Source organism: Paramormyrops kingsleyae, chromosome 3, assembly GCF_048594095.1.
Source record: "Paramormyrops kingsleyae isolate MSU_618 chromosome 3, PKINGS_0.4, whole genome shotgun sequence".
Classification (NCBI taxonomy): Eukaryota; Metazoa; Chordata; class Actinopteri; order Osteoglossiformes; family Mormyridae; genus Paramormyrops; species Paramormyrops kingsleyae.
The window spans coordinates 24,804,098-25,063,701 of NC_132799.1; the positions used below are offsets into that span (position 1 = coordinate 24,804,098).

General features: G+C 47.6%; 7 protein-coding genes and 2 long non-coding RNA genes across 17 annotated transcripts; 6 read left to right on the forward strand and 3 right to left on the reverse strand.

Moving 5' to 3' along the window:
* The first annotated feature begins 71,755 nt into the window (after positions 1-71,755).
* Positions 71,756-96,281, forward strand: LOC111858652 (CCR4-NOT transcription complex subunit 2). The gene is made up of 15 exons (XM_023840591.2): positions 71,756-71,895; positions 85,503-85,622; positions 88,824-88,896; positions 89,610-89,757; positions 89,895-90,077; positions 90,246-90,325; positions 90,822-90,947; positions 91,264-91,388; positions 91,809-91,929; positions 92,270-92,426; positions 93,549-93,610; positions 93,715-93,764; positions 94,325-94,425; positions 95,180-95,324; positions 95,588-96,281. The coding sequence occupies exons 2-15, from the start codon at positions 85,515-85,517 to the stop codon at positions 95,672-95,674; spliced, it is 1,566 nt and encodes a 521-aa protein (XP_023696359.1). The 5' UTR covers positions 71,756-71,895; positions 85,503-85,514; the 3' UTR covers positions 95,675-96,281.
* A 9,464-nt stretch (positions 96,282-105,745) lies between these two features.
* Positions 105,746-115,554, forward strand: LOC111858642 (calcium-activated potassium channel subunit beta-4-like). Its single transcript, XM_023840573.2, has 6 exons — positions 105,746-105,851; positions 106,066-106,183; positions 106,299-106,459; positions 106,589-107,043; positions 111,665-111,792; positions 113,986-115,554. Exons 4-6 carry the CDS (start codon positions 106,708-106,710, stop codon positions 114,146-114,148), a joined length of 627 nt encoding a protein of 208 aa, XP_023696341.1. The 5' UTR covers positions 105,746-105,851; positions 106,066-106,183; positions 106,299-106,459; positions 106,589-106,707; the 3' UTR covers positions 114,149-115,554.
* Positions 115,555-115,620: 66 nt separating this feature from the next.
* Positions 115,621-148,989, reverse strand: ptprb (protein tyrosine phosphatase receptor type b). 7 transcript variants are annotated; one of them, XR_011989567.1, is made up of 35 exons: positions 148,724-148,961; positions 147,791-148,189; positions 146,456-146,871; positions 143,805-144,081; positions 141,671-141,946; positions 141,177-141,434; positions 139,883-140,146; positions 139,321-139,590; positions 138,271-138,531; positions 137,238-137,504; positions 136,362-136,625; positions 134,373-134,636; positions 133,805-134,068; positions 133,046-133,309; positions 132,441-132,710; positions 132,089-132,352; positions 131,282-131,548; positions 130,769-131,047; positions 128,714-128,992; positions 127,110-127,259; positions 126,580-126,829; positions 125,113-125,219; positions 124,876-124,981; positions 123,659-123,739; positions 123,050-123,067; positions 122,881-122,962; positions 122,683-122,773; positions 122,391-122,467; positions 121,799-121,933; positions 121,580-121,702; positions 121,243-121,406; positions 120,087-120,222; positions 118,867-119,028; positions 117,928-118,105; positions 115,621-115,814 (listed from the first exon to the last, which is right to left on the reverse strand). XR_011989567.1 is itself a non-coding variant. In XM_072709938.1 (34 exons), the coding sequence occupies exons 1-33, from the start codon at positions 148,773-148,775 to the stop codon at positions 118,894-118,896; spliced, it is 6,810 nt and encodes a 2,269-aa protein (XP_072566039.1). In that variant the 5' UTR covers positions 148,776-148,961; the 3' UTR covers positions 117,884-118,105; positions 118,867-118,893. The 7 variants fall into 7 exon arrangements, 5 of the variants coding, with proteins under 5 accessions (XP_072566039.1, XP_072566040.1, XP_072566041.1 ...); XM_072709938.1 differs by lacking the exon at positions 115,621-115,814 and having other exon boundaries at positions 117,884-118,105; XM_072709939.1 differs by lacking the exons at positions 115,621-115,814; positions 123,050-123,067 and having other exon boundaries at positions 117,884-118,105; positions 148,724-148,962.
* LOC140588226 (uncharacterized) lies at positions 116,347-118,516 on the forward strand. Its single transcript, XR_011989569.1, has 2 exons — positions 116,347-116,738; positions 117,121-118,516. It is a non-coding gene; the product is annotated as an uncharacterized lncRNA (long non-coding RNA).
* Positions 148,990-162,221: 13,232 nt separating the features above from the next.
* Positions 162,222-169,534, reverse strand: LOC111858636 (tetraspanin-8-like). Its single transcript, XM_023840565.2, has 8 exons — positions 169,368-169,534; positions 166,057-166,119; positions 165,679-165,798; positions 165,034-165,108; positions 164,802-164,897; positions 163,197-163,319; positions 162,988-163,071; positions 162,222-162,827 (listed from the first exon to the last, which is right to left on the reverse strand). Exons 1-8 carry the CDS (start codon positions 169,422-169,424, stop codon positions 162,756-162,758), a joined length of 690 nt encoding a protein of 229 aa, XP_023696333.2. The 5' UTR covers positions 169,425-169,534; the 3' UTR covers positions 162,222-162,755.
* Positions 169,535-176,448: 6,914 nt separating this feature from the next.
* LOC111858640 (leucine-rich repeat-containing G-protein coupled receptor 5-like) lies at positions 176,449-205,105 on the forward strand. The gene is made up of 18 exons (XM_023840568.2): positions 176,449-176,726; positions 186,194-186,265; positions 190,276-190,347; positions 190,818-190,889; positions 194,820-195,035; positions 195,592-195,663; positions 196,833-196,901; positions 196,984-197,055; positions 197,872-197,943; positions 198,041-198,109; positions 198,405-198,476; positions 198,597-198,662; positions 198,779-198,850; positions 200,712-200,783; positions 200,876-201,001; positions 201,387-201,526; positions 202,838-202,921; positions 203,407-205,105. The coding sequence occupies exons 1-18, from the start codon at positions 176,545-176,547 to the stop codon at positions 204,453-204,455; spliced, it is 2,649 nt and encodes an 882-aa protein (XP_023696336.2). The 5' UTR covers positions 176,449-176,544; the 3' UTR covers positions 204,456-205,105.
* Positions 205,106-215,487: 10,382 nt separating this feature from the next.
* Positions 215,488-227,434, forward strand: LOC111858646 (ras-related protein Rab-21-like). 3 transcript variants are annotated; one of them, XM_023840582.2, is made up of 9 exons: positions 215,488-215,526; positions 216,296-216,347; positions 219,468-219,614; positions 222,472-222,531; positions 223,611-223,718; positions 223,844-223,907; positions 224,284-224,338; positions 224,612-224,700; positions 225,323-227,434. In XM_023840582.2, exons 1-9 carry the CDS (start codon positions 215,516-215,518, stop codon positions 225,463-225,465), a joined length of 729 nt encoding a protein of 242 aa, XP_023696350.2. In that variant the 5' UTR covers positions 215,488-215,515; the 3' UTR covers positions 225,466-227,434. The 3 variants fall into 3 exon arrangements, with proteins under 3 accessions (XP_023696350.2, XP_023696351.2, XP_072566043.1); XM_023840583.2 differs by lacking the exon at positions 215,488-215,526 and having other exon boundaries at positions 216,204-216,347; positions 219,383-219,614; XM_072709942.1 differs by lacking the exons at positions 215,488-215,526; positions 216,296-216,347 and adding an exon at positions 217,547-217,556.
* Positions 227,435-229,189: 1,755 nt separating this feature from the next.
* Positions 229,190-230,296, reverse strand: LOC140588227 (uncharacterized). Its single transcript, XR_011989571.1, has 2 exons — positions 230,246-230,296; positions 229,190-229,442 (listed from the first exon to the last, which is right to left on the reverse strand). It is a non-coding gene; the product is annotated as an uncharacterized lncRNA (long non-coding RNA).
* tbc1d15 (TBC1 domain family, member 15) lies at positions 229,313-247,116 on the forward strand. Its single transcript, XM_072709941.1, has 17 exons — positions 229,313-229,436; positions 230,292-230,390; positions 230,772-230,837; positions 231,199-231,340; positions 233,284-233,488; positions 235,198-235,300; positions 235,657-235,854; positions 237,504-237,632; positions 238,726-238,829; positions 239,588-239,682; positions 240,308-240,424; positions 240,574-240,674; positions 241,428-241,527; positions 242,836-242,933; positions 243,257-243,373; positions 244,718-244,804; positions 245,608-247,116. The coding sequence occupies exons 1-17, from the start codon at positions 229,419-229,421 to the stop codon at positions 245,812-245,814; spliced, it is 1,986 nt and encodes a 661-aa protein (XP_072566042.1). The 5' UTR covers positions 229,313-229,418; the 3' UTR covers positions 245,815-247,116.
* Positions 247,117-259,604: the final 12,488 nt, after the last annotated feature.

Here is a 259,604-nt window from a genome sequence, read left to right on the forward strand (position 1 = left end):
ACCTGGACAGTCGGTGACAGGCCCAATCCGTCCGCTCTCTGGAGACCGCAGACGGCCGTCTGGGCTCTGGTGGGCGTGGCCAAAGACATGGGTCAGATACCAACAGCAACCGCTGAGGCAACAGGTGCCGTCCTCTGTGAACTAAGCACTCACAGTAATTCTTTCTGAGGCTGCCACTTTCCTCACAGGTCGTCGGTGACGATGATGCTGGGGACGATAATCACAGCAGTCTCAGATTCCAGGCTCATTCTAAGCAAAGGGACACTTCATGTATGTCCACTTGAACAATACCTATTATGTAAGGGGAGCACCCAGCACAATGGAACAGATTAACACTCATGTAGCATAGAATGGGCACAGTGTACAGGAAAGTTAACAATAATAACAAAACATTAGTTCTGATTTTTCCATCCTGGGCACTTCACATGTCCCTGAATGGTCAGACCGTCACTAACGATGTAAGGATGACAATCGCTGCTCATGCTTCCCAGCTCATGGAAACAGCCCAGATAACAAAGATTGCCTCAGCCGTCACAATATTCCCTCAAATGAAAACCATCTGCTGTTTAACGCAGACAGAATCGACGCCTGGCAGTAAGGGCTGTAGCTGTGCAGGCTAAACGAGTTGGCTAAGGCTGTTACAGCCCGGAATTATCAAAAACTATGAGAAGATAATACTGTAAGGCGGGATGACCTGAACACTATCAGCAGAATAATGACCTGAACACTATCAGCAGAATAATGTCATTTGATGTGGGTGTTACTTTTTTATCATGGGATGACAGTAAACTAGCAAATTATTTGCCGCTTAAGTGCTAAAGAGCCAAAAATTATTCAACATTCTGATGTCCGCCTGAAAGCTGGGACCTTGGCAGACCTCTGTGGGAAAGACGTATTTGTATTGCTCCTTTGTTTAGCACAATGCATATTTTTTTTACCCTGACGCCCAATGGCAGCCGTTTGCAGTTGCTGGATCTACTGGGCATGTGCAGAGGGGCCCGTCTAATTAAGAGCAAGTGTGTGGCCCACAATGGCACCAGCGGGACGCGCCACTGAGGGTCGGGCGTGGCATCGGGCCGCTGCGGCACGTAGACCTGTGGGGGGGGGGGGAAACTGCCGCCATGTTAATTATCTCGGAGCTGGGGCAGAGGGCTGCTTTGATGTCATTTATGCCACTGGGACATGCGGTGTAATTAACCTCATTTGCTTGATTGGCTGGAAAAGGGGTGGCTGGTGCGCAGGTGATGATCGGAAACACTCCCCCCTCTGTTGAGGTGGCACGGAATAAATACAAATAAGATGTTTGGGGGGGTCCCCTTTGTTCCTGATGGTTAAGTGGTAAGTGGTGATGGCACTGTTCTTCCCGCTCTCCTTCACGCTGTCCTTCCCGCTCTCCTTCATGCTGTCCTTCCCGCTCTCCTTCATGCTGTCCTTCCCCCTCTCCTTCATGCTGTCCTTCCCCCTCTCCTTCATGCTGTCCTTCCCCCTCTCCTTCATGCTGTCCTTCCCGCTCTCCTTCATGCTGTCCTTCCCCCTCTCCTTCATGCTGTCCTTCCCGCTCTCCTTCATGCTGTCCTTCCCACTCTCCTTCCCGCTCTCCTTCATGCTGTCCTTCCCCCTCTCCTTCATGCTGTCCTTCCCCCTCTCCTTCATGCTGTCCTTCCCGCTCTCCTTCATGCTGTCCTTCCCCCTCTCCTTCATGCTGTCCTTCCCCCTCTCCTTCATGCTGTCCTTCCCACTCTCCTTCATGCTGTCCTTCCCCCTCTCCTTCATGCTGTCCTTCCCCCTCTCCTTCATGCTGTCCTTCCCGCTTTCCTTCCCGCTCTCCTTCATGCTGTCCTTCCCCCTCTCCTTCATGCTGTCCTTCCCCCTCTCCTTCATGCTGTCCTTCCCGCTCTCCTTCATGCTGTCCTTCCCGCTCTCCTTCATGCTGTCCTTCCCCCTCTCCTTCATGCTGTCCTTCCCCCTCTCCTTCATGCTGTCCTTCCCACTCTCCTTCATGCTGTCCTTCCCACTCTCCTTCCCCCTCTCCTTTATGCTGTCCTTCCCCCTCTCCTTCATGCTGTCCTTCCCGCTCTCCTTCATGCTGTCCTTCCCGCTCTCCTTCTCGCTCTCCTTCATGCTGTCCTTCCCCCTCTCCTTCATGCTGTCCTTCCCGCTCTCCTTCATGCTGTCCTTCCCGCTCTCCTTCCCGCTGTCCTTCCCGCTCTCCTTCCTGCTGTCCTTCCCGCTCTCCTTCCTGCTGTACTTCCCGCTCTACTTCCTGCTGTCCTTCCCGCTCTCCTTCATGCTGTCCTTCCCGCTCTCCTTCCTGCTGTACTTCCCGCTCTACTTCCTGCTGTCCTTCCCGCTCTCCTTCCTGCTGTACTTCCCGCTCTACTTCCTGCTGTCCTTCCTACTATACTTCCTGCTCCTTCCAGCTCTCCTACCTGCTGTCCTTCCGCTCTCCTTCCTGCTGTTCTTCCAGCTCTCCTTCATGCTGTCCTTCCCGCTCTCCTTCCTGCTGTCCTTCCCGCTCTCCTTCATACTGTCCTTCCTACTGTACTTCCCACTCCTTCCAGCTCTCCTGTATGCTGTTCTTCCAGCTCTCCTTCCTGCTGTCCTTCCCGCTCTCCTTCCTGCTGTCCTCCCCACTCTCCTTCCTGCTGTCCTTCCTGCTCTCCTTCCTGCTGTCCTTCCTGCTGTCCTTCCTGCTGTCCTTCCCGTTCTCCATCCACTTAGGTGATGATTCACTTATGGCTCCAAGACAAAGGGGTTTATTAAACAAGCTGAACACACTGTGGAAGGCAGAAAGTAAAAGGGACTGCAAGGGGTCAAAAGGCAAACGGGGAAAACAAGAACCAATTTAAAGACACCATAGTAATGTAAGAAGGGAGAAGGACACAGCAATTAGACAGGGCAACACAGAATAGCCTTTACAGATCAACATACCACGACTGACTGGAGAACAGAGTAGGAACAGATACTTAAATACACAAAAGGCTAACAAGACAATGCAGGACATGTGAGAACAATACCCAAATAACCAATCTATAAAAGCACAGGACAACAAGGAATAGGTGGGGCTAATTAACAGAACTACAAAGCTTATCAGACATCAAAACTAGGAGACACACCAGACATTAGTACAATAATGCAAAGCTATGGTGCAACACAGGAGTACAAACAAGGCACCTCAGTCCGACTGGCCCGGAAGTCTGTCTGCCAGCTGAGTGCTGCCCTGCCAGAAATGTTTTATCTGCGGGAACATCTGCAGTACAGAGATGCCGCATGAGACTCGTGGGTGACGTCGGTGGAGGGGGTGCCCATGCGGGCCCAGCGAGGCCTTCCATAACGTGCGGTCGTGCCCCATTGCAGATGCAGCCAAAACGCGTGGTCCTGTCCCCCTGGTGACACCCTGCCCCCGGCTGCTGGCTGACGTTCCTCCTACATTTATGGGTGTGCCTCTCTGCTGGGTTGTCATAGAAATGCACCGGAAAATGACAAACTGCGCAGATGTTTTAGTCCAGGTAGGGTGACCAGATAATCTATGTCAGGGAGGACACTGAGCTACCTCGGGTTTTACAAACTACTTTCAAACTGAAAGGCTCCTGTGCTCGGCTAAATAGTTCAGCTCTTCTTTGACTGGTTTGTTTCCTTGACTGAAAGACTCATCCAGCTGTTTCACATTAGCATTAGTGACACATGCATGATTATAGGAGACTGACCAATCAACACACAGCAAGAACTCAGTGCTCAAGTGAAATCCAGGTCCTTTTAATGGAAATGGTAAATGGTCCTAGCTCAGAGTGTCCTCCCTGACATGGATTACCTGGACACCTTAAGTCCAGGTGTAGCAGCCCTTACACAGTTTGAAGAGATGTGCTAGCTTAGCAAGTGGCTAACATTTCTGCTAGCTTAGTGAATGGTAGTCCAGGCCCGCAGATGAGGAAACTTACTAGCTAAGAAAATGCCTAACATTTGTACTAGCTTAACCAAAGGTTGTCCAGGCCCACAGGTGGGGAAACTTGCTAGCTTAGCAAATGACTAACATCTGTGTTAGCTTAGCGAATGGTCGTCCAGGCCTGCAGGTGAGCAAACTTGCTAGCTTAGCAAACGGCTAACATTTCTGCTAGCTTAGTGAATGGCTCTCCAGCCCCACAGGTAAGGAAACGTGCTAGCTTAGCAAATAGACTTCCAAATACCACGCAAGTGTTTTGGTGCAATGTCAGACCTCCTGGCAGCCCCTGGCACACGCGAGGACAAACGCGTCCAATAGCTGGGCAGGTGCAGCACTCCTAATGACACTCTGCCTTCCGCTAAGGATGACTTATTAATTAGTCTTTTTTTCTGTTCGCCGACACCCTCGGGGGTTATTCTGGCTAATCAGATAATTAGAGGCCTAATTCAGCCAATTTGTTGGGTTGTGTTATCCTTGCTTATAAACGACACCTCTGGCGAATGATTCTCCAGCAGTTACTTGCTTATTCCGACGCTGGAAAGAATGCAAGTCAGATACTGCAAGGACACGAGTGAAAAAGCAAGATTTAAAAACCCCATGCAGGACGTTGCGATTCTTTATCGAGACAGAATTCTGCTTCAATGACTAAGGAAGAAAATGATACTTGAGCAGGAATGATACTGGTGTCTTTTTTTAATTTACAGACAAACATCTATCAATAGCTGACCGTGAACCCTATGACCTGACGCTGATCAGTATGCAGATTTTAATCAGTCCTTGTTGGACGGAGATTTTCTTAAACCCATTTTCCCAAAGGAAGAACGTGCAGGTTAAAGCCGGGAGTGAAATAACACAGAGTGCACAGAAACACAGCTTTAGGAGCCCTGTACAATAAAACGTGACTCTTTTAAAAATAATCCCAGAGCTGCAAAAGATGTGATATGTAAAAAAAAAAAGTTTTTTGGAACATATATGCGTTTTAAAGCTTCCAGCTCATTCATAACACTCTGAGTTTTAGTACAAACACTCCTGAATGTCCCTGACAGACCCGTATTTCTGACCACACATTATTGCTAGAAAAATATTCTTTTAGTTCAAATGTTTAAAAAGTAAATGAACTCATTCCTGTCCGCTAATGGTGCAAAGTCATCTAGGTTATTGACAATTTTGACGTTTTCTTTATGAGATGGGAAAATAAGGAACCTGCTTTAAAGGCCATTCTGACCCGGAGCTCTGCGTGTATGCATACCCATATCCTTTACTGTACAAATGGGGTAAACATTTCAATGCCATCAATAAAAGCTTTACATTAAATATTAATCAGTGCCTAGATCGTTCAGCTAACAAGGATCTGCTTGGCAGCAATAAAAGTGTGTAATGGAAAAAGACTTCCAGTGTTTTCACAAGAATTTCAGTCAGGTCCAGGTCTGGTCTGGTCACTTAACTCCGTCTTTTTATATCAACAGCAGGACATGAGTATAGCAAAGGGGACCTACATCAATTACATCAAGCCCAAATTAATCAAGACGAAGCTGGCTACTTTGAGATGAGGTTGCTGGTAGTAACATTTAGGTTGTGTCATAAAAATGTAAAGGACAACAGTCATCACTGAAGTTCATCCCTAAATGTCAGCTGAACGTAGCTAAACTCATCCCTAAATGAATGGTCATATGGTGCCAGTTATTCAGTCATTCATTAACCTTGCTTTCTGCATGCAGAGTGAAAAGATCACTATTTAAACAGGCCTGTTAATTCTCTCATAATGGCATTTATTTTCCTGGCTCAGGGCACTGAATTCACTAACATGTCTGACATACGCGTGTGTGCTTGTCCCCCCTTTAGCTGATTGGCTGTCGAAAGCGACCCCCCCCCCCCCGGATATGTTCAACGCATCACTACATTCTCTCATACCTGCGGCGCGTGTCTACAGCGCCAGGGAATCGATAAGGTCAAGGTCACGGTGATGCGGAGGAAAAAACGGAGAGCAACATCAATGCGTCCGCGCTGGGGGAATCGATTTCACACATGGAGATGGGTGTGGTCTGGTTTGTGTGTGGCACGCTGTCAGGCCACCCTGGGCACCCAGAGCAGCTCTTCCATCAGAGGACAATGAATGTTTCAGTAAATTTAAATCACCATATTGTAATATGGTTAAGAAGGAAGGGAAAAGAACAATGTGGTGACATCAGTTCAGAAGTAAAACTCATTTGTTACACATGCCTTGGAAATCAGCTGTGATCCTCTTAGCATACAGATGTCATTAAGATCCAGCGATTGTCATGGGATCATATTAAAAAGGAGAGACAGAAACAGCACCCTTCATGCGTGCCAGGGTGAGCCACGTGTGATTGGCTGCCCCGGGTGAGGGGGCGGAGCCCTCTCACGATTACAAAACAGTGGTACGAATTCAAGTGTTTGGGCGCGGCAGGTAACAGTGCCTTTGAAGAGCGACCAAACCGCAATCCACACTAAGAACGGGGGGGGTGGGGGTGTCTCTCACATGCCCCGGGGTCCGGCACAATGCCAGCTTCACTGGCACGCAGCGTCAGAGAGACAGGAGACACCGCCACAGTGTCAGAACGTCTGGGTGACTGAGCAGCGCGTTCCTCAGGAGGAGCGGCGTCAGCTGCACTGATTAACGGTCACCTGGGGCTGTTTCCCTGTGCCCGCGTGTTTGAATGGCTCTCAGTGCCACGTCAAAGTAATTAGCCATTTTGAGAAAACACTCATGTGACCTATTCGGGGCCCTGACCAATCCCATTGACTTAATTACCGTCTGGGATGAGATGTTCCTCTCAAAAGGCATGCAGCTCTGATGTACATATAATGCTCTGTGAGCAAAGTACTATATCAAATATCCACCATTTCCATGTAATTATCATATAATTCTATAGCTATTATCAACATCATGGCATGTTCTGTATGGACATGAACAAAGATGGATTTGTACAGAACATAAGACTGAACCCTTGAAATTCTTACATGTCTGAGCAATATTTACATCTTTTAAACTCAGATCTCAGCTCCTTTGTACTTCGACAATCCCTCCACTCCCCCCATCCCGATAGTAACACAGTAGTCTGAGCACACAGACATGACCTTGTTAGTGAAACAGCGACACGTCCACCTTCTTTCATTACGGGTGGACAGCTGTCGCTCAACAAGGACAATACATCAATCTGGAGTCCCAACCGAGTTGGGGTCAGCGTGGCCCCACCCCCATAAAAGGAAGCTCCTAACAAGGCAGGACCTCCTCCAGGGGGCCCAGGATAAGCCCCCTAATCTGCCGAATCCTCAGCGGCGATGGGATTAGCCTCACTGGCATCTGAGTCCATCACTTTCGGACATGAATCCTGTGCCGCCCCCCACCCCGCCCACTTCGCGTGACGCCGTCCTCGTCCAGCGCCTGTCGGCTGCCCCCCACCCCGCCCACTTCGCGTGACTCCGTCCTCGTCCAGCGCCTGTTGGCCGCCCCCCACCCCGCCCACTTCGCATGACGCCGTCCTCGTCCTGCGCCTGCCCGCCGCCCCCCACCCCGCCCACTTCGCGTGTCACCGTCCTCGTCCAGCGCCTGCCCGCCGCCCCCCACCCCGCCCACTTCGCGTGTCACCGTCCTCGTCCAGCGCCTGTCGGCCGCCCCCCACCCCGCCCACTTCGCGTGTCACCGTCCTCGTCCAGCGCCTGTCGGCCGCCCCCCACCCCGCCCACTTCGCGTGTCACCGTCCTCGTCCAGCGCCTGTCGGCCGCCCCCCACCCCGCCCACTTCGCGTGTCACCGTCCTCGTCCAGCGCCTGTCGGCCGCCCCTCACCCCGCCCACTTCGCGTGTCACCGTCCTCGTCCAGCGCCTGTCGGCCGCCCCCCACCCCGCCCACTTCGCGTGTCACCGTCCTCGTCCAGCGCCTGTCGGCCGCCCCCCACCCCGCCCACTTCGCGTGTCACCGTCCTCGTCCAGCGCCTGTCGGCCGCCCCTCACCCAGCCCACTTCGCGTGTCACCGTCCTCGTCCAGCGCCTGTCGGCCGCCCCCCACCCCGCCCACTTCGCGTGTCACCGTCCTCGTCCAGCGCCTGCCTGCGGCCCCCCACCCCGCCCACTTCGCTCGACGCCGTCCTCGTCCTGCGCCCGTCGGCCGCCCCGCACCACGCCCACTTTGCGTGATGCCGTCCTCATCCAGCGCCTGTCGGCCGCCCCGGTCCCCCTCACTCCGTCCTTCCCCAAAGGCCGCCGTTGAGCGTTGTGTAAATATTTAATTGCCCCTTTTCTCCCCAAACATCCCTGCCAAGCGGAGACTGATTTACAGAGTAACTCAGGCCTGCTTTTTTCCACTCTCTCCCTCAGTAAAACCTTGTGGCCCCCTAACGGCACCACTGAAACCTTTCTGGGCCGTGCAAGTGCAGCGTGATCCTGGCGCTCTTTGCCGGAAAGTCCTTCCGGCCTGAGAATTGTCCGGAAATCCCTGCACAGAGAGCCCACGCTCAGGTCTCAATGGCGCAACCTCAGTATTTTATTAATTTTTTTCACATGCTGCCTCGTTTGTGAACGGAGGTAATAAAACCATCTTCAGAGTGCTTATGTTCACGTGGACGCTGCTGGTGCCTTGCGTGCATCGCGCTGAAATGTTAGGACATACATGCAGTGTTTGTAAAAGACAGTCTCTGTCTTTTAAAGGTTGCCTTCACTGTTAGATTATATACTGTATATACAACGGCTTGGTATGCAGGGCTGCTCAGCCCATTAAGCGACACAGGCGGCTGCCTAGAGCACCATCTACAGAGGGGGTGCCCACTTAGCAAACCACCGGCTGTGGGCGTCAGTGGCAAACTTGCCCAGGGCTCCACACGGGCTTTGACTGGCACTGCGTGTGAGATGTAATCCTACCTACTGTATATATCAATATGGAAAAATTCTAAAGCGCAATAAAGCAAATATGAGGACAGGTAGGTGGCTAGTTTTTGCTGTTATCTAGGTGTTTGTCATTATTATGTGATGGACATGTGATCCAGGCCCGATGTGACTTTTGGGTGACACCCCTGCTCAGCGCCAGCTGTGGTTTGTTCCACACCCAGTGCTGGAGTTTAGAAAAGCCTGTACATTGGCCAGGTAGTTCAGACGTCATACGTACCGAGGTGAGGGGATGGGGGGGTCACTGCCAGCTGATTCTGAGGCCACTTTAAGGTCCAGAGGAGCTACGTTCTTAACGTCAGTTTGCTTGCCGTCAAAAAAGTGGAAAATGATTAACATTCCTCGTTTGCAGAATGTGGCCTGATTGCTTGTGCTTTCACAATATTCCGACTGGATAACAGTGTTTATCGCTTTGAGTGGAATCTGGTATGTTCTTTAAGTGGAAACAGGTGCTCCATTTTTTTTAAGTACCCCTGTTATAGCTGCTAAGCAACCCGGACACGTTTGCAGGGAGCGAAGGGGTCGTATTCATATCTGAACCAGTAAAATGACTCTGGCGTTTTTAAGAGTTACAGCATGTGCATTTACCGACAGAATTACTAATCAGTGCTTACGCTCAGAACGCTTCTCTCATCCTGAAGCGGTATGACATCTCTAGCTGATGCATCGCTGGGTCCAAACCTGTGAATGAAAGGGGACATTTTGGTTTTCAAATGGGACTATCGGAAGGTAACTTACACTGTCCCCCCTGCTGATTCACGGAAACACATGCATCCTCTCCTACAACGTGACGTTGTAGTGATTCTTCCTCACAGTGCTGTCAGTAAAAAACATGACATCTCACAGCAACCGTGCCACACGACACTTCAAAGAGTTGGATTTATTCTTAAATTGCCAAACTTCATAAATCTGCCTTTTAGTGGTTAGGAACATGCTACACTTACTCTGTTACATTTGCTTGTACATGAAGTAGTTGTTTTGACAGTGAATACTTTAAGCACAAATCACGCCCAAGACCAATTTCACTGGATTTCATTGGATAAGTATGAACAGTATTGCCAATCTAGCAGCTTTGCTGCTAGATTTAGCTATTTTTCAGAAGCCTTTAGGGACTTTTTTTTTCAAAGAAGCGACTAGTGACAAATCTAGCAACTTTTTGGACAACTTTCTCTCTGGGTAATAATTTTACATGCACATGTAGCTGAAATCCCCATAGAACAGTTTTCCTTAAATGATGTATATGGTGATTTTGTCAGACGACGTCGCGGTTATAAAATTTGCACCAGTCTCTTTGACATCCGTCTGTTCCAAGCAGCAGCTTGGAAATCGATTGGGAGAGACTTCTGGTTAAAATGTAGCCTTAATTGGCTGTGATTCAGTCACTGTTTCATTTCCATTCCATTGTCTGGCTGCAGAATCAGATAAAAATGTAAATGAGAAGAGCTTTATTGGGAATTGGACTGTATTAATATACAGTATATGTGAGCACAGAGAGTAGAAGAGAAGCAAACTGATGTAAAGGGACAACAAATACCACATGATGACATCACCAATATGCTAATTAGCACATGGCATCATCTAGCGACATTTTGCGACTTTTCAAGCAGGTTTAGCTTATTTCCATTGAAAGTAATTGATAATGTTACCAGGGATGCAGTCCTGATTTTATCTTCAACTTGAGAGATTCCGGACGACAAAGATGCAGACTCCGGCTAAGAATAAGAATTGATTTAACAGAAAATACTAATTCAGCTCAGATATGGAACATAGGGTTAAACCATAGTTTAATTTGGGATTTGTTATATTGTTGGGACTGATTAACTTCACTTATCGGCAGATCCAGTGATGTTAGTCTGACTTACAAATTCAGATGATAGTATAAAAACTACATCCACTATTGTCAGTTAATTAAATTAAAAAAAACCCTAACACACAGGTGTCAGACTCCAGTCCTGGGGGGCCGGAGCCCTGCACATTTTTGGGTTTCCCCTCATTTAACACACTTGATTCAACTCCTTATGCTAATTACCACACAGCTCTTGAGCTGAATCATTTGTGGTGGAACAGGGAAAGAACTAAGCTACACAGGGTTGCGGCCCCCCAGGACTGCAGTTTGACACCCCTGCCCTAACACTAAGCCTAACCCCAAGCCTAACCCTGTCTTCTACATTCGTGCTACAGTTCATATCCACACGGGCTGTTAGCCAATGAAAACTTCCCAGTGAGTGTCTGCATTGTTGGTTCCCTATGCCTGAGGCCATTTCCCAGTTGTTTTTAATTATATAAAAAAGACCATATTTTAATTTTAGATTTTTTAGATTCCATAACAAATGCAGATTTTGTGAAGGAGTGACTCCTTCAGTAGTCTTCTTCGCAGATACTCTTTTACTCTTACTCAAGTACTGAGATTGTTGAATACTTTTACTTCTACTTGAGTTGTCACTATATGTAAGTATCCGTACTTTTACTTGAGTAGAGATTTCAGCTACTCTACACAGGCCCGCTGTGTGTCTCACGTGTGTCTCAGGATGACCTCTTTTTTCAGTTACCCCTGCTATCATTTTCTCTTTTTAGTTTTTTCTCCCTCTTCTGAGCGCCTGACTTTTGCCAACTTGCCCTTTTGACAGTGCACTGGAGGGTGGAAGAACCTGACGCACACCTACCCTTTTGACAGTGCAATGGAGGGTGGCAGAACCTGACGCACACCTACCCTTTTGACAGTGCACTGGAGGGTGGCAGAACCTGACGCACACCTACCCTTTTGACAGTGCACTGCAGGGTGGCAGAACCTGACGCACACCTACCCTTTTGACAGTGCACTGCAGGGTGGCAGAACCTGACCCACACCTACCCTTTTGATAGTGCACTGCAGGGTGGAAGAACCTGACGCACACCTACCCTTTTGACAGTGCACTGCAGGGTGGCAGAACCTGACGCACACCTACCCTTTTGACAGTGTACTGCAGGGTGGCAGAACTTGACGCACACCTACCCTTTTGACAGTGCACTGGAGGGTGGCAGAACCTGACGCACACCTGCCCTTTTGACAGAGCACTGGAGGGTGGCAGAACCTGATGCACACCTACCCTTTTGACAGTGCACTGGAGGGTGGCAGAACCTGATGCACACCTACCCTTTTGACAGTGCACTGCAGGGTGGCAGAACCTGACGCACACCTACCCTTTTGACAGTGTACTGCAGGGTGGCAGAACTTGACGCACACCTACCCTTTTGACAGTGCACTGGAGGGTGGCAGAACCTGACGCACACCTACCCTTTTGACAGAGCACTGGAGGGTGGCAGAACCTGATGCACACCTACCCTTTTGACAGAGCACTGGAGGGTGGCAGAACCTGATGCACACCTACCCTTTTGACAGTGCACTGGAGGGTGGCAGAACCTGACGCACACCTACCCTTTTGACAGAGCACTGGAGGGTGGCAGAACCTGACGCACACCTACCCTTTTGACAGAGCACTGGAGGGTGGCAGAACCTGACGCACACCTACCCTTTTGACAGAGCACTGGAGGGTGGCAGAACCTGATGCACACCTACCCTTTTGACAGTGCACTTGAGGGTGGCAGAACCTGATGCGCACCTACCCTTTTGACCAAACCAGACCATTTCTTGAATTAAAAGGAGGGAAAGTAAAAATGGTTTTCGACTAAGTCAAGGAAAATTAGGAAGATAAAAATAACAAGCTTTTAAGTGATTCACAAACACTATATAAAGTTTTCACAAATGTGTATTTTTAACAAATATTTCCAGCAGATAATTTAAAGGTTAGCGGGCCCTTTTGGGCCCCCCTTGACCCAGGGCCAGGGGGGAACTGACCTGCCAGCCCCCCTCCCCAAACCCCCCCACCCCAGTCGGCAGCCTTGAATATACCCACCTCTGTCCGTCGCCATTATCAGTTAAGCTGTGGTTTTGTGGGACCAAAACCTACCAGCAGAAATCGTTTATTTGACTGAAACACTGTCCTGCATAAATGAGCAAAAGCAGACCAGAGGATGGTCTGAGGAGCACAGAGCCCGTTCATTGTAAATCACAGCCCGATCTGTCAGCTACAAAGTCCCACCCCTCTAAAAGGCGCAAGCCTGTGTGAATTGTTTAAATTTCAAATTGCATCTGACCAAAGTGCCCCACTGACTTTTCACTAGCAGTTAACGTGATGTCCTGCAGGGCCGCGCCGTTCTCTCCTAGCGTGTGGTGATCGCCGCTGCGTTGCATGAACTAGCTGCTTCCCAGGAAATAGAGTTTTCTACATCACATTTAATCGAGTTCTGTGTGCTGGCCTGGTTCTCTTCTGCTTCAGAACCGCTGCACTCTCTATGTGCACTTGGAAATGGATGAGAAGAGTTGCTGCGGAATAGCAGGAATAATCCGGAAGAATCCAACCCGCAATGGCAACTTTAAGATTAATGGACATGGAACGCAAGTGCAGAGATAAAAAGAGGGGTCCACATGGAGTGGAATGACAGTGTAGAGCAGCCGTGATTATGGGCTGATGGCCACCAGCATCCAGCCTCAAAACAAGAATCGGGACCAGAAAACCGCAAGAGGAACATGTGACTTTCTCTGACCTTGCAGATAGTGGGTGAAGGAAGCCCCCCCCCCCCTCTCTCTCTCTCCCCAAAACACTCTCACATCAAACTAAAATGAATAGCAGGAATATCCATGCAGAAGACCAGGCTTCCAAAAGTCCTTTTAAGTTGAAGTTGAAGCCAGAGCGAGGTCTGGCTTTGGAGAATTGTTTATTGCTGAGTGGATTAAGGTACAGCACTGTTCAGAACAACTTTGATCACTACTGATGCCCCCTGGAACACACGCAAACGCCTGGATGGAATCCAAGGTGCCAATTATACTGCGGGGAACGGGGGACCAATTGGCGTGCTCCTCTGCTGCCTGGGATGTCTGCTAATATAAGCGCCGCTGTGCGGGTCCAAGAGAATGCAGCCGGGGGGGCGGGCTCTAACAGGGGGCAGTGTGTGGCTCAGTGGGTTAGGCTCCTGTGCCTGTAATCAGAAGGTTGCTGGTTCTAATGGCAGGTTCAGCTGAGTGGTTTCAACCCCTAACTCCCATTTGCTCCAGGGACTGTCTGATCTTGCTTTCTTCAAAAATGAATGTTGCTTTCAAATAAAAGTGTCCATAAAATATCTAACAGTACCATTTCCACATAGTTTCCAATTATGTGTCATCTCACAGGCTAACCTCAACAAATCACATGGCTCAGTTATAACTTTACCAGAGCGAGCTGAAGTACAATAACATGACCTGATCTACATTTTTCAAAAATGGCAGTCATTCATTTTCAATTTCACTGTTCACTTTTACAATTTAGTAAGGTAAGATGCCCATTACGGTTATTTGCAAGGAGTTTATACACTTTTTATTGTCCCATAGGGTATCAGGCCTGGCTTGAGAACGGGGCCCGATCTCCGTGCCAACAGGGAGCGTCCGCATGTGCTGATGGGGAGAGACCTGAGTGAGGATCCTCAGAAATCCGAAAGGTAGCATGCCTGCGAAACGGGATCCACGGGCAACAAAGGAACCTGTTTGCAGCCTTTTGATGTACTTCACCGTGTCAAGACTTGACATTTGATAGAGTTTAGAGCTTTAAAAAAAAAAAAAAAAGAAAATGGCGGCTTAGAAAAATAAACAGATTTCACTGCTCAGAATGAAGTGTGCTGTTCGCATATGGATCTTATTATGAGAGCAGAGGTCTGTAAATTCCACAGATCTTGAGGTAATGTAGTCCCAGATGGGAGAGGAGTGGGCTCTTTGTCTGCCTGGGAGAAAAGCTCGCCTTTTTCCCCTTCCTCTGTCAGTCAGCATGTATTTGGGCACTTTCCACGACACTTTCCATGACACTTTCCACGACACTTTCAGGTAGTCGTTAGTCTGGTTAGTGCAGCAGAGGATTGGCACCGCGATATTCCAGGCAAATTCCTTGGTTCACGTCATAAAACGGGTATGAAATCACCTTGTGTTGGCCTGGAGCATGTACCCAGACCTATTGCAGTGCACTTATTTGTTTAGGCTCTATGTACTACAAAAATAATTTGAATCACTGACTATAAATAACATCAAAATGAAATATATATATATATATATATATATATATATATATATATATATATATAAAATCAGTTTGGATATCAGCAGAAATATTCTGTGTTACCGATTGGAGTCGTAAACAGAGTCACTAACTATACAACTATAAAAATCCAGCTAAAATGAAATTATAGGAATCTTAGCCGTTACAGCTGCATGGCAGATTTGCCGACTGAATCATGGTCCTGGAACATCCTAGGACCCGCACATGTGACACAACCAAAGTTTCTGATTACCGAAAGTCCAAATAAATTTCTATGTATTGAAAGTGTTATAAGCTAAGTTGACTATTGCATTCTACCCCATCTAACAGTGTTTCTCCTTCCTTAAGAGAGTTATAGTAAAAAGCAACTAAAAAAAATGAACCCTGAAAAAAAATCCGGTAACCATAAATGCAACAGGATGGTTATAAATGTAAGTATGATAATTATCTCTAAACCAAACTGCCACTGGAGAGCCGCAATGATCCTGAAATCTCGGGTTTGCAAACTGCCACTGGAGAGCCGCAATGATCCTGAAATCTCGGGTTTGACCTGAAGCACTTCCAGTCATGTAGACTAACCAAGATACTAGCATTGGGTTGGGTTACCAGCAAGATGTGTTTTGGTCCTTGAGGAGGTTATTTTAACTGCTAACAGGAAAAAGCGTTTGGCAGAACAGTAGGATAGTGTCTTTGTTTGAGGTCAGGTTAGGGGAAAGGTCAAGTGAGGTCGACATCTTGCTCTGTATTTGCAGGGTGTCGGTCAGGAAGAGATCAACACCAATAAACATGTTTTTTTGAGTGAGAACAAACTTTGGTGACATAATTTGTCAAATCAATCCTCACTGTTGAGCAACACTGCGCAGTTACGTCACCCGCTGCGGGTATGGCATCCATTTGTTTTGCCATTTGTTTAGCTGTAATGTGTCCAAATTTGAAACAGTAATTCTGCTTAGTGATGAGAAGTGTTTACATAACGTGCAGAGGATCTGTAACATTATGACGTACACTGCCTTTGCTATTCTAAGTGCTTTCTGTATGAGAGTTTATGGATGCCAGGGATCACGTACAAAAATGCAGATGCGGAGACTTTCCAAGCATCCAGCAGTACACGGGCATAGGACGACAGGACGACAAGGAGTATTCTTCACGTGCAGCAGCAAACCGTCGATACGCGTGGAGAATCGTGCTGTCGATAATTCATTTCAGTTTTTGAATGGTTAACGTAATTTATCCCGGATGCCAGTTTGATGATGGCCAAAGGAGCTTGACAGCTTGAGGCCAGTACGTTATGTTCTGAAGGGTTACCAGCTTAACTGGAATACAGCATGAAAGGGGCAAGGAGGGTATGGAGCTGCAAGACCTTAATCTCTACTAGACGAGACACAAGGAATGGCGAAGAACACCTGATGTTTCTCATTTACCCCATACGTCAATACATCATTTTCAAAACACTGTGATGCTAATTTCTAACAGCAAATCCAGGTCTAGCTCCGCTGGTGTCCACAATTCTTCTCCATAACCCATGAAGCTTTAATGCTTTGAAGAAGACATCAGCCTTCCTGGCTGGGTCCGGGGCAGTTGACGCGGGGTTCATGACAGCCCCCCACCCCCGGCCCCCGCCACGTCTAATCCTGTCATTAGTGCTGGTCAGGCAGCCATCTGGAATGTGAGTACAGGGACAGTGAGAGCACCCCAGCCCCCGTATCCTCAGCTCTGACGGAGCCGGAGAGTAGACGTGTGCGTGGGAATGGTCACAGGTTGGGCTGGACTAGCTGAGCTTTGCAGTGGGAATCATGCCTAGAAAGCATGGCGGATTTCGAGCTCGGACTGCACCGTTCTGAAACAGAACGGCATCCAGGATTCCAGGGTCATCGCAATCAAGTAACACTTAGAGCTCCAAGCATCTCGCTCTCTGAAGCAGAACACCCACAACGAGCTTGTGCTTTTCATGCGAGTTAGGATAAACTCTAAAATAATCCATCAAGTTTTTTTGGACTCTTTGGCTCTTACGATAGTGGTGGGAAAACGCTGAAACCCATTGGTTACTTTGTTGGTTGCCATTGGGGTTGAGCCAATCGTTAATGGATGATGCATGGTAATCCCTCCTACAGTGGGTTTAGAAACCTCAGCACCCTTCAGTACTTCATGAGTGTAAATATCATTTTGCATACCGTGTTGACAAATGACACCACAACGTCAGTCTTTTTTGTTTATCCAACTTGGGTGCCCCATAAAACTTACCTCCTGAAATTTCTGCAGTTTCCCATTAAGGTCATGAAACATCTGCCCCAACATCTGTATGAAACATAAGAATGGCAGTTCGGATGCTAGCTCTGAGCATTTGCTAAGTGCTCCCCATTAGCCTACGGCTAAGTCACATCAAAACATAACTTTATAGGATAAATTACATGCTGAAATCAATTCTTCACTTTGTCTTATGTTACAAAATACTGTGAATGGGAGCACGTACTTGTCTGAACACACAATGGCCCCCACTATTATGTTCATCCTGAACAATAACCTCTTCAGATTTCTACTGTTTAGCTAACTGGACCACTTCTCATACACAATGACTTCGTGGCTCAAGGGTTCCTGTCTGCTTTAGTTGGTGTCAAATTCATGTATCCAATGTAGCTTTGTTGGATATACTAACATAACTTCAACAAAAAGTTGTACGACCACGTAGGAAGCAAGGATTTTAGGAATGGTTTGGTGTCTCAGCAGGGTGTGACTATAGGGCCTCACTCGCCGAAGAGTGTTTTCAGTTCAGAATAGCTTTTTGGTTTGGAAAGACGGTAGAAAAATACACCCTTCTTATGGTGCAGTTAGTAATTCGCATTGTTTTATTGAGCGCACAGTTCATTAGAGAACAAGGCAGCAGAGACTGGGTTTGGCCTTGGCAGATATTCTGGTATGTCTATGAAACTTTTGTTTGTTTCTTCAGCAGGTCCTCGTCGGCCACAGGATGAGCGCTACTCGTGTTATTTGAGAAGCGGGAGCTGGCTCTCGGGGACTCCTGGTGACTGCCGTGACAGCTGAGGCCGCTAATTGACATAGCAGACGTAGGCCGGGGCTACGTGGAGACAGATTAAGCGGAGGGCTTAAAGGAAACTAGTCTGGACAGGAGGAGGCAACAGTAACTAGGTTAAAAAGCTGATATCCAAGCCCTCGCAGTTCACACTGCGGTGCACAGGGGTACCTGCTAGATACCAGAGTAAAGACACGGGAAAGATCTGAGCTTGTTATTTGAGATGATTAGGGTTAGAAGCCTCCGCATTTCGAATCTCTGCCCGAAGCAAGTAACCTGACCTGAATTACATAATGATCTGTTAACAAGTCTGCATATTAATATCAAAGTAGTATATTCATGAGAAACTATACTGATCTACAGACTGGCAACATCTTCCTTTAATGTTCCTGTAAATAAGCATTAAGGTTTTTTTTTTTTTTTTTACAAGGGAAGATTAAGATGTGGTTAGACCACAGACGTGGTTAGGTGGTGCTCGAAGGCTGTGTTCTCCAGCACAGTGGACAACCTGGGTCTTTACACACATGCACCGTGCAGTTCTGGGTAAGAGTGTGCGGATCTCAGAGCATGAAGGGTAACCTTCAGCGTCCCTGAAGCAGGCATGAAAGAAAAATGAAATGATGTTTATTTGCCATTTGCACAAGTACATTGGAATTCTTTTGTTTTCACATAGAATATCTCTCCTGTGAGACACAGACACACGGGTACAGGTCAGGTTTGGGGTCAGAGCTCAGGGTCAGCCGTTCATGCAGCACTCCGGGCCATTTCAGGGGTTAAGGGCCTTGCCCAGGGGCTCAACAGACACGTGACCATTCTGCCAAGGAAGGAATTCAGACCAGCTACCTTCTGATCACAGGCAGAGAGGCCTTAGTCGCTGAGGCACATGCCTACCCTGGAGCTACTGTAGAAGCTCACCAAAATACCCTTTATGGGACTACAGTCAGAGTCCATGCGAGTGTTTATGGGGGGGCTGTTGGCTTTGGTTTTGCATTGGGGAAATGAAAGAATTGCTCTTAGATAAAGTAATCATGTGTAAGTCCAACACGCCGGAATGTTCCCAGCATCAGCATCAAAAACATGGCGGTGCTGTCCGGCCTCCAGCTGCGACGGCGAACCTCCGTGCCGCACCGCGGTGTAGGGCTGGCACCGGCCTGTCATTTGCATGCCAAAGGCCCATTCGCCGGCAGTTTCGGCAAACCGTCAGATGATTCGCTGTGGAATGTGGAATGACATCCCTGACAATGGCACACTGTTCCCTAAATCATTCCCACTCTTTATTGCAAGCGATCTGCACTGCCAGCCTGGCACCAACTGCAAGGGATTCATATTTTTGTTTGCCTTTTTTTCTTGTCTGGGCCTCGATCGCCACGATTCCCACACCAAGCCCGGACGGCACCTTCTGCCACGCTGAAACAAAGAGCTGGCAAGGCAGTGCGGCCTACAGGAGCGGCTCAGCCAGAAAGAACGGAGGCCTTTCCCTTTTTTAGGAAGCACTGGAGAGGGACGTAAATGCTACGCACTGGCACCCTAGCGTGTTGGGGCTTCAGCAAAATGGCCCCCTTATCTGACAGAGCACATTCCACGTCAAGGCAGACGCAGACGCGTTTGTCAACCGTCCCAGAGATTAACTCGCGCAGCTCTTATCTCAGTAATTTGCAGATAGGGGCCCGCTGGAAACGCCGTGTATAATTCCTCACAGATACAGCATAGGCCAGAGCCGAGCCACGCCTCTGAGTGACGTCATTAAGGCTTTTCTGAACAAGATGGCTGTTCAGAAAGGCATGGTCCCTTTTTAGCACTGATTGTGTTGTTCTCACTCTCACTGGCGACATCTTATTGTGTGCGGCTGGGATATTTATTATTGTGATTATTGTGAGGCAGAAGCCTGCTACCGAGGTGCCGGGTGAATAAAACAAATTACTTTGCTGCAGAAAAATAACACCACACACAAAATTAGGTCACGGCCCCTTTAAGCAAACCAAACTGCAAGGAGTGGAAAATTAACTTAAGAATCCCTAAAACTCAATGAAACAGAGGAACCACAAAGTCCAGCATACTATGCCCTGAGACCACGCTCCCTCCCAGCCTTCTCAATCCTCCCAGGATCCTCCAAACTGCCCCTATAAAAACCATAGGGCAATTAGCTTAAGCAGGGCCAGCTGGGTAGCTTACCCGTGGGGTTCTTTGCTAGGGAACACTAACGAGAACACAGATAATGCATACTAACACACTGAGCTACATTAATTGGCTTAATGGACGCATATCGCATACTTGCACAGTACATACTGAATTTCTGTCGCTGTTAATGCAGTACGTACTCTGTGTAAGCTTGAGAACAGTGTGCACGCACACGGACACACCCCAGTCACCATCTTGCATGTTACCTGACCCAGATGTGTATCAATGACGTAGCTTGACTTATAAACTGTTAAAATCTATCAATGAAAAAAACATATATTTGAGTCAATTTATGTAACTGGGTTTTGTTTTCTGCACATTTTACAACCCGATATGCACCAAACACCAGGTTATCCGTAGGATTCCAACAGAACTGGAAAGTTCAAGGTCCAGAAAGTCCAAATCCAAACCGAGGTTTTGTTTCAAACAACCAATTTAGTATAAAGAGTCACAGAGTGCTCAGCTGGTTGGTTGAAACAAAATCTTGGTATGAATCTGTACTTTCTGGACCTGAACTTTTCACCTCTGGTTTCCAAAGCCTGTGTTGAATACCCTCAGCCATTTTTTTTATATTCTGCCAGCAGACAATCCAGTTAAATGCACCAATAATATTACAAGCCATAGCTGAACCAGGTGTGCTGGAAAACAAACATATGGAGTAGTGTGGCAGCTCAGAGAGGATGGAGCGGCTTGATAAAACAGCTCCCAGTACGCCGGGGAGCACTGGGCGAGCCCACAGCGAGCACCCACACGCAGAGGACTTCCCCTCCTTGGTCTCCATCTTCAGCCCGTGATCTTTAATGGCTGCCCGGAACAGCCGCGCGAAAAATACCCGCGCCTGTGTGACAGGCATCGCTGTAAAGATGACAGAAGGATTTCCAGGAATGTAATCATTTTAGGTAAAGACCTTGATGGAATGCAGCACAATTTGCTCGAAGGCAAACAGTCAGCGAAACACAGAAATGCCCCCCCCCCCCCCCCCCCCGCACACCAGCAGTCGGCCATTAGTATGGTATCCAAACTCCATCGACTCTGAGCTGTATACTGTGCAATCTCAGCACACAGCCCCCCTGACCTTCCCTGCTTCTAAATAAAGGAATTTCAGCTGCCATAGCCACCACCCCCCGGTCATAAATTCTGGTTCCGATTGGCATGCCTGGGGCAGCCGAACAGAGCAGCTCCGTGATGCTTAATAATAGGATCTTTAATCACAGCAGCACGAAATCAGTAACGCAGTAAAACACACGGGCGTTCAGGGAGGGGAAAGCCAGAGATGAGGATGAACCTGTTATTCCCATTACTGGGCAAAGTCATGTTCGTTCAGGGATGGAATCCTTCTTTGATATCCACTCATCCAACTAGGTGATCCAGAGTCTTTTACAGGGCATGAAGTCTGAGGGAGATCATCTCTGAACACACGTGCATTTGAACACAAGGGAAATTTTTGTATGAAAAATGCTTCACGGTGCAGAAGATTTTCTTCCTTTGTCTACATTTTCTGTCTATTTTCCTGTCCCTATTCCAGAATAAAAGCATATCTTTCAAAGGGTCAAACTCAGGCAAGAGTACCGATATCACAGAGGAATTCAAGCCTGTGTTTCCCCTGCGATGTGAGCACGCTGCCTTCTCCGCCGTTCATTATATCTCACGCAGATGGAAGTCATATATCACGGATTAAAGTGAGAGTTCGGGAAATGCTAACAAACGGCGCTGAAACGATCGCATCTGTGGAAATGTTCTCATTGTTGACACTGGAGCACTTGCACCAAACTCCTCAGTCAAGCGCCTTTGCATGACCAGGGCTCTCAGGAAAAGAACAAACCTTTAAACGTTCAGCCAGCGCTGAGGGGCGTTGGGTGGCTTGGGGGGGGGGGGGTGCGGGGGTGCAGCTATCCCGTCCGAGCCGCCACCAAGGTCAACAGTGGACTAGCTCTCGCCTGCAGACATATATGTCAACCTTCACCTGTTTGTAATAAACTCCAGGTTGGCTGGCAGATTCACCCCATTCACAGCGAGGTCTCGGGGGGGGGGGGGGGGGAGAAAAACTCTTTTAAAGACGTCCGTAAGGCAGCGATTCAAAGTATTGCATGAGAAGCAGAAAAGCAGGGGCGGTCCCGGTCAGGATCCAGCGTCCCGGGAGGGCTGGCCCGCGCAGAGTTGCCAGAACCCTGAGCACTTCTCGTGTTACACGCCCACTTCGCGTTCCTGGGGGACCCAGACCAATGTCCTGCGACAGATACAATCAGAATCCTTTACTGTCAGCGCACGATTGCATGTACAATAAAACAGTGCATCAGTAAACAACAACAAAGGACAGTTAGGAAACAACAAACAAACAATAAATAAACAATTAGCAATACATAGTAGAAGGACGGTATTCATAGTAATAAATAGGATGACAGTGTATAGATATGAGTATAGATAGAGTGTACAGATATAGGTATTTCTGGTTAAAGACCCTGCTGGGGAAACCGGCAGGAACATGTGCCCCCCCCCCCCCCCCCATCCATCTCTGGCTCATGCGACGGATATCAAAACAGCATGGCTGGACAGCCCCACGATTCCATTATTCACGCTGCAGGTAAAATCACTAGTGCCTCTTCTGGAATAGTGTTTATATTACACAGCTGAATGGAAAAGTAATGAGCTCGTTTTAATTGCTAAAAATCCGTTTGCCTTTTGTTATTCCTAAAAGTAATGTAGTGAAATCAGTATGACAGTACGACCGCGAAAGCAAATGCATGACTGAATGTCTTGGACCGTAGATGGAATCTGGCGGTTTTATGTGTTTTTTAAGCATTTGTCCTGGATGTAGAGGAACGTAAAATATGCCTGGTTTTATTTTTATGTTGTGGCATCACAAACCAAACATGTCACAGGACAGCTGGACTGGCGGAGTTTCTAAAACAGACGCATCTCCTCTGTGTTTCGCATGTTGTCTTGAGGGACGGCTGCCCCCTAATCGCTTTCTGTTGCTATTCTTTCTCATGGCACTTGGGATGGCTATGAACTGTCAGGCAGATAGGAGAGAGGACAGTCAGGGGCTGGACGCAGCGTGTCCCGCAGGCTGTCCATCTCGGGCTCAACCTGAGCGTTTTCCGCTGCCCTGACAGCAATCTTTCCCTCATGAAACTGTCTGCAGTCATCTGTCAACATGTAACCCGAGAAAATCATAAATCTGCGTTGATGTTTTCACTTTGAAGGAATGTGCTGTCTCTTCAGGCTCAGGAAGGTGGTGGGGGCTCTCTCTGGTTTGCGTTAAGTGGAGGTCGGAGCAAACTTAATTTTCCCCCCCGTTTTGTCCAGCTCCTATTGGCTCCGCTGGCTCCTCTCGGCAGGGTTGCCAGGCAACATCTTGGCTGAGTTTGTTGCCTTTATTCACTCTAAGCGCCCAGTAATCCTTTATGTGCTCTAATTGCTTTAAGATGCTCCACAGAGCGCCAGGCCCGGAGACAGAGATCCTCTCCAGCTCAGAGAAATGGCTATATTGTGTTTTTCCGGCGCATTCTGGACATTGGCGCTAAACTATCACTTCAGTGATATCGAGGCTATACGACGACCTAAATCTAACCCGCGCTCGTTCCCACACCTCATTAGCACGGCCGTCCTGAAGCACAAACCCAAACGACTGTGCTGGGGGTGACTATGTGCCCGGCCACAGGGGGGCCCCCCAGTGTGCCACCCCCAGGAATGAAGATCTGGGTCACGCTCCATGCGGTCTGGTGTCACAGAGCTTCAGCTCGGGGTCGTGGTCGGCATTTCTGGAATGCGGGACACGCCGGCCCAGTGACACAGCAGCAACGTGCCGGATTTTAACACCAGGCCATCCTCAGGGCTTGTGGAGTCAGTTTCGCACAGTGCAAGCCTTTATACTGGGTCACACGGCGTGTGAGGGAGCCCTCAGGAAGACACCCCCAGGAACATACCCCACAACAGCAGCAATTAATAACCCAGGCTTATTCATTTAGCCCTAAATGGTACCCAAAGTTGATCGACTCTGAGCTGTAAAACGCACAATGGTGAAACTGTAAACTGTGGAGTTGCTTCTCGGGGTACCTGGGATCTTAACTACACTGGGTCTGTTACGTCCTGTGACATGCTGGCAGGCATTTTGGGGGGATTTTCATGTAGCTGCACTCAACAGGTAAATTCGTCGCAGGGGAAAATCATCAGGCTAACATTCCGTTATTAGGCTAACAGATAATAGCAGGAGGTAACAGAAGTTTGTGCTGTTTTTCATATAAAGTCCTACCAGCGTTTTATTGCTCTGAGAATCTTTGCTTGAGTTGGTCTTGGGTTTCCCTTCAGCCTTTTCGCCACAGGGGAACCAGGCCAGTTCCGGCCTAAACAGGCCTTTCAGACAGGACACGAAGAGACGGCTTCACGCGTGACACGGCACTGCATCAACACACATGGGGAGTTAGACACCATTACACTTTGGCTTTATGGGCCCTTAGTAACAAATTTAATATGTGTCATTTCAAGACATTCGATATAAGCGACGTCTAAAAAAAATGGAAAATGTGACCTAAAATGACAGACAGCATGACAGACACTGTGGGTTAGATGCTGTGTGTCAGGAAGGCAGGCAGGAAGCTGCAAAGTGCATATTTCAAAGGCTGAACCGCTGCAGGCACATTTCTCAAAAGAGATTTTCGGATATTTAAGGAGAGACCAGTGTGTCGAAAAGCTGTGTACAGAGAGGCTCCTCCAACTCTGGACACGTTCTGAGCACCTACTGCATCACGCGTGTAAGAACCAGCCTGCTCTCGGTTCCGCCCATTCCCTTATGGTGGGGTCAACATACCAACCGAAGCAAGCCAACGGAAAACGCCCTGTCAAGCCTGCCTCAGAACGAAACAACACGAGACAGACATACACCTCGATTAGTGGCAACAGGGGCAGTGGCTTGTGTGAAGACTTCAAGGAGGACATTCTTTTACGGGGAGGTGTGCTGCTCTTAGAGGTCAAACACTCGAGAAAGTGGGAACGACATGTGCGCTTATAATCCTCGCAATACTGCCCCAGACCTTGGGCTTCACTTTTAGATAATAACATTGCGAAAGACACTAGCCATGGCTGATAAAGTCAACGTCCCAACGTCAACAGAGTGTCAATGCCTTTTGAATGTTTATAGAGGAGCTATATGTTTTTGTAACCCCAACTGAATTTGAAACTAAATCTGGAACATTCCATGGAAAAATACAAATTACAAATTAGACAAGACCCTCTTTTCCGGTTCCCTGGTACCTCAGTGTTATATTTCATCCTATAAATGTCTCTTTTTTTCTCCACCTGTCGCCAAATTTCAACAATTTCGAGGTCAGTGTGTCCAGGGAGGGTGAGCTGGTAGTGCTTTTACCAGAAGACAGCATGCTGATTGATGCTCTTCAGAAGTCACAGGGGGTCTTCAGGAGATGTGTGGGCCAACCAGCTGGAGGGAAGATAAAGCGGGGTCACTGATTGGCCACAGCGGTGCTTCCTGCGTAGCCCTGTCACTCGCCGCTGTTATACCTCACTGGGTTTTGCACCAATCAGAGGCACCAACGTCAGCCAGAAACCATCATATTAGCCACAGTCAGAATTAGGACGTCATTCCAGAAAGACACTGAGGTCTTGTGTGTGCTACGCTTTGGCAGAGTTCTCATTGTGAATACATAACATGCAAGGAAAGTATAAAAAGACACACAGCCATAGCTTGCAGATTGTTTACTAATTTTATACTGTTTCATCTATGAAAATATAAAATTAAATCATGTTACATAACACTTACTGGAATTATCTCCAGGCTGGCATTGTGGTGTGGATTGCGTAAGTTCAGGGTTAGGGTCTAGGCGGGTTTCTTTTTCAGAACTCTAGGCCAAGTTGCATAATGCCACGTGAGAAGCTCTTTGAAGGATTCCAGCCATGATTCACAGGCCTGGTAACCCCTGTCATACACACAATGTTATATTCCCCAGCCTGGGCTTGGGGAACCAGCTTGGATTGTGTTTAATGCAACATAGACCTATTTGTGTCCTACAGGGAAAGCACAGATAAAGTCCCCCAACTGGAGACCCCCCCAGCACCCCGCAGAACTTTAGTGAGTTCCATATTATTCCTGCTATCTTTATTATGAGGTCAAGATGAAGGACTTGGCTTCCAAAGAAAGGTCTCATTCTCCAGCAGCCAAAAGTCTGAAAGTATCCAGAATGCACAGCTATCACCCAGAATGCAGCTATCATGAAAAATTGGAGCCAGGAAAACCATTTAGGGATCTTGTAGGTACAGCTGTCTATGTGGAATGAAGTAAGATTCACGCTCCAGGAAATGTTACTCAAGTATTACTCAAGCTCAGGCCATGGACTGGCCATCACTGTACTTTACGAATGTACCCAGCACACATGATCCCTGACATCACATGGGAATTCCCAGGATACTTATCCGGTTGTCGAGCAAGTCAGGAAGACGGGGTATAGGGACAGGGAGAGAGGTTTCACATGGCACAGGATATGACAGAGGATGGGGCGGGGTCACAAGGATGCCACGAGATGTACAGCTGTCAGCTGGGCCGGACGTCCCATCAATCAGCAATGACAGACATAAAAAGGGGACGAGGGACCCAGATTTATCGCTTTCTTTCAGCAGAAAGAAGGAAAGAAAGATGCAATCAATTTTTGCTCAGTTTTTGGCAAAGAACAAATGTGCACAGATTACCATCTGATAGCTGTACACTCCAGGCAATTCGTCATTGTTGTGGACCAGACAGCCTGTGATTACCGGTCAAATGCTACATCTTTTGTGGGGTGAGTCGCAGAAAAGGCCTAAAACAGCTGGGACATCCAGAAATACAATGGCCTGTATTTCACGGGTGGGACCTTAGCAGGTCAAAGGTTATTTACAGATCCCGACAGACGCGGGAAAGTGCCGTGAGTCGCACAAAAAAACGTTACTCCACGTTTCTCCTAAAAAGCTCCGTCGCTGAAGTACCCAGTGATGCGTCATTTCTTGCAGCATGTCCGCTCAAAGGGGAGGGTTATGGGTAAACATTCAAATGGATTTAGGATAATCTCACTGGATTGCAGCCGTTGTGTTAAACAAAGAAGAGAAGCCTTTAAAAAGGCTGAAGACAAACACTCAGTCCACCACCATTACTCCAACATGGATATCTGATGGGATTTTTTTCCCTGAATAAGAGGAGTAGCCGTACATGCACCATCAACAATCTGGAGGGAATTTTCCACTTTGCGGCTTTAGCGTGGGATGGTGAGGTCACGCACCATCAGCGATCTGGACTGAACTTTCCACTTTGCGGCTTTAGCGTGGGATGGTGAGGTCACGCACCATCAGCGATCTGGACTGAACTTTCCACTTTGCGGCTTTAGCGTGGGATGGTGAGGTCACGCACCATCAGCGATCTGGACTGAACTTTCCACTTTGCGGCTTTAGCGTGGGATGGTGAGGTCACGCACCATCAGCGATCTGGAGGGAACTTTCCACTTTGCGGCTTTAGCGTGGGATGGTGAGGTCACGCACCATCAGCGATCTGGAGGGAACTTTCCACTTTGCGGCTTTAGCGTGGGATGGTGAGGTCACGCACCATCAGCGATCTGGAGGGAACATTCCACTTTGTGGCTTTAGCGCGGGATGGTGAGGTCACGCATTCATGCCGAGTAACGAAGTATAGCAAAGATGTACTCCCGTCACTTCACATTAATGAGACTGACAGTATTAAATGATTCAGACTGACAAACGTCACTTGAATAGGGACGTTAAAATAAGTGAGCTAAATGCTTGGTCTGCGCTATAGCCAGCGCTGTACTCTGATACAGGTCATTCCTTGATATATCCATGTCATTGCTGGTTTGGCAGCCTTGAACATAATGCATTAAAAGCCCCTATTAAGGGAAATTTAAACAAACTGATGGCTTTTTAAATGTTAATGGGCATAATCTAAAGCCTTTGACGTAATCCTCAAACGAAAGTAAATCCTAGTAAAGGTTTTTAAAGCGGGTGAAACGGCGCTTAAGACCATATCTGTGTCTGTGCCTCCTACAGAGGAAGAACGACAGGGGACTTTTATATTCTTTGAGAAAGCAGGCGGCTGCTATCAAAGTTCTGTGTGTAGCTACACTTGTTATGCACGTGTAGCACCTGTACATACTGCTGTTTTTATCCGGTAAATGAATTGAATATTTTAAGTTTGGAATATGACCATTCATGCCATCCTCTATTCCCCTTCGTTCGCATCAGGCCTGCAGTGTTAGCCGTGACGCTAATGCCTGTGGCATATCAGCTTTTATAGTGTCTCCAGGGTTAATGTGAAAGGCTAGGCTAACTCTTCATCCAAGCTGTAGGACTTCCTGAGTTGGTCTAGCGCTGCACAGAACATACCTGAACCTTTTTGAGAATAAACTATAAGGGTGAAAGATGAAATATTTTAGCTGTTTTAACATTTACTGGCAATGTTAGTGTACTGCTACTGTGATCAAATCAGTATAGCTAGTAGCATTGGAAGGTCATCTGTTTTGAATAAAGTTGACTCAAAAAACCTTCAAATGTGTCTCCCATTGAGTTCAAGCAGCAAGATAAGATAAGATCACTACATGCTGTCTAGCAGCTTTGCTAAAATACACTTCTAGGACAATAGTGACCCCTGGCCCACAAAACAAATACGTCAGCAGAATGGTGTACAGTGCAGTGCTAATGCTGCAGAATGTCTGTAAACACGGAAGGTGGAGTCTTAGTGCCATGGGCCATAGAGGGTCAGGCTGGTGACATCCAGGCCGACTGGAGACAGGAGCAGGGACACTGGAAGCATGAACAGATAAATGGCAGCAGCAACAAAGAAGCATCGGAAGAGCTCAGCCGTCCGACCTGTGGCTGAAGGTGCTCCCCAGCCTTTCCATTGTTCACAGGAGAACAGTCTGGACTGTGGCTGCTCAGTCAATCCTGAGTCCTTCCCATACCGGAGATCCTCCTAACCGCTCTCCATACCTCACACACCACACAACCAACCATGGACCCTCCTCTCTTCCCCTCATCCCTCTCCCGCCCCTCTCCTTTCACCTCCACTCCCTTCTCCCCTCCTCCCCCTCTCCTCTCTCCATCCCCTCTCCTCCTCCTCTCTTCCCTCTCCATCCTCTCTCTTTTCACCTCCGCTCCCTTCTCCCCCCCCCTCCTCTCTCTCCTCTCTCATCCCCTCTCCTCCTCCTCCCTTCCCTCTCCATCCTGTCTCCTTTCACCTCCGCTCCCTTCTCCCCTCCTCTTCCTCGCTTCCCCTCTCCCTCTCTCTTCCACTGTCCCATCTTCCTCTCCGCCCCTCTCTTCCTAGATCCTCCTCCTCAGATCCCTTCATGTGCATATGACCTTCTCCTCATCTTCTTCGCACTGAGTGAGCTTGAACGCCCCTCTGAAGCTGTATCACAGAAAACACGTTTTGACAAACCAGCCAACATTATATCAAAAATGAATCACAGCGGCGGCTCACTAAACCCAGTGTGGATTAGGTTAGCATAGTGCTATTACTCAGACCCCATTGATAGGTAATGCAGAGGCAGTACTTTCATATTTCATGACTTAGTCAGAAGCCTGGTTATTACTCCTCAGTTTGGTACGTCTGTGCAGGAAACTAGCACTCTCCGGTGACACAGAGGAGAAAACATTTTTTATTTAAAACACTGAAGAGCAGATGGTCTCTGTGCAGTAGAAGGAAAGAGAAAACAATCCTTCACATTTGTTTAAACTTCAGTTGAAAATGTTTGATGTTTGAGCTGCACACAAACACGATGTCGTAGGGCTCGGACTCGGGAACGAGGCTAATATTGGAGTGTCCTAACCGGGCAAACAGCTGGCGTGCGGGGAAAGATCCTGTGGCAGCCCTGAACAATCCAAGCCACAGTGAGTCTCGGGGACAACCAGAACACACGGCTTAACTGGGACCAGCTGACTCACTCAGCAGCAGGAAATAGCCCTGCAGAATTCTCGGCTGAACTTCCTCCCGAAATCCTACAGAGGATCGATATGACTATCAGCAGAATTACGTGGCTTACTGTGTTTCAGACCCAAAATGGTGGTGAGCAGCACACCTGTGATACACTGCAAAAGCTAGTGTTGAGCAAGTTAATGAAAATTAGTAATCAGTTACAGTTACTAGTTACTTCATAAAAAAAGTAATTAAATTACTGCTTATAAAAGTAATTAATTACAATTCTCTTAATGCATACATATACTTCCATTATTTTAGTGTTGCTGTTGTGACACAGTGCCAGACAACACAACTATCACTGTCTATCTATCATTGCACCTAATATCACTCCATTCATTGTGCCACCGTAAGGTCGGATGACGTTAGATCATAAACAAGAAATTAGGGCAATAGGCTGCATTTGTCCATTAATACTTTCAAGCAAGAGTAATGAGCCCATTTAAATATCAGTACTTTTAATTTGAGAAGGTAATTGGTTACATTACTCGTTACCACCAAAAGTAATGGAACGCTATAGTGTTGCGTAACACTATAGTATTGCATAACGCTATAGTATCACATAGCGCTATAGTATTGCGTAACACTTTAGTATTGCGTAACACTATAGTATTGTGTATCACTATGGTAACACACAATGTTACCAACACTGGTAAATGCCCCAGGGGATGTGTAGCATGAGGCCATTGGACACAACGGCACCCCCATAATATTACACCCCCCCTGTTTAACATAAGCAGGGCCTCTTCCACAGCACTACGGGAACTGAGTGGGGGGTATAAGCAGCTCAAGGAGCAGTAAGGAGATTCCAAGGATCCAGAACACTTTCATACTTCCTGTTGTGAGACGAATGAGCCACCAGCCAAGCAGAGTGCCTTCGGGTTCCGGTGGGGGTGCGGGTAACATTAGGCCCCCATTTTGAGCAGCTGTGAGCCAACTCAGCTTTGACACATTTACAGCTGCTGAACCCACATTTCCTGAAACACCCTGCTTACTCAGACAGCCTCAAACAGCAGGGGGCGCTCTCCCTCCTAACAAGCCTCTGACAAATCCCTCTGTGCCAAGCCAAAAATGGTGGTCAGACTACAGATACTATCAAAGCATAAATGCCGATTTAATGTTAGGGCAACCTGCAGTAGTGAGAAGGGGGATAAGCCTTCTTAAGCTTAATGGACGATTCTCTGCAGCTGCTTGAAAGCTGGAGCCCTCTTTGGGTATAGAACCTCTCTCGGCTTAGCAGCAAAAAGTATTTAGCTAATGCTTTTGCCCATAGCCATATACAAGCCAGGAAAGCTTGGGGTCCAGTATCCATGAAGCAGTTGGGGTTATGGGACTCTCTCAAGGGCCCCATTGTGTGCCAGGAAATGGGATTTGAACTATCACCTTCTGGACACAGATCCCAACTCACTGAGCCAGTTATTTAATTTAATATTCAAAGGTTTGAAACCAAGAATGTCAAGGGGATCTGGAATTCCGTCAGATGGGAACAGGGATAGGAAATGGCAGGTGGTTAACTGGTGAGGTTCCCACAGGGAAAGCAGCAGTGACACTAAAAGGCTTGAGAGTCACAAATGACACTGATTTTCCTCCCAAACTGAACTAGGGTCCCTTGCTGAGATATCAGACTGCCACAGATAAGTGTGAGTCCATGCGGGGAAGTGGGTCCAGATCGGATTAGCCCCAAGGGATCGATCTTCCTCACGTCGGGCAGATGGGGAGACACAGTCATACATGCTGCTTCACAAAGCATTTTAGCTGATGAGGCAAATGTTTTAAACACATTCAGGGTGCCGTCATAGTCCTGCCACATGCTGATCGCTGTCCGATGGCGATCTGGCTCTGAGCAGACTGTCACCCGAGCAGATTTTACATGATGCAGACAGGAAGGACCCAAACAGCCCATTTCGAGGGTCAAACGCGTCAAAAGCAGGAGGAACAGCACAAATATATCCTTGTCTTCAAGAATTCGTCCTATGTATGTCAAATTGATGGAAAGGAGGAGACAAGGAAATCCATCAGAGCACAGGGACATTTACAATGAAAAAACTGAAAATGTTTGCCTTAACTGTAATAATTCCAAATTGACCTGCAGTAAAGCAAAGAAGACATTATATTTGTTATCATTTTTTCGATAACTGCTACTGCTGTTTATGCCGAGAAAAAAACCATGTAAGCTTTGCATATGTTTACCTCCAGCAATTATTTTAGCAAACCGGTATGTTTAGAAAGGAATCTGGCTCATAGCAGATCATCCTAAGCACAGTATTTATAGGTTTAACAAGACCAGGCAAAGCTTGACTCGCTCTGAGCTCAGAAAGGCAGCGGTGAACGCTTCCATCTGGTGGGATGAATAAAACACAAGAGGCACTCCATCGAAACGGGAAACCAGGTGCCCCGGTGGGGGGGGGGCAGCGCTGTTTGGGACCAGCTTGTATCCCCCACTCCCTGTCACGGCTTTCAGATTAGGCCCCACCCCGAAGGGAGAGGCATTTAAAGCAAACAGCGGACACGGTTGCTGTCCATCTGCACGGCCACAGACCACAGACATCCCAGACAGATGTGTGATGTCACTTGTGTGCCACGTTGCGTGAAGTTTGACCTTTCAGGCACCCGTACCTTGTTCATAGCAAAACCGCCAGCTCCGAGAACACCCAAAGAGTTTGACATAATTGCACAAAATTAAGTCATGCTTAGTTTCACCTTATACCAAATGTTTCTTTTTCCTGAAAGTATTACACGTAAACCTTGACATGAAGTGGACTAAAACGATACAATGAGATACCCTTGTTTTTGCAAGGGTTTCATTCAAATTGGGAGCAGGGAATTAATTGGCTTTTTTAATTACTGCGGTCAAAGAAGACTAAAACAATGGCTGTGGACTCTGCACATCCAAGAAAGGCATCGAAAGGCATGCAGAACAATGTGTCAGTGAGTGCAGATTTTAAAGTGTGGAAGAACTACTGAAATACAGATTTAATGGCAAGATGAGATTATGGGGGTTTTATTTTAATGAGTTACAGGACTCAAAATTGCAGGACTGTTAATAAAAACAGGGGATGGGGGGGGGGGGGCGACCTCACAAGTTGATCCCTGGCCCACGGCGCCGTGAACTCAGTGAACGTGGGGGGGCCTCAGAGTGGCAACATGCAGGGGGGGCAGGCGGCTCGCCGGAGGCTGTTCCCGCCTCCCCGTCTCACGCAACATGAAAAGCTGCTGGACCCCCATTTACAGACGTATGTGGAAGCTAATGAGGAACACGGGAAGGGGGCAATGATTGGGAGGAACTGAGCCCCCCAGGGAGATTCTGGTACAGAAAAACCATCAGACCTTCAAGTAAGAGCTGACATCTTTGATGACAATGACCATATTTAAAAAAAAAAAGTGTATTTAACATGCTGGGGTGTCATTAGGGCAGGATGCAGCATAGGGGCCCCTGAACACATAAAATTTTATATCAAATTGGACTGGGGAGCCCAAGTTAACATTTTGTCAGGGGCCCCAGAATTTCTAGGCATGCGCCTGTCATTGTGTATGGTACTCGAGGGCAGCTTCAGGGTCCAAAGCCCCTCCTAATGTAGGAATGCAGTTGGCCAACAGGGGGCCCCCAAGGTTCGGCCCCCATGGAAATGTGTGGCTTGGATGGGGTGAACACCACCGCTAATAGTAGTACCTCGGTAATATTTGACACGTTTTTGTGTGCAGGGACATTTGGTGGGATCAGTTGACCGCCATCCTTCCTGATTCTTCCCACCCGTTCCTCATTGGCTGGCTGAGCTGCTACCATTTTTGCTGCAGGTTACGCTTGACACGTGGGGTGACACACATGCAAGTGACACGCGGAGTACGTACTGGGGAGCACATTCTCACAGCGCTCCCTCTTTTCTCAGTGTCAGGCCAAACAAATGTGCAGAAAAAAAATGCTTTAAACCGCAGTGTAAAAGAAAGCAGAAATTCAGGAGAGAGATTCCTGTGCATTGGCTGTGGAGGCGATGGGATCAGACTCCAGCCCCCAGAGCTTTAACCGTCTAGTAACACATCGATTCATCCAGCTGGGGGGGGGGACGGGGGAACGGGACACTGTCACCACTAAACTCTGACCCCAACTCAGGCAGTCCCACTGCAGCTGGTGGGGGCCAAGCACGACCACCATAATCTTCATCATGCTTTCTTTCCTGGGGAGTTCATTGCAAACAGCTGTCAGATCCCTCCATTATAAATGGCTAATGCTCAGCTTTGATTTACCTGGACCTGGGGGCAAAAACAGGAATGAATTAGTTGGATCTATGAAAAAACAGGTGTTCAGTGCCATGGCTGGTCCATGTCCCGGAGGACGTGGAGTGAATCCGTCCTAAGATTCCATAAAACTACACAGCAGGTGTGCAAAATGTGGCTTATGCTAAGAACAGCCTGTAATGTTGATCACGCATTTTTTAGTTTTTTTTGGTGGCATTGGAAAGGACCACAGAAGATCAATCTCCAGGGAGGACGATCAGGAGAGCCGGCGCCCTCTACAGGGCAGGTCCAGCACAGCCTCAGCTGATGACCATTCACATCATTTAGCGTGCTGTAGCTTCCACATCTGTAATGTAGGAAACGTGGCCATATAATGTGCAAGTATGTTTATTACGTAAATGTGTAGTTATCAAGAAGTATGTGTGCCTCGAGACATTGCGCAGCTGAATAACACCACCCATCAGCGGGGATTTGGAGTGCTAACATTGATGTGTAGCTATTTCAGCGTGGTTCCATGACTATTCCGGTGTGACCCCATCTGCCTGCATTAACCAGGGAACCGTATCGGCCCCAAACCGCGCCACGTCCTGCTTCTGCGCGTCGCCCTGTCCCCCTGCCGGTGCCCGCGAGCCGAAACACGCCGCGTCCTGTTACTGCGCGTCGTCCTGTCCCCCTGCTACTAATTACCTTACCTCCTTGTCACTAATTGGCTTGAAACACAGGCACCATCATCAATCAAATCGACCGATTTTATGTCAGGACAGTTGGGGTGGGGGGGCAGTAATATGCTGGCCTCTTAAAGGAGTGGGGGAATTGGTGCTACCCACAAGATGAATTTATTTATGCAATGGAAGCAGAGAATCTTAAAGTGTCCCTAAGGAGACCCAAGGGTTCAACAGCCATTCCCCTGGGATTTAAACTAGCAGCCTTCTGGTAGTAGGGCCTCTTCTCGCTGCCTGCGTGTCGTGTGTCAGGTCGTGCTAATGTAGGACTCGCTCTGCTAAAGTGCTTGCTGGAGGGGCCTTTCCGAGAGGGGGGGCAGCTGGCCTTCCTCTATGCAGCCCGCTATAGCTGAGTGGTGCATTTTCAGTCCAAGAGTCTATCCATTATATTGCAGCGCCAGTGTCTAAGCTCAGTCTGCCTCCCACACTGAGCCTCCAGCCTGGCCTCCCCTACATCCAGGCCTTTCTGGGCTTGGCCGACATCCTGATTGCTGGCTATAAGCACAGGGCGGAGCCCCGTTAACGGCAAACGAGCTGATTTAATGTGTTTTAGGGCACGCTGGGGATAACGTGCCCTGGCAGTACGGCAGACTTTACATTCACTCCGCTCGAAGCTACGACTGAATTAGAGCCTGAAGTCCAGCCGTCTCCTGCTTATGCAGATCTCTAAATGAAATGCACTTTTGCATTTAGCATAAAGCTGTCTCATGCATTAGTAAGAATATGTCATATGTACTTAATATTCTGTGATTTAACTAGTTAAAACCAGCAAAGCATGTGGTACACATGGAAACAGAGGCGTTTGTTTTCTATCTGAACCAGTAACAGTCAGCTTATACAGGGAATAAATTTTCACCTGCTTTCAATAGCTGGAACATGGCTGGAACATTATGTTAGCAACTTCATACGACGTGGCGTTTCAAGCTAATTTCTCACAGCGAGAGTGTAGCGGTGAGCAACCAAGTATGCGGCATGATGGCAGAGGAGGGGGGGCAGGCACAGAATGGGGGCACTCAGCATTTATAAACGCCCTTCTTCTCTGCTCATCCTTTTTTTCTCGTTTCCTTTTTCACACGGAATTTGGGGCGAGACACCCTTGTGGAAGAGGGACGTGTCCCCAGACAGGACGGGATGCAGTGTCCTGGGGTTTCCAGGATGTCCTTTGGGTCATGGGATGCAGTGTCCTGGGGTTTGCAGGATGTCCTTTGGGTCATGTGACCAGTGTCATGACCGATGGCTCCTTGGTGGAGTGAAGGTCTCAATAGCTGGCGTATGATGCGGCCGGCGATGCCCGCAGGTCAGAAGGCAGGCTCCCATGCAGCGCGTAGAGCGCCCTCTTCTGGAACGTGGCTCGCCGTATGGACGGCGTTCCTGGAATGCGATCAGCGCCGCTGGCTGGCCTCCTCGTGGTTTCTGCTTGCTGTATCTGCCAAGGACAGTGAAGAGGTCCTCAGAAAACTCCTCCCAGAATCATCCATCCTCCGCTGGCTGCTCCATTCGAGTCCTCAGCCCAACCACAGCACGCCCATGGAAATCATGCCCTGTTGCAGCCGGATGGGTCAGGCCGGGGCCCCACTGATTGATCTCCATCAACAGACCCCCCCCCCTCACGACTGCCTCTGCTCTCTTTGACTGCAGAGTCATTAAGCTGACAAGGAGGGAGTAGGCAAAAAACTAGCCAGCTAGCGAAGTAGAGAGAATGCCTGCAAAGTCCCCCCCCCCACCGAGAAGGCCGCGGGGGAGGGGGGACACCTTTGTGGGAAATCCAGGCCTGCGCACCTCTGATCCTGCTGCCCGATGGCACCTTCCTGGGAAAGTCACCTAAATCAGTCGGTTCTGCTTCTGATGTTACAGGAACGTTGAGCCTCATGTTGTCCGGTGCTCCACGTTCAGCCTGGGTAGCCGTGTGAGGGTGTCTGACGAGCTTTTCAGCTCAGCAGATTTGCAAACATGGAGGAAAATCAGATGCAGACCAGCAGTTACTGATCAGCTCCTCACAGCTGTTACAGGTTAATCTTTTTTTTCCCCAAACCCAGTTAATATATATTAGGACGGTAATCATTAGTGTTCCAATTTAAAGTCATAACAAACAGATTGCATGAGGTGATGAGGATTGACTCTGTGGATTGACTCTGGGAACTGACTCTGGGGATTGACTCTGGGGACTGACTCTGTGGATTGACTCTGGGGACCGACTCTGTGGATTGACTCTGGGGACTGACTCTGGGGATTGCTCTCCAGTCAACGCAGAAATGATGTCCACACCCAATTATAGCTGATCATCTACTCATATTTTCTTTTCCATTTTTCTTTCCAGAATTGCATCCGAATCATGTGCTATTCTTCACATACAGCTATTTTTCATATACAGGACATAACAAGCCTGAAAAACATTTTGATATTCCATGGAGTCATTTTATGCTGCTCTAACTGAAATAAAGCATATTTGTACTGTGATATGAGTGCCCTGATAGGATAGAAAACTAAGCTGATTACCCTTGTTAACAAAATCCCTTTTCCTGAATGTCAGCGTTCCAGTGATCCTTAAAATTTGCTTACTTGCATAGTTATTAGGTGGGGGGGGGATCAGTAGGAGGAGAGGATTACGGAGAGATGATCTATTGTCTGCGATGAGCAAAAGTGAATCCCCACGCGTAGCGGAGCGGGTACCCGTGCTGGTGCTCGGTGAGGCATCGATGATCCCCCACCCCCGCTCAGAGTGACACGCCAATGTCATCCTTTGTCGAAGGTCACTCTGCTGTCATGCCTAAAGTTTTTGGGTAGAGAGGAGGATTTGGGAGCTGCTGTCAGTCGCTGGAACAAAAGTGACCCCCCCCAGGTTAGTCCTGGAGGACTAACCCTCTCCCTCCCAGGAATATTACCAAACCAACTTTGTCATCATTTATTATTTAGCATTTATCCAACGCACCACAGAACTGAGAAAGCAGGAGGGTGAGTCAGTCCCTGCAGCAACTGTGGCCTTGTGTAGGGGCCCAGCAGTGAAACCATTCAACTAACCCTGGGATTTAAACCAGCGACCTTCCCATCACAGGCACCGTGTCCTAACCCACCGAGTCACATGACACAGAGTCACATGACACAGAGTCACCTGCCACTGTCATTGGAGACACAGGCTGGCCTTTAATGATACTAAATTACATTTGATTTTGAAGTGATGGGTTGGCGCCCCATCCTCGGTTATTCCCTGCCTTGTGCCCATAGCCTCCAGGATAGGCTACGCACCCATTGGCGGGCATTGGCTCTGAGGCCAGTTAATGATGCTCCATTGTCATCTGTATATGACAATAAAGCCGAAAGCTTCTGCCGTCTGCCGCAGACCTAACAGTGTGGACGGCCGTCTCTAAACCTAATAGTGTGGACGGCCGTCTCTAAACCTTCCCCAGTTATTTCTGTGTAGGGGGTTCACATGCTGTTTGTGTCTCCTCAGAGGTCTCTGCTGTCCTCCTGCATCCAAAGAGAAACAGTTAGGCTTTCTAGTGTCTCAAAAGTGCTCATAAAGTCACTCAGTGTGTGTGTGTGTGTGTGTGTGCGGGCACACCCTGTGATAGGCTGGCATCCCATCCAGGGCATCCCCCGCCCTCTGTGCCCTCTGCCACCTGGAATCGACCATGATCAGGATACCCAGGTCTGAGATGTATTACTAGATGCACGCTGCTTAGACCTGCGTAGCTTTTAGCTGCTAAACCATGATGTGGCAGGACAAGCCCATTTTGTGTATAACAGATATGGTGTTTTTATTATCAGCTTCTGGCCCTCACCTGGTTCTGATTCCCTGCCGCCTGGTTTGGCACCAGAAGGCCCGGTTTGGCAACAGAAGGCCTGGATTGCCTGCCTCCGCTGAGTCTCGCATCGCGCCCTTAAATAGTTCCGTCATGCTTCCAAGGCAAACAGAGTTTGTGAGTGATCACGCTTCTGATTCTGATTCTATTTACAAACCCAGGTTCAGAATGAGAGCGGAAGCGGGCGGCTGCGGTGATCCGGCATTAGACAGGCTGTGAGGGCGCCTTTGTCTCCAGCTGCTCCCATATCTGAGGGCCGAATTGGGGCTTTGGCTGCCTGAGAGGCTTTGCAGCCCAGCTCCATTCTGCTGCTCGCTGACTCTCACCAGGAAATACCTCCCTGGTCAGTCACTCTGTCATACATCCTCAAAGATGTGGCTCCTCTCCTCAAAGACGTGGCTCCTCTCCTCAAAGACGTGGCTCCTGTCCTCAAAGACGTGGCTCCTGTCCTCATAGACGTGACTCCTGTCTTCAAAGACGTGGCTCCTCTCCTCAAAGATGTGGCTCTTCTCCTTAAAGACGTGGCTCCTCTCCTCAAAGACGTGACTCTTCTTCTCAAAGATGCAGGTCCCCGCAGTGAGAGCTGGTGGCCTGTATCAAGCTCACCTGAGGGGGGGTAGGTGGATAAATACCTGTTAAAAACAGGATTAGTTTTTCCGCTGGGCCTCCCACTAAAACTTTAAGCAATTGTGACTCTGCTTTGCCAGAATGGCACGTGGAAGCCAGCCAGCGACGTCTGTATCTCACCTGACATGACATGCAGCAATCCGAGAAAGTGGGATTATGCCGCGGTTAAAATCCTCCGCGTGCATTAGTGATACAGCCGTTAGCTTTACGCTGCTTACCTGCGTAGTAAACCGGGACAGGATTGAAATGGCAGACTAGAGCTCGACATTCCCGCCTCTCCTGGGCTGTGCCAGGGATAATAACCCTGGAAGATGCCATTTTCCTGCAGGGCAGGAAGGTCTACTTCACATATTGAAGTATAACTTCAGCATTCATCACCTGTTCTGTCTTCCAGAAAAAAACAGGTTAGGTATTTGGAAGGTGGACACTTGTCCTCTAATTGACTGAAGGAAATAAGGTAGTCATAATGAACACCATGTTCACGGATTTACTTTGGGGACTCTGTGTCCCCCCCAGCAATGGTGGAAGGAGGCAATACATGTCAGTGGTCAGGGGCAAGGCTGTTGGCAGAGGGCGGGGCCTCTGATTACCCCCCTGTTGGCTGAGGGCTCGGGACAGGAATGCATGCACAGGACACTTTGATAGCGTATCTGGTGTTTAGGAAATTAAAATGCGATCTTACGGAGGCTAAAGCGGAGCAGGCGGAACCGATGTGCCCAAGAGCCTGCAGCCCGCAGAACAAACGGCCGCGGAGCTTCACCCTAATACCACAGCAGCTGTAGGGGGCAGCGTGACAGACTGTGAAACCGGAGGGATCTCAGAAAACAATGCTGCTCTTTATCTTCAGCGGATGGCGCAGTCGCCCCAGTCTGTACAGAGCGGCACTCGGTCCGTTTGAAGGCCTGGTTGGTGGGGAAAACGATTCTTCACTCATGAGTGGTGTGGGATCTGTGAACACCCACCAAACTAGGGGTCTGTGGGTGACAAAAACCCCCTTAAACAAACTCAGGGCCAACAATAACGTGCAACAGAAAGGCTTGGTGTGCCGCGTCCCTCGTCAAACAAACACACTTCATTTAGCTCTACTGGTTCCCGGCTAAGTGCTTCACTCAAGAGGACCACTCAGCTCAATGCGGATCTCCTCCCGGGACTCAAACTGACAACCTTTATATTGCGGATCTCCTCCCAGGACTCAAACTGACAACCTTTATATTGCGGATCTCCTCCCAGGACTCAAACTGACAACCTTTATATTGCAAGTCCGTGCGCTTAGTCACCATATTGCCCACCAGGCCATGATAAAACATAATGTGTGTCACACTGAGCGTGAGAAAGACGACCAACCGCTGGCCCCAGTGACTCCCTGGGGTCATACCCTGTATGTGCTGCAGGTGGCAGTGTTCTGGCTCAGTACAGGCCTTTGACCAGCTCACAGCACCTGCTGCTTTCACCTTCATGGGTTTTTATGTCTTTCTGGCCTGGAGGCTTTTGCTTAAATAAATCCGGACATCTGATCCTCCACCTTGTTGTTGTCCTCCTGCCCCTCCACTTTCTCCTCCTGCTCCTGCACCTCCTCCTTCTCCTCCTCCTCTTTGCCGGCCAAAGCACATATCTCTCCAGGCCTTCCTCTTATGATAATTAGCTTTTACATCAACAGCTTAAACCTGAGCCTTTTCCACCTCGCGCCTGATTGAAATGTTATGTGGCAGAGGCTCGACTGGGCATTTGTTGGTCACATGGTCAAAAGCGACTCTCTGTAAATGACTCTACATAAATGACCATGTACATGACGGCGTTAGACATAATGGCTGACCTGAGCACCTCTTTTGCCCAAAATCTCAACTGTTCTTACCATGGGATGGGACGCCATGGGTTGGGACGCCATGGGATGGGACGCCATGGGTTGAGACGCCATGGGATGGGACGCCATGGGTTGGGACGCCATGGGTTGGGACGCCATGGGATGGGACGCCATGGATGGGACGCCATGGGATGGGACGCCATGGGTTGGGACGCCATGGGATGGGACGGCATGGGTTGCCCCCCCCCCCCATTCAAAGTTCATCATGCAGGACAGCTCAGTGATTTTTATGAGTTTTTTTTATGATTTTATGTCATCCATACGCAATGCCGGTATTTTTACAGCAAACTCCTGCTTGTGACTGTTTTTCTGCTTCTGAGCTTAGGCTCTTTTGAGTGACAATGGGAAGAGACCGTAATCACAATTCTCTGCTTTTCCCCCAAGACACCATTCAGGTTACCATCTAAAACTGAAGCGTGTATGACTTCAGGCAAAGACATTTTTGGAAATGATCATTCCTGTTAAACCTGATGTGTGCTGAGTTCATTGTCTTTTCTCCTGTCACCATAGGACAGGTAATGAATAGTCTCATCAAGCTGTTGATAGCCCTGTCTTGGCTGGCATTTACACAGAAAACAAACTTCGTGGGCTGTTGAAGGGTTTTGGGCTCAGGTTCACAGAGAAAGAGACCAGAAGAATGAAACGTCTCACTAAATCACAAATCTGGGATGATGAAATTAAGAGCATCTCGTAAATAAAAATGCTTTTGTTTAGCAATCAGCTGATTACAGCGTAAGCAAAACTTGCACCATAATCATTCCCCGCCCGTTGGAAAGCGGTTCTTTCCCAAACATCAAGGGGCATTAATGAGACCACTGCAGACCAGCCCCTTCTGTGTCTGTGATATTTCCAGGTGTTCATCTGATTACACGCAACTTCCCGGAATTCCAGGTGAAAATCCCGTTCTTGGGCATGAATAAACATTCTTGTGCAAATCTAGACAAAGACTTCAGTAAACAAAAAAAATAAACCTCTCATTTTAGCATCACTTGTGGTCTTGTTTAATAAATACACCCTAGCATTAAATCAGTGGTATTTTTGCTGCTGATTTAGCTCAAAGTGAAACAAGCCCAGTTTACCCTGTAATAACTCTCAGCTCTGCTTAATACCACGCTACTCACACAACACAATCGCGCCCCACATTCCTTTGAAACGCGTGTGCCAACATAAATGAAGTCCCAGACAGCGAAATAAAACAGGCAGGCTTTAATCCATCACGTGCCCTTCATTTGGAAAAGGGTGCAAAAACCGTTTAATTTTTTTCAGAGCTATCACCCCCCAAAGAGCGAGCAGAGGAGTTATGGGCCAAACTCTTCCAAACAGGAAAAATACCCAGGAGCTCAAAACGAACGTAACCTTACGGCACGTCTGAGAGCTGAAAAGCAGCTTTAACTGCGGAAGGTGTACTGAGCTGGTCAGACAGGAAGGCATGAGATATCTGTGTGGCTACTTATCTGACATCACATCGGCACCAGGAAGTCTGGAAATCATGGTCTTGTGTGTGGGCCTTCACCTTCCCCTTTACCTCCCCCAACCCCACATAACGGGCAACTTGGACTGGAAACGAGCATCATAAACAACAGTAATGCACTTAAAAAAATGACTTTTCTCCAAAGGTCTTAAATGTGTGTTTAGTTGCTTGAGAGGAAATGTGTTGTTGTGCCCTGTCACTGTACACTTATACTCCGAAATATCATTTGTACAATTAGGGGCTCATGTTACAGAAGGACCCAGAAACGGCCACTCTGATGTATCGCAGCGAGGGGCAGGCCCCTTGTGTCATGTGACGCAGCTGAATGGAATTAAGCCCCATTGTTTGAGGTTTCAGTAGCGGACATTAAAACGGCTACCATTCTACTATTAACTTGCATTATGACGTGCGGAGCCCCTGAAAAGCACGGCCTCTCAAAGGGTTTGAGTAAAACTGACGTAAATTTCTAGAGCAGAGCCGTGCCAAAGTGGACGGTGTGTGCAGGAGCACAATAATGCTCAAGTTCAAGAGTCTACAAGATGCTTTATGTGCCTTTTCAGCATCAGTACACAAGAATTCATACTCACCATCCGGTCAGGAACGTGTAACATGTAACAGGGCCAGACAGCAGGAAACAAGACAAAGGCGTCAGCAAAACATCAAAGCAGATATATGACTATGAGCCGCAGAGGGACGAATGTATGGGGGGATGTGAAATAGATAAAAGAAATGGCTGGAAGAGGAGATGTGACTAAGTATGGATCGATAAAAATGAGTATTCAAAGAAATGGCTGGAAGAGGAGATGTGGCTAAGTATGGATAGATAGAAATGGAAACTAAATTAAAGAGGTGGATGGAACAGGAGATGTGGTTATGTGTGGATAGATAAAATGACTTTTAAATCAAAAAATGGCTGGAACAACAGATGTGGCTACAGTAAGTATGGAGAGATAAAATGACTTTTAAATCAAAGAAATGGCTGGAAGAGATGTGGATACATAAAGTATAAATATATGAAATAAGTACTAAATAAATCTTATAAATGGCTGAAATCGGCAGTCTGGCAGAGTAAAGCGTGATGTCAGAATTCACTCCAGCGCAGTTTAATTTTACAGCAGAGGCTCGATGGTGGAAAGGCTTCATTAGACAGACACTGATTTTTGATCCCTGGAAATAAAACAACCTAAGTAAATAATTTGTGTGAACCCTGCATAAGTCACGGCGTCTCTTTCGGGCTGCGGCAGCCTCGCAAGTCCCACCTCACGTTTTCATGGCCTCTGAACCAGCGTGTTATTAGTTTTAATTTTTTCTTCTTCCATGCAACAATATTTTCTCTTGGATCAGGAAATGAAAAATGAAATGAAAACAGAGTGGAATCTTTTCCATGGCAGTTTTTTAAAATTCATTTTTACTTTGTCAGAGAACAGAATAGGACACTTCAAGGCGAATTTGTGAATCTGATCGGATTTTCAGCTTAATACCCCTCCTTAAGACACTGCTGGAAATGTAATTGTTTAAAAGTTCATTCCTAAACCTGTCCCTGGCTTCTAGATTATCCCAAAGCTGATCCACTTTCACTCTCCAGTTTTGAGAGCTTAAATCATTCCCAAATGATTACTGCAAATATTTACCTGCAATGTCTAAATACGCTCATCTACTTTACAAACAAACTACGACAAAAAATGAAAATAATCCAGATCAAGTCGGGATTGAGGGAGAGTGATATATTTCCATCATTTTCCTGTTAGCAGATGGCTTTATCCAAAGCTACGCAGAACCCAGCGTTGTTCATCCGTCAGTTTGCGTTGTTTTATTTCACAGAAGAGAAACGGTGGCGTTTCCGTTAATCTGGATTTTGTGCACTTTGAAGTTGCACCCTGACCAACTGTTAATGGGTGTATTTAAAGTTTTATGCTCGCTTGAGGTGATTTTTTTGTGGCGAGTCTAACAAGAAGTAATACACAAACAGAATTTGGTACTAGATATGTAGGACGTGATCATTAGTTCTTCTAGAGTGGCTGACTCATCTGAAGCCCTCTGCATGTTGAAGTACGAAGAATGGATCTTAATCTCGCTGGGTGATAAATGGCAAGTATAATTCACTTGGAATCCATCAATGGAAACACACCCTATTCGCAACTTTGCCAAATTCAGTTATAATTTGTGGAAAACATTACTGGAAACACAGCTAGTGTTAAGGCAGAAGATCCATTTTTGGGAAATCTGTAAGGGGCGCTCTTTGTTATCGAGACAAAACAAGGCCAGCAGGAGTGACTTTCTCTCACACGTTTGCTCATATGCAGACACATGTGCAGAGATGTCACCTACTTCCAAAGTTAGGCACTCACCGCTACATGATGAAAAACACACAAGTGTACTTTAATGTGTGCTCTAAGTGGGCCACTTAGGGTCCAAGCACGTCTGAAAGTCACCAGTTTACACTAAAAAAGGACCAAGAGGGAGCTTTCACCTTGTTCCTCAGAGAACCATCAGCGCTAATTTGGTGTCGACTCAAGCCGAGGGAATCAGTTTCACTCCATTCTTCTGTTTCTCCATAAAGTGTGAATTTATGGTGCGCTGAACGGCCGCCTAATTGTACGGAGCCAACATGGCCTGCGTAATCCCCAAGCCGTGGTGTTCCTCTGAAGAGCCGCTCCCAGCCCCCGGCCCCCTGACTTTCTGTCGCCTAGCAAACGGCTAACGCTTTCTTAGCAAAACGCTCTGGTTGACAGCGCCTCCCTTCCAGCCGCCTGCACTGCTGACACAGCCATGAGCGTTGCGTAATCTCTCTCATTACGCCCCGCCATACCGCATTCTGGGTGAGTGGTTCGAAGCATGTCAGACACCCACGTAATGAACCGGCATAGCTCGGTGGGCCTATAAAGATGAGGGGGTCTTTTTTCGGCACGAATGCGTAAGTATCCGCAGGGACAAACCATGACTCATTCTACCCTGGGACATATTTATGGATGTAGCTCGAGAGGCTTCGCTCACTGGGTTCGAACTGGGAGCAAACAGTGCATTCAGGACGGAGAGGAGGAAAAGCAGACAGCACTTCTGCTTGGTGTTTTTGCAGCCGCATCAGAACATCCTGCTGAAAAGCCCTGGTGCTAAGCATCCATCTGCCAGTCTGACCCTAAACCTCCCAGCCTCCCACAGCCATACGTCAGGGTGCGAGGGGAGGGTGACCGGTTGGGCCGTGTGCTCATTTAGCTGTCAGACGCAGGTGTACGGTGAGATTTTGATCTCTGTTTCCATATGGCGCCATAAAAGGAAATACTTTGTTTGCAGATGTAACGCGCTCACAGTTTTGTTTGTGTGAATAAAAATTCTCTATCTTTTCCGTTCTGTTTCCTGGTGGCAGCCCTCCGCTCTGCCTGCCTGCCCGTCTGTCTCCACATGCCGTAAATCACTCTGGGTGGCACCAGAACACTGCATGATGCCTGACTGTAAAATATGGGCTTATGATTTCAAAAGAAACAATAAATAAAATATGATCGAGTAAAATATGATTTCAAAAGGAGAAGTACATAAAATATGATAGAATAATATACGATCTTGAGAAGTTATACCTGCCAATGGCAGTTACTTGAACGGATACATTTATGTAAGTCTTCCCAGCAGTGGGTATCTGGGGAATTTTGTGTGTGTGTGGCGGGGGGGGTCCCGATGGAAGCTGCCGGCCGGGGATTCTGAGGCACACTCATATGCCGTGCTCAGCAAGGGGGGGGGGCCCGAGCACAAAGGGACAGCCAGCTGATGTCTGTGTGGGCACGTTTAACCTTTGGCGGGGGTGACACCATGGAGGGGGGGGGGTTCTTCCATGGTTCTTCCATGGTTCTTACATGGTTGCCAGATGTGGCACTTTTAAAGGGCTCCCCTGGATGGACCCAGATCCCATTTTGCCTGAGATTAAGGACACGATAAATGGTTTGATGTGGAAAACCGCCAGATACTGTAGGGATAGGGTCACTGGAAGACATCCACGGCAGGCCTCCCCATGGCGAAACCCTCCGTCTGTCCAGGAAGGGAAACGCATGCCTGCATCACTCCGGACGCTCCATAAAAGGGCGCTGTGTGGATTATTGGGTTAGGATGCTGCACCTGTGATCAGGAAGGTGCTGGTTCAAAGCCCAGAGTCAGCAGAGTGATGTCATTGCTGGGCGCCTGAACAAGGCCCTTAACCCTCAATGCTCCAGGGACCGTCTGGTCCTGCTTTCTGAAAAATGTACGTTATTTTGGATAAAAGTGTATGCTAAAGGACTTAATTTAAACACTGTAGTGGGTAAATGTCCATAAGGGTGACAGAAAGAGAGTCTAAAGTTGTCTAAGGTACATCTGTTAAGTATGTCGGTGTGTGAAAAGGCCTGCTTTGTATTTTTCCTTGATGTCTGAGCAACAAGCTGAAGCCTTCCTCTGTGTGTGAGCCTGCTATTTACAGTGAGCTGAAGCCTTCCTCTGTGTGTGAGCTTGCTTTTTACAGTGAGCTGAAGCCTTCCTCTGTGTGTGAGCCTGCTTTTTACAGTGAGCTGAACCCTTCCTCTGTGTGTCCCTGCTTTTTACAGTGAGCTGCAGCCTTCCTCTGTGTGTGTCCCTGCTTTTTACAGTGAGCTGAACCCTTCCTCTGTGTGTGTCCCTGCCTTTTACAGTGAGCTGAACCCTTCCTCTGTGTGTGAACCTGCTTTTTACAGTGGGCTGAGCCCTTCCTCTGTGTGTCCCTGCTTTTTACAGTGAGCTGAACCCTTCCTCTGTATGTGAGCCTGCTTTTTACAGTGAGTTGAAACTTTCCTCTGTGTGTGTCCCTGCTTTATACAGTGAGCTGAAGCCTTCCTCTGTGTGTGTCCCTGCCTTTTACAGTGAGCTGAAGCCTTCCTCTGTGTGTGTCCCTGCTTTATACAGTGAGCTGAAGCCCTCTGTGTGTGTCCCTGCCTTTTACAGTGAGCTGAAGCCTTCCTCTGTGTGTGTCCCTGCCTTTTACAGTGAGCTGAAGCCTTCCTCTGTGTGTGTCCCTGCTTTATACAGTGAGCTGAAGCCCTCTGTGTGTGTCCCTGCCTTTTACAGTGAGCTGAAGCCTTCCTCTGTGTGTGTCCCTGCCTTTTACAGTGAGCTGAAGCCTTCCTCTGTGTGTCCCTGCTTTATACAGTGAGCTGAAGCCTTCCTCTGTGTGTGTCCCTGCCTTTTACAGTGAGCTGAAGCCTTCCTCTGTGTGTGTCCCTGCCTTTTACAGTGAGCTGAAGCCTTCCTCTGTGTGTGTCCCTGCTTTTTACAGCGAGCTGCAGGGCCTCCGCTTTGATTACAGAGCTGCTCTCGCAAGCATGTGGACGTTAGCAAACACAATCCGTCATTTTGCTGGGGGAGAGAAGTGAACACAGAGTGGAGATTCTCCCTCCCCAGCGGGAGCAGTGATTGATCAGGGCAGCCCTTGTCAAGGCTGGGGTTATGGATTGGCATTGGTGGGGGGGAAATTGTTTCCCGATGCCCCCAAAACCGCTCTCAGATGTGACTGGAGCCGCTGTTTTTACATTCTTTCATGGACACCAGGAGACAGCAGTTAGCCAATGATATATACAGACAAACACAAGCCGTATGAGTATGTATATGTATACCATATATAGCAGGCTTGTACATTTAAAGTCTCTTTTAAACCTTTGCACGAGGTACTTCAGCAATACTTGTTCAGGAAAATATCACGTTGAGTTAAATTGTTGTAAAAATTTTAAATACCTGGCTAAACTAAAACAGAGACCTAATTCTATATTCAAAATCATTTGGGGAGTCTTGAATCCTGTTACTTTACTGCTATGTCCAACGCAGAGAAACACAACACTGCCCCCTGTTGGGGATTTTTGATATTGGCGTATTTAAAAGGTAGTAACCACACCAACATAAAGTCAAACCCAGACCTGAATGCTCTCTCTCCATTTTCCCGTAGAAATGGGAAATTAGGGCATGTGTGTTCCTGCTGGAATTGGTACGTACTGGATAGCAATTATGAAGAAAATTAAAGAAATAAAAACCATCTAAAGTATCTTGATAACGGCAAACGTCTCCCAGTCTTTCATTAGCCTCATCCCAGTAAACAGAATTGTCCCTGTATTTGGGAAAATGGGCAGTTTTGTTCCAGCAGGACGTTTCAAAGCATCATATCTTCTTGTTTGGTTAATGACTCTCACCTGGTATAGACGGCATTTTTGCACACTCGGACCCGACGGACTGAACAGCACGACCCCTCTCAGGATCTGAACCCGCACCCACCCGGTCACGGCGTCGCAGGCCAGCCAGTAATGAGAGGTGAGTGGGCTGGGAGGGCTTGGGGCAGGAGGCGGGGGGGTGGCCCCAGGCCGTTCGTTGACTCCACGGCTACGGAACAAAGGCGTCGTTCTGGCTGGGGGGTTTTTAGACAACCTAATGAAGCGGAGTGTAACCCTGTCTTAAAGCAGGAGATACGAGCTCTCTGTTGGAGCGAAAAAAGCTGTTAAAACTAATGAGCTTTCCTCTCTGCACCCCCCTTTCTATACTCCATTTACACCCCCCACCTAATACAAGCCCCCTTTTCTCCCATGGCAACTCTGGGAGGTTGGTGGGGTCGGCCAGAGACTCTTCATTAGTCCATCTGTTTTACCGAATAAATCTGCCGTTTTTTTCCTGGCTAATTTTAGCCGCCGATGGTGCGTTCCAGCTCATTCCACGCAACTTGCGCCAGCTCAGCCACCGTTCCCCCTTTGCTTCGCTCCTTGAGAAGCTCATTTGTAGCCGGTGGCTGGTTTTTAAACTTCTGCTCAAGTGTGGATGCAACGGTAATAAATGGGTCACAGAGCAAAGAATTCAGCCCCAAGAAACCCTTTGCCTGGCCAGATCGACAGTTCTGGACTCATTACAGTCCCATCTTGAGCTGATTCTGTAACCACCTGAACCACATGGTCGTCCCAAATTCAGGTGACTAGAAAAGGTGTAAAACAGGCTTCTGGTTTGTTCTAGTTCTGGCTGAAAACACCGTCTTAGACCCTGATGCCTGAGGCACCTTGTCGGTTTTACCGTAGTTTCCCTTGCTGTCATTCCTACCTGTTTTGTCAAACCCGTCTCCACTCCCATATAAAGTCGACATTCCATCCTCGCATCCCCACGTCATCTGGATTTGTCTACCCCATCCCCCATCTTTTGTACGCTGTATTTCCCTCTCTAAAATCTCCCACACCCCCATGAGCACCCTACCCCCTGAAGGGATAAAGCAGGCCATCGGGGGTTCAGAAGCACTTTCAGTACCACACAGACACTGAGAGATTACGAGATTAATCACATGTCACTCTGCCAGTGTATCCATCATCGGCGGGACACGGGGTGGATTCCTTGGCCACGGCTGGTTGTCACAGCCCAAGGCAAACCCTCCCTCTCCTGTCAAGCTGGCTTAGGGCAGCGTGTCAGTGTGCCTAACTGCTGTATGGGGTCCTAGACAGCTCCTGAGAAACGAAAACATCTTGATTGGCTCTTCATGTGTGATTGACACTTATGTCATGCAATGTAGAGCCTTCCCATGTAGTAATTTGGCCATATTAAGAAACAGATATTGCACATACAAAAAAGATATTCCAGGCAATAAAAGTCGAATACTGATGCATCTATCATTGCATTTATTTAATCAGGATGGGTAAGGTTTTGAATGCAATGATATTCGTATTTGTCTCATTGTCAAGACTCCAGAACCACAGGAGAAACTATGTGAGTCATGGTTATGGCCTTGCAGTCCTGGCCATTACTCATCATGTTGAAGACCTTGCATTACTGGCCACTCTTTATCACATAGATTCCCTGTTGTTACTTATCATGATAATGACCTTGCATTCCCTACTGTTACTCATCACGGGGATGACCTCTCATTCCCTGCTGTTACTCATCACGGGGATGACCTCGCATTCCCTGCTGTCACTCATTATGATGATGATCTTGCATTTCCTGCTATTACTCATCAGAGCAATAACATACCTCTCATTAGCGCTGTTATCATGGCGATGACCCTGCTGTTACTGATCACAGTGATGACCTCATATTCCCTGCTGTCACTCATCACAATGATGACTTCACATTACCTGCTGTTACTCATCACGGCGATGACCTTGCATTCCCTGCTGTTACTCATCACGGCGATGACCTTGCATTCCCTGCTGTTACTCATCACGGCGATGACCTTGCATTCCCTGCTGTTACTCATCACGGCGATGACCTTGCATTCCCTGCTGTTACTCATCACGGTGATGACCTTACATTCCCTGCTGTTACTGATCACAGTGAATACCTCATATTCCCTGCTGTCACTCATCACAACGATGACTTCACATTACCTGCTGTTATTCATGACAGTGATGACCTTGCATTCCCTGCTGTCACTCATCACAGTGATGACCTCATATTCCCTGCTGTTACTCATCACAGCAATGACTTCACATTACCTGCTGTTACTCATCACAGTGATGACCTTGCATTCCCTGCGGTCACTCATCAAGGCGATGACCTTGCATTCACTGCTGTCACTCATCACAGTGATGACCTCACATTCCCTGCTGTTACTCATCATGGCGATGACCTCACATTCCCTGCTGTTACTCATCATGGCAATGACCTCACATTCCCTGCTGTTAGTCATCACGGCGATGACCTTGCATTCCCTGCTGTTACTCATCACGGCGATGACCTTGCATTCCCTGCTGTTACTCATCACGGTGATGACCTTACATTCCCTGCTGTTACTGATCACAGTGAATACCTCATATTCCCTGCTGTCACTCATCACAACGATGACTTCACATTACCTGCTGTTATTCATGACAGTGATGACCTTGCATTCCCTGCTGTCACTCATCACAGTGATGACCTCACATTCCCTGCTGTTACTCATCACAGCAATGACTTCACATTACCTGCTGTTACTCATCACAGTGATGACCTTGCATTCCCTGCGGTCACTCATCAAGGCGATGACCTTGCATTCACTGCTGTCACTCATCACAGTGATGACCTCACATTCCCTGCTGTTACTCATCATGGCGATGACCTCACATTCCCTGCTGTTACTCATCATGGCAATGACCTCACATTCCCTGCTGTTACTCATCACGGCGATGACCTTGCATTCCCTGCTGTTACTCATCACGGCGATGACCTTGCATTCCCTGCTGTTACTCATCACGGTGATGACCTTACATTCCCTGCTGTTACTGATCACAGTGAATACCTCATATTCCCTGCTGTCACTCATCACAACGATGACTTCACATTACCTGCTGTTATTCATGACAGTGATGACCTTGCATTCCCTGCTGTCACTCATCACAGTGATGACCTCACATTCCCTGCTGTTACTCATCACAGCAATGACTTCACATTACCTGCTGTTACTCATCACAGTGATGACCTTGCATTCCCTGCGGTCACTCATCAAGGCGATGACCTTGCATTCACTGCTGTTACTCATCATGGCGATGACCTCACATCCCCTGCTGTTACTCATCATGGCGATGACCTCACATTCCCTGCTGTTACTCATCATGGCAATGACCTCACATTCCCTGCTGTTAGTCATCACGCCGATGACCTTGCATTCCCTGCTGTTACTCATCATGGCAATGACCTTGCATTCCCTGCTATTATTCATCACGACGATGACCTCACATTCCCTCTTGTTACACATCATGACAATGACCTCACATTCCCTGCTGTTACTCATCATGGTGATGACCTCACATTCCCTGGAATCACAGTGGCACACAGAGGCCATGGAGGCATTAGGTCACTTCAGTGTTCAGCTTCTGCCAACTTCTCCTCACTGACAGGATAAACAAACCTCCTCTGTATTTCTTCAGCCTGTTGTACCGGGGTCAAGCGGAGTAGGTATGATACAGAATGTTTCGACAACCTTAAATGATGATAAATGTACAACATGTTTTGACAAAGCACAGATGACAGAGGTTCATGGGGGCATTGCGTATGGAAGCCCAGCGGGAAAACACACAGGAACCAGTATTACATGTCACTTTGGATTAATGGTGAGCTGTTTTTTCTGACTGATACAGTATAGGAACAAAAGTATTGGGACAGTAGTAATTACAGGAGTTGCCCACAAAAGCCACACCCACTGCTGACATACTGGTGTATAATGAAGCACTCAGCCCAGCAAGCTGCAGCATCAATGGCAGCAGAATGGGGGGGGGGGGGGTCATACAGGAGACCTTAGCCAGCCCAGCACCATCATTGGACACCTTTCCAGCAAGTCGGATCCCCACACTGCTGTCCTGCTAGAGCTTTCCTGGTCAACCGCAAGTGATGTGACTGTGAAGTGGAAACATCTGGAAGCGAGTTCAGCTGTGAGCTGGGGGCCACACAAGCTCACAGACAGGGACCTGATCGCCCAGCATGGATACCCAACCTGAATGGCAGCAGATCCCACCAGCATGTTCCAGGACATAATGGAAAGTCCTCCCAGAGGAGTACAGGCTGTTATAGCAGCTAAGGGTCACTCAGCTTCATATTAATACCCTTTGATTTAGAGTGAGATGTTGGACTGGCTGGTGTCCCAAACCTTTTGTCCATATAGTGTAACTCATTATTCTTTCCATCCATCCATCCATCCATCCATCCAGTCATCTACTTTCTATAACATAGAGCCTAAGCCAGGAAGCATAACACTGGTAACACCACAGATGAGATGCATTGTTCCGTTTATATATTTTGTGTATATATAAAATGTTTGTGCATATATAATACAAATGTGACAAATGACAAAGCAGCCCCTTTTTAAGTCTATCTATCCATCTGGTGGTCAGGTGAAGGACACGTTCTGACACAGGGTCACCAATTAGTTAGATGTTTACTTAACCACTGAAAGAAAGGCCCACGTTTATGTGAACTCGCTCTGGTAATGAGCATAATTTGAGAGTGAAACTGGAAATTCTGGTCTGGCGTCAGGCTGCGTGGGCTTGAGGCGCTGACAGAAGGCCACAGCAAACGGTAGCGTGTACACTAAACACTCAGCGCCATGTCGAGGGGCCCTGGCCTGGCCATCGCTGTCACTCTGGCTCTGTGGGCCCATGTCAAACGTTAGGTGTTTGTGTAGCAGAGAGGCAGTGGCACCAAAGTTACCTCTGCACAAAAACACCAGCCACTGACAAGGTCTGCATTTGATCAGGGAGCACCACATTACCCAGAATTCCTGTGGCGCCTGTATCTTAATGAACCCAGATGCTAAACAGGCTTCAATGACGAAATGGGGATGTCCTCCAGCCAACTAAAGTGGGACTGCCTCAGCGAATTCGACAAATTGGATAGTATGTATGGGAAATCTTGGGATGAGGATGGTATAATATACTAATTGGTATAATGATACTAATTGGTGACCCTGTGTCAGAACTTGTCCTTCACCTGACCACCAGATGGATAGATGAGGATCACGGTCACACCCAGGCCGCCATGTTTGTCATAGTCATACATCTGGAAAAATAAACAGGATGAACAATAATGATCACTTATGTTTTTGAACATCCAGAGAGTTTCAGTCATGGCAGACATGAAAAAGAAACCTAAAATTTACAAACTAAGTATTTAGGCACTATAGTGTCGCTGTGTTTCTATGGGGGGGGGGGGGGGGGGGCAGCCAGTGGTAAAAAGTCCTGCATAGACTATGGCTGCCGGCAAGTAAAGCCTCAGCTATTGACTAAAGTCAGCCTACATATGGCTAGAAAAGAATTTATAATTCCCTATTAATAATTATACATTGATTTGCATTACCTGATAAGGACCCCTTCCCAGACTAGAAGGCTGCCTTAGTTACTCAGTAAAAAATGTTCCTTTCACATGTCTAATGAACAATGTTTTACTGACACCCGCTGGTCAGTGTGGGGTGGTGACCTTTGAGGTGGGAGAAGGTCAGCATATCTACCCAGAAAAACACCTATAACTATGTATATCCAAAGACCCATCATCAGAGAGTGTGTTTGTGTTGTGAAATGCTAAAGAGGATATGCAGTGAGGGTCCAGCCAAGCCCCCATCCTGCAGCTGTGTGGCACCATAGGGAGGAACAGTCACCTGGGGTCGACACGCATGTGCGAGAGAACCAGCGTAAAGAATTGGTCAGGGCTGTAACTCCCACGTTTCAGTTTGTCGTTGACCTGCCCAGGCTGCAGTCTTGTAGGAAGGTTCACTGCATCAGGACACTGGCTGCCATGTTCAAGAACAGCTTCTCCCCCCAAACTATTCCCATGTCCAACACCGGCGTGTCCTGTGACAGTCCCATCCATCAGGGTCCTAAAGGACATTTTGTTTTGGCCAAAAACGCAGGCTAAGCATCAGACTCATGAAAACTACAGACTTGGAATTGTAGGTAAGCTTAACTTATTCAGATATATTAATCTGACTATCTTATCAATGCCATCAAAATCCATCACATGTTGTTTTTCAGTTAAGATTAAAATGGCTGATTTATTTGTGATTATTTATAAGTACTCAGCATAATAGCTACAGGAACCACAGGTGAAATTAATATTTATTGAACTGCAACTTAATGACATTATTCCAGCTTTGGTCACACAGACTTACCTCGACTGGTTCCTGCAAAACAACGTTAATCCATCCCTCCGGAAGACCTTCAGAGAAGCTGGGGGAGAACTTTGGGGGAGAAGCGTCTCGCAGGCCGGGACCCCCAGCTATATTAGGAGCAGGTATACTGCCTCCTATTCTGATTTCACAGGGGTGTCATCTGGTCCCTTCATGCTCATTTTTAATTCAGCCCTTTTATTATTGGCTTGTAGGACAGGAAACTACAGGCACATGATCCCCTCTGGTGAGCCGCTTCCTGTCGACATACGCCTGCCGTCCAGCTCAGGTAGTTGTGACAGGGTGCTCTGCTCTCTGCCTGAATTATTTAGCGTGCCTTGGCAGGGTGGCGACTCAGAGGGCTGTCAGGCGGCACCCGCCACAGTGCCCCCCCCCCCCACCCCTGTTCCCAAAGGACATCTTGCAGCACACGTGGGGACTCCAGGAGACAGAAAAGTGGGTCGGATTCTGGCCAGCTACAGAATCAGAGCTGCAGATCAGTCTGGAAAAAGCTAACAAATGCTCGTTTTAGATCACATTGCCCGTGTCCTTCAACCCCAGTTTACCTGCTGTTCTCTTAACATTCAAAGTCCGCATTGTTTCACTGTTGAAGGTTCAGCCGACATTACTAAATGCACTGCAGTCCTGTCTGACTGGAGATTCCACAGTACAGTTACACTCATTGTAAAATCTGCTCTTCTCCTCCGTCGACCTCCTGATGTGTCCTTACAGGGCACTTTCCTTTGCTTTCTCTCTGGCGTTCAGCCAGTTCATCTCTGATGTCCAGGTTGATTGATTTCTGCCACCAACTATCTGCTCCATTCACATGGACCATACCTACCATGTGAGCTCGACGATCATCACTGACGACCACCATCCCTAACACTGCACCGCATTCGATGATGGGCCGGTTCTTCCTCAATTTTGTGAGTGAGGGTCTTGTGGCCATGTGTGAGCAGCAGTCAGGAGATCAGACAGAACACCTGACGTATGTCGTTAGCTCCCGCATAATGCCTGCTGTATGCAGAGGCCCCCTGCAGTACAATGAGTTTGGGTGATGATGTCTTTCCTCAAAAACCCAGCAGGGGGCACAGAAGACTGGAAGGGCAGCCGTGAGCGGTGATGTGAGAATTTCTCTGACAAGGAGTTTTATGGGAAGGCAGCTCAGATTAGCCTCACAGGATTTAGCTCCTTTATCTGGGAAAACCAGCCAGCGATGAGGGTATAGAGTCCCACCCGCCTGATCTTGTTGGTCCTTCTTGAGGGACTTTTCCCGGTGAGATGTGCAGCATGTATCTGGCCACCCAGACGAACCCTAAGAGGAAACATGTAGGAGTTACATCAGGTAGAGGTAAACCTGTGTTTACATTTACTTTACAACAGAGGTCTCAAACTATCTTTGCATTTTCATTTTCCACTATAAGTGATCTGCACAGACTTGGTACACTGTTTTTCCCTTTCTCTCGATTCTCCTTCAGCTCATGATAAATAGCTCACCTGCCCCCCAAGGGAGAAGACCTCCTACCCTGTGGCCCACAGGATCCTTGGCTTTTGAGAGTCCTGCCTCACAACTTAGCTACTTCAATTCTTAACCCGAACCCCACAAACTACAGGGGTTTTGGAATAGTTTGGAAGATTTGTGCTATTTACAATTTAACCAAAAACCCAGTTGTGTTGCATGTGAATATTACACAGTTTGGACTGCAGTTTAACCATGGCTGGTCCTGTTTGAGCCGTTAAATTGGGGAGGAGACGCTCAAACCTCTGTCTCGTCCATCGCGGGTGACGTACTTCCGTTCAAACAAGTCAGCTTCCTTGCTTTGATCTGATCTGTATTTCAGAACTTTACAACCTCTAACTTTTCTGTATTTGTACATCTATATTTTTCCCTTTAATTGTTACACTGCCACCAGCAGGGGGCAGTTCAGAGTCAAGCATGATGGTAATAATTGCAGTAAAACAACTGCATAGAGACCAGTGTGGAGGGAGCATGACATCACCATATGGTTACTGACAATCCCTTTGCCAGTAATTATACCCATCATGTATACAATTCATTGTAAACGCTTCCCATATTCGCTCTTGCTTTTCAGACCAGAACTAATTGGCTCATTAACTGAAACAAAATACTTTAACTCCCCAATTACATTACAATAAACACATTTCAGATGCCTTTTTAAATAGAAAAAATAATTATGTGTAAAACTATTCCTGCCATTAATATATATGTGGTTGATGGAAAGGAAATCTTGGTTTGGATTTGTACTCTCTTAGCCAGAACGTTACACCTCTGCAGAGACGCAGCTGCTGCTGGATCTCGGAGAACTCAGACTCAAACATCTGCATGCCAAGTGTCTCGGGATGTCAAAGGCATTATGACATTTTTACAGCTTCTACTCAATAAATGAAAATGTAGAGTTCAGCCATAAACTTTTCTTATGGGAGATGGCATGTGTCATCGAAAGGGCCAGAGCTCAGTCATGGTTATTCCTCTGACCTTAGAGTGACGCTCTTGTTAAGTGCCTTGCAGTCCAACGATGAAGCGATTCTAGGGATTTAAACTGGGGAGCATAACATCATCAGAACTAAGAAGATGAGGCGGGTGATCATCCATATGTGCTCCCCACCCACCTCCACCTGTACGCACTGCTCTGTTAGCTTGAAACATTAATGGGACGTAAATCCGGCCCGATAGTATGTCGTCTGCGTTTCGGGGGGTAACCAAAGACGAGTCCGGCCGTCTTTCAGCTTCCCTCGGTTTGTAAGCAGCTGCGCTGTTACCTGGTTGCCTTTGACAGATTGCTTCTTCCAGGACGCTGGCCAAACTCCGTGAGAAGGGCGGCTTTGTGTTACACTGACCCCGTGTGGCCCACCGCTCACTGCAGCAATCACACTGCCTGACATCCATCCCGGATTGTGTATCAGGCTGCAACTAATCACCCCTCGCTGGCAAAAAATTCTGCTTTTGTTTATTTCTTATTCTATATAGCGGATAATCTTGGTGTTACAGTTGATTTATTTAGTGGACACCTTTATACAAAGCGACACACAATTGAAAGCAGGATTTGCCAGTACCTACAGTAACGGGGTTAAGGGCCTTGCTCAAGGACCCAACAGCAAAATAACCACCAAACCTGGGATTTAACCTGGCAACCTTCACAGGCACCACATCCAAACCCACTGAACCTCACACCATAGCGCCCCCTTCAGTAACTAGACTGAAGCTCCTATCTTTAACAACTGAGAGCAAACCTACAATAAATTAAGTAGTGGGCAGCAGAGTAATTCGGGATTTGTTCTCGAACCGGAGATCTGCTTTCTCAGCTCACTACAGAGCTCTTATAACCGGCCACTTCAGCAGAGTCGTCCGAGATGCTGACCCCCGGCGTGGAACCGCCTGTTTGCTCTTGGCTGACATCTGCTTCCCCGGGAAGCAGCCACTCTCCTGTGGCCTTGCCTGGCATTGGAACTCTGCTCCCTATTCCAATTTTCCACATATTCGTAAAATTCTGAATGAACGAGGCTTCTGTCTTTACGCCGGTGGCCAAAAGCTCCGCCTTGCCGTGAGGCCGCACTAAATCAGGCCTCCGGCTGAGAGCTGAGCCAGGGGGCTGATTGGAAGCAGCTGGCTGCGGAGAGTCCAGGCCCCTCTTGAGCGAAAGCCTTCAGAGACGTGGCAGTTTGATCCTGGGCCTCCCTGGGCCTGTCCCAGCAGATCGGCTTCTTGTGTGGATGTTTTGTGCCGAGATCCTGTGCGGAGGGATCAGTAAATGAGGCATTTTATCAGTATAATTATCCCGACACAGCAATCTCACAAAGCAGCTTTCCCTACTGATTCGTGTATCACCCAGGTTTGCATTTCATATTGTGTGGAACCAAGACAACCGCTGGGTCATCCTACACAAATAATGGCTCCTACCCTCAAAGCTGACTCTGTCATTAAATCTCATGAGTACTCATGATTCTGTTAAACCTCCTAAACAAAGATACTGAGATATCATGTTCATCTTCCCAACAAGCTGAATTAGTGGCGGCATGTATAATTAACTCATTTCAGAACATAATATGACCTTGGTGCTTCGTGTACACAAGGGATGCAGGTAATTGTAAGTCATCCCTGCTTGAAAAATGAAGACGGGAAAGACAGAGGCGACATGCTTCAGTGGAGGGAATGATGTGTTTAGCAAAACAAAAAAAATTCGCCAAAATGTGTCTTAGAAGGCCGACCTATACAGTGGGGACCAGCGATGCTGGCTAATGACGTGACACGCTAAGAGATTGACAGAGAGATAGTGGCAAGACTTCAGTAAGGAAGTGAGTACCTTTCCATCCTTCCTGGAGGAGGTGGAAGGGAAACAGTAGATACTGGCATGCTGCATTATTGAAGCGGTCTGCGGAGCTGGGTACAGGGACCAGGAGCTGGGCCCAGGCATTTGTCACGCTGCAACACCCACGACTGCTCCGGAGAGCGACGGTTCATTCCGGAATGCAGGCGCCGCTCCGCCTCTGCTGCACCACCAGCTTATTTGCCTGTGTTACTCTGTAGCCTGGTTCCAGAGACACTTTAAAGTTTAGGACAATGAAGGTCGACCATAACATCGCTCAGGTGAGTCTCTCACGCTTCTGCTTGATTTGAAGACCCTTAGGAGGAGGTTGGGTGAGATTCTCAGAAGTTCCAGTTTGCATTCCTATGCCTTCATTTGCCTTTCAGACTGGTTTTTAACATCTTATTGGTCTTATCGACTAGCTTGGTTTTGTGTCTGACTGTATTGTTGCTGTTGCACTTCATGTTAATCATTTTGCATATTAACTAAAATATGAATATAAGGTAGAATAATAATTTATAACAGAAAACCGATGGATGGAATGTATACTAATGAAGGTACAGTATGTATAGTAAGCGAGGAAACTCAAAGGTTGCCCAGACTGCCTTTTTCATAGTCTGTCTTTACAAAGGCTGTGTTGTAATAATCATTTAAATCAGACACAATGGCATGTAAGGTATGTATTTATAGATAACGCCATTGTTTACTTGATGTCATATCATAACATCTGGGTTTTTCCACAGATGAATTTTGTATTGAAATTATTTTGCATTTAATTGTGCATTTATTCTGAAACTGCCAGACGTGATGAACACAAAGCCATGCAGATTGTCACCCCGTGTAATTTTTCCAGAACATTCCGGGCTTGGTCACAATGGCCTTTTATACAATAGCAGTTATTTATTTAGCAGAGACTTTTGTCGCATGCCTCTTTCATAGCTGTGCTGAAAGGCGACAGACGCAGCCTTATGCGCTTCTGCTTTGTTGCACTCCATATGTGACACAGGTCTCCCTCGGGCTCCCGAGTGCAGGGCCTGATGTAAATAACCTCAAAGCACCTGGGGAGGCGCAGGTGTCGGGTTCGAGTGGGACGGTGATCTTATACCGCGGGCAGATTTGATTACAGCCGACGGAGGTGATCATTGTCCACCGGCACCATGTCCTCCCGGCCTGTCCCCCATTGCGAAGGCAACTTTGGTTTTAACAAGACATCCAGGGAAGAATAGTCCCAGACGCCCCTATGTTTTATCATGGTCTTTACATACTGAACCAATCCCCCCCCCATCGTCACTGGAGCCAAGCACAACACGAGACTTGAAAGGTGATGAGGAACACTTGGTACCTCCTAATTTGTAAGATCTGTTCTTTGGTTTAGATTCTTGCATGTGTGGATTGGTGGGCATCAGCTGTTGGTGATGATTTTTGCTATTCATTGCAGTTCTGTGATTCATTTCACTTTCTCTGTATAGCTTAGACAAGAGCTTCCAGACAGGACATTGGGGTTCCACCTGTCCCTCATCCATGAGCTCCAGGAGGAACCAGAGCTTAAGGAGCCCAGGTGAGGCTCAGGTGACCATCTCACCACACTTCCTCAGAACTGGTGTCACCCTTTGACGTTGGGCCTTCATGCTGACACACGGGTCCTTCGCACAGATCAGGAACAGGAACGCTCATGATGCGATGGGTCAGACGCGCATGGGCTGCCTTAAGAAGCTCGCAGTATGTGCTAGCACTACAGGTTTAGCTGTCGGCTTGCTGGCCATTGCTGATGGACCTGGAGGTGATCTCCTGATGGGGCTGATGGGAACAGCTTCTGAACATGGACAGAGTACATTATGTGGATCAGAAGATATTCAGCTGCTTTCCAAAGTGCAATATTCACCCAGAGATGACATCACCCTCCCACGGTATCATCTCTATGTCAGCACCATCTTCGGCTTAAATAGGTTGCCATAAAAAGCACATTTCAAAAGAATAACTTCAGTACATTTTGTCTTGGGTATATCTGAGGCAAGTAATTGTGGGGTTTACTGTTCTGTTATCAGCTCCTCTTGTAAATTACAGAGTTCATCTCTTAAATGACAATATTAAAAACTCACGGAGTTCATACCCGGAGGTCTCATTAGGACACCAGCATAAACCTCATATTACAGCAGCATTATTATGCTGAAGGTCATCGTCAGTTTGGATTTTGCTCTACAGAGAAGCATTTCAGTTCAGTTTAGCGCGGTAAGAGCCTGGTTATTTGATGACAGACATGTACCCAGGCATCTAACAGCACCAGTCCACTATGCAAGCCCTGGAAATTTGTCAACGTCAGCAATTTGGGTATCCGCTTCCGGAAGGAAACATCAGCCCTACGCAACATGTCTGCAGTGCAGGGGCCTTCATGATCTGAGTAATGTCAGATGAGGTAGCGCTCTGCTCAGACCAGCTCTGAAACACCAATCGTCCAGACAGACAGGTAGCCTGTGCCACTTCCAGGAAGGAACCTGAGCCCTTAGCCAGTGCCAGAAAGCAAGTCCTATCATCTATCTATCTATCTATCTATCTATCTATCTATCTATCTATCTATCTATCTATCTATCTATCTATCTATCTATCTATCTATCTATCTATCTATCTATCTATCTAATCTATCTATCTATCTATCTATCTAATCTATCTATCTATCTATCTATCTATCTAATCTATCTATCTATCTATCTATCTAATCTATCTATCTATCTATCTATCTATCTATCTATCTATCTATCTATCTATCTATCTATCTATCTATCTATCTATCTATCTATCTATCTATCTAATCTATCTATCTATCTATCTATCTATCTATCTAATCTATCTATCTATCTATCTATCTATCATCTATCTATCTATCTATCTAATCTATCTATCTATCTATCTATCTAATCTATCTATCTATCTATCTATCTAATCTATCTATCTATCTATCTATCTAATCTATCTATCTATCTATCTAATCTATCTATCTATCTATCTATCTATCTATCTATCTATCTATCTATCTATCTATCTATCTATCTATCTAATCTATCTATCTATCTATCTATCTATCTAATCTATCTATCTATCTATCTATCTATCTAATCTATCTATCTATCTATCTATCTATCTATCTATCTATCTATCATCTATCTATCTATCTATCTATCTATCTATCTAATCTATCTAATCTATCTATCTATCTATCTATCTAATCTATCTATCTATCTATCTATCTATCTAATCTATCTATCTATCTATCTATCTATCTATCTATATATCTATCATCTATCTATCTATCATCTATCTATCTATCTATCTATCTATCTATCTATCATCTATCTATCTATCATCTATCTATCTATCTATCTATCTATCTATCTATCTATCTATCTAATCTATCTATCTATCTATCTATCTATCTATCATCTATCTATCTATCATCTATCTATCTATCTATCTATCTATCTATCTATCTATCTATCTAATCTATCTATCTATCTATCTATCTATCTATCTATCTATCTATCTATCTATCTATCTATCTATCTATCTAATCTTCATTCGAAATCCAGCTGTTACACCTTGATTTACAGGTATCTGCACCAGTGGCCTGTACTACGGGGTTACTGGCTTATCGGGGTAACTTGTCGGATTTAAGGTAGTCTGGCCAAAATGTAAGTGAACGAATATGAAGTCCATTTACAGTTTTTCTCAGTCGCTTTGGTGCTTTTCTCACATCAGAATGAAAAGTCTCAAAACCATTAGTGCAACCTCCACAACATTTAGTCATTTGTGCACATCATAGTAGCAATTTCTCCTTCCTCTGAACAAATTGCAAATGCCCTTGGACATGTATCAGTTGCTTTCATACAATTCTCTGCCGTTTTATAACATTATCATTTGCTTATGTCATGTCAGTCAAAATGAACTATACTTTTGGATGCTGAATAGTCGTTCCCAATAAAACTAATAGTCTTCATTTCATTGCTTGAGTCATTACATACAAAATTGTTGAATTAGTTATCAAATTCTGTCAAGCAAATTTTATACCTTTCTTTATTATTTTTTCCTGGAAATGTCTCCTAAATTGAACAATTTCTGTCAGGTGAACTTCAGCTTATTACAATATTAGTTGTAACCAATGACAAGCCACTTGTTCACAGTCACTCATGGATCAATCCCATGAACCCTCAATTGGCAAGCATATATGAACCGAGCAGGAGATAGTGTGTACCATTTCTACAATTCTATGACACAGAAATGGAAGGTCAGCATCGTGGGAGAGGGGTGAGGATGCGGGGGGGACAAAACAGGGGAAGAGGGAGAAGACGCCAAATACATAGGCAGGTTCCTAATGAAATTAGGGCAACACTTGTTGACCATGTTGTCAATCACGGCCTCACAATGGATGAGGCTGGTCGGAGGGTGCAACCAAATGTTGGAAGAACCACTGTAAATTCAATCATTCAAACATTTCGTAGGGAGAACAGGTATGTATAGTATTGGACAGTAATCCAACATCTCATAATATCTCATGTTTAGTGTACATTACTGTAATTTTACTGTAATCTGCACCACAAAGGATTGAAACACAACCTCGCAGAGGTGGAAGAGGGCCCCTTTTTACCCTGGAGCAAGAGGAAGCCATTTGTGCAATGGTGATTGCAAACAATGCAATAAAGTTGAAAGAAATTCAAAGTGCTGTCATAGAGGATAACGGTGTATTTGGCAATACTGGATCTGTGTCAATTGCAACAATTGACAGAGTGCTCAAGAGAAATGAAATGCGCATGAAACAATTGTACAAAGTGCCATTTGAACGGAACAGTGAAAGAGTGAAGGAGATCCGTCACCAGTATGTACAGGTAAAACATGTCTTCTATGTATACTCTAATGTTCAGCGCTGTAAACTGTTTTACTTTGTGTAGTTCCATGCAGTAGACTAGCAATTCTGTATATATATTCACAGAACATACAAAATGCATTATGTTACACAGGAAAAGTTGTTACATTTCTCTCTCTCTCTCTCTCTCTCTCTCTCTCTCTAAAGCGTGTACTGGAGCTGGAAGCCAGGGAACTACTGCACACACTCATATACGTTGATGAGGCGGGTTTCAATCTGGCCAAAGGCAGAAGGCGTGGAAGAAATCGCATTGGACAGAGAGCAACCACTGATGTCCCAGGCCGGCGCGGAGGGAATGTTACAATGTGTGCAGCCATGTCAGACAATGGCATCTTCACCCATATTCCCCTTCTTGGTCCATACAATACACAACATCTCCTGACCTCTTTAGACACTCTTTACAGGGACATAGTCCCTGAGAATGAGAGGGGTGGAGGCCAACTCAACAAGTATGTTGTTGTGTGGGATAATGTCCGTTTTCACCACTCACATCTGGTCAGACAGTGGTTTGCAGCACATGACAGAATGCTGGTTGAATATCTCCCTCCCTACTCGCCATTCCTTAATCCGATAGAGGAGTTTTTCTCTGCCTGGAGGTGGAAGGTTTTTGACCGGCTTTTTGACCGGCATTCACATGCGCAAATGGCTCTGCTAGCAGCTAAGGATGCAGCATGTGACGACATCACAGCAGAGTCATGCAGAGGGTGGATTCGCCACTCCAGGAGATACTTTCCTCGCTGCATTGCAAGGGACGACATCCGCTGTGATGTAGATGAAAATATGTGGCCAGACAGATAGGAACGTCTGGATGTGCCAGAATGATTTAGAATTACAATGATTGCTGATGATTGTAGAATTACAAACAGCCTACACAATAAAAATGTGAAACATACGTATTCAGTGTCTTGTACTCACTCACTTCCCTAACTACAGGAATGTCAAACTTTACTGTAGATTTTACTGTAAATGGCTGTACAAAAAGTGTATAGTGCTGTCTTGAGCATTTTCAGGTAGTCTCACCGAGTCCTGACCTTTTTTTCCATTGGAAAACTGAATACTGTAAACTGTCATAATGAAAACATGACAAAGCCATTTGACTATCTTGTTCATAAAGATGGTGTCAAGACTTCTCATTTTGATGACACTGGCAGTTTCATTGACATGAATACTTGCTTTTGAGGAATGGATTATCGATTTTGAGCAAGTGACCTGCTTTTGCAGGTTATCCACTAGGTTTTGCAGTCTGCACTAATTGTTTTGAGAAATACACTAACTGCTGTGCAAATGTTAATAGTGATGTGAGAAAAGCACCAAAGCGACTGAGAAAAACTGTAAACTGTGGTACCTCAAATTCGACAAATTACCCCGATAAGCCAGTAACCCCGCTTTTTAGTACAGGTCACTGGTCTTTGTTTTGCTTTTCTTTGTTTAACTTTATTAATATTTATTGAATGTTATCCAACCGTCTATTTTCTGTACCCACTTGGGCTATGCAGGGTCGCCTATCCCAGAATCTACTGGCACAAGGCAGGGAATAACCAAGGATGGGATGCCAACCCATCACAGTCTGAATGTTATATCTGCTAACACGTTTGCTTCTGCTGCACAGTGCATGCAGAAGACTTTACTCAATCAAAAACTAAAAATAAGGACCAAGCTGGCATATCGCCATGTCTGGACCGTTCTGGATGGATTCACTTGCATGTCGAGCTGCATGGAGATCCAAGCAGTGAAAAACCCCTAAGCATTCTCTGTCACAGGCGCTGCCTATTCCCACCCATCAACCCCCCCCGGGACCAGGCGAAGGAGAAAGGGATGCGAGCCCAGCTCCCCGTCGGTGAGGAGCATAGCCACCAGGAAGAGACGTGCTTGTTAGCCGAGGTGACAGAGCCGCCTTCCTGAGCTGTTTCGTTTCACGTGACGTGGAGCGTGAAAACTGATTCTCGGCTTGACAGGGACTTCCTGTCCATGCTGAGGGCAGCCAAAGTCCGACCTGACTGACGCTCTCCTCCTAAATGTCCAAATACCTGTCCTTTGCTTTGGCCCTTGTTTCAGTGCAGCAGTATGAGATCATCGGAAATGCCACCAAGAATCTGCCCACCAAACTATACTATTCTATAATGAATATATAATTAATCATCTTTGGCATCAAAACACAGTATGGCCAGAGCAAGCTGGCTACAACCATTTTTATATTACTTTGAGCTCAATTTCATATTTATGTACACATGTTGAATCAATTTAAGTACAAACAGACAAGAGCATGAACATTAGATACAAACTGACAAAAGTATAAACAAACAGAAACAAGTACAAACAAACAGATAAGAGCATGAAGGGTAGATACAAACAGATGAAAGTACAAACGAACAGACAAAAGTACAAACAAACAGACAAGAGCATGAACAGTAGATAGGAATAAACAAAAGTTCAAAAGAACATACCAAAGCCTGAACAGTCTATACTGGTTGATATTGGTTGATACAAACAGCAGTAGATATTGGTATACTTTGTCTTTGATGCCATGATGACCAGGAGCCACCAGCCCTGGGGCTGTCACCTCACACTATCCAGGGGCCCGCAGCTGACCCGTCTGCTCCATTTGTGCAGCTGCTGCGCATTGAACAAGAGCTGCAGGAGAGGCTGCGCAGGGAGAAGGAGCGCCAGGAAGTGCTGGAGCTGGTGTGTCAGGAGGAGAACCGGCGGAAATGGAGAAGCCTGTGCTACGTGGGCCTCAACCAGCGCATCAACAAGTATGTAGGCTGGGGACACAAGGCCTTAGGGGCCACGTCACGCAAACGCCGTGCGGGTTGGACTCTAATGTGCTCTTAATGTGTGGACCCTGATTTTCAGTGAATTATCCGCTTTCTGTCTGATCTGGTCATGTCTTTCTGTCTCTGTAGGCCATGGGTGTTCAGCTTCTATAAAACTATTCCCATGCACATATACTGTCAGCCAATCCAGTCGAACGCAAATGCACGCAGAAAGAAGAAGAAGACGTCCAGTGGATGATAGACGGGGCAGAGCTTGGATTGGGCAGAAGATGGGGGATGAGGCCAAAGGTGTTGCTGGCTGAGCCTTCTGCTCTCATCTGTGATGCTGGAACGGGAGGCCAAAAATATGCTCATTAAGAACAAAATGTTCCTTCATACAACATTGCTGTACAAGCCCTAACAATAGCACTGGCTGATTCTCAGAAACATGAAAATAATCACATTTTTTTGTGGGGGAAGTTCATTGTGCTTAGGAAAATGGAAATGGTCGGCTTTTTACTAGTGCCCCTAAACACTTCAGCGAATGCAGAGCCTCTGGAAACAGAAACACTAAGAAGTGAAGAGCACAATATACCAATGGAATAGTGTATCAGCAAATGCTAAGGCTGTTCATCATTATACTTGTTGGACACAATGAGGTGATGTTATCAATGTGACCCAGTGATCAGTTGTTTTATATTTTAGCAAAAATAATTACAGTTTTAGAGATTGAGAGTGAATTAATTTGTTCTAGTTTTTTATTGTTGTTCAGCAGAAAGTTCACGCATAACATCAGAATCAGAATTTAGTTTAATGCCATGCAGGTTGAGTGTACAGGGTATTTTCTTTGGTAGGGTGGTGCTCTGTACAAAACAACACTGAATGCAATGAGTGATAAAGCAATTCGTACAAAGAAATAAACAGGATCAGAAACAATGCATAAGCTATACAATATTCTATTGGAAGGCTGGGTGCAGGGACTGTATACTCTGTATGCATGTTATACCATAAGATGATATTTCTGTGAATGTGTATGTGGACCCTGTGTAGAGGCTGCATTTCTCAGGTCACTCCCAGTTTTTCAGGAGCAAGCTGGGCCCGGTGGCTCTGGTTCTGGGTAGAGCCAGAGCGCCACCCCTGGAAGCAGACAGACGGGTGAATGGCAGCCATTTCACATAAAACACGGGCAAAAAAGTTCTGAGGATCCAAATATGAATTAATAAACAATAATACATCTTCTATAACCATGAGCTCATTAAGGTTTCTTGACTTAATGAGATAATTTATTAGGCTGTAGAGCTCACAGGGTGACTCTGCAGGTACCACGGACTGCCTGATGCCCCCCCGGGGGGGGGGGGGGGGGTGAGTACTCCAGTATCCCCTGCAGTCCACAGATATGCAGTGCCCGTAAAAGGAGGTAATGATCACATTCATATTTCTGTGCAAAGGGTTCCATACAACATGTGTCCATCCAAAAGGATAACTCAGCAGGATTTTATTCATCTTTAAATTGCTTCCTTATCCAGTCAATGTGCAAACTACTTTGGAGATCTTCTATGCAGGGCTGCCAACTTTGCTCAGCTGGCCGGTGTGAAGTTCTCAATCTGTGACGAGTCTGCACACACATGCACACGCATTTACATGTATGTAACAGTTTCATTACCTTGTAAATAGTCTGTAGGGTTTGGAAACTACCCCAATACTTTTGAGGTAGCCAATTTTAGGTTTATAATGGAATAATATAGATTCACCGTGTGATTACGTGAGCATGAGAGTTGATTACGTGAGCATGAGAGTCTGAAAGCGTGAGTACAACACCAGATGCATGAGAGTTGGGAACACTGTCTGTAACATATTCACCCAGGATGTCCACAGGACATATCATGTAAAATGATTTCCTGTACATTACAATTGCATTTATATTACCTATGTTACTATAGGTGGTTTACTTGTAAAAGTAAACCACGGTGAAATATTGCAGCAAGTTATGAAAATTCTTACCACGCTGACTCCCCACCTTTAGCCACCTCTGCTAGAATGTGAGGTATGTCCAATACAGGGAAGTGACTGTATAGGTTTGTGCTCTTTCCGTGGTATTTCTAGCTAAGCTCTACGTAGTCGCTTCTTGTTTGCTTATGGTAATTTCTCAAAATTCTGTTTAAACAGGAAAGGACTTATAGTACTGGGATTTAATACATAAAATAAGGGTGATCAACAGTGATGTGGTTTTAACTGCCAAGCAGGGGATCTGAACTAGCACTCTTCTGAATTCAAGCACAGGGGCCAATTCCATTGATTCACACACTGCACACTTAAGAGAAACACTAAAGTTGGGTAAATGGTTTACCGAGCATTTTTGTAATTAAACTGTTCCGTTCTCTTATTAAAGCAGGGGAATAAATTTTAATTTAGTTATATTGTGTTCAGGATAAAAGAGCATTTGTGATAATTTGTGTTATTTCACTTGCATTGTTATTGTGATGGGAACCTTTAAAGTCACTGCACAGGCTGGGATCCCATGATTAACTGAATGACTTGCTAATCATTAAGATTCCAGGCCGTTTTCAGAATAATCGTATTTCTATTTGGGAGAATTCTGACTATCGGTAGCGTCGCTATTAGCACCTACAAAATGGCAGCTACATTTAGAAGCAAGGCGAAGTGCCGTCAGAGTCTGCCCTCGGGCCAACAGAAGGTGATCAATTATTTATGCGTCATGTGGATGCATGACAGCTCTTTAATTCAGTCTGCGGAATAGCAGACGACAAGGGGGTAAACATTCATCTGCACTTCACTTTGGAGGGTGACTGATGTGAGGTGTAATTACAGGAGAGCTCAGTATCCTTAATCAGATGTTTGTCCTCAGCTCCTGTTCACGTCATCCATAGCTTACATTCAGTTCCTCACTGTATTTTCCTCAATTTGAGTACAAATACATCTACATATTATCCATCCATCCATCTTCCAAGCACTTATCCTGGGTAGGGTAACAGGAGGGCTCGAAACCTGTCGCAGGCAGCAATGAGCAAAAGGTCAAGCCACAATAAGCAATTAGCCTAACTATTCACCACTGGGCTGCAGGAGAAAACCTGAGAATCCAGAGTAATCCCATATGAGACAAGGGGAGAACCTACAAACTCAACATCCAATCCCTCAACCCTGGCAGTGAGAGGCAACAGTGTTACCCAATGAACCGTTGTGTCAGCCAGCTACACATTCTATTCATAAGTAAAATGGAACCTAAGAGACCTTATGCTTGCAGATGCAAAATCAGCATCTGACAAACCTCTGGATGAGCCAGCAGTCCGTGGGACAGGAAGCATCTTGCATCTGCGCTGCTCAGTGGTGGAGATACTGGCGACAAATAATTCATCAGATTTTTCTGTGGTAGTACAAAGTATATTGGACCTTTATTATGGCATTAAGATGAAGCTTTTTAAGGGCTGTGATACTGTTGATATGAAAAGACCATGCAGTTTCACAATCAAATAAATCCTGTCCGATGCTGGAAGAATGTGTGATGTCTTGTCAAAAAAATTATGAAAATGTAGTAAAGGAAGTATGTGTTCTTATTTGTGAAATTGTGCCCACCTCATTGTCCTTAGGGAGGTCAGTCCTGCACTGTGTGTCTTTCAAGCCTGAAGCCAAAGCTGAAGTGGGTATACTGAGTTTTTTTGTTCTGTGGTTGTTCTGTGACTTTTGGTTATTCTTGAGTTCATGTTTGTCAAATGAGGAAATATATAAACGATTTTCTTATAGTATTACTACAATATTGTAGTTGTTTATTGTATTTTGTAGTATTTATTGCACCATTGATTGTATTTATGCCATTCGTATCTTTATAAACACTTTAAAGAACCAGCAGCCTCACACACACCTTGCTACCTGCATCTGCGACCGTCCATCTCCGCATTTTCGGTCTCAAAATACGCAGATACGTTCGCGGCAGCTTTAAGAAACATTTATTTATATGCCACTGAATATATATAACGCATTACAGTATCGATTCACATGGGAGTTAAGCCTCGATAAATGACAGGACGGACAGCCATATGTCAACATCCACCATTAATACGGGGTAAGCTGGCTAGTTGTACGAAGACCTGATCTACCTGCATATGGACGACAAATTACCTGATTAATTCATATATGTGATTCGTGTATATATAACGACTCCGCAATCATATTGATTACGTCGCTACGTTAAAAAATTATGATCGATATATCTAGCTACCGTACTAGAAACAGCACGGACGCTGACCAATTATGTGGCTACCAACAGGCTGTTTTTCGTTTAAATTATATAAAAACGATACTTATGTGGCAGTATGTCCATGATTCCTGCAGTAGACATTTGACAAGCATGATGTGCGGTAGCTAATAGCAACAGCAACCATGTTTCCGAGATCACGAAGGGGTCGGAGGTTAAAGGTCATTACCCAGCATTCACCGTCGGAATACGCCGCCATCTTGGATCTGCGAGGGGAAGAGAAATTAATGCGGTGAGTTTTTTTCCTTCTTCTTCTTATGATTTTCTTCTTAATAATTCTCGGTTCGCTCCGCCAATGGACGGCCGTCCGTAAGAACAGGCGCCGCGGTGGAGTTGGCCGTCCGTGTTCAGGTCGGATGGCAGGGCTGAAGACGGACGGTGTCTTTATCGCTGCTGGGTTTTTGTCTGGGGCCGCGGAGGACCGAGGGGAGGAGGCTGGGCCCGAGCAGGCCCGGCCCGCCAGCGCTCACCTAACGGCCGCCGATTTACTCCTGTATTACTGGGAAAACGTTGCCGCTCTGGGCACACCAGCTTCAGTTCGGTGGCCGCCTATACGGCACTGTGTGCTCTGCTGGAAACCGATATTAAATATAGACACGGCGCAGCCCGCAGCGGTGGGCCGGCCAGTCAGGCGACGGTGGGCCGGCCAGTCCGACTCCCTCCTATCCGTCTGCTCTGTAGGAACCCGGAGCCGGCAGATCGCCGGAGTCCTGACTGCTCGACTAACGGCGTCCCGGTTCGCTTCACGGTTCCCGATTAATTGAGGGGGCTTATAGAGGAGCGTCTGCGGCGGGGCGAAGCCTTTACGCGTCCAGTGACGGGAGGGCTGGCCGGCACCATTACCCATCACCAGCCGAGCTCCAAAGCCGGCAGGCTCTCCAGGGGGCTCCGCCGCTGCTGTCACTCAGCAGCTGTCACTCGCGCTGCGGTGCCTTTCACTCCTCGAGTGAGTTATCTGTATGAGCGGCTGTATGGCCGCAACTAACAGCCTTTATCGGGCTATCGTGGGTGATTAAAACAAAAGTAAAGTAAAGCCACCCCCATAAATTACCGGGCAAAAACGAAATCACGGCTCCACCGGAGTGGCTGATATTTTCAATTAAAAGTGAGTCTGCAGCCGTGTCCTATCAGTTACTGTAATTAAATTTTCTGCTTGGTTGGCATCTCATCAGCCTCGGACGTATCGATAAGTTGTTTCTGTTTTTGTACTTTTAGGATGAGTATTTGTGTTTTGTTGCCATTTGGCGTGCCGTGGCGGATGTGACAAGCTTCCTGTGCAGAGACGGCTTTCCACTTGTGTCTTTACACACCCCGATGTCACGTCGCTCTTTCATGCTCAGCACCAGCCGGTCCGGGACGCGGGCATCGCGGCTGTGCGCTTACATTATCATCATACATAATGTCCAAATGTTTTTTTTTTTAATCAGACATTGCAGATAAAAAGTCACATTCGACAATAAAAAGTTCCACTTTTTTAAATAACCCCACATTGCATACTTTTATTAATTCATCCCGTTTAAGCCATACCTGCAGCCGTGTTGTCTTTATTATTACCTGTGTTTTATTGATATCTTAAGCATAATGAGCCTGGGAATATTTTGGCTTTTCATAGATAAAAATAACAATGTCCCAGTTGGTCTTATGGTTAATACTTTTTATTTCTGTCATTATAGTCTGGAATAGAGGTCAAAAATGTCAGGTAGTTTAGATCTCAAGGTTTTTTTTTTCTTTGAAACGAGTCTCCATTTTTTAGACTTTTTGTATTTTCAGTTTTCAACAATTTTTAATCCAGAAAAGTGCATTATGATTTAACTCTGGTTTCATATAATCTGATTCATCTAAGAACAACTTAAGTCCCTTTTTAATTATTTCATTTTAAATTATTTTTGCAAAAATGTTAGTTATAATGTTATATAGTGGTGTGAGGTTTGACAGCTCACCATTTTCAGGGGAAATCCTTAAAAAGAACCTTTGTGTGGCTGAAATGTTTGCTGTCCTGATTGAATATGGTGCCAAGACTGGCATCAGAAACTAGAGCCGCAGTTTTCTCTGGTTTCCTGCTCGGGGAAGAGATACTTTCTTATTGGTGGGACATGAACATCTGACACGGTGCTCCCGGTGTTGGACATGTGGTTGGTAGTTAAAGTCTGGGAGAAACAACACTGCAGCTAGTTAGTTCCATATCTGAAGCGAATGCTGTCAGTGAAGTGGGTTATTGAAACGCATGAAAAGACGCTGTCCCACATTTCAGCACCGTACCATAATATGATCTATTCCCCTGCCTTTTCCCTTTCATAAAACATCTTACCATTACTGCATTTGGCCCTCACTCTCTCAAAAGTGTAATGGAGCCCCTTTTATTAAAATGAACTGCTAGCAGGAATTTACTGGCCCTGGCCATTTTTTCATAGTGCTGCTTCTTAGCACATTTGAGGCCATACAGGTGTTTCTTGTGGCCCTGCTGCACTGTTTCCATCCCGTGAGGAAACTTTACTAGACATGAATTTGAAGCTGTTTTTTTCTTGAGTTCTTCTTGTTAGAATTGCTGTAGGTTAGGGCTGCCAACATGTGACACACTGTACAGAGTGTTATTGGGGGAAGCCTCTATTTGAAGACTTAAGTGATCTAGTACAGGGTCAAGACAGAGGTAATGTCAAATAATGTACATTAGGTGGTCCTTAATAGATCTAACATCTAGTAGGGAAAGGCATGAGGTTCAAGTGGACGAGAGAGAAACAGTGGTTGAGTTTGTACCCTTAGACATGAACATGAGAGAGGGAGTGGCTCAAATCGAAATGATCTCCCAATGTGCCCCCTCCCGTTCTGCTTTTAATATTCAAGGGGTATTTGCTTGACATAAACCCAGAAGTGTAAGCAAACTATCATGTTTCCACCTCAAAGTGCTTTAGAGTATGTTTTTTTTTTTTTGACCAATTTGTTGTAGCTAAAATTTATTCTGTAGAAAATGTCTTAATGAGCAGGATCTAAAGTATGAATTCTGAAATGAGTGCCCCCGTTGTAGCTCACACACATTGTGTTGAGTTCTGTGTCGCCAAATCACAGCTGAGTGTGTAAAGTTCCGAGCTCTGTAAGCGAGGATCGTCCTGGGGCACAGAGGATACCGGCTCCGTCTGCGATGGGGCACTGACTGTGAATCGCTTTCTGAGCATCCTGCTGTGGGATTATATTCAAGAGGAGAGATTTGCGACTCTACAGAACCTTCTAAATTTGATTTATTGTTGAAATGTGGGACAGATTGTTTAACAGCATGTCTTAATGATTCTTTGGAGTAACCAAAGTATGTTTGTTTATGTCCGCCAAGCCTGGGATTCGAGATGGATTGCTGTCTGCAGCCCACGTTTAGTGCATCATATCAGTCGGACAGGGCAGTGACAGTGCTGTTAAATTGGGAAAGCTGTGTATTTTATGGCTCGATCCTTTATTGTTTCTCTGACTCGAGAACAAACTGTCCTCACTTCCATTAAGCAACATTGTCATTCAGATTCTGAAGCCTTTCATTCATAGAACCAGCACAACCGCATAATGTATCGTGGTCCTCCCCACATCCTATAAAGCATCCATCTGCTGAAGTAACCAGATGACTGCTGGGGCAGGTGCTGTTCTCACATTGGTGTGGGAGAAGATATGCATTCTGTGCAGCTTTCTCTCTCCAGCTCTGAGTATTTGGCATTAGTGATTATGTACACAGCACATATAACAAATGACAGATTCACCAGTGTTCCCATTGGCTAACACAGGACAGCAGCAATGTGTGTCTTTCTCTAAAGGTTTATTGGCAGTTTAAAAAAAAAAAAAAAAAAAAAAAAAACAGATGAACATCTTTCTTAATTATGTCATTTCCCTGAGCTGAGGAATTGACCATCTCGATTACTCAGCAGTGATTGGTGTTGGCAGGCAATAGTGAGAGTATGCATTCCAAAAAATCAGCTTTTAAGATCCCGTGTTGCCCCTGAAAGCCCGTCTCGAAGTCCCTGAGTACAGTCGCCAGCATTTTCCTGCTGGATTATCTGACCTCGGCCAGCGTTTTATCTGATTATCCCTGTCAGGTGTGTCAGCCAGGGACCGGCTTCTACAACTGTGGAAAACGGGTGAGAATCTGTCGGCTTGTTTTTGCTTCACCCGCTGCCACCAAACGGCGCCGTGCCGGCCCTCCCCAACTCCCAGCATGATGCTTTCTGCCTGCAACACTCAAATCAGCCATCCCCATCCCTCCTGAATCATATAACGCACTCAGCACTGTAGCTCTGTCAGTTGTGTAATGTGTGATGGAACAGGAAGCATTATCCCTCCCCAGGAATTATTGTTGCCAGAGTTAGTCTGATTGCTTTGCATAAGAAGGGTGTCCTTGTTACTGATGGATTAGTAAATGCTAACAATTTGTCCGGGTGGGTTTGACTGAGCAGAAAAGTATCAGTTGTAGGTATCTAATTTGCATCTAATGCACTGAAAATGCAGCATGTTTATCGGGACTTCTGCTTTGTTTAGCCAACCTCTATTCAGCGGACCTCCCAGCCTGTGCCGTGTAGGACTGGGGGGGGGGGGGGGGGGAGTGGTTCCTCTGGGACAGCACTTTGAATGCAAAAGCCTGCTCTTACATAAAGATATGTCTGTCTAGAGCATTGGTCCATCAAATAATTTACGGGATGTTGGGAGAATGTTTCTTTGGTGCTATAGATGAACTGGTTGCAATTTTCTTGGCCGATTCTGATTTCCAATTTTTGTTTAAATGTGACTGGCCGATACCGATTTTTGCCGATTTCTAATTTTCTTTTTAAGAACTGTAGTTGATGGTGTGTGTGTGTGTGTACATATATATATATATATATATATATATATATATATATATATATATATATATATATATATATATATATATATATAAATTTTCCCCAAACTGCACTAAGTTACAGGATTTTCTCTCATTCTCATTTAAACAAGTCAAAATAAAGTGCTCTGCGAGTGGAAAGAGGCACAAATAATCAACTGATAATAAGCTGCTGTGCACCCAACTTTATCTGACATATTTTACTTTACCAAACAAGAGCAGGGGCAACAGATTTAAATAACAACACAAATGTTAGTTACTTATGTCATTTCCCAGGATGTTTAAATTCACCACATAACACAACATTCAGCCTTTTCTCTCTTTTTTTTTTCTTTCTTTACTCGTCTTAAAGTCCATAGGTTACAAACCTCCAATTTAAAACTGAAGTGTACTCTACTCTTCCAAATAATAATAGGTCCCTGACTCCCTGGTAATATTAATACCAACATCGCATGCTATGCACATACAATTCTTACATTGTTAGCTAGTTAGATTAAGATCAGGCTTTTTCTTACCTTCATAACTGGGTTAAAGTTTTGCTAAACATTTTTACTCTGTCATAAGAAAAAATCCTTAGTTACATGGTTGCATTTCTCTCTTATTGGCACCTGATGACTTGTTTTAGTGTGATGGTCAGTAATGTGGATGGATGTTGGCTTTGGAGTAATGATGGCTGCAGAATGCATGTACTCCGTGTGGGGCCACTCAACAAGATCTTGAAAACTGCAGCATGTAAATAAAGTCATTAGATTCTATCAGAGCTTCTGTTTTCTAGCTACTTAATAGCAGACTGAGACTGAGCAGGGGGATGGTATGAATATCACTTCATATCATGGCTGGGTATCTCCACTGATTTCCCAAATGTATTCAATTCCAATTCACAAGGTCTCAATTCAATTTGATTTGACTCAATATCAGTTGCGAAGGCCAAAAGTTAGTAATCTGTGTAAATTTGGTGTACCCTTATGTTTGTTTAATTCGGTTAGCAGAACACGCCACGTGTGAATGTTTTGGTACATTGTGGAATTAAGTATTTGAAGGTGCTGTGAAGAAAGTAACAGTTTGGGAGTCGCAGTGCCCTTTAAAAAAGGAGATATTGTGATAAGGTAAAAAGATGATGGTGGTGTGGCGGTACTTTCTGTACTTATTAAATGTAAGAATATGCTAAATTTATACAGGTCTAACTTTTGGGCATCACAATACGCCTCAATATTTTAAGTGTACAACTAATCTGCCTATGAAACTGGGTGTGTAATTAAAAATCAGTATAGTACAGAAAAGCTGGTGTTCAGCAAATGTTTGCATCGTTCTTTAAAGCCCTGTAATCATGTCTCATTTATCGGCACTGATTTGTGTCTCTTGACATAACTTGCAGTAACACCCCTAACTTATTTGACGCACTATAGGTAGATAAGTTATGCTTGGCTATAGTTTACTTTTGGTGAATTTTATCTTTTTTGCTTTATAGATATATTGAAACAAATATTTCAAATAATGGCTGTGATATCGTGCAGCCCTACCATGGGGAAAGGCCGTAGACTGTAAAAGGGAGTATGCTCCGCAGCCTGGCACCTTCCAGGATGTTTGGATTAGCCTCTAAATCGGTTATTTCAGTGTTTCCCATCCCAGTCCTTTGGGACCTCCAGACAGGCCCTATTTTTGCTCCCTCCCAGGTTCCATCCAATCAGGAATGCCAAAACCTGGTCCATGTGTTTTGGGAGCTGGGTGAAAGCAAAAAATGTGGGGACTGATTTGGGAAACACAAAAATGAGGGTCTAGTGCCTCTCAGCAGGTCATTGGACTGCTTGTGAATGATCTCCACCTGCCCAGAATGGGATATTATGCCAGATGTTCTGATTTTGTGTTCTTTGTCTGTTCTCAGTTCTCAGGTCACCTGCATTTTTGTCTGAGTGTGTGTTATGGGTCTTGCTATGTACCCCAGTCACACTGTGGTCACCATATATGTCCCCTCAGTTCAGACTAAACCAAACCCTTAAGTGTAAGAAAATACTTGCTGGATAGCAGCAATTTCAACTAATATTTGAGTTATGGGATGTTCAGAATGGGGTAATAGTGTTGATCCATAAACTGAAAAATAGACAACTGGAGTGAACACTTAAAATGACTAGCAAAGAAAAGTTTTTTTTGCAGCCAGCGGAATCGTTATCACCAGTTCTCGCTAAACAACGAAGCGACCACTGTAGTTTGCTGTGAAAATAGACAGTTTGCTTTGCCGTAACATTGAATGGATCGGGCAGTACCAGGAAAAATATAGAATGCGGTCCAGGCGTGCAAGGTACAATTTGGCAGGTGGTATTAGTCGGGTAGTTATACCGTGGATCCATGCTTTATTCACAAGCTGACAGAATGATTTTCTACTGGATGGCTGTGCTGATTGGCCAAGTTAGATCGTGTGTCTCTACAGGGTCTCCTTCTTGTGTAATGTATTTGAAGAACAATTCATTGTGAGCTATCAACTTGGCAGGCAAGGTGGGTGAGGATAGTGACAAGTCATTATGGCCATAGAAGATTTATGTGACGTTTTCGAAGTATTAGCAGGAGAACATAAAAGATCACAATCTCTGAGAAAAGTAGATCGTGGACATCGTCAAGATCGATCACAATATACAATTGTCAGATTGTCCACCATTAATTCTGATTATAGATGGTAGAAAATGTGTTTATATCCAATTTTAGTTCGACTACTTTCTGACTTTCAGCCGCTTTTCCCCTGGCCAATGACCGAATGAGGTTCTCTTGTATTATTGAGCGGCGCCTCTGCGTCACGTCACCCCCACTTTACTGAGAAAAGGCTGGGGAAGAAACTGTATGTAGGGAATCACACAAGAACTGACTTTGTCAAACATGTTACTTTGTTCCACTCGTTATGACTTATATCTGACTTATAGCCAATATGTTGTTACTTTTTTATTCATTAACAAAGGTCCTAACTATCCCAAAGTTGTCTGTAATATAGTCATTGTGACAGGACTATGCTCCAGTAACGTAAATAGGAATTTTCCCTCTACTAGGTACACATGCCTTTGGAGTCCTTTGACACTTGAGTACTGTAACGGACCAGCAGTACAGTAACACCTCCTGGCAGCGGGGTGCGGTTGACGTTATGGTCTCGGTGTGCCGCTGAGTGGTCCTCCAGCGTATGGTCTGCCAGCCGCTCTGTCAGGTACTGGTCCTCGGCTCTGTGGCGGGTGCCCGGGCCGCACTGGGCAGCTGGAGCTTTTCTGAAGAAAGGCCCCAATGATCTCTCCTTTTTGCTAGTGCATATGGCCGCTTGGATACCACCGCCACCAGTCCCTGGGATATCGATTTAGAAATGCAGTAGGTGTATCTCAGCCTCCGTTCTGGGGCTTAAGCTGCACGCAGAAGTACGTGGGCTTTTCGATGGAGAGATGGAAGGAGGGACACTTCCCGGACACCAGCTGTATGTGTTGGAGCACCGCGTTTTGTAATTCAGCCTCCTCTGACACTTCCGTTGTCTTTCAGCAATGTCTTACCTGGGGTTTCAAGTGTGTTCTTGGTTACAGGAGGTCTGGGTACACGTTGGCACCCAATGCAACCTTGTTCCCAGTCGCCAGCAGACTAATCATTGGAGTATGCTTGTTGGCTTCTTTGTGGCGCTCTCCTCAGTTGGCGTAATTGTTGTGGTTGGTGTTACACAAGAATTTGCATATCTTGGACTGTCCAGAGCTTTGATTGCCGTTGGATCTTACATAGATCTTTGCCATGCTGTTTTTCAGTGGATGAACTTGCTTGTGTGTAGTGGCACTGGTAGAGGGCCCCATGGGAAGTCGTATTTCTCTGTCATGTTACCTTTGTTACGAAGCCCAGTAGGTCCTCTGAAGAGCACATACAGCTGTATTGCTCTCGTTCACTGTTCTGTTGGTGTTTGGATAGAAGGTGGCTCTCCACTTCGTTCAGGTACCCTCTCCCTTCTTCTAGAGCAGCGGGAGCACAGATGGAGACTGCAGTTTGACAAGATGGGGCTTGACGCTATCCCATGATCAACTCTCTCTCTGGACTTAGCTTTGACTGAGAGGATCAGATGTGCCTCACATTTATTGCATGACTGATGCTAAGAGGAGGCCCAATGAGATGGTGTACCTTTTCTTTTTACGAAGTTAACGTTTTAACTTTTCACCAGGGTGCTGCTTTCCTCATGTCCGAAACCCCCGCGCACACCTGTACCCTCGTGACGTGCGCCCTCGCTTTGGCACTGACTTTTCCGGCCGCTCCGGGCAGCATTGGTTGAAAGGCCAGAGCTGTCTGGCACAAGGCGATGCCTGTTTCACCAGATCTCCCCCCCCATTCTTTTTCTCTGAAGCTCTTTGTTGCCGTGCCTAGGGGTTGAACTTATAAACTCATGTAGTCCATATCTAATTTTCTGTGACGGTCAGAAAAGGAAGGGCCTGACGGTTTGTCGCTGTCCTAAGAGTGACCTGTGCTTGTAAGTGGGCCTCTCACCTCTGAGTTTCCCCCCTCCAGTGGGGGCAGGGTGGCTGACTGCCTGTCCTGATCGGCATCATGGGAAGCTGCAGATGGAAGGGAAATGGCTGATTTTTGAGTTAGACCCACATAGGGGCTTTAATGGCCGATGTGACTAAAGGAACCTTTTCTCGACTGAGTTTCCTATTCCCTAAGCTTTGTCAGACCACAGAGCTGACAGTTGCAAGTAGCACCCAATGGATTATTTACACCTGATTGCAAGCTGGTCTGGACCACCTCTGAGTGATTTCATTCGCTGGTCTGGACCCCTTCCGAGTGATTTCATTCGCTGCCAGAAGCATGCCTCTGTTTCGGCCCCAATCACACATTCACCCTCTGATATCATCAAGTCAGAGGAATGGCAGGCAGAGAGAGAAACTGATTTTGCTGGCAGATGATTCCCAGGAAGTTCAGAACCGTCAATAAGTGAGTGGTAATTGGTAGATGGTGCAGTTGGTGCATCTGCTGGTCTAGCAGCTCTGGTAAAGACTTCATCAATATGAGGATCCTGCAGTGACAATACAGGAGGTAATGAATTAAGAAGGGAGAAGACAGGTTCTGTGTCGGGGGGGGGGGGACATCCTTGGGTACCCTCTTGTGCAGCATCTCTATTGGAGGTCTCTGAGCAGAATGGTTTCGCTCTAGGGGTCGCGCATGCCCCCCACTCACCACCCCCACATGCCTTCCTTTGCGACAGAACCTATGCGCAGGTGGCTCTTCCAGATGCAGGATGTGCGTAATTTGGTTTGTTTATGAATACAGGCTGGTTTCTTTGCATGTTAATAAAATCTTCTGAGTGAGAGACCCACATCATTGCATACACATGAGGGTGTGTTGTGGATAAAATAAAAATGTATGACTTTTTTATGTGGATGGGTCTAGTTCCCATCATTCTGAATTAAGCAGAAACCAGAGCCGGAGGATATGTTCCTGCTCCAGGTGCGGTGGATGCGTTGGCTCCGAGTCGACCACCTGCTGGATCACTGTCTTTGTGGTGTCACTCCCCTGCTGTCTCCTAACCATAAGGGGCATCACAAGGCGTGTGACGCTAACTCTCCTTCTGCAAGTCTCTCCTGTTTTCACAGCCCCTTAGCTTAACCTTATTCGGAGGTTGGTAACTAATCCATTATAGCACTTGGTGTTCTCACTGTGGCACTTAGGACAGCTCCGAGTTAGACCTAAGCTGTCGTGCTCGTCAGCAGTGAGGTGCGTGACCCTGCCTAGGGTCTCCCACAGCTATCTGCATCGGCCGGTTACAGTCCACTGACGTCTTGGCATCATCATCTACCATGAGGTTGCGGTTTTATTTATTCTTGTTCTTGGCGAATGCATTTCCTTAACCTCTAATTCAACTGAAAAACGAATAAGGGACTGAAAGAGGTGTGCATCACAAAATGGGAGAATCACTGGTAAACGCAACGCTTCACAATTGTTTTATGTTGATTGTTTTTTTTTTTGTCTTGATAGTCGTTGGAAGTCATGATCGTCATTTGAAATCAAATTTCGAATAATTGCCCAGATGGAGTGGGTCCGTTACCTGCACATATTCTTCATTCTGCATTCTTAAAAATGTTCAAGTCGGGCCTCCTCCTTTTATGACAAGGAATGAGTTCCTCTGTTCTGCTGCAGGATCTGGGTCAGCACATTGCTGTCAACTTCCCGTTGTGTCGGGTAAGCCTGAAATCCAGTTCGTCATGTGACCTGGCTGTAGGGGATGAGCCTCGCTTGTGGATCCTCCGGAGTCGTCTGTTGGGTGGCAGCTGAGTACATTGATGTCAGTATCGTCATGTAGCATGAATCCTGGCTGTAATTGGGCTGCTTTGGCCTCTCCCACGAGTGCGACCTGTGCGTGTTGAGGAGTACGGTGTGGCATAAATAGGAATTAATCAGAACCCCCTGTGGGCCTGCCTGTCATCCGTGTCGGGCTGGGCGTCGGCTGCCTTCAGAGATGAGCCTTCCCCGTAAATGCTGTCGGATCGCTTTAATTTAGCAGCAGAGCAGTGACCAGTGGGACTGTGTTATGCAGACAGGCACTGAACATGTGCTGCGTCAGCAGCCGGCTTTGAGCGGCTCTAGTGCGGCACTGGGACCCCACCGGGACTCAACACCTGCCAGATACACAGGGCCATAAGGAGGGAGTGGGGATCAGCTCCTATTCCCTCCATGAGTGATGGTCAAGCTTTGGGCGCATGTTGGTCAACATTCAGTCAAGGCTCCGTATTTAGCTATAAGAAATAAGAAACTGTTGGTGGGAAATAAAGGGGTTCATATGCGAGTCACCACAAACCCACAAGTGTGAGCTGACAGGCAGTGCAGCCCTTTGAAGGCCTTGCTTACTAGCTGTCCTGGGCTAACAGGGGCTCCCAGACACAGCATCAGACAAGCCTGTGCAAGGAGCCATTGGCAGACTGTTGTGATTATCGTCCTTGTTTGAGGCTGTGTGAGGAATCCCAAATAGTCATACAGTCTGTACATGGTGCTTGCCTCTTGTCTTTGACCTGGATTTCCTGCCGGGAGGCCTGGAGGCCCTTGGAGTCCCCAGAGCTCGTTTTCCCTTCGGCCTGGATCCACGTGGCACCGTGCAGATGGCCTCATTGTCTGCCCTTGCACGCCCCATTATCTCCTCACCCCATCCCCATTGTGGAGCTCCCATTCAGCACTAAAAGCCATCCGGCAGAGGCAGAGGGCAGGAGACCGCGGGGGGCGGCTTCTGTCCCGTGGCTTTTTCAGTGGGTGTCTGTGACGCTGGTCTGGAGGTGCTGGGCTCTTGGACATGTTGGTGAATTTAATGAGTGTGGGAACTGCTGGTTTTGACAAAGTTCAGACATGAGCATCTGGGTGCAGTGAAGCATGAACAGCAAAGTAGCATGAGCTGTGTGGCAGTGTGTCCGAAGATGTCAGCCCTCTGCAGTGACTAAGCCGTCGAGAGGGAAGTCCTTTGTTGTGCTGCTGGCTGGGGGAAATGCTTGGCTGTCCTTTAACTTAGGATTCTGTGTTGTGATGTCAGTGTTTTCATAAAGATTGTGTGTCACTGAGCACCAAAGGTGCTTGAATTATTGAAAATGAGTAAGTGTGTCAAATGAAAATTGAATACAGCTGGTCCAAAAAATGCATGTTGTTATGGTTCAGCTCATGCTTCAGCTGTGTTTATCCTGCTCTGGTGGGAATAGTGTTACAAATATTATGAGTTAAGGTTGAATGACAGTGACAGGGAGCTTCTTTCTATATTCTGGAGTAAAACACATGTAGACCTAGAGCCTGGTGTGTTGAGAGAGTATCTTCTGGCCAGGAGCCCTGAGTAGAACCTGTGTCTCATGCTGTTGGCATGGCGGATGGCAGCGTCTACGCGGGGGCTTGGCAGGATGTGATTGGCTCGTCTTGTGGTGCAACCCGTTGTCGTGTCTTATCCGTATCCTGTTCTTTTGAAGGAATGGTCTGTGTGAGAGAGTCTGCATAAGCAGATTCTGATTTCTTTACTGTAGACGTTTGTCAGTGTTGTTAAAATCCACACAAAGGAACCATGCTGATACGCCAGGCAAAGCCAGTCAAAAACTAAATGCGGATTAAAAGGATTCCTTTTGTTAAAGAATGGTAGCATTGATCCAGATGAGAGCTGGGTGGGTGTTCTGCTCTTATTATGAATGTGAAGCTATATGGAGCTGCGGTCTTTCTGTGTGCTGCACAGGGACCTGGAAAGAAATGATCAAGCAATAAGGCTGCCCCATGTTATAACACACTCTAGTCATTAGCTGTCTATCTGCTCAAGCTAAAAGTGGCTGCAGTTTTTAGTCAGGGAGTGTCTGTAAGTTGTCTGACTTGTGGTCTTGTTACCCCTAATCACTAAATAAAATGGAAACATTTTATTTAAGCATAGTAGGGGGGGGGGGGGGTCACTGTTGTTCGTTTTTCTGGATGTGTCTCAAGCGGGCCATTTTCCTCCATTCCTCTCTGGTCCCGACTTTCACAACTCGTCTTACCGAGGAGTGAAGTAGCTGATGGTTTCAGTAGCTTCTTCACCCGAGAAGAGGTCGCCTTTTCATTCCTTTGAGGTTTTCACTGCAGCATCAATCCAGTGACGGTTCTGCCTCTGCTGTTTGCTGACACCAGCACCCGAGACAGAACCGGGTCTTCATTAGAGAAATCCAGCCCTTGACTTGTAATTAACACGCATGCAGAGTTAGCCAGTTAATTGGACTAGTCTTTGAAATAATTTTATACAAACAAATCAAACATGTTTTTCATTTCAAATGTCGGTGTGAGTATTTCAGAAGGTTAGGACTTGGTGACTAGTGGGTTTGTTCCTTGTGGTACCGGGTTTCCTTACAGAACCACAAGAAGACCAAACACCTCACTAAGAGGCCTTATTCCACTTGAAGGCTCTCATCCTCCAGAACTTATTTTTTACCAGAGTGATTTTACTGGGAGGGACCTCAGCCATTTGAGTGACTTGACTGACAGCCAGTTAACCTTGTCTCCCTTTCTTCTTGCAGGTGACAAACAGCATGTTTAGTGCAAGAAAGAAGTTTTTAGAGGGGGTCGAAAGCGACTTCCCTGAGGAAAGCATGTACTACAGCTCACAGTCGATGTTTCCACATCGATCGGAGAAAGACGTAAGTTCCGGCATGTTCCCAGTCGCCCTTCAGCCATCCCTCTGCTGCTCTGACTCTTGGTGGTGGTCAGATCTTCTGCATGCAGCTGTTTTCACCCCAGTCCTCCTGCCCCACAAGCCAGCTGACACCTTGTGTTTGATAAGTGATGCTGTGAGATTAGTCTTACAGATTATGAAAGACGTTTTGCGTGTTTAAGCTTCTCATTTTGGCCACTGTAAATGGGATGATAGCATATGGAATTTCCCAGTGCAAGTTGCAGTTTTCTCATCTGCAACAGGCTGGTTAGTTTGATATAATCCTAAGGGTCAGACATATATTTTGTTTCCTACAAGATGAACTGCCTTTGATACTTTCATATAATAATCTCGGCGCTACATGCAGCGAGCCTGTGCTTGTCAGACAGGCTTTGAAGATCACTAGCTTCGACTGACTTGGGGTGGCTTCCTCAGTCACGACCATCAGCCAGCTTGGCAGTGCCAGCTTGGGGCTCTGACGATTTGCAGCCTGACCTGTGAATGCTGCACTCGGTCCCCGTGCATGCATGGAACGTGGCACTTAGACGCTCTGGCTGTGGAGGTGCATCGACACGTGCTGTGCAGAACTCCCTGCCGAGCGGTAAGGCCGGGGTGGAGGGGTAGATGGTAATCTGGCAGGTTACTGGGCTGCCGCGAGCTCAGCCTGAGATTCCTTGAGTGTCCTTTGCATGTTGATCGAGTTTGAACTGAGTATCTAAACCTTCATTGTAAGGATGGTGGTTTAGATTAAAAACAGCTTTTATATGAGAGAAAAGTGTAGAGTGAGTTACTTCAGCTATTCTTAAGGAAGTTGTGTCTGTCCCGCTGAGTTTGGTCTGAGGATGATGCCTGGCACACACACACACACACACACACACACACGCACACACGCACACACACGCGCGTGCATGCGCGTAGCAGGCCTCTTCTCATAACCCAGTTAAGTACCTTTGGCGGAGAAACGCTGTCGCGATGGATATAGACGTCTGGGTCGTCCATCTGGCAGAGCTGCCGGGGAGCTCGTTACTGAGCCGGGTGCTTGGACGGCTCCGGGCAGGCCTGCAGGGGGCGGCATGACTGCTTATGGTCGCCCACCTGTTTTGGGGCTGCCCTGAGCTTAATAGAAGAATTGTGTGCAAGAGAGCCTTCAAATGAAGGCTCCTGCAGGTCTGTCCTCTCCGCTTGCCTGGCCCTTTTCAGGAGACCTGCTGTCCCTTGGCGTCACCCCTCTGCTGCCTGCTAATCACACACCTCCCATAACCCACAGCCCCTAACTTTTAATTGGTACCCAGCTTTCCTGGTCAAACAGGCACACCGTTTGACACAATTAAGCCACCAACAGCGGGGCTTGAGACGAGCCGGACACGCTGGCTGAGAGGTGCTTCCTACCAGCTGAGTCTCACTGCCCCCCCCCCCCGATTTGACTCCGTGCCGAGCAGTTCATGTTCTGGAATTCCACCCCCGGCCAGATGCATCTTTTTAAGCTAAATTTAATTTCTTGGAGACGACGGGAGCACGTCCAGACAGCGATTTGTTGGATGAATGTGTAATCGTGGGACTTGGGAGGCGTTTTAATCACAGAGATGGAGGGGGCCGCGCGGCGGAGGGGGCCGCGCTGTCTGACTCGTATCTCCAGTCGCAGATGGGTGAAGCCTGCTGATCGGCCCCAGTGGCTGATGGCAGCTGCGACATGGAGGCCATGTGACCCCTGTAGCCCTGGCTGCAGATCTGACCTGGGACCAGCCGCTAGGTCATGATGCCAAAGTCTCCCTCCCGCCCCATTTCCTGTCACCCTATGATCGTGGCACCGTGCCCACGATCAGCCCGTCCCCCTCCTAAGGGAAACCTTCTCTCTATTAACCAGCAGATCAATGCCGGTGTCTGGGTTCCTCAGGTCTGATTGCATGTGTAATTAATGAAGGGCCCCGTAGGATCCCCCCCCCCCCCCCCCCGGCTCATCAGCCAATCGATCAGGGCTTTACGGGATACACAGATGAGCCTGCTGCCTTATTAAATGCACTTACTCTGTCCTTCCTAGTGACAGAGCTATGACCATATTTCATTAGCCTTACCTGGGTGACTAATGTCACTGTCATGGAGCAACAGGACACTGTAAATTTGATTTGGCTGCCAGTCTCTCACACGGCCTCGGTCCTCTGGGTTCTGGTTCTCTGCTGCTTCTACTTACGATGTTTACCATCCTCACCACCTGCTCTCGTCACGGCAGCTGGGCGAGAAAGGAGTCTTCAGTCGTCTTCAGTTGCCGCCTGATGCAATGTGACACTTACGGCTTGCCGTACCTGTGTTGACATGGTAGCTGGATGCTTATAGTTGTGCCAAATGCAGTGCAGTGCCCAGCTGGTTGTCATGGTAATGGGGTAAATATGAACCTGGAGAAATGCCACTCACCTTTGGCTTTTCTTGCACCAGAAGCTGCTGTCTGAAGGTGGTTTCATATCATTTCATATCATCGTGTGTGAGACTGTGTATAAGCCCAGAAAGGCCACCTGCCTTCAGCCCTCTGGCCTTGTCAGATGTCCCATTTCCGTGCTGCACCTGAGAATTGCTGTGTTCAGTGATCTCGCATCTCCCAAGTTGCGGTTTTGTGGTCTGGAGGGGAGGGGGAGATGGCATCATTGAGTTAGGGTAATTCCCTTTGGGGCCTCACCCAGTGCTCAGGCTGCAGTTTAGTTTGTGCTGTTTTGGCTGGTTTCACGCTCTAGAGAAACTCTGAGTGTTTTCCATGTTCTGGAGGTTGAAAGAACAGAATGAATGCCAGTTGCATGCCCTCTCCTGTCTGTGCTTTCAGCTGAGGGGGCTCTCAGACACTCAAACCCCTGAATGAATCTCTAGGTGCACCTTTTAAGGTGCAGGAGTGTAAAGACACACACGCTGGGTTATGTTTATGGCTTATTGTCCTGCTGCTACTGCTGGTTTTTGAAAACGCTTTCATGTTCTTTCATTGCCCTGTCTCTTTGAGCCTCCTCTAGCCTCGTGTTTAGGTGTGTGTGCTTTTTCCTGTCGCGTTTCTGTTGGTGTGCCTTCTGTTTTCATTTTTCCTCCGTTTCCCACCCTCTGCTGCGCCGTCTCTTTGGTCATGTGCGTCCAATGGGCACAGATCCAGGTGTCACATGACATCAGTGAAAGGCTGCTCACGCTTCTCTCGCTATCTGACGCTCTCTTCCAGATGCTGGCATCTCCATCGCCTTCGTCATCGGGTCAACTGTCCCAGCTTGGTGCAAGTTTATATGGACAGCAAAGTAAGCCCCGCCTCCGTGGCCACCTTGGGTCTTACCGCCGGTCGCCATCCTGCCGTGGGGCCTGCAAGGCCTGATTCGTGGGGCGATGGTGCCAAATCTCCTGGGTCTTCTTGTATCATGCTTGGGCAGTGGAAAAGCTATAGGTTCCTAATGGAACCTGTGAAGGGTGGGGGGGGGGGCATTATGAAAGCTTCCTCAGTTTTAATTTCAGTGATCCCTCACAGGGAGTCCCCTTAAAAATGAACCTGGCTTTCAGGTCCTCCATGCACTGTGGTTAGAAATGTTCTTTTCAGATGTGGTTCTTATTTTACGCTCCTCAGGGATGGGTAGGGCTGTTCCCGTAGTCACATTAAAGCCCCCCCCCCCCCCCCGGCAGCAGGGTCTCTGAGCAGTGTGGATGCCTGCCACTAACAGAACCAGAAGCTAGCTCGTAAACACAAACACCCCAGGCACGTGGATGTGACAGTGGTGTCACCCCCAAGCTCTTATTCCATGCCTGGTACTCCTGGAGTAATTAGCAGGCCCTTATCCTGCTGTAGCGCTCCTGCAGTGATTAGGGAGGCTTGATTACAGGAGTAGCGGCAGTCTAATTACGGGTTCACTAGCAGAGGGCCGTAAACAGGCGTGTTAGTTTGCATGCCTGGGGAGCGAGAGCAGGTCACGGCCGCCGCTGTGGAGCCCCGGACCCCTGGCTGAGTGTGTGTGTCTTCCAGGTGCCCTCAGCTTCCCCATGAGAAGCATGAGCAGCAACAACCCTCAACTGAGCCGAAGTATGACGCAGGGGAACCAGCTTCCGGGTCACGTCCCCCCTACCACGGCCGTGCCCACCCTGTCCCTGCACACGCCGCCCTCGCCCAGCAGGTACGCCGGTGCCCAGGGTTACCCGGCCTCCCGACCCCAAAGCTGCCTCCAGATCGCTCGCTGTGTGACGGTAGTTATTCTGGAGCCGCTCGGCCAGCCTGCTCCTGAACCTGACCCATCATCCGGCCGTTTTCCAGGGGCATCCTCCCCATGAACACGAGGAACATGATGAACCACTCTCAGGTGAGCCAGGGCATGGCAATGACGGGCAGGACCAACAGCATGGGCAGCTCGGGGCTGGGCAGCCCCAACAGGAGCTCGCCCAGCATCATCTGCATGCCAAAGCAGCAGCCGTCCAGGCAACCATTCACCATCAACAGGTGGGTGTGGGCCGCCTCGCTTCCCAGCATGCACCTGCAGGGCGCAGCTCTGAGTAATTATTGAGTGTGGCCATTACCCGACCCCCAGAGCCACTGCGGGATCGATGTCTGTCTGCTACCCCGCCTTGTCAGGTGTTTAATCTTACCTCTGCCTGTCTGTTGTTGCAGCATGTCTGGGTTCGGAATGAACAGGAATCAGGGATTTGGGATGAACAACTCGTTATCGAGTAACATCTTCAATGGGACAGGTGAGCATGCCCGCGTCTTCCTGCATGGCTCTCGGACATGCTCTTGAAGGACCCCAAAGTTAGCTGTCGTTTGTTCTGTCTGAATGCCTAATCAAGCTTGATTGTTGCTGAGTAAATTCACGCTGTGATTTCAGTTTTGAAGTTGAAGGTTTTTTTTTTTTTTTTTTGAATGATGTTGAAAAAGCACCCTTGATACGTAGCTTTTTAATTTCTCTCTCCGAAATTTGCAGTCACGTTCCAAATCAGGTTTCTTATCTTTTCCTTGTTGCTCCTCCTTTAAGAAGATCATGTGGTCACAGCTGAAGTTGCTGTAATGTTGGCTGTAATAGGCTCATGAGGTTACGCGGGTCAGCTTGTTACCCGCATGCAGACCCGCTGATTTGGTGACCCTGAGTGCTATCTGCAGCTTGCTCGCACTGTTTGTTTAGAGTTCGTATCAGTCGCTCACATCGGGGTCAATTTAGGTGTTGGGTATTTTGGTCCCCCACCCTTGCAGACGGTAGTGAAAACGTGACGGGCTTGGACCTCTCGGACTTCCCAGCGCTGGCGGACAGAAGTCGAAGGGAAGGCAGTGGCAACCCAACGCCGTTACTCAACCCGCTGGCTGGAAGGGCTCCTTACGGTGTGTGACGCGGGCCTGGATCCTCGTATCGTCACCACTCCTCCCAGTTGTCCTTGGCCATATCAGACTGACAGCAGGCTTTAACTGGAACTCTCAGTGCCTCTAATTTTACAATAGCTGTTTATCTGGCTTCTCTTAATGCCTAAATTGCTGTGTGAATTTGTTTCATCACCAGTCTTTTCATTCTGCTAAAGCAACACGGCTGGATCCAAACTCCCAGATGACCTGTCACTGGTCGGAAAGAATTTGGGAGGGTTTCTACGGCCTGGCCTCAATCCTTGCCCACGGTCCTTAGATAAAACTCTTCATCTTCCAGTTGGTATGGTCACAAAACCGTCGAACGAGCAGTCCCAAGACTTTTCCATCCACAACGAGGACTTCCCCGCGTTGCCTGGTCCCAACTACAAGGACCCAACGTCGAACAACGATGACAGCAAATCTGTGAGTACCATCAGAGAGACTGGGCCATGCTCATGTGCTTTGTCTTCATGGTTCTTTGTTGCTGGACTTGCATAAACCAAGCGAAGTAGTGAAATGTCATGAAAGTCTGGGGAAATGCAGAACTAGGTAACAGATTAGATGACAATGTTCACCCAGACATGGTAACAAGAAACCCCATGATAGATTTGAGTTGTAGAAGGTGGTCTTAATCCATCTGATCTTTGTGGGTTTGAAATGGGTCAAGGTATTTGCTCCAGTCACCATGAGACGGAGCTGAATGCTCAGCATCATCCTCTAGTTCAGTCATGGTTCTTTTACTTCTAAGGGGAAAAATGGCCGGTCAAACCCCCTGTCTCTTGGCTCCCATCATCCGGTCCATCCAGCTGTCACTTATAGCTCCGTTTGTCTGTCATTCCTCAGAATTTGAACTCATCAGGCAAGAATTCATCCAGCACAGATGGACCCAAGTTCCCAGGAGACAAGAGCTCAACGGCGCAGAACAATAACCAGCAGAAGAAGGGGATCCAGGTGTTACCTGATGGTGAGTTCCTCAGAGATCGGGCGACTTGAGATCGTGTTGCGGTATCATGCATGGCAGTAAATGGTGCATATCCAGAGGGTTTCCTTAAGGGCCAAGTGCTGACACACGGCAACCGGTATCTCCGACACACACACGCCAACCGGTATCTCCGACACACACACGCCAACCGGTATCTCCGACACACACACGCCAACCCGTATCTCCTCCCAGCTTCATAAATTCTGGTTTGTTGTCTACTTTTAAATTTGGAAGCGTAAACATCAGTTTTGGAGGTTTAAGTGAACTACTTTTGGACTGAAGGTTTCCCCCTACCTGATGACCACCTTGGACCACCTTTCAGGTCGGGTAACGAACATTCCCACTGGGATGGTGACTGACCAGTTCGGGATGATCGGGTTGCTAACGTTCATCCGGGCGGCGGAGACGGACCCGGGTATGGTGCACTTGGCGTTGGGCAGTGACCTGACAACACTAGGACTCAACCTCAACTCCCCAGAGTAAGAAGGGCCTTCGTTCTCCCTCTGTTACAGGGCACAAAGGTGCAGGCTTCTCTTCTCCTGCTGGTTTATCCATGCACTCTGTCCATTGGCCTTCAGACTGATGATCCAGAGACACGTTTGTAGCAGGGTACGCTTTGGACAAGATGACAGTCCTTCACGGGGCTCTTGCACATTCACACACCTGTCATTTGCCTGTGAAGGAAAACCTTGAAAACCCAGGAGGAACCTGCAAATTTTTCACACTGGACTGGGCTAGGACACGGCCCTTGGGGCAAACCATCACGTTGCTCGGAGCAGTAGATTAGTGTATAGCTTTTGTGTGTTGGTTTCTGGTCGTTAGTGTGGGGTCTGAAGAGCTGTATCCGGCACATGAAGGGTCTGCCATGAAATGCCTTCAGTTCCTGCTGAGCTTGAAGGCACTGATACCCAGCGACCTCTGCTCTGTTACGGATCACGTTTGTTAGTGTCGGGCTCTGTGACCAATTGCACTTGGCAGCCTGGACCAGCTCCGCTTATCTGCGTGTGCTCAGCACACAGGAAATGGACCTCGAGCCGCGTCTGAATGACTCCTCTATGTGGCACATATTGATTCGGCTTCAGTTCTCATGGTTTGGTGCCTCTGTTGGATGTTGTTAATGCAGCCTCTGTAAGCCAGGCCTGTAGGCCTGCTGCCCATATGTATTACCTCATAATAGATATTTTAACTGGAAAATGCCGGTGGGATAATACTAGCTACCAAGTGCTTTCTGGAACCTGCTCCTGTGTTCAGCCTTGGGTGGTGGGTGATTTATATTACATACTGTAACGTATTTATCTACATAATCTGCATTGTTCTTGGTTGTAGTAGTGAAAGCTTGTCTGCCTTAATTTACGCATCATGTCATCCAACAGCACAGTAAGTCTCGCACCTAGTTCCAAAGCATCTGGTGATTAGCCGATTCTCACTACTTGTGGACCTTTTCCCCTTTTTGAAACGAAGTGAAATAGTCATTTAGTGTCTTGGAGTAAAACCGGAATGTCTTGAGGTGTTGTCGGACTACCTTGGGGTTCCACATAGTATAACGCCACGCTTCAGTTCGTGGCCCGTGGGCTAACTCTTCCCCTCTGCTCCTCCTCCAGGAATCTGTACCCCAAGTTCGCATCTCCGTGGGCGTCAGCCCCGTGTCGGCCTCAGGACATCGGTAAGTGTCAGGCAGCGTGAGGACGGGGGCCCAGACGGGGGGCCCCAGGACGGACAAAGCGCCTGTGCATGCTAACTGCTGGTACATCTCTCTCTTGCCGGCAGACTTCCACGTTCCCTCGGAGTACCTGACCAACATTCACATAAGGGATAAGGTAGGTGCTCCCTCAGTGTCGTTATGGGGAGGCGACAGGGTCCAGGCCGGCGCTGAAGCTGGCTGCTGTTGGCGTGCGTAATCGTTTGTTTGGTCTTCAGGAAGTTCGCTTGGTAGTGTTAAAATTTAAACGGCTGACTGGTTGAATTAAGACTCTTACTGACTGAAATTGCCTGCCAGTTCCCTGGGTGAACGTGTAATGGCTTCAGGTGAAAGTGAGGGATTGTCTAGATTCAGCTGTAAAGGACCAAGGCAACCATTTGTTTCAATAAATGCAAGACTGCAATCTGGAAATTTCAGCAGGGGATTGTCATTTAAAATCCTCTGGTAACGTGTATCCGTTTGTGTTGTGTTTTGTTTCAGTAACCTGAAATTGATTCTTTTTCATTTGTGGGAGTGTATGGTGCAGATTGTCAGATAAGGTGTCTATTACTGTTAAGTGTAGACTTTGAGAGATGAGCATGAGCGCCGTTGGCTGTACCTGTATCTGTGCAGCTTGATTGTTCTCCTGAAGTCCAGATGGACCCACTGGAGCTGCTGACTGTCATCTTGTTCACACAGCTGGCTGCAATAAAGCTGTCGCGGTACGGTGAAGACCTGCTGTTCTACCTGTACTACATGAATGGAGGAGACCTTCTCCAGCTCCTCGCGGCCGTAGAGCTGTAGGTACCCCGTGTCGCTGGGGTCTGGGTGCCTAGATTCTCCATCACCACGCCCCAGCTTCTGCCAGCGTTAAGCCCTTCGTCTGGGTCACAGAGACCCACAGCGTCGGCCTGGGTGTTTGTGTAGCTTTGGCCGGTTTGTCTTGGCGCCCGCCCCGAGCGGCAAAAGCAGAAAACCCCTGCATTTAATCTACGGCAAACAGGCACTCATGCGGAGATGCCAGAGTATGAGATTATCCATGAATCTCATTTCAACTCCTGCTGTGAAACGTTCCGGCATTTATAAATATTTAAGTCCACACTTTGCTTTCGTTATATGTGCTTCCAGAATAGACCGATTACAAACATGGATACTGTCCTCGACCGTAGGAGTCCCTGCCGTACAGTGTGTCCCAGCTTAAACTGCACAGTATCATGTGCCTGAGGTGGAGAAAACTAACTACGTCAGGCGCCTCCGTGCAGCCTCATAACCAAGCTCATGTTATATGTACATCTCTGGCCAAATCTGAATCCTGCTCCTCGGCCTCGTGACGGCGATGTGGTTTTGGACTTTGCTCTGCCAAGGTGATGTGACCGAGGTTTACATTTTTCCATTTCATTCAAGACCTTGGAATATTCACCATTCGCCAGCATTTGTGAGTCAGGTTCCCGTAAGCAGGAGACCGGCTGGGTGGACCCTGAACGCTAAGAGCCTAGTGTAGCAGACTCCCTCTAATGAAGCCACTTCCTGCATTTGTGTCCTTTTCTGCCTCAGCTTTAACCGGGACTGGCGGTACCACAAGGAGGAGCGGGTGTGGATCACGCGGGCGCCCGGCATGGAGCCCACGGTGAAGACCAACACCTATGAGAGGGGGACGTACTACTTCTTCGATTGTCTTAACTGGAGGAAGGTGGCTAAGGTAAAGCTGCTGGCCTGAGGCTCCGCCTCTGCAGTACAGAATGTGCACTCCGTGTTCATTGGTTTGTGCCCAGACTGTCCACCAATCAAAGGCTGTATTTGGAATAGGGAGGCAGTATACTTTGCGATTGGCTCCCACTCCTTCGGTGCTCTACATTCTTGTACGGATCCTTATGCCTTTGTGTCAATGGAAGGTCCTTCCTGTCCCTCCACTTGACGGGGCGGGGGGCACTAACTTCAGTGTTGTGGTTATCGGCCTTTCAGGAGTTTCACCTTGAGTATGACAAGCTGGAAGAGAGGCCACACGTGCCGTCGACCTTCAACTACAACCCTGCGCAGCAGGCCTTCTGAAGGACTTCCCCGTTCATGGGGTATGGCTGTCTGGGCCCGTCGCCCACCGACCCCCCCAGGCCTCGGCGTGGCTCGGGCACCCTGGTTTTTATTCCTCGAGGATCTGGCAATCGACTTTGATGGAGGGAGGGGGGGACTGTTTGGGCTCCTACCTTTTCCAATTATGTGCTGCCCAACGCTGCCAACACTCATCTGACTGTCCTCCCTCATATCTCATTTTTTCGTTTGTGTTTTTTTTTTTTTCCCTCTCCATTCCCCCCCCCCCTCCCCCCATCCCGTTAAAAAACATGGCAGCTGTCATACAGCATGCTCTCTGTGACAGAACAAGGTCGACACTTAAGTTTCCAGTGTTAGGAGAGACAATGGGGGGGGGGGGGTGGCGCAAAAATGAGCAAAGGGACAGAAGAAAAAACTGTTTATTGTAGCACTGTTCGCTAATAAAAACACAAATGTTTGTGCATTTTTTATGTGAAGACACTTTCCTGAGATTTCATTTTGAAAAGCAGCCTCTACTTTTGTCTGTCACCTCTCCCCCCCCCTTTCCGAAATGTCTCATCACCCTCCTTTTTACTCCATGCCCCCCCCCCCCCACCCGCCTCATTGTTCATGTGTTTCCCTGACAGATTTTTGTCAGCCTAGGTTCAACGAAAAGGACTGTTTTATCGAGTGTCACCGCTGCGCCCCCACCCCCATCCCCCTCCCCCCCCCCCCCACGGGCTCGCGGTCTTCCTGCGCTTCGTTCCGGATTGAGCGAAACACGGTCCAGCCTTTGTTACGATTTTGTAATAAACGTGTACATTTTTTTAATTTTTGGACATCACATGAGTAAAGATATGTATGTACGATTGTGTATATATTATATATATATATGACATCTATTTTGGGAAAAAAGCCCATAAACCAGCCGTACCTCGTTTTTCGGAGGTGTGCACGGACGCAATACGTGGACAAAACGGGACATTTCTGGAGCTGCTGGACGGGTGGGGGGCGGGGGGGCTGGTGCCCTGCGCTCCTTCACTCCTTCGCTTTCCGAGACGGCAACAGAAACACGAGGTTTGAAGGGCCAGACTTGCAGCGGAACGCGGACATCCATACCCAGGTGAACGACTCGGGATTTGAGGAGAACTGAAGCATTTCATTCTGGCTGTTTTAAACGGCAGCATTTCATAGGAAAATGAAAACCAATAAAAAAAATAACGATAAACAGATCAACCTTGTATTTTCTGACCACGTTCCAGTTTCTTCTCTTTGTAATAAAGTAGAAAGGCTTCTCCTGAACGCGTGTGGAGTCTGATTTCAGGGGCCCTGGAACTAGTTTGAGCTCGTTAATGACTGGTACCCTGTCGATTTGGGTTTAGTTTGAGCCCGTTAATAACTGGTACCCTGTCAGTTTGGCACCTTGATTTTCATTTAATCTAGGAAGCGTTAGAGATTTGCTGGTATCTTTCTGTTTACCAAGAAAATTATTTGGGTTTGAGCACTCATGACAAGGTCAGTGTGTTAAACTTTTGTTTTTGGAAGCCATTTTGTTGAAGTGTGTTCAGCTGTGTTGAGTGTTGTGTTCAGTCTTGTCATTTCAGGTAAGTACTGGGGCTGAAGGATTTCCCAGTTGTTCCCTGTGGTCTCTGTCTTCACATCCCTGGCCTCCAGGGTTCACTTTTCGAACCGTGCCTCATCTTGACTTAAAGGAGGCTGGGCAGTGTGCCTGGCTGAGAAGGAAGCGGTCAGAAAGGCCAGTCCCCTGGGAACCAGTGCGGAGACGCATCAGGTATTCAGAGGAAGAACAGTCTGCTTGTGGTTGAAGGGACTGGCAAAGATCACGGGTACAATGGCGATGACATCAGTTGATGACAAGTCTGTCATGAAGAAATTCCCCCCTCAAAACAAACTTGTAAACACACTATGTAGAACACAAGCATGAAGCTGTCTTTGTAGATGATTTTGACAGGCACACACAGATGTCTATGATGAATGACTTCACAGGCGTTTCCATGACATCGAAGTTCAACTCTTCGTGCTGAATCAGAATTCAGCCGGTGTGGGAGCTGGCCAGCTCGAAGGGCAAAGGCGGTGTGCGGAGATGTCTCGGGGAAGAGCGTGGAATATGAGGTCAGTGCTTATAACCTGTAACAGTAGGTCCGCTGAGCTGAGATCAGGGGATGTTTCTTCAAACATGGCTTGACGTTTCACCCATGTATCTATTTTCAGTTTCAGGGGTTCCCTTGTTTTCAGGGCCTGAGCCTTCATGGCCGATCACTGCCGCCCAAACCCACGAACTGCAGCTGGCTGCCTTATTAATGTGACCGAAATTCTCTGCAGCCCTGGCAGTGCTCAGGGTTTCTCTGTAGATCTCACCTCTGCAGCCCTGGCAGTGCTCAGGGTTTCCCTGTAAATCTCACCTCTGCAGCCCTGGCAGTGCTCAGGGTTTCGCTGTAGATCTCACCTCTGCAGCCCTGGCAGTGCTCAGGGTTTCGCTGTAGATCTCACCTCTGCAGCCCTGGCAGTGCTCAGGATTTCTCTGTAGATCTCACCTCTGCAGCCCCGGCAGTGCTCAGGGTTTCGCTGTAGATCTCACCTCTGCAGCCCCGGCAGTGCTCAGGGTTTCTCTGTAGATCTCACCTCTGCAGCCCCGGCAGTGCTCAGGGTTTTGCTGTAGATCTCACCTCTGCAGCCCCGGCAGTGCTCAGGGTTTCTCTGTAGATCTCACCTCTGCAGCCCCGGCAGTGCTCAGGGTTTCTCTGTAGATCTCACCTCTGCAGCCCCGGCAGTGCTCAGGGTTTCGCTGTAGATCTCACCTCTGCAGCCCCGGCAGTGCTCAGGGTTTCTCTGTAGATCTCACCTCTGCAGCCCCGGCAGTGCTCAGGGTTTCTCTGTAGATCTCACCTCTGCAGCCCCGGCAGTGCTCAGGGTTTCTCTGTAGATCTCACCTCTGCAGCCCCGGCAGTGCTCAGGGTTTCTCTGTAGATCTCACCTCTGCAGCCCCGGCAGTGCTCAGGGTTTCGCTGTAGATCTCACCTCTGCAGCCCCGGCAGTGCTCAGGGTTTCTCTGTAGATCTCACCTCTGCAGCCCCGGCAGTGCTCAGGGTTTCTCTGTAGATCTCACCTCTGCAGCCCCGGCAGTGCTCAGGGTTTCTCTGTAGATCTCACCTCTGCAGCCCCGGCAGTGCTCAGGGTTTCGCTGTAGATCTCACCTCTGCAGCCCCGGCAGTGCTCAGGGTTTCTCTGTAGATCTCACCTCTGCAGCCCCGGCAGTGCTCAGGGTTTCTCTGTAGATCTCACCTCTGCAGCCCCGGCAGTGCTCAGGGTTTCTCTGTAGATCTCACCTCTGCAGCCCCGGCAGTGCTCAGGGTTTCGCTGTAGATCTCACCTCTGCAGCCCCGGCAGTTCTCAGTGTTTCGCTGTAGATCTCACCTTAGGGTGTAGTGTCCTCTAACGGTACTCTCATCCGATCCATTCAGTATTTATATCTTCCGATTCCAAGTCCAAATCCAGTCTTTTAATAAATATGTAGATATACATACACATACAGTCTGTGGCTGCATTCTCCATCTGAGTAAGCCTTGCAGTTTTCCTCCTTAGGATGTTTCTGCAAATGTCCCTTTGGATTCATTGCATTAAACGGCACTCTGTTGCTACCTCCTCACGGAGGAACGGCTCTGCAGACATTGCAGGAAGCTCTTGGGCTACTTTGAGTTTAAAAAGTTTCCACACGGCTGATACTGTACCTCGATAGTTTGTGTTTTAAGCCACATGCCTCAGACTTACTGCAGCGTGTGACGGGACCTACAATCTGCACAGCTGACGTAAACTGGGAGGAGGTGGGAATTAAATCGGGCTTTGGATCAGGTTGTGGTAGCTGATACCGATCAGTTAAAAGATGCCTGGATTGATTCTGATCATTGATATTGGCATGAGACATAACTGGATTTCTAATCAGCAGTGATAATGACTTAGTGGGACATCAAGGTAAGAGAATTAAGGTGAATTACTGTGAAGAAATGTCTTTGAATTCCAGCTGGAATAGATTTATAAACTGCACAATATTTTCTCTTAGGTGCCTAAATACTTTTGTTAGATCATTTTTCATTTTCAGACCGAACGCTTGGTGTATGGGCAGATTCTCAGGCCAAGCGCTGGCTTGACTCCTGTTTTCTTTATGTGATGCTGGAGAACAGGCGACCTCGTGAATAGAGAGGTCACGTTTCCTTCTGCGGGACCACCACCCATGTCGCCGCATCTTCAGCAGGGGTCCACCAGCGCTTAGAGGTGTCTGGACCCCAGCCACGGAAGGTATTACTTTGTCCATGTCTTCTTCCCCTCATTATTCACCATATGTAGTGACCAACCCAGAATTCAGCCATGTGGTTATTAAGTAATTCATTCAGTGAGGTGAGCTTATCAAAACACACTATATATTCTGAAATGTTATGCTGAATATATCTCGCTCTCAATAAATGACTCATTATGGGTTGCGCCAATCAAAGCAGACCGTTGATGCACAACGGCTGATATATGTTGGTCTGCGTCTTAGATGACAGCCTCCTCGGTCGCTCGCTGACTGCGGTTTTTCCACTAGATGGTGTCTGAGTGTCGCTCACATCTCTGGGTCCGCACTCTGGCATCTTGAGAAAAACGGTGGAAATGATTGGTCTAAACTGAAGCTTTATTAAGGTTTTCTTTTAGTTGTTTTCTGTTTTGATTTATGAACAGTAGGAACTAATTTGAAACCGTGTCTGAAGCTTGCAGCTCTTATTTATTTTGTTTATTTTCAGGGTCGCCAGCTCGCGCTTTCTGACTCTCACGCATCTGGCCTGACGCTCGCGCTTTCTGACTCGCACATCTGGCCTGACGCTCGCGCTTTCTGACTCGCACATCTGGCCTGACGCTCGCGCTTTCTGACTCGCACATCTGGCCTGACGCTCGTTCTTTCTGACTCTCACGCATCTGGCCTGACGCTCGCGCTTTCTGACTCTCACGCATCTGGCCTGACGCTCGCGCTTTCTGACTCTCACGCATCTGGCCTGACGCTCGCGCTTTCTGACTCTCACGCATCTGGCCTGACGCTCGCGCTTTCTGACTCTCACGCATCTGGCCTGACGCTCGCGCTTTCTGACTCTCACGCATCTGGCCTGACGCTCGCGCTTTCTGACTCTCACGCATCTGGCCTGACGCTCGCGCTTTCTGACTCTAACACTCATACAAGAAATCTTATGGGAAATCAATATTATTATGCAAATCTGGAAAATCATCTGGATATGCAGTAAATCATGCAATGCGCCCTGGATGGGAGAATTGTAGGTTGTGCAGAATAAAGATGGATCCCTGCGTCTGGCTGGCCCGGTTCGGTAGCGTGTGACCGGCCCGGACGTGTTAGATGCAGCCCTGACCTCGGATAATGATAAGGAGCCGCCCGCCTCCCGCGGTCATCAAATGCCGTGACATTATTTGAGCGTGGGCTCCAGTGTCAGCGGCCGGCGGATCTTATGCTGGAGTCAAAGGCTGCTTCTAAAGGTCACTCAGGTGAGTCATTCTGCAGGCTCCATTTCTGCAGCCATGGAGAGCGTGAGATTCTGCTGGGCCACCTGACTCGCAATTCGCCATTTCCCAGCTTTCACTGTGCTTGTCATCCACTTGTTAGTGTGACTTTAAATCCTCCATTAAATGTATTTGTGGCACATCTGCATACTTTGATCCAAATTTAGTTCTTGAGTCCCTAAAATGGTATGACAGGTTCTGAGGGCTGATATGGGCTTTTCGGTAACATTATATTCTATTATTGGTGTGATTTCAGTATCGATTATATTACACTGCAGAAGCACCTTAAACCTAAGTAATGTAATGTAAATCCAAATATATGGTTTTTGCAAACTTGGCATTACATTTTATAAGCTTGCAGAATGAAGGTTATCTACATCTATCTTGTACACAAATAATTTAGATTTGTTATTCTTTTTAAATTGATGGTGTGCAGCTCAGTGGGTGATGGATCTCTCTCCAAGTCCAGAAGGTACTGGGGTGGTAAGTGGTTGATTGGTCACATCACCTTTTTGGACGTTGAGTAAGACCCTTTATCCCAAGGGGCTCTAGATGTCAGCTGATCCAATGCTCTAACGCCAAAATTTGAGAGAATAAAAACCTAAAGTCTTGATGAATGAAGTACGCCTGTTTTGCAGTAGAGCTGAGCACTCATTTGTTCAGGATGAGGTTTTTCATACGTGGTGTGGATGGGTTGCATACTAACCCTTCTCACAGTAAAGCTGTCTGAACGAGCAATAGCACTAAAATTTAGCTTAATAGCGAATTTCAGATTGTACTGTTTTCATAAATCCCTTCAGCTTTTGTCACAGCCTCTCCTGGGGGCTCTCGGACTCTTCTCCGCGTTTAGAAACAATGGTTACATATATTTCCCATTCATTGGGCATCTGCTCTCCTTTCGACTTGTCTTTGTCTCCATAGTAATAAGCTTGGGAAAAGGCAAGCTTTTACGATTAGATAAAACGAAAAGAATCGGGGAAACACGGGTGGTCTGTGTTATATATATATATATATATATATATATAACCAGATCATTTCAAAAGATGAATGGTAAGAATGGGCCGGAATTTAGTTTTTAAGTGATGTAATTGTTGTTATAGTAGTAACTGCCATCATTAGGAGACCGACAGCTGACGCCCAGGTTAGTGTCTGGATGCTCCGATCCACCGGTCATTTGCTACCAGTGCAGTAGCCTCGTCTCTCCAGTAGAGGGTCTGATGCACTGTGTCTTAGGGGGGAGTTTGGGGTTGAAGGACATATCAGTTGTCATGTGTTATTCCAGTTTTGGCCCTTTTTCATATCAACACACTAAGTTTCTCCCCCCCCCCCTATAAATTATCCAGAACTGAGATCCATTTATTTGGCTGATGCTCTTGCCCAAAGCAACATCTGAATGAGGAAAGTGGGGGCCCTGAGGCAGGGGGGCCGTGGTATGATGGTGATTCATACAAAACACAATGCAGAAATAAAATGTCACACCTGCTATACTGAAAATTCATAAACTGTTGATTGTGTTGTAAATAATGCATAGGGGTTTTTTTTTTCTTTGGGGGAACTCAGCTCTTTATAGGGGCCCCTGAACACGAGGAATGATGTATACATTCAGCAGACATTAGATCTATACATCCATGTAGGTCTGCAATTTTTACTATGGTTGACCCCCCCAAGTAACATTTTGTCAGGGGGGTCAAATTCTAGCTGTGCCCCTGGACAGCACAATCGGGTTGTATTTACATTACTATGGATTCAGTCCAAAACAGCATGTCATGCATACTTAATTGTTTACAATTTCCAGTGTGGGTCGGTAGGTCCGCATTGTGATCTTTTCACTATTTAGGCTTGATAATTTTCCATGGAGCAGAAAATGTGCTCGACAGCTTGCAGCCACATTGTCAGAAAAACCAAAAAAAAAAGTGTACCAGTTTCTACCTCTGCTCGTCACTGGGGCTCTACCCCCAAATGCCTGCCAGTTGTACCCTTCAGCTGCACCTAGTATATTATAAGGTACAGAAACTGACTTTCAGAAACATCCCCAAGGCACAAATAACATTAACATTCAACCAATGGTACAAACATGTTCACCACAGTGCATTTCTGTACCTTAAAAGGTACCATTACCTACCTTTAGAGCAGGGGTGGGGAACCTGTTCCATGGAGGGCCGGTGTGGGTTTATGGGATGGCCTCTCATGTTGTTTGACACAACACTTACCATGGTCTAGACAGTCCCCATGGATGCCCTTCTAGTGGAGAGAATGTGATGCAGTGCCCTGGGCCGTGCCCTTACCATGGTCTAGACAGTCCCCATGGATGCCCTTCTTATAGAGAGAATGTGATGCAGTGCCCTGGGCCGTGCCCTTACCATGATCTAGACAGTCCCCATGGATGCCCTTCTAGTGGAGAGAATGTGATGCCGTGCCCTGGGCCGTGCCCTTACCATAGTCTAGACAGTCCCCATGGATGCCCTTCTTGTGGAGAGAATGTGATGCAGTGCCCTGGGCCGTGCCCTTACCATGGTCTAGACAGTCCCTATGGATGCCCTTCTAGTGGAGAGAATGTGATGCAGTGCCCTGGGCCGTGCCCTTACCATGGTCTAGACAGTCCCCATGGATGCCCTTCTAGTGGAGAGAATGTGATGCCGTGCCCTGGGCCGTGCCCTTACCATGGTCTAGACAGTCCCCATGGATGCCCTTCTAGTGGAGAGAATGTGATGCAGTGCCCTGGGCCGTGCCCTTACCATGGTCTAGACAGTCCCCATGGATGCCCTTCTTGTGGCGAGAATGTGATGCAGTGCCCTGGGCCGTGCCCTTACCATGGTCTAGACAGTCCCCATGGATGCCCTTCTTGTGGCGAGAATGTGATGCAGTGCCCTGGGCCGTGCCCTTACCATGGTCTAGACAGTCCCCATGGATGCCCTTCTAGTGGAGAGAATGTGATGCAGTGCCCTTACCATGGTCTAGACAGTCCCCATGGATGCCCTTCTAGTGGAGAGAATGTGATGCAGTGCCCTTACCATGGTCTAGACAGTCCCCATGGATGCCCTTCTAGTGGAGAGAATGTGATGCAGTGCCCTGGGCCGTGCCCTTACCATGGTCTAGACAGTCCCCATGGATGCCCTTCTAGTGGAGAGAATGTGATGCCGTGCTCTGGGCCGTGCCCTTACCATGGAAAAATCTCTCAGATGGCTGCCCTTCCAGTGAAGAAAATGACATGTAGTTTCTTATACTTGCAAGAGATGTAGATGATGCAAAACTTACCTTCTAGAAAATGTGACATCTGGGTTGTAGTTGACAAAACAGTTGAATAATCTTAATCAGGGATGAAGACTACTTCACTATATACACTCACCTAAAGGATTATTAGGAACACCATACTAATACGGTGTTTGACCCCCTTTCGCCTTCAGAACTGCCTTAATTCTATGTGGCATTGATTCAACAAGGTGCTGAAAGCATTCTTTAGAAATGTTGGCCCATATTGATAGGATAGCATCTTGCAGTTGATGGAGATTTGTGGGATGCACATCCAGGGCACGAAGCTCCCGTTCCACCACATCCCAAAGATGCTCTATTGGGTTGAGATCTGGTGACTGTGGGGGCCATTTTAGTACAGTGAACTCACTGTCATGTTCAAGAAACCAATTTGAAATGATTCGAGCTTTGTGACATGGTGCATTATCCTGCTGGAGGTAGCCATCAGAGGATGGGTACATGGTGGTCATAAAGGGATGGACATGGTCAGAAACAATGCTCAGGTAGGCCGTGGCATTTAAACGATGCCCAATTGGCACTGAGGGGCCTAAAGTGTGCCAAGAAAACATCCCCCACACCATTACACCACCACCACCAGCCTGCACAGTGGTAACAAGGCATGATGGATCCATGTTCTCATTCTGTTTACGCCAAATTCTGACTCTACCATTTGAATGTCTCAACAGAAATTGACTCATCAGACCAGGCAACATTTTTCCAGTCTTCAACTGTCCAATTTTGGTGAGCTCTTGCAAATTGTAGCCTCTTTTTCCTATTTGTAGTGGAGATGAGTGGTACCCGGTGGGGTCTTCTGCTGTTGTAGCCCATCCGCCTCAAGGTTGTGCGTGTTGTGGCTTCACAAATGCTTTGCTGCATACCTCGGTTGTAACGAGTGGTTATTTCAGTCAAAGTTGCTCTTCTATCAGCTTGAATCAGTCGGCCCATTCTCCTCTGACCTCTAGCATCAACAAGGCATTTTCGCCCACAGGACTGCCGCATACTGGATGTTTTTCCCTTTGCACACCATTCTTTGTAAACCATAGAAAAGGTTGTGTGTGAAAATCCCAGTAACTGAACAGATTGTGAAATACTCAGACCGGCCCGTCTGGCACCAACAACCATGCCACGCTCAAAATTGTTTAATTTTCCCATTCTGACATACAGTTTGGAGTTCAGGAGATTGTCTTGACCAGGACCACACCCCTAAATGCATTGAAGCAACTGCCATGTGATTGGTTGATTAGATAATTGCATTAATGAGAAATTGAACAGGTGTTCCTAATAATCCTTTAGGTGAGTGTATAATGTACCATTCTACTAGGTGGAAACTGGAAAATGACAAGAACCACACAGCCTGGGATGGAGAGAAACCTGTCAAATCTCCCTTGAAATTGTAAGGTTCTCAAATTTCAAAACTCCTGTCTGATAACAGGATCTTCTTACGCATTGACTAATAGTTTGCTGTGTGAACTAAATAACCTATAGTTTTAACATAATCATATCAAAACGCGGGTTAACATAAGTGCACGATCCGGCGATAACTCCTGCTTTTCGCGCATAACTTTATCGGGCGTTTCTTTCTTTCACTCTTGGTGATTCATTTCCAGCTGCTACACTCGGCACGGTCAGTTTAGGAGACCGGGAGCGGAGGTTTGCGCTGTGGGACGCCTGCGCGGACATACCGCATCAGGCAGCGCATCGGCAGATCGATTAGACGCGCAGCAGGTAACCGAATTAAATTAAAAGTAAACATCTGCCGTCCGGGACGCAACGGGCAGTTTTCATACGGTGACATTTCATTCTGGTGTAACGCCCTTCTGTTTTGCTCTCTCTCTCTTAGTTTATATTTTCTTTAAAAAATATATAAATGGTTTCTTTCTGAGCTGCCGATGTAAGCGCTTTCCACAAGGAGCAGTCCCCGTCCGCCTGCACATGGCACCGCGCCCCGCGTCATCTGACATCCAACCTGGAGCCGGGCTTGGTTCCTTCTGCTGTTCCTGCGTAAGAAGCTTAACCATAACCAGATAACATCCCGCCTTTATGGATGGACTGATGTGGTCACTCAGGAAAAAAGCCACGTAAGAGGGGAGGGGTGAAACCAGCTTAATTTTTCTCCACCTTTTCCACAAGAAATCAAGAGGGAACTGGAGTTTGTCTGGCAGAAGTTGGGGGAAGAGGCGCTACCCCTGCGTAGGTCATCTCCCACATTTGCGTTTGAATGCACCTGACCGCCACATGGACGAGGACTGATGGCAAAAAACAGGGTGTCGCATGAGTACACAGACGCGGAGGATAAGAGCATCCGGCTCGGCGTGGTCCTCATCGCGTCCGGCGTCCTTTCTTTCTTCATCGTGCTCTTCTGCTGGCTGAACCCCATCCTCCAAAGCATGCAGAGCACGCCGGTAAACTGCACGGTGGTGTCAGTCAAGCGGCCGGGCGAGATGTTTGAGTGCGTCTTCACATGCGGGCCGGATTGCCGGGGCACGGCGCTGTACCCCTGCCTGCAAATCTTCGTCAATAACTCGCAGTCCGACTCGGTGGCGTTGCTGCATTACGATGAGCAGCAGCTGCTGGCCAACCCCAAGGTGAGCGCCTGTCTGGAAGCCTTCTGGCATTTTATGCAACCCTAGCATAACTTCAGCTGCTTTTACTAACCTCTGGCTATTCTTTACTCAAACAAGGCAAAACCAAAGCAAAGTGGGTTCTGTTTAACCCCAATATTTTTGGCACAATTTTTTTGTGTTATTTTATGTTGTTACAAATTTTAAAAAGTCCGTCAAAACTAACTTCTGTATTTAACTATTTTTTAATGTAAAGAAAAGAAAAAAGATATTCACTTTTTAGATTTGACTGAATGAGTTTAGTGCACTTCTGACAACTACATCAAGGTATGAGATTTTAGTTATTTTCGTCAATAAGTTTTCATTTTGTGTAACATCACATGGTTAATAATTACGAAGTTTGTTTTAACGGATTGTTTTAAAAGAGATTTAAATTCACGTTTTAGCCTTTTGTGCAGTTGCTGCTTTTATCTTGCTTTGCGTATGATTAAACGGAAGTTTGTACAAAATTCAGGCTGAACAGCTTTATAAAGGTATAACTTCCGTGCTTTGTGGGCTACATACATAAACGCTGCTGATGACGATGTCGTTGTTGATGACGCCATTGCTGATATTGGCGGTGATGTCGCTGAAGTTGTTGGTAATGCTATTAGCGATGTTAATGTTGCTGATGATCCTGATGATGGGGATATTGGTGATGTGGATGTTGTTGGCGGTGATATTGATGATGGGGATATTGGTGATGTTGATGGTGTTGGTGGTGATATTGATGATGATGATGGTGGCTACAGATTGAGGATACCCATCATGCACACACCCCCCATTGAGACAGATAATGTGTCCTTGTCACATTGTGTCACACCACAGGTACGCGCAGCGCCATGGTAACTAACTTTTTTTTCAGACTTAACAAGGTTCTCTATTTTTACCCTGCTTCTATGGCAACATTCGGCTTGGTGCTGAAGGCTAAACACTCAGATGTTCCTTGCAGACAGGTTAACACTCTGATGTACCCGGCGGACGGCCTAATGCTCCGGTGTACCCGGCGGACGGCCTAACGCTCCGGTGTACCCGGCGGACGGCCTAACGCTCCGGTGTACCCGGCGGACGGCCTAACGCTCCGATTTACCTTCACTTAGATTGTACTGGACCCCCCCCCCTCCTAATATTATGTGCTAATAAATTATTTTGGGGGCTTGTTCATAATATCAGAATAAATACATTTAATATATTTAGCAAAAACATTAACTCATGTATTTATACAACAACAACACGACTACTAAATAATAATAATGTATTTTAAAGTAATCAATATAATTATAGGGACCAAATGTTCGTTATTTTGATGTTGTGGGGACCATTTTTCAGGTCCCAACAAAGATCTGTGTATGCAATCAAAAAAGTAAAAATGTAAAATAGTAAAAAAAAAAAAAAAAAGTCTCATAGTTTGTTTGGTTACTGATGGTTAAGGTTAGGGCTGGGTAGAGGTTAAGGTCGTCATACTGGGGTTAGAGTTTTCCCATAGAAATGAATGGAGAGTCCCCACAAAGATATAATTACAAACCTGTGTGAGTGTGCCCTGTGTGCCCCATTGCTTCCTGGATTGGCTCTGGACCCCCCACGATCCTGCATAGGATAAGTGGGTACAGAAAATGAATGGATGGACGATAATAACAATAATGTCTCCACTGAAAGAATACATTAAATGTTCATAAATCTGACGGCATATTTCATTTCAGTGTAAAAGTATGATGTCGCTGGACCATCAGAGATTCTGCTTCTAGAGGCACTGAATGATTTCTTTGTTTAAATGCGTAAAACCTAAACCCAGAAACCAGACGGTTGTTCCCAAGGACTGTCCTCCGTAGTGAGAAGCCAGATCTGGAAAATCATCTGGATATGCAGTAAATCATGCAGTGCGCCCTGGATGGGAGAATTGTAGGTTGTGCAGAATAAAGATGGATCCCTGCGTCTGGCTGGCCCGGTTCGGTAGCGTGTGACCGGCCCGGACCTGTTAGATGCAGCCCTGACCTCGGATAATGATAAGGAGCCGCCCGCCTCCCGCGGTCATCAAATGCCGTGACATTATTTGAGCGTGGGCTCCAGTGTCAGCGGCCGGCGGATCTTATGCTGGAGTCAAAGGCTGCTTCTAAAGGTCACTCAGGTGAGTCATTCTGCAGGCTCCATTTCCGCAGCCATGGAGAGCGTGAGATGCTGCTGGGCCGCCTGACTCGCACTCCGCCATTTCCCAGTTTATCACAATAAATGTTGCAGAATTTTTGTGCATTATTCAAACATTCTTGTTACTAGCTGTCTGTTCTCTGCATTAAGGTGCATTTGTCTTGTTCTTTGTCATTTGTTAAGGACTGTGGCCTCCTGGTCTCTCTTCTAGCTCTCCTTGTCTCCATAGTAATAAACTGAAGTGGAATCGAGCTCTTTTGTTTGGATGAAGCGATCAGAAGGGGGGCTTCTGGGTGGTCTGTGTTTATGTTGGTTAAAGTCCAGGTAAAACACCCAGACCTGAGTCGTATGAGCAGAAAAAAATGTAAATGTGAATAATACGTCCCATGATGTTGCTGGTCATTATTTTATTTTCTTTAACATTTTAAGGAAGCCTGCTGTCTTTAGGGTTTTTTTTTTCAGCAGAATTTTCTCCATAAAATAATAATAGTATTGTATTAAAACCTTTTCAGTTAAAATCTTTTCATGGGGGCATGAGGGGGCAAGATTTAAATTTAGTCTTGAGCCAGCATCTTTAATTAGATCAGTAAGAACTCAAGACGGTGATTTTCAGAATGAAGGGGGTGTCAGCGGAAGCCTTGCCTCTTTTTCACACATCCCCGCTTGTCGAAAGGTCTCGGGGGAGCCGGCAATGAGTGTGAAGGATCATTTTCAAAGCCCAGCTTCGCCGAATCCAGGGCCAGCCTGCATTCTGGTCCTGTCGAAGAGATAAGGGAGGCCAGATTAGACGGGGGGGGAGAGAGGTCTTCAGACCATCAACACTGGCAACTAATCCTGAAAGCCACATGACAAGAGAGATATCGGCGATTTCTAGATCACCTTTGCATTTGTAGGTCAGACATTTCACATGTCACATGGGTTTGTCAGCTTGCCTAGTATGAGTTCAGTGAATATTTACATATGTTTTCTGAAATCGTGCCATCCGCGTATATATTTTATGTAAACATTTTTATGGTGCAGCACTAGACATCTGTCCGTCCGTGTAGAATTAAGTCATTTTTCTGTTGAAGAGACAGTGCCAGAAGAAGTCAGTAGATGACCATCATAGAAAATGCCCTAAGTCCCCTTTAGCCTCATGGAGGTCTTCTGTCTTAAGTTACTTCCTTGCTGTTTGATTAACAAGCTTCAAAAGTAAATTTGAATCTTGGCTTTTTGAGGGTTTTGTGAAATCTTTAGTGGATGTTGGTGCTATTCTCTCAGAGGATAAAGTCAAAGTCTTGGTTTGAGATGCAAGCAAGGGGGTGGATTTGTGTTTTTGCGGCTGGACCATGTAGGTGAAATATTTGGCAGCTTGATTTATGTTTTATACTAGTAGTTTTAACATGGATCCTTAGGCATGAGCCTGACAAAGTCTCACCTAGTGGGGGGTTTATTTTTAGTGGAGCTGAAATTTGGCACGACAGCATCAGAGATGTTTACAAAGTCCTTCTCCTGATTGTTTTATTTTTTTGTGAGTTTTCCTGCTGTCCTTTTTGCTTTCTTGGTTAAAAATATAGAGATCCGAATAATTTTTGTTTTTTTAATTTATATTTCAGAATCTTTTTTCAATTTGATCTCTTAAAACTTTTCTCTTTTAAACATTACGTTGGTTTTTCATTGCTATTTCAGAATAACTCTTTTAACTCTGTTACCTTCCCTATTGCTTTGGTATAGTTTTGATTTGGGGGCGGGGGGGTGTCTGACTGTCAAGTTCGATCGCGGTAGTGAATCGTTGTTTGTTGACCATGCGCCACTAATCCACATAGTGACAAGATAAAGGGGATGTGAGGCTTTGACTGAAGCGGGCAGGATTAATCCTGTTCTTTATGAACAGGTCAGAGCTGGAGATGAACACAAAGTCTGGGACACTGGCCACTTATGAGACGACATGGGAAACGGGATCAGTGAGAGAGGAGCTTTGCATGGAAAAGGCGCCCAGTGCGCAGATCTGAGCGGATATGGCTCCACCGCCCCTGATGAGCCAGCCCGGTTCCGAAGCCCGAGGGTCTGGGGGGTGGAGGGGGAGCCGGTCCGGTTCCGAAGCCCGAGGTTCTGGGGGGTGGAGGGGGAGCCGGCTGGGTTTCCGAAGCCCGAGGTTCTGGGGGGTGGAGGGGGTGCCGGCCCGGTTCCGAAGCCCGAGGGTATGGGGGGTGGAGGGGGAGCCGGCCCGGTTCCGAAACCCGAGGTTCTGGGGGGTGGAGGGGGAGCCGGCCGGGTTACGAAGCCCGAGGTTCTGGGGGGTGGAGGGGGAGCCGGTCCGGTCTGGGAGGTGTCAGGTAGAGATTGTAAACGAACCGCTTTAAGAAGCATGGAAAGTATCGAAACCACAATATATCATTATATAACCATAAAGCTGTGTAATTCTAAATAGGGTGTTTCCTGTGAGGATGTAATGATTAAACTTGTGTAAACTATTTTGGACTAGTGCTCCTACATTCCTCCCTGTGAGAGAGACGACCAGAAGAACAGCGAGAAGGTCCTTCTCTGGCAGGATTACTGGACTAAGGAAGTCCGATCCCGTGTCTTCACCTGCTTCTTCAATCAGCAGAGGAGGTAAAGCCTTCTGTTTGGACTCAGAACTGGTACTGTTTGGTGACAGAGCGTGTGATTCAGCAAGGCTGTGCTCAGGCTCCGGCAGCAAAGTGTCCGTTTGCACTTCACACTGAGCCCCGCAAACAGCCGTCACCCGATTCCGGTGTTTCAGCCTCTTGCGAGCCCAACGCTATCGGGCCGTCCTCCTGGCAGCCGAGTCCTGTGTGGTTCTGTGCCTGTGGTCGGCCAAGTGACCGGCTTCATTCACATCTTTGCTCTTCCCCTCCTTCCCTGGGACACGCATTAAGAACTGGCTGTGATGTTGTCCTGTTACCAGTTTTACCATTGACTGGGATATTTGAACCGCTATGCAAAGTTAACCCACAACTGGGTCCGTGTCCTTCAGCATTGCCTTTATGGTGGCATTAGGCAGGTGGCCGCACCTCACTTGCCCCCCCCCCCCCCCCCCACCACACCACGACAACGACGCCTCTGACTGCTCGTTGCTTGAATTTCTCCACCAGACGTTCCCCGGAGAGTTTCCCCTCAATCGTTAACCTTCCTCATCATCATCATTAACTGAAGATTGTTTTCACCAAAGCAGTTCAGGTGGATTCCAGTCCTCCCCATTTATCCCCAACTGGATTGTTTCTGAATTTATTGCAGCACAGCTGGTTCCCCATTAAGGGCACAGTTCTCTGTTTCGGGATCTTGCCGCAACGTCCGGTGACCATGGGGTGTGATGGGGTGTGCTCGTGATGCTGTAGCACCCCAGGGAATGGTGTGTATCACTCTGAGTGCTTCAGGGTCCCCTTGGTGTGCCCGTGTATTGGGTTCGTCCATCTCTGTGGTCACTTTGACGGCCACTTTCTAAGTTCTAAGTTTCCCATTCTCTACCTGGATCGATTGTTTTGTGCATTAGAGCATTAGAAGATTAAAGTTGCGACACTGGAGAACATTAAATCACCATAGAAACTGCTTAATTCAGGATACTTGGATGTACTTTTGTGTGCATATGTGACATTTTTTGTCTATTATTTCAAAATCAGTGGTATGATTTTTGATTGGTGATTTTCTTACCCCCACTCAGCCCGCTACCGTGATTTATCTTCTAGGTTAGAATATTTACCGATGTGTCTGCAGGCTGAACGCGGTGAAGTTTGGTGCAGCTTTTCTGCCAGACTGCTCCCCCCAGTGAAGGAACCGGCAGTCAGATCCTCTAAACAAATATAACGAGAGAAAGATCAACGCTGGATTGCATCGGCAATCAGTCATTACTTTTAAAGACCAGTGATGTTCTGTCTTCACCTGGCAGATTATCTTGAAATCAGGCTTAAAGTAAGATTAATAGAATAAGATGCTGAGATTACCTGTTAAAATGTCGCTACCAACATTTTTCCTAGTGGTCAACTGCCTCATTACTCCGAAATGAACTCTTATAGGGAAATGAAGGGAGGTGTTTTTAATCCAGTGTGTAGCGCTAAGAGTTAAATATCACGTTTACAGCCTTCTGATTCCACACCGGCTTATAGAGACCCCTTAGGGTCTGTCTGATTGGCTGCTATCTTGCTGTCATGGAGACTAGATCCTGCTGTGAGAAAATACTCTGCTAATTCACACCGCCGGGGGGATTCGCCCGCTCTGCTCCAAGCCCATTATTTTGTCCAGTACCCTTGTGGTGCTAAATAACGCTCACTCCTTCCCCCAGCGTGTGGTCGGCAGAGGAACGTCTCCGCTGTGAGGTGATGTGAGGCAGGGGGGAGCTCTCCTCCTTTGTGAACACCTCCCTCTCTCAGCTTAATCAACGTCCTGTCCTTATTCCACTTAAACCACCCTGCTGGACACAGTCACTAGATGGGGGGGGGGGGGGAATTGTGACGTTTTGAGTGGGGACCCAGAAACAGCCCCTTCTAAAGGGCCAGAGGACCACGGCAGCTTCCTGTGCTGAAACTCGTTACTCATCCCCCCGGGTCTCCCTCACCCGGTCTCAGTCGTCCCAAAGGGCCTCTTTCAGACCAGGGCACACTGCTTCCCGCCACACAGGCAGTAGCCAGCCCACTCCAGCCAGGAGTCCCAGGCTCAAACTATAGTGTCTCTACGATGTTTAATGTCACCCTGTTGGTTTGGATTTATGTTCTTCTAAATGTTTTTCTGGAATGAAGTTTGGATCCTTTTTCACGTAGCCTCTCGTTTTTTGTGCTTTGCGCTCTGCAGGCCGAATGACGTGGTTTGGAAACAGGCCCAGAACGCGAGTGTGGTGATGCACTGCGTCCTCTGGCCGCTGCTCTGCCTGCTGATGGGGGCGCTCGTCGTCCTCCTCACTATCTGCACCCACATCCTGGCTGAACGCGCAGAGGCCATCCAGAAGCTCTCCTAGGATCCCACAGGAAGATCAGCACATGCTACAAGCTCCTGATCCAGAGACCGTTATGTAGATCTCCATCTGCTGATGGGTGGCGGCTCTCAGATGTCCCCTAACAGCAATGGTGGCCGCCTTCGAGACATGAATGTGTTTCTTCATCTGCTACGTACATTTTTTTTTTTTTTTTCCTAATCTGCTGTATTTTGGCTCCGCATGAGAATGGAGTCATCTTGTGGATTGTTGTATTATGTGGTAATATGTAAAAACTTCTGCTGAGGGCGAACACCATTTTGTGGGATATCCGTCAGGGCGGCATTCCCGATATGACTGGACCGATTCACCATCCCAGACTGACGTCAGGTCAGAGCTGCACACCATACAGAGATACGGACGGCGCTGTGGCCTGCATACCCACTACCAGGTTATTTTATTTTAACCACATGACCCTAAATGAATCAGATGCCTGTGCTTCTCCCATGTGTGGTCCCAGCTACAGCGGGTTGTATTTTACCATGGGCTTCCCTGGCCCGTCATGCTTGTACTCTAGAACACATGCACAGTGAAATCTAAGTACGTTTTAGAACACATGCACAGTGTAATCTATGTACGTTTTAGAACACATGCACAGTGTAATCTATGTACGTTTTAGAACACATGCACAGTGTAATCTATGTACGTTTTAGAACACATGTACAGTCTATAGTATTCATGCTCTAGGATATACACAAGTCCTTCACCAAGATCTGTATATTCTAGAAGACTTGGTTGTATGTTCTAGCACTTGGCTGATCTGTTACTTTTCACTCTCTACACGTTTCTTTGTTTTTTATATTTGACAGCATATTTTGAGCCGCCTCTTTTTCACCATTCTTTGCTAAACTTTTAGTTGTTTGTTTTTCCTTGTTAAATTTGATATATACGATTAAATATGAGATTAACAGGTAGCTGGCTCACTAACAAAGGCACAAATCATAGAAAGGCTTCTTGGTTCTGTACGCCAGCTCATTCACTGGCAGGCTGAGTCCAGCTCCCCAGCTGCACCTTGCCCTTATGACGGGGGTGTTATGGTGTGGGGGGGGGGGTATGGGTGTTCTGACTTTCCCAGTGGCCTGCTTCTGAAGTCTGCTGTTGTACAGGAATGTAGCAGGTGACCCATGTGAAGCTGAGGCATCTCTCACACCTAACTGGGCTGATTTGCTGGTCCCACACTATAGACGTCACGCAGCACAGACAATCGGGGCTTGGTGGTCTCGCTTCACCATGCTCCTACCTCTCGGTGCAGACTGTAAAGCTGATGCCATCAACCAGAATGTCACTGAGTCTGCACTGATCTGTCAGGTGAACCAGATTCAACAAGCCAGTGTGTAACTTTTAATCAATAGTGCCTATTAAACATGTTTATTAAAGTTAATATTAATATTGTCTTGAAAGAAGTCTTGTGTACCCGTCAATTTAGCTTTGCTGTTGTTTGTTGCTTCTCTAACATAACTGTGTCATATCAGTGTGATTCTTAGCTCTGTATGTTTGGTAATCGCTCATCGATTTATCTACATCTTCTGCTTGATGTGCAGGTGCCTCCGATTATCTGCTGCCTTGCTAAAGGTTGCCATGACAGCTGTGGTAATTGGTGGCAGCTCTGGTTGTTCTCCGAATATCTGAATATTCTCAGACTCCTGCCTTCCTGTATTTAAAAAAAAAAAACAAAAAAAAAACATTAGGCTGGAATAAAATAGAATCGGTGATACTTCATTCCAGTGCTTCCCAGCCCAGCCCAGTCCTGGGGGACCCGCAGACAGCCCTCATTTCTGCTCCCTCACGGTGCTCAGCACACAATGAAGAACACAGAAAAACAAGCATAGGCATGATGGGGGGGGGAGCAAAAACGCGGACTGTCTGCGGGCCTCAGGACTCTGCTGGAAAACGCTGCTTATTTCATCCCCATGGGAGAACTGTCCTGCCACCTGTCCCATCTTGCTGTCCATGCATGTGAGTAATTGAAACAGCGAGTACCCGTATTACTCTGCCCCAAAAGTCTGCGCATGTCCCACCAGCAGGTCGATACCAGCATCTCCGCTTCTACCACCAATTCCACGCCTTGACGCTGTTTTTTTTTTTTTTTTCTTTTATACCTGGAGAGATTCTGGTCGTGTTCTCGCCACAGTCTGCCCCCCCTCCCCCCCCGTCCAGGTGGTGTGCCGCTGTCCGTCCTTGGACCCAGCGAGGCTTGATAAGAGTAGCTGAATGAGCAGCGGGTTCCCAACAGATGGGCGAAGTTCTGCTCGGACTGTAACCGGGTCGGGTGGAATGGGTGTAATTACTTAGAATCACTAAAGACAAGAAAAACAACCTGGAAGTACCTAAACAAAGTACTGTATTGTTCTTTTTTCATAGATTCCTCATTTCATTTCCACACTACAGTTTCTGACTCTCATGTAGGCCAGTAGCAACTCTCCTCCTAAGATCTCCCCCAGGACGCAGCTGCAGTGCCTCATACTGCCACAGGGGGCACCGGCACCACAAGCTGACTGCTGCAGGTACCAGATAACCCACTTGACAAGATTAATGAAGGTTCCCATGCGGCTGGTTTCCAAACACCCAAGACAAGGTCTGATTCCTCCGTCTCAAATCTTTTCCTTTTGTCATCTGCACTTACATCTGTTCATGCTACATTCTTCTCATATCTTCTCAGATATTTACAGTATGCATTGCCTTCCATTATTTTCTGGTTTTATTTGTACTTCTGCAGAGTATTTTGCCTTTTTTTCCGTCAGTCAGCTGGCCTCTTCACTTAAATGAGACGTTATTGTCCATTTTTTTTTCGGAAATTGAGGCTGTGACCCCAGCAGAGGCAGGGCGGCAGTCTACCAGGAAGCTGCCCCTGTTCATTCTACTGGCATCTGGGTGTTCCAGCTGTTACTGAGATGCCAGGGCATCATCTGTCCCCTGCGCGACTCTATTTCACGGCTCCATCCTCTGCATGTTTCTAGGCCTTGTGATGTAGTGACATTCGCTCCTAAACAGCAAGATGGTGCAGGGTGTACCATGTGACCAGGGCGTACCAGGTGACCTCACACCCCCGGGGTTCTGCGTGTGGGATTCCCAAGGACTTCCAAAGAAACGCAGCCTTTGTGTGTGTCCCTGTGATGGGCTGGCACCCTACCCACTGTGTCCCCAGCCTCTTACCCTCAGCTTCCCGAGACAGACTCCTGGCTCACCATGTGTCTGTAGTGGATAACCAGTGGTGAATGGATGGATGGATTAGCATTTTTTCAAGTGCTCTGAACAGATGCATTGTCATTGGGCTAATTGGTCTTATTTATAAAGTCTTTGCTGAAGTGTGAAATCAGTATAATTTCACCACAGATGATTTCAACCACCTGAGAGACGACAGCGTGGTGCCTGCCGGCATCTGACAGGGCGAGTCCCCAAGGTGGCGTGTGACAACCACAGAGGTGTGGATGCACAGATGCGGACTGATGGCACCAGGGGACTGGATTTCACGGTCGGAACCCGGAGACAGGAAGGGAGGGAACGGAAAAAATGCCCACCTGTGTCTCAGTCATATCCTACCCTGGCATGTGCGTTCTGGGAGCGGCAATGCAGCCAAATACCCCAGATCCGTAAATGCTCTGTAGGATATGGGGTCTCTCCCCACTGGGGTACTTTAATAGGTGTGCAAATGCCCTAACCTCCCTCTGGTTATGCATAGTAGCTTATCCAGCAACCTGGACTCCACAAAGACTCAGGAAGTGCATAAAACACCATGTATTTTTAAATATGATAACAGTATTTACAGCAGTGCTACGATGAAGTAGCTTCTGACGTCTCCTCACAGAGGACTGGGAGAGTTCACACAGACTGCAACCGTAAAGTCTCACGCTCTGCTGCGTTACATGTGAAAAATCTTTTGTGCCGCTGGTTCCTCAGTGACCAGGCATCCACTGCGCATGGTCTTCAGCATCAACTCTCCACCTATGGGGAGGAGAGACATGTTTGCTGCCTGTAAGATTTATAAAATTTGTGCATTTATAACTGAATTTGTGTCTGAAGATGTATCTGTATATATCTGTAATATTAGGGGGATTGCTTGGCTCATTGGGTTAGAATGCTGTGCCTGTAATCAGCAGGTTGTTGGTTTGAATCCCGGGATTCACAGAGTAGGGCTGTAACAGTACATATATTCATTGTGTACCACTCAGTACATCATTTCACAATTTTCACAAGTGGAACATAAATTCACAAGTAGATGTTCCACATGGAATACATTCTGCTAATTGTGGCTGTGCGTTGGTGGCTAGCTTATGGCTAATGCTGGTTACAGTCATAATATGTGGTTTGGCAAAATTTTGATTTCCTAATAAAATACACCAACACGAGGGAGAACTGCGGCTATAGGGGTATTTATTGCTACAGATATGTGATGATGTCACTGCTGGGCCCCTGAGCGAGGCCCTTAACCCCCAGCTGGGCCCCTGAGCGAGGCCCTTAACCCCCAGCTGGGCCCCTGAGCGAGGCCCTTAACCCCCAGCTGCTCCAGGAGCAGTCTGTCCCTGCTGTCTGGAAAATGCACATTGCTTTGGATAAAGGCATCGGCTAAACAAGTAGAATAAAAACCGACTGCCAGCCTGGGTGGCACAGACAGCCCCCGTGTCCCGGCAGGTTTAATGGCGATACCCTGCTTTGTGCCTGCCTGTGATGTCGGTGAGTGACGGCCCCAGAGGCCACACACTCACCGGCGGGCTGTACCACTGCGCGGCGGGTCAGGGGGCCTCCCGCGCCTGGGGCTCGGGGTTGACGTTCTCATAGACGGGGGGCTGCGTCTCCTCCTGCTCATGCTCCAGCAGCCGGGCCCTCAGCACATCCCGCACACACTGGTGGAGGTACACGTACTGGCACTGTGGTGGGCGAAAGCGGGTTTGTCACGCACTGTCCCCTAGTCCCACACGCACTGGTGGAGGTACACGTTAAATTTCACAAGTGGAACATGGTTACATTTGCAGACGACACCAAGGTGGGCGGTGTAGCAGATACTGATCTAGCAGCAGAGAGGCTTCAACGGGATCTGGATTTAATTAGCGAATGGGCTGATACTTGGCAGATGAAATTTAACAGATAAATGTAAGGTAATCCATGCAGGGAGCAGAAATATAAAGTGCAGATATTTTATGGGTTCCACTGAAATAAAGGTAGCTGATTATGACAAAGATCTCGGCATGTATGTTGATGCTTCCATGTCCCACTCTCGCCAGTGTGGGGAAGCAATAAAAAAGGCGAACAGAATGTTGGGTTATATCTCTAGGTGTGTGGAGTTTAAGTCAAGGGAGGTGATGTTACACTTATATAATTCCTTGGTAAGACCCCACCTAGAATACTGTGTGCAGGTTTGGTCACCATACCTCAAGAAGGACATTGCTGCCTTAGAAAAGGTGCAACGGAGGGCTACGAGAATGATTCCTGGTCTTAGAGGAATGTCTTATGAGGAGAGGTTAGCGGAACTGAATCTGTTTAGCCTTGAGCAAAGGAGACGGGTCTGGATGCTGTTCAGCCAAATGACTATTTCAATATTAGTCTAAATACTAGAACTCGTGGCCATAAGTGGAAATTAGCGGGAGAACATTTTAAAACAAATTTGAGGAAGCACTTCTTTACACAGCGTGTAGTTAGAGTATGGAATAGTCTTCCTGCTAGTGTAGCGGAAGCTAAAACCCTGGGTTCCTTTAAATCAGAGCTAGATAAGATTTTAACAACTCTGAGCTATTAATTAGGTTCTCCCCAAATGAGCTTGATGGGCCGAATGGCCTCCTCTCGTTTGTATAGTTCTTATGTTCTCACGTACTGGCACTGTGGTGGGCGAAAGCGGGCTTGTCACGCACTGTCCCCTAGTCCCACACGCACTGGTGGAGGCGCTGGCCTCTCCGCTTAAGGGGCTGGAAGGCGGGGGGGGTGAGCTCACCTCGGTCTGCACCATGTGGGAGCGATGCAGCCGCAGGTCGAAGACACAGCCATAGATATCTACTGTGTCCTTGGTGTCCAGCTGCTGCAAGACCCGGTCCAGGGCGATGAAGGTGCCTGTGCGACCCACCCCGGCACTGCCAAAAGGGGGCACAGTGAGCGGGAGGCCCGTAACAAGCAATGACAGTAACCCCAGCTAGCCCCCCACCCCGGCACTGCCAAAAGGGGGCACAGTGAGCGGGAGGCCCGTAACAAGCAGTGACAGTAACCCCAGCTAGCCCCCCACCCCGGCGCTGCCAAAAGGGGGCACAGTGAGCGGGAGGCCCGTAACAAGCAGTGACAGTAACCCCAGCTAGCCCCCCACCCCGGCACTGCCAAAAGGGTGCGCAGTGAGCGGGAGGCCCGTAACAAGCAGTGACAGTAACCCCAGCTAGCCCCCCACCCCGGCACTGCCAAAAGGGTGCGCAGTGAGCGGGAGGCCCGTAACAAGCAGTGACAGTAACCCCAGCTAGCCCCCCACCCCGGCACTGCCAAAAGGGTGCGCAGTGAGCGGGAGGCCCGTAACAAGCAGTGACAGTAACCCCAGCTAGCCCCCCACCCCGGCACTGCCAAAAGGGTGCGCAGTGAGCGGGAGGCCCGTAACAAGCAGTGACAGTAACCCCAGCTAGCCCCCCACCCCGGCACTGCCAAAAGGGTGCGCAGTGAGCGGGAGGCCCGTAACAAGCAGTGACAGTAACTACACTATCGGACTGGTGTCATGTTTGGTAAGCTGTCACACTTTTCTGTGCATGCACCTCCAGTGGATTAGCTGTTTATCCAACCACATTTCAGTTTACTTTTACAGTGGTTAAGTTTAAAATTAGGATTACCCACTGAGACTATCCAAAGAAACTGTATGGTAATTAGATTGTGTTGGAATGAAATCTACATTCTCTACTGAGCTACAGCTATTTATAGAGGGCTACATATTCAAAGACAACTGGGGTAACTGCTAATGCTAACATTAGCCTTCAGTAAATCCAGGGACCAGTCTGACTTCCCAGCAGGAGCCGGTCCCGGCAATGCTATTACAGTCTCGGGATATAGGCTGGAAGTCCCGCACCAGCCAGGCTTGGGGCTGCCGTTCCCTCCCCCTGGACTATGTAGGTGCCCCCTACCTGCAGTGCACCACTGTAGCACCGGAGCCTGGTGTCCTGTTGATGTAATCACGGACGGTCCTGGCAAACTGGATGAGCGACTGTGTGGTCTCGGGGACGCCGTGGTCGGGCCAGACAGTGAAGTGGAAGTGCCGCACCCCTCGGGAATAGTCCGGCTGCTCCTCCTGCAGTCCGGTCATCAAAGATGTACATCAGGACCAAACGCAGGACTATGTTAATCGTAAGCCTCTGTGGTGTACAGTGCTACAGCTCAATTGTGTGACCTCCCCCCAGGGGCGGAGCTACTGCAGTGATGGTTACTGCGTCCTGCAAGGGACCCCTGAGCTGCTTCACTTACGCTGAAGATCTGGAATTCCCGGATGGTCCATTCTGACAGAACCGATTCAGATTGCATCTGGACCACGAGGTCTCCGTAGTACAGGGGGTCCTGATCAAAGGGCCAGTAGTGATCACACTTCACCTACGGGGGGGCGAAAGTCACATGGGCACACAGTCAGGCTGGGCCCGGCCCTTGTTCTCCTTTCCTATAGAAACGGGCAGTGCCCCACCCCCTTACCCTGCCCTTCTCTATGCACTGTGTCACCATGACGACATTGTGCACGTTCTGCTCCCACACCATCTTCCAGACGTCGTCCTTGGTTCCGGGCAGTGGCCCTTGAGTGGCGATGTACTCCCGCCGGAAGTTGTTTCCCTGAAGGATGCAGTGCAGAACTGATGGCGGTACCTTTACCACTGCGTTCACCACGCGCTCCCTCTCCACTATCCTGTTACAGCGGCTTTGAACAACGTGCTACTTGATGTTTATGGCAAAAATTGCTGCCTTTGCATTTAGCCCACAAATGAAAAAAAGTCAGAGCAGGGGGCCGGTGACGAATCCCCGTGGCGTATCGAGTGACCTGTTCATTAGGCAGGGAGCCATGGAGGATGTCTGCTAACGAACATCGTTAGAGGGACCACGACCGCCCTGGCACCTGGTCCAATTAGCAGAGATGTGGCACCGTGGGAGTCTGCTATGTGACAAGGGGAACCAGTCACAGCCAGTCCATCTGGGTCAGCTTCCACCTTCCTGCTGATGTGAAATCACGGATCCTACTGCACGTGGGACCTGGTCGACATGCGGAGAAACTGCAAGGTAATGACAGACTCACTGGGATGTAGCTGGCGTTGATGTAATCAGAGGAGGGGTCATCATCAACACAGGACAGCTTTACTCTCGTCGAGTCATCTAGAGGTGGGCAGAGGTCACAGGTCATAGCTTGGTCACATGATTCTAAACTCCTGGCTGGTTTTAAATCTCTCTGGGAAGCTTATAGTCTGGTGTTACCTATAAATTTTGTGACATCACAACATTTAAACTCAGTACACCCTAATTTGGTTCCATATGCTACATCTCCCAAATTTCCAGATCGTTCAAGAGGCACATGCTGACCGCACACTTACAGGGCAGTATGTTGTTGTAGCGGTTCTTGCCCCTGTTGTCTGGCAGGAGCGCAGTGTCGACTAGCTGGTTCCGGCCAACTTCTTTCAAGTCCTGTCAAGATATACGAGTGGGGGGGTGGGTGTCAGGAGAGGTGATCCTCAATCTCATTCCCCCAGGCCACCAGGGGGCGTAGATCATCTAAGGGGTTGTTCACATACCTCAAACTCCTCTGAGAGCAGGTAGTTTGAGTCAGCCTGAAGTTTGATGAAGTGCGACTCGAAGGACTCGATTTTAATGGGGCTGAGGAAAAGAAAAGAAGCAAATGAAAATTTAAAAAGATATGAAACAAAATGGGAATCTGTCATTTAAACTGGAGAAGCCACATACCTTGATATCTGATGATTGCTGAACATAGAGGACAGAAAATCTGTGATTAGTTGACATTTAAAAAGTTAATTCATTTCAGGTTTTTTTTTTTTTTTTTGTATTTTTCTATCAGTGTGAAAGACCTAGACCATTAAAAAGACAATAGCAAGTATTACTGATCCGTAAAATCAACCTCAAAGACAATGGCAATTAAACTGGTCAGGATAACGAGTCTTTTTTGAGCTGTAGGCAGGCTGCCTCAGACTGGCAACCCTTTCATTCAGCCGGACGGTGAGGGGTATGATGTCGCTCGCGTGTCACAGCGATCAGCTGACGCGTTTTAGCGGCTGTGATGTCATGTGAAGCTTTGTACTGAATCTCCATGGCAGTTAAACTGGAAGGCCTGGGAATGATGGTCCAACTGGACCTTTCAGTGAAATATAGCCACTGTACAAATTACCCAAGGTTCCTCCCGAACAGAGAATCTGTCCACATCTCTGTAGATTTAATACCTCATCATCTGAAATGATTTTCCATGAAGGACCAAGATAGATGCAACAGCACAACATATTTTCCCACTGTTTGAATGATGCAGGACCAAGCAAGCAAACAAGCACCCTGTGCCCTTACCCCCTGATGCCCACATGCATCCCAGAAGTGGTCCTCTCCCGCCGGATGCTCATTCTCAATGCTGCCCCCTGCTGGTGGCCCCTGCAATCACAACCAGTCACTTCACACACAGCCAAGATTCCTCTTTTGCTTCAATTTTTCCTTAAAATAATGAGCGAAATATAACGAAAATAATGAGTGGAGGGTGATTTTATATTTATGTGGTTTGAAGCAGAATAAATCCATATTCATTAAAGAAAACACTGTTCGGTACTGTTCAAAAGGGACTTAAGTCCCTGTGGATTTGCACTAGAGTGTCATGGAAAGGCAAGGAGACGGCCAACCTCAGCATCCATTCTACCCACATTAGTTATACTGCCAGCTAACAGAATGGTAGTGATGACCAGATGAAGCTTCATGAACCATTTGCTGTATTTTTGACCCCACCAGACCGTGCTCTTGGTTTGCTCTGAGGCATGTTTCAAGTACTTTTTTGAACAAAGGGCACCATCTAGTGGGGTCAGAAAATACAGAAAATGGTTCATAAAGCTTCATCTGGCCACCACTACAGAATGGCAGAGATGGTCAGCATCTCCACTTCACAATGGCAGAGATGGTCAGCATCTCCACTTCACAATGGCTGAGATGGTCAGCATCTCCACTTCACAATGGCTGAGATGGTCAGCATCTCCACTTCACAATGGCAGAGATGGTCAGGATCTCCACTTCACAATGGCAGAGATGGTCAGCATCTCCACTTCACAATGGCAGAGATGGTCAGCATCTCCACTTCACAATGGCAGAGATGGTCAGCATCTCCACTTCACAATGGCAGAGATGGTCAGCATCTCCACTTCACAATGGCAGAGATGGTCAGCATCTCCACTTCACAATGGCAGAGATGGTCAGCATCTCCACTTCACAATGGCAGAGATGGTCAGCATCTCCACTTCACAATGGCAGAGATGGTCAGCATCTCCACTTCACAATGGCAGAGATGGTCAGCATCTCCACTTCACAATGGCAGAGATGGTCAGCATCTCCACTTCACAATGGCAGAGATGGTCAGGATCTCCACTTCACAATGGCAGAGATGGTCAGCATCTCCACTTCACAATGGCTGAGATGGTCAGCATCTCCACTTCACAATGGCTGAGATGGTCAGCATCTCCACTTCACAATGGCTGAGATGGTCAGTAGAACCGAAGGGCCCCTATCGCAGAGGAAGCTGTACTCACACTTTGTGAATCTTCCGCCTGCAGATGAGTAGCACGGAAACCCCGATCACCATGGCGATGAGGAAGAGCCCGGCGCCAATCCCCTCGATGACTCCGCTGAGGGGCTCTGTGTGGGCAAAGACACGGTGCTCACCGAAACGGCGGAGGACAGCCTCTCCCACGGTACCTGCCAGTTCAAACCCCTCTGCGTTTCATGTCACACAGAGCTTTAAGAAAGACGACTGTAACAGGACTCACCCGCTTCTGTCACCAAGGGGAGGGACAGGAATGTGTCTGTGTAAAGTGGATGGGGAAACGCTCTCTGATCCTCGTCAAACAGCTGGGTGAAAGCGCGTACACTGAGCCTGAAGAGCAAGACAAGAAAGTCTGTGTGAACTGTCAGCATCACTATTTATTACTAGGGCTGCCCCCGACTAAAGATATTCCTAGTCGACTAACACTCCTGCATTTTAGCGATTAGTCGAATAATCGTTCATTTATGATATTAATATAATAACTTGCGTATATACAAGGAAAGGTACATTCCAAGTTGAAGTTTAACACTTCCATATGACAGAAAATGCTAAAGCATGATATTAGCGCGTTCAAAATGAAAAGCGCTTAAAACAGAATAGTAAAGCGTTTAAAGTATACAGCGCTTACGGACACAAAAATCAGTGGCCGGAATGTTATAGGCTAATTATAAAACATAAAAACAGCAATCAGACTGCCTGTGCATTTTAATAATTTATCAAAAATACAAACTGTAACAGTTACATGTCAAACAAACAAACAAAAAAAAACAGTTTTGAATAAAATAAACTAAAATTTAGTTAGTTTAGAAGACAGAACTAGCAAAAGAAATTGACACGAGATGGCAACTGACGGAAAATATCGCGACCAGCATTTATATACAAGCTGCTGTCTTAGACCCACGTTTTAAGAGCTTGTCATTCTTTGACCAACACGAACGAGAAGATGCGTACTCCACAAGTAGTTTTTTATTCTGTTAGAAAAATTAGTCTGATGTTTGCAATTTGTTGTTTCAGGTCAAGACTCATCCGTCGTCTTAATGGCAGTTTGCGGCTTAGCTCTGATATTTTTGATTTGTATTAGTGTTCTTTAAATTATTTGTTCCACATTTTGTCTTAAATATAGTTGTTCTAAACAATTTAATCAAATACTTAGGCTGTTAATTTGTTTGTCTTCTTTTTTATTCTAAGTTCTGGCGTTGTGCGATGTGCCATGTGCATTTATTAAATTGTTAATTTTCCTTTTGAACAATATAAAAATTATATTAATTTTCAAAATTAATAATCCCACACTTTGGACTTTTTTCCTGATATAATTATTAGCATCAGCCAGACACCTCTCCCACAAGTGCGCTTTGGTATACCGCGAGGCACGAGATCGCGTTGATCTCTCGTTGCTTTGATGTCATACACTGACTGTGCAGCCCCTGATTGCCTAATTTCACGTGAATTTTTTTGCGACTAACCGACTAATGAAAATGTATTCGACCAAGCCCTCTTCATATCGACTAACGTTTAGTCGACTATTTGGGGGCAGCCCTATTTATTACATACATACATTTCACAGAGTGTCAGCATTTCCTATAGCCACCATTCTATTCATGCTGCCCTTCATTGCCACCCAATCAGAAGTAACATCAGGCCCCCAGAGGCAATCCTACAGGGTAGAGTCATGTAGATGAGATCCAGTTACCTGTAGGCAGTTTTGGGCTTCAGTGGTCCATCACAGAAGGCGTTCTGGTCCTGGTCCTTCTTGCACCTCCCGCCAAGGGTGTCCATGCCAGTTCCCAGGTGGATCTCGAAACCCGGGGAGCCGCTGTCCAGGCTCTCGGTGCATTGGCTTGGGAAGTAGCTGGTCTGGTACACCTGGACGGAGCTGTTGGACCTATAGTCCTTGTAGGAGGCCAGGGGGTGTTGCTGCTGTGGCTGAATGTCTTCACGGTCTGGGGTCACAGAGGAAGTAAACCCTGACAGTCACTGAAGTGGACCACAGATAACTTCATAAATCAGTCAACAGATTTCACCACGGGGATCGTTCCCATGCAGGGCTGCTGTGAGCAGGCTGCCTTACCAAGCGCCACTGAGATTGTGGCTCAGTCATCAATCTTTAAATATATTTGATCACATTAAATCACCTTCACATGGGATATTCACTGCAACACCAATTCCCCCTTACGAACGACAGTCATTCATATTCCTGTAAAAGCCTCAAACGGAACATACCGGAAGACTCTGCCACCACGATGGTGAAGAACTTGACGGCCCCATTGACATCACTGAACCAGCTGCAGTTGAACTTGAAGAGGATACTTGACTTTGTAATCTGGACCGCCTGCTCACTGACCCGAGTGCTGAGGGGTGGGAGGGGCGGCCCTGGAACGGGCAAAGGCACAGGACAATGACTATGCCAATCAAGCTGAACCACCAATCAGCAGTCTGTTGTGGAATTTGAGGCATTTCATTTGCACGATTTCTCCCAAGACGACACAGACTTACGTATACAGGACAGTTTCTCTCGCCCTTTCGATTGTATACTATAATACTACTGCATCTGTTTTTAAAACGATCATATGTATTTTACCTCCATACATATGTGACATTTTATCTATTTTTTAATTTCTGTACTGCAGTCTGGTGACATTTGTTTATGACTGAGCTGGGTATCGATTTGTTCCCGTAAGTATGGTTACTGTAAATGGCACAGACATATCGCGGGGAAGGTCAGCTGTCTGTTAACATCTCTATTCAGCCTGACTGCTCTGGAAAACACCAGGATCCTTCTGAATCCAGTCTTTCTCATAATCATCTGCTATTCCCTACCAGCAGGGGGTGACACACATCTAATGAAAAGCTTAACGAATTATACAGATGCATATGAAAGGCTTTCTTAAAGGGCACACGGCGTCCAGCCAGCACACGATGCAAAAGGTGAAGTCACTGTGCATCAGAGGCTGTGCTGAGCTTATAAGCCCATCTGCTGCCTACTGTGAACCCTAGTCAGGTTGGTGTCTTTCTTTACGCACCTCTGGTCACATGACCAGATAGGACCAATCCCACCCTCCTTGAGGCAACTGGTTTTTTTTTACACGCTATGCACCACATGTGACTCGGAGGTACTGCTTACCCACAGGGGATGCCCTAAATGCCCCCTCTGTGAACCACACTGCCCCCCTCAGGTCTGAGACTTCCTGGCAAAATTAATCAAGAGGTGATGGGTAGACTGGATATAGTTTAACCCCCCCCAACTCACCACCACCCATAACGAGTGTTTCAGAGAACAGGTAGCATAGATGAGGGCAGGTGCTGTTTTATGGGTGTTACTTTGCCCTAAATTGCCCAAAATGGGAAGATTGCACCATTAAAACTTATTTCAATCTGCTTTTTTTTTGTTCTCCTCCTGTGGCCCAGAGATAAATCACCCAGACAGAACTGGAACTGGGAGCGGAACAGCTTGGGGTCGAATCGCGGCTGATCCGAGTGCTAAACCCGCCACTGCAGACGGGCACCCAGGGCCCGGGTGAGACTCTTAGGCTCTGGAGATGGCAAATCAATCACTGCCTCGGAAATATCTATTAGCTACGGATGAAAGCCGTAGTGAGCGGGGTGAATGTAGGTCTGTGTTGTTTATGGCGGTCACGCTCCGTAAAAGTCTTTTCCACCCTCATAAATCTGTCCTCGTGCTTATAAGAAGAGGCTTTTGTAAACCCTCAAGGATGTGACACAACAATAGTGTGGGCTGTGGCTCGTGCCACATCCCGTACCCTCGTCTGCAACAGAGGCATTAACTATGAGCGGTATGGTGTCGATGGTGAGTTCAGGCCACTCACGGTCGATCATGGTGAGCACCCCGTCCTCAGCCGCCTCACTGGTCATGCTGTCGGAGATGACCTTGATGGAGATGGTGTAGCGCTTGTGAGGCTCCAGCTGCACGATGCGGTACTGCGTGTCGCCGCGGCCCGTGCGTCGTGAGTACACCAGCCTGCGCGAGTCTTGCTGCATGCACTCCACCGTGTAGGAGTCATAGTCCGACTCTGGGGGGTTCCAGGAGCATAAGATGGACGTCGAGCTCTGTGGCCGGCAGTGGATGTGCTGGATGCCGTCAGGCTCTGGGGAGGAAATTAGCTGCATTTCAATCATGGCCGACAGGGCGGGGCTAAAGAACAGAAGTCATCTATACTTCATCACTATTGGAGTTAAGGTCCATAACAAGGACCAATCAGGAAGCCACAAGTGCTTGCACTTGACTAGAATGTGGCTGCTGAATGTTTTTGAGCTGATGTTTCCAAGGAAAACAATCAGAGAAAGTAGCCCAGGTGAGGGGGTCAAGCCTCCATGATGGAGGTCTTCCTTCTCCCCCCATTCCATGGTCTGATACTGAGGCTCAGCATCCATCACAAGGATTTTTCCTCTGATCCAAAGCTGGACTTGGTTCATGTTACCCACAAAATGAGACTCGACGTTTAACTGGACAGCTCACCAGCTGCCAATGAAAACCCTGCTCACGCCAGGGCGATTCATCAACAGGCTGTGAAGCGCTGGCAGGAGCCCAGGGCGAAACCATGGGATGGTGCCGGGGTTGCAAATGGCCCGTTTTGGAGTGTCTGTAAGTGACAGTCTGATGCTAACAAGCAGCTTCAGGCTCTCAATTTCTAGCTGTAAAATTTCACATTTAAAAATGAATGAGGCACTTAAAGCTTGTGCATACATGCATCCATGGAGAGCACAAGCTTAGGGCGTACTCACACTTGGCCCGGTTGCCTAGTACCGTGCCCGAGCGCGACGGTCCCCCTCCCCACTCCCTTGCTGGTCGGCTCTCACATTCCACTTAATGTTCTGGGCCATCTACGACTTCCGCTTAATGTTCTGAGAAGTCTATGACTTCTTGTGTTAAAGGAAAGCATTATTGCACATCATGGTGGAGTTCTAGATTAATGTCCTTATTTTGTGGCTTATTTGGAGTCATTTTGGGTGCGAGGCTCTTATAGACTTATCGAGAATGCAACACAGCAATTTTCATTTATTTGTACTGCACATATAAGAAGAACCTCGTATTTAACCAAATATCTCAGAGTTTTTGTGTGCTGCATCCAATTATTCCTGGATACTCTCATCAGCCCAAATATCCAGCAAACACTGCACCTTTGCTATTAACCAAAATGTTTCCTTACCGCCATGTTTGTTAAATGTTTGCTGCTGCCTGACCTGCACGCATGTTTTTTTTCTCACAACGCAGTTTTGCAAAAAAATATCACAGTCCGTACGGCATACCCGATCCGTACCTTCCGGGTCGTGTTCGTGTATGACGCGGTTTAGTGCACCGTGCCTAGGCATGATTGGGCGTGGTTACACTAGTCAAACGAACTGGACTTTGGGCGTCACATGTGCTCAGGCATGGTACGGATCAGCTAGCCTGAGTACATCTTTGGAAAGAAGCAGCTTCACAGTTCAGCCTTAACTATTAGAATAAGACATAAGAACATAAAAACATAAGAAATTTACAAACGAGAGGAGGCCATTCGGCCCATCAAGCTTGTTTGGGGAGAACTTAACTAATAGCTGATCTATTCGAATTAGACTATTACTTATTAGAACAGAGACACTAGCATTGAGTGAATCAGCTGGGTAACACCACTCCACGTGCAGGTCATGCTTGCTACTCCTCTGGCTCTCTGCTCCCCTCTAGTGGCTGCTGGTTGAACTGCCTGCTAACGTTTCTCCTTTTGTCATTTTTGGTGTGAATGGCCATTTAAGCCGACTGATCTGCAGTTACCCAAATCCGTAGGTCTTGGTGATATTACAGTCAAGTCCCTCTATTAGTAATTGCTCATTGTATTAGAATAGGGCAAATGGGCGGGGCTTTACATTGTCCATGAACCACTCACTTGTTCTGATGCTGCCATGGATGGGCTGGCTGTAAGCAGTGGCTCCACCCCTGGCCCCACCCCCGGCGATGGTGCGGATGGTGAAGGTGTAGAGACGGCCAGGGTACAGCCCCTTCAGGACACGGGTGGTGCGGTAGGGGTTGAACATGGACAAGGGGTCTTGGGGCGTCCACTGCACATCAAAATCATCATAGTCCGTAGCTATGGGGGCACCCCAGGTGATCTCCACAGAGGTGTTGGTGACCCCCCCGAAGGTTACCGAGGTTGGGCTCTCAGGGGCTGTTTGCATGGGGGTGGGGGTTATTTCACTCAAAGGCCAAACTGTCTGCAGATAACTATTTAGCCTAAGAAAAACCGTAAACTACAATTTGAAAGTCCAAGGGGACATCTGCAGACATATGACAGCAAAAGCTTTTGATAAATTACATCAATATCCATGGGAGACAAGCTTACATTTTACAAATTAAGCGATTACATGAAGCGATTTAATTCAGCAGTTGGAGGGTGACTGACCGGTCCTCCCTCTCGTGGTGGCGCTGTTGCTTAGATCCCCGCTGAGGGTGACCACCATGGCTGAATAGAGCCGCCCGGCGACCAGGCCATGGAAGAGGTGCTCGCCGGCATCAGGCCCCAGGCTCTGCTCGGCATGCTGGGAGCCATTGGGGTTGTAGAGATGCACTGAGTAGCCCCTGAGGTCCCCAGCCGCTCGCTCCCAACTGAACCACAAGCTGCTGGTTTGGTTCCGGTTCTGGACCTGCAGGCCTGTCACTGGGGCAGGGACTGGGGTGGGGGATCAACCGTCACTGTTGTTATTGAAACATGACTGGTTAGTGCAGTTCTTTTCCAGTTGTGATAATGTATTTTTGGACACTGCAACATGCAGCTTTACCTATCAAGCCAATCTTCATCCAAACTAACTAGTCAAGCCCGCTTCAAACCTAAGTAGTCAAGCCTTGTTCGGCCAACCAAGCCAGTCAAGTCTTCCTCATGAAGCCTAACTGATCAAGTCTTGGTCAGTCCATCTAACCAGACAAGCCTTCTTCATTAAACCCAACCAGTAAAGCCTTGTTCAACTAAACTAACCAGTCAAGTCTTGTTCACTCAACCTACCTAGTCAAGTTCTCTTCATCCAGCCTGACCAATCAGGCCTTGTTCGGCTAACCTAAACAGACAAGACCCCCCCCCTTCATAAAACCTAACTGGTGAGGCCTTGTTCAAGCAACCTAACCAGTCTAAGAACCTAACCAGTCCTCTTCATCAAATACTACAAATGAAGGAGCCACACAGTTGAAATGAGCAAAGGTTCAGAGGCACACTCACCTGTCCTGGCCCACAGGGAGGAGTCGTTGGTCTGCTGTCCGCTGCGTGTGAGGACCACCACCTTGTACAGGGTGCCTGGAAGGAGCCCCTTGAAGGAGCAGCCGCGGGCATCTCCCTTGCCATCCTTCTGGCCACGCAGTGTCTCGTCCTGGTTGTACAGGTAGATCTCATACCCATCAAACTCGCCCTCAGGAGGGAGCCAGCTGAAGGCCAGGCTGCTCGTGCCGTTGGCCTTGACGTTCAGCTCGCTGACCGCAGCAGGACCTGGGGCAAGTAGGCAAATGTGGGTCAGGCCGGGAGAGCCCCCCAGTGAGATGGCCCCCAAATACGGCAGTGAAAAAATGGGCATTACGTGTCTGTCCTTCAGCATCAGCGGCCTCACTGAGCACTCCCCCGCTCAGCGTCTGCACACGCACGCGGTACTTCTTCCCTGGGGCGAGCCGCTCAAAGTGGCGCTCCGTGGTACTGGCAGCCTCAGAGGCGTTGGCCACCAGGACGCCCCTCTCATCTAGGAGCTGCAGGTTGTAGCTGTCAGCCACTCCCCAGGCTGGACCCCAGCTGGACACCAGGCTGCAGATGCTGTGCCTGTTTTCTACTTGCAGGTTGGTCACCATGGCAGGCACTGAGAGCACAGGGAACACCTTTCATTAATTACATCTTTATTATTTTACTGCTTAGTTTACACTTTAAATATTCAGAAGACTTTATTTTAGGATAGCAGTGAGGGGGGGGGGGGGTTAAGATCCTAGGATTTGAAGCTACAACCTTCCAGTCCCAGACACAGTACCCTAACCTGAGTCACACATTTGTGCTGAGTCACACATCTCCCCCAAGTTCCTGCTGATTATTTTCTCCTGGCCACAGCAGCAAATTGTCTCCTGATCCTGAAATTTACTCCACAAACCCCTCCAGACGTTTCAGTTGTCAAAAACCCCCAAACTCGTGACTCAGGCTCACCGGTCCGCCCGTTAGCCGTGCTGTTGTTAACCAGCACGCCGCTGATGGACTGGATGGTGATGGAGTACTTCTGGCCTGGCGTCAGGTCCAGGAAGCTCAGCTCGTTGATGTTTTCGGGCACAGGCCGCATCTCCAGCAGCTGGTCGCCCTCAAATAGCGACACGGAGTAGCCGTCCACGTCCCCCTGGCCAGGCGTCCAGCTGACCTTCAGGCCACTGCTCTGCCCATTGTGGTTGATGTGGATGTTCTTCACCTTGCTGGGCACTGAGGAGTGAATGTGAAGATAAAGACAAACTCTTAGCTTGAAGGTTGGGGGTTCGCTTCTGGTTCCTCTGTGTAGAGTTCCTAAGGTGCCTTTCTGAGTGGGGCCCAGAACCAACAAACCTGCCCCAACACATTCTCCTCATGTTCTCCTCATGATCATGCAGTTTACGTGAAGTGGTGTCTCTACACTCTCCATAGTGTTGGTGAGTGTGTGTCCATCCTGCCCACTGCCTCGTTCCTGAGCTTCCTGACACAGGCTCCAGGACTTCATAAGCACTTCTGAAGATGGATGGATGAATAAGACTCTTTGAACCTCCCTTTGTCCCGGGGGAATGTTATTTCATGCTACTGTATATCAGTATATGTATGGTATGACAATAAAGGCCACTTGACTTGATATGAACATCCATGAACCACCTTTTAAACTGATATCTGACTGACTTCCTTCCCTCATGTTGCTCAGCCCATGACATGGGTAGGGCTAACCCCCCCTACCTGTCCTGCCCTCGATGAACTGGGCCCTCTGGTTTGGGCCGCTGAAGGTGGACACCACGATCTTGTACAGGCGCCCGGGGGTGAGCGAGGTCAGCCGGGACTCTCCTGCAGAGCTGCTCAGTGTGATAGGGGGGAACACCTTCATGTCGTTGTAGAGCAGCTGTACCTCGTAGTGATCCACGTCGCCGGGGGCGGCACCCCATGTGACCTGCAGGTCTTCTGTGCCCCCACTGGAGAGGGCCAGGTCGCGCACCGCCCCGGGGACTGGGGGCAGCCCGACAGTCATGTGATTCTCATGTTACATCATAGTAACATCATCCTGATGTCAACCATTTTATGTCAATAAAGAAAATATTGTGTATAAAAACTGTATTTTGCTCTCTTGTAGCTATTTTATTTCTATTATTATTTATTTGTATTGTTACTTTAATCTTTAACCTTATTATTTTTCTTTGTATCATACATTTCCTTTGAGTACAAAACTTGAACTTGATCTAGCAATAAAAGCCAAAATCATTAGCTGATGAGGCCGTGGCCCTACAAGGCACCCTCACATGGGCTCACTCACATGTCCGGCCATCCGTGGACACACTGGACTCATACTTCCCACTCCAGGTGCTGATGACCACTGTGTAGAGGCGGCCCGGCACCAGCGAGTGGAAAACGCACTCCTTCTGGTGCTTGGGCACCGTCTGGTTCTGCAGGATGATGTTGTTGTGCTTGATGGCCACCTGGTAGAAGTCAAAGTCTCCCACCGCATGCCGCCAGTACACCTTCAAGTACCCGTCCCGAGCCGAGTGGCTGGCCGTGGGGTTCTGCACTTTGGAAGGTTCTGGAATCAAAGGAATAATGATCTGGAGGTGCCATGTGCCAATGTAGGAAAACACGTTTTCACCTATTTTATTCATTATTATTATTTTATTTCACCTATTTATGTGTTCAGACAGCGATTACCTATTTCCTTAAAGAGGCAGTTCACCCAAAAACTGAAAAAGATCATTTCTAGGTCGTTCTACTGGGAGTTGCCTAGTTTTGGAGATATTGTCCATAGAAACGTTGGTCCTCTCTGAAATATAATTGGACTGAATGGCATTGTTTCTGTGGTGGTTAAAGCACCAAAAAATACATATAAATAGAAAAACAGCAATGTCTCTTAGAACTGGGGCAGAGACACTCTTATTGCACTGTGACCCAATTTTCACCATGACAGTTCAGTTGCAACCCTATATCGAAATTAACGCTAAGATCAAGCACACAGTGCACACTACAATTTACACCAATCAATGTCTATTGCACAAATCTGACTGGATGTGCCAGTGAACTTTAAATTAAGCATCTGTGGTTTGGCTTTATGGATTGGTTGAGTTTGCAGACCCAAGACCTGGTTATATAGGTTAATTCAAGGATTGAGGCTGGAAAATCTGATCATTGCTGACTGGTTTTAAAATGCTTACATTTCCAAGTCTGCATCGTGACCCTTTCAGAACTTGCCATGACCTAAATTCAGGTCATGACCCTAGGGTTGAGAATTGCTGTTGTAGATAACAGGGCTGTGGAGTCAGTAGATAAATGCTCTGACTCCGACTCCGACTCCTCAGTTTCTAAATCTTCCGACTCCGACTCCGACTCCCCGACTCCGACTCCTCTGTATGTATATACTATGCTAATGTATTTTCTACATCCATTGAAGGAAAGGAAGGCAAGATACATGTCATTTCACCACAGAACTACTGGCTAGGAAGCCAACACTCTATAATGCCAGATTAAAGACAAACACAATGAAAACAAGGTTTTCACTAGCGCATAGCGAAGGGGAGACGACGGAGCTGAGAACACACCAGATGATTTTTCAGGCGTTTGACGCGTGATGACTCGTTGAACGGCCGAAAAATCGGCAGTGCATCTGTAAATGTATGGGGGGCTTTAGGCTAGGTTCACAGTTCCCTGTAACAGTGGAACACGACACAATGGAAAGCGGTGCCGCACCTTACCTGTGCATTACATCCCATATAGTGACGCATACAGTCAATGAAAAGCATGCTTCATGGTGACGTGATGTTCGTTTTGTGGTAACATTATGCACTGCATGCATTGGGCTTTATTCTTACAGCACAGAAGTAGTTCATTATGACTGTTTGTGAATTGGGACATTTCAACTTACTTTTTTAATTCCCATTTAAATTTAGTAGGAGTCGGAGTCAGAGTCGGTTAACTTTTTGCCGACTCCGACTCCAGGTACCCAAAATTGTCTCCGACTCCTCGACTCCGACTCCACAGCCCTGGTAGATAATCCACAGACTTTGGAGTGAGCAGATTAATGAAGGAACTAATTTCTTCTACCGAACTCCACACACCAATTGCGTCACAAGCAGCCCGGTGACCTAGATGGATTGATGGCACTAATGTCCCTGTAAAACATATCTTTTTTTTCCAGAAATCCCTGACAGGGACAGTAAACAAGGAATGATTTCAACCCAAACATCTATTCTGTTATTTTGGGTGTTAGAGAATCCACCAATCAGCAGTGCGCTTACTCAGAAAGGGGGAGGGGACTCACGTGTGCGTTCCTGCACCACGGTGTGGTTCTCGTAGGTGCCGCTGCGGGACGTGATGGAAATGTTGTAGAGGCGCCCGGACACCAGAGAGCTGAAGACACACTCGGTGCTAGAGCGGGACATGGCCAGCGCGTGGATGGTCTTCTCACGGTCTTGCAGAGTGACCAGGTAGCTGTCAATGTCACCCTGAGCCGGTCGCCACGACACGCTGAGGAAGTCTGGACGCCCATTGCTGCTGACCGTCACCTCTCTGACGGCGGTAGGCACTGAGGGCAAGGGGCGTGGTTAGCGAGGGCCGTCCACGCCCCAGAGGGCCAATAGGGGCGTGGTTAGGGAGGGCCGCCCACCCCCCAGAGGGCCAATAGGGGCGTGGTTAGGGAGGGCCGCCCACCCCCCCAGAGGGCCAATAGGGGCGTGGTTAGGGAGGGCCGCCCACCCCCCCAGAGGGCCAATAGGGGCGTGGTTAGGGAGGGCCGCCTACCCCCCCAGAGGGCCAATAGGGGCGTGGTTAGCGAGGGCCGCCCACCCCCCAGAGCACCAATAGGGGTAAGATTAACATAAAACAAAGGATCGCAAAGCGTCTCCCACACAAAATCACTCCCATTTTTAAATCACTGAATGATGTGGATTGTTTAAGTTGTGCAACGATCTGGCTGGCAAAGCCTTACATTAAAGCAGAAGCAGGACTGCAACACTGATTGGCTGGGCAAACAATGGTGTCTGAACAGGAAACCTCGAACTGGGCTATGATTACATTCCATACAACGCTTCCTGAAAATTCCTAAAATTCCTGCAACGCTGGACATTTGCATTGTTTTCTCTGACCCTTTAGGATCAATGGTGGACAAAGAGGGACGTTATGCTCCTGAGCAGCCTACCTGTCCGGCCCTCAGCAACCGCCTGTTTGGAGGAGAGGCCGCCACTGACTGTGGTCACCACCACCCTGTAGAGGGCGCCAGGCGTGAGGGAGAGGAATTGGCAGGCAGTGGTATTGGCAGGCACGCTCTCATTCTTGATGACCACACTGTCGTGGATGAGCAGCACGCGGTAAGAGTCGACGTCCCCCTCCGCCGCGGCCCAGCTCGTCTGCAGGCTGTCTGTCCGCCCCTGGCCCCTGACAAACAGCTGCGTCACATCTGCAGGGACTGCGCAGACAAGGAAGGAGCGACTGTCAGCACACAGAGGCCTCAGCACCGTAGCGACACGCAAAAGCCTCTCCTCACATTACAATTTACTGCATCTGCACACATTTCTATTCCATATGTAGAACATAGTGTATCGTGCTTATCATGCAAGTTACGTGTTGTTAGTTTATTAAATCAAAGCTGACATCAAACTGAAGAAAGCGCGGAGTCAGAGGCAGCTGCGGTCCAGCATCCCTGGAGCCCTTGGGGTTAAGGGCCCAGCAGTGACAGGGTTACTTTGCAGGCTATAGGCTTTGAACCCACAAATCATCCCCATAAATCCAATTCATCCATTTTCTGTAACCATTTGTCCTATTCAGGGTAGAAGGGGGTCTGGAGCCTATCCTGGATGCTGAGGGCACAAGGCAAGGAACAACCCAAGATGGGGTGCAAACCCATTGCAGTGAACTCACAACCATCTGGATATTTATATTTTACATATATTACTCTTTTATTCAAAGTGACTTAAAGTAGACAAGAGGGTTACAATTTATTTGTGCTCCCTGGGACCTGAACCCACAACATTGGCGCTGTTAGCTTGTTGAGTTAGAGGGGCATATGGTTATGGGGACAGATCCCTAACCAGCCAGGTTTCTTAACGCTCATAGGTTTTCCTGCTTGTAAAATTAATAAAAGAATAATCTTTACAAGTGAAAGTGCCCTTAAACATCCTTCTTAGAGTCTGGAGCACCAGGAGAAAGTGGACATTAATGCTGACTAAACTCACGTGTCCTCCCCACCACAGAGGCGGAGCTGCTGAGGTCGCCGCTGATGGTGGTCACCTGGATGGTGTACGGGCGGCCAGGTGTGAGCACGTTGAAGGTGCACTCCCGCATGTCGCGCATCAGTCGTCGCTCGGCAATGGCAATGCCCGCCTGTATCAGCACCACTGTGTAGCTGTCCCAGTCCGCCAGCGGGTGGAACCAGAGGGCGCTCAGTGAGGTCTCATCTGTGTGCCGAATGTGCAGCTGACGCACGGGTCCTGGAGCTGCGGGGTGGGCGAGGTTTAGAGTCCAGTCACACGTGATACAACACACTCCACTCTGATCATGTTAGTACTACAGCCTACAGGAGGCAGCGAAGGGAAAAAGTGATGACCAGGTACTCCGGGAGAGAGGATAAGTGGACAGGCAATGATCAGGTGCTTCGGGACAGAGGAAGAGCGAACAGGTGATGATCAGGTGTTCTGTGAGAGAGGAAATGTGGACAGGTGATCATGTGTTCCCTAGGACAGAGGAAAAGTGAACGGGTGATGATCAGGTGCTCCTCGGGACAGAGGAAAAGCAGACAGGTGATGATCACGTGCTCCTCGGGATAGAGGAAAAGCAGACAGGCGATGATCACGTGCTCCTCGGGATAGAGGAAAAGCAGACAGGCGATGATCAGGTGCTCCTCGGGACAGAGGAAAAGCAGACAGGCGATGATCAGGTGCTCCTCGGGACAGAGGAAAAGCAGACAGGCGATGATCTCGTGCTCCTCGGGACAGAGGAAAAGCAGACAGGCGATGATCTCGTGCTCCTCGGGACAGAGGAAAAGCAGACAGGCGATGATCAGGTGCTCCTCGGGACAGAGGAAAAGCAGACAGGCGATGATCTCGTGCTCCTCGGGACAGAGGAAAAGCAGACAGGCGATGATCTCGTGCTCCAAGGGACAGAGGAAAAGCAGACAGGCGATGATCAGGTGCTCCCCGGGACAGAGGAAAAGCAGACAGGCGATGATCAGGTGCTCCTCGGGACAGAGGAAAAGCAGACAGGCGATGATCAGGTGCCTCGTTTACCTAATCTCCCCTGGCAGGCGGCAGAGGTCTCCAGCATCCCGCTCCGCACAGTCACTGTGGCCCTGTAGAGGCGCCCAGGGACCAGCTCCAGGCCAGAGAAGGTGTGCTCCACTGTGTCCCGGACCACCGTCACGTTCACCGAGGTCAGTGACTTGCCCAGCAGCTGGATACTGTATCCCTCCCAGTCTCCACTGGGGGGAGCCCATGTTATCTTTAGCGCTCCCTGCTGGCTGAGACCCACCATTTCCAGCTGAGTCACCGTACCTGGAACTGAGGGAGAGGGAGGGGTTAGGCAGCAAAGCACAAAGGCTCACGCTACCTTTAATCAGTAATGCGTTATATTTTCAAACAATGAAATCTAATTAAACCATAGACAGTTAATGATTTGGCTACATATTAATGTTGCTTTTACAGAAACAATACAATTACACTGTAACATTGCAGTGTAATATCGAAGTAGAGAACCAAAATTGCGCAAGACCATTTTTCCTGGTCTTGACAATTACGTTACGTGACGTTAGCTAGCTGGATACAACCAGGGGCATCCCGGGGAGCTCTCTACCTGTCCTGCCCGCAGCCTGGCTCTCAGTGGACAGCTCTCCACTCCTGGTGCTGACCGACACCTGGTAGGCACGGCCTGGGGTCAAGCCGCTGAAGACGGCACTGGAGGTATCAGGGGTCAGCATGCTGTCCTGGTGGCGTGAGCCCAGCGCAGTCAGGGACACCAGGTAGGAGTCGACATCGCCGGAAGCCAGGCTCCACACTGCCACCAAGCTGTCCCGGCTGCCATTGTTCAACAGCCTCAAGTCGCTTACTGCGGCGGGAGCTGGTGGGGTTAGGAAGCAACGATGGGGATGTTGTTGTGACAACCATGGAGCAGCATTCACCTGTATCTCTCCGATAAGCGAAGGGAAACCGCGGGGTCTCATGGCAACCAACGAAAACAGAGAGAGGGACTGTACATCTGGTGGGTGTGGGGGCATCACAGAACAGCCTGAAAAAGCCGATGACAGACAGACGGTGCCAGAGACCATAACACAGACTGAAAAGGAAAAATGCAAAGGCGGCTCGACCCAGACTGACGGAAAAAAAAAACGGCTAATTTCCCACCCAGCTGTGTGACACACGGCTTCTGCTCCCCCCCCCCATTCCCCACCTGGCCCTTTAACTCACAACCACATGAAAGTGGAGCCCAAACAAAGGCGTTCTAGACCGGAAACCAGAGGGCCTCGACGGGGGGAGCCATAGCATAGCGGGATACCCTGACCCGAAGCTCTAGACCTTGGCCCGAGGAAGGGCGACAGCGCTGGGGGGGCAAGCACTGGCTGGAAATATCCTGGAAACAATGATGGGCCATGGAGGTGTGGCTCCGTGCAAAGCCACGCCCACTCCACTGGGGTGTGGAGGTGTGGCTCTGTGCAAAGCCACGCCCACTCAGCCGGGGCGTGGAGGTGTGGCTCAGTGCAAAGCCACGCCCGCTCCACTGGGGTGTGGAGGTGTGGCTCTGTGCAAAGCCACGCCCACTCAGCCGGACATGGAGGTGTGGCTCCGTGCAAAGCCATGCCCATTCAGCCAGGGTGTGGAGGTGTGGCTCCATGCAAAGCCACGCCCACTCAGCCACCTGAGCCCCCCTATAGGTGGACTGGCTGCCTTTAAGGTGACGCATTCGGTATTTACTGGACAATGTCTGCCATTCCCTGCAGGTCGTCTTGGCCAAACAGAGGAGCAGTTTCAGTGACAGACTGAGATAGTCACGCTGCTCCAAGGTCGTTCCTACCTACGGCTATTAGAGCATAAAACGAGCACAAAACGAATGGGAATAAAGCCAGTTAAGAGGAGACATGGCAGCTCATTACCCGTCCGAGCCTCTCTGGAGACGCTGCTCTGCTGCCCTCTGGACTCCGTTGTCACAGTGACGTTGTACAGCCGTCCCGGGACCAGGCCGCTCACGGTGTGGGATGTGACGCTTTTCTCCAGGCTCACATTCCCAACCAAGCTGCCATGGTGGGTCACCAGCAGCTGGAAAGTTTCTATCCTCCCTGGGCCTGGCTGCCAGGAAATGCCCAGGCTTTCGGGGGACCCAGAGAACTTCAGGCCGGTGGCGGGCATGGGGGCTGAGCAGGAGAGATGGGCCAAATGTGAGTAGGGCTACATCATAAAGCGTACAGCCGCTTCAGGTTCTAGATGCTTCTGTGTAGGGATTGCAAAAAGAATATTTACAGGCCTCCAAGTTTCTAATAACCAGTGTTAATAACAGTTGGATCAGTTAGGCTTGTGTTTGAGCCCCAAACGAGGGACCCGCTGTTGATGGTGTGGAGCTAATTAACAGCTGCTTCGGGGGGGTGTATACCTGTGGTCACGGTAGTCCTCACCACAGAGGAGGTCTTGTTCCCAGCAGTAGCCCTGAGGTGGACACTGTAGCGGGTGCCGGGGGTGAGGCCGGTGAAGCCCAAGCGGGGGGCCGCCGTGCTGGAGACACGGGTGCTCTTACTGGTACCCGTTTGGGTATCCTGCAGGGTGACCTCATACCAGTCCACCTGTCCTCGTGACCGCGGCCAGGACACGTGGAGAGTCGTGCTGCGGCTCTGCTCTGGCGTGACGTCCAGCCGGCTCGGCTCCTGCGGGTCTGACGGGAGAAAAGATGCCGCAGATTGAGATGGCTGCTCACATCAGACCCCAGTGCCGCCCGTCGACAGTATATCTCTCTCGTTTACTTCGCTTAGCAGATGCTCCGGGTGACAGTGTGGCTCAGTGGGTTAAAACTCTGTGCCTGTGAGTGGAAAGTTGCCGGTTCGAGCCCGGCATTGGCACCTCTGTGGGTCCTTCAGCAAGGCCCTTAACCTTTAGCTCCCTGGGTGCAGTTGCAGGTGGCTGCCCTTCGCGGCCAGCGTACCCTCACCTACAGAGAGCATGTTGGCAGGGGCAAAAAGAGAATTTTCCCTTGGGGATCAATAAAGTATCGATTATAATTATCCAGAGCAACAGATGTTTTTGAGTAGGGTGAGAGCAGAGATGGGGGTTAAGGGTGTTGCTTTAGTGCTCAACAGTGACACCAATCTGCCAACCGTGGGATTCAAAATAACAACCTTCTGATTACAGAAACAACAGGCCAACCCATTAAGCCACACACTTAAGTGCTGACAGCACAGGATAGTCCAGATAACCAAACCAGTTGTATGTTGTGTCTACAAGCGGGGAGAAGTGAAGGATATGGGGGGGGTACCTTCGAATATGGTATAAAAACCCTTGAAGATCAGACTCAGTATGAGGCAGCGTCCATGACCCCGTCGCCCCATAGCCTTGAACCTCCCTTGACGGATTTCACAGTGACACGGCCCAGCCACCAGGAGGCGCTTTGGCAGGGAGGAGGGATCAGACGGCGCCCCTACTTTGACACTACACCGCCAGGACAAGCGGATGTACCTGAGTGCCGATATGTTACAGCTTACTGAAGCCTCCAGCTTGTATAGTTACGGTGATATTATGAAATGAGTAAAGCATGAAAATACAAATCAACCAAAACTTAGACAATAACAGTTATGGGCGGTTTAAGCTAAACTCTGCACGTATTGAGGGCCGGGGCCCGGAGCCAATCGGAGGCAGGGGGTCCGTGTGCTTCGAAGGTAAAGTTCACCGAGGTTCTTTATCTAATCTGGCCCGCAAAACAAAACAGGGAGGCCGTCTGTATCCGGTAGGACAAAGGAACAATGAGGCCGGACGCGGGCCACTCCGGGCACACACACCAAAAAAGCACACACTTAAGATTACCCCGCAGCATTGTTGCCCATTCCTGCTCTGGCCCCCAGCCAGCAGCGACCTTCAGCTTAACATGCCCCCCCCCCCCCCCCCCCACTCCTATCTGCGATCCGTCCCACACGAAACTTGCTCTGGCTGTGGTACCAACAGTGCCTTTTCAGTCCATCACACTCGTATATATATCTCGGCTACCCATGAAGTTGACCCCCCCGGACATTTATGGCAGTCCCACGACTCGCCTCTCTGTTTTCCACCATATTTCCAGTCTGTTGCCAAGACAACCTCATGGCCTCTGCTCCCGGTCAGGGCTGGGGTGTCCTGCAGACACTGCGCTAATATCTGACTGCCAGCTTTACAGTGTATCCAGTGTCATTTTACAAACATCAATTTTATAAGCAGCTTCCAGTGTGGAACAACAATTTATAAAAATGCTTAAACCGAATGCATTTGTCAATTTCAACAGTAAATTTTAATAAAGTATTAAGTATAATATTATGCTCCCATTACCTTTGAAAAAAGGGAGCGAAAATTTAAAATCTATGTAATTTGATTAGATTTTATGTGTATGTGCAAGACAGTATAGTTCCGTTAGTTTGGTACATTTTTGAAGGCCAGCCACAGATCTGGGTAAGCCAAATTTTAAGTATTGTAAAAGTTTAATAGACTTACTGCAGTCCTATAGTCATCTTAATCAGCCGTAGCCTGACCACAAACAGACTGCAGGGTACCTGTTTGCAGGGACACGTCCCGCCGCTCCCCGTCAGTCCGGGACACGATCCTCAGGCGGTACAGGGTCCCCGGCTCCAGCTCCGTAATCTCACACTCGTACGCGGTGCCTTGTCCTCCGCCCCGGACGCAGTCCTTTATTTCGGAGCCGCTGTCCAGGGAAACCACCGCAAAAGCGCAGCCCTGTCCGGCGCTGCTCCATCGCAGCCGGAGCGACGCGCTGCCCGTGTTGGTCTCGGTCAGGGTCGCCGCGCATCCCGCAGCCTCCGCGGCGCTCCGCTGGAATAAGCAGCAAAGGGCGCTCAGGCCAGACCGACAGCACTGACGAGCGGCGCGGCGCTCCTCGCAAACTCACCTGGAGAAACCTCGATGCTACAAGCAGTACTAAACAGACCGCCTTAATTCTCAGCATTGCGATTGTATTAAACAATTCCTCTATATAAGCACAGCGAATCAAATGCTTATTCCATGGGAAAAAGATACAAATATGGAAAAAAATCATTCAAGTAAAAAAAGAGAATAAAACACATTTTCCGACCCTGCTTTTTCTGTTTGTCTTTTCAGGACGTCTAAGTCGCGCAGAAAGCGCTTCTCAGCGTCCATCGCCGTGTCTCTGTGCTTGCCACGCTCCCCTTACATCCCGGGCCGATCGAACACCCCCTATCCTCACAAACAGTCAGCAGACCCCGGCAACAGGTCCATCCAGACTGCGGCTCTACACCTGCGACCCAGCGACATAACTCATTTGTACGAAAAATGCCATCTCCATTATCCGGGTTAAAATATGTTCCAAGATCAGATTTCTTCACTTCCTTGAATAGAAACGTTCTTTTTTCTTTTGAGAAGAATGACAGATTTAGTAACCAGCATCTAGACTCCATCAGTTTTCAGTAGATCAAATGTTCCTTTTACAGAGTGTCTTTCTTTTGGGGGTGTAGCTTCAGACTTTCACTGGTGACCGGGACCCGCACTCCTCCCTCCTTTCCTTCCCGTCTGTGCCCTCCCTGGAGAAGCGGGCTTGCTTTCTCCGCAGATCACTGTAGTCTCTGCCCGGGGACCATTGCATTTGAGCTGCCTCCAAAGATCAATCACCTTTCGTGAAACGAACGCGACAAATCATAATAATAAATCTCACTCCAAACAATACTAAAACAAAGGAAACGTGCACGCAGATTGAGGTTTAACAACTCCCACGCACGAGCCCGCTGGCTGTAGTTTAAAGAGACATTGTCCTGCTTAAAAGAATTCAACTGATTCTGACCTGAAACGCCATTTAAACCCTTGACATACTGCTTAACATTGAAAATCAGGGGGATGGCCGTATTTGGAATCTGGTGCAAAAAATGTATTCATATGAGATTTTAACTGAAATCGTGAACTATATGGTCCTACGTAGATTTGAACACTTTACATCGTTCAACTATATTATGATATATATACGTGAATACAATTACATATACATGTATAGCAGAACTGCAACTGAAATATACAACTGTAGCATCAACCATTTAATTTAATATACAGATTTTACATTGCCTTCAATGTAGTATATTAAGAAGATACATGCAAAAATGCAGAAATATTTCGATACTGAAGGATCACCTTTGTAATTGCAAGACCCTATTACAGCGCCACCTACTGTGTGATGAGCACACCTGTCTACAGCTAATGAAATCATTCATTCACTGGGAGCATTTCAGTCTGCTGGATGAGAGCAACGCAGACCTTCCAAGTATCGCACATTTCATGGGAGTCTAATGCATTTCATGGTAGTCTTGCTCAATTCATGGCAGTCTCAAGCATTTGGGATGATTCTCCTGCACTGTCGCATTGCCATTGTTGTCTCACACATGCATGTTTAAGTTTCAACCTAAAAAAATTAAGTTTTGCCATTTTTGTGCATTTTTCCATCATGGCTACATGGCACAGTTAGAGTCATCCTTTGGTTAAACTTAAAAAAATCGGCTGTAAGGCATCAGCCACAAGCCTCTCCAAAGCTATGGGAATCACAGAGCAACCCAGACGACGGACGGACACTACAGCATAGGCTCCCGACTCCTATACCCCCGTCTCAGACTTAATTATTGACAATGATCAAACCCCCAGAGAGAAATAATACCTGCAGGCAGTGCTGGTCGGGGTCCATGCGGCACACCCCCCCCCCCCCTCCCCCGCCACTGCGTCTGCAGTGGAGCTTGCAGGGAGGGGTGGCACCGCTTGTTTGCTAAGTCGTCGCCCGCTCATGGCAGCCTGTGTCACATAAGGGCCCCTGCCAGCAGCAGACTTCACAGGGAAGCCGTTTTCTGGTAATGAAGCTGTTTAACGTGACTCTTCCAATGGAGTATATAGGCAGTTCCCAAGAACACCCGACTCACAGGTGATGCCTACTTACGAACGGGCCGCCATAAAACACATTGTATTCATAATCTTACTTAAATACAATGGATAGGGGAAAACATTGTATGGCTTCAGCTGTCCGCCGGCTCAAGGTACAGTGTATGTAGTTATTTTTATTAATACTGTATTTATAATACTTATTGTGTATTGTATTATTTTTGCCTACAAATTTGACTTGAAGACAGACTTAGGGGGCGGATCTGGTCAGTAACCCCGGAACTGCCTGAATCTGCATGGGCACACTAAGCTCTCTCACCTCTTGGGTGGCGGTGGTTGTAGGAGCTGCTGTAGTCAGCACTGCAGCTGCAGTGGCCACAAGAGTCGCAGTACGAGCTGCAGCAGGAGCTGCAGTAATGTTCTGGGATGCAGCGCCGGTGGAGCCCGATGTGGGAGCCGGTGTCTGGGGGAAGCGTGATGTGTTGGTGGTAGAACCCGCTGTCATAGACTCGGTGGCACTGGGACCGAGCCCGGTGATGCTGGTCCTTCTGGTCCGGCTCCGGAAGTCATTGGCCTGCATCGCTGCAGTGCTCTGCCTTCTGCTTGGGGATCCTCTGGCCCCAGAGGTCCGGGGCCAGACCAGCAGGCCTGTCGTCACGGCAGTGGGTGGGTGAGCAGTGATGGGGCTGGATCGGCTGGGTGGATGCAAAGCTGTGGTTGATGCTGTGGAGGGATCTAGACAAAGAGAAGAACAAAGCCAATCAGATCTTGAATCAGATCTTTGAAACTTGTCAAATTACTGGTTTCAACTAACTCAGTGAAACCGCAGCCAATAACCCCCCCCCCCCCCCAAACCCTGAGAGCGACATGCTGCGAGCATGGGCCAGCAGAGCTCTTGTGCGGATGTGCATGTTATTCGGATGACAGCTGACCCCATCCATGTGTCCCCTGAAAGTCACCCTGTCACCCTGCATCCTCCAAACCACAAGCATCCTGTAAATGCCAAGGACTGTTGTTTCTCTGGGGGGGGGTGTAATGAAAAGAGGAATATTCCTGATAAATTAATAAGCAAAAGAGCGCTATAATACCTGCAAATCACCTTAATTACTATGGTTATTCATTATTATAGTTGTTCAATAAATAGGCAGCTATTCCTTCGAATATCTGATGTTTCAGAATTATTATTATTTTTTTTTTTTCGGGATGACGTTAAAATGCTACCAGAAACACAGGAGGATCAGGATGAAGATCATTTTCACGCGGGCTTTGGGACTTCGGGAGTTGGGGCACAGGGATGGACTCCGGGCACGCGAGGCCGGGTCCACGGCCAGCTGGCTCTAGCCACAACCAAGGAGGTTTCCGCAATGTCACTGGCGTGAAAAGTGACATCCTCATCCGGGCTGACGCACAGCCGGGACACTGGCAGCCCGGTACAGCTCGTCCGCATAGTCAGGACTGGTACAATCATTTCCTGCTTATTTTGCCGAACAGCATAAGTAAAACTTTAAACATCTACAAATTTAAAGACACATCAATCAGCAATCCAAAACCAAATATTTTAGGTAAATGTGCTCCGAAAAAGTCCGTAATGAAATTACTGAGCACTTAAAAATCAACGCAGGAGACTGCAGCCTTCACTTCGGCGCCCACTCACCCTGCACGCACAGAGGCATCCTAACCATCTTCCCTCGCGAGTCCTTTTCATACTTAGCCCAGGCTGAATCCTTTGGGTAACTCCTGAGCACCACTCGCTGGCCTTGTTTCTTCAGGTACAGTGGCCAGTCCGCCAATCCGAAAGTGCCCCCCCCATCGTGACACCTCCAGGCGGGCGCGCTCACGCAGGCAACTGTGCCCGCGAGGCGCGTGTGTCGCGGCATGGCACTGGACGCGTCCGCCCACATGCACTGGGACGAAAGGACGTGAACGAGTTTCTTGTCCCCCGTCCAGCGCCACTGTTGGTCGGGGTTGCTGGCGTTGCATTTCCCGACGAAGACCGCTGTGTTTTTCGTATACAGACATAGTTCCTTGGCCATGTGAGCAATAAGGAATCCATCTAAAAAGTCAAAAAAAACAACTAACCTAAATTCAGGTTACTGACATCATAAAATCAAGGCGTATTAATATTTAAAATCCTGGACACCGTAAATGTATCGCCCGATGCTTTAGGCCTAAGTGTTAGTTTGCAGTCAAAACTAGCAAGATACAAGACGAGCAGTAGGTAGGCTACAGACGCCGAAATGAGGTAAATACACTTTTAGATTTAGAACCGTGTGTTATTAGTTTATGCTTATTACAAGTGTCATGAGAGTGTTTCAGCTCGAGCTTTAAAAAATATACATTTTAATTGTTTTAAAGCTGCAACATTTTTAATTTCGCATTTACAAATATTTATTGTACTGAAGTTGTAGACCTTGGTGTTTACAACCGGTGTTCTACACGTCAGGAGATTTTTGCTACAGAATTGACCGTACAACGTAAAGATTAAGGCAAAGGTCCTGTTTTCACTTGAATATCCATATTTAACATAAAGCCCAAAGTTTGAAAGCCGTTACCCTTAATAATAAATAAGCCGCCGTTTGTCACTCACCTGTTGCTGTAAAACTCAGAAAAATGAAAATCACCGTCGGTAAAGTGTCCATTTTAGCGGTAGGTTTGCGCGTCCGCTGGATGCGGGCGAGTGGAGCGCAAAGGAAGCGCCAGTGACGGGAGCTTCCTTCTCCTCTATTGTTTTTGGCGGATCATGGACCGGATCATGGACCACTTGGTGCGACTCTTTAAAATGAAATGCCCAAGTACACGGCAGATGTTCATCAGGCCACGCAGCTGTGATCTCAGCAGCCAGTGCCGCATTCTCAGCATGCGCAGGGCGCGATCAGCCGGCCCATCTCCCCGCTTTCCACGCGGCTTACAGAAAGACATCATTTGCAAGCTGCTGACTACCAAAGTCTCAGCTTCATAAACTGTATTTAACGCACGAAGACGTAAACCGTGGGAGAGACGGCTAACGCGCAGAAAGCCGCATTCAGCCTTTAAGGTCGTCACGGGTCTACATCACGAATGCAAATTTGCCTTTTTAAGTTTTAATAACATAAGATAAAGTCATTATTTATCAAAACAAGCTTTCCATGTCCGAATTCAAAATAAAACTGTTTTATGGAGTTTAGAACCAACAGAAATGAACAGTACGGTATATTACAAAAATATTTGCATTATTAAATCAGGAGATGTCATCTCACACTATGACCTTCATTGTGAAACATACTACTAATACTGTTAGGCCTAGACAAATACTGTAGGTTTCAACTATATATTATATAAAAGTTTTTGAAGAACATACAGAATTTTCATTTATCGTGGATAATGTCATAACGAATACCTGCTGCAAAACTTTACAGCCATAATGGACCAATGTGAAAAACCTAATAAGTAAAGAATGTACACTGACATTTAGCAGGGCTCCGACCGGCGCTGACTCTTAGCAGGCACCCGGCCGGCCCTGACTCATGGCAGGCCCCCAACCAGCCCTGACTCTTAGCAGGCCCCCAACCGGCCCTGACTCATGGCAGGCCCCCAACCGGCCCTGACTCTTAGCAGGGCCTCGATTGACCCTGACACTTAGCAGCCACATCACTTCCTTGCAGATGTCTACCATTTTTTGCAGCTCAGTTGCTGTCTCATGCCTCACAACTACACCGCTTTACTGTAGATACATCAAGAGTACCAACAACATTGATGGAAGCCGTGCCTTTCATTACATAAACTTCATAACTTCATGCCTTTCATTACCATAAACTTCATAACTCTTCGGTACGCCCCGTCTGCTCCCAGCATCCCCACATACTGCCCACATCCTCGGCCCGTCTGCTCCCAGCATCCCCGCTCCCTGCCCACATCCTCGGCCCGTCTGCTCCCGTCATCCCCGCTCCCTGCCCAAATCCTCGGCCCGTCTGCTCCCAGCATCCCCGCTCCCTGCCCACATCCTCGGCCCGTCTGCTCCCGTCATCCCCGCTCCCTGCTCACATCCTCGGCCCGTCTGCTCCCGTCATCCCCGCTCCCTGCCCACATCCTCGGCCCGTCTGCTCCCGTCTTCCCAGCTCCCTGCCCATATCCTCGGCCCGTCCGAACCCGTCATCCCCGCTCCCTGCCCACATCCTCGGCCCGTCTGCTCCCAGCATCCCCGCTCCCTGCCCACATCCTCGGCCCGTCTGCTCCCAGCATCCCCTCGTACTGCTCACATCCTCGGCCCGTCTGCACTCAGAATTCCTGCACCCTGCCCACATTATCAGCCCGGGTGGCTCGTCCTGCAGCTGACCCCGAGACTCTCAGGTTCATGAAGCGTGACAACAGTGGTCTATATCCAGAAAGCTGGTCTACTGCAGTTAAATACAGATTTTAAAGTCCAGTTTAATGATTGTGAGAATTACCAAGGCCTGGGAAGAGCAAAAGCTGAGGCACGTTGGACATTCATCCTTGTTTACTTGATGTTGGATGGTTACTGTTACATCTCTGCTTATATCCACATTTGGCCCATCCCTAGTGTGGGTAATGACATGAATGTGCTTCTATCTAAGTGCAGGTTGGAGTTCATACTCAGAAGCATCTGATGAGACACAGCGTCAGACCATACCCCCCCTGCACCACTTTGTCCTCCGCCTATTGTGAGCTATTTTTAGGTCTTTGGGCCACCTTTCCCACTCATCACATGGTTAGACCTCCCCAGCCCACTGGGTACCTCGTCAGCCATCTTTTCTTGTGTATCTGTAAGTTTAGTATCCATGGCGACAGCCCTGGTAAGGGCAGCATTGACGAATTGCTATTGTCCTTCTTTACTTTTGTGCTTGTGCCAAAACACACAAGCTCGGTGAGTCGGCCATGGGGGGGGGGGGGGGGTCAGAAATGCCGCTGCAGGCTGCTTCCTCGGGGTGGGTCCATGTGCAACCATCCCCCTGGTCAGAGTGGCTCCCCGTGGGCTGTACACTAGTTTGAAAAACTACTTCCTGGCTGTAAGGCCCTGATTCCAGACAAAGGTGACTGTAGACATGCTTCCCATGTGATTATGTCATTTCCAAGTGTTTCTGAGCTGCCATTTTGTCAGGGGGCATCGGGAAGTCAGTGACGGACATGTTCATCCTTAGCGTCTGTGCATTCTGAGCAGCGTTATCACATGCAGCCTGTTCCCATCATACTCCCAGAGCCTGAGGACCAAAAGCCACAAGCAGTGTGTTCATTCTATCCACCATTTTATTAACTCTATCCTCACCCCCATTGTATCTCTGCATCATGTGGTTAGGTTCACCAGTCTCACAGCTCCTGGGTTGGGGGTTCAAATCCCACCTCTGGTCTCTGTCTTGGAAGGTTGCACGTATTCTGGTTCCCTTCTAAGTTATGGAGTGAACCTCCGGGACCCTGCTGAGGAGAAATAGCTGGAAGACAAGATGGCTTATGTACTGTTGGAATCAGTGCATTTTAATAAGTTGCAGGGTTTCATCAAGGCCGACCTCTTTGGTAACCTAAACATGGCAGATCGGTCTGTAAGAATGTCAGGTGAGTTCAGCTTTAGGCCAACAGCTACAAACAACAGAGTACCACTGAAAGGCTGTTTACAGGATGTGAGTGATGACACCACTAATTGTTACAACTTAAATAAAAGGGACTTGTTTGTATTTTGAGGAAGTTAAAGTCTGTGGTATGTCTGTCACCATAGTTACATAGTTACACCATTTTCCACGCATATTGTTTACGTTAAAAAGGGTACAGAAATTTTCCAAACCTGGAAATCTGCAATAATCTGTTGTTTGATAAATATTTGTACTTGATATTAATTGTGATTTTAACTAAACAGAATAAAGGATAAATCCAAATAAATGACATATCTTCCACTAACAGAGTATCACTGTAAGCATTCTTGGTGCTCTGGCCACCTGAATCTGGATCCACATGGAACCTTGCCTGGCAAACCCAACCCGGGCTGCTGCTGAGGGACAGGAGCTTTGTGGCGCTGAAACGCCCCCCCCACCCCATGCCGCATGGGTGGTGTCCCGCTGGTATTTTTAACTCCTCTATCAGCTGCCCTTCAGCGGGTTCATGGTCAGGAAGCTACGCCCTCTGCAGGAAAACATGGCACATGACCCCAATCAGCGGGGCCACCATGCCCCCCCACCTCTGTGATATTCCAAGAGGGAGGAGAAATATAAAAATGGGGATGGGGTAGAAAGTCAGGGACAGCAAGAGTGCCTGCAGCGGGGTGCTGTTCACCCCAGCGAACCCACACTAGCCACACCCTCTAATTCACAGACCTGATGTGGCTGGTTCCCAGGGATCTGAACCCAGTATTTCCACCAGTATGCTTCATACTGTTGTGCTGGAACCAGTACTATTAGGGGCAGGCTGTTTCCCAGGTAACAGAGAACATTCTCAAAACTTCATTTAAAGGTATTCTCAAAATTGGCAGAGAGCGTTCTTACTGTAACATTAGTGGAACGTTATTTCCACATTGTACATTTTAACAAAGGTCAGTAGGTTTCTCAATATTAGCATTAAAGATATTACTTTATTCAAGTGCTATAGTGTGTACTGTAAACGCACCATCCGGCCTTGAACCCGTGACCTTAGTGGCATAACGTGACAGTGTTCCGCGCTGCTGTACCATGCCCGTCCTAGAACATCCTGGAACAAAAAAATATCAGAAGGGCTACAGGGTTCTCCTTGCACTAGGCAGACCAGGCATTGCGGTGACATGTACCAGGGTTCTACACACAGCCTACAAGCACGCCAGGGCCCTACACACAGCCTACAAGCACGTCATGGCCCTACACACAGCCTACAAGCACGCCAGGGCCCTACACACAGCCTACAAGCACGCCAGGGCCCTACACACAGCCTACAAGCACGTCATGGCCCTACACACAGCCTACAAGCACGCCAGGGCCCTACACACAGCCTACAAGCACGCCAGGGCCCTACACACCGCCTACAAGCACGTCATGGCCCTACACACAGCCTACAAGCACGCCAGGGCCCTACACACAGCCTACAAGCATGCCAGGGCCCTACACACAGCCTACAAGCATGCCAGGGCCCTACACACAGCCTGGCATCTTGGTGGAACATGTATCTATTATGCCTCAGAGTCCCCTTCTCTCTGATCATTACTTGTTAACGTTTGAAATCCAGTATAGCCTCCCGTTGACCGCAGCTCCAAAGTACAGAATCAGACGTTCCATTGCCTCACTAACTACAACAACATTTATGAAACAACTTCCACAGTCCTTCAGCCTTACATCTGAAGCATCGTGTATAAATGAACTTGAACAGGCGACTGCAAACATGGATAAATCCCTTCGTAGCACACTAGATCTTGTAGCTCCACTTAAGAAAATAAAGCATAGAGATAAGAAACCTGCCCCCTGGTACTCTGATCATACACGTGAACTCAAACAGGCATCACGCAAGCTAGAGCGCAAATGGCGCTCAACTAAACTAGAAGTTTTCAAATCTGCATGGAAAGAGAGCCTGTCTAAATACAGACAAGCACTAGTGACTGCTAGGTCTGTGTATCTCTCCAGATTAATAGATGGGAACAAAAACAATTCAAAATTCCTATTTGAATCCGTGGCTAGGTTAACACAGAATTCTCCATTAAACTCGCAAGTCCCACAATCTCTTAAGAGTAATGACTTTATTACATTCTTTAATGGTAAAATAACTAAGATTAGACAGACCATCCAGTGCACATCCTTAGCTACCTATGACTGCCAGACTCCTGCTAGTCTTATGCCTATCAATAATGAGACTTTTGAATCTTTCATTCCTATAAAACACCCAGAACTCCTGAGCTTAATTTCCTCCTGTAAATCCTCTACAAGCCTCATAGACCCAATTCCTACAAAATTTTTCAAGGAAATCGCACCACAGATTAGCAATACCCTGTTAAATGTGTTAAACTCTTCTCTTAAGCTTGGATATGTTCCTAAACCTTTTAAATTGGCTGTTATTAGACCCGTTCTAAAGAAACCAAATCTTGACCCTAGTGTTTTAGGAAACTATAGACCAATCTCAAATCTTCCTTTCATTTCAAAGATCATGGAAAAGGTTGTAGTTCGTCAGTTGTCTACTTTCCTACAAAAAAATAATAATAATGAATTATATCAGTCTGGCTTTAGACCAAACCATAGAACAGAAACTGCTCTAGTCAAAGTAATGAATGATTTACTTATGGCTTCTGACCGTGGCTTGATATCGCTGTTGGTATTACTGGATTTAACTGCAGCATTTGATACTGTGGACCATAATATCCTCTTGGACCGGTTAGAAGGTGTAGTTGGCATTACAGGGACAGCACTCTCTTGGTTCCGCTCATATTTAACTGATCGCTATCAGTATGCACATGTGAACAACGAATCATCCAAGGCCACCAAAGTCACATACGGTGTCCCACAGGGATCAGTACTGGGCCCACTACTGTTTACACTATACATGCTACCGCTTGGTAACATTATTAGAAAACATGGTGTTGGGTTTCATTGTTATGCAGATGATACACAGTTATATATATCTGTTAACCCTGATGATACATCACTCCTATCTCGGTTAGAAGATTGTCTGTTAGATATTCGGTGCTGGATGGCAAAAAATTTTCTAATGTTAAACACAGAAAAAACAGAAGTACTGGTGATTGGTCCCAAGGCTGCAAGAAATAAGTTTCACCACCTCAGCATTAGTGGCCTTCCTACACAACCTAACACAGTGGTTAGAAATCTTGGTCTTCTAGTAGATTCAGATCTATGTTTTGATGCTCACATAAGAAGTATTACTAGAACTGCGTTTTATCATCTACGAAACATAGCCAAGCTTCGTAAGATGCTCTCACTTCGTGATGCAGAAAAATTAATACATGCCTTCGTAACTACCAGACTAGACTACTGTAATGCCCTCCTTTCTGGTTGCCCGTCTGGTTCCTTAAATAAACTTCAGCTGGTACAAAATGCGGCAGCCAGAGTTCTCACAAACACTAAAAAATTTGATCACATCACACCAGTCTTATCCTCCCTTCATTGGTTACCAGTTAAGTCTCGGATTGACTATAAAATACTGCTGTTAACCTATAAAGCACTGAATGGCCTTGCACCAGACTACCTTAATAATCTGCTGACCACATACAATCCCCCACGCTTGCTTCGATCTCAAGGTGCGGGATATCTGTTAGTACCTAGGGTAGAAAGATCTACGGCAGGCTGCAGAGCTTTCTCCTATAGAGCTCCTCAGCTGTGGAACGGTCTTCCACCGGATGTGCGGGTTTCAGGCTCACTTTCAATATTCAAGTCTAGACTAAAAACACACCTATTTAGTTTAGCTTATAGGGACACTAGTTCTAGCTCTAGCTAGCTTCTCACTCCCAGTTAAACCGATAGTGTGAGGTGTAGAGCTGGGTGGGGATCGGTGCCATTGGCTTTGGATAAACTGAATTGACAGTGCTGTCACTCTAGCTTCACAATTGCTTGTGGGATTGGAGTGCTGACATTTCAGGGACTCCCCATGCCTGCATTCCCACCTGCCTCTCCCTCCTACTTATGCTGCCATAGCCATATCTGCCGGAGCATTGCACTTCATATTGCACTCATCTAACTTTTAGCACTGCCTATAGTCTCCCTTACTTTGACTAATTGCATTTATTTCCACCACCTTCTCCTGGATGGTGCTACCTGGAGCCTTCAATCTATCAAGATGTCCAGCACACCCTGCAACATGTGACGTCGCCACTGCCAATGACGACCGTGCATCCAGCTCGCCGTTCTGCCAGTGTCATCTTCCTTGTATGACCCGCTCCCTGCCTTCTGGCTGCCTGGCGATTGGAGGAAGTGTTGGCACCGGCTTGTCATCTCCCCCCTGCTCCCCGTTTGTGTTTCAGACTAAACTGTATTTGACTCTCCCTGCCGGCCCCTGGAGGATGGGCTCCCCCTTTGAGTCTGGTCCCTCCCAAGGTTTCTTCCTTCTAGGGAGTTTTTCCTTGCCACTGTCGCCTATGGCTTACTCACTGGGGACTTTGGGTGGGGATGCTGTAAAGCGCTTTGGGACAATGTAATGTTGTGATAATGCGCTATACAAAAATAAATTTGTTGTTGTTGTTGTTGTACAAGCACGCCAGGGCCCTACACACAGCCTACAAGCACGCCAGGGCCCTACACACAGCCTACAAGCACGTCATGGCCCTACACACAGCCTACAAGCACGCCAGGGCCCTACATACAGCCTACAAGCACGCCAGGGCCCTACACACAGCCTACAAGCACGTCATGGCCCTACACACAGCCTACAAGCACGCCAGGGCCCTACACACAGCCTACAAGCACGCCAGGGCCCTACACACAGCCTACAAGCACGCCAGGGCCCTACACACAGCCTACAAGCACGCCAGGGCCCTACACACAGCCTACAAGCACGCCAGGGCCCTACACACAGCCTACAAGCACGCCAGGATAATGCTAGTCCCACCTGCGCTACAATAAGTTACATAACTCTGGGCAAGAACAAGCCGTTCTCCTATTAGATGCATTGTTCTTTTAGGCTCTGCGGAAACTGAAGGAAATTCCCATTTCATGTGAGGACCTTTTACCAACCCTGTAATCACCTGATCTGTTAGTGCCGCGAGACGATGGTCATTTTAGGCTCATTAGGCGGAATGGCCCTACGAAGTGGTCCGTTAGTGTGGCCCTCCAAAAGACCATCTTAAAAGCCTGTGCATAGACAAGTTTCTTCTAAGCCGCCCCAAGAAAAAAAAGAAAAGCTAGTTAGTTTCCGGAAGAATGTCAACGGATGATCCAATGAGTAAAATGCCTCCGCACAGCAGCAAGAGGAAATGTGCTCAAAAGCAGTGGGCACTGTGCAGCTCTAATTCCCATTGTGCAGCTTTAATTCCTAGTGTGCAGCTTTAATTCCTAGTGTGCAGCTTTAATTCCCGGTAGGCAGCCGATTCCTGGTGGGCAGCATGTGGCTCAGTGGGCTAAACCTGTGTGCTTGTGATCAGAGGGCTACGGGTTTGAACCCAGCTTTGGCAAAGACCTTAACCCCCAGCTCCCTGGGTGCCCCAACAGGCGACTGCCCTTTGCAGACAGCTTACTCTTCAAAGTGTACACCCACACATAGTCGGGTAAACATACATCTTTATGGGGACCGCTCATTCATTTCTATGGGAAAAATGCTAACATTAATTATGACAACCATAACTCCTACTCAGACCTAACAATAACCATAAATAACCAAGCAAAATACAAGAGTTTTTGCATTTTTACTTTTTTCATTGCAGTCACAGAATTTTATTGAATTGAGTTTTCCCTTATGGGGACCAGGAAACTGCCCCCTCTCAGACAGGTTTAGCTTCCTTCCATTTCCTGTCCCTCAGAACCCCCCCCCCCCCCCCCACTGTAAATGCACACAGTATATGGTGCCGAAAGGTGTCTTCGGCCATGTCTGACAGCAAGGACCAGAGCCTGTTCCAACAAAACTTTGAGTTGTGGTGGGGGAAGTGGCTCACCCAGGCCCCCCTGGAGCGGAGTCTTCCAGCAATCAGCACGCCGAGTGGACCAGGAAACAGCCCACATCCTGGGCAGGGAGACTCTTTCCTGGCCCAGACCTGCCTGGGACACAGTGTCACCCTGCGGGGACCTGGAGGCTGTGGGGGGGAATTAAATCCTGGGAAATGATGCCCCTCTCACTCATTTCTCAGCCCTGGTCACACCACTGTGGAGAAGAATGAATTACTTGTAGCAGCCAACCTCTCGCATGGATAGCTTTCTGCTCATGCACCACCCAGCACTTGCAGAGGTTCTCCTCCACAGCCTGCAGAAGTATCAGGAAGGAGAACCATCCCTCCTGCCTGCCTGAGGGTGGCGGGAGAGAACAGGGCGATAGGCTGGTAAAAACGCTGTTTTTAAGAGCTGATGATACAATTACAGTTTGCTGTAGATGCCAGGAAATATAATCAGTAAAAATTCCCAAAGTCTGCATCCGTCATTTCTGAACAACTGTTCCTACGTTGGAGTCACGTTATGTAACAAATAGCAGAAAATGCCCTCGGGATGAATCCTGGCATCAACCACCACAGTGAATCCTGAGTCTTCTGTTAATGGAATCAGCCCCTGCTCATAGTTGCCAGGATGCTGCGGTGCGGGGCACGCCCATCTGGGGTCCACTCCACGCCCATCTGGGGTCCGCTACACGCCCATCTGGGGTCCACTCCACGCCCATCTGGGGTCTGCTACACGCCCATCTGGGGTCCGCTCCACGCCCGTCGGGGGTCCACTCCACGCCCATCTGGGGTCCGCTCCACGCCCGTCGGGGGTCCGCTCCGCGCCCGTCTGGGGTCCACTCCGCGCCCGTCTGGGGTCCACTCCATGCCCATCTGGGGTCCGCTCCACGCCCATCTGGGGTCCGCTCCGCGCCCGTCGGGGGTCCGCTCCGGGCCTGTCAGTGGTCCGCTCCACACTCACTCACTTTTCCATGGCTGCTTGACCTGACCTGTGTCTTCTGCAAACTGACTCCCAGCTGGTGGAGGTCACAGTGGTAAAGAGAAGCTCTCGCTCTAGTGTGGGATTCATCTCAGTGCCGGTGGTCTGCACCATCAAGCCCAGGGATCTCCAGGGGCAGCCACCAAGACCAAAGCCCTGCTACATCTCACACGTGGCACAAAATCCGGGCAAATCAAATCTCAAAGGCATCAGTCCACAACATTCAATAAAACTCCAGACAGACGCAGCACATTAATATCCTTCTGCAGTGGTGTCTAAAATGTGGGTCTGATTTACGGATACGAGCCACACAAGGCCGGCCTGGGCAGCACTCGCTAGATTCCCGGCAGCCCAGTATGCCTGCCTGGCTCCACACGCACAGTCCAAACCGAGCTTAAACATGCGCACACACAGACACACACGTGCGCTCACACACACACACACGTGCGCGCACACAGACACACACCTTTACCACACAGCGTCTTTCATGCCCGGCCAGAACGCGGAGGGTGACGTCCCGGAAAAGGCACATCTCCCACTGCCAGCTTCCTGTGGGTTTTGAAACGTTCTTGTCTGGGAGCAGCGGTGACCTGCCTGTAAAATGGTGGTGATCCCAATTCAGCACATCTGAAGGACGGAGTGAATCTGTGGGGTGAAAGGTCAAAAGGTGAAAACCGGATGCTGCAGGCAGACAAACTGTAAAAGGTGGAGAAGCTTCTGCTTCCTACAAATTCCGGGGGGGGGGGGGGGGGGGGGGGGCAGTCAAGCAAACAGCTTACTTTATTTACTTAGTATACAGTTTTATCCGAAGTAGCTAACATTGTTGAGAAAACTGTCTCTGCAGCAATTGGGTTTAGGGTTAGGGTTAGTTTACCGTTTTGCCACTAGGTGGAACTGTTGCATTATAAACCAGGAATACATTACAGTAATCATGACTTGCAACAGAGGGAAGAGTTACAGTTTTTGCATGCTTGTTGAAATCTGACCCCATTGTTAGCACAAAACTCTGCTTGCGCTCCAGCATATCGTGCACCTTATACACCATACCTGGAATACCAGATACTGGAATACCTTACATACATACAAAATCACCTTAGAGACAGAATGCAAACATTCAAAGCTTTATTTGTCACTGGACGGCGGCACAATCGGGCAACATTAAATGCAAGCAGCATTTCTGAAACTGCTAAAAGAATAAACGAAATGGAAAGCAATATGTCTAATTTCTGACCACGTGGAAGTAACAGCGAAATGCGGACTCTGCGTGATGGAAGTTCACTACTGTAAATTAAGAAAATCTGAACCATAAGGGAAAAGTGAAAGTATATACACTCACCTAAAGGATTATTAGGAACACCATACTAATACGGTTTCGCCTTCAGAACTGCCTTAATTCTACGTGGCATTGATTCAACAAGGTGCTGAAAGCATTCTTTAGAAATGTTGGCTCATATTGATAGGATAGCATCTTGCAGTTGATGGAGATTTGTGGGATGCACATCCAGGGCACAAAGCTCCTGTTCCACCACATCCCAAAGATGCTCTATTGGGTTGAGATCTGGTGATTGTGGGGGCCATTTTAGTACAGTGAATTCATTGTCATGTTCAAGAAACCAATTTGAAATGATTCAAGCTTTGTGACATGGTGCATTATCCTGCTGGAAGTAGCCATCAGAGGATGGGTACATGGTGGTCATAAAGGGATGGACATGGTCAGAAACAATGCTCAGGTAGGCCGTGGCATTTAAACGATGCCCAATTGGCACTAAGGGGCCTAAAGTGTGCCAAGAAAACATCCCCCACACCATTACACCACCACCACCAGCCTGCACAGTGGTAACAAGGCATGATGGATCCATGTTCTCATTCTGTTTACGCCAAATTCTGACTCTACCATTTGAATGTCTCAACAGAAATCGAGACTCATCAGACCAGGCAACATTTTTCCAGTCTTCAACTGTCCAATTTTGGTGAGCTCGTGCAAATTGTAGCCTCTTTTTCCTATTTGTAGTGGAGATGAGTGGTACCCGGTGGGGTCTTCTGCTGTTGTAGCCCATCCGCCTCAAGGTTGTGTGTGTTGTGGCTTCACAAATGCTTTGCTGCATACCTCGGTTGTAACGAGTGGTTATTTCAGTCAAAGTTGCTCTTCTATCAGCTTGAATCAGTCGGCCCATTCTCCTCTGACCTCTAGCATCAACAAGGCATTTTCGCTCACAGGACTGCCGCATACTGGATGTTTTTCCCTTTGCACACCATTCTTTGTAAACCCTAGAAATGGTTGTGCGTGAAAATCCCAGTAACTGAGCAGATTGTGAAATACTCAGACCGGCCCGTCTGGCACCAACAACCATGCCACGCTCAAAATTGCTTAAATCACCTTTCTTTCCCATTCTGACATTCAGTTTGGAGTTCAGGAGATTGTCTTGACCAGGACCACACCCCTAAATGCATTGAAGCAACTGCCATGTGATTGGTTGATTAGATAATTGCATTAATGAGAAATTGAACAGGTGTTCCTAATAATCCTTTAGGTGTGTGTATGTCAATTTTTTACTAGAGTAATTTGTGTTGAGTTTACTGTAGGGCCCTGCCTGTGATGGGACTTGTGATGGAACAAGTCAGATGTAGGAACTGGGGGGGGATGTGCTCACCCACCCCCCCAAAAAAAAAAAAAAATTTTTTTTAATAATTTGGCTTAATTTACACCCAACCCCCCAAGAAACAGACCTTCATATTTCTATATTTGACAAATAACATTTACTATATTGAACCAGCAAATCTTAAGCAAGGAATTAAAAAATACCATTTCTATAAAAATATTAAAAATATATAATAGAACCCCAAAACTGATTACTGAATCTCAATATAACATCTGAACCATAGAAAAGGTCACAAACTAAATCTCACAAGAACTTATTTTACACACAAAGATAAAAAAAGTATATGCACTTCTTACCCAGAAGAGAAAATTAAAGATGAATAAGGAATACTTTATAAACTTGTTCACAGCCATTTTCTTAGGGGAAACGCCGATAAAGTTCGCGTTGGGGCGTGCAGCCGGATGGAGAGCTCTGGCAGCCGGCCGGGGTGCGGCAGCCTTCATTCTCACCCAGCCCGGGGTGCGGCAGCCTTCATTCTCACCCAGCCCGGCGTGCGGCAGCCTTCATTCTCAACCAGCCCATGGAGGTGTTTCGCTCACCACCAGAAACTTTAAAAGCCCACGGAACAACATCACCAGCGTGTGACATTCTCACACTTCTTCAACAGTAGCAGCTTTTGCACGACTGGGTGCCACGCGGGCAAGTCGGAGTTTTCAGTGCTTTGAACACAAAGGAAAAGGCGAAGGGGCACAATTGCGTTTCAAGTTTCTTCAGACACGCACAGTGGTGGAAAGTAATAATGGAGAACATTTACACTTATTACTAGCAGTCTATGTTTGTGAAATTGTATTCTTTAAATATCTTTAAATAACAGTACTTGTACATAAGTATTATTAATTTTGCAGCAGATATACTAAAATTAGGGTGATACAGAAAAGATTAGCATGGCCCTTGCAGCAACAACAAAACCCAAACTACTTGGTAAAGTTTCCCCAAGTTTATTTTTTAGCAAAAGCCGAAAGAACACAATTCTTTAGCATTTTCAGAAACAGATTATTAATCACAAGTCTGGTGCGAGGAGCATAAGACAGTTCCCGAAATCGATAATTCATGCAGAGTGCCGTTTAACACCCTAACCAACATTGTCTTTAAATACAAAGTCAAACCACCACCAAACGGTTAAGACAGACATCAGATAAAAATGTTACTCGACTGCAGACATATCTCTCTAAACAAAACACAAGAACATTCTCCTCTGAATGTCTTTGTAGGCATTTCATTTTATGGTTGGACAGACAGAAGGCTGGTAGAGTTATGCTAGAAACCTGATCCAAAATCCAATTAGAACAAATTTAAAACCGAGTTTTGCATGTGAACCTTATTCCTCCATGTCCTATGCATTTACAAATTCATACATACATACATACATATATATTTTTTTTCTCTACACAATCTTCAGCTGTCACCTATAAATGATCATCTTGTAGGTGGGACAGAAATCATCTTGAAGGACATCTCAGGAGGTGGTCACGCCGCCCTTCCTGCCGATCTGGCAGTAGAGGGTCATGGCGAAGCTCATTCCTATAAGCTGCAGAAGAGGAAAGCGACACTGGGAATATGCTCTGGGGGTCAGCGGGGAGGCAGTGAAGGCCAGCAGGACACACTCCTCCGTTAAAAGCTCTCATGCTCAGTACCAGATACTGAGGTTCCTTCCCTTACTTATTACCCTCCACCGAGTGCATCCTTACCATCACTACCCCGATGGCAAAACCAATTCCTGCGACAATCTTCGCATTTTTCTTCATTATGTTTGTCAAATATGTGACACAGGGCTGAGGGGAACAGAACCATACAAGTTAAAGCATAAACTGAATGAGGCATGGAGTCAGGACAGAGGTCAGTGTGACGGGGACAAGTGTGATCTTGGGATCAGCCCATAGATGCCTGGGACCCTCACCGTGGTGTACACACTGTTACCGGCCACGGGTGCGCATTGGGCGGATGTGTTTGTGCATTTGCACGTGTCTGGCACTTGATTGGCCCAGTCCTGGGGCCCCCCCGTCAGCCCGCAGCATAGCCCCTGGGGAGGGAAGAGTGAAAATAGATACTGTAAGGCCTGATCCGGTTCCACTGTCTGCACCCCAGCCATGCCCCTGTTGGCACTTGCCTTCCCTGGAGTTCTGACAGCTTTTCCTCATTCTCCTAATCGACTAGGCTGCTTAGCAGGTTTCTCCAGTGTGAGGAATTGTTTGGCTCATGTCCTGTTACTGAGTTTCAGATTCTTGCTTTTCCTCGAGTGCTTGATTCTCCCTTCGTCTGGTTCAGTGAGAGCGCGTCTCCCGTGAGCGCGCCCTGATCCCAGTCTCGGTGCGAGTGCGCGTCTCCCGTTAACGTGCCGGGTGAGCGCGCCCTGATCCCAGTCTCGGTGCGAGTGCGCGTCTCCCGTTAACGTGCCGGGTGAGCGCGCCCTGATCCCAGTCTCGGTGCGAGTGCGCGTCTCCCGTTAACGTGCCCGGTGAGCGCGCCCTGATCCCAGTCTCGGTGCGAGTGCGCGTCTCCCGTTAACGTGCCGGGTGAGCGCGCCCTGATCCCAGTCTCGGTGCGAGTGCGCGTCTCCCGTTAACGTGCCGGGTGAGCGCGCCCTGATCCCAGTCTCGGTGCGAGTGCGCGTCTCCCGTTAACGTGCCGGGTGAGCGCGCCCTGACCCCAGTCTCGGTGCGAGTGCGCGTCTCCCGTTAACGTGCCGGGTGAGCGCGCCCTGATCCCAGTCTCGGTGCGAGTGCGCGTCTCCCGTTAACGTGCCGGGTGAGCGCGCCCTGATCCCAGTCTCGGTGCGAGTGCGCGTCTCCCGTTAACGTGCCGGGTGAGCGCGCCCTGATCCCAGTCTCGGTGCGAGTGCGCGTCTCCCGTTAACGTGCCGGGTGAGCGCGCCCTGATCCCAGTCTCGGTGCGAGTGCGCGTCTCCCGTTAACGTGCCCGGTGAGCGCGCCCTGATCCCAGTCTCGGTGCGAGTGCGCGTCTCCCGTTAACGTGCCGGGTGAGCGTGCCCTGATCCCAGTCTCGGTGCGAGTGCGCGTCTCCCGTAAACGTGCCGGGTGAGCGTACCCTGATCCCAGTCTCGGTGCGAGTGCGCGTCTCCCGTTAACGTGCCGGGTGAGCGTGCCCTGATCCCAGTCTCGGTGCGAGTGCGCGTCTCCCGTTAACGTGCCGGGTGAGCGTGCCCTGATCCCAGTCTCGGTGCGAGTGCGCGTCTCGATTCTCCTGTGTCAGCACGAGTCTGTCTAACCCTTCACCACCAGCACAGACTTTCTGGCTCCTTGACCTTTGCTTCTCTCCTTGACTATGACTCTTGCCACACATTTTGTTTTCCTGCTCACTATGTTTGGGTCCCCTGTTCCTGAAATATCTCATTACATATAGACATATTCTGCAGGTTTGCACTATAAATCATTTCAAAGCTCTGAATCTCTGGGTGTGCTATTCTCCTAGGTAACCTAGTGCTTCAATGTCAAGCGTTCTTTGAAGATCAATACTGAGGACAAGACCATATGATTCCGAGTACCTCCTGTTGCAGTATGCCAATATCATGCTGGACATCTGATGGCTGGTTGGATAAAGGCATAAGTTTTTGAAGTTCTCCCTTTAGCCAGCTGTCAACCTGAAGAGAAAGGAACACATGCCAACTGCACATGAGCCAAAATTAACCACCCGCAAAAACCACTTCCTGTTTCAAACTAAGATAAGAACCCGCACCCAGCCCCAACCCTGCACCCCCAGCCCCCACCCCGTTTTACCTGTGATTGTGCAACGGCACCCAGGATTCCTGCAGCCAGTAGGAGGATGAAGATGAGAAGCAAGCCGATGAAGAACTGAAAGGAGAGTTACCATTAGCATCCCGGGCAGATTGAAGATCTACTCTTCAGTAAACAAACAAGAAGAGGAAAGATTGGTACCACAGCAGTTTGGGGAAGAGTCACTGCCATTTTAAGACGGAGCCCGCGGTAGAGAGCGGAGGTCCTGGCAGGAATGAAACGGTTTCTTTCCATGTTGTGGTAGAAGTTCGGTATTCCAGTCCCCAGGTTAGAATGGTGACAGATGATATCATAAAAGCTATGGTGCATAAGGCATCCAGTCTGGCAGATTAACCCCACTTTAACAGACCCATAGGTGTACAAGTGTATGCTAAGAATGTTGTAATGGATACAAGTAACTTTAGTTGTATGGTCAGGCAGGAAGGGCTCTTCAGTCTCTCACACAGGTCTAAGTTGCTTTAGTCATGCTGCTATAGAAAGAGCATCTACATTCAGCTGGTGTTAACAGGTAACTGAAGACATACAGGTACTGTGTCCCTCCACTGACCAGCGTCACCCACCTCTGGTTTTCACTGGGGGGAGATTTACTGAAGTGCGTGGTCATGGGTTTTTCGAACGGATCCGTACCAGCAGCAGCATGCAGCGGCTCTCGCGAACGGCGCCACAGCATCCCAGAAACCCAAGGACCATGATCACCGCACCGATGGCAATCAGCAGGTCGACACCGGGAATAGTTACATTCAGGACCTAGGAAACCACAGGGTGACAGCAGTCAAAAGGGCAGAGCAGTACATCTGAAAAACACATTAAAGAGGGTTTTCATTTTTAACGTAGACATGTTCACATTTTAGTACAAACAACCTGCCCCAGTGCATGGGTCATTTGAAGTGCATGGAAAGGGTGGTCTATTTTACAGTGATGTTTGTGGTGCCTCACTGAGCACATTTGATAAAAATGATCAGACCTATCTGGTAGGAGGCGAGATACACATTGTGGACTCTGTACCTTATTCCCATTGTTGGTCACCTTCAGGTATATGGAGATGGCAAGGATGCCACATCCACATAGCTAAGGAGGGAAGCAGACGAGAATGTCATGGCGGAGATCATTCACACAGGAACCAGCGCTTCTCTGTTAAAAGCCAGAGAGCCTCGGGCATCTGAATGAGAGGCATTCGTTCAAATACAATTAACATGCTGAAATTGTAGAACAAGGGCTGCTGATGGTAGGAGTATCTGCTAGGAAATTACTAGTATTGCAATTAATTATTTAAAAGTACAGTGTTTATCAGCACTGCGAAGCAAACTGCAGGCGGCCATTTGAGCCTCATGACTCATTCATGCCTGGGAAGGAAGCTGAACATGCAAAGCAGAGCATTAACCTTCCACGCTGCGAAATGACAGCGCTGGTGCAAACGTACCAAGCCATGCATTTACAGCAGAACGTCTGACATAACTGAGGCTCGATTCATGGCTGTATTTACTGCATTAAAGAGTGTCACAGGGGCCTTGGAGGGGGGGGCTGGTTCAAGGACCTGAGCACTTTATAGGGGCCTCTGGATACTAAAAAATATAATTCATATGCTTGGGGAACATTACATCCCCGCTCGGCAAATTCTACCATGGGAGGCCCATATTTCTTTATATAGAGAGTGGCATCCCCAGCAGGGGGGCCAAGGTGGTATGCACTAGAGGCTGCTTTGCATGCTTTACAGATGCCGTTTAAGTTAAATGAACATTTTTTTGCTAGAAAAAACAAAAAAAAAAAAATGCACAAAAAGGAGGACAGTGGGGACGATTTGAAGAGGAATGAAGTATGAAAAACAGGGAGGAATTTCAGAAAGAAAAAAAACAAACAAACATGCATTGGATTGTAGACCTTTGCAGAACCAGTATAGCCATCATAATTTGGGAGTTTCCTGGCGCTAAGAAAAATCACGAGACTCTTACGTGACTATGGTGGAGGTGCAAATAAAATCATTTAAGTTGAATCAGGTAATTTGCAAATGTAGAAAAACACACACTAATCCGTAACCATCAGCCCATTTCCTGCAGCGATATAAGAACACAGGGCATCTCCCCTGTGATCAATCGGGCTTTATAGGGGGTGGCCAATCTTATCCAAAATGGGCCGCTTTCTGTGTAGCTTTTCGCTCTAACTCCCGAATTAGATGACTATTTAGAGGACTGATTGGCTGAAGAGTCCTCACACCTAGGTTTGAACAGTGGATCTATAGATTACCCCAAAAACCACCGTACTGGCCCTTTGCGGATACGATTGATTAAGTCAGGGGTGGTCAACGTCAGGAAGGACACCATGAGCTCTCAGGTCTTATAAACTGCTTTAAATGTATCGTTTAGCAATTTTAAAGCAGTTTGTAAAACCTGAGGTAGCTCAAAACGTCCTTCACGACACTGGCCACTGAAAGGCTCCTGTACTTGGCTGAATAGTTCAGTTCTTCTTGTGCTTTGACTGGTTTGTTTCCTTGACTGAAAGACTCATCCAGCTGTTTCACATTAGCATTAGTGACACATGCATGATTATAGGAGACTGACCAATCAGCACACAGCAAGAACTCAGTGCTCAAGTGAAATCCAGGTCCTTTTAATTGAAATGGTCATTTATAATTCCTGTCCTAGCCCAGAGTGTCCTCCCTGACACGGATTAGGTGGTTACCGATCATAGGTGCATACAGCATTATTGAATGTCTGAAAATTTATTATTATTATTTTTTAATTTTTTTTAATATATATATATATATATATATATATATATATATATATATATATATATAAATAAAAAAATAGTTAAATGTTTAAATGGTTATATTCATGCACTCGCATCGTAGAAGACTTAAATAACTCAAAACACCTTTTAACGTTAATACATGCAGACAATTACTGTCCAGAGCGACCCAATCGTTGTTTATAGAATAAATACATTTACCAAGTAAACCAATTAATATTTAAATTGTGACACCAGTAACCACTCTCCTAGTGTACGGAGCAATGCATTTCACGGCTGTCCGTCTGCCCACGCTGAGGCACAATCGAAACCTGGAAACCGGCAGAACAGGTCGGACTGGGTGCGTTGTGCTGTTCCGCTTGAGGTCACCCTCACTTAGGGAGGTGGAAATTTACCAGCAAGTCTGAACCATGGACCCCGTGTCAGCAGCACAGCCAAATTTGATTTTCACTTCGAAACAAATCTGCATACACCTGCATTTACATGTATTACCTTGAAAAATAGTCTGTAGGGTTTGCAGACCACCACCAAGGCTTTTGATGCAGTTAAATTCAGCTTTAAAACGTAATAATATAGATTTGCCGTAAGATTTCTTGCGTGAGCCTGAGAGTCTGAAAGCGAGCGTGTCACGCCCCATGCGTGAAGGTTTGCGGCCCTGTGTCAGCAGAAAGGAATTAAGTCAAAATGCAAAGACATGGGACAGAGATCAAAGCGTCATATACTAGAGAAATGATCTGCCAATGAAGATTAATATTAAATGGATTGAAAAAAAACTGATTTATAGAGCAAAACTGACCTTTCACTAAATCGTTTTCGATGGATCTTTAAATTTAGGTGGATTAATTAAGAAAAAGGGTTAATGCTGGGGGTAGCTGCCCTCTGGCATAGGTGCGATTAGATTCAAGGAGGCGGAGCTTTTAAAACCATGGCAACCGGAACAAGAGCTCCCATAATAACATCATCTATATTAACAGTATAAAAAAGTATTATGTTTTTAATAATACATGCATGATTCTAAAAGATTCTGGGCTATATCAGAGCTACATGATTAAACGGGGAAAGGCTTCATCCGAGTGAAAATGATCAAACCCTATAAGTGCGAACAATGCGAGTCTGTCCGAGCGCCACACAGACACCCGCAGGGGAAGCCGCAGAGGAGACCCGCTAACCAGAGGAGCAGGTCTGTGTGGATGCGGCGTGCTTGACTGTATTCAGTGCTCGGAGCGTGAGAAAGCAGGCTACAGTACCGCAGGAAACGCTCCTGGTACCGAAAAACAGGTACCGATACTGCATCCAGGTGAGTATCGGCCCACCCCAAGCCCTGATTGTACCCAGAGGTGTAGGAACCACGGGGGCCCTTCATCCAAGTGAAAATGATCACATACTATTCCAAAAGTTTTCTGGGAAATACGCCCTAAATTTCATAGACACAAACAAAAGTTTCAAATAGGCGTAAAATATCATAACAGAATCTCCAAATATCATTATAACATCTGAACAATACAAAAGGTCACAAACTAAATCTCACAAGAACTTATTACACACAAAGATAAAGTATATGTATTTCTTACCCAGAAGAGAAAATTAAAGATGAATAAGGAATACTTTATAAACTTGTTCACAGCCATTTTCTTAGGGGAAACGCCGATAAAAATTAGCGTTGGGGCGTGCAGCCGGATGGAGAACTCTGGCAGCCGGCCGGGGTGCGGCAGCCTTTATTTCCACCCAGCCCATGGAGGTGTTTCGCTCACCTTCAAAGCCCTGGGGATGACGTCACCAGCCGGCGACATTCTCACGCTTGTTGAACAGTAGCAGCATTCGCGCGACTGCGTGCCATGCGAGCGGATCAGGGTTTCATTGCTTGGAACATGAAAGAAAAGGCAAAGGGGCACATAGATTTTTCAGGTTTCTTCAGACACGCATCCAAAAGACCGACACGCGATTTAATAATCAATTAGTACTTAAATTACTTAAGTTATTCTTGGATGGCGAATCCCATACAGGTTAATTTTGTCGTAAGGATTTCAAAATACTGTGGTATGCCGTATTACTTTAATACCGCCCGACCCTAACAACTTTAAATTTATTAATAAAGTTTACCCATTTCACTACACAGCTTGTATTTGTGTTTGCTGTAATATATCTGCCTTCTGCTGGTCTGGTGGAATGCAATTGCTGTATGCATGCGCGGACCGCGACCATCTGTCTCCAAGGACAAATTAAGGGTGCCTCAATGTGTGCACTTGACCGTTCTCGTTTACCCGTTTTACGTCATCTTCCATTGCCGAAGACCAGTTCCAGTACTCAAGAACAGAAGTTCAGAGGACGGTAAAAATCCCCAGATGTCCTTCTTGCCCCAAGTTAGTTTTTGGGAGGCAAGTTAGCAAGAGCGGTCTTGCCAAGAACACAAGTTAAAGCTTTGCGTTTTTGCTATTGAACACAAGATTCCACGTGCATGACCTTCGGCGGGCCGAACGCACATGCGGGAAAGTGGAGCATGAACTAGGCTCCAGCCAGCCACTGGCCACAGCAAGGGGTGACCTGGAGAGAGCAGATGAAACCTGTTCATGTTTGAAAAAGGAGCCCTGAACCCAGCAGGGAGCCCTTGAATCACACCTGCAACGGTCACCCTGGCTATGCAAGGGCAAGGCACTGAGGACATCCAGCACTGAGCACAAACGGCACTGAGGACATCCGCCCCAGCGTGTTTAATAAAAAACCTCTGTCTTCCAGCAGGGAGAGGATACAATGCAATGCAACTCTATATGTGCAAAAATGCACATCTTTTTAAGATGTTTATACTTTCATATTTTTAATATGTGAGCAATGTTTATGCAAGTCTTTTCATAAGCATTCAGTGTATGACTCCAATGGGGGTTTGTGATTTTTGATGTGACCAAGGTGATGAAGTTTTATTCCTTATCATAATAAGATACAAACTTAAACTGGATTTCATTGGCCCAGAAGAGAACCTGGCTTGACTGCTTCGAAGGTAGATGTACTGGCCAGTGTAGATTAGTACCAATGCTTCTCATCAGATTTTAATATAAAGTATATATATTTTTTTTTGTAATCCGTGATAACGTTCAGATGATTGTAAAGAGACTGGTGTGAGGTCGTACGTTTCTCCAGGTGAGTTTTTGCACACTTGTGTATGTATGATCGTCTTTTCCTTTGGTATTTAGGCCTATTTAGACATTTTATTTTTCCCCTGAGCACTAGAGGTAAGCTATAATCTTTATATAGACTGGACACTATTTCAATACACAACAGCAAAGATTTCCTTCTCTGATTTTGTCACTCGGATTCTCATTTTCCATCCACAAATATGATCATTAGAACGAAAGGCTCGTTACGCAATACTACATTCTTCTGTAGTCCGGGGTGACAGAAGACACGGTTTGGCTCAGGAAAGAACAGAACAACCTCTAGATTAAGGTAGATGGCAATATTTAGAGGAAACCACACTTTTCATTCGCTCCCTTCGTTGATGCAATATTCTTCACCAGCAAGTGGCACCTGTCTTTTTTCTTAATTGAGTTGAGAAAACTTAGGAATTCCGTTTCCCCTTCATGTAGTTCTAAAGAAGGGCTGTAGTAATCTGCAATGCCATTACATAGTGGGATTTTGTAGATTACGGTATTGGCCAGATCCCGTTCATAATTATCAAGCTGCAACAAAATGGACGCAGAGTAATCTTGCTCTAGACTTGCCCGACGTAGATTAAACCGATGAAGCAAACGAGCATCTGTTACGAGCCTCAGTCTGGGGTTTGGGCGTAACAGAGTGAAAGTGGAAGTGGCAGGGTGTGGTGGACAAAGGGGCATTTTTAAATATATTTCTGTTTTTTATTTACAAGCCACGGGCATAGAACAACTAAACCCGGTACAGAAGGACTCAGGAGTGATTATAGCCAACACAATAAACAAAACCACAGCTACCAAACGTAACCAAAATCGAACTTATCTAAGTGCAAAGAAATCAAAGAACAAAATGACAAATACTACGCCTAACTTCCTAACCAAACAACAAAACTTGCAAACAAAAATGACAACCCCTCCCTACGCACCTAACATACACACAGAACATACTCAGGGCAAAGCGTCAGAATCCGAACGGCGCGCGAAGATCGAAACCAAAAAGCAAATAAAGCAAAAAAGTACGGAGGGGGGCAAGGCGAAAAATCAGAAATCCAATAACCAAAAACTGTCATACACAATAAAGCAATCAAATAATATCAAAGAAAAATGAGCAGAGCTCTCGAGACATCTTGCTGTCGGGCTTTTCACTTCGGGGGGACGGAAGTGACGGATGGTGCATGCGGAGAGTCGGGGGCGGGGTCTGGACGGGGAGGTGGGGCGAAGGATGACTGAGTGGAGACTTGCTGAGGGCGGAGCTGGACTTGCAGCGGCACGTAACACATCTGTTTTAATGGCAGGATTAGCTTTACTTTTAGGCACTACAGTTAGGCCCTATTATTTAATTGACTGAATAATAATTGGAGTATCATAAAGAAGTCATGAAAAAATTACCCACATGTATTACCTAAAAGTTACCCAACTGCATGCAAACCAATAAAACATTTTTAATGAAAATTAAGGAAGTCCTGATCCACTTCTTGTTACCCCAGTCTGATCAATTCAATACTTAGGTCTTCATCTACCGATTCCAAGTCCCAATCCAGTCTTTTAAAAAATATGTAGATATGCATACACATACAGTCGATGTGGCTGCATTCTGTCTGAGTAAGCCTTGCAGTTTTCTCCCTTAGGATGTTTCTGCAAGTAGCTCTACTGGATCAAATAGTAGTCATTGGATTAAATATACAAGCAGTCACGGTGTAGAATGAGTAATGTAAGCCTGTCATTCTGGGTAATAGGCAGTAGTAATGAAGGCTGCAGTAACATACGAAAGGCCAGACGATGCAATAAAATCACATGTGCTGCAAAAAGGGGTAAATAAACTTAAAAACTTAAAAATGCTAAATATACCAGAGTGTGAAATTCACATTCAAAGTGTCACGGTCAGTATGGAGGGAGACCGTTCGTTGCCTGTCGGGTACAGAAAGAGTTTACTACTGAGCTAAATAAACCCCTTAGGTCTATGTGCCTATGATTGGATGGTCGCTGGTTCAAGCCCGGCCTCAGCAGAATAGTCACACCTGTGGGCCCTTGAGCTTGGCCCTTAACCCCCAGCTCCCTGGGCACTGTGGCAGGTGGCTGCCCTTCACTGCCAGGCTTCCTCTCACCTACATGTGTGTCTGTGTCATGGAGAGCAAGGGGGGCAGGTGGAATGGGAATTTCCCCATAGGGATCAATGAAGTGGCAATAATAGAGCAGCGACCTCTACTGGCCAAACGGAACATGACCGACGGATCCTGGCATCAAGCTTCTGATTTAATTTAATGTGTTTGAATGGATGGTTTGAATGCTTTCAGCGAAGGCTTTGCAGCGAAAGCAAGTTGTCTGTAGTTACCATTGGGTCCGTACCTGAATTCATAGCAAATACAAAAGCAGTGGCATTTTAACGTTATATTGAATGATGGTAGCGGGATAAAAATCACAGACCCGCAGGCGCGCCTATAATTTAGTACCACTAGGGGGAGACCTGGAGCATCACTTCATTTACCAACCGGACGGGAGGAAACTTCAGCTAGAGCATTAATGTGTTTTCAATTAATTATACTAAAGACATCGATTTCATATACTAAACATACCTCCTAAAAATTTTTACGGTGACGAATGAGACATTACCTTTAAAATAGATAGAGTTATATTAGTGCTGAGGAGAGATTACCTGTCGGAGCACAGGAACAAATCAGCATTTAGAGGTAATACATGGCTGTCATTCGTAGTTATTACCAGAGGACAAGATTAAGTGTCGAGATAATAATTTGACGACTATGGAATAAATAGTATTAACCCACTGGTTAATAAAGGTAAAATAAAGGTAAACCCTTCAGTCCTGCAAACTCGACCTATTAATCGATTATTGTGACAATGATTTGTCTCGCTCAGGAACGTCCGTGTTACTGAACATTTTTACAGTCCATCAGTTCCCGAGATATAAGCTATTCTATAAATCACCCCAATGCAATAAGGGTTTTTGATGCTGAGGCATTTAGCATCAAAACTGACAGTAGACCAATATGCAGGGTGGAATACAATGAAGTAATATAACAAAATAATTATACAGCCTTGGATATTATGATAAGTATAAAGTGTACATGTAACATTAGTGCATTCCTTAATTCATCCATTTTCTGCACCCGCTTTTCCTTTCCACGGGGGTCTGGAGCCTAACACGGAAGCTGTGGGCACAACTCAGGAGGGGGTGCCAACTCATGCAGGCATGAAAATACCACAATGGATTATTCGATTTTTAAAGGAAAACTGTATGTTATTGCTTAATTTATTAGAGTGAATGTCCACATAAAATATATTCAGGATACGTGTAGTTGCTGAGCTCTCGTTAATCCAACGCGATGTACAATTTCTTACCCATTCAAACAGCTGGGGATTTTATTGAAACAATTGAAGTTAAGCAGATTTCGCTGAAGGATAAAACCGCATGAGCCTTCTGGCTCCTGAGCCAGTAAACTTGGGGGGGGGGGGGGGTTACCTGTAAGCCCCCTTAGGGGATTCGGCTGTGCTGCAATTCAAGGCACTTCAAAGCGGCACGTCTGCGCTTCTTATGTTTGCGCACCTTGCGGCTCTGGCGCAGAGGTAAAGCGGCACCATGTGTCCAACAAAATGGACATTAAAAAGAATCCGAGAAGTACAGCTGACAACCGTAACCTTTAACGACACGTAGAGAGGGTTTCGTGGGAAATCTATTACATTTCTATTCATCTATTAAATTAAAATATTTACTCCTTGCGTTGTGACTATAGGCGGCGTGTCCGGGTTTCACCTCTTTGAGTTTTATTCCAGCCCAGAGGCATCCGAAGCGCTTTGAGCCGACGGCTCTAAAACGATGCCATCGTACCATAAATCACGTCTGACGTTTTTATGTAAATGGCATAAGGCATCATGCTAGTATACCTTGTTACAATTACTCACAGGCGTCAACAAGGTAATTATAGCTATTTCAACACAGCATAAACTATATTTAACTACATTCGTGGCATCAAATCAGCCATGGAAATGAGATGATTATTATCAGTCAGGGCATGGATCGTATGGACAAAGAAGTCCGGGCCAAGACTCGTATGTGTCCGCTGCAAAATGTTTTGATTGAGAAAAAAGGCTGTTGTCTTTAATACCATTTAAGCAACAAAAAATTCCGTTATTGACCTCCGGTCCAACGCCAAAAATGCCCCCTCCTGTCTGGTACAATATTTTATGATATTTTAAAGCACAAAATTGTCACTTTATCTATACCAATGGCGAAAATAAAGACAGTACTTTAAAATTCACACAGTCACACCGTACATTCAAGTTTCGGGCTGGGTACGAAACAAAACACAGGAGAAATGTATATAAAGTTGTCGCTACACATTTTCACTGGGTAAAAGCTAATCACAGAGACAATTCCGGGGACTGTATGACTTAAAAGTTCATGTCGTTTTCCTGTAATTTCTCTCGCCCGTATATATTTAATTTTAATAATTTAGTGATGCATTTTAAACACGTCAGCTCACCAAATTTACATAACCAAAAACATACGTTTCTGCATAACAGGGACCAAAAGGAAAAAGATGATGCCCGATAACTCTGCCTTTCGGGCTGCTGTGGCCTCTTCGGTCGATCTTCAGAAGGGCAACATTAATATAAGGACGGATTTATCTGCTTTCACTTATTGTCAAACTAAATTCAAGCAGCACTTTCTAATCGACCACATGGCCTAGCATTTTATTGTCACAGAATTTTTAAGTGGAATGAAAATAATAGGCTTAATATTGTGGTCTTAGGAATAGCCCTGTGATTCGTTTTTAAAGAGTTTTAAGGAGAATTACTGTAATATCAGTAACAACATTAGCTTCTTCCAAAGCGAAACCTTGGGCGGTATTTAAAAATCGGGTAGATACTCCTTTTAAGATGATACAATATTATTACATTGAATTATTACATAATTACAATAATTTCGTTTTCCGTATGAATGTCAACCTCTGCCTGAATCCGATTTTTGATTCAGGTACTCTAATTTATTTAATACACATTATATACCGAGCGTTTCACGTATATACTTTATATATATATATTAGCTCATACTAGATTATACTAGATTCATTCTTAGTTTCACACGCATGAAAGTGTTTCAGAAACCGTCGCCCCGACCGGATTTCTGGCTACAACTGCCTAAAATAGTTTTTCAATATTAAATCATGATTTGGGGATGAGACACAGTTTTACCTAAATTTCCTTTATTCGGCTGTCATATATAATAAACACGGTATCTGATATATAACGCAGAAGAAATTAACACATAAAACATGGACACCTGCCACTAAACTAAAACTATTCATCGTTTGTTGTAATGGGCAGTCGGACTGGTTGTTTATTATTTATATTGAATCAGAGCAGTTGGCACCCAAGGCGTACCTTAAGGAAAGCACGCTGAGATCGCTTATTGATCGCCGCTCTTTCCCTGGTGACGTCAGGAAGCCGCATAAATCCGTAGTTCGGAGGCTCAAATGCGCCGCTCCGACGAGCTGAGTCTGCCGACGGCGGGTACTAGCGCATGCAGGCCTGCTGGCCGGCCGGCTTCAGAGAAACTCCTGCTTATAAGTGACTTGGAGCCTGGAAGATGCGCGCTTGCTGGCTGGTCTTTGCGTCGGTCTTCGGCGGCGCGGCGCTGGCGCTGGTCGGGCGCGCGGACTGTCCGCGGCGCTGTCAGTGCGAGGGGGACGGGGCGCTCCTGCGCGTGGACTGCGCGGACCTCGGTCTCGCGGATCTCCCTGCAAACCTCAGCGTCTTCACTTCCTATCTGTAAGTCACAGGGCTCCTTTACAGCTGGAACATGCATAAATTCCATTCAAACTTATACCTAAAGATGCGGACTGGGTGTTAAAATTATTTCAAACAATGTGCCTTTCGATTGAAAACTTTGTCATAGAGCTTGGTGGTGCACCGAACGACACCCCCGCGGCTGTACGTTTTAAATTTTTGCTTGTGTCTAATCAAAAAAATTAAGGAACCACTTTGGAGTTGATTTGATGAGTGTAATGAGCCTGTTTGCCTATGTTTTATTATGATTTTTCTTGGTCATTACAAGGTAGTAAATAAAATTATAATATTAAACGCCGGACTTTTCTTTTAAGATATAACTTAAAATATAACTGTCAACATGGATTTTGAAAATAGTAGTAAGATTAAAAACTGTTCGTTTTCCCTAATTTTAAGGGAAGTTTATTACTTGTCAAAATTAAAAAAAAAAAAAAAAAATCAAAGGAAAGGAAAAATGTCGAATTTCTATTAAGCAATTAATAGAAGCATGGATTTTCTTGAGGCGAGTGATGTGTTATTTTTAATGAAATATCTTTAATATTAAATGTGTGTTGGAATATGATGTATGCATTGTATATTTTTGTTGCTTTTTTTGGGGGTGGGAGCACTTGATAAATGTTTTATTCGTATGACCATTTACACATGTTTTGCGCTTAACGCACTCCAGGGATCACAGAGAGATGCTAAGCACCACCCAGTAATCTATCTACGGTCAATATTAACCTAAATGAACTTGGCAGATCATCAAAACACGCTGACACTTTGATAAAAATGTAATAATCAGACTGCAGAAGCAGCCGGCGACACAGCTTCCTAATGCCCATGCACAGCACGCCGCCTAAAGGGATTTTCTCTTGTCATTTACAGCCGCCTACATCACGGCATGTGCGCCCCAGTTTAACCAGAATAAAATGTTAAAATCCGAACAAGTGAAAGTACCACATTACCATATTATGGGTGTCATTTATTTACTATTCTTTGAAAAAGAACATTAAAGAATGTCCGTTCAACTAGATTGTACCTGTTTGAATAAATACACCTTGTCCGTCGGTTCATACATGTTTCTACAGCCAGAACAAGTCGGTTGTGCAAAGGGTCTGAAGGAGTCTTGTTTCTAATGTTCGAGAAAAGCAAGTTTTAAACTGAAGCAAAATACTTATAGTTAGATTTGAGACAATTCACTCTTTCTCAGAGTTTTTAACGTTGTCGCAATGGACGCTTCACTGTAGGCAAAACAGCGCGACGCCCACTGATGGTCTATGGAAAAATCCATAAAGATTTATTCATAGTTCTGTGCCTAATGCGTGAAATCGTCGAGAATACAAATGAAACAGTCCCACTTTGTCTTAACAAGGACGCCATGTGAAATCGGCACTAGCATAAACTGTTTTTATAGCTCTGACGCGTGAGCTTTGCCTCACCTAGATGACGTAAGATTAAATGGATACCGATCAAGGCGCTTGTTTGGTTAAAGATGATCTTTCTTCTTTTACTGAATGGTTTGATAGACTATAAAAGCCATTCATAGTTAGGTGTGTTTCCTGCCTGGACAGAGTCATTTTGATGGAGGGTTTTGCGGCTGTCAGGCTATGAACAATGAAGGGCTTGGCTTGATTTGAAGTGCACTGGAGAAAATGCTGCAAGGATCTCATTTAACGTGAGGTTGCGGGAATATGGGGGGTAAATGCTTCCTTGAAAAAACTTCCATGCCCTGTGTAATTCATGTTTCACATGTTTGATTTTTGGTGGCGTTCTTGAATAATGGAGTGAGTGAAAAATATATAAAGAGTATTAATATCACTTTGGCTTAGCTGATGATGCTCGTCCATCTCGTCCATTTAAACTCACTGGATGTTCCCTTCCATGCCAGCCTTATTTACAGATTGAACTCCTTGTTGATGAATGTTACCACTTTGTACAGGTATTTCTGCAGGTAAGCACTGGAATGCTTAGCTTAGTTTTGCAGTAACACTTTTTTCCTTGCGTTGACAGGCTTGTGAGTTCAATGAACTCAAAGGCAAAAACAGTCTTTCTCAAAGTCGAAGATCTAGACTGACCTTCACATCCTTTTGAGTTTTGACTTTAATGAAATTTTATAGGTAACTGTCTTGAGACTAGAGCTTTGTTTGTTCTGTTTATTTTGTTGGTTTATGTGGTTTGTGTCTGAGTCAAGAATTACAGAGAAACATGTCAGTAGCCGAAGATCATTCCCATGGCTCTGCAGTAGCATATAAACCCAGCCGAGGCAGTTTCTTTGCACGTAGGGATTTTGTAGGTTCCCTGTGATGATCTTGTGACGCTGCATTCGCTTTGTCTTTGGTCACATGCCAGCGTGGGGGAACCCGCTGTTTATTGATGGCCGTCTGGAACGTGATGGAGACAGAGGTTATTTCCAGAGTGTGGCATATAAAGCCCTGAGTTGCTGTCAATCTTGATTAAATGCTCCCATTTTCATTACTGGAAAAGGCTTTGAAACGCCATGAGACGGGATCTCCATGCTCTGATCCTGTGTGAACCCCCCCCCCCCCCCCCCCCCCCTTTGATGAGCATTATTTGTTTTTGTTATGGTTTCTGACTATGAGAAATGTAAAATCTGACAGAGGGGGGCCATGTGGGAGCCTGTGATGATGCTACAAAGGGGGGGCAGGCTGTGGAGTCCCCTGGGGGGGCAGGTCCCATCGTCACCCCCCTCCCCCCAGCTATGCAATCACTCCAAAGTGATTCCATAAATCTTTTGATTAGACGCAAGCAAAGACAGTGTGCTGGCATGGATATGACCGACTTGGGGATGTTGGGCATGGTGTGTGTGAAAGCTGAGGGTGGAAGGAACCTTTCAGCCATGTGGTTGAAGGACACCCAGACCTGGGCTCCTCACTGCATCATCAGCTGGACGTCTGTGATGTTAGAAAGGAAAGTCAGCAAGGAGGAAGTTCAGTTGGCAGCAGTAACAGCTCCTTAACTGCATGGCCTTGTGTCAGTCTAGTGTGGACATTACTTGCACTGAATAAGTAGTTCCATAACCGGTATAAAAATGTGGAGGGGCGTCCAGGATGAGGCAGTCACTCTCATTGGACGAATCCTGTCACATGAGTCTGTTCTGCATTGGGTAAGGGGATGAGGACACTCTTAAAGTGTTTATGTATTACTAGGGGAAACACAGCACGATGTCACAAGGCCAGAATGTGTCTTGCAGTAGCAAATATTGAGCAATATCTATTAAAATACATCATGTACCTCACTTTCAAAATTCCGGTATGATTGACCATGAATTGTTTTGCTGCCGAAGATGAAAATTTATCAAGTCAGACTAGACAAATGTCCATAAAAATCAATTCATATTATTATTATTATTATTAGGGTTGTACCCGACAGAAGTTTGTTGGTATAATCAAGCTATATGGGTCGCCCTCCCATATAGACTACGGTATCTGGCAATTAGAAAATCCAATAGCATGATTTTCAGTGATGATTTTGTCGGTGCCCTATGGCGCATGTTTCTGCATTGTTACGCTTCTGCATTGTTACGCTTCTGCATTGTTACACTTCTGCATTATTCTTCCTTTGTTTACATTGTGCATTTGCCGGAATAGTTTTACAGGCAGCACACATGTATTTCTGTTTAATTCAAACTCTTATAGCTTTTTTTGGTGAAACACAGGGCCTCCCCACGTGCCCTCCCCACGTGCCCTCCCCACGAGCCCTCCCCACGTGCCCTCCCCACGAGCCCTCCCCACGTGCCCTCCCCACGAGCCCTCCCCACGAGCCCTCCCCACGTGCCCTCCCCACGAGCCCTCCCCACGTGCCCTCCCCACGAGCCCTCCCCACGAGCCCTCCCCACGTGCCCTCCCCACGAGCCCTCCCCACGTGCCCTCCCCACGAGCCCTCCCCACGTGCCACCCTCTGTCGCTTCTCCTCAAGCACCTTCGAGAGGGACAGAGGGCTTTTGTTCCCTGGTGCTCAGAAGTGCTGGTGATGCTCCTGTACTTTGGTATTCCCTCCTCCAAGGTGCCACATTCCAAACCAATTCCATGTTTAATGTGCAAAAATCTCTTTGACGCATCATCAAAGCCTTTTAAGTGATTAAAAGAAATTAAATTAAGGAATTCAAATTTTTAAGAAAACGAACCAAAACATAATTATAAAATTCCAGAGTGGGAGCAAAGTGTTTATACAGCTGCTGCATAATAATGAACATTGAAGTCAGCAGGGATGTGGAGGGAGGCAAAGTGAAAAATGACACGCAGAGCTGAAGAAATAAATGTAATATCGACAACTACAGCTGTTCCTGAAGATGACCCACTAGGTAGCTTCTCAGCTCTTGATGACCAGCGTGTGCGAAGGATCCCTGCAAAAGTGTGCTTTGAAGATGCTGTGAAGATGCTGTGAAGATGCTGTGAAGATGCTGGGAAGATGCTGTGAAGATGCTGGGAAGATGCTGTGAAGATGCTGGGAAGATGCTGTGAAGATGGCCACTTCTTAGAGACTGAACACTTGCTACACTGGCTGAAAACACGCCGTTTTGTGGTGACGTTTTTGGCTGCCGATGGAGAGACAGCTGGGACCAGTGTTTGTCTCCTCACTAATCCCCTATGGGGTCTGCGCTGCTTAATGGGCTGCATGACATGCAGACACCTCTATGAGGCGAAGCAGCTCCTGAGCAACCCCACCGCCGACCAGTCCTGCTCTGCATTACTGTGATTAACGGGATTAAAAAGGGTTGACTGATCCCACAGCATAATTGATAATTCTTTCAGGACAAAGGGCAGATGTTTCTCAGCATCTTCTGTTATAAATCTTTTTACCATCAGATATTGTTTATTGTCCCTATCTTCACCCAAACTGGACTTTCCAGTTAGTCCCTTCAAGGTTGTCCCTCTCCTGTCCCTCTCCTATTCCTCTCCTGTTCCTCTCCTGTCCTTCTTCTGTTCCTCTCCTGTCCTTCTTCTGTTCCTCTCCTGTCCTTCTTCTGTTCCTTTCCTGTCCTTCTCCTTTTCCTCTCCTGTCCTTCTTCTGTTCCTCTCCTATCCTTCTTCTGTTCCTCTCCTGTCCTTCTTCTGTTCCTTTCCTGTCCCTCTCCTATTCCTCTCCTGTTCCTCTCCTGTCCTTCTTCTGTTCCTCTCCTGTCCCTCTCCTATTCCTCTCCTGTTCCTCTCCTGTCCTTCTTCTGTTCCTCTCCTGTCCTTCTTCTGTTCCTTTCCTGTCCCTCTCCTTTTTCTCTCCTGTTCCTCTCTTGTATCTCTTCTGTCCCTCTCCTGTCCCTTTCCTCTTCCTCTCCTGTCCTTCTCCTGTTCCTCTCATGTTCCTCTCCTGTTCCTCTCCTGTCACTCTCCTGTCCCTCTCCTGTTCCTCTCCTGTCCTTCTCCTGTTCCTCACCTGTCCCTTCTCAGCTGGATGACTCATGACCAGCATGTATCTCTTCCCATGGGTTTGCTGTCAGCTGATTGCTCTATACACTGAATCAAGCAATATGGGGCATGGAGCTGCCCAATGGGCCAGAGACAAACCCAACCAGCACACAGTATCACAGTACTGCGTTGCTTTCAGTTTGTTAGAGAATGAGCCTGGAAAGTGAGTAACTTTGGGGTGCGAGGTTTCTGTGTTGCAGATTTTTTTTCCACCAGTGAAATTGGAAACAGTCTGGAAGTTGACATGTGCTAAAGCAGGTATAGAGAAAGACCAGATTTAAGTGATTAAAGTGATTTGCTCTTGTAAAAACACCAGCACTTCAGTATCTAACCTCAGAGGAATATTCTTTGGTGGTTTGTTCCCAAGGCAATAATTGTCTTAATTGTCTTAATTAAAAACAGTTTAATAGACTGCATGTATTGCGTATAACTGAAAGGGTGTTACAGAATCTGTTGATGACATATGATGAACATATGATCCTTCCAAGGATCCATATGATCCTTGGAAAACAGCTCCAACTTCTTGGTGGAAAAAAACTCCTTATGTGGACAGGAGTGGCCACTTATGTCTCTCTGACAACCATCTCTGAGTACTTCTGTTCTTTTGTGCTGACTCGTCATCACAACCACCTGATTCTCTCCATCCCTGGGGAGTGTCACCACTTAAATCGACATTCATTTTCCGGTTGGAAAACTGGCTCTCGTTTACTTAAACTGAAGCTGACCGTGGCATGAGTTGTAGCTGACCGCGTGACCCTTCAGCAGGTGCCCTATGGATGAGTTACTTACAGCTCCTATTCTGGCTCTGGCGCAGAGCGCTTTTCCGTGACAGTGCACGCAACGCTCTGAAGTTTACTGGGTTTTAATAGCTGTTGTTTTCATTAATGTCTCTTAATCATGCACAGTGTTTCCTGTGTTCATGACAGGTTGGGGAAAAGCAAACACATGAAAGACTTCTGAGAAATATCATGGAGGATGTTAATCATCCATAGAAGGATTCAGCGTGATAATTACCACGGCAGATGCAGCTGCTGATGACTGAATGACTGTAGGTCCCGTGCAGTTGCACATGGTTAGGTTCAGCTGCACCTATTAGTTAGCCAATGGGAGTAGCATTACTCTTCTTCAAACCTCCTGAACCCAGCAGTAAGTCTGAAGGTGACAGGATGATATGACTGTGGCAATGGTTCAAAATAACCTGCTCACTCATTCATTTTGGAAGCAGTTACTATCAGTCCACCACATACCATCTTTGATCTGATTTTATCATGTGCGCTTTCCTTTGCTGGACTCTCAACTCCAGTCCCATGCCAAAATATTTTCCTGAATCCATCAACCTTGTTTATGGTAGTTATGTTTCACAAGTTCAATGGAAGTCTCCCAGCATCCTCCGAAGTCGCACTTACGGGCCTTATAGATAAACCTTTCCAGACACATTCTCTGCTTGGTCACATTTTGAAAGGAATCTCATTAAATGTTGACTTTAGCATTGGCAGCTTAGCTGCTGTAGAGCTGGGGTAGGTTCTGATAACTACAAGCCAGATGGTGTAATTGTTGTGTCTGTCTTAGAAGAGGCTTCATCTCTGTTGAATCTTCAATGGATTGGAAATCCTACATCTTGTTTGAGTTTCATGAGTTGAAGCGCCATGGAAAAGTCATCTCGGTTATCTGAGAGAGGCCTTCTGACGTGTGACAAGCTGGGCTACAGCCTTTCAGCTGGCTGGAGTCTTAAATATGCTCTCTTTCTCCCTGGAGGGGGGTTGTCTCAAATGGTTTGATGTTGTTATGTTTCAAACATGGTTTCCGGTGCCCTTGCTGGCAGTGTCTGCAAAACTGGAGCTAGGGGAGAGACCCTTGGTGTATTAGCGGAATGTCAGACGCCCCTCTCTTCTGAAAATCACGTCCAGTATGTCACATGGTTCAGTCCTGTTTGGCATCCTGATGCTGGGACCTTTCATTACTGACTCGTCCCAAGCCATAGAGTAGTCATCAATTAAAAGGGAAATCGGGGTGTTATTAATTGCCCCATAATTTGTAGGAATGGTTACTTGTGGTATCTTCGCATGTTCCCAGTGATTAATGCCTCAGCTGCCCAGTCTAGTCTATATTCCCCTCTTTGCACGCCCTGGAAAGCCTAGGCAGTGTTTACTGGCTGGATGAATCTGCTTTTCCTTGCCTCAAAATGCCCTAATACTGTGTGTGTGTGTGTGTGTGTGTGTGTGTCTGTGCCTGTGTGTGTGCGTGTGTGTGTGAGCGGGTTTACCTATCCTTATGGGGACACAATGTCCCCATAACGTGATAAATATCTGTTTTTTTTCCCTTATGGGGACCAGGAAACTTGGTGACTGCTATGAAAAAATTAAAAATGCAAAAACTCTTGTATTTTGTTAGGTTACTTATGGTTATGGTTAGGGCAGGGTAGGCGTTAAGGTTGTCATAGTTAGCGTTAGCATTTTTCCCATTGAAATGAATGAGCGGTCCCCATAAAGACATGTTTACCCTACATGTGCGTGCCTGCGTGTGTGTGTCTTTGTTCATGTGTGTGCCTGTGTTTGTGTGTGCATGTGTCTCTGTCAGTGCGTGCGTGTGTGTGTGTCTGTGCGTGTGTGTGTCTGTGTGCGTATGTGTGTCTGTGTGCGTGTGTGTGCTTGCCAGATGTTACTCGTTGCAACAAAATGCTAGAAAGCACAACAGATGTGGGTTAATAGTGATGCAGTGAAACCTGACACTTTAGGCTGTTTGAGCTGTAGCTTCACTGACATTTAAAGCATTTTGGCTGATATCCTCTCTGAAGTTAATGCCCCACAGCAACATGTAACACTTTAACATGCCCTATTACCAGCATCTCACCAGCTTTCCTCAGAAGTCCAAAAACACTGGTTATGTATTTATTTAAAAAAAGACCATTTAGGCCTCCTGTTGCTGTGCTGTGCTGTTTTTAGCTCTGGTCCTCACAGAGATGTGGTGCCTGTTGCCGTGCTGTGCTGTTTTTAGCTCTGGTCCTCACAGAGATGTGGTGCCTGTTGCTGTGCTGTGCTGTTTTTAACTCTGGTCCTCACAGAGATGTGGTGCCTGTTGCTGTGCTGTGCTGTTTTTAACTCTGGTCCTCACAGAGATGTGGTGCCTGTTGCTGTGCTGTGCTGTTTTTAACTCTGGTCCTCACAGAGATGTGGTGCCTGGGACATCTCCACACAGCCTGGAAAAACTAGCTATTTAAAAGCAGTGTCACGTATCACATCTGCTTTTCTTTCTTCTCCATAATATTTTTATGTCTGATCCACGTACCCGTTTCCCAACGCGAGCTTGCAGAGGACGTAGGATCACAGGATTTCTGCTCACGTGCAGTTATAGTGCGTCCACTTGGAGTTTGTTCAGGTGCCATCTCTCAGAGCCGTGCAGCCATCTTGACGCCTTCTGCACTGCAGAAGTTCCTGAGAATGTTCCACCAGAAAGAATAATAGCATCTTTAAACTTAGCATTTTGCCTCGGGATTTCAGAGGAACGTACAAAGCCTCAAACGCTTGTAGACGATCAGAATAATTAGGTAACGACACGACTGTTGATGGCTGCAAAGAAATTATTCCACTCTGACATGGTAACAGCAGACACTTTTGTTGTTGCTGCTTCAAACAGATGACATGTGGAGGTTTTTTTTGTAAATAGAAGTCAGTTTAAGTGTTAGACATTATTATTTGCTATTAGCAGCAACATCTTAGAATATATAGTGGGTGTGGAGGGTTAGAAATTGTTCTGAGCTGATTTTGAGGAGAAATACGACATGCAACTAAATTTTTGATAGTCTTCACAAATGAGAAACAAACTGGCGGAAGTCTCCAGCTGAGGTATCATCAGAACATGGACTCGACTAGCAGTGTTTTGTTGCTGTAGTGTTCTGTGAAGTGGCACTTTCACAATCAGTCAGGTCGGCAAGTGGGATGCTGGCGGGTTGGGTGTTGTGCCGTCCTTTTCTCTGCCTGCATGAATCGGGGAAGGCAGGCTTTGGCACTGCAAGCTGACCAAACCTCCCTCTGCTTCCTCCCACAGAGACCTCAGCATGAACAGCCTCACGCTGCTCCGGGCAGGAGCCCTTGGTCACCTCCGTTTCCTGGAAGAGCTGTGAGTATAGGGTGGCAGCAGTGAGACATGGCAGCATGGGCATGTGGGGGGAGTCGTGTGGGCAGGAGGGTGGTCGAGCTCCAGGACGACCTGCCCATGCTCCTGGACAAGCTGGTCAGGTGCTATGCAGTGGAGCTGTTAAATAAAACTGGATATTCAACTGGAAATTATCGGGATAACACTCCCAGTAGACGTCCCAGCATGTTCACAGATGATGGGTACGGGTCTGATGGGTGGGGCCCAGAGGACTCCCATGGTTTCATCTCGGGGTGGATTGTGGGAAACTCCGAAGCTAGGAGATGAATCCGCATTCTTAACATGATCTTGGAGTGGCTGCTGAATCTGGACCAGGAGGAACCACAGCTGAAGGTCCTGCTATTACTCCCAATTCCAGCGACCATGGTAGCTATCTGACAGTAAAGGCTAAAGGTGTCAGGGATCTGGGAGGATTTGGTGTGTGGGCGTGGCATGATGCAGGCTGGGAAGGAGGTGGACGACCCACTTGTGGCTCACCGGACAAATCAGGGATTATTAACTGAACTAAAAAAAACCACAAGAAACACTTACAAAACAAAGGACCATGAGGGGTGAAATGTAAATGGGCTAGACCAGGGTTCTTCAACTCTGGACCTCGATTCCAAATCCAGGCCGTGTTTTCAGTTCCCCCAGGTAGTTGTTTAATAATTACTGATTCTGATTGGTCAGAGGCTTCACACCTGACTGACAGGTAAAGGAAGGCTAGAAAACCAGCAGTGCTCGGACCTCGAGGACCGTGAGTTGAATAACCCTGGGCTAGACAAAGACTAATTACAAAACAGGGCAGGTAAACAGGTAACAGGTAAACCAATAGGGGAAGGTGCAGGATAACGAGCAATCAGGAAAACACACAAGGGCAGGCAACAAGTGAAGCTAATAAACTCAAAGGAACTAAACAGGGAAACTAAGGACAAACCAAGGAACAGAGTAACATAATCTAACACTGGGGAATAACAGACAGGTAAAAAGACAAGCAGGGGCACAAGGAACGAAACCAAAACCAAATGGTTCATACAAATGAAACACTAGGGAACAAAATACAAAAACAGAGGAGGCAGGATTCAAACACACAACAGGGGGGGTAACTGCTGCACACTCAGCTCACTAAGCCATGTGGCCAATTGGGGGGGGGGGCAGGGGAAACACTACAGACTAGGACAACAGGGCAAAGGACACAGACTGGGACAACAGGAGCTGACCCTGACAAAGGGAGGGGGGTCTGTGGGTTCAGATCGGAGGGGGGGTAAGATGAAACCTTCAAGCCATTTACTTTTTTTAAATATTGTGGGCAGTTTTGGGGTGGGTCTCTGACCCACTCTTCTTGGTTCTGCAAGTGGCAGAATACTGGAAACCAGTATTCTGTCTGTCAACATGTCTGTCCTTCAGTGCTGCTGGGAATTCAGGACCGCAGGTGGAGGATGGGAGCACCATGCTTGTGAGCTTCTCCGTCACACTCACAAAATCAAAATGCAGATGTATATTCCGGTATATTTTTCCTGGGAACATTTGGTTGTTTATAACTGAAGACTTGAGAGTGACCTCGTCCTGTAGGGATTGTCCTTTCCTCAGGACTGGATTGGCTCCTGTCCCTTCATCGATACCTGGTCCACTGGATCTAGGGCTCCAGGAGGCTGGGTGGGAATGAAGGAGATGAATATAAGGTCAACACGTGCAAAAGCCCACATGCAGCCAGCCAGGGATGGTCTGCAGAGGCTCCATGGATCCGGCGAAGTGAAACGTGAAGATTGATCAAAGCTCCTCTCTGGCTTGGACAGTGTGCATGGTTAGGAGTGGCGATGTCTTCCTGCCTCGTGAGGGAGTTTCTCTGGAGTCGTGCAGAAAAGTGAATGTCCATGTATAACTTCTACGTCCTACATAGTTAAAATTGTCCAGGAGCTCAATCTCAGGCCAGCTTTTCTTTTTCAGTCGACGGAGTTTTATGATCGCGCTTGTAAAACCGGGCAGTTAAATTTCCCCAACAAGTTCCCCTCCTAACTATGTGGTTTCATAAACCGTTTTTATTTACTTGATCTCCTCAAAGGTGAGTGGAGGGGCTGAGGGCAGCCAAACAGCGCGATAAAGTTCTAGCTATCATGACCTCGGCTGAAAGGCACAGATGTTTTGGATGGAACATCATTTGGTTTTCTTGACCAACAAACTAAACAGGGATGACCTAATTGCTCTCTAAACACGTTAGCAAATTTTGGGATTTACAGCCAGTTGCAGCAAAGACAATCACTTCATCACTTCACCTTGGATTGGATTCAGGATTTTCTAAAATATGTTCTGTATAACAAAGCTTTACCAAATCATCTTGAGGCTTCCTCTTGATAACATCAACGAACCGTGCCGTTTTCCGCTGAATTAGTCAAAACAAAGACATGCCTTTAGCAGAATATGGATTTCTCAATGACTTAATGTTGTGACCGTTTACATGTGTCTGGTGGGCACACGGCCGTGTGTATCGCACTAATCTGTTAATCAGTGAATATGCCGATGCATTTGAATCATACACACCCAACCTCCAGATGTAAGCGTTTATGGCCAATATAAAAAGATGAGGAAACTGAACTTGCATCTGTCAAAATCTCTCTGGTACAATAAGAGCAGCGTCTCTCGATTTCTGAAAATATTGTGGAATTTTGTCAGCATTTGCTGTCCCTGCACGCCGTCCCTGTTTGTCACAGGGTCTGGGTTTCCAAAACCTTTTTTTCTTGGCTTTGCCTGGATAACATTCACCACCAATATGGTTCAAACGGCGCTCCTACAACAGAATGCTGAAGTGCATTAGCTATCTTTCTACACGGGGCAGCGTGTGGCTCAGTGGGCTAAGCCGTGTGCCTGTAATCAAGGTCGCTGGTTCAAACCCAGCCTCAGCACGTCTGCGGGTCCTTGAGCAAGACCCTCAACCCCCAGCTCCCTGGGCACCACTACAGGTGGCTGCCCTTCATGGACAACTTGCTCTACAAAGAGCAAGTTGAGGGAGGCATAAAAACAATTTCCCCACAGGGATCAATAAAGTATCTATTATTATTATTGGTACTTGCTGGATCATGACCCATGGCCCGGATTTAGCACAGGCGTGTGTTTCGGTGAGACTTGGGGTCTTTCTGAGGCCAGTGCAGTATCTCAGCTCTGCAAAGAGCTGGTCCTACCTGTTGCCTTGTGCTGCTTAAGACGCCATTCATGCAGCCGGGCTGACGTGGACATCATTTGGCTGAGTTTCCTTTTCCAAACTGGACACACAAACATTGGGCAGTACGGGGTTTAGCAGGCCTCAGTGTGGCTGAGGAACCTGTGGGATGTTCGCCTTGCTGGTGCTCATCTCCAGCCTCGGTAGATTTTCTCAATGTCCCAGTGCTCAGGTGATGGAGGCGTAAATCGCTCACCATCCACCTGCAAAAACTGAGTGACGCCTGGGGCGTAATGGCCGTGGAAGCCAGCTCCGGACCCCAGACTGAACTGCGAAAGGACAGAGAGAAGCCCCGACACCCCAGAAGGAGTCTATCATCTTGGCATCAGAAGGATGCTATCATCTTCGGAAGACAATGGACGATTGAAAAGTTGTATCCCATACTTAATTCCGGAGCATATTTATTGAGGAAATTAGATTTTATTTGATTTCTTATCCCAATACATTTATTTACATAATAGCTGTAATCTTTAAATCTTAAGCTGCTTATCTGCTATTTATATGTAAATATCAATTTAATATGTACTGCTGTTGCCCGGGAACACAGCTGCCATGGCTGTCCAGTGTCTGTTTATCTATTGTTCATTGTGAACAACGTGTTCGCCTCGCTTGTTTGCCCTGGAAGGAGGAAGAGAGAGCATTTCTCAGTATTCTCTCATGTGTTGGCACCTACCATTCAGCATTATCTGAATGGCTTCTCTTCACAGTTTAATTAACTCCACATGGCATGAAAACCAACTCGATTGTGTGTGAGTGTGTGTTTTTCCTGCTGCCCCTACAGGCGACTTGCGGGGAATGACCTGAACCACATTCCTGCCGGAGCCTTCTCTGGCCTTGTCAGCCTCAAAGTGCTGTAAGTACGTCGCCCAAACCGCGGCCGCCCTTTAAGAATGACACCCGCCGGGTGAGTGTCAGAGGCAGCGTCAGGGGAGAGAGGCATGGACATCCAGGGGACTCTGCAGTGCGATAAAGGGGAATAATTAGCATAAGGTTGCAGATTAACTCATTATTTTATGCCTATTTCCATTTTCTGACTTTGTGACCTGGTGACAGGGTAGCAATAAAGCCATTCCAGAAATTGTTTATGTTTTCTGTGAATATGAATCAGTGACGTTGATTGGCCATGTACCTTCACACTAACTGGGAATTCTTCTTGGCATGGTGTTTGCAGTGACATATTTGCTGTTGTGTATTGTATACTTGTATATTTTTTTGTAAAACCATTCATTTTCTTCTTGTTCTTAAGCGATTGGGCTATACACACCTCGGGATGAGCTGGACAAGGGAGGTCGTAACTTTTGTCCCCTCTGGGCTCCCATACAGGATGCTGCAGAACAACCAGCTCTGGCAGGTCCCCAGTGAGTCGCTGCGGCCCCTACGGAACCTGCAGTCCCTGTGAGTGTGAGAGGGAGCCCTGTGAGTGTGGGAGGGAGCCCTGTGAGGGGGAGCCCTGTGAATGTGGGAGAGAGCCCTGCGAGTGTGGGAGGAAGCTCTGTGAGTTTGGGAGGGAGCCCTGTGAATGTGGGAGGGAGGCCTGTGAATGTGGGAGGGAGCCCTGTGAGTTTGGGAGGGAGCCCTGTGAGTTTGGGAGGGAGCCCTGTGAATGTGGGAGGGAGCCCTGTGAGTCTGGGAGGGAGCCCTGTGAATGTGGGAGGGAGCCCTGTGAGTTTGGGAGGGAGCCCTGTGAATGTGGGAGGGAGCCCTGTGAATGTGAGAGGGAGCCCTGTGAGTGTCGGAGGGAGCCCTGTGAATGTGGGAGGGAGCCCTGTGAGTCTGGGAGGGAGCCCTGTGAATGTGGGAGGGAGCCCTGTGAGTTTGGGAGGGAGCCCTGTGAATGTGGGAGGGAGCCCTGTGAGTGTCGGAGGGAGCCCTGTGAGTGTCGGAGGGAGTCCTGTGAGTGTGGGAGGGAACCCTGTGAGTGTGGGAGGGAGCCCTGCTCTGAAATCAGTCCTCAGTGGATGTTTTGGAGGTTAGATCACCTAAGGTGTCCTTAGGTGAACAGATACAGGGCTAGCGCCTGGCTGGGGCATTTGCAGCAGGCACCAGACCACTAGGGGGCGCATTATGTACTGTAACACACAGCAATAGGCTCCAGACCATTGACGCAGAATGCAGTTACTGACAGCGGATATTTTCCGTATGGTAACACCATCCACTATCTCTTCGGCACGACTCTGGAGGGATCCGTTGCAATGTGTCATTTGGCCCCTTGTAGATGGGGATGCTGGTTAAAGCAGATCAACATCAGTGATGCAGAGTCTGGCTGTTTGGAAAGTCACTCTCGCCCCTCTTCCCATCCTCCCTGATACATGCAGATGGTCAGAGTGTGTCTACAGGGGCGGCTGACAGGCGCGAAAGGCTTCAGGCTCATAAGTCAAAGTTTGCCAGTTCAAATCCCCGCAGGGTCCCCGTTACGGTGAAGTTTTCAGCTCTGAATTATCCAATTAAACTGTCCTGCCGTTAAAAGTTGCTTTGCATGAAAGGGTCCTTCAGGCAGGGAGATGGAGGACCACGAAGGAAGGCACGCACGCCGGCATACAGCCTCCCTTTGTCCGACGCTGCCCTCGGGGGCCTGAATCAGCGCCGCTGACGTCGACCGGGCCTCCTCACTCCCACTCCATCACGCCATGGTGTTCTGAGAGCCCGGTCCCCCAACGCGCCTGGCCAGTGGGGCGGTGCGGACGCGTGGCCCAAGGTAAACACCGATCAGCGCTGTTTATGGATCCCAGCCGCTGAGTCGCCGTGGTTAGCACAGCTAGCGCGCTATGGCAGGACCCCAGAGTCCGTCCTGCTGCACGCCCAAAACAAATGTCAGCACTTGGGGGTGAGGGGGGGGGGGCGGAAATCACTACCATGCCGCTGAGGAATGTGAGGACCTCCCAGCTTCACTGCTCCCTTCTGGGAGGAACCACTGAGATGTTCATCAGCCGCCCCCCCCCCCCCACTGCTGATGGACCACTGCAGGACCCTCACTTTGTTTATTAAACAGAAATGTAAACAAAGCAAGCAATGCAAACGGCTGAGTAATGAAGGTATTTCACTGCACATGTAGCAGTAAAGCCACGAGTATTACATAGCCCTAGCCCCCCCCCCCCCTTAACCAGCAGACAGAAGCTGGTTTGTGGGATGCAAGCTGCTGGATCCCAGCCCCTTCTCTGGGGTGGGGTGGGGGGGGGCATCAGAGCAGGGGATGTGGGGAGGGAGGTCTCCAGCCCACCATCACTCACTCCTTCACACAGCTGGAATTGGCCCAGATGCTGAGATTGGCAGGTTCCAGCCTGAATCCCGGATCTTGGGGCTCTGGGGCAGGGACTGCACTGCTCTGCAGGGAAGGAACAGACACGGAGGCAAGTCAGCAGTAGGGATGGGAATTTCTTTTACACTTAAAACCTTGACAATTTATGAGCTTGTCTCCTGTCTGCTATCAGACCTCTAACTGCCCCACTGCAAATCCCTGAGGTGGCAGACATTTCAAACGATTTGAAGCAGCAGCACGGATTCACTGGGATCAGAATGAGCCACTGTGTCTTCATATTCCAGCTGGGATTGGTCAAATCGCTCTGGCGACAGGTCCGGCTCGGCAAGTGAAGGGAACCGAGAGGTGGGTTTATGTAAAGGGGAGATCTGGACTGCTGCTGCTCAAAGAGCAATGACTTTAACTGCCAGCAGGCAGTGCAGGACGTGACCCGGAGTTTTCTAGTCGAAGTCTGATGTGGGGACAGTCAGTGCTGCACAGGTACTGCTGCATGTGCATGGTGGCTCTGATTGACGTACGGATAGCTCCAGATTACACTGCCCCTGGCTAACCACTGATTCCAGGCTCCATCAACAGAGTGTGTCTGTCTGGCCCCCGCAGAATCATCCACGCTCTTCCTCCCTGGCGTTCGCTAACATTGTGGGGGCCAAGCCAAACCTTTCCCTCTGACACTCTCGGCTGTGAAACCATACTGAGTAGGGTGTTTTCAGTCCGTTCCAATACTGAGACCACAGGACAACTAGGAGTACAGTGATAAGATTTATCTGCTGAGGTTTTTCTCTTCCTGGATTTCGTGCTTTGTGTGGCCACATGATCTGTGTTATAACCCTGTTTCCTTCTAGCTAATTTTACAGCACTACAGGTATGACTAAACTCACAACCTTCCGCCTAGAAGGCTATTGTACTAATTTTTCCATTACACTTAGCTGAGACATTCTCAAGATTATCCACTTAAGCAACAAGGAATGAAGTAAAGGCTCATGTGAAAAGTTCAACATGAGCTTTGTCTCTGCAGGAATGGAGTACAGATCTGTGGGCTGGGGGATTCCCAGCAAAAACACAGAGACCTGGTTCCCAAGCAGTTCACTTGCTTTCCCTGTGCTAAGGGCAAATTTGAAGACCATTCAGGTTCACTCCAGAAGGCCTTGTGTAGACATAATGCCTACAGCTGAAGCTGGATTCCAGCTTCATGGTACCTTCGTTGGAGACAATTTTCCTAAGACAATGCGATCCAAATTAAATTACAGATCAATGGACTGGGCTTTGAGTTCTCCAGCCTATATATTGACCAGTAGGCATGTTCTTCCAAATTCGTCCAACTGTTTTCCAAATAAAACAATAGTAGATGTTTACTAAAAGTGTGTCAGGGGTTGACAGTAGTCTCTGAGGCGGCCTTGTTCACAGCAAGGTGGTGAGGCAGGGAAGCAGTAGACTGTGAGGCGGCCTTGTTCACAGTGAGGCTGAAAGGCAGGGAAACAGTAGACTGGGAGGTGGCCTTGTTCACAGTGAGGCTGAAAGGCAGGGAAACAGTAGACTGGGAGGCGGCCTTGTCCACAGTGAGGCTGAAAGGCAGGGAAGCAGTTGACTGTGAGGCGGCCTTGTTCACAGTGAGGCTGAAAGGCAGGGAAACAGTAGACTGGGAGGCGGCCTTTTTCACAGTGAGGCTGAAAGGCAGGGAAACAGTAGACTGGGAGGCGGCTTTGTCCACAGTGAGGTGGTGAGGCAGGGAAGCAGTTGACTGTGAGACAGGCTTGTCCACAGCGAGGCTGAATGGCAGGGAAGCAGTGAGGTGGGCTTGTCCACACTGAGGCGGTGAGGCAGGGAAGCAGTGAGGTGGGCTTGTCCACAGTGAGGCGGTGAGGCAGGGAAGCAGTGAGGTGGGCTTGTCCACAGTGAGGTGGTGAGGCAGGGAAGCAGTTGACTTTGAGGTGGCCTCATCCGCAGTGAGGCAGAAAGGCAAAGAAGCAGTTGGACTTGGAGCTGTAGCATCTGGGGGTGTCTGTTAGTATGTCTGTCATGCGGGGGGGACACACACCCTGATGGAGGTGCCGTGTTTCCCCCTCCTCCAGCCGCCTGGACGCCAACCGCATCATCAGTGTGCCGCCCAGCTCCTTTGACGGCCTGCTGTCCCTGCGGCACCTTTGGCTGGATGACAACGCCCTGACGGAGGTGCCCGTCCCAGCCCTGGCGGGACTCTCCTCCCTGCAGGCCATGACTCTCGCCCTCAACAGGGTCAGCCACATCCCCGACGGCGCCTTTGCTAACCTCAGCAGCCTGGTGGTCCTGTGAGTGCCGACCTCCCTCTCTGCCGCCAACCTTTATATGGGCACTGAACCCTGAACTGCCTCTTGTTTTCCACATAGTTTTATTAGTGAGGAAAGGCAGTTAAATGTGGGTTTGAAGCCACATGTCATCGAAGTGTGAAAATAGGGACCCTGTGTGGTTTGCTGGTGCCTTTGTACTGTGAGGGGTGGATGCTTGCAGTGGGAGTGACTCTTCTGGGTGTTTCCGGAGCAGGAAGTCAGCGCCCACCACCCATTTCCAATCACAGACGGCCAAAGTGCCCCCCCCACGCACACCTTTACTTGTATAAATGTTTATGTGTTCTCCTGAAGTCTAGCAGGTTGCTGTAGATCATGGTTGTTAAAACTCTTTGGTCCACTGGGCTGTCATGGATAAGAAATGCTGCTTTATTTTAAAGCACTCTTACAGTTTAATGTCTATAAACTGCCAGATCTGGTGGGTTGCAGTCTTTAAAAGCTCGCAGCTGTTGCTCAATCAGGAAGTCCCATCCGGGGGAATGCTCTGTTCCACTGAATGTTCCTTCATGTTCCTCCGCAGACATCTCCATAACAACAGAATCCACACCCTTGGGAAGAAGTGCTTCGATGGCCTTCAGAATCTGGAGACCTTGTACGTTGGACTGTAATTTGGGTTTGAGTTCTCCTAACCATGCCACGTGGGCAGCGAGATGGTGGTCTGGAATGTTCTCTCAAAAGGTCATATCATTTCTCTGTACGACTGATCAATACAAACCGTATTTAGTCTAAATGAATCTGTATGGTCCATGGAAGCATAATTAGAAGATTCTCCTGATGTGACTGCATGGTGTTTTCAGAAGCATTTTATTAAATCCTTCACATGACATGTTCTGTTGCTAAAAAAATCTCTCGTACATTGTCCAAATTAACCAAGGACCCCAAAGTGTTTGGTAAAAGTTGGTCCGCAGCACTGCCTGTAAGTGATGTATGTTCACAATCACAATGAGTCATAATCACTAACATGACCAATGTGGCACGTTTCTTGATTTTTTTCACTACAGCCAGACTTCATCCAGATACCATTTCATTGTTATCTCCATGTGTTTTAATATCTGTCTGTCCATGACGTGACTTGACAGATCTTGAAAGATGCTTTCAGCTTTAGGGGAACCGGGGAAAGTCACATAGCCAGGATTCTGGGAGCCAACACTGAAAAAAGCGAATCGTATCGGTTACTCCGCAGACTTTAACTTTCCTTATGTTAAGCACCGTTTGGTGACACTTACGGAGGTTTTAACAACGAAGATGTGAGACAGAGAGCTGCGGGAGCCGTGCAAAAATGAAAACCACATGAGGGCCCGAGAGCGGCCCCATGCATGAGCAGAGGAGTGGCCCTTCAAGGGCCACAAGTGGAACACACATGCAAGACACTGACTCTGCTTTCCATGTAGATGCAGGATGTCCAGTAAACCCCACCAAGCCTCATTTAGCATTTTTAATTATTTCTCAAAACTGTAATGGAAGAGCGGTTAACGATGCGTATAGATCAAAGGGATTGTTGTGTAAGAGCTTCATGTTTTAAATCACATTCACTTTTGTTAAGCATTTTTAAGAGCTCTATGATCTGTGCATTTGTCATCCTGGAAAAACTTCGACACAAATCCAGAAAAACGCATTTATCATCCTGAAAAACTTCGGTACAAATGTGGACTGCCTTGTCAATGTGTCTGACCATCTAAAGTCTGCGTGATTTTTAACACCAGTTTTTGCTGAGAGTGACTTAATGTTCAAGAACCATCTAATATTTTCAATGTGCTGCAGGGACTTGAACTATAACAGCTTGGTGGACTTCCCTGTTGCCGTCAAAGCCCTCACCAACCTGAAGGAGCTGTGAGTACCCAGTCTGCACTGTGACCACCGTGTCACTTCCTGCTGTCCAGTTTATGTCACTCACCCTGATGCTCTGTTCCAGGGCATTTCACAGCAACAACATCCGGTCCATTCCAGAGCAGGCCTTCGTTGGGAATCCTTCACTGCTGACAATGTAGGTCTCCCTGTTCCCGCAGTAACAAACGTAACGTCTGTGTCAAACCATGTGTGAAGGTTACATCTGCTAAATGACACATTAGATCCACATTCTCCTGTCTTGAGATTTTGTCCAGTCATAATTAGGAATCAGAAGCTTAGATGTAAGCTTAGATGTGATGCATATCGCGTTTACAAACTTGCCACCTGAGGAGAACCTCAACTTTATCTGTGTCAATCATAGGTTTTATCTCAATGAATGGTACCAGAAGCTTCTGCCTCCTGTTTGCCCTCACTTGGTTGTTTTCTAGAACATTCACTTTTGTAATCCATGGTTCAGATAATGGAATTACGAGCTGTCAGCTCATTAATGACTTTCCTCCCAAACTTAATGGTTTAGCCTAATGCAGAGACATGGCGGTGCTCCATCGGAGCTTAGCCGGGGCTCAGAAGGACCTTTTATAACACACAAGGCTGGAAGGCTTTCTGCTCTGTCTTTAGAGGCCCTTCACAGGCTGTTGCCTCTTTGAAACTGGTGTTTGGCAGAGCAGGACTTTCATCATTTGGCACCGTATTGTACTCCGGCATCTTTAACGACCGGCCGCATTAACCCAGAGAGTCCCGCTCCGGATCGGAGCTGCTGTTAGTGGGCCGTTGTGTGGCTTTGTGTACTGTGATCAGAAGGTCACCGGTTCCAATCCCAGGGTTGGCGGAATGATTTTTTTTGATGATTTCAAGGCCCATGCGCTTCAAATTCTGTCTCCGAACAAAAATGTAAATCGCTTTCGATAGAAGTGCCTTTTTAAAATATAAATGATCTCTTTGCTTTGCACAGTTACTTCTATAACAACCCCATCCAGTCCATTGGCAAGTCGGCCTTCCAGCTCCTTCCAGAACTGCGCACATTGTGAGTCCACCTAACGACACGATGTCCTCAGCTGCTCGTGAACCTCCAACTCGATGACGTCAGGTTCGCACCCTAACCTGCTCCATATTACCCCCAGATCTCTGAACGGGGCCACGGAAATCACGGAGTTCCCGGACCTCACCGGTACCACGAGTCTGGAGAGCCTGTGAGTCACAGCCATCGTAAAGCTTACAAGCTCTGATGCTGCATGAACAAGTAAAGCGTATCAGACCAGGCCATTCTGAAGCATTCCACAATGTGACACATACAGTTTAATTGAAGGCGATACAGTTTCTCCCCCTAGACCTAATTACCCTGAAGTGTGATTGATGACTTTGCTTCCCAGCCCTGAAACCACAACAATTAACTAGCTGTACTTCAAAATTTCAGTTGAGCACAAATTACTAAGAAGCCCTGAACTGTTTCCATGGTTCTAATGTCTTTACTTTTAAACTGACCAGAACCATCACTGGAGCGCGGATCTCCTCTCTCCCGAGCACCTTGTGTAACCAGTTACCCAAACTCAAAGTTCTGTGAGTGCCATGCAAATTAGAATGCCATGTCATTCTAATTTTTGTATGCTTCCAATTTGCAAATACTTCATACTCGTAGTGAAAGATGTCCTGGCTTCTAATCGAAAGCTGTGCCTCCAGGGATCTTTCTTACAACTTGATCCAGCACCTCCCCAGCTTCAGCGGCTGTGGAAACATCCAGAAAATGTAAGAGCAACTTTATCAAGAGACACACAAGACTGAGTGGTCATGTGTCCTTAACTATTTCCCGTGCAAAGTTCCTGTCCTCTGTGGAAGACCTCTGCTTCTCTTTTTTCCTACAGAAACCTCCATCACAACAAAATCCAAGAAGTTCTTTCAGGAACTTTCCAGAGTCTTCCGGCACTGAAATCTGTGTGAGTGTCCTCCCACTGCAGCTCTGACTCTGACCCTAAGGCCACTGCTCAATGAAGCTTAGTACCTTAAAGCAACTGGGACATCTTGAACAGGCATTTTCTAGGGATGGCTTCCTGGATGTTGGTTTGCATATATTAATCACTGGCTAAGTTGGTTAAGAGGCATTAATTAAGACTGGCGAAGGTCATTTAAAGCATACAGTAGTGCATCAAACTGACTGTGTAAATGTCCCAAGAGTTCCAGAAAGATAGACAAAGAGTTATCATCCAGGGTGAGCGTGAATATAGCCTTACAGAAGCACAAGGTGATTACTCTGGTCATCTCATATCATCACATCATAGTGCATCACAAAAATACAAAATAGCAATGATAGGAATGAAATACATGCTGAAATGGAACAATAAAAAAAAAAGCCTCGACCATACAAACACCCGTATCATTATTTACATAGTTCATATGTTTACAGATATTCATTAATTCAAAAAAAAAAAAAATAATGTGGCAGTTATGGGCAAATTCTGTGAGTGAAGTAGAGCAATGACATTAATGTTTGCCATATATTTGACTGGGAGGATTATTTTCCACCCAATGTTGTGTCAGCAAAGAGTTGGAGTGGGTGTAACTTTTTACCCTGCTAAGTTTGCACACTCACGGTGTGGAGGGAGTGAGGGTGTGTGACACGGCTTATGGTGTGCACTGACACGTGGTCACACAGGGTGGGGGGGGGGCTTCCGATTGGCTAGCCACGGCAGGTCCATTAGACATGCTGTCACACTTGGCTCAGCCAAATGCCCTTGATCTTGAAGCGGTTGACTCACGTGGGGAAAGGCTGGGAATATCCAGTTACCCACGGTGTGGACTCAGCTACATGGAAAAAAAGCCCATAATCCCTCTGTTCAGGGGGATGCCGAATTACCACACACATTTGCTGCGAACCTATTCCTCGGGAGTTTGGTGGTCAATTCCGCAGTATTTAGACTGGCAGGTCACAAAGTTAGGCCTTCAAGATGAATTTTCACTTTCCATCTGCCTGTTTCAGCTCACCGAAGGCACCATGCACTAATTCATCCTTTGAGATCCCGGACTTCAGAGCTGGGAAACAGACGTCATACATCTACCCAAACAAATATTGTTTCACTGAAACTATAATCACGTCATTGGTCATATTTTAATGTGAAGTCTGTTTTGTTGTAAAGTTTTGAAAAGGGTTTTTTCCTTACCTGTGAATTTATGGCAATTCACAATTCAAATCTGCAGGGATGTATGCTAATCATTTGTCTGAATGTTGCCTTCACCAGCTTAACATATTGGGGGGAGAAAGGATATAAATTATAAGGATATAAAAAGTAAATAAAATGTCCCATTCATTCAGACATGGCAGATCTAGGGAAAAACGATGACTAGGTCACGTTCTCTGACAGCTCTCAGATATCTCCAGTTCTGTGTCCTGATAGAAGTTTTGCTGCATGGAAATGAGCAGGACATCCTTTCAGAGGAACGCGAGTTGCATGGCTGGAAACCATCGTCTGAGGAAGAGTCACCATGTTTTTCCACGTCAGACCATAAAAGAGGCTTTTATGGACACGACTGGCGCTCTCTCTGACTTTGCAGCAACCTTTTTCTGCACTTCTCTCTGATGTCGCTAAACATTCCTACACTGTGACCGCTGAGCGCAACCGCTTAATTAAAACTGACCTTCGGGCGTAAAAATCTCAACGGAGGCGCGTCGCGGAGCCCTCCCAAGACGTCGAGAGAGAGGCCATTCGTGTGTGCGTGTATGTCAGAGTCTCTTACGAAATCCTCGCCTCTCTCTCTGCTTCCAGATCTTAAGAGCACCACCTCTTTCCTTTGTTCTTACAGTGACCTGGCCTGGAACAGAGTCTGCACTGTGGAATCCGGCGCCTTCTCCCACCTCCCGCTGCTGGCCAGGCTGTGAGGGTCCTGCTGCTTCCACCCGCCGCTCCGTTTGCTGGCTGCTCTCTCTGAGCTCTTTGCTCAGGACCTGTCTCTCCACCCCCTCTCAGGGACCTGACCTCCAATCAGCTGTCGTCCCTCCCTGCCGCCGGCCTCCAGAGCCTCACGCACCTCAAGCTGGTGGGAAATGGCAGGATGAAGGAGCTGCTGTCTGCAGAGGACTTCCCAGTGCTCAGGTAGGGATATATGTAGCCAGGATGCTACCTTGTCACCTTATGGCTCCATTGGAACAGCAGCCTCTACATTAAGGTACTTTATTTTATACGGTCGCAGACTCAAACTATTCAGAACCAATAACCATCTGTTGGTACCATAAATACCAGGTAATGCCACCGCATGGGACTCAAATCAACAACATGTCCTTATTGATAACCACTATGTTGATTGCTGCCTTGACATCTTAAGCATAAGAAGATAATTCACTGCTGTTTTCCTTTGAGACCGTTGACAAGCTCAGCAAAGAGCCTCAATTTGACGCAGTTACTTGGCAGATGTTGCGGGAAATGGATCCATTGTTGCCACAGGCTGTTCATTGACCCAGTTCACCTTTGGGGTCTCCAGGGTGATGGAGATGCCATATGCGTTTCAGTGCTGCGCTTTCGTGGCCTGCGAGATGTCACCAGAGCCCTGGGCCACGGAGGAGAGCAGTGGCGTCAAGGAGATACGCGGCAGGACAGGCGGGGAGCTCATGCCCAGGCCAGGTGAGGTCTGCTTCTGCGGAAAAGCCCGGAATGCTGCTCAGGATCTTGCAGTCACGCACAAAGCACTTTTCACCGACGTGCGAAAGAGTGCAGGGCTCCAGATGGCAACTAAAATGGTTGCCAGTGCGACTGGATTTTTTTATTTTACAACACTTTTGTTCCATTGTCGATTTGCCTCTCCTCGTTTTCACTCGCCACCTGCCACGATGCCTCGTTCTGCCCGGCACTGTGGTATGAAGTTTATACGGTGCGCATTGTCCCCTATTGTTACAGCGTGGCCTGGGGAAGGCAGGAAAAAGGTGACGATCCAAGAGAAAGGGGATTATTAAAACAGAACTGATCACACTAATAAAAACCAACAGGATCAAGAACAGGTTAGGGGACAAACCTTCCAACACACAGTAGCACAAGCCTAATGACTGACTGGAGAACAGACCAGGGCAGCTTAAATACACATAAAAAACTGGAGCAAACAGGAAATACGTGTAAGACAGTGTAAGATATAATCAATTAACCAATCAAATGAGGCACAAGAGAAAGGAGTGTAAGCAGTAACACTACATAAACACAGAAGTAATAGACAGAAAACACTAAAACTAGGAACGCCAATCATACGCTAGGAATTACTGCACTAGGAAACTTAACTTGGAGCAAAAATGCACACAGAGAAAACTTAAGAGCAAGGGATCCAAAATAGAACATAGAGGAAACGGAAAAGCCAAATGAATCCTAATAAACAGATGAGGGCAGCCAGAGGCCAGACCAAAGCCGTAAGCAGCAGGTACTGAGTTTCTGAGCCACATGCTGAGACCACTGAGCTGAGTGGCAGTCCTGGGCGTAAGGGACAGGGAGGGCGACACCTGCTGGCCAAACGGGGAGGAGACATGAAGGGCAGGGACAGACGGTGTCTATTCCTGCTGCGGCCATCCAGGTCTGGCATATTTCATTGTCATTTATGCTTCTGTCGTTATGTGTAAGAATGCAGAAGACAATAGCAGGCAGGGCAGGTAGCTCAGAGAGGAGGCAGAAAAGGCATCGTCAGGTAAACCGGAGACAATAAATATTTTTTACTTATTTCACATTTGGCATGTGATGGATGTTATGGCTCCAAAAAAAGCTCCTAGGTATTGTGGGGTTAGGAGCCAATTACCCCTAAATTTCTTTTGTTTATTTTTTTGTCTGAAACCCTGGAGTTTTCCATCTGACTCCACAGGTGTTTTCTCCATGTTGTAGAGCAGCAGGTAAGCAGCAGGTAAGCAGGTAACCCTACGCCTGACTCTCAGAGTGTGATCTATGTGGTTGTTCTTCCAGAGGATCATGACCTTGAAGATTTTCCCCTGGAGCTTGACGAGGACCCAAAGTTCCCTCAGTTGGTTCAGTGCAACCCAGCACCAGGTGTGTGTGTGTGTGTGGGGGGCCTTCCAGAACAGCCAGACCTGAAGACTCAATGTGCCGAGTGAATTAAAAGTGGCACCTTCTCTGAAATTATTCTTTCTGACCATTTCAGCATAACGCTTCTAGAGTGCACAGTGATTGTAATAAACCTATGGCATGTAAAGTGGAGAGAGTAATATCTGGAAGTGGGAAGATGTTTTAGATTATACAGAAGCTTGTTTAACATTGTGTGCTTGAAGTCAAGTAGTATCAAATATGGATATTACATTTTTATTTAATTAAAAAAATTAACAAAAGGAAGATTGGTACTATAGAGAAAATGCAGTGGTGCAGTGCGTATCGCAGTTACCTCACACCTCTGGGATCCGGGTTTAAGTCTCTGACTATGGTGCGTGACCCTGAATGGGACAAGCAGTTACAGAAAATGCATGGACAGGTATTAGGTATTACGCTGCTATCTTGTATTATTTACTGTCTTTCTGCAGGACCTCTCCAGCCCTGTTCCCACCTCTTCGGGAGCTGGGTCATACGTGCCGGCATGTGGCTCATCGCGCTGCTGTCGCTCACCTGCAACACCCTAGTGGCCTGCACGGTCTTCCTGTCCCCTGCCCTCGTATCTCCAGCCAAGCGTCTTGTGGGCCTCTTGGCTGTCTCCGACTGTGTCGTCGGCCTCTCCGGAGGTGTGCAGGCCGTGGCCGATGCCCTGACCCTCAGTGGCTTTGCAGCATACGCTGCCTGGTGGGAGGGAGGCGTAGGATGTAAGGTCACGGGCTTCCTGTCCGTCTTCGCCGGTGAAACCAGCGTCTTCCTGCTGACCACTGCCATGGTGGAGTACAGGCTCTCTGTACGCTGCTCCAAGAGGTCAGGGGCTCGGCCGGCCCCCAGAAGCATGAGGATGATTTCAGGCCTGTGTTTCGGCCTGGCTCTGGCCATCACTGCCCCCTCCGTCCTCTACATGGGCCAGCACACCATCTCCTCTCTATGCCTGCCTCTGCCCTTTGGAGAGGCTTCCAGCATGGGCTTCATGGTGGCTTTGGTGCTCCTCAACTCGCTCTGCTATTTTGTCATGACAGTAATCTACACCATGCTCTACTGCAGCTTGGCAAAGGATGAGCTGGACAGCTTCTGGGACTGCTCCATGATAAGCCACCTGGCCAGGCTGCTCGTCACTAACTGCCTGCTCTACATTCCCGTGGCCTTCCTCTCCTTCTCCTCTCTGCTCAGCCTCTCCTTCATCAGCCCAGTAATGGCGAAGTCTGTGCTGCTGATCATTGCCCCCCTTCCCGCCTGCCTGAACCCACTACTCTACGTGTCCTTCAACCCTCACTTCAAGGAGGACTTGGCTTTGCTCTGCAAGCAGGCACGGCTGCTGAGGGGGCACCACCATGCCAGCTTGATCTCCTTGAACTCTGAAGATGCAGAGAAGCAATCATGTGACTCCATGCAAGCTCTGATGATCAACACATCTCTCCAGGAGGCCCGGGAGGATGAGGAGCTCTACGGAAACCCTGTGCCCTTTGTCCCTTGCAGTTAGACAAGACCCTATGTTGGGCTGCTTTGCTGGATTAACATCCTATTGGTCCACAGTCCTGACTAGCATTGTAGAGACCAGAAGACAACTGGTGCAGCACCTGAACCCAGACCAGGTAGGTGGCCAGCTGGTGGAAGACAGAGATAATTAAGCTTTTCCGTGATTAAACTTCATACCATCATGGCAGCGTCAGGCGATGTTGGATGTTCCTCTGAGGCGCCCCGAAGTCCAGAAGCCTGCTGATTGTGCAAAGATGGCGGTTAACCGTGACGAGCTTCTCCTCTTTTTGCTTGTGACACAGCCGTGTGGAACGTTTCAAAGGCATTTTACAGACCCACAGATCAACAGATACCAGAAATAAAACCGGAACTGAAGTCAGACGCCTTGCCTTTGGGACGTGACGATAAGATTCATGCAGTGATCGATTGTGTTGGAACTGCACTGCCGGATGTTGCTGGTTCTATGTTCTCTGGTTGTTTTGGAATCTGACACATTTAGCCTGTTAAACATGAGGTTGTGGACATATCCAGACTTCACTCATCTATGCATTATATTGTACAAATCAATTTACTGTGATACTTTTTATCGCATATAGCCTATAAACAGAAATGTATAACATTTCCTTCTGTTAGTGTTTAACTTTATGTCAATATTTATGGGTGTTTATTTGATATTAAATGTATACAATGTACACACATTGTCAATATCTGCCTTTGTGGTCTCTTTGTCTTTGTAGACTCATTTAATGACCCCTGTAGCAGCTGCTATCAGACATACTGTGAACTCCTGCCGTTCACATTCCGTGTCACACTATACATATTATTATACATATACTTTGTTCTGCAGCCAGGCATTCAGCGAGGCTGTTAGCTGGGCGGGGCTTTCAAGTGGCTTAGCTGTCCGTCTCAAAGATTTGACCACAAACCTCTTGTGAAAGTCGACACCCTCTTTGAGGAGAACATTTGGACTGGCGCTGTTGTACTTCGTCTATGTTTTAAAAAATATATACACAGCAGAATTTGGTAGTAAGAAACATCAAAGACTTTAATGGGTTTCTCGCAGACTGCTCAGGATCGGGAGTCTATGAACTTGAGGTGAAGACTACACACTGATCTTTTATTACTTCAGAGGTTTTCATTAGCCTGAACAGGGAGGAAGATACCACCTCAGGATTATGGTGGTGGGTTACTGGGAGGGGATATTTATAAATATGATGGGAATGATTTTAAAAAATCTAAGAAACCCCTTTACGACTATGTTTACTTTTGCCTGCTAAATCTGTTTTTTTGTTTTGTTTTGTCGGATAGTCGTTGACGTATTTGTTGGATGTGATATGGGATCTCTGTGCTTCACAGTAATTTAGTTAAAACCTTGTTTGGCAGCATTAATGAGACCAGTCCCACTGGAAAATAAACCACGATGCTTGATGCCAGAGTGCTGGGTACAGGGCAGTGGAATCTTCCCTTTGTAAGTGCTGTGACACAAACATCCCCAAACACAGAGAAAAGGAGCAAGACAGCCCAAGTGAACGTGCAAGATGTGCGAGTACAGGAATCGTCCTGTTTCAGGCCTGGGCTCTGTGTGTAATGACCATGAATGGATGGTGCAGTGATTTAGGCCTCTGTGATTGGAAGGTTGCTGGTTCAAATCCCATGCTTGGCAGAGTAGCCCCATATCCATCAGGTCCTTGAACAATGTTCCAGGGGCACTGGAGGGTGATTGACCCAATGCCCTCATGCCAAGCGTCACTGTCAGCACTGTGTGTGTTTCTGTCTGTCTGTCATACATGGAAGCTAGCGTGTTCACATGGATTTGTACAAATGTCAAATAAAGCTTCATTTAATTTTATGGATGGATCAGGAGGTCTTGGGCTCCAAGCTCATTCTGGAAATCCTTCTTGTCTATATGGGCTCTTCATGTCGCCTCCACGTGGAGACCGTGACCCGATAACACATGCCTCTTACAGGCGGGCATCGAACAGACCTCAGCTGGCACCCTCGACCGCTCGCGCCCATCGAACAGGCCTCAGTTGGCACCCTCGACCGCTCGCGCCCATCGAACAGACCTCAGCTGGCACCCTCGGCCGCTCGCGCCCATCGAACAGGCCTCAGCTGGCACCCTCGGCCGCTCGCGCCCATCGAACAGGCCTCAGCTGGCACCCTCGCCCGCTCGCGCCCATCGAACAGGCCTCAGCTGGCACCCTCGACCGAATAGGCCTCACTCTCGACTGCTCACACCTCTCTCATCTGACAGCATCGCACACGTTTTGTAGGAAAAGAAGTTATTTTATGATCCTGAGCTCAGTGAGGAAAAATGCTGCGTAAATATAGAATGTCATTTGGATAACAAAAGCATATGTGAAAAGAAAACAGAGCAAGACGAAGAGACAAGACTGACCTTTCACTGCTGTTGGAGATACATGTATTTTGTGTTAATCTTTAAAATCGACTGTTTCCTATTATATTATTTGTTTAATTTCTGCAGATATTTTTCCATTTTTTAACCGGGGAAAAAGGGAAGGCATTAGTATGAATAATGACTGTGGTTGTTCACGATAAGTACAAAATCATACATGTGAGATGAACAAACAAAATACACAAGCCCCCTGCCCCACTGCCCCCCAGAACTAAATGTTAAAATATTATTATGTGGTGCAGAGATTACTTTCACATAATTACCTGGATTGGCTTCCCGAGTTTTGGGTTAACACTCTACATTCCATGATAAATTATTGATTAAGTCATTTAATCAGTTTGGTTCCAGAAGGTTAAGCACAAATCTGGATCAGCCCCAGTTCCTGCCTAAACGATCCCAGCGAACACGGATCCTGACGTCCTTCTCACGCTAATCGCCTGCTTGCTCCTACTCATTATTCCGTTGCAGATACACGGCCCGGCGAAGCCTGACTGATGTGTTTACTGAACACTTCTTAGCGCCAAATGGCTGGAATGTCCGTGTTTAGTGTGGAGCCGTCGATCCGGGGAAACGGAGAGCGGGGTCGTAAATAAAGAGCGTCGTTCGCTAATGAAGACGGAATGTTGGCGAGAAGTCAGAGCTGATTGGCAGAGCATCACTGAGCTGATAATCCCACCAAAGCCGATAGTGCGGCTTTGACAGCCTGGATTCCTCCTTTGAGCCATTAAAATGTTAAATCGCCTTCACAGACTCAGTATGCATGTGCTGTAACGCCCCAAAAATAACACCTGGCTGTTTTTCATTAACTCCTCCCAGCAGACCGGCCTGGTAGAGTCACAGTCGATGTGCCGTACGGCTGTCCTCTTAAGGAACACAAATAATCTGTGCCCATCCCCCCCAACACACACCAAGCACCTGGAGACGGTCTGTGTGACCGTCGGATGAAGATGCAAAGTCCACACGCAGAGTTGAGGGATGGAGCCCACAACCCACTGAGCCTGCGTCTCCCCCCAGACCTCTTAGAGTTCACTCAAAGGGTCGCAGCTGCATCAGAGACTCAAGGTGTTTTGATTAATGAACAGCAGGGGCGTGTGCAAGGGCGCAGGCACTGGCCCCATTTGAAAGCTGATTGGCCCCAGGAGTGCCCCCTCCCTTGTCACTCACCGATTCAAAACACGTCATTGGCTAGTGATAAGGCCGGCCGCTCTGGATGAAGGCAGCCTATGTTCCTCCCGCAGCCGCTGGCTTTTTGGACCCTGCCTGCCATCATGTCTTGCTCCTGCTCCGTCATCAAGGCCAACAGAAACGTTTTCGCGACGCCTAAGAAACATTGTTCCATCGTGGACTCTGGACTGAGACGTCTTGCAGACCGTGGCCGGCGCCTTGCTCTTCGGGCCAGGTATTTAAAGACCACCATAAAGATCTGACTCGTCATTGAGGCTGGAAAAGCGTTTGTCCGTTAACTGCGGCGGGAAATCGCTCTCCGTGCACCAATAACATGTCTGTACTACCTTTCCATGTTAAGACAGTAATGGACAGAAGAATCAAAGACAGCCAGAATCACAAAAGAAACCACTAAGGGCTTCCCCACACTCTCCTTTTCTCACAAAATATCCTCAGATCTAAAAAGCACAAGCAGCAGTATTTAATCGAGAGTCTTTCCCATAAGACATACTTCTTAGAGCTGGGGGGCTCGAATTGTGTCCTTTAAACTGCTGACTAAAAACAATGAACCCTAGTCTTCTTCTTACAACATATCTCTCTCACTTTATCATTTTTAAAGACTATTTATCTTCATCATATTATTGATATATTATTTCACCCTTATAAGGTATACAATCAATAAATAATAAATATGCATGAGATCATGGCAAAAAAATCATGTGACTGACGGGACTTGGTGCGCAGTGCACATCTGGACATTATTTAAAATGAAACGAAACATGAAAAATCGTCCTTTTTACTGGGCACTTAGTGAAATAACAGATCTTTGTTACCTGTGCTTCTGTGGAAAGCGTATTTTTGTTTGATCTTCAGGGAAGCAGGCGTGTTGTGCGTGTGGATCAGGGGGTAAACACAGATGTTTTCTCTCAGTCCTGAGCAACGTGGGGTGAGTGAGATTTCGCCGTGGGATGTGTCACTCACTGCCGGCCTCTGGGACTGTCTTAGCTGTTAGCCTTTGCTGGACTCTTCCAATATGGGCCCAAAGGAAGGAGAGCAGCTAATGTCTTTAACTGCTGATGCGCTTCAGAGAACTTTCGACGTGTGTGAGCCACAGGTCACTGACTCACCTGTCTGGCTGATTAATGGCATGAAGCCGGTCTCTTTCTCATATTGCCCCCCTGTGATGGGCAGGTGAAGCCGGTGTCTTTGTCATATCGCCCCCCTGTGGCGGGCAGGTGAAGCCGGACTCTTTCTCATATCGCCCCCCTGTGACGGGCAGGTGAAGCCGGACTCTTTCTCATATCGCCCCCCTGTGGCGGGCAGGTGAAGCCGGAGTCTTTGTCATATCGCCCCCCTGTGACGGGCAGGTGAAGCCGGACTCTTTGTCATATCGCCCCCCTGTGGCGGGCAGGTGAAGCCGGACTCTTTGTCATATCGCCCCCCTGTGACGGGCAGGTGAAGCCGGACTCTTTGTCATATCGCCCCCCTGTGGTGGGCAGGTGAAGCCGGACTCTTTGTCATATCGCCCCCCTGTGGCGGGCAGTCCAAATGGCCAGTAACAGGAGGTGCTCAATTTTAAGGGTTTTTCCAGGCAGGCAGCCTCTTGGGTCACCCAGGTTACCCGCTCAGAAATGAGATTGCCCTACAAAAAGGGTGGTTGTAACTTATAAGACCATATAAGTCATATAACCTGTGTATAACTTTTGACCCACCCCTCCCCCCCCCCCCCAAAAAAAAAACTTAGCTATTAACTGAACTGAAAACTGAAATAACCCAGAGGAAACCCCACAATGACATGGGGAGAACATGCAAACTCCACACGGAACCCTAACCAGACCCAAAGGGGGAGCCCGTCCTCCAGGGGTGGGGGGGGGGGGGGGGGGGGGGGGCAGAGGAAGCCCTAAACCTAACCAGACCCAAAGGGGGAGCCCGTCCACCAGGGGGGCAGAGGAAGCCCTAAACCTAACCAGACCCAAAGGGGGAGCCCGTCCTCCTGGGGGCGGCAGAGGAAGCCCTAAACCTAACCAGACCCAAAGGGGGAGCCCGTCCTCCAGGGGGGGGGCAGAGGAAGCCCTAAACCTAACCAGACCCAAAGGGGGAGCCCGTCCTCCGGGGGGGGGCAGAGGAAGCCCTAAACCTAACCAGACCCAAAGGGGGAGCCCGTCCTCCAGGGGGGGGGGGGTCAGAGGAAGCCCTAAACCTAACCAGACCCAAAGGGGGAGCCCGTCCTCCGGGGGGGCAGAGGAAGCCCTAAACCTAACCAGACCCAAAGGGGGAGCCCGTCCTCCTGGGGGCGGCAGAGGAAGCCCTAACCCTAACCAGACCCAAAGGGGGAGCCCGTCCTCCTGGGGGCGGCAGGGGAAGCCCTAAACCTAACCAGACCCAAAGGGGGAGCCCGTCCTCCAGGGGGGGGGGGGGTCAGAGGATGCCCTAAACCTAACCAGACCCAAAGGGGGAGCCCGTCCTCCGGGGGGGCAGAGGAAGCCCTAAACCTAACCAGACCCAAAGGGGGAGCCCGTCCTCCGGGGGGGCAGAGGAAGCCCTAAACCTAACCAGACCCAAAGGGGGAGCCCGTCCTCCGGGGGGGGCAGAGGAAGCCCTAAACCTAACCAGACCCAAAGGGGGAGCCCGTCCTCCGGGGGGGGCAGAGGAAGCCCTAACCCTAACCAGACCCAAAGGGGGAGCCCGTCCTCCAGGGGGGGGGGGGGGCAGAGGAAGCCCTAAACCTAACCAGACCCAAAGGGGGAGCCCGTCCTCCTGGGGGCGGCAGAGGAAGCCCTAAACCTAACCAGACCCAAAGGGGGAGCCCGTCCTCCTGGGGGCGGCAGAGGAAGCCCTAAACCTAACCAGACACAAAGGGGGAGCCCGTCCTCCAGGGGGCGGCAGGGGAGGTCAAATGATACAGGATTCCCAAGAGAAAACGCATCATTTGTAGTTATGACTTTTGAGAAAATAATGAAGTTATTAATAAAGGCTCTTTTTGTTCACATTTAAATTCTCGTTTAAAAAAAACTCCTTTTCAAAAAGCTGGCAGCAACGGCTGTGTTCTTCTTGTCGGCCGAGTGGTTCTGTTTCGGGTTCATTTATTGACATTAACATTTTTAGGGGTCTTGATTGTTTTGGACTCCACTTTGCCTTTAATTGAGAGCAGCATGGACCGAAATGGGTCTGCTCACACGATATTTTACTCTTGGAAAAGGGCCAGTACAGTTTTGTTTTCTTGCGGTAATTGTTAGTTTTTTATTTCTGTTAAACATAATTAAGGAAAGAGCTAATTAGCTGCATATGAGGATTCTGTTGGAAAAAAACTATTTTCTAAAAAACATGCTTTTCATGCTGCACTTGGTTGCATTAATGTGCTAAAACTGCAAAACTGGTGTTTCATGTTTAAAGTAATATTAGATTTACAATAAAATTCCTTTTGTGAAATGCTCACATTCAAAAAAGTTATAAGAATTTCACAGATATTTGTTAATTTTTGATTTGCATCAAAAACACATATCTTGTCAAATATTTAAACACCTAGCCTCCTTTCTGTACAATACCGTGATTTTAAACACCTAGCCTCATTTCTGTACAATCCCGTGATTTTAAACACCTAGCCTCCTTTCTGTACAATCCCGTGATTTTAAACACCTAGCGTCCTTTCTGTACAATCCTGTGATTTTAAACACCTAGCCTCCTTTCTGTACAATCCCGTGATTTTAAACACCTAGCCTCCTTTCTGTACAATCCCGTGATTTTAAACACCTAGCCTCCTTTCTGTATAATCCCGTGATTTTAAACACCTAGCCTCCTTTCTGTACAATCCCGTGATTTTAAACACCTAGCCTCCTTTCTGTATAATCCCGTGATTTTAAACACCTAGCCTCCTTTCTGTACAATCCCGTGATACGTTGTGGTGCTACTAACGTGTGAAGATTTACTCCTTTGTAGGAATCAAACACTTAAGCTACACGAGCTACTTCTCTCAGGCCGACGGCTCCTCAGGACTGAGGATCATGCTGTTCCTGGACCAGACTGTCCCATCCTCCCTAAACTGAGTGATTGGGATCAGCGCTGAACAATGGTAGGTTGTCTAAACAATGGCACATCACTGTACAAAGTCATCTTCTCCCCTCGGGCATCTGGTAGGCAGATGGGAAGCCCCCCCCCCCCCACCCCCGGGCCTGGGACCCTCATTCAGCCTGAAAGCCACTCTGCATCTGGGCGGAGATGACAGCAAACCCAAGCAGGGGCTCTTGGGTCACAATTCTCCCTCTTCTGGACTCTCAAAACCTCAAGCGAAGAAACCTACTTTCTGAGGTGGTAGACATGACCGAGCCGGAGCTCTGAGGACCAAAATCTCTCCCCACGAGGAAACCTTCAGAAGGGCGCTGTAGAACATCCCAATGACACAGGGATCCCTAAAGACATTGTAAGGGATGGATCTGTCTGGCTCTAGGTGTCATCAGAGGGAATATCGACTTTAATGATAAGCAGTATATCTAGCGGTGGGAGGAATCTACTGCTGATGTCTCCACGCATGAAGAAATGCTGTCTCAGGTCTCGCAGGTATATCTACCTGGAGTCCACAGCCATATATAGGAGGACAAGTCAAGGTCAAGGTCAACGTTAATTTCTACAGCACATTTAAAGCCACCAAGTTGACTAAAGAGGTGAACAGACAGATGGGGAAACATCCGGGCATCTGGAGAAGTTTCATTGGCCGTTTAATGACGAATCTGGTGAAGATCTCAGATATTTGTCATCTGTGTGGATTCTCTGATTGACACGAGAGGCACTGAGCATGTGCATTTTCAGACCATGCTACCTTGAAAGACCATGGAAAACTTGGAAAGTGAGATGTGCACTCTTTTGGAGATGTGCACACTCCGGGGAGACAGAGGATTCTAAACTGCACTAAAGGCAGCAAGTCAGTCTTTGCCAACTTGGAATTAACCGCTGTGCCACAGCTTAAGGCTGGGGGCGGGTATTCTAAAATAGCAGACCTCCACATCTCCAGAGGAACTGGGAGGAAGGTATTCACAAGTGGGAATCCAGTGCAGAGTCTGCTGCAAACATCCACCACCCCATATGCCAGTGGGCCCCTAGCTACACATAAAGCCTGCTGACAACCTCCCCGAGCCGAATACCTGAGGCTGTGGCTTCCCATTAGATAAACAGGCCTGCTGTGAAGTACAGCCATCATACGAGTCTCAGGGGCCAGGTGAAGCCGTTCCCAGTGGAGACGGAGTTGGCCTGTTTGTTTTAGTGCGCCATGTTTATCTTACGGCTTGTCATCGCGGAGGTCCATAACAGATCTTTAACGAGCTCAGCGGAAGACGAGCAGAGAGAGACGTCCTTTGAAAGGGAGGAAGAGGGAAGGATCGATCGCGGAGGAAGGTGCCAGGGCCCAGGAATCCGAATCTTGATGGAAACAAAGCAGGCCTTGTCTGAGGCACATTTCTTTGTTTTTGCTCTCGGAAAAAGCCCACCACAGACTGTTTACGGGGTGCTGTTTGCACAGCATGGGCTCGCCTAAAGACACAACAAACTCCGGGAAGTCGGCAAGGACCCCAGTGTCAAACCGGCTCCACATGGCAGGAGACACGAGCCGCTCGCAGGATGATTGCGGGTCAGCGTGTGAGGGATATCATCGGGGACCCGCATGAAGGCAAGACCTTGACAGGTATTACGCCATGGGGAAGAAACACAACATCTCCTGTTTCCATAATCCCAGGCCGGAATGCTGGTGTGTTGAGGTGCACAGTGAAGTGATCCCCTCACTGATCCTGGACACCAACCTTTGAGTTACCACAGTTTCTGCCACAACGTTGATGAAAATTTTGGGATATGAAACCTTCACTTGCTTCATGGGACCACAGACCACTGTTTCCCCCAGCAAGGGACAAGGAGGGGGGTTGTATATTGTGTTCTCCTGAAATGGCACAGGAATATTTGGGCTGTAGGTAATCAGTCCCCCTAGGGATGATTTCAGGCACTACAGCACATGTCCAGACGAATAGTTTTTACAGTTTTTACAGAATGCTGAAGGACTAGAGAGTTTCTGTGAAATTTCCGAGAAAGATGATTGCGAAATATGACTTTTCACATCGATGTGTGTTTGTTTTTGTTCTTGCCAGGTAGATTTATAGTAGATTCATCCCAGGACAGAGGATATAAGCCTGCTTGTCCAGTAGGGGGTCGCGGCACTGATTCAGGCGCCCCTCCACCTTTTCAGAAGAATCATCTGCCTTTCACGCCCATTCCTCTGGGAGCCTCATGGGAACACTGGGTCTTTCACAGTCTGTCCCCGAACTGGATCCCTGCAGTTTCTCCAGCTTCGGCGCTTCCCAGTGCCCACAGCGGTAACGTCCCACTCTCACGTAAAGAGAAGAAGCTGTCGGAGTCTGACATGCGTGTGTGGGCTCCACTGTTTGCCTTCGGGGCTGTCAGCACACGCCGGCGTGCCAAAGCGGGGGGCCAGCCCCGAGATTACAGTCCTGCTGGGGGGGCCTGGGAGGCCTCGGGCTATTGTGTGGCTTTTCTTACAGAAGCACGGCTGGTTATCCCTTAAATTGTGTCCGTACACTCAGTGTACGGCTGTTTGCGTACACTGAGAAAATTTCAGTAATTGATGGACACGCCCATTTTTATCATCGTTCACAGACGCGGAGCCGACCTGCGGAGCGAGCTGGCACCTGCCGGGGCTCCCTGTGCCAGCCACTGTTCTTTGTGCGCGGCGCCCCCAGCCCATCCGCGCTGGGGAGGTCTCCGTCTCCCACAGCGGAGATTGTGGGGGGGGGGGGGGGGGGCAAGCGTCTCGAGAGAACGCTGTCTGTCAGCAGCCCATCCTGGGGTGTCGGGAGAAAAGCAGCGGATGGTGCCAAGCTGTCTATCACACAAGACGCCGTGGGTGTCCTCCCCCGCCATTCCAGAAACTTCTGTGTGGAGGGAAACTCCTGATGGCCTGTCTGACATGCGATGTGGACCTTAACGCTATTCCGCCAGATTATGTGGCGTCTCTTAAGCCAATCCCAAATGACATCAATCCATTTTAGCTATATTAATATGTAAAACATGATCAAAGTGTCTAACTGAATGTGGTTTATAAAGACAAGGCACTTCAAGGTAGATCTATGCTAACACCATTCTGAAGGCACTTGCCCCTCTGGGTACATTTTGACGAATGACACAGACTTCCCCCCATGTAGCGCCTCCTTAGCGCTACGAAGGGCATCATTAAACCTAATTTTGCATAGAGAGAAGCTCCAGGCTTCTGTGGGCCTCTGTGCGTGTCACAATGCAGCTGTTAGCTGTGGAATACCAGCCAGGTTAAACTAGCAATACACGGGGACGTGGGTAATGAAAATCCCACTACTGGACACGGGCCGATTCACAGCTTACTGATAGAATAGCAAAAGGTGCCACCTAGTGGCGGAAGGTTATTATTAATAAAATCCACAAAGAAGATTAGGACGGACGATCGGACAGATAGATGGATGGATGGATGGTAAGGCCAATCCAGCACACACGGATCTCCTCACCATTCCACCTCCTTTTTTTGGGCAGATGAAGTGGTTTCCGACTCTTACACTCAGAAATGTGCAAACCGCCAAGTGTGTTGTTGTGTTCTGAGGATCGCCTGTTAACATCAGACATTAGACATGCTTTCCCGGAGCGCAATTAATTAGCATCGCGGATGTAATTCTGTAAACGTAATGAAGATGTCACTGTGTCATATTTACCTTGTAAGTAGATCAAAACAACAGAAAGATCCATTTGGGACAATACAGCATTCATTACATTTAATTATTTTGTCAGAGGATCTCCGTGTTCAAGTATTGGTATTACGTCCCACAGCTCAAACAATATTAAGTCGTATTTAATTGGTTAGACTCAATGAAGGATAAGTTAAAGACTAAATGTTGTGCCGCAAAATACTTTATCTAAATCTAGGAAAACTAATTAAGGTAACATACAAAATATATTTTATTATTAGCTATGCGGAACAAATATAGACTGTGATTTTGTGTTTATAAACTATAAGTATGTTTTAACCCCGGAAATCCTGCCTTCAGCGGGCACCCTCATCTAATTCCAGGCCACAGCTCAATCAAGGTTAATTAACTGCTCCTGACTGATAAGAACAGCAGGCAATGCACTTACAGAGAATTATAATTTACTATCAGCAGGTACTTAGCAGGCTGCACTTGACAGAATCCTGCACCTGTCCCGTACGAATGTTATTGTTTTTAGCAAAGCCGATCCTTGCTTTGCAGTCCGTGTCTTCACGCCGGACCTGCAGAGGACCTGCTCTCACCTGCAGGCACGGTGAGTTCTTATTGTAAAGCCCATCTTTTTATAACTTACACAAAAGCCAGACTAATTAATCTCTCCCCCCCCCCCCCCCCCCCCAACCCCTGACCAAAAGTATATTATTTGACTATTAAATGATAACTCACATCACCTCCTATTACTGGATTGTTACACTCTAGGATAATTTGAGTGCATTTGTTTCTGAGATGCATTTTTTTGGTAACATTTAGCTGTCTAGTCCATATTCATAGGGGAAGTGACATCATACAGGATTTATATATATATTAACCAGGCATCAGATATCTGTCTATTCAGTTCATGCCTGGAGCCGGTCACAGAAAGGACGGGGCATTAAAACACCCCGACTGCAATGCCACTCGTCACGGGCAGAGGGCGCACTGAGGCCGACTCAGAGCTCAGAGATGGTTATCGCCTAACTGCGTGTTTTCAGAGAGCGGGGAAATCAGACAACCTCCACATTCACGGGGTGGAGCAAACCCTTAACCCTTGGAGATGTGGGGCAAAGCGCTGAACCACTGTACCACACTGTTTAACTTGTATGCCGAACAAACATACCATGTCAGGTAGGATTTGAATCTAGAAGCTCAAACACGCAACTCGAATTATTTAATCACCCTTACTTCACTGTTAGCGTAAGGCTGTGTTTTGTCACTGATCAATATTAACTGATTAGCAATAAAAAGGTGACAGGTCCAACTGTACTCGGCAGTCCAGAGATGCCAAATGAAATAGCCTACAGTCTCACCTCTTAATTACTTTGAGTAATTACCACCACACTTGGTGGCTTAAGGGTAAACCAGGCAGTAAGTATATTATAAACCTGTAAGACAGCATCTTCTGTGGCTCTCTGAAAGTCAGGTGTAATACTATCTAATAACATTGCTATGAAGCATATCACGGCAGGGCTGTGCACGGAAGAGGATTTGGGTTGGGGGTGCTGCAGTGGGGTGTCCGACACATCGACAAGAACGCATACAAATAGGCTGTATACACACAATATTTAATCAGCACAAAATTTACTATACAGACGCTCCTCTACTTATGAATGAGATATATTCCGAACGGCCGTTCGTAATTTGAAATGTTCGTACGTCGTTATTCAACATCATTTTAAGGGTTTACGCAAGTACAAAGAACTAGGATGCTGGGAGTCCGCACGCTACGCTGCTGCGCGGCGGCAGTAGCGGCCAGAAGTCGTACTAGGTGGGATTGGCGCATAGAAAAAGAAATTGATGTTGCGGACAGGAAACACGAACACAAATTGGACGTACAGTCCTCTTCATTCGTATGTCTGAAAGTTCGTAAGTTGAAAGTTTGTAAGTAGAGGAGTGTCTGTATTTCATTGAAACGCCTGACCGTGACACTGGGCACATGCACGTACAGTATATGCAACAGAAAATCAGTAGACGGCAAAAAAAAAGGAGAGCAAGTGTTGTGACTATCAAACGGATTCCGTTATACATGAGAATTTACCACTCAGCAAACAGGAACTTGCAGTGTGATAGCGTTCGCTAGTCTAGCAGGTCTATAAGCGCCCATTGCTCATAGTGGACACAAACTTATCCAATGCACAGTAGCTATTTAACCGATCCATACCCTCGGTTTGCACAGCACAGAACAACATATATACATTCATATTTGTAGCAAAAGTATCAGCATGAATCTCTTTAGTAATAAAGAGTTGCTCGGCGGCCATCCAATAATAAACCAAGGAACTGCACATAGGTCAAATGTATTACGCCAAACATGGCCTGGCGCTTAGGGGTCAAAGTCCGGCATGAGGACCCCATTAATGCATCTAACGGCTAAATCCACCGGCAGTGCCCTTGAGTCTTAGCTTAAACAACGTAATACCGTATTTGGCTATGTAATGTTACGTTTGTTGACAATGATGCATAGTGTTATAGAATAGGCTACTTATTCACAATTGCTTGTTATTTCTCAAAAACTTAATCAAACGTTCAATTCTTGTATGCAAACAAGAGGGAACCATTTAAAATGTTTTAATACGTTAGTTTATTATTATTATTATTATTATTATTATTATTATTATTTATTAATCTGGCAGGGGGTGGTGAGACGCCTTTTTTCCAGCAGGGGGTGCTGCAGCGCCCCAACTTCCCACCGCTATGTATCACACAACACCCGAACACGCTCGCTGTGTAACTGTTACGTATAAAACTTTTTTAAATGGGGAAAAAAATATTCGGAATTGACCAATATTATAATGCTATAAATAAAACTGCAATAAAATGTATTTATTTAGCTTGTAAGACCCGAAGTAGCTGGAAGTGTCCTACCTGACATGGATTGTCTGGTAACCCTAGACTAGACCCGTAACTTTAACCATCTCTGGAATATGAATGCAGCTTGTGGAGCTCAGTGGGACCCGCAGCACAGAAAGTGACCGACTTAACGTCCGAAGTGGTTTGCATGCCAAAGATGTAATCGCACATAGTGTTAGTAAATATACTACGATTTAAAAACAATCTATGTTTGGACCTTAACTACTGTTATAACAAAATAGATAAATATTGAAAAATGGCAGCAAAAATGCAGTCGTTGGCATTTCTTTTGCTACCGATGTAAATTCTCTACATGATATAATCAGTGCGGCGCGGATGAAACTACAATATTCCTTGATAGCTTCGATTAATTTACTCAAAAGGAGAATAAGCTTTTGTAATGTGTCATTTGTTTTATACATAGAATAATAGTGTATAAATATTGATATTCCTAAGTATAATTCACATAAAGACTAAAATATATTAAGTGTTTAAAAGGGCTGATGGATTTGGAATAAGCGCCGAGCTCTGGACTTCGGCCGAAAACTATTCATATGATCGTGACGTGGAGGAAAGAGACGCCATTAGACGGAGGGTCTGGTGGCAGGGGGACGTTGCTGGTGGAGCAGATGCCGCAGCCTAACGCCGGCTGCCGGTGCAGGGCGATCCTGTGCTGTTGACACCGCGTCTCATGTGACACTGTAGCGTTCTTTTCTTTTTTTTCCGCATCCTGTCGGCGTCTAGTCCAGGCCATCTAATGTGACTCGCCCCCCGCTTCACGCCCCCCGCCCCACCTCTCCCTGCTTTTCTGCTGCTTCGTATTCCGAAGACGGATCGTCCCAGGATGGCGACTTGGGCCGGTAAAGAATACTCCTTCAAGGTTGTCCTGCTGGGAGAGGGATGCGTAGGCAAGACGTCGCTGGCGCTGCGTTACTGCGAGAACAAATTCAACGAGAAGCACATCACTACCCTCCAGGTGGGCGCAGGGGCGGCCGGGCGCCCTCCCGGTCCTCGGGGTTCCGTCACGGCACAGGGGATTCGCATGTTGTGGCTGGACTGTAGCACTGTCACTGTAGTGTATAAGCTGTCAGGTCCGTGCAGGGCGCTGACCGAAGTCCTATCCGCGCTATCCTTACTTACAAACCTGCCAAAGATATGATTATAAAATAGATTTAACACTGTAATGCGTATTCCGAAGTCCTTAAGTGGGATTTGTCTGTCCTTGCGTTTTCCCCTCTCTCAGACTCTCTCCCTCCTCTGCATCCGTTTAATAGTAAGGACACATTATTTTGAGCCGGAAGGCAGTGGCTGGTGCTGTTATTGGTGTCTACAGAAAGTCAGAAAGTTTGAGGTTGTGGTTCTGGAGGGGAGAAAGCCCGGGTCTCTATCTCTGTGTGAAATGCTTCCAGGCTGGTTTGCTCTGCTGGAAGGCCGGGAGAACATTACATTTGTGATAATTAATTTTCACAAAGTTGTTTGACCGAGTTAAGTTGTCAGATTTTTCTATGTTTTAAAGTGTTTTGGCACAAAGTAACATGACTCACATCAACAAGACTGGGTCTTTTAACCACATACCCCTCTAACTATCCCAGTTAACTATCAGACAGAAACTGTAATTGTGTTCTAATAGTTTTGCTCACAGCATTGGTATATCTGGATACAATGTAAGCTTAATTTCATAAAAGTTTCTTACTCAGTAGCTACTGAACAACGCCGATGTGATGGCATCTGCCGTCAGCTACTGATGGCGAGTTATTTGCTGCTCTGGTCACATGACACTTCTCTGATGTCATCACCTTCTCACACTTACAGGTGTGTCACACTGAAAGTACAACACGGCCATGTTTTAGTGGCTGCACCTGCTCATTTTTCCTGAATTGGTTGAACTTCATAAATTTCCTAAATTTCACGTGCTCTTAACAAATGGCTGACTTCTGTATAGCGGCTACACTTGTTCTTTCTAGAACTGGATGAGTGGGAAGGTGGATTTCAGAAGAGTGTTTTGGTTTATCTGGGGTTAACAGTACCGGTGTTTGTTTAGTGACTGTTATCCCCTAAATTGGGCTTCAGCGATGGACTCCAGAGGTCTGTATCACCAAGCTGGATTTCTTATCAGATTTAAGGTAATCTGGCCCAAATGGAAGTGAACGAAGATAGTCTATTTAAACTGGGGTAGCCTACCTTAAATCTGACAAATTATCCAGCTAAGCAAGAAATTGTGCATTAGTGATACTACACCCCCAGACAGCGACCTGGGGGCCGTGGGGAAGCCGGGCTGTGCTGAGGAGTTCCTGTGTTGCTGAGAAGCTGTCACAAGCTGTTATCAGACCTGCCCTAAGGAAGGAAGGGGACCTCATTTTGGTTTTGCTGATGATGTGTAATTTTCAGACTCTGCTACGTTTCTTCTCAGCTGGACAATAATGGCAGGAGGGTCTGACTTTCCTTCCCATAATACTGTGATACTCAGCTCAAATTACCCTGACTTCTACATACTGGGTCTTATTATTACATTGGTTACTGCTTTGTTATTTGTGGGGAGAATACAAGGGTTATTTTCGGGAACTTTATAAAGTCTATATTCTATACTTCTTAAAAGTTTGGCTTCTGTGGATATAAGCTTGTAATTTTTTCTGTAGGTTTCCTGAAAACAAACACAGAGGAGACAGACAGTAATCCTATTGTTCCCAGCTGGAAGTAGTGCAGAACACGTGGGTCCCAAGATGCCACTGTACTGGCTTCACTGGCCTACCCAGTGTCACTGTAATCTCTGTCGCAAGGTACTGGTCACATGTATTCCAGTGTTCTCTGTTGACAATTCATAAAAATTACAAAGAAAATTCCCCTTTTGTGTCTGCCTGCCATTGTGTGTGTGTGTGTATGTGTGTGGGGGGGGGGGGGGATGGGAGACTAGGGCAGTGCCTTTTGTTTAAAAGTGCCGTTTTAAAAGGAAATTTCAATATGTCACTGCTGTCTTTACAACAACAAACGGCACTGTCAGGGGGAAAAAATCAGCTGTGCTTCTTTCCCGTAGGTGAAAGTGAAAACGTGCCGTCTCCGGTCATGCATTCCGCTCTGTGCTGCGTGAGGAAAGTTCTGAACTTGTGGTTTTCGCTGATCGTGCAAAACAAGATGAAACACAAGCACACCAGCCAGCTTATCTTGTGCACAACTGACGATTCCCCAGAGGTCCTGCTCTTAATCCCTCTGCCGTCTGTCATCTTCAGCTGAGTCCTGGCAGCGGAACAAGGAAGTGCCTTCTGAGCTTTGGCAGTTTAGCTCAGCCCTTCAGTTCAGCTCCTCTCCCACTGCTAAGTAATATATCTGATGAGGTATTATATATATAACATAAAACACACACACATATCCTTTCTTTTTTGCTGTGCAAAATCATTATGAAGCAATTCTGCCATATGAAGTGAATCATATTCATATCTGGCATAAGACTTATTTGCTTCAAAGATGAATATGAGATGGTGTTTCTGGAGGACCATGTGTAGGATGGTCTCTGCTGCATCTTAGGCCTTGCCTGGGTGTTACGTGGATGCAGTTTGGAGAGATGTGTGGCTGGAGACCAGCTAGGGGGGATCATAAGAGCCTCATAACCGGGGAGCACAGGGAGGTTCTGCGGCCCAGCGCTGCATCGGGGAGCACAGGGAGGTTCTGCGGCCCAGCGCTGCATCGGGGAGCTCAGGGAGGTTCTGCGGCCCAGCACTGCATCGGGGAGCTCAGGCCTTAGCGGTCCCTGTTAAGGTCATGGCTGGTCGGACGGCAGCATCCTCTCTCCACACCACGGTGGCCAAGCCTTTCTCATTCCGCCTTTCCGTCTCTTTCAGGCTTTCTTCCTGACGAAGAAACTGAACATCGGAGGCAGAAGAGTGAATCTCACGATATGGGTACGCAAACTGCGGCCTGCTGACCTGCTTCTCAGTGCGCGTGCCTTAGGCTAGCTGTACGGCGACAGTTTTAACTGCCAGTGATTTGGAGGGTCATATGACCAGCTCACATGGGGCAGCCAGTCCACAAAACAGCCCCCTCCTCCACGCGCAATGAATGAGCATGAATAGACATTAGTATTGTAAGTAATTAAAAAATAACTAATATGTCCTGAAGTGATATTTGGAAACTTGACAGAAGGAAACAGCACGTAGAGTGAGAAAGAGGGGGATCCTTAGCCAAGCTCAGCATAGCCTGCCTGAACCAGTTTGTTTTTATCTGTCTCTACTGTGGTAAATCATCACCTGGTGCACTGTACCTCATAGACACCTGCACTATACTCTGCACCATACATCGCAGTCACCTGCACTATGCTCACTCCGCACTGTGCCTCGCAGTGACCTGCACTATACTGTTGTAAGTTCCTTATGGTCACCTGCACTATAATCTGCAATGTACCTCGTGGTCCCCTGTACTATACTCTCGAGTGTACCTCGTGGTCACCTGCACTATACTCTCGAGTGTACCTCGTGGTCCCCTGCGCTATACTCTCGAGTGTACCTCGTGGTCACCTGCACTATACTCTCGAGTGTACCTCGTGGTCGCCTGCGCTATACTCTCGAGTGTACCTCGTGGTCACCTGCACTATACTCTCGAATGTACCTCGTGGTCGCCTGCACTATACTCTCGAGTGTACCTCGTGGTCCCCTGTACTATACTCTCGAATGTACCTCGTGGTCGCCTGCACTATACTCTCGAGTGTACCTCGTGGTCCCCTGCACTATACTCTCGAGTGTACCTCGTGGTCACCTGCACTATACTCTCAAGTGTACCTTGTGGTCCCCTGCACTATACTCTCGAGTGTACCTCGTGGTCGCCTGCACTATACTCTGCACTCTGCCTGGTTGTCACCTGCATCATGCCACACATATTAGCTCTTTGCCTGCATTCTGCACCAGTGAGAAGTACCTAGCTGCCGCTGCTATGTTTGCTGTGTACAGAATAGCCTGCTCATTACCTCCTCCCTGCTTTAATGTAGGACACAGCAGGACAGGAAAGATTTCACGCATTGGGACCCATATACTACCGAGACTCTAATGGAGCTGTATTGGTGTATGACATCACAGACGAGGATTCCTTCCAGAAGGTGAACCCCACTGGTATTCTGTGTTTAATGATTCCAATAAATCAGACACAAAAAGGTGTAATTTGCCTGTGTTAAATACAGATTTTGCTATGATTCAACAAGCACTCCTTGCTTTCCGACTACAGGTGAAAAACTGGGTCAAGGAGTTACGGAAAACGCTGGGGAATGAAATATGTTTATGTATAGTAGGTAGGTTTCTCCTTCTGCTTAACTGGATGTTACACTGACACAATGAAGCAAGCAGGCCAGGCTTTCCTTGATCATGTTGGCACAGTGACTACAGATGACTGTACAATGACCGCTGGTTGCCAGTATGATATTCCCAACCACCACTCCCAACCAGTTGTGTCCATAAAATATGGTAGCATGCATTACGTATCAGAAAACATTTAGGTTTAATGGTTTAAGATTAACCCATGTCTGGGTTAATCTTGTTTGTTCCTGCTCTAAATTGCTGGTCATAATCAGCATTTGATACATCAATTTGAGTTACTGTATTTGATTAGTGAAAGACCTAAATGAAACGTCATTCCTCTTACTAATCTGTGTCATTTCATTTGCACAGGGAATAAAATCGATCTTGAAAGAGAGAGACACATATCCGTCCAGGATGCAGAGGGGTATGTGTCATGGACCAGCCTTTATGATTATGTAGGATCATTATGGAATTGCAGAGTGTCTCCTGGGGCCTTGTAGTGACTCTGTTTCAGGTTGCTAATGCTGTGCGTGTGAGTCTCGCTCCCTGTAACACCAGCCTGATGACAGGACACTGCTGCCCCTGTCTTCCGTATGGCACCTTTACATCTCGCTGTGTCCGGGATCCCTTGGCCGGTGAAGACTGCAGTCGCTCATCCTAGTCAGTAAACGGGCCTGCCTTTGCACACCTGTTTCAGGTACGCAGAGTCAGTGGGAGCCAAACACCACCACACATCCGCCAAACTAAACCGAGGGATTGAGGAGCTCTTTCTGGACCTCTGCAAGCGTAAGTCAGCCCAGCTCATGGCCTGACACGTTAAGCTTGTCACCGTGGTTGGAATCTTTGCAAACATTTACTAATGTATCTGACGTTTGTATTCAAAGAGACTTAAAGTGAAGGGGAGGATTACAGCAGTAGTTCTCAGTCCTCTTTCTGGTGCCCCCCACCAGAATGTTTTCATTCCAGCCCACACCGCTTTCATTCTGCCACATTCATTATTAGCCTATTAAGGACCATATGAGCCTGATTATGGTTGAGTTGGAATGAAAACATTCTCACGGGTTGGTGCCAGCAACAAGATTGAGAACCACTGGGTTACAATAAATGTGTGTTTCCTGGGATTTGAACCCACAACCTTTTGCTAATCATTGTTAGTTAATACTTTGGTCCTCTTGCTGAGCTACAAACTCATGGTGCACTAAATCTCATTGTGGGTGTCTGAGGTGAGTTTGTGAAGGCAAAATCCCTTCCCTTCCCTGCTTATTTGTCGCTCTGTTACTTCGCGTAATGGTTTTGCGTCCATGTCGTGCGTGACTCGTTAAATGTAGTCGTCCTTGGGATACGACCGTAGCTTCAGTCATTTCCGCTTGGTGGTTTTCACACGTGAGACTCCTCTATGGGCTGTTAGGGATGACCGAGGCAGCGGAGATGGAAGACCAGCAGACGGGCGACGGCCACACCGGAGTTGCCCCCCGGAGAGGAGTCCGGATCGTGGACGACGAGCCTCTAGGGGGCGTGGCCTTAGGGCGGGCGTGCTGTCCCTCCGGCTAGCCTTCGCACCCGTGGCCACCGGCAAACCCACAGCACAGCTGTCTCTGAGAATTGTCCTATCGACTGCCAAACATTTAACACACAGGCCACGCCTGGTTAACATGCCTAATAGTGTTCCAGTACAGACAGTTCTCCGGTGATGTAAATAATCCGTTCTACAAAGCCTGACGTATGTCAAATTTTCTGTAATTCAGATTTACCTTACTATGTCATTCAGGAAAGCAAACAACTCAAGTCAAAATTACTAGTAATAGATACTAAACAATACAAATAAATGAATAGATAAAGTGTAAATTTACTTATGGATGTATGTCGCCATTTTGTGTTTGTGCTTCCGTCACATCTATGTACTCTGTCGTCCATATTTTTTTTTGTACAAGTCTGGATCCACTTAAGTGGAGAGCTGCCTGTATTTTGCATATTGTAACGCTGCTGAGAGCAAAATGATGAACCTAGGGGGGGATCTGATTCCCTACCCTCATCCCTTGGTGTCTCCTCTAATTAAACCAAAAAATTACAGAAGGCCTTGCGGAGACGCACTCCGCTCAAACACATTTGCACACAGGAAGTGTTTACTCACCAACACAGCATCTTCATGTAGAACTGAATTCTGCAAAGCAGTTCATTTTGCTTTGTTTTGAAAAACCGATCTGTATAATTTAATAACATGTATATGTTATATAGAAATTTATGAAACAGTTTTTATATTTTTGTGGTGCCTTCTGAAAGGTCTACAGTAGGTGGTGTTCCACTTTTAATCAGGCAGATGATTTCTATGTTTCCAGTCTTATTTAGCCTGTCGCGCTCAGTGCTTTTTTACCCTTATACGTGTACTTCCTGTCTTCTTAGTTGGTATACGCACTGGAAGAGCTCTGTGCCACGTGTAATGATTTTATCTGCCTTTTCCACCTTTTGTCAGGGTGGGCCAATAACATTTGAATGCATCACAGCTGCCACTGGAAATGTACTTTTTTTGGAATTGTAATTTTTTAACTGCTAGCATTGGGAGTGTTTTGTAATAGACCGATTATAATGATCTACAATGAAGCGATGTCAGATGTCGTTGGCTACATACATATTGTATAGTTTATTTGGGTTTGTGTATATTTCCTTATATATTCCTTCCTATGTCATTTGCATACATTTGGCAGCCTTAAAGACGCCTCTTATCCTGCCAAGCAGCGTAGGACACAGATATACAGGGCAGGGACACCCTGGGCAGGAGGCCAAACAAGCAATTTGAAACACTTAATATAACCCAAGACATTCAGATGTTTCAGAGAGGTCGAACGACCGTGAACATACAATAAGGGAAGACCGGAAAAACGTTACCCAGTCAGATGAATCTCGGATTCTGCTGCGACACAGATGATAGGGTCTGAATTTGGCATAAACTACATGAAAGCATGGATCCATCCTGTCTTAAATCAACAATTCAGGCTGCTGCTGCTGGTGTAAATGTGTGGGGGACTTTTGGCCCTTTAGTACCAACTGAGTATTGTTTAAATGCCACAGCCTGCCTGAGTATTGTTTAAATGCCACAACCGGCCTGAGTATTGTTGCTGACCATGTCCATCCCTTAATGGCCACAGTGTACTTGGCTTCTTATGGCTACTTCCAGCAGGATAACGCCCCATGTTACAAAAGTCGTATCATCTTGACTGTTTCATGAACATGACAGTGAGTTCACTGTACTCAACTGGCCTCCACAGTCACCAGATCTCAATCCAATTGAGCAGCTATGGATGAAGTATAACAGGAGATTTGCATCATGAATGTGCAGCTGACAAATTTCAGCAACTGCATGATGTCATGTCAACATGGACCAGAGTCAAGCACCTTGTTTAATCTAAGCCAAGAAGATCTCATTTCTGGAGGCAAAAGGGGGTCCTGGTACTAGCAAGATGTACCCCATAAATTTATTTCACAAACCTAATAAAAATGGAATGATTCATTCTCTTCACTCATACTCCTCAATCTTCCTATCTCTGCTCATATGAATGCAGGCTTTTGTCCCAGCAAATGGCTTCAATAGAAACTAATCAGCAAATCGCACTAAAAAACATTTCCATTTTTACCCATTTAAAATGCCTACTTTCATAAACACAAGTGTGTGTCTCTCAGTAACAGAGATGACCCAAACTAAAATAACACATTTATTTCTCACATTTAGACCAAAACAAAGCCCCCTTTATTCCATGATGCAGATTGGAATAACCTGGCACTTAAAGTAAGGATGTGTCCACACGTGACATTCCTCTTCACGCAGTGTTTGCATCTTCCAGTTGGTGTGCCCAGCCTCAGAGTTTGGGTCTGGAGCCCTTAATCTCCCCAAAAAATTCTCCAAGGTTCGGGACAAAGGCCTGATCCTGAGCTTCCACCCTAAGCTTTGCTCTCACCTTTATATATGTGGGTGTTTGTGTGTCATAAAGGAGTGCGTGATTGAGTATGTGAACATGAAAACGTACCAATGTACTTGTACTCATACTTACACAAATGGCATATTTAATCTAAATACATTAAAGGATGCTAACAGGATTTGAGAAAGACAATGCTTAAGGTATTACAGGTGGCTGCGGATAAAGGAATTTGCTTAAACAATAGAATAATCCACCCTGACACACCTGCATACCAAGCATATACTTCGGGGCATAGGAATGTCCGCAGAAAGCATTGTGTTACACATCTGCAACATGACTGCTGTTCTTCTGCTTCCTGGTTCATAATCTCTCCTATGACAGTCGCTGTAGCACGTGCTGAGTGATTTTGATGGGGATGATGAGGTTAGCTGGCATATTTCAGTCGCTGTCTGCACATCAGCTTTCTCAGATCGACACTGAGTGAGATACAGATTCTAGATGACAGCTAGTTACTCTGCATAAAAGCTGGTTGCTGGTGTCTTTCAGGACTGTAAATCGGCTCGTAAAATCTGTTAACCTGTTGATAATATCCCACTGAGCTGAAATGTTCTCTTCGTGTAAACTATTATGTTGATGCTTTATACGTTTGTCAAAGTGCCATTTCTAAAGGATTGGTTAGTAACTCTGAAGGTGATCGCCGGGAGCCGCTGTACATCACTGCCGACAGTAAGGTCAGCTTTCTGCCCCTTTAACCTACAGGTAACCGACTTGACACACCACCTAATACTTATCGCTCTGGAGGGACAAGAAGCGATTTTGGTGAAAAGGGCATATTTGACAGGGGAATAAGTAACCTGTAATGATATTTTAGTACAACAGGAAAAACTCATCCATGGAAGGGAACCTGAATTATACTTCACTGTCTCATTTCAACTGATTTGACCTTTCAGAAATGACGTCACTGTCTTCTGGAATTAGAACGTGTCTGTGCATGAATTAGTCTTTATCTAGGCCCGTAAAACTTTATTACACAATGAGAAAACCCATCAAGACACACCGTCGGGTCACTAAATACAAATGCACATCTACATGATCGATATCTTGTATCAGGTGTCATGGGCCCCCAGGTTTAAACTTTGGAGACAAATGTAATATTTAATCTTTTATAACTGCACTAGAAAAGAAAAAGAGCAGGAATTAGTGGGGGCTGGAGAGGACGCAGGACCATCGCAGGTTATTATAATATGACACACTGGCTAGTGAGCAGCTAGAATATAAAACAAATTACTGCTTGGGATATTCATGTTTAAAATAATAATAACGATTTTACAAACGATCGTATAGACAGATCGGATCAAAGAAAGTTTGCAAAAGTGCATTCTTTTATTTGCCACGTGCACGAGTCCAAGCTAATGTACACGAAACAGACCAGCGTTATTCATTGATAACGTCTGTATTTACTCGGACACGAGCCCCTGGGCGGGGCTAAGAGCCGATCATCTGCTCATGCGCACAGACTGCCACGCGGAAGCTGACTCGTCACTGTTGTGGCGCGTGATCGCTGCTACGTCATCGTAAACAGCAGCAGGCGATATGGCGGCGGCCGTCAAGGTACAGCTGGAAAAAACACACGAAAAGTGAAATTTAAGGGATAGTAAAACCGCATTACGCCTAATTTCCGAAACGGGATGTTTCTGCATATGATACGCGCTCGTAGCGGCGTTATTTCACTCAGGGAATGCTACAGTTTTAGGCGTTTTTAACGCCCGTCTGTGTGTCTGTGCGATATTTCAGCTTTTTTCAGACATGACCTGTAACACTCACCCAGTCAGCTAACCACGTTAACGTTAATCTGCTGGTGGTGAAACTAGCTGCCAACCGCAGACCTTATTATGTGTTTAAGAGCAGAACAGCGACGAGTGGCGGCGTGCGCTAGCGAGGCACTGGCCGTGACGGTGCCGGTCTGGCTCGCTGTCCCTCCCGGTTAGTGTGGGGAATGTCGCCTGACTAGCTGACTAGTCCTCGTAACTTTAGTGCACGAGTGTCCTCAGAAGTGACCGCGTGTATGTCGCAATTTCACTGCTATATTCAGGCCGTGGGATTCATTTCGAAAGCCTGCGCAGCATCTGTGACCCCATGAGACCCGGTCTGCTGAGAATTGCAGCTTTATATCCCCTATGAAAGTCCACGCATCATTCGGGCTATTTTAACGATTTACAGATACCAGCTACCTGCCGTTTAGAAATCGCGAAGAGACGATGGACGCTCTTCAGTGAACGCGGTGGCAGCCAAATTGTAATAATGTCTGAATATATGAAGCATAAAGGAAACATTTGGCTTAAACTTTCATAATGCACAGTTCACAATACTTCTTTTCTGTGTCACTTCTCACCACATTTTACACACAAATGATGACTTACGCCGTTTTGTTATTGCTGGTATTTTATGACTTTTCCTGTCACTCAGGTCATATTTGAGCAGGATGGGATATTTATACATCCGAGCACCGACAGCTCTGAGTTTCAGGATTCCCTTACATCTGGGTTTCTCCGCATCTTGGATAAGGTAGACCTTGAATCCTCTCAGAAATACCAGTCACAGGACAGACAGGGCAGCCATCCTGTGTGCCAAATACAACTGCTGCTTAGTCTCATGTCAAGCACGTTTTACCTGTTTTACAAACATTCACTATTAAAGATGTTTTATTATATGTACACAAGCAGTATTTGTGCGAAGATGCATACTTAATGGAACGAATGATACTGTGTAGGAATGACACAGCTGTAGCCATTTCTACATTTACGATATTTAGTGAGAGAGGATGTGGCCTATTTGTTTTTAAAGTTTGCTTGTATTTAGGCCATTTTTGCTATTGCGTCAGACAAAGGTGTGCACTAAAAATGTGGTCTTTCTGCAAAGATATTAACGGATTTTCTCTCACTGCAGGATGGTGAAATACTGGTTGAATATAAACCTTTGGAGGACTCGTCTAACATGCTGTGTGCTGGCAAGGTTTGATTTACAAACTTCCTTTAATGTTTACCATAGGAGAGAATGTGTACTGCTCCCCGTTCGCTATGAGTTACGGAGTGTGATTTCTGTGTTTGCTTTTGGGAGCTGAACTTTCCTTGAGTTGAGTCTACAGATCTTCTGGGTGCCATCAGGTGTTTCTAGGTTTTGCTTAATGTTGCCACTTCCCCGTGAGCTGATATTTACTGGAGGAATTAAAAAAAGGGCTTTACGGCCAGTAAAAATTGAAACGATTTGTCTTCCGCTGATTTGACCATGCACACAATTTCCGAGGCAGGCTTGCATTTATGGGCTGCGGTTCACCGAGCACTTTGCTGAGAACACTGATGGCTTCGACCTGCAGGATTCCAGCTCGGTGGTGCAGTGGGCACAGTGTCCCGGAGACGGACGCCACCGATCTGTGGAGCAGCAGCAGAGCTATGAGACTGAATGGGACATGGTGAACACAGTCTCCTTCAAGAAGAAGCCCTCTACCAACGGGGAAGGTGAGTGTCGCCGCTGCTGAGACCCCAGGGACCAGTGTGTGCCGGGCTGTTCTCCAAACTTATGAAACATGGGAAGTCTTCTGAAGAAACCAGACCTTGGGAAAGGATGATTCTGACCATTGGGGTTCGCAGAGAAGGACTGTCGCGATTGATTGGCTGCTGGTCCTGATGACCGCCTTCCAGGATGTTTTAGAGGTTTCTGGGTTTAGAGATCAGCCTCTCTGTGGATCACGTTTTCGCCACCCTTAACAATCTGAAAATCCTGGAAATAAAATGTTTTTGAGGCATTTGTGTCATGGTCCTACAGAGCGACCTACAGCCAGGTGCGGGTCATTTGGTGTAAGAGTACGGAACTCAGGTGTGTCACAGGTATGGGCAAAACCAGCTACAAAGCACTTTACCGCATTGCATGTTAGCTACTGTGGTGATTTCAGAATCACGGGGAGCAGGGAGTACAGCGATTAAGGGCATGGGCTGGTACCCTTAAGCTCCAAGGGAAAGCCAAGACAAACGCGCAGCTGTGTGGCTGAGAATCGCATTGGAACATGGCAGGTAGAGAAGCACAAGTACTTTGGAATTCTTGCATGGTTCCTTTGATCAATATTAAAAAACAACAAGCAAGATTATTCAGGTTTTATTTTACAATTAAATATTTAAAAAGATAAACAAGATGCTTAAATGATAGATAAATAAGATGCCTTGCGTCTCAGAGTTTGTTGGCGAGGGATTGATTTAAGAGTCTGAGTCCAGTTTGACTAAGTTTGCAAGTGTCTTTGGATTAACGTATCAGCTAAACCACTAAAAGTAAGTGGGGATCAGTGTCAGGTGAGAGAACAGCTCTGAGTCTTGTAATGACCACAAAACACTTGAATTTTCAGTCTTTTGGTGCTGAATTTTGTATTTCAGGTAAATTCAGGTATTTCCTTCCCAAGGCTAATGTAAACCATGCTTTCACACATCTATTCCCCTCGAATATCAACACGAACGTGTCCTCTCTTTGAGTCGTGGCAGATATTATAGCACTGACACATGGCTAATTGATGCGCAAAAAGACTAATTGCTTCGGTTTGTCCTCTAAAAACAGGCTGCAATCAATCTCAGACGGACGGCGCGTATTAATCAGCCTCCGTGCCACGCACTGGCTGCGAATGTTTAAATGTCAGGCTGGATGAATTAAAGAGGCTCCTGCTTTTTTGTACATACATTAGAAATGACATTTTACGGGCCCAGTGTGTCACTTCGCGTTAGGAAATCCTCCAAAATGTGCCGCCACACCTCTGTCCCCGGTGAGGGTGCTCAGCGCTGGCGCTCCAGGGTCGTGCGCGTCGTGTCTGAGCTCATCAGTCGATGGATCAGTCTGAAACCTCTCGGTGTTCACTACTTTATCGGATGCCAAATGAGTTCCTGGCCGCTGCAGAACTGCCGTCCCTGTTTCCCAGCTTGTTTGGATGTCGGCCCATCGTGTAGTTCCACTCCCAGAGATAGCAGGACACAGGCCTCCAGCGAGATCAGATGCTGCAGTGATAAGGATCCAGGGAGGAAATTGTTTGCAGTCGCCTGCAGGGGGTGCTAATTTTAAAGGATATTTATGGGTCCAGCTCCCCAGAACGTAGATGCAGTAAGGGGAAGATGGTGGCGCAGGAGGTAGTGCTATCGTTCGGCAACTGGAAAGTTGCAGGTTCGAGCCCCGGGTCTTCCTGACCCCATCAAAGTGTCCTTGAGCAAGACACTGAACCCCAAATTGCTCCCGGTGTGCAGGTTGGCACCTTGCATGGCAGCCTCTGCCACTGGTGTGTGAATGTGAGTGTGGATGGTGAATGTGAGGCATACATTGTAAAGCGCTTTGAGTACTCGTAGGAGTAGAAAAGTGCTATATAAATGCAGTCCATTTACCATTCTTTATCAGGCTTCTGAATGGGTGGGCTCTCTCTGTCCCCTGCCAGCACTCTCCGGCCCAGCACCGGAGCGGACCAGCGGGGCCTTCCTCTTCAACGTGAGTGACCTCAAGACCATCAAGGTGAAGACGGAGGGCTGGTGCCGCCTGACCTTCTGCCTTAAGGAGCACGTCACCTTGCCTGACCTCCACTTCCACCAGGGTGGCAGTGATTCCTTCCTCGACTCCCTCCGTGGATTCCTGCTGCTCACCCAGTATGTGTCCGAAGCCGCTTCCCATCCCGAGGTTTCCGGACGAACACTAATGAATGGGGGGGGGTGGTTTTAAGAAAGAGTTTCGGGCCCTTTAACGCCTCCCTGTTCTGCTGTTTCCACGCGTGACCCGGAAACCCTCCGGAGTTGGCGTGTGAGATCATGTCACCCTGTCGTATGGCCACTTGAGGGCAGTTTCCAACCGTGGCTTCTTAAGAACAGGGTCAGATTTCTCTAGTAGAATCTTACAGACTTCATTTAAGTGCCCTGCAATGGACTGGTGTCCCATTTTGGTGGTTCTGCTTAGTGCCTTGTATGTCCTGGGATGGGCCGCAGGGCCCTCTGGCCCTGTTCTGTGTAGGTTCTTGGAAGATGGATGGATGGATAGGTGATGTAGGTATGAAAAAGATCAGGATCGGTGCTTCGTTGCACAATTTCTTAAGCATGCTGTTGTGCTGTTTTTTTCCCTCCAGTAGAGGGCGCCTCTACCTTTTATAACCTCATATTACTTGATCATGCTCTTTAAATCATGATGAGCAATTGTTCTTTCGGCATATTTATTTAAACATTCCAACTGCCAACTTGGTCTTTGTATTGTTTTCAGTATTCTGGATGAAATCATTATGGGTGTATTTTATGTGGCCATTTACGATGTCACCTGCAGTGTGTGATTGGGCACTGATCTGTGCTCACTGCGCCCTGGGAGACAGAGTGAAACCACTGATCCGGATACATCTGTGCCGATCCCCCTCCCCACATGTCCCTTGGGCTGAGGGGGAGTCATGTGATGCCACTCAGGTGTCAGACGTGTTAATCGGCATTATTTTTATTTTACGCTGTGATATTTGTTTTTGAGCCCAGCTGCTTGCCGTAGCACATGGGTGCTCAGTGTGTGCTGCCCTGTTTAAGGGTCACTCCGAGGCCTGGGCCCATGCTTATTTTTTATTTTATTTAAACTTTATTTAACCAGGTGTGTCCCATTGAGATCACAGATCTCTTTTTCAAGGGAGACCTGGCCAAGGTAGCAGCAACACAGTGTTAGTGCAAAGTCTTACATGCTGGCGTGTAGTGAGACATAATTATTGCACACTTGTTGATTATTTCCTGCCGGGGGCTGGGCTTTTGCAGATCTCTTTTGTAATTAAAACGCTGTGGTTACACGAGGGGCAGTGTGTCTTTCGGGAAGTGCCCGGCACTGCAGGAATGTGAACATGCAGGCCGCTCATGTCCTGTCTGAGCTCATCTACCCGACTAACTTCTCCGAAATCCCAAAGGCCGTGTTGATCGGGTTGTCGCTCTGAATCCAAAAACTCTTCCCTGCGCTTTCATCTCCTGGCTCTTAATGTGGCCAAAAAAATCAATCCCGATTTATTTTGATCACTCGATTTTCTCATTACTGACATCTGACAAGCACGTAAATTAATGGAAATGGTGTCTGTTCTTTAGCGTTGACTGCAGCTGCTCAGCTGGGTCTGACTGGTGATGCAGTTTCGGAGGGACATACAGTGTTTTGCTTTTCGTTGTAAAGAATCCTGGAAGCCAGCAGGGCTACAGAACAGATGGACCTGTGTAGAGCGAGAAGACGTGTGACGTGAAGCAGTTCAGTTGTTTGTTGTTTCAGTGTTTAATACTGAGTTACCATGGAAATCCCAGTACGTGTGACCTTTCGCAGGGTGAGCCGTTCTAACTGTTCCTTCTCCATCTGGCCCCAGATCTCCCGGCGATCAGTCCTTCCTGGTGGTCAGCAGCCAGAGCAAAGCGCTGTCTCAGTCCTTCGAGAACCTTCTGGACGACGCTACATTTGGACTTGTACAGGTGAGCATCGCTCTTGGAGGCCGATCTGCTGCAGCTTCTAGTGTCCGCTGCTTAAAATATCGTTCTCCTGATGCAAACGAAGGAGTCTCTTCATATTTTCATGCATTAATGGGAAAGTGTTTCAGCCAAATCAGATTAAAAACAAGCGAAATTGCATTTTTCCCCCTCATTGATCATTGATAATAAATAGCTAAAATTGACAGGAAATGAATGTACATATAACCACTTTCAAAGGAAAGTCAAACAGCAGCCTGTATAGAGCGCATACAGGGTGGGTTTCACTTTGATCTACCTGCATGTCTGTACAGAAAAAAAATCTTTCAGCCATTTTAATTCATGCCCATCCTGTTGCCCAGAAATTTAAGAACGACCCTTACACGACGACGCTGGGGGGCTTCTCCAAGGTGACCAACTACATCTTCGATGCCTTCCGTGGGCCGGAAATGGCGCACCGGCAGCGGCCGGCCGAGGAGGTGGCCGATCTCATCAGCGAGGCCATCCCTGGGCTGGAGGTCAATCAGCAAGAGGAGCCGGGCTTCGAGGTCATCACCAGAGTGAGTCTGCTCATGCACACTAGGTGGCAGTACGGAGGTTCAGTGCGGCACGTCATAAATGGAGCGCATCACAGCGTGAGCGTAACAGAGTACATCTCAATGTGGGAGTGTAAAAGCTTAGTAAATCTCTCAAGTGCTCCACCTTTAAATGTGCAGGTGCCACATTTCACTCACTTAAGGGACCATCTCAAAGGTGCATCCATGGGAAAAAAGTAGCATTTAATTATAAAGCTAATTAACAGCCTTTAAATTATATAGTGCATCGGTTAATTAGTTCAAGCTCTGTTGGGTGGATTTAAGTACAGCTTACATTGTGCCGGCAGAGGCATGGCCCAGAGCGGCGAGTCCTTAATAATAAGGATATTAGGTTCTTGCTGATCAGGTGGTGACATTCTGAAGGAGTGATGCTCCCTGGCCATCTGTTACTTAGTCAGCTAGTGTCAGTTTTGCAGTTCGCTTACTGGGGGTCACTTCACAAGGATCTTGAATTTTAAGCGTGTCTGTGCAACTGAGGAGTTCAGAGGCTGCTGCGGGCGAGAGCTTTAATGCCAGTGTGCCGCAGAGGGGACTTCCACGCAGCAGTGTCCTGCGTGATGGCTGGGTAACACTGCCAGGGCGGTGACAGCCAATGATGGATGCCAGAAAGCAGACTGGCAGGGCCGACTGGGCGCCATCGCGGGCAGCCTCCGGGATTCGCGGTCTGAATGAAAACCTCTTTCCCAAGGTGACTCTGCTCGCGGGAGCTGGAGTCAGACTGCAAGTGACATTTTTGGTGGGGGGGATGTCACGGGAGCATCGGTGAGCCCAGAGTGTGCTGGGCCCTGGCCTTGGCGCTGGGGATTGAGGCGGCGCCGGGGCGTGTGCCGTGTTTCTTAGCGCTCACATGGCTCCAAGTTCAAGTGGGAAGAACAGCATTTCTGCGGAAGCCCTAACTGGCAGTCTGCTTTCGTCAGTGCAAAGGGCTCCACTTGTGTACTTGACCCAGCTTGAAGGACCTTCCTACTATGTTCTCGTAGGGGCACTGATGTCTGACAGTGTAACCGCTGAAGTTTAGCGTTAGTAGTCATGCTAAATAGCTACGTTCTTGTTACGCATCGTAGATGTTCTGCTAGGTATCCGATGGATACTTATACGGCTGTGCGTCGTGTGGTGAGCCTGCTGGTGGCTGAGCACGTTCATCTGCATTGGTAATTAAAAAGGAAAAACAAGCCTTTTGTGGGTCTCAGTTACAAGCGTAATTATTAGCTACGCTCTTATCTCAGAGCGGAGTTTAATTAATGCTGCTGGTTTCCACTTATTATTTTAGCCTCTAACCCTCGCTTTAAATGAGAAGAGTAGCACTGTGTGCAGACGTGAGCTGGGGACATATTTGGGATGAGACGTGGAGATCGAGCGGAGGTGGTGTCACGTACGCGGATCCGGGAAGAGCAAGATGGAGCATCCAGGATGCAGCACGGAGGAGGGCTTTGAACCTGTGTATTGATTTGCACATTTTATCAGTCCCCTAGAGCGTGTGCTCCAGCAGAATCAGCTCCACTCTCCAGGTTTCTGTGGGGTCGAGTCCCCTAGAGTGAGCCTGGAGCATCTGCTGGCTCCGTGGCCGGAAGGCTCTCCCCAGTCGGCGCTAACGAGCAATCTGCATATTCCAGATCGATCTGGGCCCCAGACCGGCCGTGTGGAGGGGGGAGCCGGTGTCGGCTGAAGCCTGGGCGGAGCACATAGACGCCGAGGGGAGAGTGCAGAATGTGGCCCAGCTGAAGGAGGCCGTCTTCAAAGGGGTAACAGCGCATGCTTCCTGTCCTGTCAGGCCTGCAGGGCCCTCACTAAAGAGCTTCTTCTGTTCCAAGCAGATTCACACCTTACCTCTACCTGTAAAATACCTCCATTTGCCCATTTGCTCTTGTCATGCTGAGTATGTTTCTTGAAATAAATGTCATTTTGGGGTTCCAGACTGTAGTAAGGGAGCATGTCATTTTGGGGTTCCAGACTGTAGTAAGGGAGCATGTCATTTTGGGGTTCCAGACTGTAGTAAGGGAGTATGTCATTTTGGGGTTCCAGACTGTAGTAAGGGAGCATGTCATTTTGGGGTTCCAGACTGTAGTAAGGGAGTATGTCATTTTGGGGTTCCAGACTGTAGTAAGGGAGTATGTCATTTTGGGGTTCCAGACTGTAGTAAGGGAGCATGTCATTTTGGGGTTCCAGACTGTAGTAAGGGAGCATGTCATTTTGGGGTTCCAGACTGTAGTAAGGGAGCATGTCATTTTGGGGTTCCAGACTGTAGTAAGGGAGTATGTCATTTTGGGGTTCCAGACTGTAGTAAGGGAGTATGTCATTTTTTCCCTCAAGCTTCTTTCTAAATTGTTAAATTGACTTTTTTTAAGGAAGAATATCTTTGATATTCCAGGAGCTTCTTTTTTAAACTGAGAAAGATCTGATCAGATCTGGATTTTTTTTTTAGATCTTTTTGTGAAATGTGTACTGGACTGAAAATCCAAACTCTAAAATAAACAAATGAGAACATTGGGCTGCTTCACGGCTACAGGAGTGGCGATATCTTTGCCGGTCTGTTGGACCCCAGCGTGCACAGTCTGTACGGCATTGGTGAAGTGTGCACATGTGTTCTGCCAAATGGATGGATCTGGGTCACTTCGCCAGAGCGACCCGCTAATGTTTCCCCTCCCCGCGGAGCCAACCTTGTCTGACGAGCCAGATTGTGGGTGGGGTGAGATCCAGGGCTCAGGTGATAGCGGAAAGCGGGGGGGGAAGGGGGTCCACACAGAGACCCGGCAAGGATGCAGGGCTGCTCAGCACGTCCACGGCTTCTCGCTCATGGTACTGATCTCTGCTCTTCCTCCTCCTCATCCTCCTTAGGGCCTGTGTCATGCTGCCAGGAGGGAGGGTTGGAAGTTCCTGCTGGGGTACTTCCCCTGGGACACCACGCGCGAGGAGAGGAAGGGCCTGCACAAGAGGAAGACGTGAGTGGGATTCTGGGCTCTGGTGGGTGGAGGGGGTTTGTAAAGAAGAGGCGGCCCGGAGTATTATTGTGAAAATGCAGATTCCTCCTCGGAGGGTGAGCGTTCAGAAGCAGCCCTAATCCACTGTACCAGTAAAAGCATGAGTGGCCTTTGGGAGGGAGAGCAGGAAGCAGGGCAAGGTGTCACACTTCCGGTCGGTTCAGCCTCTAATATAGGAAAATAGGAAGAAGAGTTAATCCGATTGGGTGTAAGTATTGCAGCGTTGTGCGGAGAGACGGTCTGGATCAGGCCTGTGCTGTGAGTATGAAACCACTTCTGTTGGATCCAAATTAGGTCAGATCTCTACAATTGGAGCTAAAGCAGCTAACAGTGCCCTGAACTTGATGATAACTGAAATATCCATTGTGGCTTCATGCATTTTGTATGTGTAGCTCAGGTGACCATCTAGACTAACCTCCCCCTCAGGTCCGGCTGAGGCATCACTGATCTTTCATTCGCAGGCGGCTTGCTGCTTCGCTGCTTTTCTCATTGGTGTTTTTCTGCCCCCTGGATATGACCTCATGACCTCTACATACTCAGTCAATATTCATGGAAATACAAGTCAACCTTGAAGCAGTCCGTGTCTTATTCCGCAGTCAAACAACGTATTTCATAACAAATTCCCGAGTGGGGACTGAGTGCCGCTCTGGGTCTGTCCTGCAAGAGGCGCCGTCTCTGCTCCCTGACTCTATTCCCACTTTTCTCCCCCTTCTTGTCAGCGATGAGTATTTCAGGATGAAGCTGCAGTGGAAGTCCGTCAGTGAGGAGCAGGAGAGGAGGAACTCGCGGCTGAGGGATTACAGGAGTCTGATTGGTGAGCTCTCCTCGCTCGTTCCGCTGCCCCTAATGGGTGTGAGGCCATTTCTCCGCTACACTGATGCTCAACCACATAACCTCTCGGAGTGTGGATTGCAGTGTGCTTCATGCCAGTCTGTATGCATCCTGCATCTGGACCCGCTTCATCATCTTAGGAGAGCTGCCTTCATGATAAGGTAGCAAAAACAATGAGATTGGCATACACCCCGTGACCTGGTCACGGTGGCAAGTGGTGGCAAATCGGCCCGGCATTTTGCTGAGGCCTCAGTACGGCCCTGTCGGAAAGAGTCAGCGACTTTAGACACCTGCTTAAACCCAAACGGCACCAAATTAAATCCGCACCAGTCTGTTATACAGTCTGCTCCTCAGTTTCTGCATTGCATTATAAAGTGTGGCTGTGGGACCATCTGTGTAATGGTTTTCTGCCTATGAACCCTGTCATGTGCTGAGGTCTGAACCGTAAGGTCTTCAGAGCTGTACTTGAGGATGGTGGATGGACTGATCGCGTAATGTTTAGCTCACAGTCGGATGGTAGTTATTTTGCAGGGTTATCACTTGGTGGCTTGATATGTCCTTAAAGTAGGACACTGGACTTTCATACATCATCCTTGCTGTCTTTCCAGAGAAAGATGTGAACAGAACGGACCGAACCAACAAATTTTACGAAGGGCCGGACAACCCGGGACTGATCCTGCTGCACGACATCCTGATGACGTACTGCATGTATGACTTCGACCTGGGTGAGTGTTTGTGCAGTAGGGGGGTGTAGAATTTGGGCAGAGCTCTGATGCACACATCACTGCACAGCCCACTGGCATGGGCGCACAGCCGCAGTGCTGTAACGTTCCCTGAATCGCCATGGTGACCCTCCTCCTCTGCTTCCCTCTAGGGTACGTTCAGGGAATGAGCGATCTGCTTTCGCCCATCCTGTACGTAATGGAGAATGAAGTGGACGCTTTTTGGTGCTTTGTGTCCTTCATGGACCAGATGGTAAGATCTTTTTCTCTGTACCTTGTATTTCACAGCCATAGTTGTTCTGCATCATACTTATGGATTTAGGTTTCTAGTCCGATATTGTGGCTTAGGGCTGCTTTGTACCAGGTTTTAGGTGACATCTAAATGGAAGGCTACCCAGCGCTATCAAATGCTGATGTATGCTGCTAGATTGGATTGGTGATGGGGTGTTTGGTCACCATATTCAGCTCTGTGGCTGTTGATTACAGGCCTTATTTCCATATTAGGGAATTCTGAAGTGTGATTTGATTGGTTCTCCCGAGTAGCAGTTTATCTCTATCAACCCGCTGACCGCCGATACTCCTCTCCATTCAGCTCATAACACATCGTTTTTTTCTGGTTCTTATGTCCAGTGCTTAGTTTTCGCTCCAGATGCCTAAGCTCACTGTTTTATTGTTGCAATAAAAAAAATATGTGATTCTGAGCATCGGTGAGCAGTGAGTTCATTACGGATAACCCCAGTAATATGGTGGTGGACTGGATGTACAGAGCGACGTCCGCTATCTCTCATGGTATCTTTGGGGACGTGCAGGTCACAGCTACTATGCAGGTGTCATATGGAAATGTATGACGATGGCACGGGTGACGCCTGCTTGATCTCCACATGGATCTGGAGCCGACCCTCTAGTCTACGGGTCGCCGGGGATGCGAGTTATTGTGTCTGTCATCTGTGTGTGTGTGTGTGTGTGTTCAACCCGACTGACACGCTTGGATTTGTTCCTTGGGCAGCACCAGAATTTCGAGGAGCAGATGCAGGGCATGAAGGCACAGCTGATCCACCTGAGCACGTTACTGCGGCTGCTAGATCTGTCCTTCTGGAACTACCTTGGTAAGGAGGAGGACCGTATGGGGGGCAGTGCTTCATGTAGGGTGGGGCATTATGAGGGGCGGGGCCTTACAAGGGGCGGGTCCTTACAAGGGGCAGGGCTTTATGGGCAAGGGACGCTTAAGACCCCAGCTGTATGATGGGTAGTGCCTTATGGGGGGCAGTGCCTTATGGGAGGTGGGGCTTTATGTGGGGCGGTGCATTATGAGGGGCGGGGCCTTATGAGGGGCGGGGCTTTATGGGCAAGGGGCACTTAAAACCCCAGCCGTATGATGAGTAGTGCCTTATGGGGGGTGGGGCTTTATGTGGGGCGGGGCATTATGAGGGGTGGGGCCATACGAGAGGCGGGGCTTTATGGGCAAGGGGCACTTAAGACCCCAGCCGTATGATGGGCAGTGCATTATGAGGAGTGGTGCCATATGTGCCATATGGGTATGGGGCTCATGAGGGGTGGGGCCTTATGAGCGGGGAGCGCTTAAGACCAGGGAAGGAAGGTGAGAACCAGGCTGCTTCTTTCAGCGTAGTAAGGCTTGAGGAAATGTGCTTCCGATGGCCATACGACAGCCGATTAGTGGCCCGGCCAGATGCGATTTCTCAAATCGTGACAGTTATTAATAAGGGGGCGTGAATGATGAAGGTGCTGGGGGGGCAGCGTGTTCAGTCCTCCGCACGTTTATCACGTTCTTTACGTGGCGCCTTTCCCAGCGAGCCGGCTAATCCCGTGTTCTCCTCTGTCACTTTAAATTCCACGTCCGCCGTAAGATTAATGTGGCTCTGCCGGGTTCGGCAGCGTCCGCGGGCCCGGGCTAGGATTGCTCGTGCTGGCCATGTTTGCTCGGGGACAGTGATAAATGACACGCGGCGCTGTGGTAATTACTTCCACGTTTTCATAAAGCGCTTCCTGATAAGGTGGTTCCAGTTTTCCGTGCTTCCCAGACAAACAATGGGGAAATGCGCATTAGGGCAATAAAAACGGAAATCCACTAAAATGCAAATGTTATTGTATTATTTATGGCTTTAATTTAGGCCGCGACAGGAAGGTTTCGGAGAGTCATGCAGGAAAACAGTGTCGCTGTTTTTATTTTGTTTTTTTCCCCAGTTCAGAGTTGGTACTGACTGTCTTTGCAGCATTAATTACCAACCACCTCCTGTTCACCTCCACACCCCCAATAAGCAGATATACTTTCCTGAAGTATCATCCTGTTTATATTTGTTCTAATAAGTTTTTCTGCTTACAGATGAGACCTTGCAAGGCCTTGGGTTCTGTCTCGGTCCGGCTGAGCCCCTTGTGACCTGGATCTCTCTCCACAGAATCCCAGGATTCCGGTTACCTGTACTTCTGCTTCCGCTGGTTGCTGATTCGCTTCAAGCGCGAGCTCAGCTTCCAGGGCGTCCTCCGGCTCTGGGAGGTGAGTCCCCCCCCCCCAAACGGGGCTTCTGCCCGCCAGTTCTGCACCTGAAGCTTCTGACGGCTCACCCTGTCCGTAACGTTCCGTCTGCTTCAGTGTTATTTGTATGTGGCCCACGGTTCCTTTTCTGCACTTTCCCAGTTTTATCCAGCGGTTTGTCTGGCAAAAGCATCTGCTGTGTTACAGTTACGATGTACGGTTATCATCCGTTACTGTAGAATAACTGTCTGTGTGTGTGTCTGTGTGTGTCTGTCTGTGTATTCATGCGTGTGCATGTGTCTGTTTCGTGTGTGTGTGTGTGTGATGGAATCCTGTTTATCCAGGTCATGTGGACCGGACTCCCGTGCCAGAATTTTCATCTGCTGGTCTGCTGTGCTATTTTGGACTCAGAAAAGAGGAAGATCATGGAGGAGAATTATGGATTCAATGAAATCCTGAAGGTAAGCATGGTAGTTCCGCACCATTCCTCCTGAGGGCGATATTGCACCCGGTGTGGAGGCCCCCCTGGGACGTGGGGGTACCTTTGCCCTCGTGGATGCGTGCAAAGACCCTCGGGCCCTGTGCTCCCACTCAGTATGGGCCCTGTTTTCTAAGAAGTGGGAGCGTAAGGCAGGCTATTGACGCAAACTCAGCATGGGAACGGAAACTGAGAGCATTTCAGGCCCTTCTGGGCACCTCTGGTGTTTGCCCCTGTACTGCAGGAGCACTTCCTTTGGGGAATTAAGGGCCTAACCGGCCTGCCCCTGCACCAGTCTGTAATGGCCTAACCAGCCTGCCCCTGCACCTGTCTGTAATGGCCTAACCGGCCTGCCCCTGCGCCTGTCTGTAAGGGCCTAACCGGCCTGCCCCTGCATCTGTCTGTAAGGGCCTAACCGGCCTGCCCCTGCGCCTGTCTGTAAGGGCCTAACCGGCCTGCCCCTGCGGCAATCTGTAATGGCCTAACCGGCCTGCCCCTGCGCCTGACTGTAATGGCCTAACCGGCCTGCCCCTGCGCCTGTCTGTAATGGCCTAACCGGCCTGCCCCTGCGCCTGACTGTAATGGCCTAACCGGCCTGCCCCTGCGCCTGTCTGTAATGGCCTAACCGGCCTGCCCCTGCGCCTGTCTGTAATGGCCGAACCGGCCTGCACCTGCGCCTGTCTGTAATGGCCTAACCGGCCTGCCCCTGCGCCTGTCTGTAATGGCCTAACCGGCCTGCCCCTGCGCCTGTCTGTAATGGCCTAACCGGCCTGCCCCTGCGCCTGTCTGTAAGGGCCTAACCGGCCTGCCCCTGCGCCTGTCTGTAAGGGCCTAACCGGCCTGCCCCTGCGCCTGTCTGTAATGGCCTAACCGGCCTGCCCCTGCGCCTGTCTGTAAGGGCCTAACCGGCCTGCCCCTGCACCTGTCTGTAAGGGCCTAACCAGCCTGCGACTGCGCCTGTCTGTAAGGGCCTTTGCTTGGAGATGCCGGCCTGCCTTTGAATGCTGCCCGCGTTTCTCAGCGAGGCTAAAATCAGATGCCAACCGGCCCACTGCTGGGCCTGTTTTCACATGTGTGGGGTTGTACTGCTTGAAACCGAAGGTGAGCTAAGTCTGGAAAAACGGGGGTGGGGGGTTCTGTCAGCAAACGGTTCAGAGTAACATGGTAGAGTTCTTTGGGGAGGCTGTTCACATTGCTTTTAGCTCTACTGATGATGTCATTTAAAGTGTCTTACAGGATCTGCTCAATCCCACGTTGGGCGGTGGCCTTCTGCTTATGTTAGTGTGTAGAATGAATGTCTTTCTAATGTGTGTCTCCTTTCGAATAGCACATAAACGAACTGTCAATGAAGCTGGACGTGGAGGAGATCCTTCAGAAAGCAGAAGCCATCTACAGGCAGATAGAGAGCTGCAAGGTGTGTGATCGGAGCAGGAGAGGCGCTTTTTGTATGTGTGTGTCAGTGTGTGTGCATGCGTGCGTGTCTGTGAGCGAGTATACCTTACCTTATGGGGACACAATGTTCCCACAACGTGATGAATACCCATTTTTTTTCCTTATGGCAACCAGGAAACTGGTCCCCGTAAGGGAAAATTCAATTTAAGAAAAATCTGTGACTGTACATTGAAATGCAATGTATTTTGCTTGGTTTTACTCATGGTTATGGTTAGGGCTGGATAGGGGTTAAGGTTGTCATAGTTAGCGTTAGCATTTTTCCCATAGAAATGAATGAGCGGTCCCCATAAACATATGTTTACTTGACGTGTGTGTCTGTGTGTGTGAGCGTGTATCTGTATGTGTGAGAGAGCATGTGCCTGTGTGTGCGTGTGTGAGAGTGTGTGCATGTGTGTGTGCATGGTGCATCTCTTTGTGTGTGCGCGTGCGTGTGTGTGTCCGTCTGTGTGAGTCTGCGTGTGTGTGTGCATGGTGCATCTCTTTGTGTGTGCGTGCGTGTGTGTGTCTGTCTGTGTGTGTCTGCGTGTATGTGTGCATAGTGCATCTCTTTGTGTGTGCGTGCGTGTGTGTGTCCGTCTGTGTGAGTCTGCGTGTGTGTGTGCATGGTGCATCTCTTTGTGTGTGCGTGCGTGTGTGTGTCTGTCTGTGTGTGTCTGCGTGTATGTGTGCATAGTGCATCTCTTTGTGTGTGCGTGTCTGTGTGCGCTGTGTGAGGACATTATGCGTGCCCATTATCTGTATCTGCCTCAATTTCCACACCCTCAGGATTTGCCGAGTTCCGTGGGAGAGATCCTGGGATTCCACGCCGACAGCGAACAGTCCAAACTGGACGGCAGCGAGTTTGGGCTCCTCGACTCCCCGCAGCCGCCCCGGCGCTGGCACACGCAGGATTTAGGGGAGGACTTCATTCCCAACGGCAACGGACATTTGAGGGAAACACACGATGTTTACAAATTAGCCTACATCTTGTAGCGAGGGAGCGTCTCAGCTGCGGAGGCTTTGATATGTTAATCCTGTCAACAAGCAGTGTTGGGTTTCAGTTTAATATTGGTTGCAATTTCCGGATGTAGAGTTGGGGGGAGGGGGGGACAGGGATCCTAAATCTTAAATATTTTTGTAATTCCTTGTATGACATTATTTTTCTCTTTATAATCATTCCCCCTCGGGAGCTGAAGGTATTTTATCATTGGCCAAGTTGCATTTCTTTTTCCTCATTGATGAATGAATTATTTTGCTGACTGAGAGCGGTCCCTGTGTGGATGGTCGATGCATATCGTGCGTCTCTCTTTTTTTCTTTTGGAGTTGGCTGTTGTATGTCTGTTTGCTGGAATCATGATGACGTATCGCGATGCGCAGCTTTGCAGTGGCAGCTGTCCACTACTGGCTACTGTCGTGTTTCTCTGTCTGGGACAGGGGGGCACCGGGAACCCCCAGAACTACGGAAGAGATGGGAAGTACCCAAACTCCGCCTTACCACGTCGACCTTGGTTTCAGTTAAACGCAAAGGCTCACCACCTCCTCAGCATGACGTTTCTAAGTTTGGCTGTCTGACCACCACATGTGGCCCCAGGTCTGAGGAAGTTATGCAAACATCGAAGGAGACCTGTGTGTGGGTCCCGTGCTGTCCTGCGGGTGGCGCCATGTTGCTGAGCAGATGCTGAGGGAGCTCTGAGGGACATGACATCACTTCCTCTCCTCCATGAAGCACCTGGTTGGTGGCCCGACCAGGGGGTGACCTGTAATGGTTGCGAAGATATTTTAGTTAGATTTACACCTGAATCTGAACCGGCTCGGATGGTGTGGTGTCTGGTCACCTTCAGTCGTAGCACAATTCCAACACCAACATTAAATGACAGACTGAATCCTCCCATCCCTGTTCGACCCCCCATTAGATCTCTGAACAAAAGACCTCATATATGGAAAGAAAAATCAAGGAAAACAAGTGACCTTCACATCGATGTTTGGTTTTGCGTGGGAACGTAGTCAGCTGTGCTCCGGTAGCCTTGCCTTCTCCACTTTCAGTTTGTCCTCCTCAGAAGCAGGTGTGGAAAAGGTACCCCTCCCCCCCCGCCCCCCAAGGCAGCGCACTGCTGTGTGGACAGGAGGCTCCGGAAGGTTCTGCGGGAGCTGGGTTTGCTCCGCTACCTGTGGTTGCGGTCCGGTACAGCCTGATGTGAGCAATGCTCCAAACCCCATGTGCTACATGTTTGTATATTCTTCATGATTGCAATGTTCTGGTTTGATATTATCTTTGATAAATAACTATGCTTGAAACTGCTTGTTTTACTTTCTCGAATTGCGGAATCTCTATGATATCGTCTTCATCACTGGAATTGTTTGTTTTTTTCTAGTGATTTAATGTCATCACCTTATGCAGGAAGACGTCCAGGACAACGAACCTCTGTTTAGTTTGGATACTTATCTGCTGCTCTCCTTGCTAAATGCGCTACACATCCCGGAGGTGAATTGTATGTGAAACACGGTTAACGGGGACATTTATGAAGTTTGTGGTTCTCCTGGAGAGCCGTATGTGACACAGGGCAGGCGGAGGGCCCCACGGTGACAGTATTGTTTTTTTTTGTGAGGAGACACCCCCGCCCCGCGGGATGGTGACATTTCACGGTGACCTTTTGGAAGCCGACGACCACAGCGATACCTTGCAGGGTGACATTCTGTCTGCATGGCCCACACAGCTCCGCAGGGATATCGCTCATGGAAAGCTATGAGTAACATTCTTCTCATTTATTTTTCTCAGTAATATTTATTGCTCAGTAATGTATGAATGCATTATTTTTTTAAGAATGCATCTGTTGAGGGTGTAATATACTATATGCAGGCAGCTCTCGACTGACGCAAATGATCTCTTCCACAAACCCTTTATTTATTTATTTATTTGTGTGTGTGTGTACACACGTGTGTCACATGCATCATGAGTACTCTGATCAAAGAGGGCAGGTAAAATAGCTGATATGTGTGAAGTGGACGGGTCCCATCGACCGTCTCCAAGAGCCCCGTCGAGTACCTTGTCTCTGGCTGTCCCTAAACACCTGTTTTTCATGTTGAGTACTTTAATGATGTTCTGGGGCCTTTTGTCACTCAGCCAGTCCTCAGATGTTCCTGTGCAGGCGGCTCGTCGTCTCTCCCTACCTGGGCTGCTGTCACCAAGTCACTCACGGCGGCTGCGTCCGCAGGAGCTGCAGGGCGGAGTCTGCAGCCGTTCACGGAGATCACCCCACAAATGGAAGAGAAAGGATAGCAAACACTCACTGTTAACTGCTGGAGGTGGGATCTATTCCCGCTATCAAGGGGATTTTTGTTTTTAATATGAGGTATTGGTGTTTAAGGTAAAAAGAAACCTGAAACCTAGTCAGTTACGTGTAGATGCCATAGTACTTTGGGAATGTGCTAGGAAATGGCTAGCCGGAACTAGCGACTCGCTCTCTGTCTTACGGTGGGAAACGGCTAGCCGGAACTAGCGACTCGCTGTCTGTCTTACGGTGGGAAACGGCTAGCCGGAACTAGCGACTCGCTGTCTGTCTTACGGTGGGAAACGGCTAGCCGGAACTAGCGACTCGCTGTCTGTCTTACGGTGGGAAACGGCTAGCCGGAACTAGCGACTCGCTGTCTGTCTTACGGTGGGAAACGGCTAGCCGGAACTAGCGACTCGCTCTCTGTCTTACGGTGGGAAACGGCTAGCCGGAACTAGCGACTCGCTGTCTGTCTTACGGTGGGAAACGGCTAGCCGGAACTAGCGACTCGCTCTCTGTCTTGCGGTGGGAAACGGCTAGCCGGAACTAGCGACTCGCTGTCTGTCTTACGGTGGGAAACGGCTAGCCGGAACTAGCGACTCGCTCTCTGTCTTACGGTGGGAAACGGCTAGCCGGAACTAGCGACTCGCTCTCTGTCTTACGGTGGGAAACGGCTAGCTGGAACTAGCGACTCGCTCTCTGTCTTGCGGTGGGAAACGGCTAGCCGGAACTAGCGACTTGCTGTCTGTCTTATGGTGGGAAACGGCTAGCCGGAACTAACGACTCGCTCTCTGTCTTACAGTGGTCGTTGCCAATGAGCTTGGCAGGAGGCTCTCAAATTCGTGCCCCCCCCCCTTTTCTGGCCTCTTCTCGGAGTTTGTTATGGCAAGCAGCTGGGGGGGGGGGGGCATTAATGCATCGCCGATTGTTCCAACCAGGGGCGGAGCTACAGGCAACATGGCTTATTCTTTCACCAGAGGGAGGGTCCTCCCAAGATGAGTTTTAAGATGTGTTTATGTTGGCGGGGGGGGGGGGGGTGTAGTTATGGGTTGGCCCTAATGATCCCTAACATTGCAAACGCTTTGCTAGTTTGCCTTCAGTGCTGTTATGGGAGTTTATGAGCTTGTTCCTGGCTAAATAAAACATTCCTCCACATGGTTAATGGTGCTCTGACAATGTTTTTGCAGTGCTAATGCTTTAGATTCCACCTGCGATGGACCTTTGTAGCGTGGATCCTAAATGGAAACCTGCTGTGAGGTAAGTCTGAGATTAAAGCAAGAGCAAGGAATACTCATGTCACAAAGAAGCATTTCTGGCTGAGAGACGCCATCTGTACAGCTGAATAACACAGGGGAGGGTGGCACTCTGGCTCCCCTGCGGATTTGCTTTTGGGGCAGGAGTCCCCTGTCTGCAGCTTATCGCAGAACAGAAGATCGTTCTGACAAACTCCAGAGCTGATTTTTAAGCATTCCACCTCTACAGCCAGTATGACCTATGTGAGGCCCTTTTGAACAGAGGTGGTGCAGAGGTCTCTGGGTGTCCTGTTGGCTTGCTGGTGATCACATTACTTAGTACATCTTTTATCTTCATGCATGTCGTTTTGTATCTGTCTTTGCCTTGACAGGTTTAAGATTAGAAGCAACTTACTATCCCTCACATTATCCATGCTTCACTTCCACGGAGGTGAAATCCAAAACTGTGGAGAAGTTGACGAAGCTGAATCACACGAGGATCCCAGGCCTCAGACTCGAAGCATCTGCACTGCATTGCTGGAAGCGCTTTCAGTGGCTCCAGGCAGAAGCCCTTGTTTGTGTGCCTCCTTGGTGCCTCCGAAGGCTGTGTGAGCCCTCAGCCCCTCCGCCCATCTGACCGCCTCCTGGCCTCGGCCGCTGTGCGCCGTCACATTCTCTTGTCATGGATGTGAACGTGCTCTTCTGCTCACATGCCCTGCCTCCTGCTGCCTCTTTTCTTGCCGCGCAGGGACCTCCAGTCCTGCGGATGGCGCTGTGATGCATGATGGTGTCTGACATCTCATGGGAGCCTACCAAATGAGCCTCCCAGGGCCAAGTGCATAAGGAAACTTGCCATTTGCTCAATAAAATACATCTCCAGTGTTCCAGTACCATGTACTATTTCCACAGAGATTGAGCTAATTTAATTGGTCAAGGGAAGAGATAGGGCAGAGTTTCACTTCAGGCCCCGTCAGGCAGTGCTGAGCAGCAGAATTCCTAACCCTAAAAGATCACTTCAGGTAGTCACCTCCAGTCTTTGCAAGCTGGTTTGGTGTCTCAGTGTTATCACACACTTTAAGTCACTGGTTAGATTGATGCTGCTGTGGTGTGCAGTTTCCGGAAGGAGAAGGAAGAATCTTTGCCTCTGGTGGTTGGGTGGTGTCTCACGTAGAGGAACATCTCAGGGCTCTGAAGGCACTTTGGCGAGCGCTATAGAAACGCAGCTGGAGGAATAGTTAACCCCTGAATTATTCAGGAGGGGGTTGCCGCATGTGATGTATGCACACTTGCAGAGCTGGTGGGGTGTAGTGCATTTGATGGTTAGGGGGTTGATGTGCTGCTTTTTTGTGAAGGTGCATCCTGCAAGATCTCAGCTCAGTTTCCACGGGGACGTGGGGGGGGCTCGCATTCATTATTAATCAGCCATCTTAAAGACATTGTGCAGATTTAAATCGTCAGCTCATGACAACATGCATTCACAGCGACCCGCTGAGGACTTAAAGCAGTCAGACAGGCCGCGGCATTGGGTGGCGTTTTTGCTTCTGATGTTACGGTGAGGTAGCTGTTTTCAGATGTAACCCTGTTTTCAGATGTATCCATGTTTGCAGATGACACCCTGGAGTCTGAGGACCTGCAGAACCCTGTGAAGTATCCCGACTTATCGAGTCTCCATATGAAACAGTGCCTCCTGCTCCCATGTGTGCTGCTGGGCCCAGCCCACTGCACTCTCCCTTACCCCGGCGCTGAGTGACACACTGATAGCAAATTTTATTGCACCGAAAGGGGTCACAAGAGTTGACCAATGTTTTTTTTTGGGGGGGGGGTCTCCAGGCAAGAAGTTTTAAAACCTTGAGCCATAAATAACTATAATATCCCTGAACACCGCACCCCCAGTAAGAATTACTAGTCTTTGTGTCGAACTTTACTAGTATTAAGTTTTAAATTAATTAACTACTTTTCCTCTAGACTTCTCTCATTTCATAATAATTTTACTTAAATATCCGACTTAAATCTGTGGGACCAGATGTTGGCTTTGATGCAGAGTAACACAGCCTCACGTGGAAATGAGTCTAACACGAGGCAGGAGGAGCCTGGATTGTGAGCCTGAGACCCAGAAACAGATGGAGCCTTCTCAGGTTCTTCATTAACGAGTGCAAAGACCAAGTACCTCTGATATAGCTATCATCTCATGAGGTAGGCCTTCTTCCTCTAATTAAGCGTCTTTGTGTGTGTTTGGTGCTTATCCTTCTCCTGAATGACTCAAAGTGGGCCAGTTAGAGGGAGAGTGTGAGGTACAGACGTCAGATGTGCCGCTTTTAAAGCCCACTTCTTGGTGCTGAGTGCAGCCAGATCCCCGCACAGAGCCTCAGAGGCACAGCCTGATGAATTGGAGCCAAGGTGGTAATAAGGAAGTGGAATGCAGTTTGGCAGCGGGCGTTAAGTGTCTCAGTGACCCGCCCGCTCGTGCCAAAGTGAGTGTGCCTCATCACTGTGTGAGTCAGACACTCCATAAACCAGAGCGGTGTGATTGGCCAGGAATTTAAGAACACACGTACGCAGTTATAGCTCAGCCGGGAACGAGGGGAGCACATGTACGCGGTTATAGCTCAGCTGGGAACGAGGGGAGCACATGTACGCGGTTATAGCTCAGCCGGGAACGAGGGGAGCACATGTAGGTGGTGACAGATCAGGAGATGTATGAGATTGAGGCTTCTGAGCGGAATACCCATGTAGATGATGGTAAATTATAATGGTGCAAAAATAACAAACACATGGTCATTCTCCTGCTGCAGAAGAGGGTAAAGCTTGTCTAATCTGAAGGATCACAGCTACACATCTTAAATAACAGGATCGATTTTTAGCATCTGTAAACCACACTATGTATTCTACGATGTGATAGCTCCACTGGAATGATAGGTTACACTAGCTGTGTAATTCATTGTTCACAGCAAGTCCATAGTTTAAGGCAGCCATTGTGAGCTTGAAACGTGAGGACTGGTGTCTGACCTTAGGTCACCCTGCAGTCAGACGAGGGAAGGCGTTTGGCAGCAGGGACGAGCGAGCACCAATTAAAACACACTCATCTGGCTTCTGCTGCATCCTCACAAGGTCACAGTCCGGTTCAGCCGTCGTGTTGCAGAGTTCCACCACATGGCGATGATGCTCACACCGCCGATGTATTTTATAATGCACACCTGTGGGTTGGACGGGGTTTAATTCACTTTTTACAAGGCTGACAAACTATAAAGAACAACAGAAAAATACAACTTGAATAGCTGAACCGACGACCTAATACTTTGGGGTTATTTATTATGGAATCGTATGTGTTCTTCTCAGTTCAGTTTTGTAAGGAAGGGGAGATCTCTTTTGTGTGTGCGGAATGAAATCCCCATATATAACTGAGGAAAAAATACACAAATCAGAATTTGTTTGTCGCACTAGTTCACATTAATAAGATTAAAATTTTACTCCTGACAGATATTGCACAAATTGTGTTCGAGTTCAGCGCGGCTGGGTTCCTAAATTGAATCAGAGTGCTCTTGAGGTATACATGCAATCCCGTTAATTCATTTGTAAGCTGTCTTCTGCGGTCAGCCGCAGTGGCATCTTCTAAACGAGAGGGTGCTTGTTTTCGTATAAATAAACCAAGGCTTATCTATTCTAGGCAAAGTATGTGGGCCTGCCAGCACCGGAGCCGTTTCAGAGCAAAAATATTTAGTTTCCCTTCTCTCGGTTAGGTCCTTGTTTGCTCCACTACTCCTGAGATATAAGACAGGTTTGTCGACCCGCTGTACAGGTGATCTATCAGCGTGCAGCTGTTGACAGAGGCAGCCAATCAGGGACAAATGTGTGGAGAAGAAAAATCTGTAATGATTAATCTGAGGCGTAGGGCTGCTGACATGGACATAGATTTGATCTCGACTATCAGGAGGAGTGTCTCATTCTTCTCTGTGAGAATAATGTATTCGCTCCCATGAGAAGAGAATAAATGATTAGGGGAAGAAGAGGAATTAAAAGCAAGAGAGAGGGAGAGAGGCCTTAGTGATCCAGACGCCAGGGCGGTTTGGAGCTTGTGTGAGTGAGGGTGAGGCTCTGCCAGGTCTGCCTCAGGACCAGCCCCACGTTCCTGCTGGTGGCTCTCACCTTCTCCAGCTCTGCCCCCTCCCTGCCTGGCGTTTAAGGTACTTGACACTGCGTTTGTCCTCCATTACTGTATCTTGCTGTATGTTTCTTCATGTTTCTGACATCTTCTTTGGCATCTCTGCCATCTTTTGTTATTATATCTATGACTGTACTTTATCCCTTAAGCATTTTAAACTTTTACCGATTTGAACGGCTGGATTCTTTGCCCGTTGTTTTCCAGGAGAGCAACGTCAGAACTGATCCTGAGACGTATATCAGCCACTTTCACTCTTTTAATACTTTGAGTTTAGTTTTTTAAAGCTTTCTGATCTTTTCAATTACATGTTTTAGGCAGTTAAGAATGGTTATATTCATGATAATGTGATATTTATGCTTTGCCAATTAGATCATCATTACATCACATTACTATTATTTAAGGTTGTTTAATGCGAAATAGCTTCATGTATCCTCACTTATCTCTTGCCATTAAACTCCTGTAATTGGGATCATTGACATTTCGACCACATTTCTACATCAGACACCCTCCCAGCGTTACTCTGTCCACTAAACCAGGCCTCCTCAGTCTGCATTGCCTTTTTAACAATCTAATCACTGTAAATGCCACACGCGGCACTGTGCTTGGATGGCACCAGCTATTGCCATGGCTGTGATCTCTAGCTGTCACCTCTGTCACCCGTCACACAGTGCGGGTGCCATCGACAGGTTTCTCATCTGGCAACCACGCTGACGGCTCACCTAGCCATCATTTTCTGGGCAGTCTGGGGTGGGGGGGAAGGTGCCCTTGGTGAGTGGAGTGGAAAGTCCCAGAGGTGCCATCGAGGGCATGTGTCTGGTGTCCCTTGTACCCAGAGAGCATCCAGATGCTGCGTATTAGACCTGGGGAGGCATGGAGCTGATTTATTGATGGCCATAGGTCTGTTCCTGTCCCTAACGACCACAGAAATACCTTAATGCCCCCCGGTGGCACTAAGCCACATAGCGCTTTGCACAGGTAACTATTATAAGATCCCATTACATACATAGCCTGTGTAATGGCTTGTTTATTCACCTGGCATGTAAATCCTGGATGGTTTATAAGTGTTTTGAAGTGCATGTGTAGTCTTGCATGGCTGGATACAATGCAAACCGATAGGAAAGAATGTTGATTGGATGTGAGGTGAGAGGGGAAGCTGATGATTGGAGGGAGGTGAAGGGAACAGGGATGTGGGATCTGCCCTCTCTCCTCCTCTTCCTTCTTGCTCCCCTTCTCCTCATGCCCTTTCTCCTCGTCCTCTTCCTGCCTGCTCCCCTTCTGCTCAAGCCCACTCTCCTCCTCCTGCCAGCTCCCCTTCTCCTCATCCCCACTCTCTTCCTCCTGCCTGCTCCCCTTCTCCTCATCACCACTCTCTTCCTCCTGCCTGCTCCCCTTCTCCTCATCCCCACTCTCCTCCTCCTGCCTGCTCCCCTCTCCTCATCACCACTCTCTTCCTCCTGCCTGCTCCCCTTCTCCTCATCCCCACTCTCCTCCTCCTGCCTGCTCCCCTTCTCCTCATCACCACTCTCCTCCTCCTGCCTGCTCCCCTTCTCCTCATCACCACTCTCCTCCTCCTGCCTGCTCCCCTTCTCCTCATCCCCACTCTCCTCCTCCTGCCTGCTCCCCTTCTCCTCATCCCCACTCTCCTCCTCCTGCCTGCTCCCCTTCTCCTCATCACCACTCTCTTCCTCCTGCCTGCTCCCCTTCTCCTCATCCCCACTCTCCTCCTCCTGCCTGCTCCCCTTCTCCTCATCCCCACTCTCCTCCTCCTGCCTGCTCCCCTTCTCCTCTTCACCACTCTCCTCCTCTTGCCTGTTCTCTCCTCTCCCTGTCTGCTCCCTGCACTGGCTCTGCTGCCATAATCCACGCTTCTCCTGAGGTCGAGTCTCCAGTTGCCTGCAGCTAAATTCCTGATGGTGGGGGGGGGGGGGGGGCTAGAGGCTCGCTTATCTGAACATGAACTTTTACTGCTGTAGGTAGGTAATGGGCACCTAGGGACTGGGGGGGGGCAATATTTCAGCCCTGCCATGTGAGTGCACACTCACACCCAAACACACAAAGATGCATACACTGTCACATGAACATTCCGGAATATTGTCCAGCCTCCTGGGACCTGTCATGGGAAGAACACACGGTATCCTTCTGTGGAATGTCATGGTCGTGGCTGAAAGGTTTCTCGGTGAAGTCTGTGTCAGGGTTTGCTGTCCCAACGTGGAGCAACGTGTCCCAGTGCGGAATCCAGGTGGGTGGAAGTCGCACGTTGGGAGCCCAACCTGCAAAGTGGTGTGTGGGGTGCAGACACTGTCCCCTGCTGGTCAGAGAACACAGTGCTGATGAGCCCTTTTTAGACGAGTGTCATCTGCCCAAAGCAAGTTTCTCTGCAGGGATTTTGGGCAGGAAAGTGTGGCTGTTCTGCGACTAGCAGAGTCCTAGCAGGAGAGATGTGACATGCTGACTGACAGGATGGGCCTGGCACTGAGGATTCCCCGTGTCCAGCATGCTCCCGTGACCCGCTTATGACATCACCCTGACTCGGAAGCCTCAGGAAAACACGCTGCTTCTGAATTTCGCCTCCGAGTTGACTTTGCCGTACCGTTAAGTGATTTCTATGTGTTCGACTTGTCCAGTAAAGTGGAAGAAGTTTCGAAAATGATTATGTATTTTTGCTTAATTATTCTTGTGATTAGTGGAAGGAAATTAAACAGCACTAAGGCTGGGTGTTGAGCAAGTCGCCCTGTTCCGCTGCGTATGGAGTCCCCCGAGAACGAAGACGGACTGTGAAATGACATGCCCAGCTCCAGCATCCGGAAATTTCTCTCTCACGTCACATTACTCCGGTTAAAGACCCATCTCAGCATCTGAGCACCCAGCGATGCGGGAGGAGGCGGAGCCTAGCAGAGGGAACAGACAGCACCTCCCTCCCGGGTGACCTTTGGGGACCGGGGCGTGAGCATCTATCCGATCGTACTGCACTTCAGGTGTGAATTTTTTTTGTGTATATTTGATGATCAGCATATTTTCTCGGTGGAACTTAAGATCTAAAAGCGGAAAGATCAAAATAAGAATTCAAAGCATATTTGCTCCACGTTAAAAAATACGTCCAAATAGCAGATACCCCCTCTGAAGAAAGACAGGAGAGGACTCTTTCCCTCTGCTCCCACTTTGGGATTCCTCTCTGATCACTTCCAAAGGGGATGCTTCCTAATACAGACTGAAGCTCTCAAATCAAACCCCCGTCTGCTTCCGCCAGCACTGAAGCCCGCTCTCTGCTTCCTTCGGGAGCAGCGTGAAGGCGCCGCGCTGTAAAAGGCTGCGGCGTGTCACATTTCACGAAGTGCCCTCGTCACAGTGACTCCCGTGGGCAGAAACACATCATCTGGCATCTGGCCACAGAAGGGTGTCATCGCGTGAAGCTTCTCCTGTTAGATAACACGGGCGCACGGCATTTTTCCTTTAGTCATTAGTGCCTGTTCACCAGAATAAACGGCAGATGCTGATAGCGTATCTCAGTAAGCGCACCCGTTCCTAACAGAAAATCTGTGTTCCTTTTAATACCCGCGGGACCATGTTTGTCAGTCCTGTTTCTCACAGCTGAGTGTTGCTAGGAGATATTTCTTTTTTTATTTGCAGACAGAGGAGTCGGGTGTTTGCCGGTTACATTCGCATGTGGGGAATCGGGCACCGCTCTCCCTGAGGGCAACGAGACCACTGACCCGAGGTGGGAACACCTGCCGCCTACGCATCCCATCATGCGAGGCCGGCCCTGTTGTTCCCTCAGTCATGTTCCTTCAAATGAAGGTGTTGCCTCTCATCACTCCCACGAACTCTGGCTGCTTCGTGCCGTCCTGTCACTGGTGTGGCCATCAGCTGTGTCAGGAAGTCTGGCTGTTATTTAAGGCTGCGGTCCTGTTACCTCCCAGCACGGGAAGCACGGCTCACTGTGGCTGAGCTCTTCATTCATTTTCTTCCATCATTCAATATTTTATCATCGTGTGGGTTTATTGAAAAGCATTTTACGTTTCTGAATGTCTGTCTGTGAGGTCTAATGCTGGCTGTCCCTCAGAGGCTTGGGTCAGCAGAATGAGGCCAGGAGTCTGTGCCGAGGTCACGGGGGTCACACTGAAGCATAGTTTGTGTCAAAATTTCACTTTGTTCTAATATTTCTAAATCTGTATTAGGTAATTAATTAATACGTTGCAACTAAGACAAATTCTATGCATCTCGTAATTTAACTCATGTTACCAAATAAGTTAGTTGAGTTGTTTTTGAATCACACTAAAAAATATTTCTTATTTATTATGTTCAATTGTATCAGTCCTTGGAAAATTATGGATTTTGAATATGTAACCTTTGATTGATTTTAAAAAAGAACACATTCATTGTAAGGGCCAAATATTTTTGGAAGCATTAAATCATTTTTCATAATACAGTTTCCCTGTTAATGATTTAGTGTAACAAATCTGGAAAATTGAAGTTTCCAGTTAATGCTTTCGAAGAGGCGTGATTTTAATTATGTAATTCATTCATGGAACAGCCTAATTGATAACTGAGAACACGTCTGAGCAGAAGACAGCCGCAGAGGACTGCTGAACACTGGGTCTCATTCACCAGTATCATCCTAAGTTTTACGAAAAGTATACGTCAGATTCGCGGCGTGTTCTAAAAACCACAGAATTGTTCGCAAATGTGTTCACTGAACGTTGGATCCTATTTACCCTGTAAATTGAAAGCATGTGTCAGTTGTTCCTAATTAGCATAGGTAAATACCCGCCAATCCCCATAAAAGGGCGTGAGACTGCAACGCCCGCCAATCCCCATAAAAGGGCGCGAGACTGCAACACCCGCCAATCCCCATAAAAGGGCGCGAGACTGCAACGCCCGCCAATCCCCATAAAAGGGCGCGAGACTGCAACACCCGCCAATCCCCATGAAAGGGCGTGAGACTGCAACACCTGCTAATCGCCATGAAAGGGCGTGAGACTGAAACGCCCGCCAATCCCCATAAAAGGCAGCGAGACTGCAACGCCCGCCAATCCCCATGAAAGGGTGTGAGACTGAAACGCCCGCCAATCCCCATGAAAGGGCGTGAGACTGCAGGGCCATGTGCACACACAGAAAGTAAGAAGAAATGTTGTGTGAGAAGTGAAGAATGCCCACGAAAATCTAAAAGTTCTTCAGCAGTGAAGTGGATGTAGTGCTGTAGGTAATGGAGAGCCGGTTCGGAGCGTCAGTAACATGACACACTATTACTCCTTTAATAATTGATTAATTCAGAAATCAATAATACTTATGAAATAATTATTAAAATAATGATTGATTACTAAAATTGCAATATTAAATAATTATTTTAAACTTATAAATTATGGTATTGTAATTTAAATCCTATCATATACTGCAGAACTAAGAAAATGCAATAAGCAATTATTCCGCAGAAACTTGTCCTTGTGCTGTTGAGTGCGTGCGGATTCTGCTCTTTCCTAAGCACAAATCCCAAATAATAAACATTGATGAATGTCAGAATCTTAGCGAAATCCGCGTGGGTGATGAATGAGGCCCGTTGTTCGCAGGCCTGCTGCCTAGCTCTGGCTAGATGTTTTACTGAGATGACAGACCATTAGGACAGTGACTGCGGTCTTCCCTTCTCCATGATCCAGACCGAGGCTGAACTGGGGGTTGGTGTCTTGTTTAGTAACATCACATGCTTGGTTGGCTTCAGTGTCGACTTGAGGAATCGGACTCACCATGTGTAAGTCAGCTTAGGTCCAGGATTAATGCCACCAGCTGGTCGTAAAGTAAGTTTAATGAAACCTATGGTCTCCTCGCAACCTAGATTTATTCACTTTGCTGATGAGTAGCAACTGGCTTAAGAAAATCTAGCGCAGGCTTCTGTTTTTAACCAGAGATGCACAGATGGGGTGGATGAAAAGCAAGCACGGGGTTTTTCTAAATATTTCGGAAGTTCTGCTTTTCCACTGGGAATGCGATCTGGCCGCCATTCTCCTCGGCGTAACGTTTTTTTTTTTTTAAATATGTGCTCTGAATCAGTAATTATGCAAGCAAGTCTTCATCCTACCCACTCTGCTCCCTCTGTGGATCGCAAACTCTCTTGTTCTGGAACCTTCCGGT

Excerpts from the sequence above, each read along its gene's own strand:
- LOC111858646 (XM_023840582.2), top strand. Across the intron at positions 223,908-224,283 it reads AATATGTTTATGTATAGTAG|GGAATAAAATCGATCTTGAA; the intron begins GTAGGTTTCTCC and ends TCATTTGCACAG. Across the intron at positions 224,701-225,322 it reads CTTTCTGGACCTCTGCAAGC|GGATGACCGAGGCAGCGGAG; the intron begins GTAAGTCAGCCC and ends ATGGGCTGTTAG.
- tbc1d15 (XM_072709941.1), top strand. Across the intron at positions 231,341-233,283 it reads GCCCTCTACCAACGGGGAAG|CACTCTCCGGCCCAGCACCG; the intron begins GTGAGTGTCGCC and ends GTCCCCTGCCAG. Across the intron at positions 244,805-245,607 it reads GGCAGATAGAGAGCTGCAAG|GATTTGCCGAGTTCCGTGGG; the intron begins GTGTGTGATCGG and ends CCACACCCTCAG.
- LOC111858642 (XM_023840573.2), top strand. The coding sequence starts at position 106,708 with ATGGCAAAAAACAGGGTGTCGCATGAGTACACAGACGCGGAGGATAAG. Across the intron at positions 107,044-111,664 it reads AGCTGCTGGCCAACCCCAAG|TGCTCCTACATTCCTCCCTG; the intron begins GTGAGCGCCTGT and ends ATTTTGGACTAG. Across the intron at positions 111,793-113,985 it reads TTCTTCAATCAGCAGAGGAG|GCCGAATGACGTGGTTTGGA; the intron begins GTAAAGCCTTCT and ends TGCGCTCTGCAG.
- LOC111858636 (XM_023840565.2), bottom strand. The coding sequence starts at position 169,424 with ATGGCTGTGAACAAGTTTATAAAGTATTCCTTATTCATCTTTAATTTT. Across the intron at positions 166,120-169,367 it reads TCTTTAATTTTCTCTTCTGG|CTATGTGGATGTGGCATCCT; the intron begins GTAAGAAATACA and ends TTCCCTCCTTAG. Across the intron at positions 163,072-163,196 it reads GTAACAGTGTGTACACCACG|CCCTGTGTCACATATTTGAC; the intron begins GTGAGGGTCCCA and ends TGTTCCCCTCAG.
- ptprb (XM_072709938.1), bottom strand. The coding sequence starts at position 148,775 with ATGGACACTTTACCGACGGTGATTTTCATTTTTCTGAGTTTTACAGCA. Across the intron at positions 136,626-137,237 it reads GGTTGCTGAGGGCCGGACAG|TGCCTACCGCCGTCAGAGAG; the intron begins GTAGGCTGCTCA and ends CCTTGCCCTCAG. Across the intron at positions 134,637-136,361 it reads CGTGGTGCAGGAACGCACAC|AACCTTCCAAAGTGCAGAAC; the intron begins GTGAGTCCCCTC and ends CTTTGATTCCAG.
- LOC111858652 (XM_023840591.2), top strand. The coding sequence starts at position 85,515 with ATGTTTAGTGCAAGAAAGAAGTTTTTAGAGGGGGTCGAAAGCGACTTC. Across the intron at positions 90,326-90,821 it reads TAACATCTTCAATGGGACAG|ACGGTAGTGAAAACGTGACG; the intron begins GTGAGCATGCCC and ends CCACCCTTGCAG. Across the intron at positions 93,611-93,714 it reads GTGTCGGCCTCAGGACATCG|ACTTCCACGTTCCCTCGGAG; the intron begins GTAAGTGTCAGG and ends TCTTGCCGGCAG.
- LOC111858640 (XM_023840568.2), top strand. The coding sequence starts at position 176,545 with ATGCGCGCTTGCTGGCTGGTCTTTGCGTCGGTCTTCGGCGGCGCGGCG. Across the intron at positions 195,036-195,591 it reads CTCAGCAGCCTGGTGGTCCT|ACATCTCCATAACAACAGAA; the intron begins GTGAGTGCCGAC and ends GTTCCTCCGCAG. Across the intron at positions 198,663-198,778 it reads TGTGGAAACATCCAGAAAAT|AAACCTCCATCACAACAAAA; the intron begins GTAAGAGCAACT and ends TTTTTCCTACAG.